Source organism: Enhydra lutris, unplaced genomic scaffold (assembly GCF_002288905.1).
Source record: "Enhydra lutris kenyoni isolate GAN:26980312 unplaced genomic scaffold, ASM228890v2 scaffoldscaffold8, whole genome shotgun sequence".
Lineage (NCBI taxonomy): Eukaryota > Metazoa > Chordata > Mammalia > Carnivora > Mustelidae > Enhydra > Enhydra lutris.
The window spans coordinates 10,079,062-10,367,419 of NW_019154092.1; the positions used below are offsets into that span (position 1 = coordinate 10,079,062).

Sequence of the window (288,358 nt, forward strand, 5' to 3'; positions counted from 1 at the left end):
CTCTTTTCTTTTTGATAAGTCTGGCCAGGGGTTTATCGATCTTATTAATTCTTTCAAAGAACCAGCTCCTAGTTTCATTGATTTGTTCTATTGTTTTTTTGGTTTCTATTTCATTGATTTCTGCTCTGATCTTTATGATTTCTCTTCTCCTGCTGGGTTTAGGGTTTCTTTCTTGTTCTTTCTCCAGCTCCTTTAGGTGTAGGGTTAGGTTGTGTACCTGAGACCTTTCTTGTTTCTTGAGAAAGGCTTGTACCACTATATATTTTCCTCTCAGGACTGCCTTTGTTGTGTCCCACAGATTCTGAACCGTTGTGTTTTCATTATCATTTGTTTCCATGAATTTTTTCAACTCTTCTTTAATTTCCTGGTTGACCCATTCATTCTTTAGAAGGATGCTGTTTAGTCTCCATGTATTTGGGTTCTTTCCAAATTTCCTCTTGTGATTGAGTTCTAGCTTCAGAGCATTGTGGTCTGAAAATATGCAGGGAATGATTCCAATCTTTTGATAACGGTTGAGACCTGATTTAGGACCGAGAATGTGATCTATTCTGGAGAATGTTCCATGTGCACTAGAGAAGAATGTGTATTCTGTTGCTTTGGGATGAAATGTTCTGAATATATCTGTGATGTCCATCTGGTCCAGTGTGTCATTTAAGGCCTTTATTTCCTTGTTGATCTTTTGCTTGGATGATCTGTCCATTTCAGTGAGGGGAGTGTTAAAGTCCCCTACGATTATTGTATTATTGTCGATGTGTTTCTTTGATTTTGTTATTAATTGGTTTATATAGTTGGCTGCTCCCATGTTAGGGGCATAGATATTTAAAATTGTTAGATCTTCTTGTTGGACAGTTCCTTTGAGTATGATATAGTGTCTTTCCTCATCTCTTATTATAGTCTTTGGCTTAAAATCTAATTGATCTGATATAAGGATTGCCACTCCTGCTTTCTTCTGATGTCCATTAGCATGGTAAATTCTTTTCCACCCCCTCACTTTAAATCTGGAGGTGTCTTCGGGTTTAAGATGAGTTTCTTGTAGGCAACATATAGATGGGTTTTGTTTTTTTATCCATTCTGATACCCTGTATCTTTTGATTGGGGCATTTAGCCCATTCACATTCAGGGTAACTATTGAGAGAGATGAATTTAGTGCCATTGTATTGCCTGTAAGGTGACTGTTATTGTATATTGTCTCTGTTTCTTTCTGATCTACTACTTTTAGGGTCTCTCTTTGCTTAGAGGACCCCTTTCAATATTTCCTGTAGAGCTGGTTTGGTGTTTGCAAATTCTCTGTTTTTGTTTGTCCTGGAAGCTTTTAATCTCTCCTTCTATTTTCAATGATAGCCTAGCTGGATATAGTATTCTTGGCTGCATGTTTTTCTCGTTTAGTACTCTGAATATATCATGCCAGCTCTTTCTGGCCTGCCAGGTCTCTGCGGATAAGTCTGCTGCCAATCTAATATTTTTACCATTGTACGTTACAGACTTCTTTTCCCGGGCTGCTTTCAGGATCTTCTCTTTGTCACTAAGACTTGTAAATTTTAGTATTAGGTGACGGGGTGTGGACCTATTCTTATTGATTTTGAGGGGGGTTCTCTGAACCTCAAAAATTTTGATGCTTGTTCCCTTTGCCATATTGGGGAAATTCTCTCCAATAATTCTCTCCAATATACCTTCTGCTCCCCTGTTTCCTCTTCTTCTGGAATCCCAATTATTCTAATGTTGTTTCGTCTTATGGTGTCACTTATCTCTCGAATTCTCCCCTCATGGTCCAGTAGCTGTTTGTTCCTCTTTTGCTCAGCTTCTTTATTCTCTGTCATTTGGTCTTCTATATCGCTAATTCTTTCTTCTGCCTCATTTATCCTAGCAGTGAGAGCCTCCATTTTTTATTGCACCTCATTAATAGCTTTTTTGATTTCAACTTGGTTAGATTTTAGTTCTTTTATTTCTCCAGAAAGGGCTTTTATATCTCCCGAGAGGGTTTCTCTAATATCTTCCATGCCTTTTTCGAGCCCGGCTAGAACCTTGAGAATCATCATTCTGAACTCTAGATCTGACATTTTACCAATGTCTGTATTGATTAGGTCCGTAGCCTTTGGTACTGCCTCTTGTTCTTTTTTTTGTGGTGAATTTTTCCGCCTTGTCATTTTGTCCAGATAAGAGTATATGAAGGAGCAAGTAAAACACTAAAAGGGTGGCAACAACCCCAGGAAAATATGCTTTAGCCAAATCAGAAGAGATCCCATCATGAGGGGGGAGAAAGGGGATAAAAAGGTTAAGAAAAAAAAAAAAAAAGAAACAATTAAAAAAAGAAAACCAAGAAAGAAAAAATATCAAAAGGAAAAAAATATATATATTAGATAAACTAGTTTAAAAACGTTAAAAAAGAAAAGGGTAAAAGTTAAAAAAAATTAGCAGAAGAAGAGGAAAAAAAATTGAAAAAGAAAAAAAAATTAAATTAACTGCAAGGCTAAAGAATCATGGGGAGAAATCCATGAGTTCCGTGCTTTGCTTTCTCCTCCTCTGGAATTCCGCTGCACTCCTTGGTAGGTGAACTTGGTCCTGGTTGGGTTTCTTGTTGATCTTCTGGGGGAGGGGCCTGTTGTAGTGATTCTCAAGTGTCTTTGCCCCAGGCGGAGTTGCACCGCCCTTACCCAGGCCGGTCCGGTCTGAGTAATCCGCTCGGGTTTGCTTTCGGGAGCTTTTGTTCCCTGAGCGCTTTCCGTAGAGTTCCGGAGGGCAGGAATGCAGATGGCGGCCTCCCAGTCTCCGGCCCGGAGGAGCTGAGAGCCCGGGGCCCCACTCCTCAGTGCGCCCTCAGAGAACAGAGCCCAATTACTCCCGTCACCCTGGCCTCCGGCCGCGCTCCGAGCTGACCGAGCCTGCGACCGGTTCATGGTAACCCCGAGCTGAGAGCTCACTCCTCGGCTCTGTCTCTGTAGCCGGCTTCCCCGTTCTACTACCTGTAAGCTCTGCGACACTCAGACGCCCCCGATCCTTCTGTGACCCTGCGGGACCTGAGGCCGCGCTGACCCCGCGTGGGCTTCACCCCGGTTAAGCCTCTGGAGCGATGTCCCTCAGAGGAACAGACTTTTAAAAGTCCCGATTTTGTGCTCCGTTGCTCCGCCGCTTGCCGGGAGCCGGCCCCTCCCCCCGCGGTCTATCTTCCCGTCGCTTTGGATTCACTTCTCCGCCAGTCCTACCTTTCAGAAAGTGGTTGATTTTCTGTTTCTAGAGTTGCTGTTCTTCTCTTCGCTCTCCCGTTGGATCTGTAGGTGTCTGCAATCTTTAGATAAGCTATCTAGCTGATCTCCTGCTACCTGAAGTAGTCTCAGCCTGCTACTTCTCCGCCATCTTGACTCCAGAAAAGATGTTTTTAAATTAAGGTGTGTGTATGTGGAAAACTATTTAAAATGTTTGAAAGAAACATTTTAATCCATGTCATATTATTTTTTATTAAATGACATATTGATGGAAAACAGTTGAAAATGCCTGTCAGAAACTACGAGCTATTTAATCCCATAATATATATTCTTTTCAGGCATGTAAAACATTTGTGAAAAACATTTGAAATATGCTTGAAAGAAAGAAGGGACATTTTAATCTCATGCTACTTTTCAGTCAAGTGCAGTATGGGGAAAGCAGTTGAAAAAATGCCTGAAAGAAGAGAGGACTATTAATTCCCACACTTGAAGACCTGCACTGCAACATGGTGAGACACACATGACAATGACTAAGGGACATGAATTCTCTCAGAGTATAACACAGGTCACAGGTACAGAGTATTTTTGGCTTTAAAGCTTGCACTAAAAAATATTTTACATCATTAAATGTATATTATTAAATGTACATTGAAAGCTAACTGAAGTGACTTAAATAAGATGACTCAAGGACAGTTTGTAACAAAAACTGTTAAAGTCCATTAATTTTTTCCCAAGAAAGACACGTGAGGTAGTTTATACTGTGTACACATTGTAACGAAATTAATATTCCAGTTTATTTGAAGATCTTACTGGCTCTAAGAATCATATCCCCCAATTACCTGCTTAACAAAGGGATCCTCTTTTGCAAAATGGAGAAAACAATGAGCCAGCTCTAGGGTTTTTTCTAAGTGTCACTAAAATGTTAACTTTCTCTAATACCTTGCTTGATATTATTCTCCTAACTGTACACCAAGAGCACTTGGGAGGAGGTGGGTGGGAAGCTAGTGAGAACTGAATCTAGGAGCCCAGGATCTGACTCTTGTTTGCATACATACTACTCATTTTTACAGACTACCATAACTATTTTAAAATAACTTTTGATAAAGCAAAGATAGTTTCAATAATTATTTGACAGAAATTTTTAAATTGTAATTGTAGGGGTTTATTTATTCTTTAAGAATAAAATCAGTAAAAAGAACCTCTACTCATACAAAAATTAGTCTGTGTGTCTGCTGAAATTCTCTAATCACTCAGTTTATCCTATGACTAAGAATAAAAGTTTTATTCAGAGATACTGGTATTGACATGGCCTTCCATATTACATAGTTATTTGAAAGTTGTCACACATACTTAAATACATTCAAGTGATTAATTTAAAGCTATTGGGTTAGCTAAGTCTTTAACATCTGACATCACACAAAAGTAAGATATTCAGAAACAGTTGTCTCCTGTCATCTGTCAGCCACTTATTTAAAAGTAATGATAAGTGGAGTAAATCTTAAAACCTTTGGAACTTATACACAGGTTCTAACATGTTTTCAGCCCAAACATGGAAAAATTGTCAAGTAAAAAATTAGATCTGCAAATCTTTGATTAAAAAAGTCTTCTACGATAGAATTTAACTATATGAAACTATAGGAAACATGATGAGAAAAATCAGTCCCTGTTTTCATGTATAAACAGAAGTATAAGATAGCTAATTTGAAGAATTTCTTCCGTGTGTGGGTATAAATTACTGCCATCTTATTCTCCGGAAGTTAGCAGCTGCATAAAATAAAATGTTTACTCCTATTGTTCTGAATTTCAAAAACAATAAAAGCATTTTTTTCAGACTCTTGAAATTCATTATGTAAACTAACATGCCATCAATTAGTGAAACATTGAAAAGTGATGAAATGTAGGAATATATAAAAACCTACACGACACATATTTATCTTCTAATGGGTTTTCAGGCACAGGAAATAAAAATTCTCAAACAAAATGAATGGATATTTGAGTTTTTTATAAAAATAAAAAAATCCTAATGTCCAGAAACATAATTATCTACATGTTGAATATAAATAATGTTTTTAGAGATATCAAGGCATAATAATGCTGCATATAAAAGATTTCTTCTAGGGGTACCTAGGTGGCTCAGTCGGTTAAGCATCTGACACTTGATTTTGTTTGGCTCAGGTCTTGATCTCAGGATCGTGAGTTCAAGCCCAGGGTTGGGCTCCACCCAGGGTGTGGAGCCTACTTTAAAAAAAAAAAAAAAAGATTTCTTCTATATGTGAGCTTAAATTATTATATCGTGTTTTGAGAATTGGTAAGTAGGAACATTGGTAAAAACACTTTTTTACCGAAGCATTGGTAAAATGTTTTCTGTATTTATAACGTTACTGTTTGAACTGCAAAAGAGAGTCATTTGGACATTAAATCTCATTAAAATCATTATAAATTCAATGAAATCTCAATCTGTGGATTCTAATCCAAAGCATGCATGTAGGATAAATGAGACCTCTGTCCCCATTTCTAGCTAACCTTAGACCTATATCTGCAGTCTTAAGATGAAAGGCAGAGCTGTCTGACCCTTCAGCACATTGTGGATTTGCTCTCCATTAGACTGTGGAGAACTGTGTGTTCTCACCGACTGTAGGTCTGTAAAATGGCTCTGCAGGATCTTCATGGTAAGACAGTTTCCAGCTTAACAAATACGCATCTGACTTTAAAGCCTGAGGCTAATCCACAGTGCTTGGCCAATCTATGAATGATGAACAGAAACAATTTGCTTTTACAGCATATAAAACCTGGATATAAGAGTATTTTTCAGTACTTTTGGATGAAGAGCAGTTGGATAAAGACAATTCTCTATTTTTAAGTTGGGGCTACAGAAGTGACAATCTACAGTTGTAAAATATAAAAAAATGATGTTTGATCAGGAAAGGAAATCTGTGCCTGGCACAGAGAAAGCTTTTCATTGAGCACCATAATCATGATGAAAAGATAGAGGTCTGTGACTAGTAACAACACAGAAGGTTATGAAAGCATAAGAACACCCTCTGTCAAACTAACCTTTGCTATGGGAACCTGTGCTCATAAGAGAACAAGCTTTAAAAATATAAATTTTCAATAACCCACAATAGAGAAATGTTTACTTGCACCAGAATGTGGATAGTCATAATACAGTACAACATATGTAACAATACAGTGTTCTTTCAACAGAAGTTCATCCTCCTCCAATTTGGGAGCAAGTCAAGGGCATGGATATTGGATGCATAACTTTGGAAACTAATTCCCTTTGAAAAGCAGATCTGAATTATTTTCAGAGCAGAAATTATTGATACTTCTGGCATTCTTGTTCAAAAAGGTCAACATATATATAACGCAAGTAAAACAAAGACTCTTCCATGTCTGTGTTTCGTAGCATTTGCTACATAAAGAAGTATTTTTTATCTCTAGGTATAAGACGAAGTTCATTTCTGTTGTGAAGTCAAAGTACTAGAAATGATTATAGAGTTCCATATACTAGGTTGGCCTTTCCTCTGGAACAATCACAGTGTCTTTCCTTCACCATTATTAAGGAACCATAGGAGAAAGCCTCAGCTCAGTCAACCAGCTCCTCCTCCTCCACAGTTCATGTTGACAATGCTGGGAGATGCCACTTGGGCTGAGAAACACCAAGAAGGTTATTGAAACAAACATGTCGAAAACAGTCTTGTTATTTTCCCTACCAAATGTAGAATCTTCTTGGCATATAATACGTGATAGGTGCCATCTTGGGGATTATTTCAAAAACTTGGTTGGGGTTTAATCACCCACTCTGCTTGAGGATTTACATGATATATATCCAATATATAAGCATCTGGATCCAAGCAATGCTGCCCTAAAGGAAAGAGAAAATCAGAGAATGTTTTCGAGAGTGCACACTTCTATGTGTGCATGTGCGTGTGTGTGTTGGGAAGGTTCAAATAAGGCCAAGACAGTTCTCTCAGCCAAAGGTTAAGTAGATACATGTTCAAGGTTCTTTAGCAAAGCCAGTCTGCCTGCCTGCCTTATTCCTTCCCTTGTTTCTTTCTGACTGTGAAATACTTCAAATAAACCCCATGCCAAACTGTGGGAAAAAACAGATATACCAGCTATAGGCAAATTGTTCCCTAGACTCAGCACATAAATTAGGAAAATACAGCAAGAACCTGTCTAAGGTATAAACTGGCCATTTATATAATAATGCATGTTCTCTAATGGTTTTACAGACAGTAACTTGACCAGGGCTAGAAAAGATTAAAATCACATTCACTTCAGGAATAGTCATTTTGTTTCTTTACTACAGATGCAATTCCCACAGACAGGAAATCTAGAAATGATGACAACAAAAAGATCATTCCATGAAGCAAATACATTTGAAAATCTTTATGTACAGTGTGTTTGAAATGTATATCAAAGTCTCAAATGAAACCACCAATATCTGACTCCTTGCTTGATTCATTTATGAAATATTTCTTGGAAGTTATTATATGCCAGGCACTATTCCAGGGGCTAAGGGCTACAGAGAGGCATCAGATAGTGAAAAATATTTGCCCTGAGGGCAAATAAAGACAACAGCAAATAAGCAAGTATAATATAAAGTAAGTCTTGTGGTGATAAGAACATGAGAGAACAACAAAGCTGGGAAGGCACACCTAGAGAAGGTGAGATCCTGGAAGGTCTCTTTGAGAAGGTGACACAGTGACAAACACCTGTGAGAGGTGAGGGAGTGAGAAATGAACACTCAAAAGGAGAGCATTCTGGGAAAAAGTCAGAGTAAATGCAAAGGCTCGAGGCAAAATGTGCCTGGTGAATGGATCCGCAAAGCCGGTGCTGAGAGGAAGTCTGTATATAACTTGAGAGGCAACTGCCCGCAGGTGCATTTAAAGCAATGAGAAGGACTGAGCTCGCCAAGGAAGTTAGGTGTAGGTAGAAGAGTTCGGAGGCCTGACCCCACAGTTTTCCACATTGAAGGTTGAGAGGATGAGAAGTAGCAGGCAAAAGAGACTCAGGAGCTGCCAGTGAAGTGGGACAAAACAGAAGCTTAGGTTGTCCTTGAACCAGGTGAAGAACGTGTGTTTTCAAAGAAGGGAAAGATCAACTCCGGCAGTTATCAAGACAGAACGAATGACTGGATTTCACAACATAAGAGTTCTCTGGTGGCCTCAACAAGAGCAATTTTGGTGAAGTGTTGCGGGGTAATGCTTGACTGGAGTGGTTTCGAGAGAGAACAAGAGGAAGAAATTGGAGAACAGAAAATGGATTCGAGGAGTTCTTGCTGTAAAGCAGAACACTGGAATGGAAGTAGGTTTGAGAGAGTTTTGTGAAGATGAATATTACAAAAAACGTTTATGTAGTTGGAAATGATGTAGTTGGGAGGGAAAAGCTGATGGTGCTGGGGAGAATGGGGGGCTGAAGCAAGGCCCCGAGTGGCAGGCGGGAACACAAAGTGAGGCACACATGGAGGTGTTGGCCATCAGTGGGAGCTGGCGTGATTCATCCAGACTGGGCGGAGGGCAAGCAGAAGACCTGAACAAAGGGGAAGGCAGGACACAGATGCAAGCAGAGGCAATTTCTATTGGATTCCTTTTTGTTCCCCCTCAGGGAAATAGGAAGAATTAACCTGGGCTGAGGATGAAACCAGGGAAGTTAAACAAGAAAGGTGTCACAGTGTTAACGTTCCATGATGTTCTTTGTTTTGCAGGGATCTCCAGGAAGCGACTTTCCAACTCTGAGGCACACTTAAAAGACCCCAAAGTCTGCTCTGTATCAATTAAAATATCCACATTTAAATTTTGAAAATATTTTAGAAAATTTATACAACTGTTCTCATATGAAATTAAAAATTCAGAAACTTACTGATGTTGAATTTATATTTAAGAAACTCGTAAAATATGCTTTTACAATAATAGCATCATATTTCTTTTAGAGTAATCAGAAAATTTAGGAGTAAAAACCGTTAGAGAATGCTTACCTATATTTCCTCCAATTTCATATAACCGTTGGTTCTGAATCTTAAAGCATTCTGAGGAACCATGACTGAAAAAAAAAAAGTAATGTAATTTAACCTTCTTCCATGATTTGAGGTAATTTTGTGCTTTAAATATCATGGCAACAATTCCTTCTGCCTTGAATGAAATATACTCACAAATCATTATTATGATCAAGGTTATGATAAATAATTCCATTTGTTTGATACGGCCAAGCATCCAAGGCACAGGGAGGGTGGGACTATTCCAAACCAAGATGAACACTGCTGTGCCCTACAGCAACCTCGAGCCCATTCTACCCACAAATGTCAGCTTCATTTAAAAGAGGACTGTTACAGACAGAGCAAGGCTGGTGAAGGAGCAGCCGCATGTTTAATACTGCCTCTGTCATTGGTCACATTACTCTCAAAAGAAGTCAGATTTCATTTCTCTTCTTGCCAAAAATTGCATGGGATTCTCTCTTCTGTCTGTGCCATGTTTCTGAACTTGCCTAAAGCTTTTCAAACTACTTAATGTTGACTTCATTGCATATTTTTGCTCTATAGTGAAAGCAAGTCAGAGATAATAATTGTCCAATTTAATTTCTCCACCCCAGACTAGAATGCTGCGGTAGAAGAGTTGGCTGATCTTCATCCTACCTGAGCAATGACTTTCAGTTTTGTTACTTTCAAAAAGATTGACCTCAGCTGTTTGTGAGGAAGAAAGATGTGTGACCTATTTTCTTTAATTAAACATTTTTATTTGGGATCATTGTAGATTTGCTTATAGTTTTAAGAAACTGCACAGATAGATCCTATGTACCCTTTACTCAGTTTTCCCCAGTAGTAAAATCTTGCAAAGCTCTAGTGCGTTACCACAACCAGAATGTCAACATTGATTCAGTCAAGATGCAAAACATTTCCATCGCCACCAGTCCCCTCTTGTTTCCCTGTAATAAGCCACTCACCTCCCTCTTCATCCTCATTTCCTACCTTCATCCCTTATCCCTGGTAACCTCCACTCTATTCCACATTTTCTAGAAGTTTGTCATTTCAAAAATGTTAAATAAGTGGACACACAGAGTTTAGAACTTTTTGTATTGGCTTTTTTTTTTTTTTTCAATCACCATAAATTGGTGGAGATTCATCCACGGTGTGATATTTTATTTGCTCAGTAGCACACAATGGCATGGATGTGCCAGTTTGTTATTTACCTGTTGAAGAAAGTCTGGGTTTCTTTTCCAGATTTTACTATTATAAATGAAGTTGCTATAAGCATTTGCATACAGGTTTTTGTGTGAATATAATCTTCATTTCTTTGGGATATATGTCCATGGGGCACCTATCTGGTTCAGTCCATAGAGCATGTGACTTTTGAAGTTTGTTTTTTATCTTTTGAGTTGTGAGTTCAAGCCCCACATTGGCTGCAGGCATTATTTGAAAGAAAAAAAAAAAAAAAACCCAAAAACCATGAGTGTGAAAACTGGGTCACATGGCTGTGGCATATTTAGTTTTATGAGAAACTGCCATACAGTTTTACAGAATGACTACAGCCACCACCAATGTATGAGTGATCCAAAGATCTCTGTGTCTTTGCCAGTATTTGGTGTCCTCACTATTATTTATTTTAGCCATTCTGAGATGTTTAATGATATCATTGTGGCTTTGCATTTCCCTAATCGTTAAAGATACTGAACATCTTTTCATGTGCAAATGTGTATCAGTATATACTCTCCAGTGATATACATTTTTATTTTTCATTTATTTCTTAAGATTTTGTTTATTTATTTGACAGAGAGAAAGCATAGTAGCGAGGGTGGCAGGCAGAGGGAGAGAGAGAAGCAGGCTCCCTGCTGAGCAAGGGGACCAATGTGGGGCTCCATCCCAGGACCCTGGGATCATGACCTGAGCCGAAGGCAGACAACCAACTAACTGAGCCAGCCAGGCACCCCTTGCTCATCTTTAAATTAGGTTGTTTCTTTCTTATTTTTGAGTATTGAGTTTTCCTTTTATATTCTAGATACTAGTCATTTACTGGAAGTGAAGTTTGTAAGTATCTTTGTCTTTTCATCCTTTTCATTGAATTTTTCTGTATGTTTTCAATCTTGATGATGTCCAATTTATCAATTTTTACCTCTTATGGATCATGCTTTTTTTTTGTTAAGGTTTATTTATCTATTTTTGAGAAAGAAAGCATGGGGGAAGGGATAGAGGGAAAGAATCTTAAGCAGACTTCCGGCTGAGCATGGAGCCCAGCATAGGGCTTGATCTCAGGACCCCAAGATCATGACCTGAGCTGAAATTAAGAGTTGGTCACTCAACTGACTGAACCACCCAGACACGCCTGGATCATGCTTTTGATGTCAACTTTGAGAACTCTTTACAAGCCTGACATCACAGAGGTTTTCTCCTTTGCTATTTTCTAAGAGTTTTATAGTTTTACATTTAAGTCTGTGATCCATTGTGGGTTTTTTGTCTATAGATGTTCAACTGCTAGAGCACCATTTATCATTTGTTAAAAAGGCTACCTTTCATCCACTGAATTGCTTTTGTACTTCTCGCCTGGGTGGCTCAGTTCATTAGCTCTCCAACTCCTGGTTTTGGCTCAGGTCATGATCTCAGGGTTGTGAGATCGAGCCCTGCGTCTGTCTCCATGATCAGCAGGGAGTCTGCTTGGGTTTCTTTCCCTCTCCCTCTGCCCCTTCCCTCTGTTCTCTCTAAAATAAATAAAATCTTTAAAATTTTCAGTTATTAGAATAGTCAAATTCATAGAGACAGAAAGTAGAAGAGCAGTTACCAGTGGCTGGGGGAGAGGGGAATGAGGAGTTACTGTTTACTGGGGACAGAGTCTGAGTATGCAATGATAAAATCTTTCTGGAGATGGATGGTGGTAATGATTATACAATAATGTGAATGTACTTAATACCAGTGAACTGTAAATTTAAAATGAACTTTGTTATGGGCGGTTTTTTCCTCTCCTACAATCAATCTTTCCTTCTTTTTTCTTTCTTTCACTCTCTTTCTCCCTCCCTCCCTCCCTTTTTTCTTTCTTCTTTTTCATCCTCCCTCCCTCCCTTTCTTTCTTCTTTCTCCTTCTCCCTTCCTTCCTCCTTTTCCTTTTCTCCTTCCTCCCTTCCCTTCCCTTCCTTCCTTTTCTTTTCTGTTTTTGTCTTATCGCAGTGGCTTAATCTTCTAATAGTATTTTAATAAAAGTAGTGTTCTTGATCTAGTGTTCAATCTTTCATCGTTAAATATAATATTAGCTGTAGATTTTTGTAGATGGTCTTTATCAAGTTGAGGAAGTTCTTCCCTTTTCCTAGTTAACTGAGGGTTTTTATCATGAATGGGTATTGGATTTTGTCAAATGTTTCTTCTGTATCATTTAACATGATCATATGATTTTTCTCCAATCCAATGGTGGATTCTACATTAATTTCTAAATATTGAGCCAAACTTGCATACCTGAAATGAATCCCACTTGGTCACTGTAATTCCTTTAATATACGCTGGATTAGCTTTGCTGATGTTTTGTTGAGGACTTTTGTCTCTAAGTTCATGAGAGATATTAGTCTTCAGTGTTTGTTTATTGTCTGGTATCTGGTCAATACTAATTTCATAAAATGAGTTAGGTAATGTCCATTCCTCTTCTACTTTCTGGTAAAAGAATGTGGTAAATTGGTGTTCATTTTTTAAACATCTGCTAGAATTCTCCAGTGAAACCATCTAGACTTGAAGATTTCTTTTTTGGAAAATTTTAAAGATTCAATTCCTTTAAAGGCTACAAAACTATGTCATCTTTGTTGTCTTTTGGTAACTTGTGGTTTTTGAGGATCTGGTCCATTTCTTCTAAATTTGTGATTTTGAGTATATAGTCTGCTCACAATATTTCATTATCCTTTTAAGAAGGGGAGAAAATACAGAGAAACACAAAGAGGATGTGAAGATGGAGAGACTGAAGTGATATGTCTATAAACTATAGAATGCCAAAGATGTTGTCAACCACTAGAAGCTAGGAGAGAGGAATGGGAGAGCGTCTCCCTCCCAGCTTCCAGAAGGAACAAACCCTGCTGACACATTTCTTTCAGATTTCTGGCCTCCTAAACTGAGAGAATACATTTCTGTTGCTTTAAGCCACCTAGTTTGAGGTAATTTGTTATGGAAATACTGGGAAACTAATATATAGTCATATCTCATCAGGCTCCTCTGTTTCTCACACTTGCCTTGTTTTTTGATGTCTTTGAGGAGGACTCATCAGGTATTTTGCAGAATGTTTCCAAACTGGGATTTGTCTGATGTTTTTCTTGCAGTTGTCAGAGGAGTTATGTGTTCTTGGGAGGAAAGCGACAGAAGGGCCATTTTCATCTTTTTTTTTTTTTTTTTTTTTTTAAATCAGGGCTACATACTCTCAGTGTGACTTTATCATTGTTGATGTTAACCTTAGTCACCTGCTGAGGTCAGATTTCATAACTATGAAGTTATTCTTTTTCTCTCTTTACATACTACAGTCTTTGGAGAGAAGGCTCTATGCAGACAATAAAGAATGCTGAGCCTCAACCCTTTTAAAATATAATTGTCTCGGGCGCCTGGGTGGCTCAGTAGGTTGAGTGTCCAACTCCTGATTTCAGCTCACATCGTGTTCTTGGGGTCTTGGGATGAAGCCCTGTTTCTTGCTCCTCACTGAGCAGGGAGTCTGCTTGAGATTCTCGCTCTCCCTCTCCTTCTGTCCCTACCCTCTCCCCTGCCCTCGCTTTCATATATAAATAAAACTCCTAAAATAAATAAATAAGTAAGGTCTTAAATCTGTCCTCAGCATACACTGAGCACCATATCCAGTGGTGCAATTTTTGCTTCAACCATCAAATATGATTTAAGAAATGCATAAGGAGTAGGATAATCTATTACAGTTACTATTTTTTACCCATTCTGATGTTCTCCTTTCCTTTCTGATGTTTCAAGTCTTTGTTATAATTTTATTTCTATTTAGAGAACTTCCTTTATCCACTTTTTATGGGTAAATTTGCTAGAAACAAAATCCTTTAGTTTTGCCTCACCCAAGAATGTCTTTGTTTCCCCTTCATTCTGAAAGCTATTTTTTGGAGGACATAGAATTCAAGGTTGTCAGTTCCTTTCTTTCAGTAGTTGGAAAGATGCTATGCCATTTCCATCTGGCCTCCAGAGTTTCAAATGAAAAAGGAGAAATCTGCAGTAATTAGAATTGGTGTTCCCTATAAGAAAGGCATTGCTTCTCTTTGGATGATGTCAAGGTTTTTTTCTTTGTCTTTAATTTTTACAAGTTTGATTATGTTGTTTTGGAAGGGATTTCTTTGTTTTGTCCTGTTTGGGTTCACTTAGTTTCTTGAGTATATAGGTTTATACCTTTTGCTAATTTGGAAAGTTTTCAGTCATTATTTACTTACAAATACTTTCTTTAGTTCTTGTTTTCTCTACTTTTGGTACTGCAGTGATCAAATGTTAGCTCTTTTGTTACCGTCCATGGATCCCTGAAGCTCTATTCACTTTTTTGGGTCTGTCTGCTTCCTGTTGTTCAGAATAAATAATGCTACTGATATTCCTCAAGTTTATGGATTATATTCTCTGTCATCTCCACTCTACTACTGAGCCCAACCAGTGAATTTATTTCAGTTATTCTATCTTTCAGTTCCATAATTTTCATTTCATTCTTTTTTATAACTTCTATATGTTTGCTGAGATTTTCTATTTTTTCATTTGGTTCAAGATAATTAATAATGCTTGTTGAAGTGTGTGTGTGTGTGTGTGTGTGCGCGCGCACGCGTGTGTGTGATGGCTGCTATAAAATCCTTGCAGGTGGTTCTAACATCTGATTCAATTTAGCACTGGCATTTCTCAATTGTCTTTTCTCATCCCTATTGTGATTTTCCTGGTTTTAGGTATAATGAGTGATTTTGTATCATACTGCAGATACTTTGGATATTATGAGACTCCGGATCTTATTTAATCTTTTTTTTTTTGGCAGGCATTCCTCCTGTTGAAGTTTAGCATAAGGTCTGGGTGGATGTGTATGTTCAGCTTTTTGCTGGGCCCCACTGACACCTTCCTAGTGAATGTGGGGCACCAACTGCCACTGCTTTGCTGCCTCAGATTGGGGGTGTAAGATCAGCTCCCTGCTGGGCTCTGCTGCCACCAGGGAGAGGAAACAGAAGTTTGACTCTTGCTGCTTTGTTGCTGTTGGTTGAGGGTAAAGCTCAGCTCTTCACTGGACTTCACTGAGGCTGGGGTGAAGCTGGTGGCTAACTGTCTGCCTTGCACTGATTTGTTAGGTCTCACTGCTGCTGGGGGGAGGAGACTCAGCTAGAGGCAGGACCCTGCTGACAATGTTGTGGTTGGGAACTGGATCACCACCTGATTCTGTTGGGTGGGGCATGTAGATCAGTTGCCTGCTTGGTCCCACTGAAAACACAGGTGTAGTGGTGTGCTTTTTCTGTTGGTGTTTGGTTGGAGTAGGGCAGGTATTGCCAGAATGGTTTTTTGTGGTTAGGCCATCTTCTCACCAGTCCTTTGGCTGTAGGGACAGGGTCTTCCTGGAGCTCCTTTATTGTGCATTCCTGTGCCAGGCTGAAGGTTCCTGCCTATATGTCTCCCTGCCTGGACATATGGGAGGCAACAAGGAAATCCAGGAATTCACCATCATGTTGTTTCACAGGCCCAATGTCCCTAGACAGTCAGCACTTGTCTGTCTACCTTTCAGAGAGAGTGTGTCCAACTTTCATTGTGTTATGTCTGAGGGGTTTTAGTTATAAGAGGAGATCTGGGAGGAATGGGACTTCTCTCCCCCTTTTTTACTTAAACAGAGGAAGTGGTTAGTCAGAAAATAAGCCTTTAGTGAAAAAGGCAAAAATGGGACAGTTTACAACTAAACTAAAATTGGCCACAGTTCTAACTAGTGAAGAAATTGGACTGAATAACATCTTTTGAAGTTCATACAAAGGATTTGCATCTATCTATAGTCACGGATTCTAATCTATTTTTATTAGAACATTTTCATTCTACAAAAGGTCTACATCAGAGTACAAAAGCAATTTTATCACGCATGTGACTAGCAATCATTTGGATGGTCACATCCCCCCAGTGGCATTTCAAGTCTCTCTATGACTGCCTAGTGGTAACTACTTACAGTGTTCTAGCAACAGAGAGAAGTAAGTTTTCTGCACTCCTGATGGCCCCTGTCTACTCTTTTCTTTTTTATGTATGCTTATATATACACATACATAGATATACATGTGTATATGGAGAAGGAAAAAGAGAACATACAAGCACACATCGTAAGAATACTTGAAGAATTTTCACAAAGTGAACATACCGTGTAACCCACCCCCATAATACTAAAAAACGAACTTCTCAGAAGCCACTGTCATGAGTTCTTAGTTATTATTCCCTTCACTCTCACAGAAAGCCTCTATCCTGTCTTCTAACACCATAGATTACTTTTATTGGTTACTCTTGTTTTTTTAAATTGAAATATTTTTGAGATAGTGGTAGGTTCATATGTAGTTGTAAGAAAAAATACAGAAAAATTCCTCATACTCTCTGCCCACTTCTCCCCAAATTGTAACATTTTATACAAATACAGTATAATGTCAGTTAACATACTGACATTGATATGATCCATCTATCCTATTCAAATTTCCCACTTGTACTCATTTCTGTGTGTGTATATTAAGTTCAACATAACATGTAGAGGTTCTTTGATCTACCACCAGAGTCAAGATACTGAGCAACTCCAACACTGTCAGATCCTGTGTTGCGCTTCTATGACCATACCCATCTCCCTTCCACGATGTCCTCTCAACTCCCAGCAACTACTAACATACCCTCCATTTCTAAAATTTTGTTACTTCAAAATGTTGTATGAATGGAGTCTTGTGGTATGTAAGCTTCTGCAACTGGCTTTTTTTCCCTCCCCCTCAACATGGGTACCCCTTCTTAACAGTACTGGAGAGCTTCTCTTTAGGAATTTCCATTAGTTTTGGGGCACCTGGGTGGCTCAGTTAAGTGTCCAACTCTTGATTTTACCTCAGGTCATGATCTTGTGAGATCAAGTCCCATACTGGGTTCTGTTCAGCACAGAGTCTGCTTAAGATTCTCTCCCTCTGCCCTTCCCAACACCCCCTCCCCTCTTGCTCTCACACTCTCTCTCTCACAACAACAAAAACAAGAATAAAAATAATATCCATCAGTTTTACTAGAGACCATCAAGCTGTACTTGTTCTCTACTGGATGGATTTAAACTAGGGTCTATCATGTTTCTCATCTTTTCAAAACCTCAAGGCAAATGTTTATCCTTGAATAAGCATGCCTGAAGAAAATTATCCTGATTAATGCTACTTCAAAGTGACTTATGGGAGAAGCAAAAGGATTTTTTTTTTTGTAAATAAAATTCTGATTCCAAGATTTATTAGTAGTTTATTTTAAGGAAAACAACGGCTATGATGTCCATTTAACTACATAAACTATCTGATTTAGGCATGTTGAAGCTCAATGAAGCCTGAAATGTTATTCCAGGTATCTCTAAAACTAACTTGTTATATTTTTTATTCTAATAAATGGTAAAACTCATGTAGTAAATGAAACCACCAAGACAGAACATGTCTGTTAAGACTCCCATTTGTAGAACTTCCTTAAACAAACAAACAAACAAAAAACAAAACAAAAAACCCACTTCTATTACCAACAATTCTATGGTCTACTTAATCTCTTTCTCTACTTTTGATTTACTCTATTGGTAAAGTTCCCAAAGTAAACAGGTTCTAATTTTCCAAAAAGGTCAAGTTTGTAAATGCCTTGGAAAGTTACTTAATCTGAAAAAAGATCACCTTCCTTGTACAGAGACCTATATTCCTTTATACTCACCTGTTCTCATATTGAAATTTTGCCAGTATGTCTTTGGCTTTGGTGTGACTAGTGAGCTGAATGGCCATGGACACCTTAGAGAGAAGCGGAGCATGGACCCTTATGACTCCTTCCGGCACGTCAGACTGCCAATGAGGAAAAATTCAGTACAATCTGTCAAACTAGGATGAATATCACTTTAATGATTGTACTTAAGAGATATGAAAATCAGTGGCAATGCAAATTAGGAAAGCATGTGAGTGTGACCAGCATTTAACCAGAATGAAACACTACTTTCTTTTCAACAGGAGATTCACTAAACTTAACCTGGGATTTTACTTTTGTTACATGCTTAAGGCCTTGCTATATTGCCTTAAAATGAGAGAAGTAACACTAGGTTATGAAAAAAAATCTCGTGTTTCTATCAGTTCATTTCCTTGAACTGTGCCCTAAATAAACTTACTTTCAGCAGAATTCTGTATTTCAGTATATTTTAAGATCAAGATCTGAAAAATTTGAGAATCAATTAGAAAATACAGCTTTTTAAATATCCTTTATCTTTAGTTAATAACAATGATTGGGGGGTCCAAGTTGAATTCCAAATGAATACTTAAAACTTGATCCCTTAAAGTATGTGATAACACTGTGAAGAGCAGCATATGGACTGCTGAGTATCTGTTTTCAGGTGACAAGACTGGCCTGCAGACCTACCTTGGAGCTCTTATTAAATGACATAATCAAAGAATGGTATGGTCTAATTAACAGCAATTTCTGTTTTGTCAGGATTGAATGGAAAATTCCTTTTGTTTCCAAATTTTGAATATTTTAGAAATTAATTATCTACCTAGATATGAATAGAACTAAATTTCTATCTGGGGATCTTGCTAACTCCTCAGGTAATCATTTTAAATTGAAACATTCTCAAAGGATGGCATGGTTGATATAGAAGGTTGAAGTTGAATTGACTTAATATATACCCTAAAAGGATATGTTAATGGGTTGAACTGTGTCCCCCCAAAAGATATATTCAAGTCCTAACCCCCAGTAGCTGAGACTATAACCATATTTGGAAATACGATCTTGGCAGCTGTAATTAGCTCAGAGGAGATCATAATGGAGTAGGGTGGATATATATCCAATATGGCTATTGTTCTTATAAAAGGAGAAGGGACACAGACACACACACAGTGTGTAAAGATGGAGGCAGAGATTAAAGTGATGTGTCTACAAGCTAAGGAATATCAAGAATTGGTGGCATCACCGAAAACTAGGAATGATATCAAGAAAAGATTCTTCTGTCACAGCCTTCGGAAGGAACGAACTAAGCAGACACCTTGATTTCAGACTTTTAGCCTGCAGAACTGTGAGAGAATAAATTTCTAATATTTAAATCTTCCTATTTTACGGTAGGAAGCTAATAGAAAATATTTTAAAATAGGGTCAGTTATTATGGTGCTTTTATACTATCACCAGTGAGAACCAGGAGAACATGCCAGGGAATGGATGTTGAGGGTGCAGGGTGTCAGGTTATTGGAACCAAGACTAAACTCCTAAAACATTGTTTTGGTTATTGCAGTCCTTCCTCTTCCAGCACCCTCCACCTCACTCCAGAAACCTCTGTAAGATAAATTCCACTTTCCTGACATTACTGAACCTGAGATCATAATAATCACATTTTCCCTATAAATTCCTACACTATTCATACTTAGGTACAGGATACCTAACCATACATTTTGAGTCATCAGTTAGTTTACTCTCTCCCTATACTATTTCTTCATGTGTCACATGAGATGTCAAGTTTGAAGGATAGATCATGACCAAAATTATACACAGGTATGATAGACATGGCCAGGAATACCATGTAAAGACTTAATAAGAGAGGAAAGGAAATTATTTGTTTTCTTACCATTCTTCTCGAAGAGGGTGATTTTTGTAGTACCTTTGAAGTCTTGGGGCTTATAACCTAAATAAAACACATTTAGTCCTCAGGATTAATGTAGGCAAAACAAATACAAGCTGCTATTAGGAGAGTAAATTGTTAAAATCTTTATGAAAAACAGTTTGGAAATATTTATCAAAGTATAAAATGAGCCAACAATGCTACATCTGTAAGTTTATCCTACAAATATACTTTACTAGTGAGAAATAATGTATATACAAGTTTGTTCACTGTGCATAAATCTTACTAGCAAAAGACAATCTAACTTTTCAACAATATGGGATTGCTCACATAAATTACGATATGTCTATGGAATACCATGCAAAAGAAGCAAAGAAGGCTTTGTAAACTCATAATGGAATCATGATATGGAATAATCACCATGACTGTTTAAGTCAGTAAAGCAAGACATAGGACAGTATTTCATATATGCTACCACTCATGCAAAAAAAGGGGGGAGAACACTGCCTAGAGCTCCAGTCAGCTGCACTCCATGGTGTTGCTGCCTCAGTATCTATTTTGTTTGGCAAGCATCCTGCAGTGACCTTAAACTGACAGTAGTCCCTCATGCAAGCCCAGGTCCTAGACATAAGCCCATGCAGTCATGAGAAAATCGTGGAGTCCTGATAGGACTTCCCTGTAACCCTCATGAACAACAGTCTCCCCACCTCCCAGGGTCATCCCCATGTGTGCCCCTTAGATAAGACCCCTGTTGAATGCACAAAAAACCTACTCTTTTGGTTTGAATTGACTAATCTGGCCTTAGCCTGGGAACCCCAAAGCACTGTACCCATGAACCCCAATAAAGAAACATGCTCCAAGTTCTACGGCTATGTCTGCATCCTGCCTTGACCTACCCATATGGTTCCTTGAGGCATGCTATGTACTTCCTCCAGAACCTGTGAATACTAAACTTTCCTATTTCAATTTCTCTTATGGTTTGTTGTTGAGCTGTGTGTGATTCACTATCTAGTGCCCTGTGCTCCACTTAATAAATGTTAATCTAACAAAGTCATAACAAACATACATTCATATTTGTTTGCATGTGCATAATATCTCTTTGGAAGTATACACATCTGTATGCTTTTGGGCACACCCACCCTATCACCGGTGATTATTACTTGTCTTCAGGAGGGGAAGTCAGAGGTGGCCTTTATTCTATAGTGTTTTGTACCTTTTGAACTTTGTAACCTGTTAATGAACTGTCTATTCTAATCAAAGTTAAGAGGTAAATACATGGTTTAGCACAACAGAACTAAAGAAAGACTATTTCTTTCTTTCTTTTTTTTTTTTTTTTTAAGAAAGACTATTTCTTTTACTTTAAATATATACTTCCATGGTACTTATAAACTTGAAATTCTACCTTTTTCATATCTCTAATGTTACAAGCAAAAAATAAAAATAGCTGACGTTCATATAGCATTATACAACTCACAAAGTGTTTTTACACATGGTAAGTGAGTTAATGCTAATGACAACCCCATGAATTAGGTATCCTTACTTTTCTCCCCTATTTATAATATAAGAAAATCGAGGCACAGAGAAAGGTTTTAAATCACTGAGGCTACTAGCCTGAAGGATGCGACCAGGGGACTGTTTAAGTAAGAAAAACAGGGTACCTGGGTGGCTCAGTCAGTTAAGCAGCCAATTCTTGATTTCAGCTCAGGTCATGATATCCGGGTCCTGGCATCGGGCCCTGTGTCAGGCTTCATGCTCACGAGGGAGACTATGTAAGGATTCTCTCTCCCCCTCCCCCTCTGCCCCTTGCCTCACTCATACTCCACCCCCACCCTCTCTAAAATAAATCAATCTTTAAACTTACACTTTTCCCATCTCTGGTGCCTAGCTCAGTGCCAGGCTTGAAAATAACAGCCTGCATTCCTGGTATAGGTACAGGAGGGAGCAGAATGACTCATTCACAAAGAATTCTAATTCTTTGTTCTGACCTAGGTGGTGGCTCCCTAGAATACTGGTTCAGAAGACTTGCCTCTATCTTGACTAACTTGGAACCTGACCAGCGCTAAAGTGGTAATGGTGAAAACATTTACAGGCAAATGTTTTAGTTATGGCTGCCTGATACAGTGGGTAAGAGTTGAAGAAAACAATAGAACTAACTAAAAAGCTTGAGAGGCAAAGCTGGAAACTGAGATGCTTTGGGGATTAAGTGCTTTGAAAAGCTCCAAGTATTCCTGAGAATCTAGAAGGCCATATGCATGTGGCTATGCATGTGTTCAAAAAAGACCTGAAAATAACTGAAGCTGTCATCTTAAGCTGGCTGACCTTCCGGCTCTGTCCAGGCAGGAAGTGAAGGCTCAGGCAGAGTCATAAACTGTCTAGTTGAATGCTGAAGATACGCCCAAACAAACAGAGTTCATCTGCAAAGACTGGGAGTATTTTGGTACAAGACGTCTAAGAAAATCTCTGTGCAAACATTAGCTAACCACTAAGCTCATGGAGCAGAGACTTCAGTAGCCACACAAAACAATTCAACTTTACAAAATTAGCTCAGCAAAAAAGTAATTAAACAAATAAACAATAGCTAAAACAAGCACCCACAAACCCTGGAGAAGGGGGAAGAATCTTATTTCCAAAGTTTCCACATTATAATATTAAGATGTTCATTCTTTAGGGCACCTATGTGGCTCAGTTAGTTAAGTATCTGCCTTTGGCTCAGATCATGATCCCAGGGTTTTGGGATAGAGCCCCACATAGGGATCCCTGCTCAGTGGGGAGCCTGCTTCTCCCTCTCCCTCTGCCACTCCCCCTACTTGTGCTCTCTCACTCTCTGTTAAATGAATACATAAACTCTTACAAAATAAAAAAATAAAATGTCTATTCTTCAACAACAACTAAATTATGGAGCAGGCAAAAAAAAGTCAAGAAAATATGGCCCATACACAGGGCAAAAGTAGGTTCAATAGTTTCAAAAGAAACTCCTGAAGGAAACCTAGACATTAAACATACTAGAAAACACCCTCAAATAAGATATTTTAAATATGTTCAAAGAATTAATGGAAACTGTGTGTAAAGAACTAAAGAAAACCATAAGAATAAGATCTCACCAAATTGGGAATATCAAAAAACAGACAGAAATTATAAAAAGGAATCAAATGGGAATTCTGGACTGAAAAGTTCAACTGAAATGAAAAATCCACCAGAAGGGCCCAACAGCAGATTTAAGGTGCAGAAGAAAAAAAATCAGGAAATTTGAAAATAAATTGATTGAGATTATCCAGTCTGAAGAATAGGAAGAAAAAATAATGAAGAAAAATGAACAAAACCTTAAACCTTAAAAAACAAACAAAACTTTAAGAACAAAACTTAAAAAACCTAAGGGGAATTATAAAACAATATCCAATATGATATGCACCAACACATACATAATTAAGAGTCCCAGAAGAGAAGAGAAAGGGACAGAGAGAATATTTGAAGTAACAATGGCTGAAAACTCTCCAAATTTGCTGAAAACACTGATCTACCTATTCAAAAAGCTCAACAAACCCAAACAGGATAAATTGAGAGAGATCCATAGCAAGATACGTCGTAATCAAATTGTCAAAAGACAAAGTGTTTGAAAGCATCAAGAGAAAAGCAACTCAGCCTGCATGAGAGAGTTTTAATAAGAATAACAGCTAATTCCCCAGCTGAAACTATGAAAACCAGAAGACAACAGGATGACATATTCAAAGCGCTGGAAAACAAAACAAAACAAAACAAAACAAAACAAAACAAAACAAAACCTGTCAAGCAAAATTCTATCTGGCAAAACAATCTTTAAAAAATAAAGAAGAAGCCTTCAGATGCCATTATGCTAGAGTCACCTGTGCCACCCAGTCATGGTGAACCCCTCCATATTCTTCAATATTGCTGTTGAGAAGTGAGCCCTTCAGCTATATTTCCCTTGAGCTGCTTAGAGACACAATCTCAAAGACAGCAGAAAACATTCATGCGCTGAGAACCAGGGAGAAAAGATTAGGTTATAAAAGTTCCTGCTTTCACAGATTATTTTGGGATTTATGTGCCAGGGCAGTGATTTCCCATGCCATAATTACACTGTTAGCAAGTCTATGGGGAGAAATTTCATGATGAAAATTTCATCCTAAAGCACATGGGGTCTAGTATCTTGTCCATGGCAAATGCTGGACCCAGCAAAAGTGGTTCCCAGTTTTTCATCTGCACTGCCAAGACTGAGTGGTTGGATGGCAAGCATGTAGTCTTTGGCAAGGTGAAAGAGGGCATGAATATTGGGGAAGTCACAGGGCACTGTGGGTCCAAGAATGGCAAGACCAGCAAAAAGATCACCACTGCTGACTACAGACAAATCTAATAAATTTGACTTATATTTTCTCTTAACCATTAATATTCTTTTTGTAGCTCAGAAGAGCACCCCCTTATCCTCATCTGTTTAAAACAGCTTATCTTTGTGCTCTTGGAGTTCTTTGGGTTCCATTGTTTCCTTATCCCCTCTAGGTGCAGCTGAATTAGAGTTAAATTCATGATTATTAAAGAAAGACAAAATTAAAAAATGAATAAATTAAGACATTCTAAGATAAATAAAAGCACTCCTAGGAAAACTTCCCTGTAAGAAATGTTAAAGAGGGTCCTTTAGGCTGAAATGAAGACAATAACTTGAATCTACATGGAGAAATAACACCAGTAAAGATAACTACATAGGTAAATATAAAAGGCAGCATTATGTATTTTTTGTAACCCCACCTTTTTCCCTACCTAACCTAAAAGATAGTGCATAGGTCAATAATTATAAATCTATGTTGACAGGCACATAATTTATAAGGATGCAATTTGTGGCAGGGCACCTGGGTGGCTCAACTGGTTAAGCATCTGCCTTTAGCTCAGGTCATGACCCCAGGGGCCTCGAATGGAGCATCAGGCTCCCTGCTCAGTGGAAAGCCCTCTTCTCCCTCTCTTACTCCCCCTGCTTGTGTTCCCTCTCTCGTTGTCTTGTTCTGTCAAATAAATAAATAAAATCTTCAAAAAAAAAGATGCAATTTGTGGCAATAACAGCATAAAGCAGGAGATATGGGGGTCTATAAGTAGAGTTTTTACAGGTGAAACTAGTATGAACTAGATTGCAATATATTTAGATGGTCCTTGTAGTCCTCAGGGCAACCATTAGGAGATAATTTAAAAAATGTGTAATAAAAGAAACAACAGTTTCTTTCAACAAAAATATATAGTAGAATAATTAAAAGTGGTATACTAGAAAATACTCTACACAAATGAAAGCAGTAATGGAGAAATTGTGGAAAAAAATCATACAGCAAAAGACCTATCATAAGACATACAGCAAAAAAAAAAAAAAAAAAAAAAGAATGGAGAAACAGACAGTCCTGCAAAAGCTAGAGATTTCAATATTTCAGTACCTCACTTTCAGTAAGCGAAGAACTAGGCAGAAGATCTAGACATAATAAACATCTACAGAACCCTAGCAACAGCAGAGTCCATTTGCATTAAGTACACACAGAACATTTTTCAGGATAAACAATATGTTAGGTCACAAAATGAGTCTGAATTAATTTAAAAATATCAAAATAATATTGGGGCACGTGGGTGACTCAGTTGAGCATCTGACTCTTGATTTTGGCTGAGGTCATGATCTCGGGGTTGTGAGAGTGGACTTCCTGCTCAGTGGGGACTCTGCTTGAGAGGCTTTCCCTCCGCCCCTCCCCTCTTCTCTGTAAAAATTAATAAATCTTTAAGAAAAATTTAAAATATCAAAATAATATGAAGTATATTGGCCACCCACAATGGAATTAAATGAGAAATCAGCAACAGAAGTGAATCTGGGAAATTCACAAATGTGTGGAAATTGAAACATACTCTTAAATAACGAATGAGTTAAAGGAAAATTAAAAAGTGCTTTGAGATGGATGCAAGAAAATGGAAAACAACATACCAAAACTTATGGGATAGGGCAAAAGTAGATCTCAGAGGAAAATTCATAGATGAAAAGGTTTATATTAAAAAATAATGAACTCAAGTCAATAATCTAAACTTCTACATAACAAACTAAAGAAAAAGGCCAACTAAACTCAAAACAAGCTTAACAAAATACATAATAAAGATTAGAATTTTACTAAGGACTAAGATTAGAAAAACAAAAGAATCAATGAAACAAAAGTTGGACTATCAAAAAATCAACAAAATAGACAACATTTAGGCTAGACTGTGAAAAAAGAATGAAGATTCAAATTATAAATCCAGAATGTAAGTGGGGACATTACTACCAATCTTTACAGAAATAATAATTATAAGAGCACACCATGAACAATTTGTACACGAAAAATTAGATAATCAAGATGAAAAAGACAAAATTCTAGAAACATGCAAACTATCAACACTGGCTGGAGAAGAAACAGCAAGTCTGAATAGAGTTATAATAAACAAGAAGACTGAATCTAGTATTTTAAAAAATTCTCACAAATAAAAGTCTAGATCCAGACATTTTTTTGGTGAATTCTGCAAATTTAAAGAATTAACACCAATTATTCTTAAACTCTTCTAAAAAATAGAAGAGGAAGGAACACTTCCTAGCTCATTTTATAAGGCCAGTATTTTCAATACCAAAGCCAGACAAGATATAAAAAGAAATAAAAACTAGAGACCAATATCCCTTATGAATGTTAATTTAAAAATCCTCAATAAAATACAAGCAACCTGTCTAGCAGCATAGTAAAAGGACTGGCCAAGTAGGATTTATCCTAAGAATGCAGGGTTAGTTTGATATATGAAAACCAATCAGTGTAATACATAATATTAATAGAATGAAAGGGTAAAAAAAAGTGATCATCTTAATAAAGAAAGAAAAAACTTTTGACAAAGTTGAATAGCTTTCCATCATAAAACCATGCAAAAAATTAAGAACAGAACATGTTTTCTTGAGGTCCATCCATGCTATTGAAAATCGCAAGATTTTGGGGGCATAATGCCAAGCGAAATAAGTCAGACAGAGAAAGACAAATATAGTATGATCTCTCCTATGTTTGGAATATATATTTGGAATATATATATGTGTACACACACACACACACACACACACACACACATATACATATCCCAGCTTGTAGACACAGAGAACAGATTGGTGGTTGCCGTGGTGGGGAATGGAGTACAGTGGGGAGAAATGGGTAAACTATTTTTTTCCAGTTTACACAAATTGAATTTTAAAAAGTAAGACAAAAAATGAAATTTTCTCAAACGAATAAAGGTAATCTGTGAAAAACCCAGATTTAACGTCATAGTTAATGATGAAAGATTGAGATTTCCCCTTAAGATCAGAAACAAAACAGGATCTCTGGTCTTGTCTTCTTATTTAATATTTTACCAGAGTTCTAGCCAGGAAGAAAAGAAGTAAAAGGCACCCAGCCTGGGAAGGAAGAAGGAAAATTATCTCCATTCACTGACAGCATGACCTTATATGTAGAAATCCTAAAGAATTAACACAAATAAAATCAAACTATTAGTGTCAGTAAATGAGTTCAGTAAAACTGCAGAATACAAGATCAATACAGAAATATCAGTTGATTTCCATACACAATTAGTGATCCAAAAATGAAATTAAGAAAACAACTCCACTTGCCATAATACCACAATATCAACACAAATAATATTTAGGAATAAATGTTAATCCAGGAAGTATAAGACTTACATAGTAAAAACTATAAAACAGTGTTAAAAGAAATTACAAATTATAAAAAACCTACATAAATGGAATGATAATTCATTTTCATAGACTAGAAAATGTAATATTATTAAGATGGCAATCCTTCCTAAATTGATCCACATATTTAATGTAATCCCTATAAAAATTCCAACTACTGTTTTTTCCCAGAAATGGGAAAACTGGCCCCAAAATTCTCATATGGAAATTAGGGAAGCCTAAATAATCAAAGTTACTTGGAAAAAAAAGTTGAAAGACTCTCATTTTTCAATTTCAAAACTTAAAAAATAGTTACAGTAATCAAACAGTGTGTTACTACCATAAGAATAGACATACCAATTAATAGAACAGAATTAGAGTCTAGGGGTTAAAAAAAAAACACACACATTTATGGTCAATTTTCAACAACAGTGCCAAGACCATTCACTGGGGAAAGAGTAGTTTTTTTCACCGAATGATGCTGAGATACTAGATAGCCACATGCAAAAGTATGAACTTGTATACTCCTACCACATATCATATACTAAAAATAACTCGAAACGGAACAAAGACATAAATATAAGAGCTAAAACTAAAATTCTTAGAACACATAGGGTTCAAATCCTCAATATCTAAGACTTGACAAAGGATTCTTATACATGACAACAAAAGAAATACATAAACTATACATCAGAATTAAAAACCTTTGTGTATCTAGGACGCATCAGGAAATTGAGAAGACAACCCACAGAAGGGGAAAAAATATTTCTAATCATACATCTGATAAGGGACTTGTATCTAGAATATATGAAGAATTCCTACAACTTAACAGTAAAAAGACAACCCAATCAAAAATTGGCAAAGAATTTGAATAGACATTTCTCCAGTGAAGATACACAAATAGCTAAGAGGCTCATGAAAAGATGCTCACCATCATTAGTTCTCAGGGAAATGCAAGTCAAAACCACAGTAAGATACCACTTTATACTAAAAGGATGGATAAAATTAGTTGCTGATTATAACAAGTTTTGGTGAGGATATGGAAAAATCTGAATCCTCACATACTACTGGTGAAAATGTAAAAATGGGACAGCTGCTTTGGAAAAATAGTCTAGCAGTTCTTCAGATGATTCAACATAGAGTTGCTTTATTATCCACCATATACCCAAGAGAATTAAAACATGTCTCTATATAGAAGTATAAAAGTTTATAGCAGCATTACTCATAACAAGTAAAAGATATAATCAACCCAAATGTCTATCAATAAATGAATGGATAAAAACTATGTGGAAATCCATATAAGGGAATGTTACTTGGCCATAAAAAACAAGTACTGATACATACTACAACCTGGATGAACCATGAAAATATAATGCTAAATGTAATAACCCAGTCACAGAAGGTCACATAGTATATGATTTAATTCATTAAAGTCCAAAACAGGGAATTCTATAGAGACAGAAAGTTGATAAATTGTTGCTTAGGACTGGTAGAAGGAAATGGTGGAGGTGTATTTAGGGGGATGATAGCCAAAGAGGATGGTGTTTTTTCAGGTGATGAGAATGTTCTAAACTTGACTGCACTGATGATTGCAAACATCTGGGAATATACTAAAAACCACTGGATTTTACACATTAAATAAGTGAACCATATGATATGAGGAAAATATCAGCAAAGTTTTTTTAAAAATGGACTTTTTTTTCTCAAAGCAATCTTTTTTCCAAATTTAAATGTTGATTCTACTTATTCTGAAGTCACTTTGCCTATAATCAATAAAGGAATACAGCCATTCATCATGATTATGATAGATCAATAAGCAATACTCCCAGTTCATTGCTTTGCCATTTACTATTCCTTTCCCTGGATTAACTTTTTCCTTCCTTCTCCCTTCAAAATACCATCTGTCCTTCATGATGTAGCTCAAACATCACACTTCTTTCAGAAGGTGTCCACAATTCCCCACAATGGAGCTCATTCTTTCTCTTCTGCATGGTCCTGCCACATGGTCCATACAACTGGTCTAACACTTAATGCATATTCATGGTTCTTGTACACATTTCTCTCCCACATTAGGTGGAAATTCCTTTAAGAGAAAAGCAAATTTCTCTATATCCTCCTCAAGGTTGAATGTTCTGACACTCATGATTCTCCTCAAATCAAAGCAATAAAGATAATTCTTCTAAAACCTGTTCCCTTTTCACCTCCATACAAACTACACTTAAGCAAAAATGCTTTGGAATGCAATGAATTTATACTAAACAACTCGAAGACTAAAAATTATTTTATTATCTAATCACTAGAGAATTCTTTATTTATTAGATATACTGGATTGCCCTAAATCTAATTTGCAGGAACTAAAAGGTTGATGTCTTTGTGAGAACCATCTTAGACTTAAGTACTTAACAGAATTTTAAATAACTGTCATGATAGAGATATTTCAAAAACTTCAACCAGAAACACGTAATTCAACAAAATAGCAAGACCTTGGTACTCTGTTATGAATACCATTTCCAAAATATTTATAGTCACAAGGGTGAGAATATAAATTTTTTGGTTCTAAATTACAAGCTACTTTGCGTTACACTTTGAGAAATAAAAACCTGGGTAATAACAACATTTGCATCCTTAGTTCATTGTCATTACCTCTCGCTCTATGGTCTTCCTCCTCAGCAGCTTTTTGACACTTGGGAGCTGCTTCTTTAACAACATGGTAGCTTCATTCATTCTTCTGACTTGCATGATTAAGAAAGACGGAACCTGGAGAAGAAACACTGCTTGAATCGAAAGGAAAGCACCTGAATTAAATCTCCCTGTTAGACTTCTTCTGGACACTCAGTATCCTGGAACCAGGGACTGTGGCATTTGTCCTTGTGAAGATTAGAGAAAACGGTAAGGATTCTTGTTTAAAAGGGAAAACATGCTTAGGAGCAGCCATTAAAGAATGTACAAAGATGCCACAAGCAACCTGGAATTATCTTCTCACATTTCCTCCCCGTGACTAAGGGCATATAGCCTTTATGTTTCCTAGGTGTAGGTGGGCTTCCAAGGAAAACAGCACAGTCATCACACTGTTACTCACCTTCCACAGAATTTTCTGGTATTTAAGCATTAGGCGGATGATGTGCGCTGCAGTGTTTGCTAACTGTAATTCTTCATAATCAGAATGCTTGCTTCGACTGAAGAAAAGGTTTGGTGCCATTATAGTAGAAATATTCCATATACTCATTCGGTTTTTTGATTCGTTGGCAATCACTTTATTGAAGAATGTCATGAGGGCCTAACAAGAAACAGCACTGTGTCACATGACTGTATTTTATCAAAAGGCATCACTGATTGCTATCATTCATTTCTATACCCCTTCATGGTGCCCTTGGAAAACTGTTAGAACTATAGAATGGTTAAATATATAATGTTGCCCCTTTTATTCCTTAAAAGTATTAATAAGAAATGTGAATGAATAGTTTATTGAATTCTCTACATCATAAAAGTACTTCCATCTTTATGGAGTTTATTATATTAGAGATTTTATAAATGATAGTTTGCATTTTTATTTTCTTTTATCCAAAACAAGGCTGACAAATATTAAAATTACGTAGTAAACTAGAAAGAGGAAACACTGCATTTCAAATAAATACGAAGTGAAGTTTCGTTGCAAAGGAAGAAAAGGAATTCTTTTTTTTTTTTAAAGTGTTTTTTTTTTTTTTATTAAATTTTACTTTTTATAAACATATAATATATTTTTATCCCCAGGGGTACAGGTCTGTGAATCGCCAGGTTTACACACTTCACAGCACTCATCATAGCACATACCCTCCCCAATGTCCATAATCCCACCCCCCCAACCCCCCTCCCCCCATTAACCCTCAGTTTGTTTTGTGAGATTAAGAGTCACTTATGGTTTGTCTCAGGAAGAAAAGGAATTCTAAAAAAATCCTTAATTTAAAGCATTACCATTGAAAACTATCTACTATTTCCTTGGGAAAGGAAAAACCCATTAAAAAAAAAAAACACAAAAATCCCAAAAAACAGGAGTATTTCATTCCTTGGTCCAAATGTAAACTCAATTGAAAAATTGAAAAATTTTATTTTTTGGGTATCATTTTTCTACTGCTTTTCAATTCTGGAATATTCAGCAGACCAAACGGAAATGCTTACATGCAGCTGTTCTTGGCATTTAAAAAAGAGAGAGAGAGAGAGATTTGAGAAAGCTTAAAGTTTGGCTGAGCCACCAAAGTACAGATGCTTGTGAGAACCTTCTGAAATTCACCAAGAGGGCTGAAATCTTAAAATGAAAAGATACAAAAAAATTCTCTTTAGTTTCTCAAGTTTAAATTCTGCTATAGTATTTTTAATGAGAAAATGGTTGGCATATAATAGTAATAACAGTCAACATTTATGTGAGGGTTTATTAGGAAGCCAAGCATTCTTAATACTTCATATATATCACTGACTTTATTATCATTACAAACCCTGTGAAGTAGGTACTATTATTAACACTGTTTGACAGATGAGGAAGCTAATGGAAAAGATTCAGGTAGCTCTCTCTGCCCAATGTCAATTAATTAAGTGGCAGAGCCAGGATTTGAACTGAGGAAACCTGATTCTCGAGCCAGAGCTCTTGATCTCTATAGCACATCAGCTTCAATCCTAGATCCAGTCACAATGTAGAATGGGGAAAAAGTGTGTGTGTGTGTGTGTGTGTGTGTGTGTATGTGCACGTGCGCGCGCATCTCCACCAGTCCCATGACGTTTTTGAGGATCTTCTGTTAGAAAAGTGTTAGATTACCTGTTCTTACTGCATCCTTGGATATATGAGAGGATAGATGACATTCTGAGCCAAATATCTGACAGCAGATGCATCTTTTTTTTCTTTATATATAAAAGAACACTGTTTACAAATACCCCCAAAACAAGCTAATAAATTTCCAGCTTTTGAAATATTACTGAATTATACTAGAAATAGACATTCTTATGTCACATCCAACCCCCATCCTTGAGGATATAATTGACATATAATTGACACACTTATTTTATTATGTAGAAGGAAAGGCTCTCACCAAATTGAAATGTCTGATGAGAGGCAGCACAAAGAATCATCTTTGTTTTCAGCATTATGTTTACTGGCCCCCAAATTACGCGCTCTTTCCAACTCATCTTAACTCAATTTCATTTCAAAGATTCCAAACACCTGTTGTACTTACAGCAAATTTCCTATTGCATACAGAATCATTATCAAAATAAAAAGAAAAACTTTTGATTTTTGCCAACATACAGCAAGGAAATAAATCTGAAATAAGGCACAAAATATTTGGGAGAACCAAGGAATATGGTTCTACCAAATGTTATATTATATGTTAATGGAAAAATCATTTTTCTGAGTCTAATTTTCCCTAACCTATAAAATGAGAAGATCGTATCAGGTGATTTCTAAAATACCAAGATTCTAGGACGGTTTCATTGAATTATCTTTATAAGCTGTAAGACACCAACATTTTAGAAATTTCATTTAAATCAGTGACTTCAAATTTCCTCCTTAAGCATACTCTGGATCTTTTGTCACCAGACTGAAGTGAGTAGCTGAGGACCTAAAATTATAGAGCTTTACATTCTGCAGCTTACATAATGGCCTCTGACATTATCACATTTGTCTTCTTCTGACATTATCCAATTTGTCTCCCATCTTTGCTTCTCCTCTTGCTAACCCTAGGCCAGTGCCTGGCACTAGACAGATACTCAGTATCTCTTAATAGATTGAATGAATTAAACTAAATGTTCGGAGAAGATTCCAGGATTTATGTTCTTTCCTGTCTTCCTTGGGAGAACAGCAGTAAGAATGTGGAAAGGCAATAACAGGCTGGCAACATGCTTAGCTGGCTTAGTAAGTTGTCATCTTGGTCTTTATTTTTCCATCTGAGCCATTATCTTTGACTAAGAAGGGCCAATGATAGACCATGAGGTTGATATAACATACCTGGGCTGTGTCCCTGTTGGCATCAGGCAGTGCCATGATCATGAGATGTAAAGCTTGAAACTGTACTTTGATGTGAGGCCCTCCTAACAAGAAAACAGAAATAACCACACATTTTGAACAACACTGATGCATTCTGACAACATTTCTTGCTAACATCTGGTGGCACAGGAGGGCTCCTGACAGCTTTCAGTGGTGAAGACTCCGGTTTTGTGCCCAACAGTGTAAATTTGTTAACTTGGACAAGAGCCGCAGTTGATCAACTCCTCTTTTACATCCCATAATGTTACTGTAGAGGCAGGTGGCCAATGAGATCCTCAAAATAATTCTAGATCTGTATAACATCTCCCTTTTCAAAGTACTTCCACAGGCCCTGCTTTACTTATATGCCATGAACAGAAGGCTTAAAAGCTCAAGTCAACAGAAAATAAATCTTGTTTCTACATAACAAGGCAGCAAAGTATAATTACTAAGAGGATAGACTCTAGAACCAGGTTCAAATCCTGCAACTACTTTGGTCACTGAGTGACCTTGTGCAGCCTATTTAACCCCTCATTGCTACTATTTTGCCATCTGTAAAACACGAGTAGTCACATCTACCTATCTCTCTGGGTTACTGCAAAGACTAAGTGAGTTAGTATATGGAGAGTGTTTACATCAGTGCCTATAACATAGTTGCCTCGATATGTGTATGCTCTTGTAATTGTGATTAAAGACATTTATTCTAGATCATAAATGGACATTTAAGGAACGTGGCTATTGTTGGAGCTTTAGAGATTCTTGAGTATTTTATTCCTTGATAAAATGACAGAAGATGGCGCCAGAGGGCTGGCATTTATAGCTGCGTATTAAACACTGTTTTAGGGAAAGAATTTTAGGGATTCCATCCACAACTGGATAATCCACAACCAGCTGTGCTGAAAACGTAGAGTATATCAGAGCATTCCAGGCTTTGCTTTGTCTCTCTGTATTCTCCTCACAATGGTCTCCTGGTGGGGAGTTCCTGGGGGGAAGCATTATATTCTAGCATCCCTGGGGAGTTCTCTACTGCATGAATATCTATTTATATTCAATGGATGAAAGGCAGTCACCTGCCTGTAAAGTTACTTAGCTTTACAGCAGTGGAAACACTCTTGAGACAAGCTACTAGGTTATAGGAGATTGTGTGCATCCTAGTTAGGAGTATAGTTAGGAGCACATGACAAATGTGCATAACTATGTAACAAAGAATCAGCTGGGAGATTATTTATAGGACTGTATCATATTGTCTTGGTATAATCCCCATGTGGATTTTTAGAAATTTAGTCAAATCTGTAAACAAAAATGACACAGGGTCAGGATGTTTTTGAAAATGGCTAATGTACATTGACATGAGTTTACTTGATTAACAGGAACTATCAGGAATATATCTCAGTACAAACCACTGAGGGACAGATAAGGCATTATTTTAATACATAAACTACAGGCTGTTTGTAATCTTCCAATGCAGCCAACCCTCTGGTAGAGGGAACAAGAGATGCAGACGCAGCCTCTGTATTTCCACCAATTTCAGAGAAATTATGAAGTTACTTTTAAGACTGAAACTCTAAACTGGCAAATAATCCATTTTCATTTTATTTAGGAAACCTATACCTATACCACTTTGTAGCTAATAGTTTCGTAGTTAATTCATTACTGCATCCTGGTTAGGATCTTTTTCCCTTGAGGTCATTATTTTCTCAGAAAAGTATTCAACTTTTCACAAAAGTGTCTAAAGCTTGACTTAGTCTTTTAATTTTATGGACAAGTTTTGGGCCAAGTTTGGAAAAAGAATGTGATTACACTAAAAGACTACATTCTCCAAACCCCATTTTAAACCATAAAGATTAGCAGTTTAAACACACGTACCCATAATTCTTTCCTTCAGAAAATCTCGTTATAACTAGGGCTTACTCTAGGTAGCAAAAAGGCCATTTTCCCTGATGGGAGCAGCCCAGAACTCTGGGCTTCCTGTGGGGTTGGCTGGTATCAAATCAATCACTGCAACATGGTATTTTTCACTTTCAAAGTCATACCAAAAAATGTGGATTCCTCTGTGAACCTTTTCAAGATATTTTCCAGATTTCCTCCCTTCAATGAAGTGTACTGGCTACAGTCAGACACGGAACAATGATGTTAAGGAAACCTAGTTTATCTGTATGACTTTTTAAAATAAGATTCTCTGAATAGGATTGGCACTGGACTCATCCTGGCAAAATTTCATAATACCACAAAATCGCAAACAGAAAAAAAAAATCTTCTGTGGCACCAATTTGTTTTGATGAATTATTTAGTGTATATACCACAGATCAAGGGAAAACGGATACTTCTCCATTACACAGGAGAGCAAACTATATAGAAAATACTACCCTTTTTGAACTTACAAATTGAAGGGAGGAAGTCCTGCTTCTGGTATGGCTGAATAAGCTCCTTCCTGACTAAGACTCCTGAAGAGAACTATAAACTCTGGACAAATACAAAAAACAACTATCTAAGGCAGTGAAGAATTCATAAAAGCAGGCAGATTTAGAGGACTGGACGCTTGGAATTAGGGAATGGCACAGGGAGTTTCCCACTATTCCGGCTTTTAGTCTATGATGGTACTGTAGGAGTTAGCTGAAATTCCAGTCCTTCTGCTTGAACAACCAAAAGACAGGATTCAAGACGACCACAGACACTGGGAAATAACAGGAAGAGGCCCTGATTCTGGTATAAAATCTTGGTTGACTCATGAACGAAGCCATGTGTGGAGTAGCACTGGTAAGGATACATAACTGAACTAACAGTCCAGAAGACCATTACATTTGAGTTCAATTTACATGCAAGTAAATTGTTGGCTCAAATACAAACAAACAAGCAACAAAAACCAAAACAAAACTCCAACCTCTTTGGAGAAATATTATAGAATGCAGAGTCTCTAAAACACAATATTTACAACGTTCAGGAAATAGTTTAAATTTACTTGATAATGTAAATGCATTCTCAAGGGAAAAGACAATAGAAACCAACCCGGAGGAGACCTAGATGCTGGCACTAGCGGACAAGGATTTTGAAACATCTATCATAACTATGTTCAATGATGTGAAGAAAAATATGCTTATAATGGATGAAAAGATAGGCTATCTCAGCAAATAAAATCCTTAAAAAGGAAGTAAGAATATGGTAAGGGAGACAAGAATATTCAGCGGGGAAAAGACAATCTCTTCAACAAATGGTGTTGAGAAAACCGGCAGCCACATGCAAAAGAATGTTTCCATGGAACTAGACCATGGTCTTACATACTTATATGCAAAAATGAATTCAAAATACAAAAAAAGGGGCACCTGGGTGGCTCAGTTGGTTAAGCATCTGCCTTCGGGTCAGGCCACGAAACCAGAGTCCTGAGATCGAGCTCCGCATCAGGCTCCCTGCTCAGCAGGGAGCCTGTTTCTCCCTCTCCTACTACCCCTGCTTGTGTTCTCTTGCTCGCTGTATCTTTGTCAAATAAATAAATCTTTAAAAAAAAAAAAAAAAAGAAAAACTCAAAACAGATTAAAGACCTAAATATGTGATCTAAAACCATAAAACTTCTAGAAGAAAACATAAGCAGTAATCTCTTTGACATCAGCCATAGGAAGATTTTTCTAGAGAATATCCTCAGGTGAGGGAAACAAAAGCAAAATTAAACTACTGGGACTACCCCAAACTAAAAGGCTTCTGCACAGTGAAGGAAATCATCAACAAAACAAAAAGGCAACCTACTGAATAGGAGAAGATATTTATAAATGATATATCTGATAAGGGGTTAATATTCAAAATGCATAAACTTAACACCAAAAAACCCCAAGTAATCTGATTTAAAAAATGGGTGTAGGACCGGAACAGACATTTTTCCTAAGAAGATAGAGACGGCCAACAGACATATGAAAAAATGTAAATGAGATGTTACTTTACATTTGTCAGAATAACTAAAATAAAAAACACAAGTAACAAGTGTTGCTGTGGATGTGGAGAAAAAGGAACACTTATGCACAGTTGATGGGAATGCAAACTGGCACAGCCACTGTGGAAAACCCTATGGAAGTTCCTCAGAAAGTTAAAGCATAACTACCATATGATCCAGTAATTCCACTGCTGGGCCTTTATCAAAAGAAAACGAAAACACTAATTCAAAAAGATATGTGCACCCCTATGTTTACTGCAGCATTATTCACCATTGCCAAGATACGGAAGCAACCCCAGTATCTACCATCCAGATGAATGGATAAAGAAAATATGGTGTGAAAAAAAATTAAGCAGATGTGGGGTTTGTATGTGTGTGTATATATACACACAATGCACACACACACACATACATATAATGGAATATTACTTAGCCATAAAAAACCCGAGTATCTTACCATTTGCAAAAACATGGATGGATCTAGAAGGTATAATTCTAAGTGAAATAAGTCAGTCGGAGAAAGAAAAATACCATATGATTTTTTTGCTCATGTGCAATTTAAGAAACAAAACAAATGAACAACCAAAAAAAAAAAAAGAGAGAGAGAGAGAGAGAGAGAGAGAGAGAGACAAAAAAACCAGACTCTTAAATATATAGAGAACAAACTGGTGGCTGCCAGAGGGGAGGTGGAAAGGGGATGGGTGAAAAAGATAAAGGACCCAGCAATCGCACTACTGGGTATTTACCCTAAAGACACAAATGTAGTGATCTGATGGGGCACGTGCACCCGAATGTTGATAGCAGCAATATCCACAATAGCCAAGCTATGGAAAGAACCTAGATATCCATCAACAGATGAATGGATAAAGAAGATGAGGTATATATGTACAATGGGATACCATGCAGCCATCAAAAGAAATGAAATCTTGGGGGCGCCTAGGTGGCTCAGTGGGTTAAGCCTCTGCCTTCAGCTCGGGTCATGATCTCAGGGTCCCGGGATGGCGCCCCACATCGGGCTCTCTGCTCAGCAGGGAGCCTGCTTTGCCCCCTCTCTCTCTGTCTGCCTCTCTGCCTACTTGTGATCTCTGTGTGTCAAATAAATAAGTAAAATCTTTAAAAAAAAAATAAATAAATAAAAAGAAAGAAATGAAATCTTGCCATTTGCAATGATGTGGATGGAACTAGAAGGTATTATGCTGAGTGAAATAAGTCAATCAGAGAAAGACAATTATCATATGATCTCTCTGATATGAGGAATTTAAGAAGCAGGGTGGGAGATTTTGGGGATAGGTAAGGAAAAAAATGAAACAAGATGGGATCAGGATGGAGACAAACCATAAGAGATCTTAATCTCACAAACAAACTGAGGATTGCTGGGGGTTGGGGGTTGGGGGGGTAGGGAGAGGGTGGTTGGGTTATGGACACTGGGGAAGGCATGTGCTATGATGAGTGCTGTGAAATATGTTAGCCTGATGATTCAGAGATCTGTACCCCTGGGGCAAATAATACATTATATGTTAGTAAAAATATTTTTTAAAAAGTACACTTATCATGATGAGTACTGAAAAATGTATCAAATTATTTAATCATTAATTATACACCTAAAACTAATGTAACATTGTATATTAATTATATTTCAATTAAAAAACGCACCAACTGGAAATTCTAGAACTGACAAAACACAATATCTGAAATAAAAAAAGAATGAAGCAAACTAGCTCTTCTCTCTTTGTAAGCGTCTCTCATAAAACAAAATACTACATCTTACAAAGTAAAGAGATCCTAGTCACAGATGGCATGTGAATTAAAGCTTAGGAAAAAACTGCCATGCCTATGGTATTCTCTTTTCTGAAGGCACAAAGAATTATTTTATGAATCTGATTTAGTTAAAATGTTTAAAGATTTAGAACCTACTATTTTTTAGGACAAATTTTGTCATAAAACTTAGGACCTATTATTTTCTTTCATTGTGATTTTAAGGATTTTATAGTTCTGGTCAACCTGCAGGAAGCTGTAAACTGGCAGATATAGATATCATTTGTTAGGCTCACAGAGTGTTTTCAAATTTGAATTTGTAGCTGATATTTTCAAATTAACAGTTTCCCTATTAAAGTGTGGATTTTGGCTCTCATTCCTACATGGTAACCATTTTTTAGAGCTGAGCAGTGGCCAACCTTTTTATAAGGGGTGTGTCCTTTCAGTTTGTCCATGGGCCTTTTTTGTCCATGCAGAATTGCCATTTATTTAACAGCTTTGTGACCCCTGAATTCCTCTGGTTAGTAGTCAAAGCCCCCTTCATGTAAACCCATTCTGCTTTTCTAAATTCTCTCTTGTCACATCTCCACACTATTCAACCCTCAGGCTAAAAAAGCATGCCAAATTATCCTCTCATTGCCAAATACAACACACACCTTCTAGTTTCCATGCTTTTATCCAAGTTCCTCGCTTAAGGTCTAATCTATGTGACTTTGTAGTTTTCAGAGACAAAACACCTTCTGTGCTGCATTTATTGTGTTTTACACATCATCAAACCCAGGACCTTGGATTTAATGAAGGAAGAGACCTTCTGTTTTTGGAAGGACTATTACACACCAGGTATTATTCTAGATGTCTTCATTCGATAACCACAACAACCCTGACAAGCAATTGTTATCTGTAATTTATAGGTGCAGTAATGAAGCTCAGAAAAGTTGATTACATGGCTAATAGATGGTTGAACAAGAATTCAAATCTCAAGAGCCTGGTCTTTCGGCAAGCCGCTCTTTTAACGGTCATAAAACCTGCTAACTTGTATCTACCAGACTTAATAAGGGAAAGAGAGGACTGTTTACCATCAAACTCAGTATTTCACCAACCACTGCCAGGAAATAGGAAATCTGTACATTTATAATCACAATTGATTATGCATCTTTCTTTTGCTCTGTGTCACTTTATTAATCTTATATCTTAGCCCATTCACACTTAACTTCTTCCACCTACTTTCTATGAGAGTGATGAAGGCAGGTATATATTCCACAGGGAAGAGAGAGGTGGGTAGTTCTCTGAAAAACGCCTTCAACATTACTGCAGCTTCTCTATGGCACATTCTGTCCCATTTAAATTTATCAGCATTAAACTTGGCATCCAGTTCTTCACGGTATTGCTGAAAATCAAGAAAAACAGTCAATATTCAAAGTGTTTTTACCACCTGATCCCCCTTTCCCTTTTAAAAACTGTCATTACATAAATTATTTTTGTAAATAGATTGAAAAGCCAATATCTACCAAGCCTAACTTTTTCAACATAAAGAACTGAAATAACTCTTTTTGAATGATTTTTTCTAAAATCTTTTCAGAATAATGTTAATCTTGAAATAATCTGCTAATTCTACAGAACTATAAAATTCCTTACTCATCATAGTTTTGTTTCTGTGGTTTTAGGCGAATACCACTTACATCCCCACAGGATAAACGTACTGATTTGACAAAAGCCTCCACTTTTTTTTTTTCTTTTTGCCATCCTGTCATCTTCTTCTAAATTAGATCAAGAATGTATGCCTCTCAACTAGTTCTCATACAGAATGAAAACTATGCCAGTAAAGGAATTCTGACCTCATGGCAACATGCAGACCAATGATATCTTCCTGGAGCAGTTACAGCAAAGTGTTAGGCCAAGAGGTACACATGTCTTCCACATGTCTGCATGCTTGCCCAATCCTTCATAAGGTTTGGAACACTGTGTAAATACTTTAAAAAAATCACTAAGCCTCCATAAGTTTTAGTTGGGTTATACAGTTCACATTATCGATTCATCTGATTATCAATGCCCCCATTCTCCATGTTTCTTTTTCAAACTCATTTTCTACCATCCCCTTGAATTGCATACAGTTTACCTATTAATAGCAGTTAGTTGTAGCAGCTCCCCAACAGACACTAACTACTCCAAAAAGAGAACTCTGAAAATCCTCAGGGTGTTTATGGCCTTCCAGCCTTGAGTCACACAGAGCCAGAATCAGTCTGCACGTCTGACCTTTCCCTACCACACTGCAGCTCATTAACAAGCCCAGACATTAATGCTGTCATGGCGCCCAAACCTGGGACATGGGAGACAACCTGGCAATACACGTCCTTTATAGAAATAGACAGGATTCCAAGCCACCCTCTAGCCCTTACTAATGACAGCAAGAGGAGATTTTCTCCTTGTCCTTGAGAAGCTCTCAATCTAATAGGAATAAGAGCAAATCAAGCAAATCCTTTGCTGATAAATACACTCTGTAAAGCACTAAAGCATGTATCTAAAGCATACATACAAAGTGCTTCCTAGAATAAAAGAAGTAGAGCACAGACTGGGCTCTGGTAAGAGAAGATGCACGGGATCTATTCTTTGCCTTTAGGCATCTTGCAGTTCTGTGAATGGGACCATCTTATGAACTCCTGATGCTAACTCGGGTCACATATTGGATGCTATGCAGCGAGGAAAGAGGAGAATCCAACTTGGCTCAGGCCAGTCTTGAGTCTGTGAGGAACTTGTCAGGGGAAGAGTAAATAGAAGGGTACTCAAGACAGCACAAAGTGCTCCAGCAGTGGTACACATGCAAGGAGACCCACTGGCTCTGGGGAACTCTGGTAGGTTCAGTGTTGCTGGGGCGCAGACCAGAGCCAGCCCTCAGGTGACTGAACTTTATTCCATGGGCCATGAGGCAACATGGAACACACCCAAGCAGGAGAACAAGGTGAGTTTTATCTTTTCTGACAGCCAGATGGGAAAGCGATTTGGAGAATAAAGCTTGGTGCTGATTAGGGAACAGACTAGAGGCAAGGAGACTAGTTACTGGGCATGGAGCCATTTCTGGGAAATTGAGGACTAACCTGGATAAGCAGCTATAAGAGAGAAAGGAGAGGTGGCACTGATGGAATGCGTGAGAGAAAATTCTCACAAATCAGTGATGGATTATTTAGAGGGTGACAGATCTGTCCAAAATGACTCTGACTGCTAGCTGGAGTCATGGACAGATGGAAGTGTTGTTAACAGGAAGTACAGGGAAAGCAGCAAATGTCTTCCATCCATTGCCTGGTGCTACAAAGCAAATGTGAAACTGTTTTCAAGGAGGCAGGAAGCACCACTGAGAGCAGAATAACTCAGATTCATCTCCCACATCCCTCTGCTGTAGGAAGCTGTCTGAAACACACCATGACCACCATTTTAACCTGCCAGCGGTGCCCTGTTGCTTACCAAGCAACATGGCTCCAGCATCAAGAGTGGGCTCTATGACTAGATTCTTTAGGTTTTTATCCCAGCTCCACAACTGACTAGTGTTAAGGCCTATGTCTCAGTTTCTCACGGTGTAATAGGGATATTAAAATGACTTCAGGGGTGCCTGGGTGGCTCAGTTGTTAAGTGTCTGCCTTGGGCTCAGGTCTTGATCCCAGGGCCCTGGGATCCAGCCCCACATGGGGCTCCCTGCTCAGTGGGGAGTCTGCTTCTCCCTGTGCCCCTCACCCTACTTGTATTCTCTTTCTCAGTGTCTCTCTCTCTGTCAAATAAAAATATACAATTTCTATAAAGAAACAAATAAATATATAAATAAAACGACTTCACAGAGATTCAATCAGTTAATCCAATGTAAAATTCAGTGGGGAGGGCCCACCCCAAAGGAAGCACTCAGTAAACGTTGGCTGCTCATAACATCCCCTCCTCTCAGTCGGTGATAACCTTTAGTATTATTAGTATGGGAAACCCATGCATATGTGGTTATTCGGGTAATAGTATATTTTCATCCTGACCAGATGGACAGAATATAACAAAACTGAGAGAAAGAATGTCCTCTCTTCCTTTGACCAGAAAAAACTGAGGGCCATAGGAACAGAGCTAACATTTCCATGGTGGTCCTAAACATGAAATCATAAACCAGGTGTTGAATTTAGCTTGCCAAAGACAGGAAAGGAAGCATTTAGAGGTTAAAGAAGTCATGTTTTCTGTCCAGTGTTAATGAGGACACTAGGTCAGGGTCAGATGCCACGTCCTTCAATCTGCTCTGAGCAAATATACAACCTGCTTCCATTTCGGAGGTCATTTTATAAAAATGCAAATGACCCACCTTCAGCTTCAAAAACCAGGTCAGGAAGGGAAACCAGTAGACCAAGTAACATAATTATGAAACATTTAGAGCAGCCTCAGAATAACTGAAACAAATCAAAAACAAAAACAAAAACAAAAAAAACCACCCCTCGCATGTCAAACAGCCTGCCTTCTTCCATAAAATGTATTCCCCAGTGTTCAGCTCAAATTACTGTCCTTTTTGGAAAAGAAAATCACTGGAAACACCAAGGCATTAAATTGGTTCCAAATGATCTGTGGCCTCAAATACAGGAACAGGCTCCACTGTTGTGTTCCCTGTGTGGCCAAAGCTAGCAGCTTCCCCCCAGGCCTGTGCCCCTGTTAGTCTCATCAGGCCTTGAAAGTACAAGACTGCTCACAATGATACATTAGAGTTAGTGTCATCCATTTGGCACAATTTGAGGATAATTATAACGGAGTTTTTAAAACTATCTTTCCCTAAGCACATTCCTAGAAAAACTAGTCTAACAGAAGAATTTATACAAATAGTTTAAAGTTTGAACAAAGAAGAGAAATAAAGACCCCTTTAATAGATCAAGTTACAATTTCTTTCTAACTATATTACCCTGTCTCTGTTTGCTGGCCCAGACTTCTCTCACATTGGTTTTCCTGGAGTTCAAACCATGCAAACATCTGGATTACATTCTCAGAGTAGTAAGAGACAGAATAAATAGGCTGAAACTACATAAAACCTATTAGGGAAGAAAAGGGACTTTTCCCTAAATATGGTTCAGGAATGCATGTGCCTATAAGAACACTCTGAAGTAATTATTAGCCTTTGGTAAGCATTTTTCAGGCAAAGATTAGCTAAAGAAAAAGAACTTCTGCTATGGTGTTAAACTTCATGCTTACAACGGTTGTGTAATGTTGTCTCCTTTTGATTATTTGAAAAAGAGAGTTTAAATCACCTCCATTATGTTTTACACACACACACACACACACACACACAAAAGCTGGGAAGAATCTGTGTAAATACCACTTCTCAGTTATGGAGGGAGATTTAGAGGAATGAAGTCTAACTGTGTCTAGGAAATTTGTTTCTCTAACTTCACTTTGGTTCTCTGACTCTCATCCTCTGATTCAGGGTACATATGACAACCATAACACTTAGAATTTAAGACAAAAAGCAGATTCAATTTAGAAAGAATAAACCTTGAGGATCCATTAGGCATTTTCTTGCCTTTCAAATGACCTTGTGCTAGCATCTAGCAATCTCCATTCCCAGGGAAGTGACAACTCTCCAAATGCCCAGACCACTACTGCCACTGGCAAAGTGGCACACTGCTCGGACTTCCCTTACAAAACCAATTAACTGCATAAAATAATGCAGGTGACTCCTGACAGCTGGCTCGGCCAGCCGTTAGCACCTGCTCATCAGCCTCATCCCCTCCTTCACAGGAAGCCGGAGCAGTGACTGTGTGGTGTGGAAGCTGGTGCCGAGCCCCCTCAGCCTGCTGAGGGACTATACCTAAGGGCAGGGAAGACCGGTGTCAGCCCTGCACCTGGTCTGAGGCCCAGCCTGCTCAACCTGGCTTCCTCCCCTGCACCCTTCAGAAGCACTATGCCTCTTCTACTCCTGATTCCGTCTCAGATTCTGCCTTCTGGAGCTTCCAATAGACACAGCCTATTTATTCTCAGTTTCTACTTACAAAAGCATCACATCACACTTCTAAATAAAAACTCTGAGATTTCTGATACAAATAGAATTTCCCTAAACATGTACCAAAATGAATTAATGAAGAGATGCTCTTCCACCTCTATGCATTGCAACAGAGTTAATTTTTCCCTCATCCTGATACTTTTTTTTTCTTAAGGACTGATTATTTAAAACTGCTCAGATTTTCATGTCTTCCAGCCAGGGAGTGATTCAAGGGCAGAGTGGAACTGTTCACTGTGATACCCCCAAGTAGACAAACTTATGAGAAAGGTTTTCCTTTTTAGTGATTCTTTCCTTTATACCACTGTGGAGTTTGCCACTACATGGAAGGAAGAAAGCAAAGCAGAAGGAATCACATTACACAGGTCGTTTTATAGTGTAGAATTTAACATTACCTTCAATAAAACTAGGTTTTAGAACTGCTGAGTGGTTATTCTAGTGGTGACAGCCATTCCTAAGTATTCTTATAAAGACTTTCATTAAAAAGACGGCCAAAGAATGTTTCTAAGTTTAAAGCAACTGATCATGGGGGGTGCCTCAGTGGCTCAGTGAGTTAAGTGTCTGACTCTTGATTTCAGCTCAGGTCATGATCTCAGGGTCATGAGATGGAGCCCTGCATCAGGCTCCATGCTGGGCGTGGAGCCTGCTTGAGATTCTCTCTCTCTCTCTCTCCTTCTGTCCCTCTCCCCCAATGCTTTAAAAAAAAAAAAAAAAAGAATAGTACATAAAAAAATAAGTAAATAAGTAAAGCAACTGATAATGGAAATAAGGATTTATGTAATATTGGCTTAGTAAATTCCACGACCTAGAAGAACACAGCAAACTAAAGTGTTTAACCTTGAAAATAGTGATGGGACATTTTAGCTTTTCCAAACTAAAGGTAAGCAGCAATTTTTCATGGTAAATTGATGTGTTGTTTCTCTGTTGCTGGTTTTTTATTGTTGTTGTTCTAAAAAATAAAAGGATACACAACTCAGGATCATGGAATATTTAATCACAAGTATCCAGGAACACTAGACAGGGTCAAGTGGTCATACCAACAGCAATGACAACAAAGGACTTAACAGCTGGGGCCTGTATGAATTGGGTCTCACTAGCTTTGGTCTCCCACAAGAACGAAAAAAAAATGTTCGGTACCTTGACTTTGGCAGTGCATCCTGAAAGTCGAAAAATTCCTTCAGATTCCAGGCCCGATTCTTCAACTTTCTCAAAAAACTAAGAAGCAATGATATATATTATAAAAATGAATACCTCCATACAATAAAAAACATCTGAAATAACAAGATGGTGACAATAACAAACAAATTACTATGCATATATACATGCCTGGTATTTGAATGCCTTGTGAAATGTTCACAACCGCCTCTAAGGTCAACAGTAGTTTCCCATTTGCAAATGCAATGGAGACCGAATTGTCCTGTCACTTTCCCGGGATCAACCTCAAAAGTAATGGCCCTGTCTCTCAAGCTTGTACTTGGCCAATTTAAGATTTGACTACTATATATCTCTTTCTGCAGATGGACCAATAAAAAAAGTTTCCAAATTTACTATTATTAGATACAACCACATTAGCTGAGAGACGATAGGAATTCTAGAAATATGACCAAAAAGGCAGAAACTGTAAAGTTCTCATGGTGATAGTGATGATGATAATGATGCTGTTAATGTAATAACAATATAACCTAACATTTATCGTGCACTTACTGTGTCAGATGCCCCTTTCTCAGTATCTATTAACTATTTAATTAACTATTTGCCATCTATTAACTCATTTAATCCTCACACTAATTCTACCAGGCAGGCACTAACTACCATCTAACTGCTGAGAAGACCAAGGCATGGAAAGGGTATGCGACTTGCCCATGTTTACACCACAGAGGAGGATCATCCAGAGTCTCTGCTCTTTTCCTTTTTTTTTTTAATAATTTTTAAAAAATTTTTATAAACATATAATGTATTATTAGCCCCAGGGGTACAGGTCTGTGAATTGCCAAGTTTACACACTTCACAGCAATCACCATAGCACATACCCATAACCCAACCACCCTCTCCCTAGCCCCCGCCCCCCCGCCACCCTCAGTTTGTTTTGTGAGATTATGCTCTTTTCCTTTTAAGAAATGGTGGTGCCTTGGGGTGTCTGGGTGCCTCAGTGGATTAAAGCCTCTGCCTTCAGCTCAGGTCATGATCTCAGGGTCCTGGGATCGAGCCTCGCATCGGGCTCTCTGCTCAGTAGGGAGCCTGCTTCCCCCACTCTCTCCCTCTGCCTGCCTCTCTGCCAACTTGTGATTTCTGTCTGTCAAATAAATAAATAAAATCTTAAAAAAAAATAAATAAATGGTGATGCCTGAACAAAGGTACTTTTTGCAGGTAGGGTGAGAAATGCATATCTAGGCCAAGGAAGTATGTCCATAAAAAAAGGTTCTCCCATAGGAGTAGAAGAATAATACCTTAAGCTGTCTTCAATGGGGAATACTTGACATGAGGAGTAGTAACAGCTAACATGTATTGAGTTGCTAAGATGATATAAATCCAGATTTGGTTGAACTAGCATTTACTGGGCACCTTCCATTTGCTAAGTTACATAATAATATAAATTCATGTGTTGAATCTCCTCAGTCTTAGGTTCTTATGCATTGTCTTCAGACTCTGTCCTTTACATAGAGGAGAGAGGTCATCATTCTAGTTCTAATTCAAAGAAGGAAAGAAAATGTTCGTGTCACCGTGGACTCTGGCCATGGACATAGTCTGTGCTTCCTTTCGCCCTTCCTCTTGGCTGGGTGTATGTTCAAGGGTGAGGTATCTCACCCTCCTCTGTCTCAGTGGCCTCATGAGTAGAAGGGAGATGATAACACAACCTCCTCACGCTGCTCAGTGCTGACTACCCATGTTAGCCTATCGAAGGCATCTGCTCAGGGGAGGCACCCTCAAATGCCCCCATGCATGCTGGCACGTCGCCAGCACCCTCTGGCTCTCTCATCGTCGTCCTCTGCCTCTATCAGCAGCCATCACCTGACTTGAGAAGCCCCTTGGTCTGAGGCCCTGGCAGCAAAGTTTAAAGAGTACATAGTAAAGAGGCATGGCATTGTTACTGTGAATAAGGTAAGTTTGTTTCCTCAGTCAATATTTTTCTATATTACTTAAAAACTCAATTTAAAATGCAACAAGATTTGTGTTTAGGGCTTGGGATCTTAAATGTGCCACTGGATGTCACTATTGAATAAATACATGCTTGAGTAATCCAGTGTAAATTGTTGGCTATAAAAATCATGACTTAAAATCAAATCAGCTATTGAGCAATGATGGTCACAGAGATACTGGCAGATGAAAGTTAAGGTAATATCATTTCTCAAAACTCCCTTCCACCTAAATATATCCTATCATAGTCATACCTGAAAAACCACCAGAAAAGTGCATTTTAGGCTTTATTAAGCTTTGTTTGGCAAATTCATTTAAATGATTATACATACATATTTGAAAACACCCAACCTGTGATAAAGCTCAGCAAATACTTAATCAATAAATGTACAGCTGATGATTAATGGTCATCTTGTATTCTGCAGAGAATATTCAAATACAGAGACATATAATACACACAAGTAACCTTTAAAAAATACTGGAAAAAATTATGACAGAGGGAAGCCATGTGACAGAACATCTGTGTCCATCACCTGATGCTTTATGGTCAGACATTGCAAAGGGTTCCAAAAGTCTGAAGCAAGGCAAACTGGTTCCAAGCGCTGTGGGATGCTTTGGGGATGCATGAAGAAATCTAAAAATCACCAAGGGCCTGAGTCCTAAGTGGGTGTTAGTATCTTTAAACATACAAGAAAATTCATTAGTGGGTTCACAACTCCAAACTGCAAACAGGAGGCTCTACCATTTCCCCGGTCATTTACATCCCACTTACTTTTTGTAACACCAGGGGAACCTTCACTCCAGGGTCTTTCTTTCGGTCATTGTCCAATAGGACTGTAAGTGGAACGCCAAAAATACCATTGTCTTCATTGTATAATGGGCAAGAAAGAAAGGAAAAGGAATCAGCAAAGCACTATTCTTATTCCAGGGTGTCAAAGTGTTAAAATCAGAAGAAACCTGTCTTAACTACCTCGTCCTTTTACTTTCTCAGTTTTGTTTCTTTTCAGTTGGATTCCAAAGGCATCAAAAAAGGCAGTCAGTTCAATTAGAGAGAGATGGCGGATTTTCTTCATATCTTCCGCAGACAGATCTCCTGCTTCGGTTAGGCCGAATCTGGTTTTCTGGACAATAAATTTCTAAAATACATATGGAAGATATTTATTTCTTATGGCAAAGGAAAATTATTATCTCCTCATTCAAATGCCACCTGGACATTCTAAATCTGTATAGCAAAACATGCTACTTGTACGAAAATCTCTGAGAAGCAAGCTGTGTCATAGAAAGATTGTGAATGATTTTTAGACATTTGCAGAACACTCTTATGCTAAATTAGAATCAAAACAGTGGTCTGAAGTGTACTATAAAATTGTCATCACAACCATGAAAACATCTTTCTTCCAAGAAACATTCTGTGTTGTCCACTGATGTCCCAGGCACCACATGGAATGTACTGACCAGCGGCACGTATGACAGGGTTCACACAGATCCCAACATCTAAGTACTCCCAGAAGAGCTTCTGATGTATCCTTTCAGGTTAGGGGACCATCAGTCCTCTAATCAGGTGTGACGTATTCTCTCTGCATCCTCCAAAAGACTAACTAATCTCCCCACTGAATGTGATGCACAAGTGTGCTGAGACAGTAGTTATTGTACCTTAAACCTCAAATTCAGATATTTAAAGCCTAAATATTTCTAAAAAATAAAAACATACAGAAGGTACCAAATAACCTCACTATCATTTTGAGACAATGAAATTGCTATATTCCCCATTTCCACAATAGGAAACAAAATACAGTAAAATGGTAACAACAACAACAAAAAACTTTTGAACAATCCAGAAATACTGTGAAGATTATAATAAGTAAGATCTCTTTTATTTTTTAAAGGTTTTATTTATTCATTTGAGAGAGAGAGAGAGAGAGAACAAGCAGGGGGAGCAGCAGGCAGAGGGAAGGGAGAAGCAGGCTTCCTGTTGAACAGGGAGCCTGACATGGTGCTGCATCTGAGGACCTGGAGATCATGACCTGAGCTGAAGACAGAGGCTTAACCATCTGAGCCACCCAGGCACCCCTAAGTAAGACCTTTTAAGAAAGAAATTGTTCTTATTAATATCCACAAGTTAGCATGGCTCACAAAAAAGCTGGTATGGAAAAAAATTTCCTAAAGTAGAAAAACCTCAATTATTTCAGTTATAAAGCTTTGTATATTCTCTATAGGGGGTCCCTCAGGTTAGAACTTTCTTGAGGTTTTTAACCATCCACTCATTCATTCATTTGTTCACTTAGTCAACTCAAGTATTTTAAAAGTAAAAAAAACAAAACAAAACAAAACAAAAACCCCAAAAAACAAAATGTAGAATGCGGTTTGGGACATAACTTGTTCTATAAAAAAACATAGTTGTTTTCCCTTCTTTCTGAGACCAAGTCCCCACATAACAGTAATATATAGCAACAACAACCAAGGCAAAAACTGCAATCATTAATTACGTAATTACCACTTGCTAAATCCCACACAAAGTTCTTCACAGGAGACTGACCTGCACCCCAGGTCAGGTCAGACCCAAATCTCAGGAGGGGACAGCCCGGTTGAAGGAACTGGGGGCCAGCATCCTCATCTGAGGACCTGAAGATCATGCCCCTGAAACCAGAGTCCCAGTGGATTCCATCTTCTGCCCCAAAACAACTCTGTGCCCTCCAACATAGAGGTTTGCTTAAGGACCGGAAGGAGTTTTAGAGTTTGACATATGTAGGTTTAAATCCTATTTCAGCCTCCTACTCACTGTGGGGCTTTAGATGTATAACTTAGCTTCTTCGAGCCTCAGTTTTTTAGCTGTGAAATGGGAGCAGTCACAGGGTGATTGCAATGAAGATACCTAGTGCAGCACAGGCTGGTAGAAGACACTCAGTGAGTCTTACCGTTCTTACCCTGCCCTCTTGCTCCTCCCTCATCATGGGGTTGTTGTCTGGGAATGGTCCAGGCTACCTAGGTAAAGACTCTGCCAGTTTTTATAGGACTCCTTGTTTCAGTCCTTAAACTGTCTGTGCCCTGCTGCTCATCATGCCTCTAGCTCTGATCAGCACAGAATATTCAGGACTCTACATCACAAACTCTTCACAAATGCATTTGCTGAGTAGCCAACAGATCAATGTAACATAGTTCTTGTAGTGGGCTTTCAGGATATAACATCCTGAATATAGATATAGATTTCAATATATAGTTACATAGATACATACTCTGAGGCTTTTAGGATAATGAAGTATATAGCTCCACTTGTCTATTTCATGATAATATTATAAATTCTTGAGAATATTTTTGATGGATTTTTAGTGCCTGTTCTGCAAGTGCTCACTTCTTGTTATGTGACTGACTTTTTGCAGTAAGCCCCTCTGATATGTGGTTTCTAGAGACACAATTAAGTATATAGTTAGAATCTGCATTAACCTGTAAGTAAGGATAGAAGTTTCATGAAATCACACAAGCCAGGAAATCCTATTTCCTCTGTAAAACAGTATTCAAGCATACATCCTCACAACTCTTTTGCAACACAGCACTGCCAGATACGGTCAGGCAGGCTGGGTACTGCATAACACTGATGCCTGCCCTCTCCCTACACACACACACACACACACACACACACACACACACACACACACACACACGGTCAGGCAGGCTGGGTACTGCATAACACTGATGCCTGCCCTCTCCCTACACACACACACACACACACACACACACACACACACACTTAAAAAAGAAAAAAAAAGGGGCGCCTGGGTGGCTCAGTGGGTTAAGCCGCTGCCTTCGGCCCTCAGCAGGGAGCCTGCTTCCCTCTCTCTCTCTCTCTGCCTGCCTCTCTGTCTACTTGTGATCTCTCTCTGAAAAAAAAAAAAAAAAGAAAAAAAAATCCTAGTTTGTTCCATGGAAAAACCATAGGAAGTTATTGGAATAATCATGAAAGGTTTTACATACAGTTAAAGCATAGTCCTCTTTCTTAAAATCTGATTTCTTGAATTTACTTCTTTTTGGAGCCTCTGTAACCATTTCTGAATAAGATACTTCAAAGGACAGCTCTTCAGTTTCTGGTGGAATGTTTTTTTTCCGATAATCATCACCTAAAAAAAAAAGGACGTACAATTTTTATATGTCATTTAATCAATCAATATCATGTACTGTAAAATAAGCACAAAATATTTCTAAGTTAACCTACAGGCACATCAGAATGTTTACAACCAAAGAACAGAATCAGACTCACCTAGAGGAGTTCGGTTAAATAACAATGTGAGGTCTTCAAACTTCCATATGAATGAATTTCTCTAATCATTATCCAAACAAACTTTCTATTTCTTCTGATGTTTTTAATCTTAGATTCTTCTATCTCATGAAAGGCACTGAAGATTACTAGAGGAAAGCCCACAAATGAGGCATTTCTTCTGTATGTTATGATATTACAGTTAAGGCCATCTAAACCCAATGTTGCTGCTCCTGGGGAAGCAGAAGCTTAAGGCAAAGGGAGAACGGGCAAAGACCCCACTAGAATTCCTGCCTAAATTCACTTCTCCTGTTGTTTCTCCCAAACTATGGGAGGTTTGGTTCTTAGGATGTGTTAAAATTCAATTTGGACTTCACTGCTAGGTTTGTTCATGTAAATTAACCCAAATTCTTGTAATTTGATTTGGTTACCTGACCTCCCATGCTGTTTATTAAAAAAGAGCCAAATGCGTAACAAGAAATGTCCCACATTGTCTGCGAGGTAGTTTGAAATTAAGACAATAAATTCCTTGGCCAAAAACAAGTGAATCCAGAAATCATCTGAGTAGTCCTAAACTCTGATTCCTAACTAATATTTGGCTTGCCATCTTTTTTCATTGCCTGGAAAAACTGTTCATATGCAGTGAAAAAAAAACTGATTATAAAAAAGAGAACTCATGTCTTTTACCCTCTTCTATAGACAGTGACTAAAGAACAACGACGAAAAGAAATAATAGAAGACCTAATTAATCTCACATTAAAAGTTAAATGGAGAAATTTGCAAATCAACAGATTTTAAAATTTTAAACAGAAACACTGATCAAAAATACAATACTCAAGCGGAAGAGGTGCAGTTAAAAGGTAACCCTTTAGCCTTTATGTATTGTTAGAGTTGCTATGTGAGAGTTGCTCTGGTGCTGTACACACTTGAGCCTAAGTAGAGATTTTTGGAAGTGTCCTACTTCCTGGCCCACTCGCAACTATTAAGCAGATCCAGATTCCTTGTGAAAGAGACCTCAAATCAAAGACATTACCCAAGTGAGTAGTTTCTAAATGATGTGATGGTAGTGAAAGAGAAAAAGATTCTGCTTCCAATTTGGCTCAATTAATTTTGTCTGGTGTGACAGAATGGGGTGTTTGGAGCTGGCAAGGAGTGAGTGCTGGAGTGACAGAATCAAAATAGAAAAAAAAAATCCCACACATTTTGCCTTGACAAAGTCAAGAGCAAAAGCGAGAAGCAAAAGCAAAAGCTTTTGCCAGAGCAAAAGCGAGAAGACACAGCTTCAGTTCCATATAAAAGGATGTGCCACTCACCACTCCCTGCACTCTGAACTGCCTCTGCAGGGTCTGGAGATCCGTTGGAGAGAACTGGTAGAGCTGGAAGAGTCTCGAGTACAGACTGTGAAACAAGGGAAAATGAACACAAGACGTTTTAGTATACAAACACATGCTCCCCAACATTCCCATCACATTTATGCTCTGCGGTTTACACAAGTTCTTCTCACCAAAACAATTCTCGATTCCATACATAGCCTGCACCTGATTTCCTGTTTCTGTGTTCAGTCCAAACCTGCAGAGCTAACATGGTTTTCTCAACAGAGAACTCTGTCAAGATGAAAATAACGGTCTTCTTAGCTCTTGAGAATTTGCTGCTTATACCCTTCCTAAGATGTAAAAATTACAATGCTTGATGTCACATAGTTTGACAATGACAGTATTTTTTATTCTTGATGTGGTGGTCATGCATATTGATCTTAAATTTCAGGTGATGATGTGGCTAGATGGTAAATGGAAAGGCCCCTGAGGCCAGATTGCTGGGATTCTAATCCAGGCTCTCCCACTTAGTGACTTTGAATAAGTCTCTCGAGTTCTCTATCGCTTAATCTCCTAATCTATAAAATGATGATGATAATAGAACATATTCAAAGAGGTATTATGAATTTTAAATGACTTGTTCTATAATCACTTCAAACAATATCTGATACACACTGAGCACAATATGAGTATTGGCTACTATTAATACTCAACATATTAATTCCTCCGTGAAAAAACGAGTGTAATAATGTGAGAGTGATAATAATTACCGAAACCGTAAGTGTGTTTTCTAGTTATTTCTACTTTGCTACTTTCTTCACTAAGATCCTGCCAAAGCTTTGTCTTCTCCTGCAATATTGTCAGAAGTTGAGTATCTTTTCTTTTTTTAAAGATTTTATTTATTTTCGAGAGACGGAGAGAGTATGGTAGGGAGGGTCGGGGGTGAGGTGAATGGGGGGGTGGCACATAGGGAGAGGGAGGAACAGACACCCTGCTGAGCACGAAGTCTGATGCAGGGCCAAAGGCAGATGGTTAACCAACTTGAGCTACCCAGGTGCCCCAGAAGTTGCATATCTTTATAAAGCCCTGTGAAGCAAGCCAACTGCTCAAGTCTGGATGGGTATTAGTAAAAAACCAAAACCAAAAACAAAAAAAAACAAACTTATACACAAATTCTACCATTTCTGCCAATATAAATTTTAATGTGGTAGTTAGTATCTATGAATGTGTGTGATGATGGAAATTTGCTATTCAATCACCAATCTTTTATGTACTATTCAATATAAAGTCTGTTCATTTCTTTTCCCCAGAGCCTGATGTTGTTTCTTTTACTCTCATATTTATTTAACAATAACCGAACACCTGTTTCATGAAAGATTCTTTATCATGTGCTACAAATTACACAAGGGTGTCTTGAATTCTGAGCTTTGTGTTCTCTTTTTCCTATTTTATTTCAAAAGAGATGACACAATTATAATTGTGTAAAAATCATGTCAATACATGGCCAATTACTAAAACATAGATTCCCAATTACTATAATTGGTAGATGAATGAGAAGAGGGGTGCCTGGGTGGCTCAGTCATTAAGCGTCTTTCTTCAGCTCAGGTCACGATCCCAGGGTCCTGGGATTGAGCCCTGCATCTGGCTCCCTGCTAGGCAGGAAGCCTGTTTCTCCCTCTTCCACGTCCCCCTGCTTGTGTTCCCTCTCTAGCCAACTCTCTCTGTCAAATAAATAAACAAAATCTTAAAAAAAAAATGAAAAGACATAAAAAGGTCTAGAGCTGGGACGCCTGGGTGGCTCAGTTGGTTAAGCGGCTGCCTTCGGCTCAGGTCATGATCCCAGAGTCCTGGGATCGAGTCCCACATCGGGCTCCTTGCTCGACAGGAAGCCTGCTTCTCCCTCTGCCTCTGCCTGCCACTCTGTCTGCCTGTGCTCACTCTCTCTGACAAATAAATAAATAAAATCTTAAAAAAAAAAAAAAAAAGGGGTCTAGAGCCATACAATTTGTTGTCCATCAGATTTTTGGTAGTACTAAAAACAAAACTACAGAATAAAGATTACCTGTACACTAATATCCTTAAAATGATATGGACCACTTTTCAGTGGTCTTCTGAAGTTTTCTAAAAGAGAAATGCTTTCTCAAATTTTGAAATAACTCACCAATGGGAGACAACACTCTTGAAAACTGAGAGACATTTATTTAAAGGCTGAAACTGATGGTTTGGGATGCTTAAACCTACTAAATGTCAGCTTCTTAGTCTGTGAAGTGGAGAAGTACCCATCTGCTGAGTTGATTTATTAAGTCTCTAGCCAGCTCTACTGGACTGAAGGCGTGCCTGCCCTTTGTAATGTAAATTATTCTGGGGGCTATCTTGGGGGAGGCAGAAATTTAATCGTGATCCCTGCTCATGAGTTATTATTTATAATGAGGAGTAGAGTAACATTTATGGAACATTACTGAAAAACAATCAACCCACTGTTCAGAGCTAATTTCTACAACATAGCTATGTATTTATTGGAGGGCAATGGAGAAGAAAGAGGTGCGGCCCGAAAGGGTTTCACCCAGAGGCGGGTGAAGCTGACCTGGAACTCCAAGCATGATGGAGAGGACTTATAGATACAGAGGCGGCTGGCAAAAACATTCAGGCCCAAAATGAAGGTATAATTTCAGGTATGGAAATATCTGAAATATTTCTGCTACATGGAATTGTGGAGAGACTGGTTTGCCAGGAGTTGAGGCAAGGTATTAGAAAAATATGAGAAATAAAATGGCCAAGATGGTCAGCTCAAATTATGGAAGGCTTGGAAAGCCACACAGAGAAGTCGAGACACTCCTAAGGGTTAAAACCAAACAGAACAAAACAAAGGAACATTCATGTGTTAGAGTAGGGGAATGACATGGTAAAAATGAAAAGGAGGAGAAATCTGCCAATAAATGGACTTTGAATTTTTAAATAGGTTGACTGAAAAGCCTAGGTGCTTGGTATTTATAGTGTTAAAATATCCACTCACCCATTAAACATATTAACACTAGCATCATTTGAAATTTTACTAGTTATCTGAATATATTTGAAGTATTAATACCATTCCCATTTAAAACACACTTCCTTTGCTTGTCCATAACAGGTCCTACCATTTCCCTATGTGCCTAACCATAAGAGGCTGGGGCTTCAACTGGTGAGGAAAGGCAAGGTTTTCCAGCCAGTGAAGCTTGGTCTACTGCCCAAATCATGCAGCACTAGTACTAGAGAGTAGAATATATGAGGTATGATTATTCTGAATTCCAATCTATAGAAAGTTGGCACTACCTGTTTGAGTTCTCTCAAAATTAGACTTTGACTGTATAATATTTCCTTCACAAGAAACACCATACCTAACATTTTTCATATTTATTACTTATAGGAGAAATTCACTAACTCAAAAGATGTTTCTTTTCCTGACTGGCTGGCTGCTGCTTTTTTTCCCTCAAGGTTTGAGTTGGTGTGTTATATAATTCTATGTATAAAAGCTGCCTTGAATTAATAGATAATAAGGTTTCCCCTTCTTCCTCTTATGTCCCTGAGATTGGAAATGGTAAATCTACATCTTGCCAAATTCTCTAGAGACATATGTTTATTTTTTAACTTGAAGTATAATTAACATAGTGCTCTATTAGTTTCAGGTGTCCAATATAACAATTCAACATTTCTATAGAGTTTTCAGTCTTTATTGAGATAAGTTTACTCCTCATCCCCTTTATCTCTTTCACCCATCCTCCCACCCAGCCACCACTTTGCAACATTACTTTGTTCTCTGTATTCAAAAGACTGGTTTTGTCTTTTTTATTTTGTTCATTTGATTTGTTTCTACAATTCCACATATGAGTGAAATCATATGGTATTTGTCTTTCTCTGTCCCACTTACTTCACTTAGCATTACACCCTATAGGCCCACCCATGCTGTTGGAAATGATAATATCTCATTCTTCTTTATGGCTGAGTAATATTCCACTGCATCCATGTATACCACATCTTTATCCATTCATTTATTAATGCACACTTGAGCTGTCTCCATATCTTGGCTATTGTAAAAAATTCTGCAAACACAGGAGTGCACATAACTTTCTGAATTAGTATTTTCCCCCTTTGGGTAAATACCCAATACCTCAGAGATAAAGAAGTGATATTCACTGACAAATATGCCATCAAGTTTGAAATTAAACATAGTAACAATTACAAAATCTATCCAATTGTGAATTTAAAGGCATTCTAATAATATCTTGGATTAAAAATTAAATCACATGTGAAATTAAAAGCTAAATGTTAGAAAATAAGAACACTAAACTCCAAAAATCTACGATAAAAGTTAAACTGTTATTCAGAGATTAACTCTTAACTTTAAATGCAAATAAGTAAGATTAAAAGTAAATATGTTTATAATCCAAAAGACTAGAAAAAATTATACAAGTAGAACCAAGAAGGAATGAAAAATTAGTAAGGATTAAATATATTAATACAATAGGGAAAGTAGGCTCATAATTAATCAATTAGGCTTTTATTTTTAGGTGACTTCCTAGAAAATACTGCTGATAACAGGCAACTATTTACAGTTCTAATTGGGATAAAAGACATAAATATTAGGAACAAAAAAGGTGAAATACCTACCTCACAGAAAATTTAAAATTATACACCTAAATAAGTGTGTGTGTATATTTGTATATATGTGTGTACACACAAACAGCATATACTGAAAATGCTAAATAAACTGAATGTTTTGCTATAATAAATATAGGTTACCAAAACTCACACCCTTTGGGATGGAAAGAAATATAATGCCAAAACCATATCCACTGAAAAAATAATCAAAACACTATGTCTACACTGATGCCAGGTCTTGGAGGTTTCACTACCAAATTACAATACAAGGGGATTATGTTGAGTCAAATAAGTCAAGCAGAGAGAGTCAATTATCATATGGTTTCACTTACTTGTGGAGTATAAGGAATAACACGGAGGACATGGGGAGATGGAGGGGAGAAGTGAGTTGGAGGAAATCGGAGGGGGAGACAAACAATGAGAGACTGTGAACCCTGAGAAACAAACTGAGGGTTTTGGAGGGGAGTGCGGGGTTGGGTGAGCCTGGTGGTGGGTATTATGGAGGGCACGTATCGCATGGAGCACTGGGTATGGTGCATAAACAATGAATTTTGGAACACTGAAAAAAAATAAAATAAAATGAAAAATAATTACAATACAAGCTTAAACATAATGGATTTTATAGATTATATATTTACATCAAATTTTAATATATGGCTCTATAACACTGAAAAAGGATTCAAAGTTCTTAATATATTCATACCAAGATTAGTATATCTGTAACAACAAAAAGCAAATTATATATATGCTAAATACCACTATTAGAATCCTACTAATAGAACAGTTGTTAAAATGCTAAAATAGTAGAAACTGATATTCCATAATGTAATAAAAGAATAATATAACACAAGCAGGGTTTATTTAGCAACAAATTTATAATTCGTTATTAGAAAGACCTATCAACAGAATTTCCTAAGGTAACTGCTTAACAAAGAAAAATATATTTATTATAATAGATGGTGAACAATTGCTTTATATAATTCAACCTCCATTCCTAACAAAAACAATTACAAGGTTCAGAAACCTAGAACTAATATTCTACTTAATAATGAAACTTGGAAGAATTCATGAAAAAATCAAGAACTTATCAAAAGAGTCCCATAATTATTATTTAATGTAACAAGTGATTATGGTTAGTTCAATAAGACAGCAAAAAGAAATAAAAGGATTATTTTAAAGAATGAGTAATGAAAAATTTCACTATTTCAGGTGATTATCTGCACAAATTTAAAATCAAATGAAAAGTTCTTTGAAGTAAAAAGAATTTTTGGAAAGGAAGCTATAATTGTACAAATATAAAAAAAATTACTTTCCTTACACTCTGCAAAAACAAACTAGAAGATGAAAAAAAAAAAACCCTACCATTTTAAGATGTCAATGAAAACTATTAAGTTCCTAAGTAATTAATCAATGAAAAATGTATATGGAAAAAATGAAAGAAAGAATATTATGAACTTCTATTGAAGGACAGAAGACATAAATAAATGGAAAAACACAATTATTATTTCTCAGTGGGAGAAGTCGATATTTTAAGATGTAAATTCTATTCCCAACATTAATCTTTAAATTCAATGAAGTTCTTAGTGAACTAATAAGACTAATTTAATGGGTGGTTTTAGCATTATCCTAAGTTCATCTGGAAGTAAAAATACCTAAGAAGAAAGAAAATTTTGATCCAGAACAATGAGAGTGAACACATCCCAACAGATTTCAAAAACAAACCACAGAGCCATAGTAATTAAGACAGACCCCATATATATATATATAGATTACAATTATCATAAAATTGACCCTTCAAATGAATAGAGAAAAGATGAAAGATTGGGGGAAAAAAAAACCCAAAAACAGTATTGGTCAAGCTACAGTTATCCTTTTAGTAAAGTTAGGTTGCCTACTTTAAACCATTCCACAACACAAACTCCAAAGGGCAAGTTCTGGGGACCCTCTGAAGTCTTGAAGATGACAATAAAATGTCCCTGGGAATTTATACTGCCAGGTGAGATTTACTTCACGAGTCATGGCCAGAGCCCTTGAAGCCCTTGTTAACACATCATTGAATTATTAGAAATCCTACCATCTAGAAGAAACTTCAGAACCTAACTGGGGTGTCAGTGGCTCCTTATAACCAAGAACCAGGGAAGTCAAAATGTTATTTTCCTCATGGTACAACATTCTAGAATGATTTTCAGTACAGATGCAGTAAGGGTTAAGTTCTCATCTGTGGGCTGGCAACTCTAGCAACTAACTAATTTGTTGAATATTTCTAAGGAAAGATATTCTGAGTAACAAGCAATCCAAAGGAAGTCACACTGGAGACTGGTACTAATGAGATTTTTTTTGAGTCTCAATACCGCTGAAACTTTTATTTATATCAAAATCATGATTCAATCAGTTTTCAGAAAAACAAAAACTGAATGACTAACATACTCCAGGAGACACTATCTATAACTGCTACATAAGATTACAGTCTTTCTCTTACACTCTTTAACTTTCAAGAATCCTCTATCTGCAGACAATACATACCTAATAAGACTTGGTGAATGAATGAATGGATCAACAAAAGCCTAGCAAACAAGGACAACCCCAAATCCTCCTCAGCAACTCAATTATGCAACCATTCTGCTCCAAGTGTTACTTGGTGTGTGCATGGAATCATGCCATCCTTCATTGGCTCATATAAAATGCCTGGGCCAGAAAAGTCAGCTAGAGAAAGAAGGCATCAGACTGTGTCAGGGCTTTTTACGTCAACTAGAAGACGTGGGGGAACTGCAGCAGGCACTGAAACAAGGCTTGCATGTTTAGATCAACGACTTGCCACTGTGAGGAGGATAAATTTAAGGGGTGTATGCTAAAGTCAGGGAGATCACGTAGGGGGCTACTTCAGTAATAAAGGAAGATGATTTGTTTCTGTACTAAGGAAGTAGTTACAGGAAAAGAGGGGAGTAGAAATATTCTATAACTATTTACAAGACAAATTCCGTAGTTCTCGGAGATGGGCACATACAGTGCAGCATGTAGACAGAGTTGAGGCAAATGTATAGGGATGGTGCCCTGGGCACACAGTATCAGCAGCTGAGACACAATATACAGGATCCTGTGCAAAAGCCTTGGAGCAGGAACCCCCAGTCACAGGACCACAGCACAACTGTGAGAGGTTTCTTATAGGTAACTCCTCACTTCAGTACCTATCAGAGTTTGTGAGGGACTTACTTTGTGTTCATTCATCCGTAAATAGAGTGCACTGGAAAATATCTCTAAAAGAGAGACATCCTTATTCATTTGCGTTCCAAAGGACAATCTTAAATAGGAAAATAGCAGCCAGATTCAGAGCTGGTCAGTCAGACACTGGGGGCAAGTCCTAGCCATCTGTGCCATAACCTGTAGGGCTACTGATAAGTTACTCATTGTCACTCATATTCTTTTGTGCTTCTTATATGATCTGTGTAACAAAGCAACCTCAAAATCAAAAATCTAAAAACACAACAGGAAAACTCCTTCACCTGGGGCTCATGGCGTTCTCTCTGAACAATGGGGATCTACTGAGAGTGTGCTATGCATGTGAACATCAACCATCTTTTGTCTCCAACTGGTCAAAAGATGAGAAAACTACTGCTCAGAGGCTCATGTGAACGTGCCCCCTCCACTTGCCTGACTGAGGTGCTCTTGCCTGCCATTAACCACTACCTCATTGAACAGGGTCTCTGCCAGAGCACCTGCACAGAGACACCAAGTGGGGATGTACAGTGGCTCTAGGAGGGGGAGGGACATGATGAGGCTTTCTGATCAAATGAAGTAAAGTTCTGTCACTCAAGGCCAAGTGAGTGAAGGCAATGAGCTCTAAGGCAATAGTGCCTTCAGTATCAGGATGAGGGTGTTTTAATTTATCCTGCAGGGATAAAGGACTTCTCGGTTAAATGGCAGAATTAGGCCAGATTACTGGTGTGAACTCAGTCAAGAGGCCTAAAGGTACCAGATTCCTCCAGGCTTGATACACACAAAGAACATCCTGGTTCTGACCACAATGGTATCAATTTACAGAGTCCTCTTTTAAACTGAGATCTAGTCATTCCTCGGTTTTGAGTCTCCTACTTCCTAACTGTTAAAATGTTGGTGGGTCTCCTGGCAGCTGTGGTTTCTTCACAATCCCAGTTCAAGTTTTCCTTATCTGTTTTGAAGAAATTGCTTCTTCTTGCCTTGAACTTGTAAATATGCTGTGCGATTGTTTTGGCGGGTGATGACTTACCAAAGAGCCACTCCTAGGAACTGCAAAACTCCCTTCTTCATCTTGGGACCCATCTGACAGGGTGGTATTGTTGAGAGAAGCACCACCTGGCTAAATGAAGAAATAAAAGTACCATTTTTATTCAGGCAAACACTTCTAACGTGTGTATTACACTATGTGTATCTATTTAGATGTGTGTGACACTATATGAAGTTGTGACTTTCTGGGCAGGGACAGCTGCATCCAGTCCTTCAGGGAACATCACTGTGAGTTCCTAAATGCCAGGCCCTTCCACAGACACTAGTCAGACACTGGGCCCTGTAACCAACACTGCTATTGCCTGCCACAAACTCCTTTTTCCTTAACAATGTCTTGGTTTTGTTCCAGGGAGTTAAACCAAAGAACTTCATTTCTAAGCTGCTTTGCAGCTGGGAGTGATCATGTGCCTAGTGTGATCAATGAGAGGCAAGTGTAATTTAGCAAGAGTGCTTTCAGAACAGTTAAGGCTTTCCTGACCAAAAGGAAGAGGGTCATCTCTCATGCACTTGTGACAGTGCTGTAGATGACAGCCTAGAGTTGCGAGGTATCTTGTTGGAATAAGGATGATGGCCAAGACAATGGGCAGCAGAGGTGGAAGATCAAGCCTACCTGGGTTTGCACTAAGGCATCCTGTAATGTCCTGTCAGACTCAGACCACCAAGCCTCCACGTGAACCAAAACAACTTCAACCCTTCCATTACATACGGCCAAACTTGCCTAATCTTAGTTTAGAAACACACCCTATAATTATCTTTTGCAGGGACTAGAATTCAGTAGCAACAATACCAGGTTATGTTCGTCATTTATAAAGTTAGAAATAAGAGATTTTTGCTGTAGTGGACCATGGTTTCACTAAAATTTAAGACGTAAATATTCTTTTATTTACTGAAGGAAACTTATAAAATCGAATATATTTAATACTTATATGAAAATACAGTGTTTTGTTTTTTTTTTTTTAAATTGTCACTTGGGGCCCCTGAGTGGCTCAGTTGGTTAAGCATCTGACTTTTGATTTCAGCTCAGGTCATGATCTCAGGGTTGTGAGACTGAGCCCTGTGTCAGGCTCTGCAGGGGCATGGAGCCTGATAATTCTCTCTCTCCCTCTCCCTCTGCTCCCCCTTGCCACTTCTCTCTCTCTCCTTCTCTAAAAACAAAACAAAACAGAAAACCTTTCACTCACCTTGCTTGACCACATTTTCTATATCTTACGGATAATAGGCATTACTTTATAAAATGGAGAAGCTTTTTTGAGAGAGAGAGAGAGAGAGAGAGAGAGAGAGAAAACGCGTGCACCGGAGTGGGTGGAGGGGTAGTGGGAGAGGGAGAGAACAAATCTCAAGCGGGCTACACACCCAGCATGGAGCCTGAATCTGGGCTTGATTTCGCGATCCTGAGACATGACCTGAGCCAAGATCAAGAGTTGGCCACTTAACCGACTGAGTCACTCAGGTACCTATGAACCTTTTCCTTAAAATGACAAACAAAACATGAGAACTAGTATAAGATGGTGGACTAGAAGTCAAGATGCTCCCCTCCGTACCCTTCACTAAAAACGGCAGAAAACATACATATATATATTTTTGAAGGAGGACATTTTTGATAGCACTAGAAACCATTAAAGAATTCCATAGCAGACCAACTCAGAAATTTCTAGATTAAAAGCAGATAGAATCGGTTTGGTAAAATAAAAACCTCTACCTAAGAGTTGCATAAGAGAACATTTCTAGAGAGGGAGGAGAAAAACAAACAAATAACAGAACTGTACAAAGAGTACAAAAGGATCCCAGGTAAATAGTTAAAAATGTTTGCAAAATAGAAGCTAAGTAGACCAGCCCCTTAAATATACAGACAACCCCTGAATATAATGCAGGAAAATCTCGCAAAATGTAGTCTAAATAAAATGAACTAACTGCCTTAGGGTATAGGATCCTAGGATGAGTATACAGGCCTAAGAAGGAAATCAGGAGGCCTAACAAAAGACATGGAGGGCAGATTGAAATGAATCAGTTTTGCCTGGAAGCAATAAATTAGGTTCTTCATTCCTGTCATCGGTTTGGTATCTGCGGATAATGTGTACTGACCTACCTGCCTCCTCTACACACTTCAAAGTTAAGTACACCCCACTTAGAAGAACACACAATCAATAATTTTAGCCTTTGGAAAAACTGATCTACTCAAGTGCAAAGGAAATATACAGCAATTTTCTCATCAATTAAAAATTAATAAAGTCAGTGCTATGATTCTACAGAGAACTTTAGGGGCCCACTGAGCTGTAGAGTTCCACCTGAGAGTGTGCTGGTGCCCTCTGTCTTGTAGAAAACTTTCTACCCTATGCTTCCTTGGATTGAGTATCTGGTGGATCATCCCCCCCTTCTGTGACAGCATTCTCAATGGACAGCAGAACGAGGGGGGGACTGGGGAGCTGGACAGGAAAAAACACCCTGCATCCAGACTCCTGGTCAGAAGCTCTCTCTGCAGTGGAGGCAAAACCTAAAACCGGAAACACGTGCTGCCACTCAACAGGAGATGTGCGCTTCCCTGACCAGATGGTTCTCACACTCAGGCAGACACTTCACTGTTTGCGTCACTTACTATTACACATTCCAAAAGCTGACATTTTCCCACACAAGATGTTTATATTTGAAAAATAAATGGAAAAAAACCTAAATATTTATATCTTAGTTGATACTTGAAAATATTGAAAAAAAAAAAAAAACAACCATTTACATGGTAGTCTGTTATTTTTATGTATGAGCTAACCCTTGAGGATCAAGCTTTAGTTGACAAATCCTCTACTGGGGATACATGCACAAAAATTCGTTTTTGTGTCTGTTTCTCACTATAGATACTTTTGGAATTTAGTTATTTTTTATTTACCTACTAAAGGATTCCCTGCTGAGTTTATGAGCTACGGGTGATGACCTGTGGGTGACTTGTTTGCCAACAATATGAATTACATTACATCTTTACTCAAGAGAAATGACAATATACACCCTTTACATGAAATGAATCTCCATGGTGGCATTAAGCAAAACTGCTTGAAACTGGAAACAATCCAAACGTCCATCATGAGGTGAACAGATATACCAGTAGTCGTATATTTATGCAATGGAATACTAGTAATAATAAAAGAACCAAACTTCCATCACATGCAGCAAATGGATATATCTAAAAAAGTTATCATGAGTGAAAAAAGCCAGACACAGAAGTGCATTTTGTATTTATAGTTCTACTTATATGAGAGTGAAAACCATCCTAACATGTTAGAAATCACCACAGGGCTTGCCTGGGTAGGAGCAGGATGACAACTGGCTGGCAAGGGGTTCAGAAAGATTTCTGCTGTGATGGAAATGTTCTGTTTTGACGGGCTTGGTTGTATGGGTAAAAACATATGTTGGAATTAATTGAATTACACACCTAAAATACATGCACTTAATGTTTATAAAATTATACCGCAGTAAAAAACCATAAAAATAATTTTGATTCCTTCAAAAAATTTAATTCTTCTCTTCAGTGTGATTTAAGGGGCCATTGCTGCTATGAACCAAGAACCCACAGCTGCACTGGGGAAAAAGTTGTTCTTGAGAAATAAGAAATTGTTTATTGAAACTTAGAAAAAGAATGAGACAAGCTAAAAAAACTACATTCATGACCAAGACAAAAACCCACTAATCTGGAAAATAAAGATGAAGAGACAGAGCAAACAGACTAACATGAGAGGAAGTTTAGGAGATACTGAAATTTAGGGGCCCCTGGATGGCTCAGTCGTTAAGAATCTGCCTTCAGCTCAGATCATGATCCCAGGGTCCTGGGATGGAGCCCATATAGGGCTCCCTCCTTGGTGGGAAGCCTGCTTTTCCCTCTCCCAATCTCCCGCCTGTGTTCCCTTTATCACTGTCTCTCTCTCTCTCTCTCTCTGTCAAATAAATAAATAAAATCTTAAAAAAAAAAAAAAAAGAGGCAGATACTGAAATTCAAGGATGCCTGGGTGGCTCAGTTGGTTAAGCATCTGACTCTTGATTTTGGCTCAGGTCATGATCTCAGAGTCGTGAGATGGGGCCCTGCATCAGTGTCCACACTGGGCATGGAGCCTGCTTAAAATTCTCCCCCCACACCTCTGCCCTTCCCTTTCCTTCCTCCCCCAATTCTAAAAAAAATTTAAAAAGAAGATACTGCATTTCATTCACACATAGCAACAACCATCTAACAACCATCTAATATATCTAATATGTGTTCTAGAAGGATGGGGACACAGAAAATGGGGAGGAAAAAATGACTTAAGACATAACAGAAGGCAGTGTCCAGAAACTAGAGGGGGGAAAAATAAAACAGTTCTCAGGTGAAAAGAACTTGCCAAGTAGAGACCAAAATGAATGAAATAAACGGCAGATCCTCAAGAAAATTCAGAATTCCAGGAATAAATTCAATATAAATTAAAAATTCAAAAATTCAAAAATTGGCAGGGAAACAAACAAAAAAAATACCCCCTCATTTATGAAGGAATGAGATTTAGGCAACTAAAATAAGAAATGAAAAACAAATAATGTAAGAGTGCAATAGTCAGTCGCTAAACATTAGAAGAAATTTTATCATAAAAGTTTTCCAGGACCGCTAAGGTTTTCCAATAGTAATGGTCAGTCAGTTGACACACGTTCCTATCGGGAATATTAACATGGTATCCAGAGTTTGCTAACCATCTTGTAAGAGTACGGATTAAATGCTATGGTGGCAGCATAAAAGGCAAAAAGCAGGGGCGCCTGGGTGGCTCAGTTGGTTAGGCAACTGCCTTCAGCTCAGGTCATGATTCTGGAGTCCCAGGATCGAGTCCCACATCGGGCTCCCTGCTCAGCAGGGATCTGCTTCTCCCACTGACCTCTCTCCTCTCATGCTCTCTCTCTCTCAAATAATTAAATAAAATCTTTAAAAAAAAAAAAAAAAGAACAAAGGCAAAAAGCAGAAGTTCATGCTAAGCCTGTCACTGCACTGTATTGCAGATGTACCAGCCACAGTCTACCCACCACCATCAGTACTTGTTTTGTGACAAAACAAATTCCTACTTGTTAAATCAAAGTTCCTTAGATTTTGTTTTCCATGAAGCAAACACAGATGTAACTGACATTGTTGTTTTTTGGGTTTTTTTTTGGTCCAGGTATTTTCTTTTTTTTTTTTTTAATTTTATTTTTTATAAACATATAATATATTTTATCCCCAGGGGTACAGGTCTGTGAATCGCCAGGTTTACACACTTCACAGCACTCACGGTCAGGCAGGCTGGGTACTGCATAACACTGATGCCTGCCCTCTCCCTACACACACACACACACACACACACACACACACACACACTTAAAAAAGAAAAAAAAAGGGGCGCCTGGGTGGCTCAGTGGGTTAAGCCGCTGCCTTCGGCCCTCAGCAGGGAGCCTGCTTCCCTCTCTCTCTCTCTCTGCCTGCCTCTCTGTCTACTTGTGATCTCTCTCTGAAAAAAAAAAAAAAAAGAAAAAAAAATCCTAGTTTGTTCCATGGAAAAACCATAGGAAGTTATTGGAATAATCATGAAAGGTTTTACATACAGTTAAAGCATAGTCCTCTTTCTTAAAATCTGATTTCTTGAATTTACTTCTTTTTGGAGCCTCTGTAACCATTTCTGAATAAGATACTTCAAAGGACAGCTCTTCAGTTTCTGGTGGAATGTTTTTTTTCCGATAATCATCACCTAAAAAAAAAAGGACGTACAATTTTTATATGTCATTTAATCAATCAATATCATGTACTGTAAAATAAGCACAAAATATTTCTAAGTTAACCTACAGGCACATCAGAATGTTTACAACCAAAGAACAGAATCAGACTCACCTAGAGGAGTTCGGTTAAATAACAATGTGAGGTCTTCAAACTTCCATATGAATGAATTTCTCTAATCATTATCCAAACAAACTTTCTATTTCTTCTGATGTTTTTAATCTTAGATTCTTCTATCTCATGAAAGGCACTGAAGATTACTAGAGGAAAGCCCACAAATGAGGCATTTCTTCTGTATGTTATGATATTACAGTTAAGGCCATCTAAACCCAATGTTGCTGCTCCTGGGGAAGCAGAAGCTTAAGGCAAAGGGAGAACGGGCAAAGACCCCACTAGAATTCCTGCCTAAATTCACTTCTCCTGTTGTTTCTCCCAAACTATGGGAGGTTTGGTTCTTAGGATGTGTTAAAATTCAATTTGGACTTCACTGCTAGGTTTGTTCATGTAAATTAACCCAAATTCTTGTAATTTGATTTGGTTACCTGACCTCCCATGCTGTTTATTAAAAAAGAGCCAAATGCGTAACAAGAAATGTCCCACATTGTCTGCGAGGTAGTTTGAAATTAAGACAATAAATTCCTTGGCCAAAAACAAGTGAATCCAGAAATCATCTGAGTAGTCCTAAACTCTGATTCCTAACTAATATTTGGCTTGCCATCTTTTTTCATTGCCTGGAAAAACTGTTCATATGCAGTGAAAAAAAAACTGATTATAAAAAAGAGAACTCATGTCTTTTACCCTCTTCTATAGACAGTGACTAAAGAACAACGACGAAAAGAAATAATAGAAGACCTAATTAATCTCACATTAAAAGTTAAATGGAGAAATTTGCAAATCAACAGATTTTAAAATTTTAAACAGAAACACTGATCAAAAATACAATACTCAAGCGGAAGAGGTGCAGTTAAAAGGTAACCCTTTAGCCTTTATGTATTGTTAGAGTTGCTATGTGAGAGTTGCTCTGGTGCTGTACACACTTGAGCCTAAGTAGAGATTTTTGGAAGTGTCCTACTTCCTGGCCCACTCGCAACTATTAAGCAGATCCAGATTCCTTGTGAAAGAGACCTCAAATCAAAGACATTACCCAAGTGAGTAGTTTCTAAATGATGTGATGGTAGTGAAAGAGAAAAAGATTCTGCTTCCAATTTGGCTCAATTAATTTTGTCTGGTGTGACAGAATGGGGTGTTTGGAGCTGGCAAGGAGTGAGTGCTGGAGTGACAGAATCAAAATAGAAAAAAAAAATCCCACACATTTTGCCTTGACAAAGTCAAGAGCAAAAGCGAGAAGCAAAAGCAAAAGCTTTTGCCAGAGCAAAAGCGAGAAGACACAGCTTCAGTTCCATATAAAAGGATGTGCCACTCACCACTCCCTGCACTCTGAACTGCCTCTGCAGGGTCTGGAGATCCGTTGGAGAGAACTGGTAGAGCTGGAAGAGTCTCGAGTACAGACTGTGAAACAAGGGAAAATGAACACAAGACGTTTTAGTATACAAACACATGCTCCCCAACATTCCCATCACATTTATGCTCTGCGGTTTACACAAGTTCTTCTCACCAAAACAATTCTCGATTCCATACATAGCCTGCACCTGATTTCCTGTTTCTGTGTTCAGTCCAAACCTGCAGAGCTAACATGGTTTTCTCAACAGAGAACTCTGTCAAGATGAAAATAACGGTCTTCTTAGCTCTTGAGAATTTGCTGCTTATACCCTTCCTAAGATGTAAAAATTACAATGCTTGATGTCACATAGTTTGACAATGACAGTATTTTTTATTCTTGATGTGGTGGTCATGCATATTGATCTTAAATTTCAGGTGATGATGTGGCTAGATGGTAAATGGAAAGGCCCCTGAGGCCAGATTGCTGGGATTCTAATCCAGGCTCTCCCACTTAGTGACTTTGAATAAGTCTCTCGAGTTCTCTATCGCTTAATCTCCTAATCTATAAAATGATGATGATAATAGAACATATTCAAAGAGGTATTATGAATTTTAAATGACTTGTTCTATAATCACTTCAAACAATATCTGATACACACTGAGCACAATATGAGTATTGGCTACTATTAATACTCAACATATTAATTCCTCCGTGAAAAAACGAGTGTAATAATGTGAGAGTGATAATAATTACCGAAACCGTAAGTGTGTTTTCTAGTTATTTCTACTTTGCTACTTTCTTCACTAAGATCCTGCCAAAGCTTTGTCTTCTCCTGCAATATTGTCAGAAGTTGAGTATCTTTTCTTTTTTTAAAGATTTTATTTATTTTCGAGAGACGGAGAGAGTATGGTAGGGAGGGTCGGGGGTGAGGTGAATGGGGGGGTGGCACATAGGGAGAGGGAGGAACAGACACCCTGCTGAGCACGAAGTCTGATGCAGGGCCAAAGGCAGATGGTTAACCAACTTGAGCTACCCAGGTGCCCCAGAAGTTGCATATCTTTATAAAGCCCTGTGAAGCAAGCCAACTGCTCAAGTCTGGATGGGTATTAGTAAAAAACCAAAACCAAAAACAAAAAAAAACAAACTTATACACAAATTCTACCATTTCTGCCAATATAAATTTTAATGTGGTAGTTAGTATCTATGAATGTGTGTGATGATGGAAATTTGCTATTCAATCACCAATCTTTTATGTACTATTCAATATAAAGTCTGTTCATTTCTTTTCCCCAGAGCCTGATGTTGTTTCTTTTACTCTCATATTTATTTAACAATAACCGAACACCTGTTTCATGAAAGATTCTTTATCATGTGCTACAAATTACACAAGGGTGTCTTGAATTCTGAGCTTTGTGTTCTCTTTTTCCTATTTTATTTCAAAAGAGATGACACAATTATAATTGTGTAAAAATCATGTCAATACATGGCCAATTACTAAAACATAGATTCCCAATTACTATAATTGGTAGATGAATGAGAAGAGGGGTGCCTGGGTGGCTCAGTCATTAAGCGTCTTTCTTCAGCTCAGGTCACGATCCCAGGGTCCTGGGATTGAGCCCTGCATCTGGCTCCCTGCTAGGCAGGAAGCCTGTTTCTCCCTCTTCCACGTCCCCCTGCTTGTGTTCCCTCTCTAGCCAACTCTCTCTGTCAAATAAATAAACAAAATCTTAAAAAAAAAATGAAAAGACATAAAAAGGTCTAGAGCTGGGACGCCTGGGTGGCTCAGTTGGTTAAGCGGCTGCCTTCGGCTCAGGTCATGATCCCAGAGTCCTGGGATCGAGTCCCACATCGGGCTCCTTGCTCGACAGGAAGCCTGCTTCTCCCTCTGCCTCTGCCTGCCACTCTGTCTGCCTGTGCTCACTCTCTCTGACAAATAAATAAATAAAATCTTAAAAAAAAAAAAAAAAAGGGGTCTAGAGCCATACAATTTGTTGTCCATCAGATTTTTGGTAGTACTAAAAACAAAACTACAGAATAAAGATTACCTGTACACTAATATCCTTAAAATGATATGGACCACTTTTCAGTGGTCTTCTGAAGTTTTCTAAAAGAGAAATGCTTTCTCAAATTTTGAAATAACTCACCAATGGGAGACAACACTCTTGAAAACTGAGAGACATTTATTTAAAGGCTGAAACTGATGGTTTGGGATGCTTAAACCTACTAAATGTCAGCTTCTTAGTCTGTGAAGTGGAGAAGTACCCATCTGCTGAGTTGATTTATTAAGTCTCTAGCCAGCTCTACTGGACTGAAGGCGTGCCTGCCCTTTGTAATGTAAATTATTCTGGGGGCTATCTTGGGGGAGGCAGAAATTTAATCGTGATCCCTGCTCATGAGTTATTATTTATAATGAGGAGTAGAGTAACATTTATGGAACATTACTGAAAAACAATCAACCCACTGTTCAGAGCTAATTTCTACAACATAGCTATGTATTTATTGGAGGGCAATGGAGAAGAAAGAGGTGCGGCCCGAAAGGGTTTCACCCAGAGGCGGGTGAAGCTGACCTGGAACTCCAAGCATGATGGAGAGGACTTATAGATACAGAGGCGGCTGGCAAAAACATTCAGGCCCAAAATGAAGGTATAATTTCAGGTATGGAAATATCTGAAATATTTCTGCTACATGGAATTGTGGAGAGACTGGTTTGCCAGGAGTTGAGGCAAGGTATTAGAAAAATATGAGAAATAAAATGGCCAAGATGGTCAGCTCAAATTATGGAAGGCTTGGAAAGCCACACAGAGAAGTCGAGACACTCCTAAGGGTTAAAACCAAACAGAACAAAACAAAGGAACATTCATGTGTTAGAGTAGGGGAATGACATGGTAAAAATGAAAAGGAGGAGAAATCTGCCAATAAATGGACTTTGAATTTTTAAATAGGTTGACTGAAAAGCCTAGGTGCTTGGTATTTATAGTGTTAAAATATCCACTCACCCATTAAACATATTAACACTAGCATCATTTGAAATTTTACTAGTTATCTGAATATATTTGAAGTATTAATACCATTCCCATTTAAAACACACTTCCTTTGCTTGTCCATAACAGGTCCTACCATTTCCCTATGTGCCTAACCATAAGAGGCTGGGGCTTCAACTGGTGAGGAAAGGCAAGGTTTTCCAGCCAGTGAAGCTTGGTCTACTGCCCAAATCATGCAGCACTAGTACTAGAGAGTAGAATATATGAGGTATGATTATTCTGAATTCCAATCTATAGAAAGTTGGCACTACCTGTTTGAGTTCTCTCAAAATTAGACTTTGACTGTATAATATTTCCTTCACAAGAAACACCATACCTAACATTTTTCATATTTATTACTTATAGGAGAAATTCACTAACTCAAAAGATGTTTCTTTTCCTGACTGGCTGGCTGCTGCTTTTTTTCCCTCAAGGTTTGAGTTGGTGTGTTATATAATTCTATGTATAAAAGCTGCCTTGAATTAATAGATAATAAGGTTTCCCCTTCTTCCTCTTATGTCCCTGAGATTGGAAATGGTAAATCTACATCTTGCCAAATTCTCTAGAGACATATGTTTATTTTTTAACTTGAAGTATAATTAACATAGTGCTCTATTAGTTTCAGGTGTCCAATATAACAATTCAACATTTCTATAGAGTTTTCAGTCTTTATTGAGATAAGTTTACTCCTCATCCCCTTTATCTCTTTCACCCATCCTCCCACCCAGCCACCACTTTGCAACATTACTTTGTTCTCTGTATTCAAAAGACTGGTTTTGTCTTTTTTATTTTGTTCATTTGATTTGTTTCTACAATTCCACATATGAGTGAAATCATATGGTATTTGTCTTTCTCTGTCCCACTTACTTCACTTAGCATTACACCCTATAGGCCCACCCATGCTGTTGGAAATGATAATATCTCATTCTTCTTTATGGCTGAGTAATATTCCACTGCATCCATGTATACCACATCTTTATCCATTCATTTATTAATGCACACTTGAGCTGTCTCCATATCTTGGCTATTGTAAAAAATTCTGCAAACACAGGAGTGCACATAACTTTCTGAATTAGTATTTTCCCCCTTTGGGTAAATACCCAATACCTCAGAGATAAAGAAGTGATATTCACTGACAAATATGCCATCAAGTTTGAAATTAAACATAGTAACAATTACAAAATCTATCCAATTGTGAATTTAAAGGCATTCTAATAATATCTTGGATTAAAAATTAAATCACATGTGAAATTAAAAGCTAAATGTTAGAAAATAAGAACACTAAACTCCAAAAATCTACGATAAAAGTTAAACTGTTATTCAGAGATTAACTCTTAACTTTAAATGCAAATAAGTAAGATTAAAAGTAAATATGTTTATAATCCAAAAGACTAGAAAAAATTATACAAGTAGAACCAAGAAGGAATGAAAAATTAGTAAGGATTAAATATATTAATACAATAGGGAAAGTAGGCTCATAATTAATCAATTAGGCTTTTATTTTTAGGTGACTTCCTAGAAAATACTGCTGATAACAGGCAACTATTTACAGTTCTAATTGGGATAAAAGACATAAATATTAGGAACAAAAAAGGTGAAATACCTACCTCACAGAAAATTTAAAATTATACACCTAAATAAGTGTGTGTGTATATTTGTATATATGTGTGTACACACAAACAGCATATACTGAAAATGCTAAATAAACTGAATGTTTTGCTATAATAAATATAGGTTACCAAAACTCACACCCTTTGGGATGGAAAGAAATATAATGCCAAAACCATATCCACTGAAGAAATAATCAAAACACTATGTCTACACTGATGCCAGGTCTTGGAGGTTTCACTACCAAATTACAATACAAGGGGATTATGTTGAGTCAAATAAGTCAAGCAGAGAGAGTCAATTATCATATGGTTTCACTTACTTGTGGAGTATAAGGAATAACACGGAGGACATGGGGAGATGGAGGGGAGAAGTGAGTTGGAGGAAATCGGAGGGGGAGACAAACAATGAGAGACTGTGAACCCTGAGAAACAAACTGAGGGTTTTGGAGGGGAGTGCGGGGTTGGGTGAGCCTGGTGGTGGGTATTATGGAGGGCACGTATCGCATGGAGCACTGGGTATGGTGCATAAACAATGAATTTTGGAACACTGAAAAAAAATAAAATAAAATGAAAAATAATTACAATACAAGCTTAAACATAATGGATTTTATAGATTATATATTTACATCAAATTTTAATATATGGCTCTATAACACTGAAAAAGGATTCAAAGTTCTTAATATATTCATACCAAGATTAGTATATCTGTAACAACAAAAAGCAAATTATATATATGCTAAATACCACTATTAGAATCCTACTAATAGAACAGTTGTTAAAATGCTAAAATAGTAGAAACTGATATTCCATAATGTAATAAAAGAATAATATAACACAAGCAGGGTTTATTTAGCAACAAATTTATAATTCGTTATTAGAAAGACCTATCAACAGAATTTCCTAAGGTAACTGCTTAACAAAGAAAAATATATTTATTATAATAGATGGTGAACAATTGCTTTATATAATTCAACCTCCATTCCTAACAAAAACAATTACAAGGTTCAGAAACCTAGAACTAATATTCTACTTAATAATGAAACTTGGAAGAATTCATGAAAAAATCAAGAACTTATCAAAAGAGTCCCATAATTATTATTTAATGTAACAAGTGATTATGGTTAGTTCAATAAGACAGCAAAAAGAAATAAAAGGATTATTTTAAAGAATGAGTAATGAAAAATTTCACTATTTCAGGTGATTATCTGCACAAATTTAAAATCAAATGAAAAGTTCTTTGAAGTAAAAAGAATTTTTGGAAAGGAAGCTATAATTGTACAAATATAAAAAAAATTACTTTCCTTACACTCTGCAAAAACAAACTAGAAGATGAAAAAAAAAAAACCCTACCATTTTAAGATGTCAATGAAAACTATTAAGTTCCTAAGTAATTAATCAATGAAAAATGTATATGGAAAAAATGAAAGAAAGAATATTATGAACTTCTATTGAAGGACAGAAGACATAAATAAATGGAAAAACACAATTATTATTTCTCAGTGGGAGAAGTCGATATTTTAAGATGTAAATTCTATTCCCAACATTAATCTTTAAATTCAATGAAGTTCTTAGTGAACTAATAAGACTAATTTAATGGGTGGTTTTAGCATTATCCTAAGTTCATCTGGAAGTAAAAATACCTAAGAAGAAAGAAAATTTTGATCCAGAACAATGAGAGTGAACACATCCCAACAGATTTCAAAAACAAACCACAGAGCCATAGTAATTAAGACAGACCCCATATATATATATATAGATTACAATTATCATAAAATTGACCCTTCAAATGAATAGAGAAAAGATGAAAGATTGGGGGAAAAAAAAACCCAAAAACAGTATTGGTCAAGCTACAGTTATCCTTTTAGTAAAGTTAGGTTGCCTACTTTAAACCATTCCACAACACAAACTCCAAAGGGCAAGTTCTGGGGACCCTCTGAAGTCTTGAAGATGACAATAAAATGTCCCTGGGAATTTATACTGCCAGGTGAGATTTACTTCACGAGTCATGGCCAGAGCCCTTGAAGCCCTTGTTAACACATCATTGAATTATTAGAAATCCTACCATCTAGAAGAAACTTCAGAACCTAACTGGGGTGTCAGTGGCTCCTTATAACCAAGAACCAGGGAAGTCAAAATGTTATTTTCCTCATGGTACAACATTCTAGAATGATTTTCAGTACAGATGCAGTAAGGGTTAAGTTCTCATCTGTGGGCTGGCAACTCTAGCAACTAACTAATTTGTTGAATATTTCTAAGGAAAGATATTCTGAGTAACAAGCAATCCAAAGGAAGTCACACTGGAGACTGGTACTAATGAGATTTTTTTTGAGTCTCAATACCGCTGAAACTTTTATTTATATCAAAATCATGATTCAATCAGTTTTCAGAAAAACAAAAACTGAATGACTAACATACTCCAGGAGACACTATCTATAACTGCTACATAAGATTACAGTCTTTCTCTTACACTCTTTAACTTTCAAGAATCCTCTATCTGCAGACAATACATACCTAATAAGACTTGGTGAATGAATGAATGGATCAACAAAAGCCTAGCAAACAAGGACAATCCCAAATCCTCCTCAGCAACTCAATTATGCAACCATTCTGCTCCAAGTGTTACTTGGTGTGTGCATGGAATCATGCCATCCTTCATTGGCTCATATAAAATGCCTGGGCCAGAAAAGTCAGCTAGAGAAAGAAGGCATCAGACTGTGTCAGGGCTTTTTACGTCAACTAGAAGACGTGGGGGAACTGCAGCAGGCACTGAAACAAGGCTTGCATGTTTAGATCAACGACTTGCCACTGTGAGGAGGATAAATTTAAGGGGTGTATGCTAAAGTCAGGGAGATCACGTAGGGGGCTACTTCAGTAATAAAGGAAGATGATTTGTTTCTGTACTAAGGAAGTAGTTACAGGAAAAGAGGGGAGTAGAAATATTCTATAACTATTTACAAGACAAATTCCGTAGTTCTCGGAGATGGGCACATACAGTGCAGCATGTAGACAGAGTTGAGGCAAATGTATAGGGATGGTGCCCTGGGCACACAGTATCAGCAGCTGAGACACAATATACAGGATCCTGTGCAAAAGCCTTGGAGCAGGAACCCCCAGTCACAGGACCACAGCACAACTGTGAGAGGTTTCTTATAGGTAACTCCTCACTTCAGTACCTATCAGAGTTTGTGAGGGACTTACTTTGTGTTCATTCATCCGTAAATAGAGTGCACTGGAAAATATCTCTAAAAGAGAGACATCCTTATTCATTTGCGTTCCAAAGGACAATCTTAAATAGGAAAATAGCAGCCAGATTCAGAGCTGGTCAGTCAGACACTGGGGGCAAGTCCTAGCCATCTGTGCCATAACCTGTAGGGCTACTGATAAGTTACTCATTGTCACTCATATTCTTTTGTGCTTCTTATATGATCTGTGTAACAAAGCAACCTCAAAATCAAAAATCTAAAAACACAACAGGAAAACTCCTTCACCTGGGGCTCATGGCGTTCTCTCTGAACAATGGGGATCTACTGAGAGTGTGCTATGCATGTGAACATCAACCATCTTTTGTCTCCAACTGGTCAAAAGATGAGAAAACTACTGCTCAGAGGCTCATGTGAACGTGCCCCCTCCACTTGCCTGACTGAGGTGCTCTTGCCTGCCATTAACCACTACCTCATTGAACAGGGTCTCTGCCAGAGCACCTGCACAGAGACACCAAGTGGGGATGTACAGTGGCTCTAGGAGGGGGAGGGACATGATGAGGCTTTCTGATCAAATGAAGTAAAGTTCTGTCACTCAAGGCCAAGTGAGTGAAGGCAATGAGCTCTAAGGCAATAGTGCCTTCAGTATCAGGATGAGGGTGTTTTAATTTATCCTGCAGGGATAAAGGACTTCTCGGTTAAATGGCAGAATTAGGCCAGATTACTGGTGTGAACTCAGTCAAGAGGCCTAAAGGTACCAGATTCCTCCGGGCTTGATACACACAAAGAACATCCTGGTTCTGACCACAATGGTATCAATTTACAGAGTCCTCTTTTAAACTGAGATCTAGTCATTCCTCGGTTTTGAGTCTCCTACTTCCTAACTGTTAAAATGTTGGTGGGTCTCCTGGCAGCTGTGGTTTCTTCACAATCCCAGTTCAAGTTTTCCTTATCTGTTTTGAAGAAATTGCTTCTTCTTGCCTTGAACTTGTAAATATGCTGTGCGATTGTTTTGGCGGGTGATGACTTACCAAAGAGCCACTCCTAGGAACTGCAAAACTCCCTTCTTCATCTTGGGACCCATCTGACAGGGTGGTATTGTTGAGAGAAGCACCACCTGGCTAAATGAAGAAATAAAAGTACCATTTTTATTCAGGCAAACACTTCTAACGTGTGTATTACACTATGTGTATCTATTTAGATGTGTGTGACACTATATGAAGTTGTGACTTTCTGGGCAGGGACAGCTGCATCCAGTCCTTCAGGGAACATCACTGTGAGTTCCTAAATGCCAGGCCCTTCCACAGACACTAGTCAGACACTGGGCCCTGTAACCAACACTGCTATTGCCTGCCACAAACTCCTTTTTCCTTAACAATGTCTTGGTTTTGTTCCAGGGAGTTAAACCAAAGAACTTCATTTCTAAGCTGCTTTGCAGCTGGGAGTGATCATGTGCCTAGTGTGATCAATGAGAGGCAAGTGTAATTTAGCAAGAGTGCTTTCAGAACAGTTAAGGCTTTCCTGACCAAAAGGAAGAGGGTCATCTCTCATGCACTTGTGACAGTGCTGTAGATGACAGCCTAGAGTTGCGAGGTATCTTGTTGGAATAAGGATGATGGCCAAGACAATGGGCAGCAGAGGTGGAAGATCAAGCCTACCTGGGTTTGCACTAAGGCATCCTGTAATGTCCTGTCAGACTCAGACCACCAAGCCTCCACGTGAACCAAAACAACTTCAACCCTTCCATTACATACGGCCAAACTTGCCTAATCTTAGTTTAGAAACACACCCTATAATTATCTTTTGCAGGGACTAGAATTCAGTAGCAACAATACCAGGTTATGTTCGTCATTTATAAAGTTAGAAATAAGAGATTTTTGCTGTAGTGGACCATGGTTTCACTAAAATTTAAGACGTAAATATTCTTTTATTTACTGAAGGAAACTTATAAAATCGAATATATTTAATACTTATATGAAAATACAGTGTTTTGTTTTTTTTTTTTTAAATTGTCACTTGGGGCCCCTGAGTGGCTCAGTTGGTTAAGCATCTGACTTTTGATTTCAGCTCAGGTCATGATCTCAGGGTTGTGAGACTGAGCCCTGTGTCAGGCTCTGCAGGGGCATGGAGCCTGATAATTCTCTCTCTCCCTCTCCCTCTGCTCCCCCTTGCCACTTCTCTCTCTCTCCTTCTCTAAAAACAAAACAAAACAGAAAACCTTTCACTCACCTTGCTTGACCACATTTTCTATATCTTACGGATAATAGGCATTACTTTATAAAATGGAGAAGCTTTTTTGAGAGAGAGAGAGAGAGAGAGAGAGAGAGAGAAAACGCGTGCACCGGAGTGGGTGGAGGGGTAGTGGGAGAGGGAGAGAACAAATCTCAAGCGGGCTACACACCCAGCATGGAGCCTGAATCTGGGCTTGATTTCGCGATCCTGAGACATGACCTGAGCCAAGATCAAGAGTTGGCCACTTAACCGACTGAGTCACTCAGGTACCTATGAACCTTTTCCTTAAAATGACAAACAAAACATGAGAACTAGTATAAGATGGTGGACTAGAAGTCAAGATGCTCCCCTCCGTACCCTTCACTAAAAACGGCAGAAAACATACATATATATATTTTTGAAGGAGGACATTTTTGATAGCACTAGAAACCATTAAAGAATTCCATAGCAGACCAACTCAGAAATTTCTAGATTAAAAGCAGATAGAATCGGTTTGGTAAAATAAAAACCTCTACCTAAGAGTTGCATAAGAGAACATTTCTAGAGAGGGAGGAGAAAAACAAACAAATAACAGAACTGTACAAAGAGTACAAAAGGATCCCAGGTAAATAGTTAAAAATGTTTGCAAAATAGAAGCTAAGTAGACCAGCCCCTTAAATATACAGACAACCCCTGAATATAATGCAGGAAAATCTCGCAAAATGTAGTCTAAATAAAATGAACTAACTGCCTTAGGGTATAGGATCCTAGGATGAGTATACAGGCCTAAGAAGGAAATCAGGAGGCCTAACAAAAGACATGGAGGGCAGATTGAAATGAATCAGTTTTGCCTGGAAGCAATAAATTAGGTTCTTCATTCCTGTCATCGGTTTGGTATCTGCGGATAATGTGTACTGACCTACCTGCCTCCTCTACACACTTCAAAGTTAAGTACACCCCACTTAGAAGAACACACAATCAATAATTTTAGCCTTTGGAAAAACTGATCTACTCAAGTGCAAAGGAAATATACAGCAATTTTCTCATCAATTAAAAATTAATAAAGTCAGTGCTATGATTCTACAGAGAACTTTAGGGGCCCACTGAGCTGTAGAGTTCCACCTGAGAGTGTGCTGGTGCCCTCTGTCTTGTAGAAAACTTTCTACCCTATGCTTCCTTGGATTGAGTATCTGGTGGATCATCCCCCCCTTCTGTGACAGCATTCTCAATGGACAGCAGAACGAGGGGGGGACTGGGGAGCTGGACAGGAAAAAACACCCTGCATCCAGACTCCTGGTCAGAAGCTCTCTCTGCAGTGGAGGCAAAACCTAAAACCGGAAACACGTGCTGCCACTCAACAGGAGATGTGCGCTTCCCTGACCAGATGGTTCTCACACTCAGGCAGACACTTCACTGTTTGCGTCACTTACTATTACACATTCCAAAAGCTGACATTTTCCCACACAAGATGTTTATATTTGAAAAATAAATGGAAAAAAACCTAAATATTTATATCTTAGTTGATACTTGAAAATATTGAAAAAAAAAAAAAAAACAACCATTTACATGGTAGTCTGTTATTTTTATGTATGAGCTAACCCTTGAGGATCAAGCTTTAGTTGACAAATCCTCTACTGGGGATACATGCACAAAAATTCGTTTTTGTGTCTGTTTCTCACTATAGATACTTTTGGAATTTAGTTATTTTTTATTTACCTACTAAAGGATTCCCTGCTGAGTTTATGAGCTACGGGTGATGACCTGTGGGTGACTTGTTTGCCAACAATATGAATTACATTACATCTTTACTCAAGAGAAATGACAATATACACCCTTTACATGAAATGAATCTCCATGGTGGCATTAAGCAAAACTGCTTGAAACTGGAAACAATCCAAACGTCCATCATGAGGTGAACAGATATACCAGTAGTCGTATATTTATGCAATGGAATACTAGTAATAATAAAAGAACCAAACTTCCATCACATGCAGCAAATGGATATATCTAAAAAAGTTATCATGAGTGAAAAAAGCCAGACACAGAAGTGCATTTTGTATTTATAGTTCTACTTATATGAGAGTGAAAACCATCCTAACATGTTAGAAATCACCACAGGGCTTGCCTGGGTAGGAGCAGGATGACAACTGGCTGGCAAGGGGTTCAGAAAGATTTCTGCTGTGATGGAAATGTTCTGTTTTGACGGGCTTGGTTGTATGGGTAAAAACATATGTTGGAATTAATTGAATTACACACCTAAAATACATGCACTTAATGTTTATAAAATTATACCGCAGTAAAAAACCATAAAAATAATTTTGATTCCTTCAAAAAATTTAATTCTTCTCTTCAGTGTGATTTAAGGGGCCATTGCTGCTATGAACCAAGAACCCACAGCTGCACTGGGGAAAAAGTTGTTCTTGAGAAATAAGAAATTGTTTATTGAAACTTAGAAAAAGAATGAGACAAGCTAAAAAAACTACATTCATGACCAAGACAAAAACCCACTAATCTGGAAAATAAAGATGAAGAGACAGAGCAAACAGACTAACATGAGAGGAAGTTTAGGAGATACTGAAATTTAGGGGCCCCTGGATGGCTCAGTCGTTAAGAATCTGCCTTCAGCTCAGATCATGATCCCAGGGTCCTGGGATGGAGCCCATATAGGGCTCCCTCCTTGGTGGGAAGCCTGCTTTTCCCTCTCCCAATCTCCCGCCTGTGTTCCCTTTATCACTGTCTCTCTCTCTCTCTCTCTCTGTCAAATAAATAAATAAAATCTTAAAAAAAAAAAAAAAAGAGGCAGATACTGAAATTCAAGGATGCCTGGGTGGCTCAGTTGGTTAAGCATCTGACTCTTGATTTTGGCTCAGGTCATGATCTCAGAGTCGTGAGATGGGGCCCTGCATCAGTGTCCACACTGGGCATGGAGCCTGCTTAAAATTCTCCCCCCACACCTCTGCCCTTCCCTTTCCTTCCTCCCCCAATTCTAAAAAAAATTTAAAAAGAAGATACTGCATTTCATTCACACATAGCAACAACCATCTAACAACCATCTAATATATCTAATATGTGTTCTAGAAGGATGGGGACACAGAAAATGGGGAGGAAAAAATGACTTAAGACATAACAGAAGGCAGTGTCCAGAAACTAGAGGGGGGAAAAATAAAACAGTTCTCAGGTGAAAAGAACTTGCCAAGTAGAGACCAAAATGAATGAAATAAAGGGCAGATCCTCAAGAAAATTCAGAATTCCAGGAATAAATTCAATATAAATTAAAAATTCAAAAATTCAAAAATTGGCAGGGAAACAAACAAAAAAAATACCCCCTCATTTATGAAGGAATGAGATTTAGGCAACTAAAATAAGAAATGAAAAACAAATAATGTAAGAGTGCAATAGTCAGTCGCTAAACATTAGAAGAAATTTTATCATAAAAGTTTTCCAGGACCGCTAAGGTTTTCCAATAGTAATGGTCAGTCAGTTGACACACGTTCCTATCGGGAATATTAACATGGTATCCAGAGTTTGCTAACCATCTTGTAAGAGTACGGATTAAATGCTATGGTGGCAGCATAAAAGGCAAAAAGCAGGGGCGCCTGGGTGGCTCAGTTGGTTAGGCAACTGCCTTCAGCTCAGGTCATGATTCTGGAGTCCCAGGATCGAGTCCCACATCGGGCTCCCTGCTCAGCAGGGATCTGCTTCTCCCACTGACCTCTCTCCTCTCATGCTCTCTCTCTCTCAAATAATTAAATAAAATCTTTAAAAAAAAAAAAAAAAGAACAAAGGCAAAAAGCAGAAGTTCATGCTAAGCCTGTCACTGCACTGTATTGCAGATGTACCAGCCACAGTCTACCCACCACCATCAGTACTTGTTTTGTGACAAAACAAATTCCTACTTGTTAAATCAAAGTTCCTTAGATTTTGTTTTCCATGAAGCAAACACAGATGTAACTGACATTGTTGTTTTTTGGGTTTTTTTTTGGTCCAGGTATTTTCTTTTTTTTTTTTTTAATTTTATTTTTTATAAACATATAATATATTTTATCCCCAGGGGTACAGGTCTGTGAATCGCCAGGTTTACACACTTCACAGCACTCACCATAGCACATACCCTCCCCAATGTCCATAACCCCACCCCCCCTCTCCCAACCGCCCTCCCTCCATCAACCTTCAGTTTGTTTTGTGAGATTAAGAGTCACTTATGGTTTGTCTCCCTCCCAATCCCATCTTGTTTCATTTACTCTTCTCCTACCCCCTTAACCCCCATGTTGCATCTCCTCTCCCTCATATCAGGGAGATCATATGATAGTTGTCTTTCTCCGATTGACTTATTTCGCTAAGCATGATACTCTCTAGTTCCATCCATGTCGTCTCAAATGGCAAGATTTCATTTCTTTTGATGGCTGCATAGTATTCCATTGTGTATATATACCACATCTTCTTTATCCATTCGTAACTGACATAGTTTTTAACAGACGCTATGATTGTATGCTGCAGTGAATTATGAAAGAATAGCAAATACAGGCATTTGATTTTCACTTAAGACACTGGAAATAAACTAGATCAACTACTTTGCTTTTTGCATATATTAACGCCTCAAATGACTAATTCATTTATGTGGACTGCACGTTTTATCTATCCAAGATGTGATTTTTAGAGGTTTGTTATGATGTTAGACTGGATTGTAGGACTTTTGTAAATGCCCAAATTCAGTGGCATTTGTGATGAGAGTCAAGGGTCAACTGTATATAATACATAAATAGACTATTTTAAGTAGGTTATTCCAAAATAAATACTTCAGATATTAATAAAATAATAAGATGTAATACGGACTCTTTTTAAGAGATTTACTGAGCTATGACATACAATTAACTACAGACATTTAAAGAGTAAGGGATACAGTTCGATGTTGTTTTGACAAAAAATGTAGGCCTGTGAAACCATCACCATAGTCAAGACAATGAACAAAATCGGCACCACAAAAATGTTCTTATAGCCCTTTGTTCACCTCTCCTTCCTTCCTCTCCTCATCCATCCCCAGGTCACCGGGGAATCACAATCTTCCTTCCCTCACTATAGGTTAGTTATATTTTCCATAGTTCTACATAAATTGGATCTTTTTGATCTGGCTTCTTTCACAATGCATAACCACTCTGAGATCCAACCATGTTGTACAAATCAATAGTTCATTGCATTTTATTGCTGAGTAATATTCTGTTGTATGGATATGCCAGAATTTGTTCATCCATTCATCTATAGGGAAAAACTATTCCCAGTTTTGGATTATTGTACTAGAAACATCTGAGTAAGTCTTTGTATGAACATATATTATGTATGAATAGAACAGCTGGGTCTGCAGTAGGTATATGTGTAACATTTTAAGAAGCTGTCACACTATTTTCCGAAGTGGAAGGCCCGCTTTACATTCCCACCAGCAGTGCAGGAGAACGTCAGCTGCTCTGCACCCTCAGCAGCAGCTGAAATGGTCAGTCTTTTTAATTTCAGTCATTCTACAGGTTATGTGGGAATATCTCACTGTAGCTTTATTTGTATTTCCAGAATCACTAGTGCTACTGAGCACCTTTCACGAGTTTATTTGCCATCTTTTTTGGTGAAGTGTCTATTTGAATCTTTTTCCCATTTTAGAAGATGAGAAAAAAACCAAACACTGGAAAGCTCAAAATATATTCTTGAAAGAGAAAGCTGATTTGTTTTCAGAGGTAAAGGATCTATGTGCTTAAATTAAGGGAACTAAAGGTTAAATACTAGCAGGAAACAAACTGGGAATAATTTTCAATATCAAATGAAATTTTATATTATTTCTGTAAACAATTGGGGTTATATTCTGGGATTAAATGGGAAAGTTAATCAGATGATCAAACCTCTCTTTCCTAAAACCTAATACAGTGAACAAAACATAACTTAAAAATAGGAAAAAAGATTCCCAGCAACATTCACATGAGTGGTGACTGGAGAGAGAGATATTCTAGGAATAACACAAATTCTTCTATAATCCAACTGCTGCCCCATCAAAACAGCACTAATGAAGAATGTAAATGGAGGGGCACCTGGGTGGCTCAGTGGGTTAAGGCCTCTGCCTTTGGCTTAGGTCATGATATCAGGGTCCTGGGATCAAGCCCTGCATTGGGCTCTCTGCTCAGCGGGAAGCCTGCTTCCCCCTCTCTCTCTGCCTGCCCCTCTGCCTACCTGTGATCTCTGCCTGTCAAATAAATAAATAAAATCTTAAAAAAGAGAAAGAGAGAGAGAGAATGTAAATGGAGAAAATTTTTAAATAGACAACTGTCATGTCCAAAATGAGAAAAGACAACCCAAAGTGTGAGTAACCATACTTGGGTTCACTATATGAACATTCAAACAAAGGCTCTCCCCAACACCATATCAGCAAGGAGGAGAGAACCTACTATAATTCACCATTCTGCCTTTTGTTGTCTGGGAGGAAGTTAGGAGAGGGAATATGAGGACAGAAAAAGAAAAAAGAAAAAAGAGACTATATGACTTCCACCAAAGAGAGAAAAGATAGTTTAAAGTAGGAGTGCACATAGAAACCTGTGAGAAAATGTTCTGGGCTAAACCATAAATGCAGTCCCCTTTCCTGTTTGGAAATAGATATAAGCTCCATCCTCCTCCTCAGGCTTATCTGGCTGTTCCTCCTTCTGGGTCACCTGGGAGGAGAAGTGGGGATGGGGCAAGCAGGGACATGGGAGAGGGAGGGAGAAACTGGACACCTGAGGTTACATGTATGGTCAGAAGAAAGGTGCTTGATCTTCACCTTGTAATGAACAAATAGTAGAAACCCGAGGACACATGTTTCCCCTCCAGCAGATGGACCTATGACTTGATGGAATGAACACTCTCCTGAGAATTTTTTAAAATAAAAGAAAAATGTAGAGGAGACAAATCTGCCCCAGAAAAGGCCTACAATCATTGGTTTTCTGGGTATTTATCTGTTTTTATAGAGTATGCAATTATTTGTGGATTTAACTATTAAACTTGGCTTTATTTAATGCTTAATGTTTTCCTGCAAATTGAGTAAATGTGGATAGGTATGTTGAGAGCTGTAGCTGTCCAGCCATCTTAATTATGGTATATTGTTCTGAAGTTTTGCCTGATTCTCTTGAAAAAAATGACTTCTTCATTCATCCCTATCCCCAACTATCCTGCTGTAACTTACCAAGGACCCACTTGTTTTGATAATTCCTGGCAGTTCTTTTTCCTCCGGGGTTCCATCCAACTGAGCAGTATGGTTGTCACAGGTATCACCTGGCTAATGAAAGAATGAAAGTCATTTTCAACCAGGCATATCTGTCCCAACATGATTGTTTATTCAATTACACATTATATAAGACTCTACAAATGTATAGTCATATGGTGATGGAGCATAAGTTGGTCTCAAAAGCAAACACTGTTAATTACCTGCCCAAATCCACTTTTCTTAACTTATGAATATCATGATTTGCTCCAAAGATGCTATGTCTAAACTAAAAAGACTAAAGTGTGATCATGTGATGGCTCTGACCAATGAGATACAAGCAGAATCCTACTTGGTAGAGCATCCAGGAAGGCTAATGTTTTCTTGTTAAAGTGGATAGAATCCACCAGCTGATGCTGCTTCTTCTTCACAAGGACCCAGTGTCTGTGATGCCCAGATATACTTGATAAGCACTAAATATTAGCCCATAGGCCAAGTGGAGCAGAATGGAAAGATGAAAAACTTGGTAGATTCATGCTAGGAAATCAGCCACACCAGCCTCAGACTTTAAGGATAATAAATCTCTAATCATCTAAGTCATGAAGCTTACTGATTAACCCATGCCACTTTAAAACCAACTTTATAATTTTTTGTAATGATTTACAAATCAGCAAGAGCAGTCAAGTTTTTTTAATCAAGAAACTAGAAATACATTAGGTTGACTAACTCAAAAACACATAAGACTGAACCAAATATTTCATTCCTATTCACTGAATATTGTAAAAGCTCTGATTTTCATTATGTAACATAGCAAGTGTTATCTAGAGATTAGTATGATTGTGATAGATGGCATTTTAGGTCTTGTGCATATGCTCTAAGATTTTTAGCAGCATTTGTGATATAATGGCATTCCCCAAAATAAAACGCAATTATTCTATTCCATGATTGAAGCAACATTTTGCCAAATTAAACATACTGGATATTAATGAAATCATACACTGCTACATGAGACTTCAGAAACTGTTGTTTTTCATCTTGCTTTTCCATATTTTCTACCTTTCCCCCAATATGTATGCATTATAGTAAGAAAAACAGACATCTGTTTCTAAGTAGAAGCAATGCTAAAGAGGCAGTACAAGAAACCAGGTCAGGACAGAGAACTGAAAGCACACCACTTCCAATCACTCAGAATTAGAGAAAGGTGTGTACTGTTATAAGAATAGCTCCAAGTGGCACTGGAAACCAACAAGGTGTCCTAATAACAGACGAGACATTGTTAGAAATTCCTGTGAAATAAAATGTAAACAATGTATTTCATAATTGTATAGAACTTACCCTAAGAACAGCATAAATCAACATTGCTGGCAAAGAAAGGATAAATCTACAAACAGCAAACATACAACCAAGTGAGCTCAGTGTGAAAATTACAAAGGGGAGGAAGGAGTCTTAGCTCAGTGGCCACAATAATTTATCATGAAGTGTTTCCTCAATGGAGGGACCAGACAGATCTCCCAAAGGCTCCCTTTACACTGAACAGCAGGCAGTAGCTACATATGGGCCCAAGAAAACCACTCTGGCTGAAGTGAACCACCTGCCTTGGAAAGTTGTCCAGGGTTGAGACCAAAACACATCTTAGTATCAGGTAACTCTGGACCTTCATGAAAGTCACGGAAGGGAGAATAAAAGGAAACATCAGTTTTTGTCTTGGATAGTAAGAAATGAAGTCATTCAACCTCTCCCTTTGGGGTGTGTGTGTGTGTGTGTGTGTGTGTGTGTGTGTGTGCACGTGCACGCATGCATGCGTGCGTGTGCACAAGTGCACATGAGCATGGATACTCATCCATATGTAGAGTTTAACTTCCATTCATTCCCATATTTTACTGACTTACACAGTACCCAAAATCAGCCCTCTCATTTAATAAAGAGTCCTTTGGGAAAATATCTATATCATGGTAGAGAAATCACATAGCAATAACACATCCTAAGTCACTAATGGGTTGGTCTAGCTCATTAAATACATATCAATCACCAAGGACCATTAGACATTGGAGAAAATTAGTGTAATGAATAAGTTACTCATGGCAAAAAAAAATCAACATTCTAAAAAAGTACAGTGACAAACATTCTGGGAAAAAGAATTGAGGGAAGGGAAAAGGCTTAAAATAAGTTAATTTCAGAGAGATTTGAAAAGATATTACAACCATAAATCAGGACAAGCTATCATAATAAAGGGGGAAGTCATTGAAAAAGCAGTTCCTATCAATTAATAGTATGACTACTGAATTAAAAAATCAGTAGAGGCTAAATTATAGCCACTCACGGCAAAAATGACAATTAGGAATCTACAAACTGACATAGACAAAATCTACTAGTAAAGAGAACAAATAGGAAAAAAGACAAGGAAATACAACATACAATTTAAGAACTATGTGAGTTTGGGGTGCCTGGGTGGTTCAGTGGGTTAAGCCACTGCCTTCAGCTCAGGTCCTGATCTCATGGTCCTGGGATCAAGTCCCGCATCGGGCTCTCAGCTCAGCAGGGAGCCTGCTTCCCTCTCTCTCTCTCTGCCTGCCTCTCTGCCTACTTGTGATCTCTGTCAAATAAATAAAATAAAAATAATAATAATAAAAAAAAGAACTATGTGAGTTTAACACACAGGCAATGAAAGGAAGGATAGGAAAATGGAAAATAGGGCGCCTGAGTGGCTCAGTGGGTTAAAGCCTCTGCCTTTGGCTTAGGTCATGATCCCAGGGTCCTGGGATCAAGCCCCACATCAGGCTCTCTGCTCAGTGGGGAGCCTGCTTCCCCCTCTCTCTGCCTGTCTCTCTGGCTACTTGTGATCTCTGTCTGTCAAATAAATAAATAAAATCTTAAAAAAAAAGAAAATGGAAAATAAATTAACTAAAGAAATAATGGAAAGAGAATGGCCAGAACTGAAAGAAAAGGAACATTTTTCACCAACAAAAAGCTAAGTGCTGATTGCGATTTAATAAAAAGGTGTCAGGGGCACCTGGATGGTACAGTCAGTTGAGCATCCAACTCTTGATTTCTGCTCGGGTTGTGATCTCAGGGTTATGAGACTTGAGGCCTTCGTGGGGCCCCTCGCTCAACCAGGAGTCTGCTTGGGTTTCTCTTTGCCTTTGGCCCTCCCCACAACTCCCCACCAAACACATGGACATAAGCTCTCTTTCTTTCTCAAATAAATAAATCTTTTTAAAAAATAAAAATAAAAAATAAATTAAAAAAAAAGATATCATATCCTGATGACAGTTCCGGTCTCCAACACTAAAGGTAAAGGTAAAAGGCTTCCAGAAATATAAAAATGAGAGAAGGAAACAAATAAAGGAGTAAGATTTAGAGAGACATCAGATTTCTCAACATTAACACTACATGAAAAAGCAAACAGATTATTAATATTTACAAATTTCTGAAAAAATTAACATAGGGCTTAGCACTTTGATACTCCTAGTTTAGGATTTAAGCTTTTTAGATATGAAAATTTAGTATCCACAGATATTTTTTGCCAGATTTGCTCAAATGATAAAAGATGTAATCTGCTAAAAAGATGTAACATTTTGTAATATATATGATTATGCAAATTAGTATTTGTACTATTCTCTGTATTTACTCTACTATGTTAGGCCTCACCATCCTCCTAGGAGAAAGAACAGTACTCGCTTTCTCATTCCAGAAACCTGTCAGTAGTTCAGGGGTAGGGCTGGAACAAAACTTTAATGTCCTCTTCCATCTCACTGCAAGATTTCTTCACGTGTTTGGCACCACACTTGCCCCTTTATTCACCTTTAAAAGGTGGTAAGACCTTCAAGGAATTAAAATACATGGACTAGTGATAAAAGGGAAAAGAAACAAAAGAAGCCTAGACTAATCATGAGAGTCCATGGCCAGGGTGGATGTGTTGGGTGTGGCATATAAGACTTCAAGAGTAAAGCTCACTCTTCAGCGCTGCCTTGACATCTGGTAAAAGCGCAAGGACCACAAGTGGTCTAACTAGAAGCTCCCCTCCTACTCTGGTCCCTCATAAAAGGTCCCCTAGACAGACAATGTTCCTTATGTGGGGGACCAGACACAATTCCTGCTTATCCTTGAGTAACACGTTTCAGTTCCCTGTTAGCCGGTGAAATTATTCGAACAAGTGAATCACATCCTCCCTTGGGAACCATGGGGTACCTCACTCTCTTGATACTACAAAGCCTGTCTCCTACCACCCCTGGTTATTCACTCTGTTCCCAAGTGCACCCCACACGTGGCTCTGTGTCCCCATCCCCCAAGCTGTGAGAACATGTGATAATAAATTGCTGTTGATCTTGTCTGTTGCTGAGTGTCAAGATACCCCTGTAACCCTAGGGTGGGAATCCCTCCCTCATCCACAGGATGAAGAAGAGATGATCAAAATAGTATACAGAAAGCCAGGATAAAGGCTGACAGAAATCCACTATTTGAAAACACTAATATCTACTCTGTGTGTCCCTCTTCTGGCTGGTCTGGAAGAGTAAACGGAAGAGAGGAATCACAGCCTGGATCAAGAGTCCTGGTCGGAAGTAAGGTATCTAAGACTCCCTACAATGCAGGAAAAATCTAAAACCAAGGACACTTACTGCCAACATAGCAGAAAAAGTAGACTTCTAACTAAATGGAATAATCTTATGAGAAAATAATGAAATTAGAAAAAAAGAAAAAAAAAAACTAGTGACAAAATCTGCAAAATAGGATTGCTCACAGAACTTGACAAAACCCTCAGGCAACAGAAGAGCAGCCAGAAGACAAACTAGACACATCCAAACCCTTAAGCAGAATTTGGAAAGAACCAATGACTAGCTTGAATTAGGACAATCTTTTAAAGATCCAGACAGAATATCCCACATAAAATACATGTAAGATGAAAATAAACTGTATAGAAACTAAAGATCATCATCATCATTATTCATCAGATCAAGGATGGTACAAGGGTTATTCTTAGAACACCTAAAGTATCTCTCTTCCTCTGGTAGGAAAGAAAAATGTAGAGCTCAAGAGAAGGTAATATATGAGTTGTAACAAGGGAAAGTTTCTCACCATAAATTTCCTGCTGTCATGAGTCCAAGTGGAGGCAGATGTCAGTAAACTCATGCCCTTCTATGCCTCTAGTCTGGGTGCAGCACTTGAGTAAGAGGATGCAGGCCTTATGCTAAGTGGTATAGATCATGGCATGGGATTCACCTCACACACAAAACCCTTCTACTGAGATCATGTCATTGGCAGTTACGAACTCAGATTAGCACTCTGTGAATCTCTGAACTAAAATAGACAAGGTGGGCTCTACTGAAATGTGTTTACCTCCTGCACTAGACAGTGTACTTTTCCCCACTTATTGTTACACATTTAAAATGCTACCATGCTGCCCCTCATAAACTATTTATATGAAATGTCAAAGTATTTCTTATATTGAGAATTAAATCAATATTGAAGAATACATGGAGAGTAGCATAAAACTATTACGTGTTCAGCAAAAAGAACAAAATTTAGTGGATGACATCCCTGACATCTTGACTTCTGGCTGGGGCTAGAACTGCAGCCATGGTTTTGTTGTTGTAAAAGCAGACAGGCCATGTAGTTATTTGTGGATTTAACTAATTTTTCATTCCTGAGTTTCAGGGTCTCTGTTTCCTTCTTTCTTTCTTTCTTCTTTTTTCCTACACATGTTTTTGTTTTTTAAAAGAGCACACTTATCAGTTGAATGGGGATAAAAGTTTCAGATATTTTCCAAAATATTTATAAAACACTTCATTGTTGAGAAATCACTTCTGGAGTGGTGGCTATCAAACAAATAATTATAAATTATTTTTTCAGTGTTCCAAAATTCATCTGTTTCCTTCTTTCTTATAAGGCAAATAGGCATTTTGCTCAAGTTTTCCTGACTGCCTTAAAATAATTACTTTTCCCAGCTTCCTTACTCTTAAGTCCCCTTGCTTTACCTTACCAGCTGACCATTTCTGCGAGGAATGGCTGATATCCCTTCTTCATACAAGGTCACATACAAAAGAGGAGCTGGGATACAATCAAAATCATCTGGCCATTGAGAAAAATGAAAGTGCAGGTTTATTCAGGCATATTCTCTACAGGTAATTGCATATTCAAGTATGTGTTCTGCATATATGTGTACATTGATGCAGATTTATGGAGAGATCCACAGATCTGATTGCTGTGCACCAATCACTGCATGTAGTCATTCATCTGCCAATACTGAGAGCCCACTACATTCAGGGCATGATGACAGACATTGGTCTCTGGGGAGAATACTGTTAATTGTTCACCCCAAACCCAATCACCAGTCTTCCTTAAAAGAATCCTGATTTTCCACCCCTCAGGGACATTTGTGTCCAACCAAAACAAACAAAAACAAAACAAAAACAAAAACAAAACCCATCGAATTCTTAGACTCTTTTGCAGCTAAGGATGATCACATAGATTTCTGGGCAATGAAAGGCAACTGGGATTCTACAGAGTAAGATTTCTAGGCGATTAAGGTCAGAAAAGATAGAGTAAGTTGGTACATCTTCCAGGAATGGCCAGGAATATGAATATAGTGCTAGGAGTGGCCCAAAAAACGTACAAGTAAAAGGATGAAGGCTGCATATGAATGACAAAGTAGAAAGAAAAAGAAGATGGAAGCACAGAATACCTACCTTCACTTTCTTCCTAAAGAGAGAGAGAAAAAAAATCTGTATTTTTATAACTCATGATTTCTTAGGTTTTCTGTTACATGCAGTGAAATGTGTATATAGGTAATACAATCATGTTTCTTAAATAAGAGTGAATGAGGGGCTCCTGGGTAGCTCAGTCAGCTGAGCATCCGACTCTTGATTTTGGCTCAGGTCATCATCTCAGGGTCATTCGGAGCCCCATGTTGGATTCTGCAGTGGGCTTGGAGCCTGCTTAAGATTCTCTCTCTCGGGAAGCTGGAGGAGAGGTGGAAGGGTGGGGAGTTGCAGGGAGAAGCGATAATTGGGTGAGGGGCATTGAGGAGGGCACCTGATGTAATGAGCACTGGGTATTACATGCGACTATGAATCACTAAATTTTACCTATGGAACTAATTAAAAAAAAATTCCCTCTCCCTCTCCCACTAGTGTGAGCACATGCATTCTCTCTCAAATTAATTAACTGAAAACTAATTTAGGGTGCATGACTATATTTATGCAGTCAGTTATGCTGGTCCCACCTTTGACTAGTTCTTTATCAATTATGAAGTTCAAAATAAATTAGATAGACTGTTTTGCTCAATTAAATGTGTTACTGAAAGGAACATTTGATTCACATCTTCTATATATTAGAAACAAATGTATTTGGGCACTGAAATTCTGCTCATGATGAACAGTACTGTAGACTGTATTATGTAACCAGAGGCTGATTTAGGATTTGTGATTTAGTGTATAATAGTTCTACTAACACAAGGGTTAAATATTCTTTTATGGCTAGGATTCCACTAAAAATTATATTTATTGGGTATTTAATTAAGTCATAAAAATTTATTTGGGGCTATAGAAGCAGTCATTTATCTTGCTTGTCCATATTTTCTAAGTTTCCAGTAAAGATTATTTTTGTAATAATAAGGAAAAACACATTTTTTGGAAGAAACAAATATTACTGAAGAAACAGCATAGGAAAATTGGATCAAGATAGCAAAATGCACATACCACTTTCCCCTCCCTCCACAAATCTGACTCAAAGTGTCAAAGAGATACCTTTTTCAAAGAGTAGATCTAGAAACCACTAAACATTTCCATTAACAGAACAGAAATTGTTGGATGTTCCTGGAAGATAAAAAGCAAGCAAGAATGGTTTGATAAGGGCAGGGAAAAACCTCAGCCCAAAAAAAACTACAAAGAAAAATGTGTAGAAGATAAATGCTGGTCTAGAAAAAGCACATATCCAACATGAGAATAAAAAAAACAGTAAGGGGGTGCCTGGATGGCTCAGTGGGTTAAGCCTCTGCCTTCAGTTCAGGTCCTGGAATTGAGCCCCACATCGGGCTCTCTGCTCAGTGGGGAGCCTGCTTCCCCCTCTCGCTCTGCCTGCCTCTCTGCCTACTTGAGATCTCTCTCTCTCTCTCTCTGTCAAATAAATAAATAAAATCATTAAAAAAAAAAAAAAAAAGAACAGTAAGGCATCCCCAATTCAGAAGACAATGGCCAAAGTAACCTAAGAATGTTCTTCTGAACAAAGAGGCCAGGAAACAATCCCTTCCTCTAGCACTGAACAGCAGGCAGCAGCTAAATGGGATTCCAGAATAAAACACAACAAGCATTCTCTTGGTGACAAAATGAGCACCTGACTTGGGGAGGAGGAGGGATGTTGTCCTGGTGTAGTGGTCCTGGACAAAAATAAAATTGACCTTCACTGGAGCCTTCTAAAAGAATATAGATACAAGTATAAAAAGGGAAGTTAGGTTTGCCTGAAAAACAAATAAATTACAGTTCTTTAAGATTATCATTACTTTGGAATTGATACCGTATTTGTTTGTCTTAAAGTGAAATGTGACAGCTGACTGACACACTTGACCACTCACACAGGCCCAGACTGCATCCACTACAAGAGTATTGGAGAGAAAGTAAGTGTACATGATTACACAGGAAATATACAGTCTTTACCTATACTCATCAATCAATCAATCAATGACTCAACCATTTATTAATGGTCCTCCATTAATAAATAGGAATCAACACCCAAAGATCAAAATCAGCTGAACAATAGTAATGTAATGATGGCAAAAATAGAGGACCCTAAAGAAAACAGTAATTCAAGGAAATGAAGACCATCTTGGAATTTAAGGTTTAATTTAGTACCTTAGAGTACAAAAAAGAGCAGATCACTAAGGCACAGAGAAACTCAGGGGAAAGGAGAGGCTTCAGGAAATTAACAATATGACTGTTAAATTTCTTAAAATCAGGGCAACTGGGTGGCTCAATCAATTAAGCCTCTATCTTCGGCTCAGGTCATGATCCCAGGGTCCTGGGATCAAGTATCACATCGAGCTCTCTGCTGGGTAGGGAATCTCCTTCTCCTTCTCCTCCCTGCTTGTGCTCACTCTCTCTCTCATATAAATAAATGAAACCTTTAAAGAAATTTCTTAAAATTAACTAAAGGCTAAAGTATCAATACAACCATGACCAAATTATTGTCATTAAAAAAAAAAGTTGAAGAGATAGGAAAGAATGTAGAACAAGCATACATACAAATAAAGCTTAGAAAACAAGAGAACATTTAAGAGACACAGAGGTTCAATTCAAACAATGCAACAGTCATCTAACAGAACTTCCAGAAGGAGCTAAGGGAGAAAAAGAAAGGAATAAGTACTGGTTTTTAATGTTAGAAGACAATATACAGAACCAAAAAATGACTGAGTGTTCATATTGAAAGAGCTTTCATATGGAAAATCCCTAGCAGAGACAAGGACATAGGTTGTGAAAAGATAAAACTGGAAAAAAATGCAAGGTTCCAACAATAAACATAAAGCTCAAAAGGCTTCCACATTGGTATATAAAGGAATGAGGTCAGTAGAAATACCGTGCTTCTCCACAGTTAACAGTGCACAAGAGAAGACAATGGGCAAGTATCTCCAAAATTCTGGAGGTTATTCCAAGCATGGGATTCAATGCGCAAAAAATTAAGGAAAGACTAGCATAATCTAATTCTCTTTTAAGTTACTGAATTTATATCTTCACTAGGTAAGTACAGTGGATCAGATTCATATGTCTAAGATTAATGTAAACTTATCTCATGAAACTCAAGACGTTAAATCTTAATTAAGAAAGTGAAATGGAGGATCACCTGGGTGGCTCAGTGGGTTAAACCTCTGCCTTCAGCTCAGGTCATGATCTCAGGGTCCTGGGATCGAGCCCCGCATCGGGCTATCTGCTCAGCAGAGTGCCTGCTTCCTCCTCTCTCTCTCTCCCTGCCTCTCTGCCTACTTGTGATCTCTGCCAAATAAATAAATAAAACCTTAAAAAAAAAAAAGTGAAATGGAAACTTTAGGTGACTGTTCTATTATTGTACATAAATGAGGACAAAGAAAGAAATAAAGAGTAGGAATGGATGGAGCACAGGGGGACAGAGAAACACATAAATACACACACACACAGAAGGAAGGAGGAAGTGAAGGAGGACAGAAGCAAATAAAGAGACAGAAAGGGACAGACAGGTACTTTGGGCAAAAGAAGGAGGGAGAGAGAAATTGGTATTTATGCTGTCACATTCAGATAGGAAACTTAAAAAGTTTAGGTATGTTTCTAAGAAACTTCCAGGTCCACTTACAGAAACAGATGCTGAATTTTTTAGGAAGAAAATCTGTGAAGATGTTTATCAGGCCTGATATATAGTACATATACCATATTTTTTTAATTAAATTCAATTAGCCAACACATAATATATCATTAATTTCAGATGTAGAATTAAGTAGTTCATCAGTTGCATATCACATCACGACCCTCCTTAAAGCCCATCACCCAGCTGCCCCATACCCCTGTCCACGTCCCCTCCACCAACCCTCAGTTTGTTTCCTTCAATTAAGAGAGTCTCATGGCTTTTCTACCTCTCTGATGACTTCTCATTCAGTTTTCCCACCCTTCCCCTATGATCTTCTACACTGTATTTTATATTCCACATACAAGTGAAAGCATAAAATAAATGTCTTTTTCTGACTGACTTATTTTGCTCAGCATAATACCCTCCAGTTCCATCCACATTGATGTAAATGGTAAGTATTCATCCTGTCTGATGGCTGAGTAATATTCCATTGTACATACATACCACATCTTCTTTATCCATTCATCTGTCAATGGACATCTAGGCTCTCTACACAGTTTAGCTATTGTGGACAATGCTTCTATAAACATTGGGTTATAGGTGCCCCATTGGATCACTACATTTGTATTTTTGGGGTAAATACCGAGTAGTGCAATTGCTGGGTCATAGGGTAGCTCTATTTTCAACTTTTTGAGGAACATCCACACTGTTTTCCAGAGTGGCTGCACCAGCTAGCATTCCCACCGACAGTGTAGAAGGGTTCTCCTTCCTCCACATCCTCACCAACATTTGTTTCCTGACTTATTAATTTTAGCTATTCTGACTGGTGTGAGGTGGTATTCACTGTGGTTTTGATTTGTATTTCCCTGATGCCGAGTGATGTGGAACATTTTTTCATGTCTGTTGGCCATTTGGATATCTTCTTTGGAGAAACATGTGTCCAGGTCTTCTGCCCATTTCTTGATTGGATTATTTGTTTTTGGGTATTGAGTTTGGTAAGTTCTTTATAGATCTTGGATACTAGCCCTTTATCTGATATGTCATTTGCAAATATCTTCTCCCATCCCATAAGTTAGTTGCCTTTTAGTTTTGTCAGCTGTTTACTTGTGAAGAAGTTTAATCTTAATGAAGTCCCAATCGTTCATTTTTGCTTTTGTTTCCCTTGCCTTTGGAGATGTGTCTAGCAAGAAGTTGCTGTGGCTGAGGTCACAGAGGTAGTTGCCTGTGTTCTCCTCTAGGATTTTGATGGATTTTGATGGATTCCTGTCTCATATTTAGGTCTTTCATCGATTTTATCTTTGTGTATGGTGTAAGAAAATGGTCCAGTTTCATTATTCCACATGTGGCTCTTCAATTTTCCCAACACCATTTGTTGAAGAGACTGTCTTTTTTCCTTTGGACATTCATTCATGCTTTGTCAAAGATTAGTTGACCATACAGTTGAGGGTCCATTTCTGGGTTCTCTATTCTGTTACATAGATCTACATGTCTGTTTTTGTGCCAGTACCATACTAGCTTGATGATTACAGGCTTGCAATATAGCTTGAAGACCAGCATTTGTCACAGGTTTTCTATTGCTTCCTGTTCCAGTTTTGGTAGTTTATATGATTCTAGGAATATATCCATTTCTTCCAGAGAGAAAGAAAGAGAGAGAGAGAGAAAAAACAAGAAGGCAGAAGATCAAGGAGAAGCAGGCTCCCCACTGAGCAGAGAGTTGGACACAGGGCCTAATCCTAGAACCCTGGGATCATGGGTTAAGTGGCTCAGACAAAGGCAACCACTTAAACTGACTGAGCCACCCAGGCAGCCTCCAATATTCTTCTGATGTCCATTAGAATGACAAATCGTTCTCCACTTCCTCATTTTCAATCTGCAGGTGTCTTTGGGTCTAAAATGAATCTCTTGTAGACAGGACATTGATGGCTCTTACTTTTTTCATCCAATCTGAAATCCTTTCAAAGGTTTTCATTGGAGCATTTAGCCCATTTATATTCAGAGTAACTATTGAAAGATATGGATTTAATGCCATTGTATTATCTGTAAAGTCCCTGTTTCCACAGACTGTCTGGTTCTTTTGGTCTATGTTACTTTTGCACTCTCTCTTTGCTTAGAGGACCCCCTTTAATATTGCTTGCAGGGCTGGTTTAGTGGTCACAAATTCTTTCAGTTCTTGGCTTTTGTTCTTTAGTTTTTTGTTTTAATTAATTAATTAATTAATTATTTGACACAGAAAGAGAGAGCATGTGCATAAGTGGGGGAGTAGCAGGCAGAGGAGGAGGGAGAGGCAGACTCCCCACTGAGGAGGGAGCCCAATGCAGGGCTCAATCCCAGAACTCTGGGATCATGACCTTAGCCAAAGGTAGAGGCTTAGCTGACTGAGCCATCCAGGAGCCCCTTTTTAGTTTCTGTTTGTCCTAGGAGCTCTTTATCTCTCCTTCCATTCTGAATGACAGCCTTGCTGGATAAAGTATTCTTGGTTGCATTTTTTTTTTTTAAATTTAGTACCCTGAATGTATCATGCGAGCCCTTTCTGGCCTGCCTGGTCCCTGTGGATAGGTCTGCTGCCAGTCTAATGTTCCTACCCTTATACATTAAGGACCTCTTATCTCAAGCTGCTTTCAGGATTTTCTCTTTATCTCTGAAATTTGCAGGCTTCACTATTAAATGTCACGGTGTTGACTATATTGATTCTGAGGGGGGATTCTCTGTGCTTCCTGGACTTGAGCCTGTTTCCTTCCCCAGATTAGGGAAGGTCTCAGTCATGATTTGCTCAAAGATATCTTCTGTACCCCCACCTTCTTCTTCTTCTGCAACAATAATTCTAATATTGTTTTGGTTTATGGTATCACTAATTTCTCCCTTCATGGTCCATTAGTTTTTTTTCTTCCTTTTCCTCAGCTTCCTTGTTTTCCACCATTTTGTCTTCTATGTCACTGACTTTCTCTTCTGCCTCAGTTCCCCTAGCTGTTAAAACATTCATTTTAGACTACATCTTAGTTAAAGCATTTTTAATTTCGGTGTGACTAGATTTCATTTCTGCACTAGGAGATTCTCTAGTGTCTTTTATGCTTTTTTCAAGCCTAGCTAGTAACTTTATCATCGTTATTCTGAATTCTGGTTCTGACATTTTCTTATATCTGTACCGACTAGATTTGGGGCAGAGAATATTACCTTTGGTTCTTCCTTTTGTTGTGAATTCCACCTTCTGTTGTTTTGTCCAGAGAAAAATAGATGAACAAGAGAGCAAAATAAAAAATATCAACCACGATCCCAGTAAAATATACACTAGACAAATCTGAAGAGGTCAGCAAGCAAACAAGAAGAGGAAAAGGGGGGCAGAGAATATAATCTTACAGATAGACAGAAAAGAGTAATCCACTTGATCCTGGGTGTATTTTGGTCTATTTGTTAGAAGACACTAAATCCCAAAATTGAAAGAAAGAAAAACTTCTACATATAAGAAAATAAAACTGAATACAGTAAAATGAAGCCCAAAATGAAGAACATATTTATAAAATGTAAATGTAAAAATTAAAATTAAAAAAAAAAACCTTAAAAACAAAGAGTTGATAAAATGGTAAAAAGGAAAAAAAAACAGAAAATTTTAAAATGAAATACAAAAGTTTCATGAGAAATTCTATATACTATATAAATTCTATATACTATTTTCCCTTATCGCAGGAGTTTTTTAGTTCTGTGTGATCCATAAACTTGGTATTTGCCCGATGCTCCTGCTGGACTTCTGAGAGAGGATTCTGAGATTCTGAGAATCTGTTGCATGGATTCTCAGGTGTCTTTGCCTGGGCGGAATTGTACCACCCTTGCCAGGCAGCCGGCCTCAGTGTAAGCTATTTCAGGTTGTTCTCTATGGCTTTTGTTCCCTGAAGGCTTTTCACACCGCTTTAGAGGATGAACAAAAAAGTAAAAATGGCAGTGTCCTGATCTGCTGAACAACCAGTGTCCCCACTCTTCAGTGCACCCTCAGGGAAAAGCAGTTAATCCCTTCTGTGTGTGCTAAACTCTGCAGACTCCTGCAATGCACACCCACACAAATCCTCCTGGGAGGGGGGTCTCATCATGGTCCCCTGGCTCACTGGGCCCCTACTTGGGGAGTGGTTGCCTGATCCTGCGACAACCCCTGCTGTTTCTCTTGGTGGGGGGGGGTGGAGCGCAGAGTGGGAGGAGAAGCAACATGTTGGAGTGGTTATCGCTTATTGGGCCTCTGCTTAGAGAGCAGTTGCAGGACTGTGCCGTGGTTCCTGGTTTGTGGCAACACCTAGCTGAGAGCCCATTCCAGGCTCACTGAATATAGCTGGCTTCATGGCTCCATAGTTTGGGAACTCTGCCACACTCAGGCACCCCCACTCTGTCTATGACCCTGGGGATCTGGAGACCACACTGTCCAACCTAAGATTCTGCCCTGCTTTACCACATGAGCACTTTCCAGGCAGGGATGTTCCTCACTGGAGAAGACTTCTAAAAGTTCTGATTTTGAACTCTGCAGCTTTATCAGTTTCCAGTAGCTGGCTTATAGAGGCTCCTATCCCACCATGGTTTATCTTATGATATATCCCCTCAGATTCATGTCTCTGCACCTCCTACCTTGCAAAAAATGTTCGCTTTTCTATTTGTAGGATTTCAGCAATTCTCTTCTTATATCTCAGGTTGAATTCAGAGGGTTTCAGAATGATTTGATAGGTATCTGGCTGAATTCCTGGGACCAGAAGAAACGAGGGTCCCCTACTCTTTTGCCATCTTCCCTAGAAAGCCCTACCATATTTTCTTAAAGGCTAGCTTTATGTGGGTTTTTACATTTTTGTTGAAGAACAATCTGAATTCTGAACTTGCATATACAATGCCAGGCTTTCACTGACTTCCAGATGCTACCCTTCTCGGTATAGAGCAAGACCTCTACTCCCTTCACCTACAACCACTCTCCCTGCCGCACACCCATTCTCTGTTCACTCTGGAATGGGGCCTCAGCAAAAAGAGTAGAAGGGAGAAGAGGAAGATGTGGAAGAGAGAGAGTGCCAGGGCCATTCCCCTTGCCCACCATAAGTGTGGCCATCTCTCTGCCTTTGCTAGAGTTAAACCCAGTTTCCTAAACCCGCATATTATGGAAAAGTAAGACACCCTTCATTTATTTTTACACTTAAAGCCCCAGTGAGTAAGTGCCCACTTTATATTTTCCTTGAGGGTCTAGGTAAAAGAGGGAAGAACACTGTTTCTATGTGACAAGAAGTCCAAAGCTTTAGAAAACATAAAGAAGCACTGTATGCATCTTCTTGAGTACCTGCAGGATTCAGAGAAGCTGCAGATACTCTCCTATTTTGCAATTTGTTAGGTTAGAGGAAAAAATCTTAGTCTGAAGTAACTAGAAACAGAAATGGGAAAGGAAGCATACAGACCAAGTTCTTAGGAATCTCTTGAAACGATCTGGGGGATAAACGTAAAATGACCCAGGGAATTTACACCAGCAGGGTTAAACCTTTTCTTTGATAAGTATCTTGGCCAAGACTCCCATAGCTAAAGCCCTTACTTCAAGTTGTAGGTGTTACTTTTACTCAAATACAGATATAGAAATCTTGCCTTCCACAAAGATACAGGTTTCAACTAGGATGAAAACTGAAACAGCACAGAACTAAAAGTGCGCTGCCTCAGGTATATCATTTTGTACTGTGAAAAGTTCTAGAACTGTACTGCTCAATACATTAGCTCTAAGCCATATGTGGCAATTTAGATTTAAATCAATTAAGATTAAATAAAATTAAAATTTCAGTTCCTTATTCACACTAGCTACATATTGGACACACACTAGCTGTCCTTTTGGAAAGCACAGAAATCATTTCCATCACTAGAAAGCTCTAAAGGACAGTGCTATTCTAGGGCATTATCAGCAAAACCACAAAGACCAACTTGGAAATATGAGCTATTCTGACAACTACCCAGGTTGAATCATGTATCTAAGAGAAGATATGACTTTTAGATAACCTAAAGTAACTCAATTTGGAGGCTGCCTTCAAGCAAGCCTGCTACCCAATATTCTTGAAGTTTTAATTTATGTCTTATTGATAACAAATTAAATAGTAAGAAACAGATCAGAGTGATTAACTAACTTGTCCCAGGCAACTATCTGTACTATAGCAGAATATCAAGTTTCTTTTTTTTTTCTATATATCCCCAAAACGCCAAGAATTCTATCTGCATAGAACCTAATGTAGGATATAGGATCTTGCACACTGAATGTATCCAGTAATACTGGCTGCATCACTGATGCAATTATTAATTTCAATGATGCAATGAATGAAGGAATAAATGAGTAGAGCTAAGTAGTAAAATAGAGCAATAGGAGAACATGACTAAGAGCCTCAGAAATAAGATTGTAGCCACAGAATTGCTAAGGGTGAGCTGGAATTTCAACCAGCCCTTTTTCAGAAAACATGTGATGCTTTCCTTATGTTTCTGAATCATTCTCTTGCCCACTTAATTAATGCTGTATCTTTCACTTTTTACCACTTGCTTAGAATACTTTGGACCTACTTCCCTGGGAGTCCTTTGTCTGTTCACAGAATTTCCACCCAGTGCTAGATTCATTAAGTAAAGTCTCTGTGAATCCTAGGCACGAAGATTTGTTCCATTACCAAATAAGTTATTCTCAACTCAACAAAGAAGGGAATAAATTTAGTGTTGAGGGAGACTGCTATAGGGGGGATAAGGAATGACCGCTTAAGTTTCAAATTTGTAAAATTTTGCAATCTGCTGTCTGCTTTAGTTTTCTCTAAAAGAGACAGGATGACCAACTTTTTCCAAGATCTTCTTCATGTTCTCCCTCTCACCCTTAATCAAGCCAAAATTCTGAGCCGTGTTCATTACTTACAGGAGATTCGCTGACTCCAAAGATGTCTCTGACATCCCGAACAGACTGCTTGTTCTTTTTTCTCATGGTTTGAGTGTAAGTATTATATCTCTTTTTCACAGCAGCTGCTTGGGTTCGAGTCAGTGTAGAGAGCAAGGCTTTGCCATCCTCCTCTTCATTACCTGAGATCAGGGTTGATAAACCCACGTCTTGCAACCACTCAGCTTCAAGTTCTCCTTCTGAAAAATAACATTACCAAGAAAAGGTTAGAACAGTCTGCATTAGATTAGACAACATGTCTATCTACAGGCCTGTTAATATCAGTGTATTAGGAAGTGTCAATAAACACTATATAAAGGCCATCTTGGACCCTGAGGGCATGTTAAGTGAAATAAATCAGACAAAGACAAATACTGTATGATCTCACTTCTATGTGAAATCTTAAAAGAAAACAAAAACAAACAAACAAAAAACAAACAAAAACCTCACAAGCTCATAGATACAGAGAACCAACTAGTAGTTGTCAGAGGTAGGAGGTAGGAGGTAGGTGAAATAGGTGAAGGGAGCAAAGGTATAAGCTTTCTGTTATAAAATATGTCATGGGGATGTACTGTACGGCATGGTGATAATAATAATTAATAATACTATACTGTAATATTAGAATGTTGCTAAGAGAGTAGATCTTAAACAGTGTCATCACAAGAAAAAAATCTAACTATGGTGATAGATGTAAACTAGACTTGTTGTGGTGATCACTTTGCAATGTATACAAATACCATATCATTATGTTGTATACCTGAAACTAGTATGTCATATGTCAGTTATATCTCAATTTAAAAAAAAGAAACCATCCTTTTTTCCAGAGTAATTATGGGAAAGGCCTATAGGAATGAATTAAAAATCTGTATATTTTTAAAGCATTTATTTATTTGAGAAACAGCAATGCACGTGTGTGCAAGTGGGAGGAGGGGCAGATGGAGGAGACAGAGAGAGAGAAGCAGGCTCCACTTGCACTCAGAGCCTGACACAGGGCTTGATGCCATGACCTTGAGTTCACTACCTGAGCCAAAATCAAGAGTCAGACACTTAACTGACTGAGCTACGCAGCGCCCCATACAATATTTTTTAAATAAGTCAATTTTTTGAGTATTTTCTAGGAGAGTAAGGTTAATTGGCCATTTAGTAAGGTAATTTTCTTTACCAGAGTGTTAAATATAAGCCATATTTGGACTTCCAATCTCAAACAATGATAAAATATGAATATTTAAACTAACTGTAATGGAAAAAGAGTGGCTTAGTGGTACAGGAAAGGGTTTTTTAATCACTCAAATTCTGCTTTAAATCCCAATGCAACCATTTACTAGGTGAATGGCTTTGGAAGATTTTTAGATATCTCTAGGTTTCTGTCCTGTTAGCAAAATTGAGGTAATAATAAGATGTATCAGGTGACTCTAAGGATTGTTTTATCAATTTATTCATGAGAGATGGCAAAGACTTTGGAACAGAGGATGAATTCAATAGATATTCATTCTCTTGCTTTTCTCCAAAAGTCTGAACATTAAGTAATCTTTCCTTTTTTTCAGAAGGAAACTAAAAAACCTGAAATTCATAACGAGGGTTAGATGCTATTGTAAATTAGATATGCAGAAATAATTTTAAAAATTCAGAATAACAACATCATGTAACAGAAAATTCACTACAAAAACATTCCTGGAAATATACTAAACAGGCATTACCTGAATGAGGTTTATTTAAAGTGCAGATTAGACTGATTTATAAATAGCCTGTCAAGTCATCAATCTAAGACTCTTGGGACTCTGCTTACATTATTTCGTCACTGGTGTATGAACAAAGCCTCCTAAATGTACTTTACAGGTTCAATTTCTTAGCTAGGAAATCTTTTCTTTGCTATCTTGTTTCTATTACTCATTTCCTTTATAAGCTATCCCTTTAACAGAAAATGCAAAGGTAAACATAAGCTTACTAGCCTTAATCTAAAATAATAAACCTTTTAAATTAGTGAGCTCTGACTTTGAAATCTTCCTTTACTTAAGCCATAGATAAGATTTTCATTTTTAAGAAAAAAATTACAAAAACATTTAATATTAAAGTTTTAAAATCTGGAATTTTTCCTCCCTCCACCTCTGTAAACAGTAATCAAAGAGTAGAAGGAAGGAGTAATAGGTGTTAACATATACTAGGGGTGAGGATGGTCTAAATCCTTTCACTCAGACTACAGAAATCTGTAGAATATATATTCTCCATAGGAAAGAAATATCTCAGAGTAGAGATAAGTGTTATTCCTGTAGCATTGCTAAATTATGGAAACTGATACCCTGTGTTCATCACTCCAGTTGCCAAATACATAACTTCCACATAGAACACTCCTTTGAATTTCAGCTCCATATATCCAACTACCTACTCATCCAACTATCTACTTGACTCCATCAATCATATATCAAACTCAACATGTTCAAACCTGAACACAAACCTTCATTCCCAACTCTAGGCCTTTTTTAGTATTCTACATTTCAGTAAATGAAACCCACCATTCAACTATCCAGTTTGGCAAAGAAACTTAGGAAACATTATTGACATCTCCATCCTTTACATATCAAAACCAATATATCACCAAGACTTTTTGATATTAATTCCTCATTATTTCTCAAAAATTTTCCATTTTATTTATCTCTTCTGCTCTGACCCTGGTCCAAGCTACTATCATGTCTCACCTGAACTGCTGCAGAGCGTCCCTTCTGTTTCTCCCATTCTGGACTCCCCTTCTAATCCATTCTCCATACTATAACTAAATTAGACCTGGGTACCTGGGTGGCTCAGTGGGTTAAACCTCTGCCTTTGGCTCAGGTCATGATCTCAGGATCCTGGGATGGAGCGCTCCATCAGGTTCTCTGCTCAGCAGGGAGACTGCTTCCTCCTCCCCCTCTGCCTGCCTCTCTGCCTACTTGTGATCTCTCTTGCTCTGTCAAATAAATAAATAAAACCTTTTTAAAAAAATTAAAAAAAAATTAGGCCTTTCCAAATACAAATATAAGCCCTTTTCTAAAATAATGCCACAGTTCTTCCTTGCTCTTGGGGTTAAGCATAAAACCCTTACATGGCCCACAAGACCCAAAGCCACTGACTTTCCTTTCCAAGTTTGTACCATGCTCTCTTCATTCTCCCCCCTCTAGCAGTGCTGGCTTACATTTGGTTCCTCAGAAGTTCCATGCTATATTTTGTTACGATGCCTTTGGACATGCCAATCCTTCTATTTGGTCCCCTAATTACTGGTCATTGAAACTTTCGGATCTCAGTTTATTCATTTCTTCCTCAATGAAGTCTTTTTTTTTTTTTTTTCCTGAACCCTTCAGTCAAGGTTAGGTCCTACTTTTACCCATCCGAATCCTGCTGTTTGTGTTTTTTTCTTCAAATATTTTTTTCCCCAACATACATCTAATTATATCATTTCATTAGTTATTTTCTTTCCTCCGAGATTATAAACTCCATTAGAGCAGGAAACATTTCTGTCTTTGTTTATAACTCTGACACCAACATACAATGCCTACACAGATTAGGTACAAATATTTGTGAATTAATTCTCAGTCGAAATATATAATTATTCTAAGTCAGAAAATGAATGAAAAACATCAACTTTTGGAAATGAGTGTAGTTATCATACATATCATTCTGTAATGAAAATCCACTAGATCTGTAGCTTTGTTAGAGAAAGATATCAAAAAAAGGAATAAAATCTTTCAGTAAAGGTAGAGTAGCATGTATAGAAATAACAGTTCTGTGTAAAACAATTATGAACTCTGAACTAAGTACATAAAATAACTATTTAAGGGAATGTAGAAGCATCAAGTACAAGCAGGAACTGAAAAATAATTAAATTTTGACACAAAATGTACTGTGAGATTTACATCTACACAACTTTTCAACTGAGGTCATTTTCCAATCACTACACTATACAGAGTAAGTAGGACACAAACAGAAAACCATAGTCTTACTAATTTCAAGAGTCACAGGATGGAGTACAGGATCATTAGGATATCTGGAAAGGGAGGGGCATATTCCTGTTAGGAGGGAGCCTCACCAGAGAGAGCTCCAAAATCTGTGCATAAACTCTCATCAAATCCTTGACTAAACTAAACTAAAAAGGTGTATGTGAAACTCCAGGCATCCTACTGAAAAATAGCAGCCAAAAGGCTAAAATAAATGAGCCAGGCTGCATAGTGCAGAAAAGATGGTATATAACCAAGTGAACTGCAGAACTGAAATTAACTCCCTTTAGAGAAAGATAGTGGGATACAGTCTCTAAAACATACCATAATGTTATAATATTAAATTATCAAAGAGTCCCAAAAAAATGGACTAATTTGGCATGAGAAAAGATCATCATTAGAAAGTATCTCTGACGACTCTGATGCTGGAAGGACTTTAAGGGAAAGATTCTCATGAGTGAACAGAGAATTTCAGCAAAGAAATGAAAAATATAAAAAAGAAACTAAAAGAACTAACACATAAATTATAGAACTAAAATTAAAATATATTAAGTAAAAATCTTGCTGGAAGGGCTTAACAGTATATTAAAGACTATAAAAGAAAGGGTTGGTAAACTTGAAGATTACAATAATATAAATTATCCAATCTGAAAGACATAGGAAAGTATTTTAAAATATTTAAAACAGAGTCCAAGTTACCTATTGGGAATGTTAAGTTTGACTTTCAGAGAAGAAAGCCAGGGTTACAGAAAAAATTATTTTAAGAAATAATGTCCAAAAGTTTCCAAACTTTGTTGAAAAACCACCTAGCTTAACTAACACCAAGTAGGTCACATACAAAAGAAACTGCACTTAAGCACCTTAAGGACAACCTGCTGAAAACCAAAGAGAGAGAAAATTTGAAAGCAGTCAAAGACAACAGATTACATCAGGGGAACAACAAAATGCATGCGCAGACTCCTTATTAGAAACAGTAGAGGTCAGAACACAGATGACATTTAGAATATCCAAAATGAAAATAAAAACCTGTTAACTGATAATTTCATGTCTAGCAAAAATACTCTTTAAGAACAAAGGTAAAATAGTTATTATCACATGAATAAAAACTAAGAAGTTTATTGCTGCCAACTTGCTCTGTAGTATATACTACAGGAAGCGCTTCAGGCTAAACGGAAAAGATATCAAAGGGATATCAGATATATAAAAAAGAAATAGTGAAAAGTTAAAAATGCAGATATTGGTTTCTTTAAAAGATATACAGCTACTTCCTCTTTCCCTGAAATTGAGTCTTAAAGCATAAAGATATTACTTAGACACAGTAAGGCAGGTGTTTATGCAGAGAAGCGGGGTGGACTGGGATGTTGGAGCCCAAGTGGGATGAACAGGGCAAGCATGAAAAATAGAGGAACTTGATACTATATGGAGAGATTGATCAAGTAAGTATATATGTTTAAGATAGTGGAAGCCAGTTTTCTTCTAAGAAAGGAGTCACAACAGGATATAAAATCAATGCACAGAAATCGGTTGCATTTCTATACACCAACAAAAAGACAGCAGAAAGAGAAATGAAGGAGTCGATCCCATTTAAAACTGCACCCAAAATCATAAGATACCTAGGAATAAATCTAACCAAAGAGGCAAAGGCTATGTATTCAGAAAACTATAGAATGAATACTCATGAAAGAAATTGAGAAAGACACAAAAAATGGAAAAACATTCCATGCTAATGGATTGGAAGAACAAATATTGTTAAATGTCTATGCTACCCAGAACAATCTACACATTTAATGCAATCCCTATCAAATTACCATCAACTTCTTTCACAGAAAGCAAAAATAATCCTAAAATTTGTAGGGAACCAGAAAAGACCCCAAATAGCCAGAGGAATGTTGAAAACAAAAACAAAAACAAAAACAAAAACCACAGCTGGTGGCACCACAATGCCAGACTTTAAGCTCTATTACAAAAGCTGTAATCATCAAGATGGTATGGTACTGGCACAGAAACACACAGAACAGAATAAAGAGCCCAGAAATGGACCCTTAACTCTATGGTCAACTAATCTTCAACAAAGCAGGAAACAATGTCCAATGGAAAAAAGACAGTCTCTTTAACAAATGGTGTTGGGAAAATTGGACAGCCACATGAAGAAATATGAAGCTGGACAATTTCCTTATATCATACACAAAAATAGACTCAAAATGGATGAAAGACATTTTGTCTTTCATAAATGTGAAACAGGAATCCATCAAAATCCTTGAGGAGAACACAGGCAAATAACTCTTCAACCTCAGCCACAGCAACTTTTTCCTAGACATATTATCAAAGACAAGGGAAGCAAGGGCAAAAATGAACTACTGGGACTTCTTCAAGATAAAAAACTTCTGCACAGCAAAAGAAATAGTCAACAAAACCAAAAGACAACCGACAGAATGGGAGAAGATATATGTAAATGATTTATCAGATAAAGGCTAGTATCCAAGATCTATAAAGAACTTATCAAACTCAACACCCAAAGAACAAATAGTACAATCAAGAAATGGGCAGAAGACATGAACAGACATCTCTCCAAAGAAGATATCCAAATGGCAACAGACACATGAAAAAGTGCTCAACATCACTTGGCATCAGGGAAATATAAATCAAAACCACAATGATGGAGGCATAATACTCCATAGTGTATATGGACCACATCTTCCTTATCCATTCGTCCGTTGAAGGGCATCTTGGTTCTTTCCACAGTTTGGCAACCGTGGCCATTGCTGCTATAAACATTGGGGTACAGATGGCCCTTCTTTTCATTACATCTGTATCTTTGAGGTAAATACCCAGTAGTGCAATTGCAGGGTCATAGGGAAGTTCTATTTTTAATTTCTTGAAGAATCTCCACACTGTTCTCCAAAGAGGCACCAACTTGCATTCCCACCAACAGTGGAAGAGGGTTCCCCTTTCTCCACATCCCCTCCAACACATGTTGTTTCCTGTGTTGCTAATTTTGGCCATTCTAACTGGTGTAAGGTGATATCTCAATGTGGTTTTAATTTGAATCTCCCTGATGGCTAGTGATGATAAACATTTTTTCATGTGTCTGGTAGCCATTTGTATGTCTTCATTGGAGAAGTGTCTGTTCATATCTTCTGCCCATTTTTTGATATGATTATCTGTTTTGTGTGTGTTGAGTTTGAGGAGTTCTTTATAGATCCTGGATATCAATCTTTTGTCTGTACTGTCATTTGCAAATATCTTCTCCCATTCCGTGGGTTGCCTCTTTGTTTTCTTGACTGTTTCCTTTGCTGTGCAGAAGCTTTTGATTTTGATGAAGATGTGGTCCATATACACTATGGAGTATTATGCCTCCATCAGAAAGGATGAATACCCAACTTTTGTAGCAACATGGACGGGACTGGAGGAGATTGTGCTGAGTGAAATAAGTCAAGCAGAGACAATCAATTATCATATGGTTTCACTTATTTGTGGAGCATAACAAATAGCATGGAGGACATGGGGAGTTAGGAGAAGGGAGTTGGGGGAAATTGGAAGGGGAGGTGAACCATGAGAGACTATGGACTCTGAAAAACAATCTGAGGGTTTGGAAGGGGCGGGGGGGTGGGAGGTTGGGGGAACCAGGTGGTGGATATTAGAGAGGGCACGGATTGCATGGAGCACTGGGTGTGGTACAAAAACAATGAATACTGTTATGCTGAAAATAAATTTAAAAAATGATTAAAAAAATTAAAAAAAAAAAAACCCACAATGAGATACCGCCTCACACCAGTGAGAATGGCTTAAATTAACAAGTCAGGAAATGACAGATGTTGGTGAGGATGCAGAGAAAGGGAGGCCCTCCCTACACTGTTGGTGGGAATGCAACCTGGTGCAGCCCCACTGGAAAACAGTATGGAGGTTCCTCAAAACCTATGACTCAGCAATTGCACTACTGGGTATTTACCCCAAGGATATAAATGTAGTGATCTGGAAAGGAACCTACACCCCAATGTTTACAGCAGCAATGCCCACAATAGCCAAACTATGGAAAGAGCCTAGATGTCCATAATGGACATCTAGGATAAATGGATGGATAAAGAAGATGAATGGATAAAGAAGATGTGGCATACGTAAACAATGGAATATCGTGCAGCCATTAAAAAAATGAAATCTTGCCATTTGCAACGACATGGATGGAACTAGAGAGTATTATGCTAACGAGTACGTCAATTATAGAAAGACAATTATCATATGATCTCACTGATAGCTAGAATTTGAGAAACAAGGCAGAGGATCATAGGGGAAGAGAGGAAATAATGAAACAAGATGAAACCAGAGAGGGAGACAAACCATAAGAGACTCTAAAATCTCAGGAAAGAAACTGAAGACTGCTGGGATGGAGGGGGGTGGGAGGGATGGAGTGGCTGGGTGATAGACACTGCAGAGAGTATGTGGTATAATGAGCACTGTGAATTGTGTAAGACTAATAAATCACAGACCTGTACCCCTGAAACAAATAATATATGTTAATATATTTCAAGAAATAAAAATTTAAAAAAATTTCCTGTGATGATGGAAATGTTCTATGTACATACTGCCCATTATGTCACTAGACACATTTGGATACCAACACTTGAAATGTGGCAAGTATGATTAAGAAACTGACTTTTAATTGCATTAATTGTAATTAAGATACATTTATATTAAAATAGTGATGTGTTGTGTTAATGGCTATTATATTTGACAGCACAGATAGAAGCAAAAATAGACCATTAGCAGTTGGGTACACAGAAAGCCTGGATTTTTATTTTTAAATTCCAGTTGTTACTAAAAGAATTCAGGACTCCTCAGGGAAAAGATTGATTCCAGAGCTGTCAGGGAAAGTATGAGATTAACTTGGAAACTCTTACTGTGACAAAAAGTAAAGAACTGCTTAAAGAAGGAAGAGTCATATCAAAATAACATGAAATCCAGCTTATAAGATTGCTGCTGGTCAAAGATGAGACATTTGGACATCAAAATACATAGTAATCATAAAGAATTATAATCCATTAGATAAAAAATATCCATGAGTGCACTTGAATATAAATTAATAAATGTATAAATAAACAGCAAAAACAGAAAAAAAATATCAATCAAAGCCAAATTTTACATGTACACAAAGCAGGTTTAAAAGATGTGACTAGAGCTTCTGGAGCCATTGCCACCCTTATTCTGGCAGTGGCCCACTGTCACTCTTGAATCAAGTGTACTATACTTATCTACCCAATAAACTCTGTAACTCCAGCTCCCCTCCCCCTCCCAAAAAAGAAAGGAGTCACAAATATGGAAAGGGAAGAGTAGAATTAACCTAGCAGTATTAGATTAAACTGAAGGTATAAATATGAACTCATGTATATTTTAACGTCTTTAGTTTTAGAAATATAGATGTAAATGTTTATGTATGTATATATATGTTATATTGTATATACAAGTATACACTGTTGTACAAGTACATATGTGTACATGTGTGAGTATGCACAGATAAATGCATATGTACACCTATATATAGGCACACATATTCATATATATTCCCTAGCTGTTTCCCAGGTCAAATATGGAACACTTTCAACCTCAAAATAAATGATAATGAAAGATAACTCACTAACAACCCACTAAATAAACCAGGAGCCTGTTCTGATATAAAGAAATAATTTGATAACTTGATACAGAATGGGATATTTACAGAGTTTCAAAGAACCTCTCACTAAAATATGTATTGACCACAAAAATGAAAGGAGTACTTTTACATGGAGAAATCTTGTATATCACCACCTGAAGTGATCCAAGTGGACACCATCATTAATGGGAAAATCAAAACCATGTGATAGGGTGCAATGAGATAAACACAGCATCATAACCTGCCAAAGATGCAGAATCTGAATCTGAATCATCAAGAAACATTGAGACAGGACGCCTGGGTGGCTCAGTGGATTAAAGCCTCTGCCATCAGCTCAGGTCATGATCTCAGGGTCCTGGGATCGAGCCCCGCACCGGACTCTCTGCTCAGTGGCGAGCCTGCTTCCTCCTCCCTCTCTGCCTGCCTCTCTGCCTACTTGTGATCTCTGTCTGTCAAATAAATAAATAAAATCTTAAAAAAAAAAAAAAAGAAAGAAACATTGAGACAAATCCCAGCAAAGGAACATTACACAAAATAGCCTATAATCTTCAAAAGCATCAAGGTTATAAAATCAAAGAAAAACTAAGAAACTATTCTATTCTGTAAAGAAACAAAAGAAACATGACGATAAAGTGCAACAAGCGATTCTGAACTAGATTCTTTTATTGTAAAAGATAATATAGAACATTTAAGTGCAGTATAAGGACTGGATAACAGCAATGTATCAAAAATAATTTCTTGATTTTAATATTTATATTGTCATTATATAGAGGATGGCTACATACACAGAGAGACAAATCCACAGGCCAAGCCATCAGAGATGAAGATTTTAATAAATTCCTTTCAGTAACTGATAGAATAACTAGAAAAAATGTCTGTGTATACAAATATATATCACATAAAACTAAAATATATAATATATATGTGATATCACACACACACAAACACACACACACACACACACACACACACACACACACACACAACACATATATAAATATGTAAAGACCTAAGGTAACTGGGAATAACAAGGGTTGGCAAGTTACTGACAAATGATCAAATTGTTCCAAATTTTAAAAAGTTATTTAAATTATATTTGTAATTTTTTATGTTTTAAATTATTTCACAATAAAAAATATATAAGTCCATATAAATAATGTTATATTGATGTGATACAACATGTGTAGATGTTATATATTTGACAACAGTATAAGGTACTGTACAGGAAGGGAAATGAAATTATACTGCTGTAAAATCCTCTCATTTTATACGAAGAAGTGCAATATTTACTCCAAGTAGATTATGGTAAATTAGAAGTAAATATTATAATACCTGAGCAGTAACTTAAAAAAAAAAAGCAGTATAGTTAAGATGCATATAAAGAAACTATTAAAAAAACATGAAAAAGAGACAAAGACAGAGTAAAAGGATGGAAAATGATATACCACACACACACACACACACACACACACAGTGACCTTAAGAAAGCCAGAGTGAGGGTCACCTAGGTGGTTCAGTGGGTTAAGCATCTGCCTTCAACTCAGGTCATGACACTGGGGTCCTGGGATCCAGCTCTGTGTCGGGTTCCCAGCTCAGCACCCCCTCCACTGTTGCTCTCCCCCTCAAATAAATAAAATGAAGAAGAAGAAGAAGAAGAAGAAGAAGAAGAAGAAGAAGAAGAAGAAGAATTGTTAGACAAAGGGGACTTTAAGACAAGAAGTATTAAAATATATTAGGGAGGGTGAGTTCAAATGGGCCAATTTAACAAACAGGAATAGTAATCATAAATGTATATGCTACCTAGTAACAGTTTTAAAACATGAGGCAAAAAAATGACAGAATCAGAGGGAAAAATAGACACACAATCCAAGTTGGAGATGTTAACAACCTTCTCTCAATAACTGACAGAAAAATTAGGCAAAAATTAGTAACAGTATAATAGATTTGATCAAATGTACCAACCACCTAAACCTAGTGGGCATTTACAGACCACCACACTATGCAACAATGATAGAACATGTTCTTCTTAATTGTACATGGAACTTTGGCCAAGACAGACCATATGCTGAGCCAAAAAGTAAGTCTAAATAAATGGCAAAACTTGAAGCTTACAAACTGTTACCTAATCATGACACAATTAATTTAGAAACTAGTAACAAATGATATATCTGCAAAAACATTTATAAATCTTAAAACATTAAAACATTTAAAACTGAATGATAATGAAAATATAACATATTAGAATTCATGGGATGAAGTAAAGCAGTGCTTCAGGAACTGTTCATATTCGAAAAGATAAAAGTGTAAAGTCAATGGTATAGGTTTCCATCTTAAGAAATAAAAACAAGCAACTTAAACACAAAAATCACAGAAGCAAATACGGTTTGGCTATGAGCTGTTGCCCACTTCTATTCAGCTTGTACTGGAGGCCCTACCAGCATAGTAAGGCAAGATAAAGAAATAAAAGCACAAAAACCAGAATGAAAAAAGCACAATTGCCTCTATTCACAGTGATTTCTTTGTTTATACAGAAAATCCTAAGAAATATAGTAGACAAATACTAGACAATGAATTTAGAAAGGTAATGAAATATGAGACAAAAATCAACTGTATTTCTTTTTTTTTTTTTTTGTTAGACAAAGGGGACTTTAAGACAAGAAGTATTAAAATATATTAGGGAGGGTGAGTTCAAATGGGCCAATTTAACAAACAGGAATAGTAATCATAAATGTATATGCTACCTAGTAACAGTTTTAAAACATGAGGCAAAAAAATGACAGAATCAGAGGGAAAAATAGACACACAATCCAAGTTGGAGATGTTAACAACCTTCTCTCAATAACTGACAGAAAAATTAGGCAAAAATTAGTAACAGTATAATAGATTTGATCAAATGTACCAACCACCTAAACCTAGTGGGCATTTACAGACCACCACACTATGCAACAATGATAGAACATGTTCTTCTTAATTGTACATGGAACTTTGGCCAAGACAGACCATATGCTGAGCCAAAAAATAAGTCTAAATAAATGGCAAAACTTGAAGCTTACAAACTGTTACCTAATCATGACACAATTAATTTAGAAACTAGTAACAAATGATATATCTGCAAAAACATTTATAAATCTTAAAACATTAAAACATTTAAAACTGAATGATAATGAAAATATAACATATTAGAATTCATGGGATGAAGTAAAGCAGTGCTTCAGGAACTGTTCATATTCGAAAAGATAAAAGTGTAAAGTCAATGGTATAGGTTTCCATCTTAAGAAATAAAAACAAGCAACTTAAACACAAAAATCACAGAAGCAAATACGGTTTGGCTATGAGCTGTTGCCCACTTCTATTCAGCTTGTACTGGAGGCCCTACCAGCATAGTAAGGCAAGATAAAGAAATAAAAGCACAAAAACCAGAATGAAAAAAGCACAATTGCCTCTATTCACAGTGATTTCTTTGTTTATACAGAAAATCCTAAGAAATATAGTAGACAAATACTAGACAATGAATTTAGAAAGGTAATGAAATATGAGACAAAAATCAACTGTATTTCTTTTTTTTTTTTTTAATTTTATTTTTTATAAACATATAATATATTTTTATCCCCAGGGGTACAGGTCTGTGAATCTCCAGGTTTACACACTTCACAGCACTCACCATAGCACATACCCTCCCCAATGTCCATAATCCCACCCCCCCAACCCCCCTCCCCCCATTAACCCAGTTACCAGTTGCACACAACTGAAAAATGAGAGAACGAGAGTAATAACCAATTAAAAGACCCCACTGAGGATATGAAAACACAAGCCACAGATCATGAGAAAATATTTGCAGTACATTAACGTGACAAGAGTTGTATCCAGAATATATAAAAAATTCACACAGGTCCATAATAAAAAGAAAATTTAAAAAAAGCCAAGGGGCACCTGGGTGGCTCACTTTGTTAAGTGTACAACTCTTGATTTTGGCTCAGGTCATGATCTCAGGAGCCTGAGATCCAGCCCTGTGTCAGGCTCTGTGCTCAGCAGAGAGTATGCTTGAGATTCTCTCTCTCCCCATCCCTCGGCCACTCCCCCCCAACTCACACTCACTTTCTAAAATAAACAAATTTAAAGAATAATAACAAAAAATAAAAATAGTAAAAAGATTTCACAAAGCAATTTATATGAATGGACAGTTAAGCTATGAAATACCTCCACACATCCACTAGAATCATTCACATTAACAAGTCTAATATCAAATATTGCAAGTATGTAAAAGAATAGATTTGTCTGTCAGATAGTGGTGGAGAGAGTACAAAACGGTACAAATGCTTTGGGAAAAAGTTGGCAGTTTCTTCTGTAGTTAAACATATTCTATGAAAAAAATATATATCCAAGAGAAATAAAAACTTATCTCCAGACTTTCACAAAATTATTCACAGCAGCGTTATACATAACAGCCCAAACTACAAACAACCTTTAAGTCCATTAACAGTTAAATGGATAAACAAATTGCGGCATATTCATACTATAGAATGCTGCTGTTATAGGTTGAATTGGGCCCCCCAAGAAGACAGACTGAAGTCTTAACCACCAATACCTATGAATGTAACCTTACCTTGAAACAAGGTTTTAGCAGAGGTAATTAAGATATAAACTGAGATGAGGTCATATTGGAGTGGAGTGGACCCTTAATCCAACATAAAGGGTGTCTTCATAAAAAGAGAAGGGGAAAGACAAAAATTTAGGGAGTAGGCTATGGTACTATAGAGGCAGAGAATGTTGTATGTTGTCTACAAGTCAAGGAACAGCAAGAATTGCGGAAAACACCAGGAACTAAAGAGAAAGGCATGAAACAGATTGTGCCCTACATCTTCGGAGAGATTCCTGACACCTTGACTTCTAGTCTTTACAACTGTGAGAAAATAAACTTCTACTATTTTAAGTCACTGGGTTTTGGGCTACTTCATTACAACAGCCTTAGTAAACTAATACAAACTACCCAATAATAAAAGGAGAGGAACTACTGATATACCAGATGAATCTCAAAAACACTAAGTTCAGTGAAAGAAGCTAAACCCAAAGCTACTCTATGACACAAGAACATCAGAACCATGGTTGCTTTTGGCCAGATACAGCAAGTCATGGGCGTGTCAAGATTGGGAAAAAGCATGATGATGTTTTCTCAATTGACTAAAATGTCCTCTCTCTTGATTTCTGTGAGGTTACAAAGTTAGCATTTGTCAAACCTCACTGAGTTGTACACTTAAGTTCTGTGCACATAGTTCAAAAGAAAAAAATCTGTAAATAAATATTAAACTCTAGGGGAACGTGGGTGGCTCACTGGGTTAAAGCCTCTGCCTTCAGCTCAGGTCATAATCCCAGGGTCCTGGGATAGAGCCCCGCATCAGGCTCCCTGCTCAGTGGGGAGCCTGCTTCCCCGCCTCTCTCTCTGCCTGACTCTCTGCCTACTTGTGATCTCTGTCAAATAAATAAATAAAATCTTATAAAAAATGGATATTAAACTGTAGTTACTAGCTATGCATTTTGTAGAAGTTTAAGTTAGCAAATCTGAAAATATTTTGTGTACTCTAGGCTTAGGCAAACAATAATAAAAGCCAGGTCTCTCATTATTAGAGGAGACAATTATAAATACAGGGGAAAAAAAGATGCAACAACAAACCTGGTTGTGGTGAATTAGAATAGAAGGTTACTAGTATAAACTCACGTTTTTTAATATAGATATCTAGCTAGCAAGTAAGAAAAGGGGATGAAGAATGACAGATATTTTCCTTCACATATCTTTCTATCTTTCTGGATCTGAAAAGGCAAAAAAAGTAAGGGAATAAGTTAAAGGGATAAGAATATACTTCACTAATGGAGATGGTTCTCTTGAATGGATTCTCATTCAATGTGTGGAAGAACTTTTTAGTTCTAATGTTTTGTGGTGTACCTAAATTATTATTTTTCAGACCTAAGAAGGATAGACTTATAGAAGAAGGAATGAAGAGTGAAAACTTTTTTTTTTATTTTTAAAGATTTTTATTTATTTGACGGAGAGAGAGATCACAAGTAGGCAGAGAGACAGGCAAAGAGAGAGGGGAAGCAGGCTCCCCGCCAAGCAGACAGCCTGATGTGGGACTCGATCATGACCTGAGCTAAAGGCAGAGGCTTAACCCACTGAGCCACTCAGGTGCCCCAAGACCGAAAACATTTTTAAAGTTTCAATTCCATCTTGGTAGTTGTCTAGCCTAGCCAGGTTAATCACTGGCTAATGAAAACATTGTTAGGTAGATACTTACTACCAAACTACCTTCAGTCTTTCTTGGATGTCTTATGTATTTACCTGTTGATAGGCAGCAACTGGAGATGACCTATTTTAATTCAAGGAAAGTAATTTAGCTCTTTTTAAAAAGAGTACATAAATTAGTTTTTTTTTTCCAGTTCTCAATTTTCTGTTTCACTGCAAATTAGTATATTTGACAGGGTTTTTATTTTGAGAAATACAGAGTAATCTGTTCCCTAAATATATTAACACTATCGGGCGCCTGGGTGGCTCAATGGGTTGAAGCCTCTGCCTTCGGCTCAGGTCATGATCCCAGAGTCCTGGGATCGAGCCCCACATCGGGCTCTCTGCTCAGCAGGGAGCCTGCTTCCTCCTCTCTCTCTCTGCCTGCCTCTCTGCCTACTTGTGATCTCTGTCTGTCAAATAAATAAATAAAAATCTTTAAAAAAAATATATTAACGCTAGTAAATGCCTCAAAATAAATTTTTTTTCCTCCAAAATTGTAGGGAATCCCCCCCCTCTTTCTTTTTTGGAATTAATAGTCAAGTATACAAATGTAAAAGCCATCAAAATTAGAATACTCAGTCTGCTAAATGATGATGAATCAAATCAGTGATAGGCACAGCATCCCTAAGTAGATATGTAAGGAATCAATTTGGATTTTGACAGCCCTCCTTAGATCATGTCACCGTGTACGGAAGCCACCATGAGCCAGTCCAGTAGATATAAAACAGTGAGAGCTGGGAGCTGATATGACAAATTCTACAGATTTCATTTGTTAAACTACTATTGGAATGATGTCTACCTGCAAACAGAATAAGAGAGAGCACACAAAGAAAGACAGTAAACACATGGGACAAAAGATCCTGCACCTTACCATCCACAGGCTTGACTTCAGCTGGTATCTGCTCTTCCTGTCCTCCCATGCTATTCTCTTTAATGCTTTCTATTTCCCGCAAAAACTCCTCCATGGAGGTACTGTCTATGGAGGCTTGTGAGTTGGAGCGGCTAAATGCAGGAGAATGTAGGGACTCGTTGGAGAGCATTCTGTTAATTCTTCGGCAGCGAGGAATAGATTTTCTGCAGAAAGAACAATATCTGTTGTTAATAAAAATCAGTCTTTGATGTTACAAATCACAAAATAAAATTTAGGTTTAAAATCAGTGGAGAAATGAAGTTAAGTGTGACAGAGAGGGGTTTGAGAGAATAATCTGCATTCAGTGGTGGCCCTTTTATTTTATTCTCTATAATTCATAATGACTTTGTGGCTATGCAGGAATCCCCATGAAAATATAATTTTCACACACTCATAAAGTATGAAGTTACTTGTATTAGCCAAAATATATAGTTCAAGCCAATATCTCTGATGAACACAGCTACAAAAATCCCCAATTAGCAAACTGAATTCAACAATACATTAAAAGAATCATTCAATATCACTATTTCAGGGATGCAAGAATGGCTCAATATCTGCAAATCAATCAACATGACATGTAACAATCACAAAAGAAAGGATATTAACCATATGATCATCTCAAAAGATGCAGAAAAAAACATATAACAAAATTCAGTATCCATTCATGATAAAACCTCTTAATAGAGTGATTAATAATTTAATCACTTAATAAAGTGATTGAGATATGTATATATTATACATATCTCAACATAATAAAGGCCATGTGTGACAAAGTCACAGCTAACACAATACTCCATGGTGAAAGACTGAAAACTTTTCCTCTAAGATAAGGAACAAAGATGTCTACTCTCACGTTTTTATCCAATACAGTTCTAGAAGTCCTAGTGACAACAATCAGATAAGAAAAAGATGTGAGCCTTCCAAATATGTAAGGAAGAAGTGAAACCATCAGTATTTGCAGATGACATGATACTATATAGAAAACCCTAAAAATGCCACCAAAAACTATTAGAATCAATCCATGAATTCAATAAAACTGCAAGATACAAAATTAATACACTGAAATCTGTGGAGTTTCTTTTTTTTTTTTTAAGATTTTATTTATTTATTTCAGAGAGAGAGAACGTGCACACAAGTGGGGAGAGACAGGTCAAGGGAGAGGGAGAAGCAGACTCCGTGCTGAACTGGGAGTCTGATGTTGGGTTCGATCCCAGAACCCTGCGATCATGAACTGAACTGAAGACAGATGCTTAACCGAGCCACTAAGGTGCCCTGTAGTGCTTCTATACACTAATAATGAATTAGCAGAAAGAGAAATTAAGAAAATGATCCTATTTATAATGTCATCAAAAAGAATAAAAGACCTAGAAATAAATTTAACAAAGGAAGTGAAATACCTGTACTTTGAAAACTCTAAGACACTGGTGAGAGAAGTTGAAGACAACTCAAGTAAATAGAAATATACACCATGCTCATGGATTGGAAGAATTAATATTGTTAAAATGTCCATACTCCCCAAGCAATCTACAAACTCAATGCAATCCCTATCAAAATAATAATAGTATTTTTCACAAAACTAAAACAAATAATCTTAAAATTTTTATGGAACTACAAAAGAATCTGAAGAGACAAAGCAATCTTGAGAAAGATAAGTTGTAGGTATCATAATCACAAATTTTAAACTATATTACAAAGCTACAGTAATTAAAACAGTATAATACTGCCACAAGGCACATGGATCAATGGAACAGACTAGAGAACCCAGAAATAAGCCCACACTTACACAGTCAATTAATCTATGACAAAGGAGTTAATATACAGTGGGGAAAAGGCAGTCTCTTCATTAAATGGTGTTGAGAAAACTGGACAGGTACATGCAAAAGAATAAAAGTGAACCACTCTGGGACACTTGGGTGGCTCAGTTGGGTAAGTGCCTGCCTTCAGCTCAGGTTATGATCCTGGCATCCTGAGATCGAGTCCCACATCGGGCTCCCTGCTCAGGGGCAGCCTGCTTCTCCCTCTGCCTCTGCTGCTCGTGCTGTCTCTCACTCTCTATCTCAAATAAATAAATAAAATCGTAAACTTCCCCCCAAAATTGAACCCCCTTTCTATACCAAGATACAAAAATAAATTCAAAATGGATTAAAGACATAAATGTAAGACCTGATACCATAAAACTCCTAAAAGAAAACATAGGCAGTATCCTCTTGGACATAAATCTAAGTAGTATTTTTTGGGATGTGGTTCCTCAGGCAAGGGCAACAAAAACAAAAATAAACAACTGGCAATCCATCAGACTAAAAAACTCTGGACAGTGGAGGAAGGAAGGAAACAACACAACAAATAGGAAACTTATTGAATGGGGAAACATATTTACAAATGGTACATCTGGTAAGAAGTGTATGGTGTATACTGGAAGGGTAATTTATGCAAGCATGACCCAAATGTCCCTATTAATCACTATCTTGAGATCTTGTCCTCCTTCTATATTCCCATCAAACAGAATGGGTAGAATATATTGTTCAGTGTTCAAGGTTAGGGGCTCCAGGGGTATCAACCCAGAGCAATACCCTTATAACAAAGAATGTCTGAATGGTAGGACTTGATCTCCTTCGAATGCTGGCTGTGCAAGGAAGGGTAGGGCTACAGATAGTTGCAGGCTAATAGCTATACTATAAAAGCTTACAGCACGTAGATTCCAGAAGTGGATGCTTTGTCCAGTTGGCTGTTTCTAGACATCCTCTATATAAGTTCCCCCAATAAATCTATGTCTTAATCCCCGTCTCTGAGTAATTTCTTCAATCTCGCCAGACCATCATACACCTCTGGCTTAGAGTCTGCTGGGATGTGGTAACACAAGGGGTTAATATCCAAAATATATAAAAAATTCATAAAACTCAACATCAAAAAAAAAAGTCTAAATAAAAATGGGCAGAGGATCTAAACAGATACTTTTCCAAAGAAGATATACAAAGTAGTCAAAGACACATAAACGGATGCTCAACATGATTAATTGTTAGGGAAATGTAAATCAAAACTACAATAAGATATCACCTCACACCAGTCAGAATGGTTAGTATAAAAAAGACAAGAAATAACAAGGGTTGGCAAAAATGTGGAGAAAAGGGAACCCCTGTGTACTGTTGGTGAGAATGTACATTAGTGCAGCCACTACAGAAAAAGAGTATGAAGGTTCTTCAAAAATTTACAAATAAGAATAGAATTCAATCCAGTAATTCCACTTCCGTGTATTTACCTGAAGAAAGTTAAAACACTAATTTGAAAAGATATGTGCACCCCTATATTTATTGCAGCGGTATTTATAACAGCCAAGATATGGAAGAAACCTGTGTCCACTGATAGATGAATGGATAAAGAATGTGATAAACACACACACACACACAAATATGGAGTATTACTCAGAGTTAAAAAGAATAAACTCTTGACTTTTCAACAACATGAATGGACCTAGAGTGTATTATGCTAAGTGAAATAAGTCAGAGAAAGACAAATGCCATATGATTTCACTTATATGTGGAATCTAAAAAACAAAACAAATGAACAACTAACAAAAAATCAGACTCATAAATACAGAGAACAAATGGTGGTTTCCAGAGGGGAGGGGAGTAGAGCCATGTATGAAATAGGTGAAGGGGATTAAGAGGTACGAAATTCCAGTTGTAAGTCTTGGGGATGAAAAGTGCAGCATGGGGAATATAGTCAATAAATTGTAATAATGTTGTATGGAGACATACAGTGACTATACTCGTCATCGTGAGCATTTTCAAAAAATATTGTAAATATATAAATGTCAAATCACTATGATGGATATCTGAAACTCAGGTTTCAGTGGGGATGAGGGAATGAGAAGTTTTTGTTTAAAGAGTATAGAGTTTCAGTTTTACAAGAGAAAAAGAGTTCTGGAAAGAGGTAGTAGAGATGGTTACAACAATGTGAGTGTCTTGATACCACTGAGCCATATGCTTAAAAATGGTTAAGATGGTAAATTTTATCTTATATGAATTTTACCAGAATTTTTAAGATTTTATTTATCAGAATTTTTAAAAATTAACAAAAAACTGGGAGCCTAGGTGGCTCAGTCAGTTGAGTAGCTGACTCTTTATCTCAGGATCATAAGTTCGAGCCCACACTGGGCTCGACACCAGGCATGGAGACTACTTTAAACAAACAAACAAATATTTTTAAAAAGTTGGCTGCTGAAATAATGAGATAGTACAAGGAAATAATTTGTGACATTAAATAGAATTACCCTACATTAGGGTGAGGAAGAGGGTAATGACCTGGCACACAAAGACCCATAGTTAGTTCATGGAGAGCTGTATTACCACGAAGCGTGGGATCCAACCACTGAGGAGGGCAGAGCAGGCTCCTGTTATCTATGAGGGCCACAATAGGACCACTGTCAATCTTGAAGACACACAGCTGAGAAGAGCATGGAGCAGCTTCATGGGGCACTTTCTCATGGAGTTGCTTCAATCACTAAATAAATTTGCACGTGTATGCCTTTAGAACATAAAATTATCAAACAAATGTTAGTTTAAAAATCAAGAGACACAATGGGGGACATACATGCCAAAATGCTGGAATTCTGAGAAATTTTTAAGATTTGCATAAAAATAAAATTATTTTGGGGGCACCTGGGTGGCTCAGAGGGTTAAAGCCTCTGCCTTCGGCTCAGGTCATGATCCCAGGGTCCTGGGATCGAGCCCCACATCGGGCTCTCTGCTCAGCAGGGAGCCTGCTTCCCTTTCTCTCTGCCTGCCTCTCCGCCTACTTGTGATCTCTCTCTGTCAAATAAATAAATAAAATCTTTAAAACAAAAATTATTTTTATGTGAGGTGGTGATGTGTTAAGGGATCTTATTGTTATGGTAATCATTTTGCAATATATACATGTATCAAATCAGCATGCATGCATCTTAAATTTAACCCAATGTTATATGTCAAATATCTCAATAAAACTGGAAGAAATTCAAAATACATTTGATTTCTAAGACATATGATTGACAAATATCATATTTCCTAGGAACAATGTCTGATTAACAAGAACACTTCAGTCTCCAACCATGAATAACTGAGCTGCATTATGCGGTATGATCATCTGTTCTTGCTCTTATGTTATTATTATTTTTTTTAATCTTCCAATTTGGAGTGGGTGTGCAACTTCTTTCAAAGAACTCCAAGTATGCCTTCTTATCCTTGGTTTCAGGCAAAGTTGAACCAAAAGGCTGAAACTACCTCTTAACTAATGTGCAGTCTGAGCTGTTACACCCCAAATAAGAACTCCCAGATGGAAAGAGGCAACCAAAGCAAAGGCATATCAGTATCCATCCGTGGCACTATGACTCATTTAGGGAAGTTTCATTTTTATATACAGAGCAGCAGTGGACTGCTATGGAATTTGGCCACGCCCTACAGCATATGCAAAGAACACTCATTTGAATGAGCAAACAAAGAGAGAGGGGAGTAAGAAAAATCTGTATGTTCATATTTTCTATACCTCCAGGAATCCTACATTTATAAAGTGCTTTTAGCAGAAATTTCTGGAATTTTATCACCGATCCTAACACTATCATATTGATAAGTAATGCCAGGTTTGAACATCAACTGACCGTGAGTTAGCTAATTAATTTATAAAACTCAAAGCATTTCAGGAAAGTATGAACTATCTACTTTTATTTTCTTATGCTGTGCCATGTGATAAAAATAATTTTAGGCAGCCATGTTTAAAACTTGGGTGGTAAGAGTTTTCCACTGAATTCTTTACAGTTTGAGAAGACAGATTCTAATGGTTTTAGTACACACGAAATTGACAAAGGTATTATGATGCTTACTGCTTCCTTTATTATTTTTAGGCTTTTAAGACTTCTCCCTTTTGCAATAAGACCAATACTGAAAGCCACTAACCACTCTGTAGAAGTCTAGCACAGAAACATCTACTTGTAAGCTGTAATCAGTTGCCACTGCTCACACAGCCTTCATATATCATATTTAGAAAAAAATACATAGATGTCCAAAACTTTCTCGAGTTTTAGATGTTTTTTAGGTTTATTTCTTTCAAAAATGAATATTCTTGACTTGGAAAAATTTACAGTATTAATGGCATACATGGACCAAGATTTTAAAAATTACAATGTAGTATTCTAAGCATGAAAGTTCAAATAATATACAATTTATAAAGTGGAAATTGAAGATCTTCTCTTCCATCTGTATCACTTCAATATGTTTCTATAAACTGTTTTGTTTTCCCCCACTCAAAAACATGTCATAGATATCTTTTCCATGCCAATACAGAAATATCACCTCAATAACTGTATGGAATAGCATAATTTATCTAAGAAATTAAACAAACATGCAGATATATACCCAAGCACTGAAAAAGTCTGAAGAAATGGGAAATTTGAGAAATAATAAGTGAATTTTAGAATAGGAGGAGCACATTTAGGGCTAATAATGATCATTTCAGTTACAGCACACAGTTCTTTACTCATGCAAAGGTTACATTGGTGGAATCTCAGAAAAGGTATCATAATAACATTCTGCTGGGGCAAGGAAAACAGAGGCAAAATATAGATCATGAGCATCTGAGTGACACACTGGTTCATTTTGAGATAATCCACCCAATGAATTCTATAAATGCAGTGGTCAACTATTTTTTTTTTGGCAAAGAAGTCAGACGGTATTTTTGGGAAAAGCACATTTGGAAGAGTTCTCACTTCTTTAGTTAGGGATCCAAATATTTCCCCCTTCATCCCGGGGCAGAGTAAGGGTCATGACCTTCCACTCTTAAAATATTACATAACTGTGATCCTCAGGCTCATCCAACACTTTGATGAGATTTAATCTGTAGTTTCATACCTCACCATATTAGGATAAATAGAGCTTAATTTTCTTAAACTGTTTGTATTTTTTAATTCCAAAACAATACAAGGAAAACATTACATGAAAAACAGAATGCAATTGTATTACACAATAACTTTTGTTGGGAAAACACCATTAGGTTTCCAATTAGATTTTAAGAGCATAGTAATTTCCATAAATCCAAAGTGGCATTAAAAAAAGATTTTATTATTCCATTTACCCCTCCATTATCTTTCTAGAAATAAATTATATTATGTAGTAATGATTACTGGAGATCTAAAACTTCTTAGAGTCTACCCTGATTTAGTATTTTACAACTTGAGAACAACATAAATACCTTAAAGTAGCGTAATTCTCTCTTTACCTGTCAACTGACTTAAAAAGTCAATAATCTTTTTAAAAATTAAATAAGTAGTCTTTTATATTTATCCTTTATGGTGTTCTTTTATTTCTTCCCACATGTCCCTGTACCCATAACAGATCATTTGCAATCAGCTCTGAGAACTTCATTTGGCATTTCCTCTTTTTTTTTCCTTAGCATTTGTTGTACTGCGTATTTGATGCCAACAAACTCCTTTAGATTTCCTTCTGAATACATCTTTAATTCCTTTTCAATTTGGTGAATATGTTTACTGGGCAAAGAATTCTAGGCTAGCAGTTTTTATTGTTTTTAAGACCTTTTATAGATGTCATCCCATTGTCTTCTGAACTCTTTAATCTGATCAGAAGTTCATTATAATTTTTATTGAGATACATCTAAATGTCTTTTTTCTAGATGCTTTTCATAAATGTTCTCTTTCTCTTATGTTTTTATGTTTAATTTATGTTTAATTATGTTTAATTATGAAATGCCTACACTGTGGTTTTGTTTTTATTTTGTTTGAGATTTATTGCGTTTCTTAAAATCTGTGGGTCAATGTCTTTCATCAATTTTGAACAATTACCCATTTTTCTTCTTCTTCTTCTTTTTTTTTTTTTTTTGGTCCCACTCTATCTCTCGTCTTCTTTTGAACTCCAATAACATGTATGTCAGGCATTTGATATTGTCTCAAATGTCCCTCATGGTCTGCTTTGCTTTTCCTCTCACTCTTTCTCTATTTTTCAGTTGAATTTCTACTACCCTGTCTTCAAGTTCACTTTTCTTTTCTTCTATGCATCTAGTCCATTGTTAATTTCATCCAAGGAATGCTTCAAATCTGGTATTATGTTCTTTTCATAAGATATATGTCAAGTTAGTTCTTTTTAGAGATTCTATTTCTCTGTTGACATTATTCATCTTTTATCCATTTTATGCAACTTTTCCTTTGATTCCTGTAACAATTATCATTATTTAAAGGTTCCTGTCTCTTAATGTCAAAGTCTGTGCCATCAGTATGCCTTCTATAGTGATCAAATACCAGTCAATTGTTTATGGGACACATTTTCCCTTTCTTTTACTAATCCCATAATTTTTTGTTCTGTGCAGACATTGTTTTTAAAGGAACTCTAGAAAACTGGAGTTAACAGCAATTTCCCTTTTCTTCGGTCTAGTAATTAGAATAAGACACAGATCACTTCGCTCCAATTAGGAATTGACCTGGGTCTGGGTTATATTACAACTTTAATCAGTTTTAGGTTACCTCTGGTTCTAAATGTTTTAAATGTCCTGTGTTTTTATAGTCCTCCCACCCCACCACCAAGGAGGGCTTTAGGTTAAACACCATGGGACTAAGAACTCTCTCTGATTTAGAGTCTAACTCCCAGCCTCCTGTATTGTAGGGCTCTCAGAAAAAAAATCTCAAGGGAGATGATTATGAGGTGTGGAGGTCCTACATTTGGGGCTTCAACAGATTCCAATCTGCTCTGCCAGTACAGACAGCCATTAACAGCTGTACTGCTATCTCTTTGCCCCAGCAGAGGTCCTCTGCTCAATCAGTATCATCATCAGCTGTAAAGACTCAGGGGGGAAAATATGCCCAGGGAGGGAAATGACAACTGGGCTCTGTCACCTAGGAGGAGCTGTGCCCCCCTGAGATTTATCTCCTTTAGGTGGTGTGTCCATAGCTTTCCACTAGTTTTTAAAACATATCATGTTTACATTTATCCTTTGCTCTCTAGTTGTTACAGTGGGAAAGAGAGTCAGACACCATGTAGTCTATGCCCTAATTGGAAGTAGAAATCCCACAGAACATTGTAAACATATCTGATTTCTTTTAACATCGTATTTGTTAATGAGCTGCTAGCTCTTGTCTAACCCAAGTCCAATTTTTCTAAGTATATTCCATAGAATATTTTTAAAAGACATAACTTTTGCTAAGAAATATTCTATGGCCCCTTACTGTCTCTTGTAAAGAATTTCATATATATAAATTTACTACCATACACATTACATCATTTGATCCTTACATTAACTCCATAAAGCAGCCAAAACAAGAATTCAAGTCTCATTATATAATGAGGAAAACAGTTACCGACAGCAAAGTGGAGACACATAACTTCCCATTGCAATTACAATAAAATGCAAATGCTCTTCTAGGATTTCATGGCCCAGCACGTTCTGTCCTCAAACTGCTTCTGCAGTCACTCCTTATATCACTCTCTCCAGCGTTAGCGCTAGGCATGCTAATCTTTTCTCAGTTTCTCTAAAAAGTCAAGCTGTTTCTTCCCTCAGGAAATTTTCCTTTACTGGTTTTTCTGTCTGGAACATTCTCCTACTATTTCCATGCCAAGATGCTTCTCATCATTCAGCTCCCAAGGTAAATGTCACTTCCTCAGGGGATCTTTTCCTAGCCATCCTAAATTAGCATTCTTCCAGTTATCCATCATCTCAGCTTTCTGCATTTCCTATTTCCCATCCATCAACAACTTACACTTCATCTACTCACTTACTTCATTTTTGGGGATTGATTTTCCCCAGTAGAATATAGAGGAACCATGTCTGTCTCATTTACACAGTATCTGGCCAGTAACAGGAACTCAGAAATATTTGCCAGAATATAAATTCAAACCTTTCAATCCTGTCCAAATGCTTTCCCTACAATAATCTTTCTTAATTTCAAAAGCCCCCTTAGGTATTACTGTATCTGTGTATGGCTATACATGTCTTTATACCATAGAAGAAATATAATATGGTTATTTTAAGAAAAACTGTGAAGCCAGCTGGCCCAGGTTTCAATGTGGGCTCTGGCACTTTCTGGATCTACGACCTACAGAGCAAGCTACTGAACCTCTGCTCCTCCACTGCCTAATCTGTAAAAAGGGAATATCAGTCATATACATGTCCTGGGCTATTATAAGGATTGAGTTAATACATGTGAAATGCACAGCACATAGTAAGCCCATGTGTTAATAACTGACTGCTATAATTTAATTTTTTAGCACACTTATAACTAAACTTACAGTAAGGCTATAGTGGGTGCTAAAATATCATCAGGGCACTAAAATATCACAAGAAATATAATGAGATAAATAAAACTGCATTTGTCATAATTTTTCTCTGACACAACCCCATGCCCAAGCCTTATTTCCTTAGGCCACAAAGGGCCATCTTACACCATTCTGGCCAAAGTCACATCATGGTTTCAGAGAGATCTTTTGTTTTACTGAAATAAGTGCTAACACTTTTTCTTCCTCATTCTCTCTTCTTGAAATGTAGACAAGATGACTGATGTCTCAGTAGGCATCTTGCAATGATGAGAGAAAACTCAAAAAAATTGCAGAGACAGGCCTTGCCATTACTGCATCTCAGAAATAATTTCAGATGCTGCCTATCTCTGAACTTCTAGAAATGTGAGGATAAACTCCTAATGTTAAAAACAAATCTACCCTTTGTTGTTGTTATTGTTACTTGCAGCCTGAAGGACTCCCAAAGGATGTAACTAGAAAGAATACTTCATTAATTCATTTGGAATAGGGTAAGATTAGATGCCTTCTCCACTCCACTCCATTAAGGGAATTAGTCAAGTAAGAATAAACAGTCTTGTGTGCCTGGGTGGCTCAGTCATTAGGCATCTGCCTTCAGCTCAGGTCATGATCCCAGGGTCCTGGGATTGAGCCCCACATCAGGCTCCCTGCTCCATGGTGAGGCTGCTTCTCCCTTTCCCACTCCTCCAGTATACTTGTGTTCCCTCTCTCACTGTGTCTCGCTCTGTCAAATAAATAAATAAAATCTTAAAACAAAAACAAAAACAAAAACGAATACATAGGCTTACTAAAAGAAGATGTGTCTAATGTAATGATCTTCAATTTAAGGAGCTACCAAATTATGTGCTTAATCCCATGTCTTGGTATGGCCTTGGTCAGTACACTATAGAGTTAAACTTCATTCCCACTGAAGATATCCCTGTCTAAATATACGGGAATATATTCACATTGTTCTCAAATCAAATATATTCCAAAAGTATTAGAAAGAATATGCCAATGGGGCGCCTGGGTGGCTCAGTGGGTTAAGCCGCTGCCTTCGGCTCAGGTCATGATCTCAGAGTCCTGGGATCGAGCCCCATATCGGGCTTTCTGCTCGGCAGGGAGCCTGCTTCCTCCTTTCTCTCTGCCTGCCTCTCTGCCTGCTTGTGATCTCTCTCTGTCAAATAAATAAATAAAATCTTAAAAAAAATAAAATAAAATAAAAAATAAAAAAAAAAAGAAAGAATATGCCAAAATCAAAAATTTCCCCTTCCTCTTTCTGAAAAAAGGATTGAATTTTCCATTGTCACTCTCTTTGAATGATGCCAATGGCAGCACAGCATAGTCATCTAGAGAAATCATCTTAGATCCTGACCTCAAGTAAGCCTTTTCGTCAAAGCTCTTGCAAGTGAAATTGTTCAGTCTGTGGGACAGACCCTAGGCATAGTCCCCATAATGCAGTTGTTTGCCCTCTTAGTCCCCTCAGGAGGCCATTTAGATAAAGTAAGAAGACAAATCCCTTGTTTTTAATCTCTGGTTTCTCAGCAATCTTTGGATTCTAACATGTAAACAAGCTCAACTTGGATGTCTTGCAAAAAGCACTTGAAAGGCAATGATGATAAATGGAAGCTATAGTTTTAGAGTAATAGAAGCAAGAACACAGAGCAGGTTTCTCAGGTTCATTGACTCTGTCTTTCAGTATCATCTGGCATCCTTCATTCTCCTACCATCCTGGTTTTCTGTTCCTCTCTTGGCCTGCCTCACCCCTCTTTGGGGAACAAGGAGAAAGCTAATGAAACTATTCCATCAAAAGGTAAACAGGTCTGCCTGAACCTCTCTGTTGGCAGAAAAAAAATACAGAAAAATGTGTTTGTAGATTAGGTGGAGGCTTAAAACAGCAAACAAATCTCAGTTACTCCTCAGGGAATATTTGAAATGGTTTGGAAAGCTGGAAATTTTTCAGCTAACTGAGGTTCCTATCAGCAATTAAATTCTTATGAATGTATATATCACCTCTGAGTACAAGCATGGGTCTAGAAAGGGGATAAATTGCAACCTGAAAAGAACAACTTCCAACCATTAAACACTGAACCCCAGGAATTTACAAAGCAGGAGGTTCAAATGGTACAACAAGCTCTTCTGCAAGAAAGAATGAAAGAATCTCTTTTTGAGGGTAGAGGGCGAACAGCATGTTTTTCTGTATCTGTAGCTATAAAATAAAGTGAGCTCCATATGCTTGACTTTGAAAGTAATTTATGCCATGTTCTGTCTACTGCTTTACCAAGAAAAGGCCACTAAACCACATAATTAGAATACATCACTTATTTGGATATATGTAAACATTCATGACAAAATGAAAATATAGTATTTCTTAAATTTCCCCCATGTTGGTTGAGGGAAGGGGGAAATAGAGAGTGATTGCTAACAGATATGGAGTTTCTTTCTGGCAAGATGAATATGCTCTGGAATTAGTAGTGACAGTATCACAATTTTGGGGGCTGTACTAGAATCACTGAAAATACTTTATTTTTGAACTGTATATTTTATTTTAAAAAATTTTTATTGTGTTATGCTGACCACCATAGTGAATTATACATTTTAAAAGAATAAATTTTGTTATATTAGTTGTTCATCAATAATAAAACTATATGAGAAAATAATTATAATTACTTTCTAAAATTTTGATAATTAAAAATGCTTTGACACTGACAATACAAAATACTGGTGAGGATATGGAGAAAGAAGAATTTTCATTCATTGCTGGTGAGAATGCCAAAAAGTATAGTTGCTTTGGAAGATAGTTTGACAATTTCTTATAAAACTACACATACTCTTAACCATACAATATAGCAATCATGCTCCTCATTATTTACCCAAAGTAGGTGGAATCTTATGTTTACCCAAAAACCTGCACATGTATATTTATGGCAGCTTTATCCATAATTGCTAAAATTTGGAAGGAACAAAGATGTCCCTTAGCAGGTGAATAGATAAACATGGTACAGCCAAATAATGGAGTATTATTAAATGCTAAAAAGAAATGAGCTATCAAATCATGAAAAGACACAGAGGAACCTTCAATGTATATTCCTAAGTGAAAGAAAACAATCTGAAAAATCTACATACCATATAATTCCAACAATATTACACTCTAGAAAAGGCAAAATTATGGAGATAGTAAAAAGACCAGGGTTGCCAAGGTTTGAGGGGTCGTTGGGAGGGATGAAACACATGGAGCATAGAGGGTATTTAGGGCAATGAAAATATTCTGTATGATACTTTAATGATGGAGACAGGTCATTACACATTTGTCCAAGCCCACAGAGTGCACAATTCCAACAATGAACTCTATTGTAAACTATGGACTTTCGGTGGATTACAATGGGTCAGTGTAAAGTCATCAATGTAACAAATGTACCACTCTGGTAAAGGATGTTAATAATAGGGGAGGCTGTGCATGTGTGCTACAGTGGTATATGGGAAGTCTCTGGATCTTCCCCTCAATTTTGCTTTGAACCTAAAACTGCTCTTAAAAAAAAAAAAATCTTAAAAACAAAAACATTTTGGAATTTCAAATAAGTTTTAGGAATCAAAAAAAAAAAAAAAAAACAACAACAACAAATTTTCAAAAAGGGCCAGGGAGAGAAAGACACTCCTATGAAAGGCTATTGGCTGTTTTAAGCAAAGTATAATGGTCATAGATGGGAAACAGTCTTACCCATTTGACTAATAATCCTCTAAATAGGTGACGGGCTAAAATGTCTGTTTTTAAGGCAAAGGGAATCACCAAGTGTGAACATTTTAAACAAATACACAGTTTATGACTTTGATGTAGATTGATTTTGCTGAAGCTCAATCCCATAAGTGACTAATCACATTATCCTCAAAGATAAGTTAAAATTATTAGTGGAAAACTAGTTTGGTGACACCTAATCATTGCTTAGAGGCTCATATTTTTTATTCAATTAGGAGCTATGGGGGGGGGTGTCTGTAAAACAGAATGCAAGCAAAAAGCAGCTTTCCCTTGCTCTTTAACAGAATTCTACACTTTACCTCTTCAGTGATGTATGTCATTAGAAGAGTCTTGGTGATTTATGTATTTTGTGCTTCTAAAACTACTCTTCTCCAAGAAATCTACATAAATTTCTTGAAGATTGTCTTCTTAGTTCAAAATTAAGTCACACATTCTCTGTTGATTAGTAATCAATTATTACCAAATTTCAGTGTATATTTTTGTTCTGTGGTTCCAAAGGGCTGCTGTGGCCAGTATTACTATGCATGACTTTCAAAGCAACTGACCAGGTAAGTTCTCAATCTGGTGTCATCTGAAAGTGTGCCTCTCTGGTACTGTGACAGTTGCTAGAATGCAACCATGTAACCTCTTTCCCTCCACATCTCTGGTGTCTATTTATTGTTGTTATTACCTAGTCATTAAATGGTCAGCCACAAAACATGAAAATGCTATTCTAGGGCATCCTTGTACTATTTTATAATTCTTTTGTCTATTGTCCTTCTCCAGCTCCAAAAATTCAACAACAGACAGAATCACAAACAGATCAAAGGTATAATCAGGCAGTAGCTCTGCTTGGAGTCCCACGAAGTCATTCTCATGTGCATGGGTTTTAAACAGTTAGCTGTGTGGTCCATCCTATTAAGGTTTTCATCTGGCCTTTTTCCTCACGGGGCAATAGTATCAGCTCAACTTCAAACTATTCAGTAAAAATCCAAGGTGAATATAAACCCAATTTATTAAATTCTGGCAGGAATGAATTGGCCATTTGGATGAATAATTATCCCCGATTCTCCTTTTTCACAATATATTTTCCACACTCAGACTTATTACATGATGGTTTTAGTTCTATAGGGTCCCTTGAGCAATAACAACTTTATGTTCCATTTGTTTTCATTGGCTAACCTTAAGATGGTGGCTCCTAACTTACATACAAACAACTTTAAATTGGAAACCCATAACTAGTATTTCCAATGAAACAGGGGATCCTAGAGTTGGGGAGCTGAGAGGAAATTTGAGCAATGCCCAAATAAATCACATTTTACAGATGAGAAAAATGAAGCTTAGAGAAATTGAGTAACTCATCCAAGAGCGCACAGAGCATACAATGCTAATTATTGAGAATTATAACTATAAATTTAATCTTCTTATATCTAATTCCATATTTGTTTTCCCTGGTCACCAGTCTCCTAATTCATTTATAATTTATATCTTTACTCACTCACCAAAAAAAAAAAAAACAAAAACCCAACCCAAAAGCTTCATACTTTTACATTAGACTATTCTTTTTTCCCTTAATGGATTTCTTAAAATACACATGATAATCAAATGGATCCTATTTTTATCATATGTTGAAAAGTCTATCACTAGTCAAAATTTTCACTAAACAACAAAGAGAGCTATCTGTAAAAGTGCCCCATAAGAAAAAAAAAATTTTATTACAAAATTCTCTAAAAACCTGAAATTCTGCCAGTTAATAAAACTGGCAATTGTAACAGACCATATACACTGGCTATAAAATACATATACCATATATTTAAAAACAACTGTGATACATTTCATCTACAATTAATATATTAGCACTGTTAAAAATAAATCACATTTTTAATTTATCCATGGGCTGGTATATCATGATGTATTAGCATTTCTTGAAATAGTGTCAATAATTCACATCTTTTATTTAAAACCATTCAAAGAAGTAGAAGCTGAATTCCATTTGCTCAATTTTCCTTGTGGCATGTAGAGACATTTCCCAAGTATAACAGCCAGGTTAAAATAAAATAATAAATTCTAAATTCACATTTTTATTATTGTCGCTATTGTTAATCATCATCATCGACATCTGGTTAAAGGTAATTTCATCTGGTTCTCTACCTTACCCTCTCCAATTTAGTCATAACATTGTTCATCATAAGATAAATTCCTTTAGCAAACCATTAAGAGCCTGCAGTCAGTGCACTTTGCATACTCTAAAAATGCCATAAAAACAACTGTCAGAATTAAGGTCCTCAAAGTCCCATTTACAGAATGACAGGGAAAGGCACTGACAAGTAACTTGAATACCCATGTTAAAATGTGAACTTTGGAAAAACAAGAGCTGTAAGTTCTACAAAAGAGAATCAAATAACTAATTTCATAATGGTTGACACCTCATGTGGTGGGGGCTCTTGTTGCCATTGCCTCTGAAACTACAACATTCAAGATGAATAGCTTTAGTACCTAATCCCTGACAGTACCTAATCCCTGACAGCAGACAGACAACTATAAATCCCTGATCAATAGTTTATACCATGGGAAATAGAGTGATCTCTTTTCTGTCATCTTACAGGAAGCTTTTTCTTTCTAAGAATAACCCAACCAGGAAGTTCTCCCTCTTCTAAGGCTTCTATCCACTCCTTTCCAGTAACATTATCTTCTTTCTTTACCAATGGCTGGGATTAATTATGATAATCAGTAATTCCCTGAATAGATTCTTGTGCACAAAACTGGTGAGCTTGTGTAAAGAAGAGATACAAATGATAAAAAGGACTTAGGTCTTGCATTTTATTGTGTTTGCTTTCATTTATTTAAAAAAGAAGCTGACTCTTCTTTGTTTTTCATAAATGGGCAAGAGTTTTCATTTTTGCTTTCCTTTTCCATGCAAAAGCTCCTTCTTTAAAGCAAAAAGTAGCAGATTCTGCTTAACAGACTATCTGTACTTCAGTAGATTATAAAATAAAATTCTACCAGGGTTTCTGTTAGCCTATATAGAACCGTTATATGAATTCAATAAAGTCTATCCTCTCTGAAAAAAATATGGTTTGCCTAATGGGTCAAAGCTGAATCTCTGCCCCACCTGACCCTTTGGCATTCTTATTCAATAAATAACTTGTACAACTATATTCACCGACCTTGAATTTTACTAAATGACTCAGTTTCCTACTTATGTCCCTTACAGAATTATTCTAGGAAAATGCCACTCTCCAGCCAAAATGCTAAAATCACATCTTTAACAACAACAGCAGCTAAAGAACAGCTTTCTTAAGTTTTTGATAAATGTGGATATAAATTCATTAAGGAAAAAAATAATAATTATGGGAAAGATTGTGAATATTAGTAATGGTTAATGAGTAACCCTTTGAGAAATATGCTCTTTCACAAAAGATTTTATTGGTGTTATTATCTGCGACAGAAAAAAAAAGCACTATGTTTTTCTCAAAAGAAGGCATAAAAAATGCATTATAATAGAAAAAAAAAATAGAACTCTAGTGTTAAACCTCCAGGACAATGGTAAGTGAAAGCTTCCCAAGCCTCTCCTATACCTCTGCACTTCCAAACATAATAAGCAGGGATACATATGCTCTGTTGTACTTCAAAGTATATCTGGATGTACTTGACAGACATGTATTAAAGGACTGCTGCAGAGCAAACTCTTAGAAAATGTTTACTGAATGAACAGTATAGACTTTGCAAAGGAATGGAGGCTAGGACCATTTCCACTTCTGAGGAAAAGCCACATGATAACCAACGAATTCAAAAAGCATATAATCAGCCGGTTCACAAATGGTACCTGCCCCTCTCTCTTCTTCCCTCAAACATTTCCTTCTCTCTAATCTACCAAAATAGTTATTAAAAGCATTAAAAATCTTTCATTTTAAGATGTTTTACTCACTCATTCAATGAACATTTATTAATTTAACAAATTAATAAGTTTTGAAGAATCTTGGAAAAACGTGACTCTAGTAGTTGTAGCAGCAAGAAGATTCAGGATCCAGGACTATTCTTCAAGTGGCCAAATACCATGGAACTTTTACAGTGTGATTAGACTAGTACTTTCTATTATATTTGATTGAGTTGATGATTCTTCCTTCTTGAAACGTTAGTCCAGCGGCTGATAATTTTACGTTGTGAAAAATTTCTCAGAGAACTTTATAAAATGCATGTAACTGGGCCCTACTCAAAAATTTTCAATTCAGATTTGGGGAAAGACCTGAGTATATGTATTTTTACAAACACCACTCCCATGCCTATCCTCAGTAATTCTGGTGTCACTCATTTGTAAGTCACCTATTTGTGAGAAACACAAATCTGTCTTCTAGCAAGGCCATTCTATCCTGATTCTCATTAAACGTTTCCAACCAGTACTTCTTTGCCTATTTTCTGAATCCTCTTTAACCACCGATCCTTAAATATTAGTATCTCTCTCAAAGTTCTTCATACTCTATGTATCTATATAGATCCCTCCCCTTCAAAAAAACTTTTCCAATGTCAGAGTTTAGCGTTAACCTATATATTAATATCTTCCCAGTCCTTAACTCCATTCCTGACTACTCTCTCAGACTCATCCAAGGGCCTGCTGGTCATCTCTACCTAGATACTGCAATGAGATTTCAGGACAATGGTATCCTCAACCACACATCCTACAGATTAAAGGCTAAATGGCTCTCGCCACACTTTCCCAAAGCTTGGAGTCTTTCCTCCCCTCCTGACTTAAGATCCACCTTAGGTGGCCTCTCCCTAAGCAAAGAACTTCTCAAAACATTCTGCATTCCTCTTAACCTGGGCTAATGGAATTCTGAGCATACTTTTATCAATGCACTTATTGGTAATTCTATGAAAGACATAAAAGTAATTTGTATGTGAATGCTTTAGAATTCACACGAAGATAAAGACCATTAAACTAGAATATTTTTTGTATTCAGCTTCAACCTTCTTACCAATCAGCCAAAATTTTGGCTTGGCAGCAGAAAAAGGAATACAAGCCTTTTGCAAAGTATCCAAGAATTTAATCCGAGAGTAATTTAGAGGTGAAAGTGAAATAGGAAACGTGTAAAAGGAACAAAAATGTATTGCTGACTACAATGACTACAATATAATGATAATGATGATGATGATGAATAACTTAACAAATGTTTATTGAGTACCTACTAGTACTAGGTATGAGGCTCAAGGTGCCAAATACCATAAGGGTGCCTGGGTGGCTCAGTCAGTTAAGCATCTGCCTTTGGCTCAGGTTATGATCCCAGGGTCCTGGGATTAACCCCCAGGCTGGGCTCCATGCACAGCAGGGAATCTGCTTCTCCCTCTCTCTTTGCCCTTCCCTCTGCTCATGCTTTCTCTTGTTCTCTCTCTCTCTCAAATAAATAAAATCTTTAAAGGAAAAAAAAAAAAAAGGTACCAAATATTATAACTAGAACAATAAACCACAAAACCTAACACTCATTGAGATTTCTAGTAAGGACAAATAAAACCCAAACAAATACTGTATATATTCATGTATGCAGATGTGCAATTAAAAATTCATAAAGTGAGGGACACCTGGTTGACTCAGTCGGTTAAGTGTCTGCCTTTGCCTCTGATCATGATCCCAGGGTCCTGGGATCAAGTCCCACATTGGGCTCCTTACTCAGTGGGGAGCCTGTTTCTCCCTCTGCCTGCTGTTTCCCTTACTCGTGCTTTCTCTCTCTTTCTCTGACAGATAAATAAAATCTTTTTAAAAAAAAAATCATAAAGTGAGCTTCCATTTCCAACCATGAGAGACCAAGAGGGTTCGGAATTACCCTCCTACTGTAAACAACTAGGAAAGTGGGCAAAGAAAGGAAGCAATTGTTTTTAAACTTTAGAAACAGGCTATGCAGGGCTGTGATGGCAGGAGAAAGTAAACAAATGCAATGAGACTCCCAGTGGATATGCCTATCTACTTGGAGGCAATTTCACAGAGAAGGAGATCCTGAAGATAACCCAGCAGCGGTCTCACAGAGGTAAAAGAGCAGATATCAAAACTCAGAAAGGCTGAGTCAGCTAGAATTTGCTTGTCAGAGTACCAGAATGGTTGGATCTATGAAGTCAAACTGCTTTAGGAACTGGCATAGGGGTCCCCTTGACTATTTGGTTAAACATCAACCAGGGCTACAGAAGTTGAACCTTCACAACGGTAGGTACAAATTAACTCCTGGGAAAAGAACCAGCAAGTTTTAATACAAAAAAATTTCCAGACTTCAAGCAAGACTAGCAATGTGTGCATGTACAGTGGTGTATATATTAGAAATATATCAGGTGGACTTTTGCTTTCACCCATGACAAAGTATAATACTTAACATTAGCCAGAGAGAGAAATGGTAGAATACACAGGACATACAGTAGAAACCTTAACTAGTAGGATTAAAACTACCCTAGTGAGAGGTAGATTAGACACTAGAATGCACTGGCTTTCCCTCAAATCCACAAACAATGGTTTGCCAAAATAAATCTGTGGAATCTTTAAAGAAATACAATAAAATTTAATAAGCCAAACCTAAAATTTGCAAGTTCAATTAGCCAAACAAAATTAATAGAGATATGAAAAAGGAAGAAAAAAATGACTCATAACCAAAATAAAATTGGCCATAATAAAGACACAGGGACAATGAAATTGGCAGGAAAAAAGGTCAAAAGAGCTATAATGAAAATACTCAAAATACTTAAGGACTTAAGACATGAACATAATGCAGAAAGAAACAGAAGATACAAACAATGAAATTTCTATACATAAAAATACAACATGTGAAATAAAACATTCACAGAGTGGAATTAACAGTAGATTTCATACTGGAAAAAAAAATCAGTGAACTTGAAGAAACATCAATAGAAACAGCATAAACAGAGGTACACAGCTAAAAAGGAGTGAGAAATAATAAACACAGCCTCTGTGACCAACAGGAAGATGTCAGGTGGTCTAATAAGTGTATTGCTTCCAACCAGATTTACCTCTTGCCTGAAATGAACAACACACACATATACCCACACACACACCCACACTATTAAAAGATTCTCAAGATTATTAAGTGATGGGAGACTAAAAACAGTGATCACAAACATAGAAAACAAACAAAAAGAGTCCTATAATAGCCCCAGGTTATAGCTTAGAGAGAGCTATCAGGCTATGGTTCCATAACAGGAAACCCAGCTGAGGCTGCTGGTCTCTCGGAGTTTAAGAAATGGAGCTGAAGTCAAGGAATCTATGGAGCTCACAGAGTAGGGTACTGGAGAGTACCTGGTACTCTCCAGAGGATTCCACTCACGTCTTCAGTTTTCATATACGGAAACTACCCCAGGCTAGAAGTCACCAGAGAATAGGATCCCCAGTAATCACAGAGGGTCAGGAATAGTTTGTATTCTCAGCAGACAGAGTGAAAAAGCTCATGGTTTACAGGACCTTGGATAGAGTACTCAGAAGCATTTTATCTCTACCATAGGGAGAACTCTTCCATAGAGTAAATGCTACTCTTGTCACACCCAACAAATTTTAAAAGCAAGACACCATAGGATCAAACAGTTTTCAAGTGCCAGGAAAAAAAATCAAAAATATTTACAAAAATATAAAAATATCTGGCCCCAACAAAATAAAATTCACAACATTAATTACAATTAAAAAAATTATCAAGCTAGCAAAGAAGGAGGAGGCTATGGCCAAGAGAGGAAAACTCAATCAATACAAACAGACGTAGAAATGACACAGATGATAGAATTAATAGACAAGCACACTAAATCAGTTACTACAACTTTATCCTGCATGTTCAAAAAGCTAGGGGAAAACTGATATGTTGAGTGAACACAGGGAAGATTTTGAAAAGACCCAAACAGATTGTCCAAATTTGATGAAAACTTTCTAAAGTCCCTGATTCTAAAAGCTCAATAAACTCAAAGCATAAGAAACACACAGAAAACTATGGTGGCACACCATAATCAAATTGTTTAAATCAGTGATAAAGAAAAAAATTCTTAAAATCAGAGTAAAATACAAAAACAGCATGTAAAGAGGAACGAATAAAACAATATCAGATTTTATGTCAAAAACAATGTAATCTAAAAAAAGCAGAGCAACATCTTTTAAATACTTGAAGGAAAAACTATCAACCTACAATTGTATACTCAGTGAAGGTATCTTTCAAAAATTAAAGAGAAATCAAGTTTTCTCAGGCATAATAAAAATCGTAAGATTCATGAGCAGCAGAACTTTCAAGAAATGTTAAAGGAAATCCTTCAAATGGAAGGAAAATATCTAGCAAAACATTGATCTGTACAAAGAAAAGAAGAGCATAAGAAATGGTAGCTACACAGGTAAATATAAAAGACTTTACCTTATTAGTTAAGTCTCCTTAAAGGCTAGTAGATTGTTTAAAACAGAAATAATATGTTATTTCATATTAATAATATTAAAATTAATCTATAATATATGTTATCAAGTAATACTTTTTAATTGAAGGTAGACATAAGAAATAAAGATTAAAATATGTAGCTTAAAGCAAACACTAAAAAAACACAAAAGATCTATTAAATAAAAAATACCCAGTATATCCAAAAGCAGCCCCCAAAATGAAGAAAAAAAGATAAGAAAGACAATTACACACAATATAAAAATAGTACATTTACACCCAACCATATTACATTAAAGTGAACATAGTTCAAACTTCCAATTAAAAGACAAAGATTGTCAGATTTGGTTAAAATCAAGACATTTAAAAGCACTGTTGGGGCGCCTGGGTGGCTCAGTGGGTTAAGCCTCTGCCTTCGGCTCAGGTCATGTTAGGGTCCTGGGATTGAGCCCCACATCGGGCTCTCTGCTTGGCAGGGAGGCTGCTTCCCTACCCCCTCTCTGCCTGCCTCTCTGCCTACTTGTGATCTTTTTCTCTGTCAAATAAATAAAGTCCTAAAAAAATGCTCTGAGGGGGGGAAAAAAAAAAAGCACTGTTGACAAGAAACACACCTCAAATATAAAAACACAAAGAGGTTAAAAGTAAAAGGATTTTAAAACTGTCATGCTAAAAAAATAAAATGAAAACTAGATGGCTATATTAGTAACAGAGAAAGTGGATTACAGAGCAAAAAATATTACTAGAGATTAATAAAAATCATTTTATAATAGCAAAAAGGTCAATCAAGAAGAAATAACAAGCTTAAACTTTTACATACCAAATAACAGAGCATCAAAACATATAAAGCAAAAACTGATGGACAGCAGAGAGAAAGACAAAAATTACAATTACAGTAAGAGATTTCAAAAACCCTCTTTCAACAATGTGTAGAACAAGTACAGAGTAAATCAGTAAGTATATAAAACACAACTTACTTAACTGAAAATTACAGAACACTCTATCACCAATAGCAGAATACATATTCTTTTCAAGTGTACATTTACCTATATAGATTATATTTGGTCCATACAACCAGTATCAATAAATCAAAAATAATTCAAGTCATAGAAACACATTCTTTGACTACAAATGAATTAAATTAGAAATCTACAGCAAGAATACATGTAGAAAATCCTCACAAAACTAAATAACACATTTCTAAATAACCAATGGGTCAAAAAAGAAAACAAGATGAAATTATAAACTATGAGAGTATTAAAAATACAACGTTAGGACAAAAGTTGTGAGATACAGCTAAAGTTATTTGCTGGAGGAAAATTTAGAGCATGAAACAGTCATATTAGAAAAGAAGAAAGCTATCCAACCAAAGACTTCAGTTTTCATTTTAAGAAAATCAGAAAAAGAATAAATTAAACCCAAAGTAAGGGGCGCCTGGGTGGCTTAGTCCTTAAGTGTCTGTCTTTGGCTCAGGTCATGATTCAGGGGTCCTGGGATCCAGCCCAGCATCTGGCTGCGCCCACAGCAGGAAGCCTGCTTTTCCTTCTCCCACTCCTCCTACTTGTGTTCCCACTCTTGCTGTATCTCTCTCTGTCAAATAAATAAATAAAATCTTAAAAAAAACAACAGTAAGCAGAAAACAGGAAATAACAAAATAGGAAAAATAATAGTGTAAATCAATGAAACCAAATGCTTATTGTATTAAAGATCAATAAAATTAATAGACCTCCATCCAGATATACTAGGGAAAAAGGGAAGAAGACACAAACTAGCAACACATACAAGATGAAAAAGGTGACATCATTACAAACTTTACAGATATTAAAAGGATAATATGGAAATATTATAAACAACTTTATGCCAGTAAGTTCAACAACTCAGTTATAAAAAAAAAGAAAACACCAAATTTCTTATAAGACACAAACTACCAAAGCTCACTCAAGAAGACACAGACAATCTGAGTAGTCCTCTATGTGTTAAGCAAATTGAACTTGTAGTAAAACATCTTCCCACAAGGACAACTCCAGGTTTAGATGGCTTTACCACAGAATTCCACCAAACACTGAAAGAAGTAATACCAACTCTACACAAATTCTTTCAGAAAATTAAATAGGAGGAAACATTTACAAACTCATTCCATAAGACCAGCATTATCCAAATACCAAAACAAGACAATTACTACAAGAAACAAAAACCACAAACCAAAGCCCTCCATGTGCATAAATGTAAATATTCTTAATAAAATTTACCATATCAAATCCAAGAATATATAAAAAGGATAATGCATCATGACCAACTGGGATTCATCCTGGAAGAGCAAGGATGATTTAACATTTGAAAATTGTTAGTTCATTTAATTCATCAAACTTAGTTATCATTTAATTATTAACAGAGTAAACATTGAAACCACGATTATTGAAAGAGATATGGGAAAAACCATTTGACAAAATCCAGCATCCATTCCTATAAAGAAAAAAGAAAGAAAGAAAAAAACCCACAAACCAACAACAAACAAAAACTTTGCAAATTAGGAATAGAACTACCTTAGCTTGTAAAGGGTATCTAGGAAAAACTAATATACCATATTTAATGGTAAAAGACGAAATGTTTCCTGCCTAAGATCAAGAACAAACCTGGATGACTGCTCTCACCACTTTTAATCAAGATTGTGCTGGAGAGTCTAACCAGCACAATCAAACAAGAAAAAAAAGAGAAAAAGCATCCAGATTGGAAGGAAAAAATTAAAAGTATTTGTAATGCAGATATCATGATAGTCTAGGTAGGAAATCCTTCAGAATACAGAAAAAAGGTACTAAAATAATAAATTAGTTCAGCAAAGTAACAAGATAAAGATCAATATATAGTATTTTATACAATATATAACATATAATACAAAAAAAACCCCTGCATTTCCACATACTAACAATGAGTAATTAGAATCAACATTTTAAAACAATACCATTTCCAAAGCATTAAAAATGTAAACTACTTAGGATGATAAATCTGACCAAAAGATGGAGAAGATCTATACACTGAAAACTACAAACATTGCTGAGAGAGATTAAAGAAGACTTAAATAAATAGAGAAATGTAAGCTGTACATGGATTGGAAGATTCAATACTTTAAGATATTTATTCTCCCCGAATTGATCTATTGTTTCAATACAATCCCAAAGTCCAAACAGGCTTTTTTTTGTAGAAACTGGCATGATTTCTACAGTTGATATGGAAATACAAAAAACACAGACTAACCAAACGACTATGGAAAAAAAAAAACAAACGAAAATCAAAACACATATATTACCTAAATTCAAGACTATCATAAGGCTACAAGAGAAAGCCATATAATATTATGATCAAACACAGTAAGATCCAAAGGAAGAGAAGAGAGCCCCAAACTATTCACACAAATATTGCCAACAGGTTTTCAACAAAGGTGCAAAGGCAATTCAGTGAAGGAAAGAAGAATCTTTTCAATAGGCAGTGCTGAAACAAATGAAGATCCATTTTAAAAAAAGAAGAAATAAAAAGAATTTCCATCCATATCTCAGACTATATATAAAAATCAAATCAAAATGGGTCGTATAGGGCGCCTAGGTGGCTCAGTCAGTTGGGCGTCTGCCTTTGGCTCGGGATTGAGTCCTGCGTTGGGCTCCCTGCTCAGTGGAGAGCCTGCTTCTCCCTCTCCCTCTGCCTGCTGCTCTGCCTACTTGTGCTATCTCTTTCAAATAAATAAATAAAATCTTAAGAAAAAAATAATTCAAAATGGGTCATACACCTAAATGTCAAACCCAAAACCTTTCCAAACTTCTTAAAGAAAACATATGAAGGGTGCCTGGGTGGCTCAGTCCATTAAGTGTCTGCCTTTGGCTCAGGTCAGGATCCCCAGGTTCTGGGAGGAGTCCCGCATTGGGCTCCCTGCTCAGTGGGGAATCTGCTTCTCCCTCTGCCTCTTCCCCTGCTTGTGTTCTCTCTCTCTCTCTGTCAGAAAAATAAAATCTTTTAAGATTTTTTTTTTTTTAATTTATTTGACAGACAGAGATCACAAGTAGGCAGAGAGGCAGGCAGAGAGAGAGAGGTGGAGGCAGGCTCCCTGCGGAGCAGAGAGCCCGATGCGGGGCTCGATCCCCGGACCCTGGGATCATGACCTGAGCCGAAGGCAGAGGCTTAACCCACTGAGCCACCCAGGCGCCCCAGAAAAATAAAATCTTTTAAAAAAATTTTTAAAATATGGGAAAACTTTTGTGACCTTGAGTTTATGTAACAATTTCAAAAGCAAGACACAAACAGCATGGTCCATAAAATAAAACCTATATAACCCGGACTTAAAATCTGCTCTTCAAAGGCACCGGTAAAAGAATGAAAAGATAAGCTATATTTTATAAGAAAATATTTGCAAATCACATACCTGATTAGATACTTGTACCCAGCATATTCAAGAACTTTCAAAATTTAGTAATAATAAAACAATTGAATTTTTACAATGAGCTAATGATTTGAACACTTTACCAAAGAAAACTGTACACATTGTTGAGAGAAAAATGAGATGTTATATAAACCAAGAAGTAACACTTTCTCTAAGATACCATCCCTGATCTTAACAGATGAAAATTATCTACCAACGTATGTACTACACTGACTTTGAAGCTATGACTCACCTAGTTTCTAAAATGAAATTAGAAATTACATTAGATTTATTTTGACATCCTCTAGCATATCATAGGTCCTCACATGATGCCTGCTTTACCCAAGTACATATTAAAATATATAAAGATGGATGAATAGTAGGTATATAGGGAAATTCCTTTTTAACTGAAAGTTGTATTAAAGAAACATGTTTCAGAAAATTATTTTAGGGGTGCCTGGGTGGCTCAGTGGGTTAAGCCACTGCCTTCGGCTCAGGTCATGATCTCGGGGTCCTGGGATAGAGCCCCGCATTGGGATCTTTGTTCGGCAGGGAGCCTGCTTCCCCCACTCTCTCTACCTGCCTCTCTGCCTACTTGTGAACTCTCTGTCAAGTAAATAAATAAAATCTTTAAAAAAAAAAAAGAAAATTATTTTATAGGTTTAATCATTTTATAATTTTATGTGCTCTAGAAAATTCTGAATTTTATTAAACAAAATAAATATTTCTTCTTCCTTCCAAGTTTAATGCTTTTCCTTTAACCTCAGGTTTCATTTAAAAAAAAAAAAACAAAAACTTGTTTTTATAAGCCATTATCTGAAGTTAATCACTGTTCTCTAATTTCCTCTCTCTCACAGACCTCCAAATTGTAGAAATCAGTTCCAGGCAGTGCCAGCTCTCAAAAGATAACAGAGCTATGCTATTATGGAAGAGAAAAGGAAACAGAAGACTGGGGAAATGGAGAGGGGGAGAAATATCACATAAAATTTCATGGAAATCCAGAGTTCTTAAGTTGTATGTATTGTTCCAGAGACAACTGCCAGGATGATTCTGGCCTCAGACAACACTCTGAAGCCTTGGCTCTGAGAGCATCCGGAGGACAAGAATCTAGGACTTGACAGCCATCTTTTCTTTTCCAGTCTGAAAGTGACAGAGAACAAATGCCAAGAAGCATCAAAGTGAACTAGGTTTTTTCCATTTCTAAAGTCTTGCTTCAGGTGGGGCATACCGATGCCAAAAGGGGAGGGGGAGGAGCTGTCTTCCAAAAACAGGACAGATTCTGAAGCGGATATACCTTACACAGAAACTTAACCTTTATAGAACACCTGAACCCTAACAGACAAACAGGCAGAGACCCATTAGGCCCCGAAAATCTATTTACTTTCAATAAATATTTACTGCACATAGGCATATAAATTTGGCCCCTCTGCTGAGCTCTGCAGGCTGCCTGGATAAACCTTATTTTATTGCCATTATCAGTTTCCAGAGCTCTCTGCCAGCACCCACCCTGACTAATGTCTGTTTCTCATTTCCCATTTGCTATTTGTTAAATTTAAACTTTTACATTAAGTTCAAATGAAAAGTAAAATCACAGATTTCATGTGTGGTGAAAAGGAGAAAGAAAAACAAATAGGAAGATTCAGAATGACATGGGACTTTCCTCCTTTCATTCACCAAAGGCCCGATGGGATTATATTAAACAGGTTAACCTGCCAATCTCATTCTTTATAAAACCTATAGGATATTACAATTAGGTATTTTTGAAAAGCAACAATAAAGCTGAACTTAACAGAATTTAGAAAAGAAAAAAAGAGAGAAAAACAGATTAACTTTAAAAAAATGTAGTGAAGGAGCACCTGGGTGGCTCAGTAGGTTAAGCATCTGCCTTCAGCTCAGGTCATGATCTCAGGGTCCTGGGATTGAGCCCCACTTGGGGCTACCGGCTCAGCAGGGAGTCTGTTTCTCCCTCTCCCCCTGCTCATGCAGTCTTTCTCTCTTACACACACTCACTCTCAAATAAATAAACAAAATCTTAAAAAAAAAAAAAAAGTGTAGGGAAATGATTACCACTGAATTTCTTAGCCAGCATGACTCCTTATCTTTTCTGAAGAAAATGATTAACACGTCAAAAAAAAAGTTGTATTCAAATGAGCAGTTATTGATTTAGAGGAGAAGCATCTTTGAAGGCAGCAGGGCAAGAAGCTTTTAGGAGAAAAAAGACTGATCTATAAGGAAGGGGCCAGTGGGGACTGAGCAAGGCAGCCAAGGGGCAGGAAGGCACGGGTTCAAGCATAGCAGAAATCCTGTTTTTCTCAGTCAGGTATACAGAGAGGGATGAAGAAGATTTGTAATGGAGAAAGGTAAGCCCATGTGGTCTCTGTATTCTCTGAAAAAATGAATATACATATGTGGGTATTTTTACCTATACAGAGCTATCTGGGTGTGCACATGTGTCTACTGTGCTACCATTTATCAAGAACTTCTTTCTGGGGAGTGCATGCCAGCAGAGCTTACTGGCTATGTATTCCTAGGGTCTGTTGCTCTTGTACCTGGACCGTTCTAAGAGTTATTAAATATCTGGGATACTGCCCTTGCATGCTGCTATACATTTTGTTAAGCACTTCTATCCATCCATTTACCAGGCTGTCTCCAAACACAGAAAATGCCTATAGGCCTTAGGTATGATAGCCTGGCTTTGCCACCTGCTATAATTTGAATTTAGACTCCAATGTTACACGTGAAATATAAGGGTATAACTGTCTCTTGGCTATATGTTGTTTTTTTTAAATTTAATCTAATTTTATTATTTTTCAGTGTTCCAAAATTCATTGTTTATGCACCATACCCAGTGCTCCATGCGATACGTGCCCTCCATAATACCCACCACCAGGCTCATCCAACCCCACACTCCCCTCCAAAACCCTCAGTTTGTTTCTCAGACTGCACAGTCTCTCACGGTTTGTTTCCCCCTCCAATTTTCCCCAACTCACTTCCCCTCTCTATCTCTCAATGTCCTCCATGTTATTCCTTATGCTCCATAAGTAAGTGAAACCATATGATAATTGACTCTCTCTGCTTGACTTATTTTACTCAGCATAATGTCTTTCAGTCCCATTCATCTTGATGCAAAAGTTGGTTATTCTTCCTTTCTGATGGAGGCATACTACTACTCCATTGTATATATGGACTATATCTTCTTTATCCATTCATCTGTTGAAGGGCATCTTTGTTCTTTCCACAGTTTGGCGACTGTGGCTATTGCTGCTATGAACACTGGGGTACAGATGGCCCTTCTTTTCACTACATCTGTATCTTTGGGGTAAATACCAGTAGTGCAATTGCAGGGTCATAAGGTAGCTGTATTTTTAATTAAGGAATCTCCACACTGTTTTCCAAAGTGGTTGCACCAACTTGCATTCCCACCAACAGTGTAAGAGGGTTTCCCTTTCTGCACATCCTCTTCAACACTTGTTGTTTACTGTTTTGTTAATTTTAGCCATTCTAACTGGTGTAAGGTGGTATCTCAATGTGGTTTTGATTTGAATCTCCCTGATGGCTAATGATGATGAACATTTTTTCATGTGTCTGTTAGCCATTTGTATGTCTTCTTCGGAGATAATCACATCCAAAAAATGGCTATATGTTTTAAAACTTTCCTTAGGATGTCCCAGGTGGTGGTCTGGATCCCAAAAGTGCTTAGGGAGCCCCAACCTGTAAATATCTGGTCATCCCAAATATCTCCTCTCACCTTAAGGGTTGGGCTACACCAGCTATCCCAAGAAGAAGGTGGGACGGGACCAAGAACAGGGGTCAGTGAACTACAAGAAGACAATCCAGTCCGCAGCTGCCTTTTAAAAAAAAAAAAAAAACAGCTTTACTGACATATAGCCACTCCCATTTGCTTGAGTATAATCTCTGGTCACTTGCAGCTTCAGTGGCAGAGCTGAATAGTTACTAAAGAGATCTCAGGGATCACAAAGCTGAAAACATTTACATCTGGCCTTTTAAAGAAAGTTTGCTGATTCCTGAGCCAGAACAAATGAATGTGTTCGGGGCACGTGTTGCTGCTGTGTGCCTGCCTAGGACATGGTAAGAAAAAATCTTCTGTCTTCCCCAGATCAAGAGAACAGACCATTTCCTAAGGAGCCATGGCTGTTAGAATAACACACTCCACATATCCCCACTGGAAGCACAGGCTGTGTCCTCCTGGAGCTCTGAGAAACTCTTAGACCTGACTCTCCTTGCTGGACCTTGGGAAGAATGGGAAGCTCAGTTAAACTTCCTGCTGTTTTTTTTTTTTTTTCATACTCTGAGTCTGAATCCTTGTACTCAGGTCCATTCATCTAGGGAGAAGAGTGCTCTGAACTCCACTCTTTGATTTAGATAGTCTTTAATAAAGTAACTATGCAGGAAAATATACTAATGGCAGTCTGTGAAAATAAGATTTCAATGCTTCAGTTGATTTCTTCAGACCTGTTTAAAACCTGTTTGACCTACTTCTGTGTATTTATGAAAAAGTGTAATTGAAAAGTTAAAATGGTCATGTGATTTTTAAATGTCTGTATTTTTACATATAGAGAGAGGTTCAAATTCTACTGAATGAACAAAAAACAAGATTTGAAATAAAGGTTTAATAAATTAGACCCATTAGTAAATCTAAGGAATGTATAAGAAAAACTGAAAACCAGAGTGAATTTTTGATATCACAACTTAAGGAAGATAATGTATTCCTCAATGAAATTACTGGAGTATAGCTATGTCTTGTAAGGGACCCAACAGCAGCACAATATCATCAGCCAATGGAGGGTCAAGCTCCTCCTGGCAGGACTGGTTAATTCCAAGACCCCTCTGCAATTCACAGGACTGTTACCCCATGTTCCTATTACATGCCAAAGGTCAATGAACCAATTTTCAAAAATGGCAATTTCTCTAAAGTGTCTGAAGTCAGGCAAAAGCATTAAGCAAAAGCCACTGGGATTTACTTACCACATTATGAAGGGAAAAAAATGGATTTGAACAAAACCTGCCACTCTATTATGAAACTGAGTTTGTGGGGAAAAGCAGAGGGGCTGGGAGAGGAATACTCATTGTGTGAAGTGAGATAGGATGGGAAAACCAAGAATAAACTTGGCAACTATTTTAAGAACAATTAGTTTTCCATATATCTATTTTGTAACATCTCAAGTTTAGGATTGCACACTGTACACATTCTCTTGAAGAGAAATATTGTTTGACTTTAAGTGGAAAAATAGCTTAACAGTGTATGTTACGTAATATTTTTGTTTTTTTCCTAACTGAAAATGAATAAAGAATTAATACAACTAATTTCATGATTATATAGAATTCACAAAATATAACCTCTCTCTCCCCTTAATAACCATTGTACGAATGACCTAATAGAGGCTTCAGCAAGTAATCCAGGACATTCTCACAACAATGAATGAGTCTGGGTGTAAAATTTTCCATTTATGTTGTGAATTATATTTTCTGATGTCCTTCTTAATTACCCTTAACCTTCATGGATCTAGATGAGTCTCGATCAAATCCTCAGCATATTAGAATGAAATATACATCCTTTACCGAGGAAAGCAAACAGAGGGTAACCTACCACCTTTTAAATGTCACTGCCAAGAAACACATGCTGTGTTTTAAAATTCACAGTATGGCTTCCCGTGGAACTGAAGTGGGGGAAGGAAGGAGAGCAGGGAAAGGCATTTAAAAAGTTTCCAGAAAACTGACTGCAATTCTTTATTCTCTTCCACTCAGCAAATAATCTCCAAAAGCCTACATTTCACTCTTCTTCCACACTGTTTCTACCTACCCCAAATTCGCTCATTTCCTTTGGGCATGGGAATACAGAAAGAAGGAGGAAAAATAAGCATGAAATGAAACCGAGGTATATATATGAGTAGCACCCATGGTCTGAACATTTGAAGTTCAAAGAACCACTAAAGAAGCAACTTCCCTTATTCATCATTGTTTTGAACATTAAAAAACCTCACCTACTCTCACATGCCATGGTCTTCTCTGTATTGTGTCCCATAACAAGTATGGACCATATACTTTATGATATTTTAGGGTTTCACATTTATCATTTTTTATAAGTATTTTAACTATGAAAAAAGGGAAGCCCCAGATGTTAAGTGACTTGTCCAAGGGTCACACGACTTAAAATTGAATGGTCTTTCTGGAAGACATGTAGAAAACTTTTGTACCAAAAATGATCAATATGAATGACACAAAAATCACCCAGAATAACTGAGGCATTTTTTTCAAGATCCTCATTATGTTCTGCTTAATGTTTAAAATACAAGTTTGAACCAGGTAATTATAAGCATCAGCCTGGAAGCAGCTTTTAAGGAGCAGATTTTGTGTGTAAGTAGGATGGAAACTGGCTAGGTGAGAGCCATTTCTAAGGAGAACTACAACACTATGTGTCTAATGAATTAACCTAACAACCTATAGTTGAGAAAGGAAGGAAGGGATTGCAGCAATTTATGTACGAACAGTGGAAAAAGTCTATCATTTGATTAGGGAAGGAGAACCACACACTTTTACAGAGATCATGATTACCACACCATTAGGTTATTTCCCCTCCACCTCTTGTTTAGCCAGCACTGTAAAGACTAAAGAACACTAAAGATGAAGGAGGGCAATTTGACACTGTGAACCTATGCTTCTCTCTTGAACTGTGTCACTCCATAGGGAGTGTTCTGGAATGCTGTGGGAGAGCTTTTTGATAACTGCAATGACTGGGGCTCTTGCTGGTATTTAATCAGCAGCGCCAAGAATGCTAGGAGTCCTACAACGAAGGAGATAGTCCTATACTAAGAAAGAATAGTCCCGTGTCACACATGACTTTCAAATACCCTGCTGGATATTAACCACAGCTGAAAGACCTGTTTATAGTTGTTGAAATCTAGAGGCTGATTCAGTGGAAGTCTTTTTTATATACTGAATTTTCCAGCAATTATAGTGTCAGTTGATGAAAAACTGCACTTTGTTTGAATATCCAGCATTCTAGAAATTCATGTCGTGTGCAGCAATCCAGCTCAGGTAGACTGGTCTCCACATGCAGTATATCCCTATTCGTGGTACTTCTGTGTATCAGAGTAACCATTTGACTCCCTCCTTGTGTCATCTCCTTTAGTGGCTTCCCAATGTTGACATATCAAAATATTATATAAAATGCAGTTCCATTTTTCTCTTTATATTACAGATGGGCTATTATATTGATTTTTAAATTATATGCATTGGTATATTATCTACAAATATCACCTAGGGATGGTCAAGGGACAATGTGTCTGAAAGAGTTGACAACAGGGGCTGCCTGGGTGGCTCAGTGGGTTAAGCCTCTGCCTTCGGCTCAGGTCCTGATCTCGGGGTTCTGGGATCGAGGCCCACATCGGGCTCTCTGCTAGGCAGGGAGCCTGCTTCCTCCTCTCTCTCTCTCTCTCTCTCTCTCTCTGCTTGTGATCTCTCTCTCTGTCAAATAAATAAAATCTTAAAAAAAAAAAAAAAGAGTTGACAACAAGGGCTATCGACAATTTTTTCTTTTCTGGAAAATCTCTCACTCCTGGCTTCTGTAACAATGCTAACTCCTGGTTTCCCCGAACAATCTTCATCTATTTCCCTGGCTCTTCTTGTGTCTGGCTCTTCAAAGCAGCAATGTTCCCCTGAGTTTCACCCCTCTATACCCCTCTATTCTTACTGATTTATCTCTTCCTCTTCTATGACTTTGACCAACATTTACTTGCCAAACTTCTCACAAATCGAGAATATGAGTTTTCCACTCCTTTTGCTGAATTTCACACCACATTTTCAGTTGCCCCCTGTGTACTACTTGGATTATCTACCAGTGCAGTTCCTCAAATGCAACTAGCTCCAAAGAGAGCTCATTATCTTCCCTGCAAAGTCTGTTCCTCCTATATTCTCGTTTTTCTTGGCTGGTGGTGATATACTTTACCAAGTCTGCCAAATTAGAAAACTGGGATCATTTTAGGCCAGTTCATCATTTTTTACTCTCCCAAAGCAATTGTTCACCAAAACCAACCAAATTATCCTGTATCTTGAATATTTCTAAAATCTAAAGCTCAATGTTTTATACTTTTTCTGAAATTCAATACAGCAGCATTAAAGCCTTAATGATCTGTGTGATTTAACACATCAATCCTACTTAAGTTATAAGCCTATAAAAAATAATAGTTTTAGGGTGGTGCAGTTGGTTAAAGCCCCAACTCTTGGTTTCAGCTCAGGTCTGATCTCAGTGTGGTAAGATTGAGCCCCACCCACTTAGGCTCCCAGCTCAGGTGGAGTCAGCTTGAGTTTCTCTCTCCCTCTTCCTTTGTGCCCCTCCCCCACACTTTCTCTGCCTCTCTCTCTCATATAAGTTAATCTTAAAGAAAAAAAAAGAAGGAAATAAATAGTTTTAGGCAACTGAATGCACAAAAATGTTAAATATAAAATTACTTATGAAAATTTGGAAACAAATGAAAGGAAATGATTTGGTTTTTTATTTTTCATCCCTACAAATGTGACTCTGTAGCCATCGAAATTATGCTAATGGAGTGTCTTTATTATAACAAGAAATGCTTTTCATAGTGTTAAATGAAAAATCAAGATCTAAAATTATCTTAACCATATAAAATGTGCAGGGAAAAGTGGAACAAATCACTAATGGCAGTTATCTCTCATGAAAGAATTATAGATTATCTGCATTTTTCTCTTAATATTTTTCTGTGATCTTCCAGATTTTTCACAAGTCTCATGCTTTCCTTATAACTACTTTAAGTCCTTTTCAAGTCTCATCAATGATCCCTGAACCATAGTTCAGTCTCCTAATGTACTTTCCTTGCTTCTTGTTTCCTTGCTCTTCAGTCCATCCTCCAAGATACTAATGAAATGAACCTTTTCAAAGTGTGGACTTATTTATGGAGTTCCCTTTCTGCTGGCTTCCTACTGCACAAAGGTCCAGGAGCAAATTAGTAAGCATGTCATAAAAAGGTCGGACAGCCTCTCTCTAAGTCTGTTTTTTCAGCTTCATCCCCTGCAATTCCTCACCAACACATACCTTCCCACTTTTGCTTGAACAAGCCATGGACTGTGGCATTTTTTGCAAGGCTGTTTTCTTTGACAGGAATGCCCCTTTTTCCCCTTGGCTGCCAGGTCAAGTAACATATTTATCCTTTAAGACTCAATTCAAATGCCATTACCTCTATGAGGCTTTTGCTGACAGTTAGGAGCCATTTACACTCTCCTCCCAAATACAGTTGTGGATACTCTATTTTAGCACTTATCTCTTGGCATAAGAGAGACACGGCCAAAGAAAATAAATTCCTCTTTGTGGGAAAATACAGTGTCTAAGTCCTCATTGCATCCCAAGCCCTGACACAAAGTCTAGCACTCAGAAAATATTTGATGAATGACCAAATTAATGAACAAAGTCAAAAGCTATAGGAAGAAAATCAGCAAGCACCTCAGATCAGCAGCTGGCCTGGAGAAATGATAGCTGGGCTACAGTTCCTGACTAGACAAAAGGCAGCAGGAACCAGAATGTTGAAAGTAGCAGAACTACTCAAGTTAGTTATGAGGAGGAAATGACAGATGGGTTATGCAGTGACTGATAACTGCTGGAGATTGTTAGAAAAGAAGGATTAAACTATTACCTTAAAAATCTCTTGTGGTGTGTCTAAGTAGCTTAGCCGTTTAGCATCTGCCTTTGGCTCAGGTCAATATCCCAGCATCCTGATATTGAGCCCCATATTGGGCTCCCTGCTCAGCAGGGAGCCTACTTCTCCCTCTCCAGTTCTTCCATACTTGTGTTCCCTCTTTTGCTATCTCTCTGTCATAAATAAATAAAATCTTAAAAAAACAAAAAACAAAAACAAAAAACCCTTTGTGTCTTTGTACTGGAAATACAGAAGTCTTTGAGAGCTGTGCCTAACACCTTTCATAAAGAATCAAAACTCCGTAACTGTGTTTTTGAGTAGTAAAACAAAACACCTAACATCAGAACACCTATGGGAAGCTGAGACACCAGAGTAATATTTAAGGTACCTTCTCTTTGACTGCATATTACAACTTTTTAAAAAATTTAATGCCTGGGCTATGTTCCAGATCAACTGGGGCCCAGATATCACTGTTTTTTTAAAAACCCCCACTGTTGGGAATCACTAATCTACTAGAATACAATTTCCCCAACTGTGCGCTGCATCTCTAAAAGGAAACCAGTAACTTCATGATTACTGTTGTTGTTAATCTCATTCCTGAAAAGTGAGAGCCAGTAACATACATTTAGTATCAAATAAAGGTAAATAACAACATAACTTAAAGAACTTCTTCACTCAAGTTGATTTTTATTTTAGCTGATTTTTTCCCTATATTCTCAAAATGCATTTTCAATATAAAATTCAAACCTGAATAAATGATCATAGTGGAATATTATATTCCAACATCATATTTTGCTATTTTAAGGCCAAAGGAAAAAACTTGGGAGAATAAAAAATTTATGAGAACAAACTGAGCTCTAAGAAGAAAATGTGCTATTATAAGGATTTTTTTTTCCCCATGACTGGCTCAATTTTAATAGTTTTCAATGGCAGTTCTTGCTGTGGGGAGAATGTGTTCTAATCCTTTAGACCTTACTTAAAATGGTACAATCTTACATTATTTTTCAGGGATTCACCTATAAATAGCAGGAACAATGGAAAAATGTTCTTGAAGAATTAAGAGAACACTGATCAGTCATCCTAAGAAGGCATTCTGGTGGGCAAGTGATAGGAGGGTAGAAAAGGGACAATAGCGGGGACACTGGGATGTGAGAAGTGAGGCTGGTGGGGTAAAGTGGGTTCCAACTTTCTATTTCTGAGGGTTGCTTTCCTCTGAGTTCTCACATTTTACCCTCAGTGTAGCCAACGGTCCTGACTTAGGTACACACTTACTCCCTTTCAGATGCTGGCATAGTTAGGAAATTTTCTTAATTTTTTCTTTAAGAGTTTCTGAAAAGAGTTTTTCAGAAAAAATCTTTACTAAAAACTAGAGAAAGGTGGGGGAAAGAAAATGAAATGGTAAAAAGCCAGAAAATTTATTATATATATATATATATGTGTGTGTGTATATATATATATATATATATATATATATATATACATATATATGTAATAGACATATAATAATGAAAGTATATGACCAATAGAGGCTAACAGTGCAGTTAAGCTGGTATAAATTAGCAACTCTAGAAGTCATTATCCTGGTCACTTGACCTCAAAATGCTGCTTTGTTTAACTGATTTTCTCCGCTCCATTTGAAGACAAGCATCTTACTCCTGATTTCTCCCCACCACCAACCTCCAATAAGACTTCTTATTTTAAACATTGTGTTATCTTCTAGGGGAGTATTTTTCAAAAAATTTTTAACCACATATCAGAAGTACATCTTTGTCTATCCAACACACACATACATCTTATATGTCACAAACATAAACTTCGTCCAGGTCTCATTATGTGTGATGTATTGTGATATATTTCCTTTTCTATTCTATTTTTTCAAATGGTGATAGCAGCCTACTAAATTGATTCCATAACCTAGTACTAGGGAGTACTAGCAATAGAAAAACCAAGCAAAACCTGAAGATTTCCATCTTCTCTAATGCTCACATTAACATGGAAGTTCATTTATAGACCAAGAGCAGGATAATGCCCCTTTCTCAGTTTTTCAACTCTGTCCATTTCTCTGGAATTCTCAGAAGGTACTGGTTGGTTCAGTTATTTCCCATACGGTAAAGGAGTACGACAAGCCAGGGATATAAGAATGATAGAGTCCTAATCAATTGTAAGTGGTGAGAGAAGTCAACCCAAATGTTAGCTGCTTACCAGCAGAGGAAGCAGGGAGCAACATGTACTAGCCTAAGGCATCATTTGGGTCAAAGAAGAGGGCATTGAAGTTCAAGAATCCAGAATGATGAAGGCATCTTTTCTCTATCACTCAGTTCTAATGCCAGGAACAGGTGGCAAAACTGTGGCTCTAAGAGAATGTTTTGAGTAACAGCTTTGTCCTCTTGAATGAATGAATGAATGAATGGTTAGGTCAATATTCACAGGCCTAAGCCAATATCTCATTTAAAAAAAAATGTCATAATGGTATAAAAATTGTCCCCCCTTTGCTTGGGTAATTTGGAATGTATGTTAATTCATTTACATGAATTATGCAGCGACTTGAATGGGAGTGTTGCTTACAGGTGACAAAAGATGCCGGCCTAATTAGCAAATCCTGTGAGAACCCTTTTGAAAAGGGGATTTAGATTCTTTAACAAACACTGAAATTAACTCCAAGGACAGCTTATGAGGTAATCAGTCGGGTTTTTTTCCTCCATGAATTTTCTTCCCCCCAAAAATCAGCTCCTTAACAGCTTTAGGGCTCTGGCTGCCTGGAAGCATTTGCTGCTCTGCAGCTGCCTCAACACAAACGGCTGTGACTGCACAGATTACTGGCTGTTCCTGGGAGAGACACTGCTATTTGTCAAATGTGACATGAGGATGAAGTTTGAGGACAGGGGATTACAATCAGGTATCTTTACTCAAGATCGTCAAATGTGACTAGAATCAGAAAACACAGTGCTTTCACAGGATTTTACAGAGGGACTTCCTCACATTCACTAAGCATACTCATATTTAATTATGATAACTTTGGCCTTTGTTTCCACCTCATTTTGTCCCTATCTCTGCTACAGCATGTACCTCCTGCTATCTTGACATTGACTATGAAGATGCCTTCATTCCTTTAATAATCCAGTTGAGGGCAGGCATGTGTTGCCTTATTCTTTGTATCCTTAATACCTATGACAGTACACACTTGGAGCTCAGAATGGGTGAACAATAAGAAGAGGGACACAGGGATGTGAGCTTTGCTCTGGGATGCAGGATAGAGTGAAGGTTGAAAGCAAGGCAAGAGAAGCAAGAGGAGTTATGGGCTTTCCCCAGAAAGGAAAGAGATGACATTTTAAGTAGAAAGCTTAAACTCAACAGGGCTCCTAGTCACTTACTCTCTTAGGAGGAAACTTATCTCTAGAGCAGGGCTTCTCAATCTTTAAGGTGCAGAGAAATCACCTGAGAATCCTGTTAAAATGCTTCCGACATTGGAAGTCTGGGGCAGAACCTAAGAGTCTGCATTTCTAACAAAGTTCCCAGGGGTTACAAATACAGCTGGTTCACAATTTAGACATACCTCAAGTAGCAAGGCACCCAGAACCTGTGTTCTAACATCTGTAACTGCATGGATTTGATCAAGGTCCTGGGAGGAAGTTGATAATAAATTCAAACAGAGTAATTGAGATTTTAGTAAGATGTGAGCAACATTAGGGGATGCTAGCAGCAAAAAAATTAAGTCCCCTAAGGCTAGCAACTGGGAGGAGGAGCCATCACCAGTCCCAGAAAAAAAAGGGGGGAAAGGAGGGAGAAGTCACCAGAACTAAAGAATTTTGGAGCTGAAACAGGAATAGCAGGACATCTAAAGATCTGTGTTCTTGGGTATCTTTGGTAGAAGGACACATATTTCCCAGGGAGTGAGAAGACTCACTCTGTCCTGCCTTCTGACACCCTGCTGTGCCTCCCACTGGCCATACCCAAATGGGACCTAGAGGGCAAGGTGGAGGTTGGGGGATGTTCTAAATGACCCCCAGAGCAAAGAAGGAAGGGAGAGTATACTGGAAGGCACAGGGAGCTATCCCACAGAGGAACATCTGACCAATTTAACTATTCACTATTTCCTATGGTTAAAAGTAAAAAAACGTACCCTTAAAACTGAGTCTGGCCTCCCCTAAGGGGGCTACAGAGCAAAAGACTGCAGTGAGTCTGTGTTGATTCTGTAGGCAATCTTTAGAAAGAAAAGAGCCTCAAGGGGCTGGGTAAGTAGGGGCAGCTTTAAAGATAAAAGAAAAACAAGCTAAATGCCTGAGGCCGAAGCATAAAGGAAGTGCTGGGAAACCATTAAAAGACCAGCTCAGGAAGTTAAGAACATAGTGGCCCCTACAGAGCTTGGAGAAACAGGACTGGCAGGTTGGGGACAGGGGCAGACAAAAAGACCAGCCTTCACTCTGGTTTCAGAAGCACTCTGTCTGAAATCTTTTAGAATTCAGATGCAGTACCACTGGTAGATTTCCAAGATTTGGAGAAGAAAGCAGACCCAAGGAAAACTAGAAACAATAATAACAATGACTAGATAGTTCCTAAGAAAACGCAACTAGACGTCTCATAGAGAATTCCAATTATAATTGTGTGTGTGTGTGTGTGTGTGTGTGTGTGTGTGTGAATATATATATGTATACACATACTAGATTCTTCATTGTAGCTCCAATCAAGGCTCTTAGGAAAACATTAAGAAATGGAAAAAGCAACATCCATATTTGGATTTTGAACGTGTTAAAAACCCCTATCTTTTACCCTAAAAAACAGTGCCTTCTCACCACTCCAAGGGATGTGCCTTGTTCCTCGTTAGCAACAGTAGGGACTGTACAGCAGTCGTTCGCGGGTGTGGAGGTCAGCCAAAAATGCCCGGTATTGCAAGGAAGTGAGAGTACAATGTGGACCCTGCCTGATGAGTCAGATCAGAGTGACCTTTGCCAGGATATGATAGAATGACGACTGGTTCTGCCCCTCTTCACTACTTCCACCCCCTTCCCTAAGCCCATACCATCAGTTCACCATTGGCCTGAGGTTCGGAAAGTATCAGGAAAAATGGGGGGGACAAAAAAGCAAACAAAGATTCCAAATTCTTGGTTCTAGTTCAAATGAAAGACAAAAGTTGTTTTGAAAAGAGATATGAACTGGCAGAACAAGTTTTTTGTGCCTGTGAGAGTGTGTGTGTGTATGTGCGCGTGTTTACTACCCTGGGAAGAAGGGAAAAATTCGGAGAGGAAAAAGAGCATTATAGGCAATTAGAGAACATGCATTCTGTGTCCCACCCCCAGAACAAAGCCCCTATCTATTAGGGTGGGATTTGGGATAATCACAGATTTTCCCCCAGAAGTTTGGGAGGATCTGGTAAAGACACTTGTTTGCTTCCTGCCTCCCTTCTTTCATTATTAAGGGAGATAGATGCAGAGACATTCCATGTGACAAAGGCAGGAAGAATGAGCAGGGATGGCTTGGTGGGCTAAGGCAGAGGACAGGAGTTGCCTGCCTTGCCTAGGGGTGCTGAGTTTAGCTGACAGTAAGAGGAGATTGATTGATGCCCCATCTGGCTGGAGACAAAGGTACTGAGAGCAGGGGCTGCAAAGTGAGTAGTTGATGACAGGGAGCCAGGCAGGAGACACACCCACGCCCACAGAACCACGTGAGCATCCCAGAGGCTCCTCAGCCAACCCCATCAGGGTCTAGGCATCAGTTTGGAGCTCTGAGAAGTCAGGAGAAGGAGCAGGTGCTGATCCAGAATAAAGGTCCCCTGACTGCCTCTAGAAGCAGTACTCCTTAAAAAGCAACATCCAATAAGGAGAGGAAGGAGAGGGGTGGAGAGAAAGATCCTAAATATTCCCGAATCTTAACCAGAAGCAACTTAGAAAGCGCTAAATTGAATGGAACAGACTGGCTGTGGCTGTGACTAGATTAACTTTTTATGCTATCTGCCAGAAATGGGGAATTAGAGTTAGAATATAAATTTTGTGGCCAGAAATGAAGAAAATTATATTCTGTGACTGTGAAATTCATGTGCATTACAAGACTGATTGATTTTCCTCAGCATCCATTGCTTAAATGTTATATGTGAATATTCAGTTAAGGTCAAATTCTATCCAGAAGCAGCAGCCCTATGGTCTGACTTCTGCAAACACTGGAGAAGCAGATCCTGGCTGGTCATCTGGCCTTGACCTGGGATCTTATCTGAGCTCTGATTTACAGGGGGACAGCTTCCTAGGTCCAGCCCAGAATCAAAAAGCAGGGCCCTGCCTGGAAGCACCTGGGCCCACGCCTGAGAGGTGGAAGGCAACGTCAATCCCATTTCACACGTGTGAATATGCCAACAGCTCCACTGCTCACAGGAGGGTCCTGCCCCTTCTGCTTGCCTCTCCTGGCCAACATCTTGCTGCAGACTCTTATTTCTTCTAGTTTCCCAAACAATTCCTGTTCATAAGGATCTCTTATATAAACCAGGGACTCCTGGGTTCCTGTCAGTGACATTTTGGGTTCTCTTCGATTTACTATCATAGCAAGATGACTGAATTTCTGCCAGAGATTTGTTAGAAAGATGCACATTGGCCAGAGTAATTTTAAAGCAATAAAGAATTGTCAGGGTCTGTACCAAGTCTTGACAAATGCATTTTCACCATTAACTAACCCATTTTCCCAATAATGAGGGTGTTTAAAATGCTATACAAGACGAGGCAAATATTTCTGCTCTCCAAAAGGACTGGTGAGCAACTGAATGTGACCTTTGTCCTAGAATCAGGGCAGATACTGTTCATAAATGGCTGTTTAGGGGATCACAGTACATCTGTACCCTAGGAGTTATATACTGAAATTTTGTAGATTTCTGATGAAAACAACATAGAGAGCCCAGAAAATAAACACCGAGTTCATATACAGTTTGTGAAACTGTATATATAGAAACTGTATACATACAGTTTGTGAAACTACCATTGCAAGCAGTTGCAATAGTAAAGCCTCTTGCGTCTGGTTCTACCCAAGGAAACATGTGAAACGTGCAACTCCTGAAAACTTCTAGCTTGTCAGGACTATGATTCATTTTCTTTTTTGGTTTCTTTTCTTTTTTTTTTTCTTTAAGATTATATTTATTTATGTGAGAAGAGAGAGAGCATGAGTGGAGGGATAGAGGCAGAGGGAGAGGGAGAAGCAGACTTCCCACTGAGCAGGGAGCCTAATGAGGGCTCGATCCCAGGACCCTGGGATCATGACCTAAGCCAAAGCAAGATGCTTAAATGACTGAACCACCCAGGTGCCCCTAGTATTCATTTTCTATTACGCAAGTTCCACAACCCGATCAGCAGCCCAAAGAGGTAGATACTACCCTCTGCTTAACTGCAGAGCTTCAGTATCTATCTTATTATGCAATTTGGGGGGATTTCCCTGATAACATGATGTAGAGTTATTTTTACATGCACTACGCAGTGCACCACCCTTCAATAATACCTGGGCCCAAACTAAGTCTGATTTTGATAATGGCCTACAAAAAGACCTAGGCTCTTATGTCTGCATGACTGTATGTCAGGAACATTAAATAAAAAAGTTCTACTGTAAAACTCGGGCAAATATTCCTTGAGAACTGCGCTGGAGAAAAGGAAATGAACATACTATATCAGCAGACGAATTCAGATGTTCTGACCCCTGCTTAAGCTGGAGAGTTAGGCCAGTGCTTTCCTGACAGGTGTGAAGTGGTGATTCTGTCAGAGAAAGGGAGGGAACCCTAAAAAAGCATAGTCTAATAAATGCATTAGAAGAATGAACTGTTGTGATAGTCCCATGTCCCCTAATATCAGAGAATCTATTATTCATAGTATCATCTAGCTAGGAACTGTATTACATTCAGGAAAGTCCAATAAAAGCATATCCAGAGAATGCAGCACTTACAAAGATATCTAAAACAGAATAAAAGAGAGAAAATAACCCTAGTCAATGTGCATTAATACTCAGTAATTAGGGGCGCCTGGGTGGCTCAGTGGGTTAAGCCGCTGCCTTCGGCTCAGGTCATGATCCCAGGATCCTGGGATCGAGCCCCGCATCGGGCTCTCTGCTCAGCGGGGAGCCTGCTTCCTCCTCTCTCTCTGCCTGCTTGTGATCTCTGTCTGTCAAATAAATAAATAAAATCTTTAAAAAAAAAAAAAAAAAACTCAGTAATTATACAATGCACTCCCTAGTGCCCAACTTTGGGTAAAATACCTGTTGAACATCCTCAACAATTCTATGAAAAATATTATCGGTGCTATTACAATTTCTTTTTACAGATAAAAAATATATATATATATATGAGCTAAGGAGAGTTAGTCACTCATCTGAGGACCCACAGCTGTAATGGCTGTGTAATATAAGATGTAGGATTCAAATGTAGGTAGTAGGACCTCAAGATTCAAAACTCTTTGCCCTGTACCTTGGGTGTTTTCCCCCAAGCTACCCCCAGTGTTGTTACTTCTCATGCCCTGCTCACTGCTAAACAGCTATCTATGAATAGACAATATGGACAGTTTTTAGAGAAGTTCCTGCTCACTACTAGAAGAGCATGCCACAATAGAATCAAAGCACTCACACATTTTTAGTACCTAGGAAACCACTAGTCAAGTTTTTAAGACATTTCACAAGAAACCTGGAGCCATTTAACAAATTGTCAGTCATTTCATGTGCATTCCATCACTGCACTAATTTATTTTAAAACTAGAAATGTAATATGCAAATTTTATGGAAAAAAAGATCTTAAAGAAATGATGAGACATCTAACAATTGATTTATGAGTGAGTTATACATTATCTCTATACTAATCCTTAGTCAATTTACAAAAAGCAAACTATTTCCCAAGTTTGAAGCTGATCAATCATCTGGGAGTGATCCTGGTAACAAGCAACTGCTAATGGCTTAGGCCCTGTCAAAGGAAGCCAACATAAAGAACAGCTTAGAGTCATGTTGACAGAGGCTTGGGAAATACCTACTCCAAAGAGTCCACAGGGTAGCCGTGAGAGTAAAACACCACTGAGGAGAGTCACACCTTCAATATTGGTGGCTATCCTGGGTTTTGTCCTGTCTACTTGTGGCACTGAGCTCCTCCCCAGGAACTTATCCATTGCTGTGGCTTCACTTATTGGCTGAGGATTCTCTAATCTTTGACCAGATTACTCTTGAGCTCACACTCTTCAGGATGTCAAATCATCTTTGTATGTTTGACTCATCATGTCCAAAACTCAGCCCCTCCCAACTGTAATCACGCCTTTTCCTCAGCCTCAGGAACGGCATCACTACAACCCTGCCATTTTTCACTTCTCCCCCTTTTTACACACCATATTGGACAGGTCCACAAATCTGGCCAAATCTACCTTAGACACATCCCTCAAATCCATCTTTTTTTTATTTAATTGTATATCCAGTATACAAATCTATGATATATCTAGGCTACTGCACACCGAACTTATCTCTCAATATTTGGCTCCTTGACTTTTTAATACCATTTACATACACTTGCAAAGATTACTAAAACAAAAATTATATAAATTATGTAATGCCATTCTCTTGTTAACAATCAGTGAATGAGGCTAACCCAACAATTTGGTAGACTGTTCCAAATCCATTAGCTGGTATAAATGTTTCTTTACAACCTTTTTTACCTTTTTTAACACATCTCTAACCCCCACTCCAATTATATTTGCTGAAGTTCATCCATAATTTAATCGTGGGTCCCTTAAGTAGGCTGGTGAATAGGGGTCAAGGAGGACAAGAGAGTATAATGGTTAAGGAAGAGGGCTTTTCAGTTGGGCTGATGTGAGCTGAATCATAGATTTACCTCTTACAGAGGTAGTAGCTTATGTGTCCACTCTGAGACCTCACTTCCCTTTGTCTCAAAAAAATGGGATAATAACATAAAGTTATTGTCAGAACTGATAAAGGCAATCTGTCAGCTATTACAATAATACCTCATCATCAGGTATATCTAGAGCAAATTTTCAAAGAAGAAACACTTTGTACAAATATATTATTGTTAGTTAATTAATGATGTCCTCAAGGTTTGTATTATTTAGTTTTTAGAGGTTCTTGAAGGGACAATTTGGAAAGAAGACTGAAATAGGTTGGTAGCAATTAAGAACTATCCTGTTGAGGCTCTTATACTACCCAGTTTTCTACACTGCTAACTTAGTAGTTCACTGAGTACAAGAACTAGAATTTGCCTCATATTATTACTTTTTTTTTTTTTTTTAAAGATTTTATTTATTTATTTGACAGAGAGAAATCACAAGTAAGCAGAGAGGCAGGCAGAGAGAGAGGAGGAAGCAGGCTCCCCGCCGAGCAGAAAGCCCGATGCGGGGCTCGAACCCAGGACCTGGGATCATGACCTGAGCCAAAGGCAGCGGCTTAACCCACTGAGCCACCCAGGCGCCCCATATTATTACTTTCTTTACTGTGTTTTATCTCCAAATAATACCTTAGTACAGAAACTTCATCTTCTACTTCTTAACATCTCAACATCTCAACATTACTTAGCCCAACACAAGATTCTTGGTAGACCTTCAATAAATGCTGAGGTCAGAGTGAGTTATCAGGCTACAGACTGCTAATTCTCATGATAAATGCCCAAAGTTAAATGCATAAGCTTCTGATGCTGCTCAACCACGATGGTTTTTTTTTTCTCCCCTAAGGAATAAAGATTATACTTTATAAAAGGAAAAAAAATGCTTTATAATTCCTTTTGTCAAGCTGTACAAAGCAAAATGTAAATTAGCATGAACCCATGGGCACACAAATTAAAATTAAGCTTTGAGTAACTGATTATCTTAATTGCAATGTTAATAAACACATTTCATAACACGAAGGCCATATTTCTCCAGGTTATCTGCACTACTTGATACAAGTAAATATGCACAGTGCTTATAAAAATGTTGACTAATATTTGACTGTAAGTGAAAATAGCTGAGTCTGGCCTCTGGTTGGAGACCATCTCACAATGCCTCCTTAGGAAAATGCTCCTCTCTAATATTCTGTCTCCACAAATCTATAAATGTTTCCTCTGATAGCCATGTTTTGAGGTTTCAAAAAATCATGTCCATAAGTTATTCTGAGCTTCACCAGCAAAATTAGCAGTTACTATATGCCAGGTACCATTCTAAGTACTTTACACATACTAACTAGTTCGAGCCTCATAATCAGATGGAACAACTGAGGTTTAAGAGAAAAATTCACTAGCTGACAATTATTGCATTACTAAGGAGTACAGTCCAGATTTGCATATAGCGTATCCATTCCCAGAGCCTCGCCTCTCAATCATGATATCATATGTTACTCATAAAGTAGAATTTAGTACATGTTTTGGGAACTGGAAAGAAGGAGAAATTACACTCTATTAAGGTTCAAGAAAGACCTCAAGGAGAAGGATGTGCAGGATTCTGAATGGCAGAGATGGAACAGGAAGGATGTGCATTCTAGTCTCTGGTGAACAAAGTCACAATCCAGGCAGGTGCAGAGAACGGGGTGGGATGGACAAGGAGTCTGGTTTGGCTAGTGCTACAATAGAAAGCATAGTTGTGACAACTCTTCAGATGCCACAGGAGAACACTGTGGGGCTTTAACTAGTAGGCTGTACAAAATTTTCTCAACAAGGTAACATGAGTTGAGATATTCTTTGGGAAGATTAGATTCTTTCTTTTAAAGCTTAGGAACTTTTTTTCTCGGAAGATCATTTTCCTTACTTAGTCTAACAGACTATTTTGGATAATAATCCAACTCAAGAAATTCTCCACTGGGAGGCCTAAGGGACTGAAACTAGCAGGATGAAGCTTAATAGGAATGGGGATAAAGTTCAGGAACTTCAGCTGCCCATGTTTAGGATGACTGCTCCCTGGCAAGAATAAAGTTCCTATGAAAAAGATGAAGAGATTTTGGCCAAATTCAAGGTCAGTATAAGCTAAGAGCACGATATGGATGCCAAGAAAACTAAGTGGATGATTAAGTAGCATAAAAGTATATCACACAGAAAGAGGAGATGATTATCCTAAACACAGCAGAATTGGAATTCAGCTCTGGGTACCGCTAAGGGGGGACGCTGACAGCCAGGACTGATTTCAGAGCAGGATGGCTGAAGACAGAAAGTCAAGAGGCTACGCCACTTGTGTAAATGTTGAAAGCACTGGAGAAATTTAGAAGGCTCCAAGGAAGTATGATTACTATCATCAAACATTTCAAGAACTGTCTTGGGAAGAACAATCTGTTCAGAATCACAATACAAAAATAGAACCAACGAGAGGATAACATAACCAATGAATCAACTAATACTAAAGACAAGCTCTCCATTAGTTACACGGGAGGAGGGATGTTACCAAATTAAAGGAAGCAATCAGTGTCTAGTGGGTGCCCACAAGCTATCCAAAGACAAGATAATGCTTTTAAAAAGAAAACTCACCTTGCTGAGTATGGGAGTATATAAATACTAGTCTTCAGGAATATAAATACATAGTCTTAAGTATAGTATATAAATACATAGGCTTCAGGAATTTGGAGATGTCAGTGTGAAGGAAGCGGTGAGACAGGGAGAAGGGGGAAGGAGTTTGAAGCTGGAATTTGAGCTGGACTTTGACAGATGAATCAGTTTACAATCTGAAGTGGTCAAGTAACTGCCAAAAAGCCAAATCTTCAGTAAACAGATAGAATTGTAAACAGATTACTGAAAATGCTCATTAAGTCCATTTAGGGCTTAAGAACATAAAATAATTCTCTGTAATACATTCCTTCTCATTTTATTGCAGTTTATAGGGGGTAATGTGATTCTTTCCCTTCTTATCTCTCAAAAGTATCCCCTACATACACACACATGCACACACACACATGCACGCACACGCACCAAGCTTTATATATTACTGTGGAAGAATAACAGATATCACCTTCTCCTTCAAGACAATAGGTCAGAAAAGGAAGTTAGAAGTCAGAGAACAGAGAATATGGGGGTCCTATTAATAGGGAGAAACAGCCTACCTTGATTGTTCAAAGTCCTACAGCAACTTCCACCAAAATCTGTTTTCCTATTACCTCCAAATGGGAAAACACAAATAACAAATTTTGTCATTCCCTCATCATTGTGAGGGAGAAAATGCCCAAGCCTCGAAGTCAAACAAATTTTGGTTCACATTCTTGCCCTGACACTCATCAGCTATATAAAATGTGGGCAAGACACTTGGCCTCACAGTACCTCAGTCCCCTTAACTGTAAACTGTGGATACCCACTCCTGCATGAAGTTTTTGTGATGATAAAGGAAACAGTATTCATAAAATGCCTGCACCCATTCTGTAGTTCTACTCATCATTACCACCAAAATCTAAAGATTGCTAGCGGCAGAAGTTTTGATAGCTCAGGCATTTCTGGGACTTTGGAAATTAGACTTCGTGAAAAAGCTCCAAATGAGCTTGTCTAATATTGGCTTCTGATTTCTTCTATTTCATAGATTAGAAAGCAGTTTTGAAGGAACTGCAACCTCTTAGTGGTAAGTGATATCTATCCATTGACTTCCCTAACTCAAAAAGAGACTGCACTTTGGGTATTTCGTTTTGTTAGAAAAAGGAAGGAAGGAGAAGCAGCCGCAGCAGCTGGGGATGGATCAAGTGATAAATCCTGTCATTATTTTAACTAAAATACACTAGAAGATTCGTACCTACTGAGTAATTCAAGATTGGCAAAGAATGAAAAACAATTACGATGTAATATGCTATTATTGAAAAAGAAATCTTTTCAAGTAGGTAAACTGTGTTAGCCTCCATTTTAATGACATTGCTTCAAAGCATCCTGTCTGGAATAGTCACATGGTTCCTCTGGGCGCCCTGCCCTGGCATAGAAGGCTGTCCCCTATGCTCCTGCGAGGACAGGCAGCACCTTGTGGGGTTACTGCCTCCATATCTCCAGCATTCCTTTTGAAGTTTATGGAGGCATTTGGAATGAGCTCTGTAAGTTATGGGACAGGAAAAAAACATATCCTTTAGCACCTACTTATGCCAGAAGTTTCAGATAGTTATGTGCCACCTTTATACACAAATAACTGAAATATTGTGCCTTTCTGTCTTTTGAAACAAAATAATAGATGCTTCATGTCCCAAATAGTGATTTCTGTTTAGTACCAGATTGGATTATTGGTCAAGTCTCCTTTAGGGTGATGAGCAGCTGGGCAGGAAATATCTTCATTTCAGACCCCAATTTTACTACTATGTATATCCACATGAGAAATTTGGAAAGTTTAAGTCTTCATGTTCATTTAATTAAACACATCTGACATATGGAGCATTATGTACTGTAAACTTCATACCTAACAGAGAGAAGACCTGTTTACTCTGCTCACTTACAAACAGAGTTTGCTTGGTACTTGAGCTTTGTAAACCTATCATTTATTCATCATTAAAGGGCCCTGGCAATGAATGTCCATCTCATCAGCAGTGACATTATCCAAACACTCCTCTCAATAGTTTTTGTCCCCTTAAATAATCCACAGGCTTCTATATCACTAAGAAACAATTCCCTTTTTCTCATTCCCCCCCTCCTTCTGTTTAGATAAGCACTTGGGGGTGATTGTTCTCAGTGCAATCTTCTCTCAGCGAATGGTCTTATCACCAGGTCACACTACACCTTCAGAGATAGCCGAAAGGCTGTTAGACTCTGTCTCCAAGATGGTGGTGCATTGCTTCCCCATGTCTTTACTATAATACCACTGCACATCTTGACTGAACTGGCTTCACCCTCTCCACTTTTGGAAAGTTTCCAGGCAGGGTCTGTGTTTACGTCAGCAAGACTGATTCAAAACACCATCTCTGGGGTTTTAAACAGGCTTCGAAACACATTCCTGCACTCTGCTCCACTCAGGTCAGTAGGAGGTTTTCCAGTAAATCTGTTACTTTACCTTGTCATTCTACTTATTACAGAGGGGCACTGATTTCCTTGAAGTTCATCTCATAAGTGATTTTACTTTTCTAAAATTTCTGCTGGAACCTTGGCTAATAGAGCCTTGCATTATTATGCCCATTGTCTTCAGAACTCCTTCTCTATAAAGATTCAGCCTGCTTAAGTAAGATAAGCATTATTCTCTTTTTTTATTTTTTTTTTCCTTCAGCTTTAGGACCATAAAAATTAAGTTCTTTTTTATATTTTCCAATCTAAGCACCAGTTTTATCTTGTTAAACTTGCTTTTGATTAGCACAGTTACTATTCAATTAATACCTTAGTTTATAGTTTAACAAGTGCCTTACAAAGTTTGTAAGAGATAGGATGTGTACAAAGGGGGTTGGGCAGGGGGCAGTAATTACATGCACAACTATGGGGGGCTATCAAAACAAAACTGTAGAATTTAAGAATGATTTCTAAAAATAATGTAAATCCTTTTTATTCACAAGATTTAAAGTAAAAAGAAAGACTCCCTATTAGTAATGCTCATCAAAGCACACTAGTATAAAACTATTTTCACAAACAGGCACATCAAACATATCCTAGACATTATGCTTGAAATGTATCACCTATCATAGACCTTGGTTTTGCTTACCACACTCTGAAATCTAAAGGTAAAACTAAAAAGAAAAGAAAGGCCTTACCTCTCCCAAATCATACCATACAAGAAAAGCAGTATTTCTCTAAATGGGCTTTCTTAACATACTCTAATCTAAAAAGAAGGCTCAACAGGGCTAAAGGAGACTCTACCTTTGATTACAAAAGACATTAGTAAAACAATTTAAAAACAATAAAGAAACTATAAACACACTGGCAAAAATATAAAGATGATGCTACTTAACTAAAAAGAACCCCCGAACACTCTGAAGCAGATGATTCTAATTTAAAGGAAATGAAATTCAAATAAACAACAAAAGCACCCGTCCTAATACTTCCCCTTCCTGTGAAAGGCAACACAAAGGACAAAAACAAGAGAAAAAAAAGAAAGAAAGAAAGACAAGACATATAAGGAATCACTGAAAAGGGATGTATGGATAACAGTGCTCTAAAAATTAAACATGAAAGGAGGTTAACAGATACTGTGGAAACCTTTCTGGGAAGGGCTGCATTTGTGTTTCTTGAAATAGGCCTTCTGCTTGCTATTAATCAGACTAAGGCTGGCTTTGAGAGTATTCCGTAACACAGGTACTGATTTCTTAAAGAAGGTACATAAGGAAGGAGAAGGTGGAGGCCAGGAAAAGATGAGAAGGAATGGACAAAGGCAGCACCCAAAAATCCCAGGCACAGTACTTTCTGTAGGGCAGGTATGCAATGGGCACTCCCTCCCCAACCACCTGTCTCTTCTAGAAGCAGGGCAAAAACACAGCTGCTTCTAGTTGGCACCCTTTCGCCTAACATGGAAAACCAGAGGAAAGGCTTGGTAGCCTGACCAAGGAAATACATTAACTCCGCTGAAGAGTGGAAGTGCCTACTTGAGTAATGGAGTCTACCTCAGTAGACGTTTCCAAAATTAGATAATGAACTGGAAAGACTAGATTAGAGTTTTTTTTTTTTTTTTAAAGATTTATTTGAGAGAGAAAACACACACAGGGCAGCAGGCAGAGGGGCAGAGAGAGAGGGAACAAGAATCCCAAGGAGACTCTGCACTAAGCATAGAGCCGCACATAGGGCTCTGTCTCACGACCCCGAGATCCTGACCTGAGCTGAAACCAAGAGTGAGACGCTCTACTGACTGAGCCACCCAGACACCCCTGGATTAGAGTTTTAAAGGCTCCTGCTCAAAAGCAGGAACTGGAATCAAAAGACCTCTAAACCATTCATTTGTATGCATCTATTATTTTAACTAATATTCCCAAATTAGTAACAGGGTTTATCTACTCTTCTCCTTCTATATTTGAGCTTTAGAAACTTTCATCCACCCTGTCACAAAAATCTTTGGAAGGGTAAAAAATCAACAGTTTACTATCACTTAACATTATGTACCTATAACTTACTAATAAAACCATAAGCTCCACTTACTCATTCAATTAAAAATGGATTTTAAAAAAAGCTATAGCAACCATCTACTCTCTTCTTTCCTCTCTTATATGAAAGAATCAGTCTGAGGCAAGAAGTTTATAGCCCAAGTGATTGATCTAGAAAGTGCTCTCAACCTTACCTTTTAGGAGGTTAAAAGTCTCACGGATGATATTCTTAAGGGAGAAGTATGGAACATCTGTGCGACCATGTGTCCTCATGGCCTAGAAATGGGGAGGCCATCCTCCAGCCCATATCCACCACCCCACACCCTGTGAGCACTGCCTCCCCCCTCTGAGACAGGACAGCACTGGCTGCCTCCAGCCCAGCGGCAAAGAAACAAAGGGCACTGGAGTTTCTTGCAGGAGGAGAACTAATTCCCACTGCACAGTAGCTATTTAAAGAGGTAGTGCCTGTGGGACAGATTTGCCTCCCAGCCTTCCTGTTTGTGTCCCAGCTCCAATTTTCACCCATTTCCTAAGGAAGACCACAAAGTGTAATCAGCCTCAAGAAGGCTGAGATTTAAGAAAACTCGTGCAGTGCACAAGGGCAAGTTTTACAGTTTTCCCCTTTTCTTCTTTCCCCACTAAACAGATATAAGGCTTTATTAAAAGTACTTTCAAAGTCAAAAGCAAACACTGTATGTATCATGATTTAGTAATTATTTCTACTCATGAAAGAATTTTAACCTGAAATGTAGGAACAAAAGAATTTGTAGATAATTAATCCAACAGGTACCAAGTAGTAATGCAGAGCAAAAACGTGCACCTTATGGTCAGAAGGCAAAGGTTTGATTCAAAAAACCTTTGGGATTTGCTAGCTTTAAGTAAAAAAAATTCACCCAATCTCTTGGGGCCTCAGATAAGAAACTCACCCCATCTCTCTGAGCCTCATTTTCTTTGTCTGAATAAATGGGAATAATAACATGTAGTTTACATGTCTACTGTGAAAACTGTATAAGATAACTGGAAAAAAACCTATATTTTGCCTTATGTAAAAGATCATGTAGTCACTGCATACTGGCATCCAATTTCCCAGCAGCTGTTACACAGTATCAGTCATTAGTAAATGGATACAAAGAGCTAATACATCCCCTCTCATCTCTCCAAAATTATATTATGTATGCATTTGTTCACTTTCCTGTTGTCTGACTTCCCCACTGGTAATGAATACTTAACAATATTCCCAGGATCAAGAATAGTACTTACATTTATTAATATACAATAAGTACTTGTTAAATAAATGAAGAAATAAATGCATAATTTCAGAAAAATCAAGCAAAATGCTTTACAAACATAAACCTGTAACACTTATTGAATTAATGAATGAACCACAACTTTTTTTCTATAGAAAAACATTCCAGGAAAAATGCAATATAATAGAATTTTAAGAAAAGTTGGAGCTCTGAAGAATTTTTGACATAAATATGACTATATGTTTTATGAGATCACCCTGTTCAAATATATTATTAAGATGGTTAAGGTAAAGGCTTCTTACAACATGGATATGAGGTACAATAATTGGTATGAATTAATTCAGTGAAAGAGTTTACCTTAGTTTAGAATCTACCTAAAATCCTTCCTCAAGCCTCTGTTAAAAATGGGAACTCTTGGGGCACCTGGGTGGCTCAGTGGGTTAAATAAAGCCGCTGCCTTCGGCTCAGGTCATGATCCCAGGGTCCTGGGTGGAGGGAGCCTGCTTCCCTTCCTCTCTCTCTGCCTGCCTCTCTGCCTACTTATGATCTCTGTCAAATAAATAAATAAAATCTTTAAAAAAAAAAGGAGGGGGGGACTCTTTTCCTCTGCTGCCGTTCAAGTTCTAGTGTGGTGGCAGTGGGATCTGATAAGGACTCATTGATTTTTTTTTTTTTTAAGAGCATTATCCAGACAAAGAGGATAAAACCTGGTGTCCCTTGTGTTTCTTATGATCCAACTACTAATGCTTAATATGACATAACAACATGCTGGGAGACAGGAGAGTCTCAGGGATCTGAAACAACAGATTTAGTTTTGAGCCTTCACATCATTGCCTCAATCCAGTTCAGGCCAGGTCAAGCTACCAGAGACTAAAAATCAATTCTTTGAGGGCTGCTCATTAATTTATCATGTGTAAAGAAGAAAGTGACTTTAGTGGATACTTGTCCATTTTATTAAATTATTAAGAGAGGAAAGATCTTGCATCTTAAAAGATCATGTGAAACATAATTCCCTCTTATTTCTAAGGATTTCTCTTGCTTTGCTTGAGAAATACGACCTTCCAGGTCTCTCGTCCTTTACTCTCTGCCCTCTCTCTTGGCTCCCACTTTATAGATAGAATAAGAGCTAACTAGAGATTTTTTTGGAAGTGTTAAAAAAGGAAAATAAAGATTTGAAGCTTCTCCCTCTGGATGAAGTTGTTTTGGTTCTGCAATATGAAGAAGCATTTCAGACTCACTGAGCCTGAAAGTTGGGTCGCTTTTGGCTAACAAGAAAGAATCTCTGAAGAACAGAGAGTGGTGGTCATATAAAAACAGAATTTCCTGCCTTTAACAAGTATCTACACTGCTTTTCTGAGCTCAGAGTTTCAGACATGGTGACATGGTGTTTGCCACAAACCTACTCCTCTCTGACACAGCTTCCCCAGGGATAGAGGCATTTTTAATTAAGTAATTACAGATACTAAAGTACTCTTGAAATAGATTTTTTTGACAGCTTCAGCAGCAAGGCTTTCTCACCTTACATGTACCTCTGCCCTGACAAACACCAGTCCACAGGGAGCTTGTAAGTTCAACTACGAGGGTTATCAGATGTGGCTTAAATGCGTCCTGGAACATGTACATTTGACCCTGGGGGAGGGGAACAAATGGTTGAAACTGCCATCCAACAGTCACCTGATGTAAGAAGAACCCTTGGAAGCACCCACCTGGAGGCTCTGCCATCCTCCCCTGGGGATGCTGATGTACCACTAGCTCCCTCCCGGAGAACAGCTTTATTGCCCTGGTTACTGACAGACTTAATCAAGATAGCACTGTGTATTTGGTTAGCAAACAAAAAGAAGATAACTTCAAGTTACTGATTACAGGGTTCTGCTATGCTATTTCTATTATTATATAGTCTCAAGTATATATCTTATTTCAATAAACATTTACCTCATGCTACAGAAAACATAAAAATCAACCTTTAAGGGAGAATAATGAATAGGCATGACTAAAGGGAGCAAATATCATAGAACACATTATTTCAAAATCTGCCATTACTAGGTATGTACACTGCACAAGAGAATAATAATGAATGTTTCCTTTTTGCCATCTGTTGTTTTATGAGACAGCTGATTTCCTGTAAGCTGATTCTAGCAACTATGATTAATGAGGAATAAAATAAGTAAAACAAAGTTACATTGAAAAATCCATCTTATTGATAAGAAAATATTTTGATGCCAAGTTAATTCTAAGAGGTTAGGACTGTTTCTTTTCCAAAATGAGAGATAAAGAAGATGACTGTTGTTCCTCCTTTTCTCCCTCTCAACTTGGTCTGGTCAGGGGCTCTGAAGACATAACATGTAAGCACAGGGTTCCTAGTCTCAATGAATTCATGAACTGGTAAGACAGGTACAGAAGTAACTATAGTACAAACGTAGTATGTACTAAAAGGGAAATATAGCTTAATATCAAGAGAGCAGGGCATGAAGTTAAGAAGGACATAGGTCTAACTGGCTTTGCCACTTGCACAATGTATGAAGCTGGGCAGTTATTCCTTCTATGCTTTGTCTTATTCATGATAATACAGAGGTCATATTAGTGCCTGCCTCCTAGGACAATGGTGAAAAATAAATGAATTTTGAGTATAAATCCTTAACAGAGCATGTTGTTTTTCAAGCTTCAATAAATAACACTGATGCAAAAGAAAAAGATTAAAAGAAATACTTAAATTGCCATGGATATCCAAAGGAGAAAGATGATTCCATCCATAAATAAGAGATACAGAATTTTTTTAGCCAGGACACTCCTCTCTTGGGATAGTTTGAATGTACAGGTTATCCTTGACGTGTAACTGGGGAAAGAGTACCTGGAAAGAAGAGGGGCTAATGCCACCTCTTATCTTCCAGTTCCCATACCCCCTTCTTTCTGAAATGCACAACCATGATCCTACGTCCAGTCTCAGCCTGTGCCAGTCCAGGTCACAGTAAATGACTTTGGAGTCTCTTCTCTCCCTCCCAAAAAATTTCTTCTTATTCAACAATGGAGATGTTCTCAAAGGCTACCTTATATGTAAAAGAAAACATCCAGAATATTCATAAAAACTAAAATTTCTGTTTCTGGTCATGATGGATTAACTGGGAATGGAGTAGTCTTCCTGCCATTCAATTGGAAAACTGGAAAAAATATGTGAAAAACTGCTTGTAAATATTAGAAGAAAGTAAAGATGTGATCCCTGGGAGAAAGGGAACAACTGAGATGAATCCTACAATTATCCTAGCTTTCATCTTGGATGCATTCCAGACTGGAAATGCAGTGAGAGGAAACTCAAGAATATTGGGGTCTCGTTGAGTTCAGGGGACATAGAACAGAGTTCACAGAGGTTAAGGGAGATAAAATTTTCTAGGACAAATACCAAAGAGGAAGAAGTTATGCAGGCTCAAGAAATCCATATAAGGGTCTCCTTGAGTTTGTTATTAAATATAAGTCACACACAAACAGGGTTAACTTCATAATGCTAGACAAAAGACAAACAAGGATCTTTAAGTTAAATGATTCACAGATACTGCAAAGAGCTAGGAGACACCTAAGCTTTTAATAGCCAGACTAGAAAGTCTTTGTTGAGCACTTGGGGCTTCAGATCCCAGCCCCAGAAGGGTCTATAGTAGCAAGTAACTTTGAAGTATCAGTTTAGTAGTATGGCTAAGTCCATCCTACAGTAAAGGTTACTGTAGACCTTTGTAGAAACAAACCTTTCAAGAGAAAGACAACAAAATTTACACTGGAATAAAAACAAATCACAAATCTAGCATTCAATTAAAAAGAAATAATACTCATGCAAAGAAGCAGAGAAATGAGATTCAGAAACAGATTCCAAATGACATAGTTGAGGAATCAGCATAGAAGGACAATTATAAATATGCTCAACATACCGAAGAATTCAAAGGAAATAAATGAGGAAACAAATAGAAAATTTAAAAATGAGAATTTATAGAAATGAAAAATTATCTGAAATGAAAATATACTAGATGGGATTATCGGGACATTAAATGCAGAAAGACTAGTATCTTTGAAGACAAGATAGACAAGATAAAAGACAAGATAGACAATACACAGAGGGAAAAAAGGCTATAAAAAATGAACAGCCTCAGTGATTTGTGGGATGATATCATAGTAGAGTCCTAAGACAGGGGCCAGAGGATAAAAATGACATATAGAAATAATGGCCAAAATTTTTCCAAATTTGATGAAAACTACAAACTAGAAGTCCAAAAAACTCAATAAGCCCAACAAAGATAATACAAAGAAAACCACAACCAGGCAAATATCATGACACAATTGGTAAAATCCAGAGATAAAGGGAAACATCAAAAGCAGCAGAGTGGAAATATCAGACATAATATACAGAAGAACAGTAAGAATGACTGCAAACTTCTCATTAAAACAACACAAGAATAGTCGAATAATATCTTTAAAGTATTGAAAAAAAAAAAAAGGGTCATCCTAAAATTCTATATCCAGTGAAAATTCCTTCAAAAACAAAGACTAAATAAATACTATCTTAGGCAAACAAAAGTACAAAGAATTCATGACCAGCAGATCTGCACTACAAGAAATGTCAGAGCAAGTTTTTCAAGAAAGAAAGTAATACCAGATGGAAACTTGGACCTGCACAAAAGAATTAAAAGTGTGGACACTTGTAAATTTGTGAGCACATGAAAAATTAAAGTATGTCCTTGTTTTTTCATTTCTTTAGAATAAAACTGTTTAAAAACAAAAATAGTACCAGTGTATCAAGATAAGCTTTTTGATGTATATACTAACATTCATGACAACAATATCACAAAGGATGGGAAAGAGAAAATGAAAGAATAAAGTCATAAGGTTCTTACATTACACATAAAGTGATATATTATTTGAAGGTGAAAAGTGATAAGCTTAAGTGGCATACTGTAAACTCTAGAGTGACCACTAAAAATAATGGATAAACAGCTATAAGACAAGACTGGAGATAAATGGAATAATAAAAAATATACTTAAGTAATCTAAAAGAAGGCTAGAAAAGAGGAGAACAGATGGGATAAATAGGAAACATTTAGCAAGACAGTATATTAAACCCAACTACATAGGCTGCTTATAAGAAACACACTAATTAGGGGCACCTGGGTAACTAGGTAACTTGAGCCTCTGACTCTTGATTTTTACCATGCAAACCTTAATCATAAGAAAGCTTGGATGGACATATTAACTCAGACAAAGCAGATTTCTGTGGCAGTTTGTGTCTTCGGGGAGGCAGATGTCAAGACTAAATTATAAGTTCAGTAGATTTATTTGGGGAAACACTTGTGCAAGACAAAGGTAAGAGAGAGCAGGACTGGACAAGGAAAGACCTTCAGGAATGAATGCTATCTGACACCAGTGAAAGGAGAGGAGAGGAAAGAAGATTCGGGTTGGAAGGGCCTCAGGCTGCAGTGCAGGTGCAAGTGTCTCAGCCAGGCTAATGGGCAGTCCCCAGCAGATACTGTCCAGTAGAAGACCTGGAGCTGGACAAAAAGAGCCCAGCTCCAGTATCATGTTGTGCTCGGTCAAGACTGGCACCATCCTGGGGAGAACACCCACAAGGATGGCAGCTAAAGTCATGGGCTAAGTATACTACTTTTTGGAAAGGAGTTCTGAATAGCACGACTCTATGGCAGCCACAACTTTAGAACAAGGGATATGACCAAGGGCAAAGCATTATTTCTTAATGATAAAAAGCTGATTTCATAAAGAGAACCTAACAACCTAATTCTAAATATGTGTGCACTAAATTATAAGACTTCAAAATATTTAAAGTCAAAACTCTAAGAACTAAAAGGAAAAACAGACAAAAACAGACATCTCTATAGCTAGAGATGTCAACACTTCTCTCTCAGTAACAGAACAAGTAAACAGAAAATTGGGAAAAATATAGAAAAGTTAAACAACAGGATCAACCATATTAACTTAACGAATATTTCTAGAATACGCCCATCCAAAAGAGCAGAGTACATATTCTTTTTAAATTCACAGTGCACGGGGCCCCTGGGGGGCTCAGTTGGTTAAGTGACTGCCTTCGGCTCAGGTCATGATCCCGGAGTCCTGGGATCGAGTCCCACATCAGGCTCCCAGCTCCATGGGGAGTCTGCTTCTCCCTCTGACCTCCCCTCTCATGCTCTCTCACTCTCTCTCTCTCTCTCAAATAAATATATAAAATCTTTTAAAAAAATAAAATAAATTCACAGTGCACATCACCAGGATAAATCATATTCTTGGCCATAAAACAAGCGCCAATAAATCTTAAAGGACTTAACTCATAAAGTATGTTCCTTGACCATAATGGACTTTATCTAGAAATTGGTGAAAGAGATCTAGAATATGCCAAAATACTGGGAATCAAACAATATATGTTTAAGTAACCCAGAGATCGAAGAAGAAATCCTGAGGGAAATTATAAAATATTTGTAAATGAATAATAGGAAAACTGCAACATCACCACACAAAACTACACAAATCAGTATTTGTGGATGTTGCTAAGGCAATCCTTAGAGGGAATATTATAGCATTAAATGCTTATATTAAAAAAGAAGAGAAGTCAATAATCCATGATCTAAGCATCCATCTTGGGAACCTAGTGAAAGAAGAAAAAATTAAGCCCCAAATAAAGCAAAGTAAAGAAAAAATAAGAATATAAATTAATGAAAGAAAGAATAAGCAGATAAAAAATAGAGAAAATACGTTTTTTAAAACCTGGGTTTTGGAAAAGATGAATAAAAACGAACAATTTTTAGCCAACTGATCAAGAAAAAAGGAAAGATTAATTACTAGTATTATGAAGGAAAAAGAGGATGGTCCCTAAAAATCCTACAGATAGCAAACAGATAGTAATGGAATATATAAACAACCATATGCCAAGAAATCCAAAAGCTTACATGAAAATGACAAATCCCCTGAGAGATATAAACTACTAAAACTGACAGCAAAAGAAATGGAATCTACCACATTTATTAAAGAAAGTGAATTCTTAATTTAGAACCTGCCACAAAGAGAACCCCAGGCCTAAATGGCCTCACATACAAAATATAAAAATGAAAAAATATCAAACCTGTACAGAAAATGGGAGGCATAGGGAACTCCTCCCAGTTCATTGTAAGAAATCAGAATTATCTTGATGTGAAATCCATACAAGACCTTAAAACTAAAACCAGCAGACCAACATTGTTCATAAACATAAATACAGAAATCCTCCATAAAACAAGAGATATCAAATCTAGTACTAGCTGATGACAACTTGCATCTGACTGCTAATAAAGTCTACAGCGATATTACTGTTGAGTCGTATTTATGCTTACGTTACTGTAAGTCCTCTGGTGGAGATGAAGACTTATATTGGCACTGCTCATTTGATTTAAACTCAATAGAACAGATCTTCCTTGTTAAATATATTGCTATACTGGCTAAGATAATGCAGTAAAATGGCTGATAGACAGCAAGTGCCTACAATGTCTAATGCTACCATTTTTTAGCACCTACGTCCAGTTATAACATGTAGGCAGTCAAATCATTGTTTGCAGACTTGAACTAATTAGGCAGAGGGATCCTATTAAAGTGAATTCTTTAATTAGCCCTGTTGATAATACAGAAAAACTGAGGATAGAGGCTGCAGACTGACCTTACAAGGAGTTAGGATTGATTTGAATTCCAAGGCAAGCTTGGAAACAGGATCTAAGGGTCTTAGCCTGTGCACTGGGTTAGCATACAATTCATACCTAATCAGTTAGAGAACAGACTGCGACCCCAGAAGACAGAGTCTATAAGCTCCTGAAGATGGACAGGTTATTGCAATAATGAGAGGGCCAGCTTAGTCCCAGCCAAGGACCCCTTGATTATAGAAGGGAGGAGACAACTTCCTGTGAACTCGCAGCATTCAGGCTTCTCTTAAGACATTGTTTATAGTCTTGAGCTATTCCTGTGGAGATTAGGAACAATCTGATGGAAAAGATTAATGGTGCTTTATCATAACTGAATGTACAGTGGAAGTCTCACCGTTACTTTCAATTTTCCCTTAGCACAGTTGTAAACATAACTACTGCAATGAGTCAAATTCACTTTATGACTAATAATAATATTAGCTTTACTTCTTTTCCTTTCCTTTTTAGCTGATAGAACAATGGGTGATTATATAGTAGATTATATAGCAGACTCTTCTTCAGGTATGTTTTGGAGATCTACCTGAATACTCAAATTTGTCAATATAAAAATTTTTTCACAGGCAGATGGCTATCTTACAATTTATACTTATTAACCTCATATCACAAATTAACTGCCTTCTTAAGGTTTAGTCAATTCTTTTTCAATTAATGAAAAATTTACTGAAATGATCAAGCATCACTGTTCACCAAAAAAAATTCGTAGTGGGTGACTCGGTTAAGGGTCTCCCTTCAGCTCAGATCATGATCCCAGGGTTCTGGGATAGAGCTCTGCAGTAAATAAACAGAGTCTAAAAAAAAAAAAAAAATTATAGTGGGAACCTCATGTCTATATGGATTCCCCATATGTATGAAACTAAATTTAATTTTCTTCTATTTAAATTTTGTAATGGGCTTATTTTACATCATGTGTATATAAACTAAGACCAAATTTGACTTTCTAACTAAGAATAGCTTTATTTTCTCTTTACCTTATCCTCCACAATCTCAGTCAGGAAAGCTTCTGCATACTCAAAAAGCAGAGGAAAATATAAAGCCATGCTGAGATCCTGACCAACAGTTAGAGTCACACTTAACTAAGTGACTCCCCATTAACCACTGCTCAATACACACACACCATGCAGTGTGAATGATAGTGTCCCTACAAAATAAAAAAAGAAATACCTCATTTCACAGAACTTTCAACAAATAGTAAAACAAAATGAATTAAGTCCATAAATGCTCATTCACAGTATTATAAGAAGAAAAATACTTTATTTGTGGGACATAAGGAACAGCATGGAGAACATTAAAAGAACGAAGGGAAAAATGAAGATGGGGAAATCAGAAGGTGAGACAAACCACGAGAGACTATGGACTCCAGGAAATAAACTGAGGGTTTTAGAGGGGATGGGGGGGGGGGGAATGGGTTAGTCTGGTGATTGGTATTAAGGATGGCACATATTTCATGGAGTGCTGGGTGTTATACACAAACAATGAATCACGGAACACTACATCGAAAACTAATTATGCACTGTGTGGTCACTAACATAACATAAATAAATATAATTTAACAAAAGAAAAAAGAAAAGTACTGAGAGACTAACAGTATTGATCCTGTTGAATATCAACATAAAACCAGTCACCATTCCAACTATTTTTTATACATCACTGTTTGTCTTTAGGCAAATAAGAAATCCTCCTTTAATGGTAACAATCCAGACTGTAGTAGTTCAACAATGGATTTCATCTTTGTAGGTAACTTCCATATCACAGAGGTGTTTATCTTATTATCAGAGTACTTGTCTTATCCAATGAGACTATATAGGACCCATAAACACAGAACAACACCTTGATTTATAAAGTGTCTTTCTTCAGAAATACCGAATTATTTGATATCTGTATTTCCTTGCTCTATTTCTATTAAGTGGAAATAATAGCAGTAGAACTGATCACTAAGGCAATTTTTCAGTCAGCTTTCCACAGTGGGGGCAAGGATGGCAGGGAGGCAGAGAGAAAAGCTAAGGAGGAAACGAGGGAGAGTAAACTCATCCCAGGCCTGAAAAGAATCTGCCAGCAAAGGCATTCTTCATTCTGATTGGTCTAGTACTGACATAGAACAAAGGATTCCTTCATTCATTAAATGTCCTTAAGAATGTACCAGGTACCAGGCTCTATATTGGAGATAACAGATACAATGTGAAGCAAAGACAGACAATCTCGGCCCTTGTCAAGACTGTGGTCTGAAAGGGAGGTAAATCCTATGGCTGCAATTACAAAATGGTGATAAATGTCATGAGTGAATGCTTCTCTGAGGAAAAGCTTCTTGAGCTGCGACTGGACAGATGAGTAGGATTCAGCTCTGTGCACAGGGTGATGAGGCTGATGTCCAGAAGAGCACTTCAGACAGGATAAATGTGGTAAAAGGGAGTGTGAGGCATCTGAACAACTTAAAGAAATGGAAGGAGCACTGGTGGCCAGAAAGGTGGATATGGCCAGATACACTGCCCTCCTGGCCATGGAAAGGATTTCAGTTCAGTCCTTATCCTTAAACAATGGGAAACCATTAAAGATCATTTTAAGCAGAATTTTATTATTGCTTCCGTAAGATTATTTTTTACCAAGTACACTAAGAGGAAGCATGGAAATCTTAATGAAAATAATTTCCATGAGTCTTCCAATATAGTGTATGTATAACATGGTCCCTTTTAACATACAGTAAAAATGACTTCCCTCGATGAAAATGGAAGGCTTAGTCACAATTTTCATTCATCAAACAAATATTTGAGTACTATATGCCAGGTATGATTCTCAGACCTGATTCTTAAAATTCATCAGAGAACAAGATAAAAGACCTTCACCCTCATAGAGTTTAATTCTAGTAATACAGAAAAAAATAATACAGACAAGAAATAAGTAAATTATGTAGTAGTTGAGAAGATAGTAATGTCAAGGAAATGAGAAATAGGGTTAAGGAGGATAGAAAGAGGAAGCAGGAGAGAGAGGTATCAAGTTTGGTATTAAACAAGGTTTAATTAAACAAGGCCTCAATTAGAAGATGAAATTTGTATAATTTTGGTTGCTCAACAAACTTTGGCTGAAATAAAAGAATAATTCTAGTGCCATTTCTCAACACACTTCAAGTTTAATGTCTGAGACAATGAGATCAAAGGAAATATTAGCTATTGCTCAAAACTTACTGCTTACGTATTTTCTGTCTTGTCATGGTTCTTCTATTAACAATGACATTTTGAATATCAGCTCACGATTTTACTGCACTTTCCATAAGGCAGTGATTTATTCATGAGCAAAAGAAAACCAGTATCACCAGTATTATAACTTCAGCTTCTCTCAGCTGGTAAATGCTGACAGATTTTTATCTTCAATTCAGTCCTTATGTCAGTAAGGGTAAAAAACCCAAAAGATACTTCATAGTAACAGATACAGCAGGAGAGGAAATGAAAGGTAAATGTATATTACTAAAGTAATAGTACTTGTATAATCAATACAAAATTATTATTAGCTAATACCCTTAATTACAAGCAACCTTTAAAATAAGTTTTAATACATGTCAAGATTGCAACTCACCTCTTTTTTTTTTGGAATAAAAAAAGGTGGGAAGTGAAATTATAGCTTCCTTGACAACACAAATGGTCCCAAAATGATTACTGGGAACAAAAGAAGCAAAATGACTGTCAAAGGAAATATGCTCTGAATCCAGGACAGCAAATAGTTCTTGTTTACAGTAAGCGTGAACAGCCAGCTTTGACTATTAGCAGTTATGTGCCAACGATTATTAACTCAACTACATACTGAGGCATTAAGTCACAGGATGATTGTTGCTTTTATGCTGTACTTCCACTAAAGCTTGATCTTATTGCCCATTTTCCACAGCTCTTAGATAGGCTTCAGTTGTAAACAACAGCCTTTGGTAATTCTTCTACAGGAAACAAATGATGCAGCCTATGAGTAAAGCCTTTATTATTTATATTTTATAATGTATTATAATATCGATAACATTCAACAAGGGAAGAATAACATATTCAAGCACCATTCTCCATTTACAAGTCAAATGAGTTATCTGTCTTACCTAATAGATTATGTTTTTAATTTCGATCATCAGTGGCCTTAACAAGTGAAATCATTTTTATTTTTCTCAAGTGTTTATGTTTCTTCTATTAGAAAGCCAAACTGTAGTCTAAACTTCCAGAGGGAGACATGTACATCAAGATGCCATGTCAGACTTAAAATAATGATAATAATGGTAAAATATTTTAGATGTTTACTAGGTGCTGATTAGTGTGTAAGTGCTTCACGGGTACTATCTAATTTCATCCTATGTAATTAGATATATGTACCACCCTATGAGATTGTACTATTACTGGCATCATTTTACAGAAGAGGAAATGGAGGCACAGAGAAGTTAAGTAATTTTCTCAGAATTGTACAGTGAGCCTTCTTCTGACTCTGTAAGAGGCACAGAAAGGTTAAGTAATAGGCCCAAGATTGCACAGCATGGCTTCTGATGTTATATGAGGCACAGAGCAGTCAAAGAGTTTGCCAGAATTACAGAGCTAGGCTTCTGACAATGTTTGAGGTAAAGAATTAGGCAGCTAGCCTCTGCTACTGTACAAACAGATGAGTAATCCTGCAGTGCCTCATTTACTACCTCTGCTTTCACATTGTAGGAATTTACATTTTTACAAGTCGTCTACTTCTGGGAATGATTTTTTTTGTTTTTGTTTTTTGGTCTCTATAGGTACACTATGCTGAATCAGGAAAATTATAGCATGAGGAAACAACAATACATTCTGTGAGCTTTTCAGCCAGCAGGTCAACTTGCTGGGATGAAAAGATTTGCAGTAATAGAGTAACACACTCCCAAGGCTGCAAGTGCGTTTGCAAAGAGCACAGTAACAGCATGTGGGAAGGAGGAATGCTGAAAGGTAAGCAGGACAGAGCTCTGCCTGGCACAGATGCCTGGCTTCTACTGCCTGGAGGAAAAATAGATCAATTCAGCTCTAAAACCAAAACTTCACTAACCTCTACATCTTGGAATGAGAAAAAGATGCTACAACTATTTACAGAACCTGTCCTCTAAACCCACTCGTAAGACAAGAAAAATCATTCTTGGTCAAGTATTCTCTTTGAATAGAAGACCTGCAAAGAATATGTAATCACTAGGTGATGTTATTGGACTCATGGAAAGGGAAGGGGGAAAAAAACAAATTATTTATTTAGTTCCAAGGACTGGGCTAAACTCCATTTTATGGGTTCCCATTTCATCTAATTAAATCTTGACAATGTACCCAAAAGGTACATTTATAGTGTTTTGTGTTATTCCGCCTGTTTGTAAGGATTAGAAGGACGGAGGGTAAAAGCAGTTATGTAAATTGCCTGAGTAAATAGGAAGGGAGGTCAGAGTTCCACCTCAGATCTGTCTGACTCTGAAGGGCCACACCCCACACTGCCCCGCATGGCTGTCCCACCTCAGAGGAGTATCTTTGTAAGAGACGGTCTATTTCTTTCGGAAAACGAGGTTTTATCATGGTCAAGAGCTGAACTCTGGGGTGAGACTCCCTGACTTTGAAACCTAGTACTGCTGATGACTGACCAGTCATGTAAACTTGAGCAAGTCACTTGACCTGGGTGTGCCTCAGTTTCCCCAGCCATAGGTAATGGTACCTATATTGTGGTACTGCTTTGAATGTTAAAGGAGTTAATATACATGAGACTTTAGGGTTATGCCTGGCACATAAATGCTCAATAATGTTCTTACTTATGTTATTAAGGGAACTCTGCTATATCATGAACTGCTAGAAAGTATTACGTGTGCAGTATTACAAACCTATTGTATCCCCACTGTTTTATATAATCCCTGATATAAAATACATGTTCAGTACAGTCTGATAAATAAATTAATATCTAGACCAGAGGACTTTAAGTTCTTAAAATGGTTTGTTATCTGACCTGTCATTACCTCTCCCAAATCATCTCCTGCTCCATGCTGCCTTGTTATCTCCACTCCAGTAACACTGGCCTTCTTGCACTTTCTTGGGAAAAAAAGACACCCTAGGGCCTTTGCCCTTGCTGCTCCCTCCAGCAGATTAAGCCTTCTTCAGACCTAAATTCAAATTCTTTTTCTTAGTAAATCTCTCTACCTTCCACCCCCATTTTAAATTCCAACAAGCCTTCATCCAGGCCTCTGGAACCCTCTATACTTTTGTCCCTCCTTTATTTCTTCCTACTGCACTCATTTGTCACAATACACTACATACTAAGAAGTAACTTATTTCACTTATTTTCTATCCCCAGAACGTAAGCTTCATAAGAGCAGAAATTGTCTGTTGTGTTCTGTATACTACTGTGAGAGTATACAGTACTCTCAGTACTGAGAAGAGGGTCTGATAATATGTATTTGCTGGGTGGTGAATGAATATAAGCTATAAATTTACTAAAGATCATTATTTCAACTTTGTATGAGTCGGATATAGAAATACATAATGATGCATGCTAGGAAAATAACAAAAGGACTGATCTTTGGGTAAAGATGGGTGTGAGATACTAGTAAAATATAAATGCTCCTTTCCTAGGAAGCTACTAACTTTGCATGTAAGTTAAACTGGTATTTCAATTCCCATATTGCATCTATAATCACGGATAGTAGAGGAAGTTATCTATTTTATGGGAAATGAAAAGACAGTCTTTTTTTTGCACAAGCACACATGGTAAGTAGATACTGTTAAGCTTTCTCTTTGCCTAAAACAGACTGACTCTACATTTCACCTAAGTTAAATGTCTTTTTTTTGATCAGCATAAGTATGACCCTCTGTCATGACTTTCTATCTCTAAATTTCCAAAGGGAAGAACAGAAAATATTCTGTGCCCTCACCAGGTCCTACCAAAATTCACTGTAGCATACAAAAATGTATGTTGGGGCATACAAAAATGCTTTGAGCAGGGTCGCCTGGACAGTCCAGTCCATTAAGTGTCCAACTCTTGGTTTCAGCATAGGTCATAATCTCAGGGTTGTGAGACAGAGCCCCTCGTCTGACTCTCAGATCATCTCAGAGTCTGCTTAAGTTTCTCTCTCCCTATGTCCTTCCCCCACTAAAATAAATAAATAAAATCTTCTAAAAAAAGGCTTTGAGCAGAAATGTTACCCACCCTTTCAGGACATTTTTAAAAATCTTACTTCTGTTTCCTAAATTATTATTTTTATTAATCTGCATATTTAAAAAACTAAGATAATACAGATAATATTAATAAACTATGCTTTTTTTGCAGAGTCTTTATAAATACAATAGAACTAAAAATGCATGTCCTATGTAACATACATTGCAGTACATGTAAGTATAAATCAGTCCACACACTTTTTAATTATATTTGATATAATTATATAGACAATCCTCCATAAACACTGAATTTAAAAGTTAATACTAAGGTTCTTTTTTGTTTTCAGTTTCTTTTTAAAATTCCAAATTTTATTTATCTTTCAAAACCCTACCAAAATTTTACTACCTTCAAGCTATCTTACCAGGTTCTCTCACTATTCTGAGTTAAACACTTAATTCTGGATGCCATAATACCTGTAATCTAAATGATTTACTTACATATCTTCTCCCTATGAGACTGTGAACTGGAGGGCAAGACATTTATCTGTGTAAGCCGGAGCCATGGCACAAAGTAAATGTTCAGTAAATACTGAAATGAGTTACTGAATCAAAGTAAATTTTATAAATGAAGCTAACGAACCAAGTCACACAGGATAAATTAAAAATAAACTCAAGTGTTGGAAAATAGGTATACTTGGTTTATGGCTGTATCAATTTTTTGAAAGGCACTTTTGATAATGAGCCTTTTCTTTTTTTTTTTTTTAAGGTTTCATTTGTTTGAGAGGGAGAGAGAGAAAGATAGCATGAGCAGAGTGAGAGGCAGAGGGGAAAGGAGAAGCAGACTTCCCATTAAGCAGGGAGCCATATTCAGGGCTTGATCCCAGGACCCTGGGATCATGACCTGAACCAAAGGCAGATGCTTAACCGACTGAGCCACCCAGACACCCCATATAATGATCCTTTTCTTAGAAAAGTTTTGTGTGTGCCCCCCCACAAAAAAATGTGTGGAATAATTAATCTCTAAGTGGAACAATATTTGTTTCAAGGGTTTTTCTCAAGTCAGCTTTTAAGGCCACTGCCCCTATAAAGCTCTTCTATTTCCATAAGTAGTAATGGCTGCTGCTTCCTTTATGTCCCCAGGTCCTGAATATATTCTATCCCAGCCCATCTCCTTCATTAAATTTATTTGCTCTCATGACAGCCTCTTTCACTGGACACAAAACCTTCTGAGGGCAAAGATTATCTTATCTTCATATCCCTGATATCTGGCACACACTAAGTCCTTAATAAAAATACACCAAAAACAAAACGAAACAAAAACCACCACCACCCTCTTTAAAATTTTAATTTTGAACTAGCCTGACTCAGCTCTTACTGGGGTCCCAGAATCTGGATATGGGCCCATTTGCCAATGTTAATGGACCCTGAATTAGAGGAAGTGCCTGTGAAATCCTAGAAAACAGGCCAACTTATATTATTTTTTTTTTCCTAACAACAAGTAACTCAATAATGGAGCTATTTGCCCTTCATTGCAATGAAATCATTCAGTCTTTTATGGTTTTGTGGACTCTTCCCATGGAATTTCCAAATTAAATTGTGTGGAATTATATTTTATCACCCACATCCTAAATTTCTGAAGAAAACTTTCTTAAGTTTTGAAAGAACAAAATAGCCAAAGGAGGGCGAACTAGATATAGGAATATAGACTGGATATGTAATATTTCTTGATAAATGTCTGTTTTCATAATTCCCTTCCCTGATCCCAATAACCAGAACTGCAAGCACCATGGGGAAAGAAGAGGGAGAAGCTATGACATGCCATACTCACTTGAGCCCCCTCAGCCACACTTCTGCCCCTTCACCCTCTCTCCTGAGAGCATTGCTGCTGTTTTCCTTCCCCATCTGCAGGCCAGGCACAATTTCTCTGGCAGCTAACTTTCCTCAGCAATGAAGCTGGGAGCATCCCACAAATATTAGTAAGCCACACACTGTGCTGGACCACTGGCCAAGAAAATGGCAGGAGAAAAGCCCAGGCAGAGTTTGTGTTCCTGGAGCTTGGAGACTAGCAGAAAAGAAAATGAAACATGTCTTTGCAATAATATTAGATGAATGCTATAATAAGGTACATGAGGGTAAACTGGAATCAAACTCTGATACCTGTGTTGAGAATATATTCTACCTTAACAAGAACTGAGGAAAAGACATAGGATCATTTGCAGATGAGTATATGGCTGGCAACTCCTCTCTTCCCAGTTTTCTGATCAGTAAATGTAGATGATAAACCTACCTCCCTCTTAAAGTAGTTGTAAGAATTAAATGGATGGGGGCACCTGGGTGGCAGTTAAGCATCTGTCTTCTGCTCAGGACACAATCCCAGGGTCCTGGGATCCAGCCCCACATCAGTCTTCCATCTCCATGTGGAGCCTACTTCTCCCCCTCTCTCTCTGTTCTTCTCCTCTGCATGCACTCTCTCCTGCCCTCATTCTGTCTCTCAAATAAATAAAATCTTAAAAAAAAAAAAAAAAAAAACCACCAAACCAAAACAAAACAATTTAATGGCTGGCAAAAGATACAGCACTGTGACCAGGGCCTGACCCACCATAGGTACCAATGCATCTCTGATATGATGTGCCGTATGGAAGTCAGTCTAACCTAGGCAGTGTCTGAGATAAAGGGACTTCTAAGATCAGTCTTGAAGAATGGGAGTGAATGCACTGTAGATATAATACCCTCCTAAGACTGCTGTACCAATGTTCAACATGCAGGGTGGCTTCCACATAGAAATTTATTTTCTCACGGTTCCAGAGGCTGGAAGTCTAATAGCCTCTGTCCTTGGCTTGAAGATGGCCATCTTCTCACTATGTATTCTGGTGGGCTTACCTCTGTGCCAGGATGCTTCCTAGTTTCTTCTTCTTATAAGATCAGTCAGATTGGGTAAGGGTCCACTGTAACAATCCCATTTTAACTCAATTACCTCTTTAAAAGCACTATCTCCAAATTTAGTCACATTCTGAGATACTGGTGTTAGACACTGAACACATGAATTTTGGGGGAACACAATTCAGCCCATAAGAGTAAGGTAGGCAGGGAGGGGCACAGAGAAGAGGGTTTTTCTAACAAATATACCACTCTGAAATAAATATTACTCTTAGAAATGTTATTACTTCTAATAACATGCATGAAGTGAAAAAAGATGGTGTAGCATGTTGAAAAGAAACCCAAAGAATGTAAACCCTTTTGCAGTATAAAGGGGGCATATCAAAAGTTGAAAATAGAGAGGGAAGGAGCAGCAAATCGGGCCATGTAGGCTCTTACAAGATAGTTTAAATATTAAGCAATGGCAGTTTATCCTCAGAGGAATGGGAAACCATTGTGGAATTTCAAGTAGGGTGCATATGCAACCTGACTGAATTCCATTTTAGATAAATTATTCTAAAAAAAAAAAAAGAAAAATCATTCTTTCTGTATTATGAAGAGTTTTCTGGAGGCAGAGTGAGCATCTGGGAGTCATCTGAAGTAAGACAAGTGAGAAAGACTGATGGCTTGAACATGCCTTGGGGATGTAAGAAACTGATACAATCTGGAAAGCAAATCAATGGACCTTGTGATGGATGGGGGGCTAGGGGGAAAGGAGGATGATTCCTACATTACCAGGAAATGGGTAGATAAAAGTAAAGGAAGATGACAAAGTCAAAATGGACATTTTGAATTTCAGAACCTTATGGGACTGCCAAGAGACCATTAGCTATTGATAATACCTGTGGCTTATTAATTCCTCACTCTACAACACATAATGTACCAAGAACTCTATAAACATTATCAAACACCCTTCTACAGAAAAGGAAGCTAAGCCCTAATGAGATACTATAACTTAACCATGGCCCCATATGCCTTCCACAACCATCCCCAGAGACACCACTATCCTGAACTCTGATACCATATATTAGTTTTGGCTATTTTTGTACAGTGTATGAATAAAAGTGGTGTGTATATAATCTATTGTATTTAATGTACATGCATCTTAAAGTCTGTAATCTAGACAATATGATACTCTATGTAGAAAACCCAAAAAACTCCACCCCAAAATTGCTAGAACTCATATAGGAATTCACCAAAGTGACAGGATATAAAATCAACGCACAGAAATCAGCTGCATTTCTATACACCAATAATGAGACAGAAGAAAGAGAAATTAAGGAGTCAACTCCATTTACAATTGCACCCAAAATCATAAGATACCTAGAAATAAACTTAACCAAAGAGGCAAAGGATCTGTAGTCAGAAAACTATAGAACACTCATGAAAGGAATTGAGGAAGACAAAAAGAAATGGAAAAATGCTCCATGCTCATGGGTTGGAAGGACAAATATTGTTAAAATGTGTCTATGTTATCTAGAGCAATCTATACATTTAATGCAATCCCTATCAAAATACCATCAATTTATTTTCACAGAGCTGGATCAAATAATAATCCTAAAATTTGTATGGAACCAGATAAGACCCTGAGTGGCCAAAGGAATGTTGAAAAAGAAAACCAAAGCTAGTCGCATCACATTTCTGGACTTCAAATTCTATTACAAAGCTGTAATCATCAAGACAGTATTGTACTGGCATAAAAACACACAGGCCAGTGGAACACAATAGAGAACCCAGAAATGGACCCTCAACTCTATGGTCAGCTAATCTTCGACAAAGCAGGAAAGAATATCCTATGGAAAAAGATAGTCTCTTCAACAAATGCTGTTAAGAAAATTGGACAATCACATGCAGAAGAATGAAACCAGACCATTTCCTTACACCATACACAAAAACAGACTCAACATGGATGAAAGACCTAAATGTGAGACAGGAATCCATCAAAATCCTAGAGGAGAACATAAGCAAAAACCTCTGTGACCTTGGCCGCAGCAACTTCCTGCTAGACATGTCTCCAAAGACAAGGGAAACAAAGGCAACTGGGACTTCATCGAGTTAAGAAGCTTTTGCACAGCAAAGGAAACAGTCAACAAAACCAAAAGACAGCCCCAGAGAATAGGAGAAGATATTTTCAAATGTCTTATCAGATAAAAGGCTAGTATCCAAAATCTATAAAGAACTTGTAAAACTCAACACCCAAAGAACAAATAATCCATTCAAGAAATAGAAGACATCAACAGACATTTTTCCAAAGAAGACATCCTAATGACCAACAGACACATGAAAAATGCTCCACATCACTTGGCATCAGAGAAATACAAATCAAAACCACAATGAGATACCACTTTACACCAGTTACAATGGCTAAAAACTAACAAGTTAGGAAATAACAAATGTTGGTGAGGATGTGGAGAACGGGGAACCCTTTTACACTGTTGGTGGGAATGCAAGCTGGTACAGCTACTCTGGAAAACATTATAGAGGTTTCTCAAAAAGTTGAAAATAGAGCTACACTACCATCCAGAAATTGCACTACTGGGTATTTACCCCAAAGATACAAATGTAGTGATCTGTAGGAACACCTGCACCCCAATGTTTATTAGCATCAATGGCCACAATAGCCAAACTATGGAAGAGCCTAGATGCCCAATGACAGATGAATGGATAAAGAAGATGCAGTATACACACACACACACACACACACACACACACACACACACAGAGTGGAATACTACTCAGCCATCAAAAAAAAAAAAAAGAAATCTTGCCATCTGCAACAACATGGATGGAACCAGAGGGTAAACAAAATAAGTCAATCAGAGAAGATAATTATCATATGATCTCACACATATGTTATTTAAGAAACAAGGCAGAGAATCATAGCGGATGAGAGGAAAAAATAAAAGGAGACAAAATCAGAAAGGGAGACAAACCATAAGAGATTCTTAATCATAGGAAACAAACTGAGGGTTGCTGGAGGGGAGGGAGTGGGAGGATAGGGTAAATGGGTGCTGGACATTAAGGAAGGCATGTGATGTAATGAGCATTCAGTATTATATAAGACTGATGAATCACTGACTTCTACATCTGAAACCAATAATACATTATATGTTAATTGAATCTAAATTTAAAAAATTTTAGCAAATAAAATAAGTTTGCAATCTAACTTGAGAAAAATAAAGGCTGTTATAGACAGAAACATAAGTATAATCACATGAACTCATTTTCCTATATTCTAAGGTATATAGTACCTACACATTTGAATTGCCAGGTAAAATCAGTAATGTGAAATGAATCCAAGGAAGAATAAGGCCCATTTTAGTGTTGTATCTTTTGAAGGCACTCGGTCACTGACCCAGAGTAACTGTAACAAATCCCTTCATATAAATTAAAGATTAGAACATAAAGCAAATAGTAATGGGGAGAGCAGTTTTAAAGGTAAAGTTCTACTTCAGTAACTTAAAGTAAATTTAGGTAAGTTTTAGACAATAATAAATCTGAAATTAACTCTAATAATTATTTATCAAAGTAATTACCTTTTCTAATTAGGTATCTTTCACACTGCTGAGGAACACACAGTAACCAAGTATTTTGATTGTGTTTTTTAAAACAATAGGAATGTCAGTAAAATATAAACTTTTTTTTACTGGTTTTTAAAATTCTTTTCTAAAATAATTCCATAGAAGTTGTGTATTTAACTTTCAATAATTTACTTTATGTTCATTTTACTTTATAATTTTACTACGTGCTCGCTGAATTGTGAGTTTGTTTCTGACTTGGACCTAAGAATTTCTTGGTGGGGTGGAGATTACAGTCTTTATTTTTAGGATAAGATCTTCCTCTGATACTTCTTCTTATGAATTTTACTATTTTTGCTCTCAATCACAGTATAAAAAACTTAAAAAATTTTACTTGGAGGATGAAAACAGTCACATTTGTAAATTTACTGCTATCCAACATTTAAAGTTGCCCAACATATGTAAAGGGAGAAAAACTCACCTATACATTATAGTTCTCCAAAGAATTTTCTTTGATCAAACTTATAGGGGCATGCATATTTATGATATGATTCCATTTCAGAGAATATTCACATCATTTTCTAGCATACTGAATTCTTCCTATGAACTCCTCCTGCAAGTCTCTGGATCCTGGGTTCCTCTGAAACCCCTAACATTCCTGATTATATTTTGATGTCTCCCTCCTAGAAGAGAGCCAACAATTAGCACAGACTTCTTGTTGAACCAAACAAGGTTCTGATTACAATCTTAATTAATCTCCTTTGAAAAAACAGTCAACCACCTGTGACCAAAATTTTGATTGCAGGACATTCTGCCTTTAAAATCAGTGGGTAGCAGCAACTTCTGCATGTAATTTAGACTGGTTACTATTTAGCAGAGGAACTTTGCACTTGAATATGAAAGCCTAGTCTCTCTGTACTATCTTTCATTTCTTTTCAAGGTCAGATAACTAAGAATCTGTGAACAAGGGACGCCTGGGTGGCTCAGTTGGTTGGACGACTGCCTTGGGCTCAGGTCATGATCCCGGGGTCCTGGGATCGAGTCCCACATCGGGCTCCCAGCTCCATGGGGAGTCTGCTTCTCCCTCTGACCTTCTCCTCGCTCATGCTCTCTCTCACTGTCTCTCTCTCAAATAAATAAATAAAATCTTTAAAAAAAAAAAAAAAGAATCTGTGAACATGTTCAAATATTAGCTATTTTCTACTTTTCATTTTTGCTCTTGTAATTTCCATATTTATTTCCTATCATAGATGAGTTATAGATTTCAGTTTCTTCACTCATTTAAGACTGATGTTCCAGAAACATCTCTGGCTTATTTACAATTTTTAAATTTGTTGCAGAGCTCAAGCTCTAAATATACAAATACATACATATTATATATATATGTATATATGTATATTTTAATATTATATATAAGTATATTCACATTTCCTATATGAAGACAGTCATCGCAACTTTATATATAGTACAGAAAAAGTATAAAATGATAAAGACTACCCAAAGTGGGGCTTTTACTGTTGACTAATAGGATATTCCAAATGAGAACGAGAATTTCCTTATTCATTTCTAAGCTTTTCTTTTTGAAAAATCTAATTTTTTCCAAACTTGCCAACCAAGTCTTTAATAAAACTTTCTGAAACTTAATTAATTGTGTCTAAAAGGATTAAAGTAAGAACTAAACCCACATCTGTCAGGATATCTGAATTTACCTCTTTTAAAATTAAATATAAGGTATCAGTGGTAAAATGAAGATTAGAAGAAAAGAGAGTAAGTACTGAAAAGAAAAAGCCTACTCCATGCTTATTATTACATTTTAATTGATTTTTAACCAGCATTTCACTCAAACTTACATTATACAGTGTCACATGTGAAATGAGTATGATTAAAAAAACCCATTTAATAAAGAAATATTTTAGAACAAATGTAAAGCAGTCTTATGCCCCTACCTGACTCTTACCCACAAATAAATCTTTAGTTCCTATTTTGCCTTTTATCTTCCCTGATTAAAAACCACAACTCTTATTTATCTAAGATAATAAGTGGACAGATACAGAATGAACAAAATTCACAAATACCATAAAATTTCATTTTCAGGTCTGTTTTAGTATAAATCTTTAACTAGACCAACCGACTAAGAGGAAAACTGGATAATTTATATTTCCCCTTCTTTCCCTTCCTGCTTTCTGGACTAATATTAAAAAGCAAGCAAGAAACAGACTCTAGAGCCATCTCTATGCCCTATACCAAAGGAGAACAGCGCAATCATACTTGTGATACACGGATTTTAAGCATCACCCCCCATTCCCATTTCTCATCTGATACAATTACAGTATGTTTGCCACAGGAATTTCTTACTTTGAATCTTCTAAACAATATTCCTAGCAAACCTACAATGCAGTGACATATGTTTAAAAAAAAAAAAAAAGGAGTTCCTCAAGCTTCAGGTTGTTTCCCAGCTCCTCCTCCCCAAAACTTGGAAACAGCTAGTTAGCATAGCACAAAGAAAGGACTCAACAGCACTTGGGGAAAGGTCCTCAAAGTCAAAAATTTCTAGCTCAGGTATTGAACTACTGAGGCCTAGTCTGGGGGAAACACCCTCAAAGCCTCTTGATATGAAAGGTAATCCAAAGGGCAGAACTCATCAATTTTCTGGGGGAATGCAGTGTAAGAGCTTAAAATCTAGTTTTGCTTATGTTGGACGAACAACTCTGTGTTCAATGATCTTCTCTACTGAACTCTGGAAAGACCCTTAACGTTAGTTTTTAACTAATTTACTAAAATTGCTATAGAACACTGGCAATTTAGTCTGTCCCTGTGTCTCTGAAGTCACAGGTCCCATTAACTTTGGAATGATAGAAGGAGACATAATGCAAGAGAGAGATAACAAAATTGGGAAAATTATTTATACTCTTGCCATTGCTTAATTTTTTTAATTCAGTGGGATAAACAGGTAGAACATCAACCACTACTTAAATGTTCCTTTACTAAATCTGTATGAATTTTCTCTCCCCTGGTAACATCATGATAGCTATAAATCCAAGCTGTGTATTAACCATCAATATATCCCTATAATTTCTAATTCAGATACACTCTTCCCAATATATAACGCTGGCTAGGTTTTTGCCCTCATTATACCTGCCTCTGATGCATCTCTCTACAGATATTTTACTTCTTTAGGTTTTACTCCATTTGTTTCCTCCTCTTTCAATCCTGGTCTGCGCCCCACCTTTCCCCACATATCTCCACAGAATACATAACAGGGCTTCTTCCTGTTTCCCAAACTTTACCTTGTTACAGAATGGCTCATTCCACTAATCAGTTTCAATCTTCCAAAAAATACTGCTATTTTCCATTTCTGATAACTATTAAACAGACCATATTCTCTGTAAAGGGTCAGAAAGGATATTTTGATGCTAAGAGTTATCTTCATTACTCACCTTGGGTTTTTAACACATTTGTGACAAAATGATGGACCTAGAGAATATGATGGATGCTAAGTGAAATAAATCAGAGGAAAATAAATACCATATGTTTTCACTTATATTTGGAATCTTAAAAAAGAAACAAAAAACAAACAGAAACAGAAATGGACTCACAGATAGAATAATCTAGTGGCTGCCAGAGGGGAATATATAAAATAAATAAGACAGGAATTTAATATACAGCATCTGGAATATAGTCTATTAACAACTTTGTATGGTGACAGTTGGTAACCTAGACTTATCATGGTGAACATTTCTTATGTATATAAATATCAAATCACTAGATCATACACCTGAAACCAATACATACTGTTTGTCAATTATTTTTCAATTAAAAAAGGAAAAAGAGGAAATAAAAGTTAAAGTTACAATGGGATATTTCCACTGTACCAGAAAATAAACCAAAGAGAAACAAAAAAAAAAATGAGTGGAAAGCTCTTTTCAGTAACATCTCTTTAAACAAAAGGAATAATTACGACAGGCCCAAGTAAACTTTAGTGTCACAAAGTCAAAGCCAAAATACCCCAAATAAGATGAGGAGGATAAGAAGATGACCCTGTGGCTATGACGTCATTATATGGGATTCAGGCATTGGGCCTGTGTCCCCAGAAGGTATTATAAATATATATATATATATACATATATATATATATAAAATATATATATAAACATATTTATATATAAAATATATATATAAACATATTTATATATATATTTACATTCACATTTATAATTATGATGTTAACTTTATCATGGTATAATTTGTACATCATAAAATTCACCCATTTTGAATGTACAACTTAATGTTTTTAGTAAATTTTAAAAAGTGTACAACCATAACTATAATCCAGTTTTAGAACATTTTCCTCAAATTATTGTGACAATCATAATGGTTGCTCAGATGCCTCTTCTTCTTTTGATTTGAGAAAGCTGAATTTCTTAGAAGTCTGGTGTCTAGTTCAGTGGGATTTTTTTTTTTAAGATTTTATTTATTTATTCGACAGAGAGAGATCACAAGTAGGCAGAGAGGCAGGCAGAGAGAGAGGAAGGGAAGCAGGCTTCCCGCTGAGCAGAGAGCCCCATATGGGGCCCCATCCCAGGACCCTGGGATCATGACCTGAGCCGAAGGCAGAGGCTTTAACCCACTGAGCCACCCAGGTGCCCCATAGTTCAGTGGTATATTTCTGTAGTTAACCACAATGTATGCTTTGTCAGATTACTATGAATCCTGAATAAATAGTAAAAAAATGGTGTTTTCTTTCATTTATTACATTTTGATTTTTTTTAAAGATTCTATTTATTTATTTGACAGAGAGAGAGAGAACACAAGCAGGGGGAGCAGCAGAGGAAGAGAGAGAAGCAGGCTCCCTGCTGAGCAGGGAGCCCAATGTGGGGCTAGATCGGAACCCTGGGATCATGACCCAAGCTGTAGGGAGCTGCTCAACTAACTGAGCCACCCAGGAGCCCCACATATTTTTCTAAGAGGGTAGTCTAGAAGAGAAAAATATACTGTAATGTTACTAATGTATTTTAAGTATGATTGTATAAGAATGATTTCCTCACTTGCAAATGAACACTACTTGATTTTTTTTTTTTTTAAAGGTGGAGCAGGAAGAAGAGAAAGGGAGAGAGGGCAGGAAATGATTCAAAGACTGCAAAACATGAATGGTGCTTCATGAAGGGAGAAGGAGGAGGAGGAAAAAGAGAAGTTGTTAATTCTTTCACAGATATTATGTGGCAGTTGATGTTCTCAGGTCTTGACTTCTAACTGGTATTTGTAACCCTCACACTAAGTCTATAAAATGTATGCTATAATTACCCTTAGTGAGGAAACTGAGCCAGCGCAAGGCTAGATAGATACCTTGCCCAAGGTCCCGCAGTCAGTAGAAGAGCCAGGATTCCAATCCATGCACTCTGGTTCCTGCCATTCACCACTGATTCGCTTCTTTCAGACCTACCAGAGTTGATTATTTCAATACTGGTGAGGCTGAAAATGAATTTAGCAGTGACTTACGGCCAAAATGCCCCAGTTCTTTTGTGACCAATATATGAACCGCAACACTTGAGACATATACAAATTTAATTGATATTTTTGGTGTATATTGAAAATACAAAGAAATTGATCAAATGCTGTCCAGGAAAAACATGGGATACATTTTATATTATTTGGACTCAGGCTTAGGGTGACCATATGTACTGGTTTGCTCACAAAATCCCAGTTTGAACCTGTTGTCCAGGCTTGACTGTACAGCATCTCCTTTTGCTTTCAAAAGTGTCCCATTTGGACAATAAAATAAATAATATTAGTCATGCACAACCAATGTAAATGGCACAAGTCAAACTGCATAAAATTCAGATCCAATCTCTTTATTATATTATTTTTCATGTCATTCTTTATAGCAATTTCAGAAGCCCCTAGTCTATACTAACAACAACCAGTGGCTATCCAGCATTTACTCCTATTTTCATATATATTTTTTTCTTGTTGCATGGTCCCATCCCCAAGCTTTCTATTTAGCAAGAATCTTACTCTTAGTTTTTCCTACGTACAAAATTCACTAGGACTACGGAAAAACTTCTAAAAGGCAAAACTAATATAAAACAACCTCCTTCCCCATCTGAACATATACATAATAAGGAACTTTCTATAAACCTAAAGCTACATGAAGTTATCTCTGTAATGCTAGTTTATACCATACATGCTCATAAAAGGGAGAATTCTATTAACATTTTCTAAACATTTTACAGGATCTGGTACATCCCTACATGAATTTTCAAGGTTTTATTTATTTGAGAGAGAGAGAGAACGAGAGAGCATGAACAGGGGTAGGGGCAAAGGGAGAGGGAGAAGCAAAGACTCCCCGCTGAGCAGGGAGCCTGACGCAGAGCTCTATCTCAGGACCTTGGGATCATGACCTGAACCAAAGGAAGATGCTTAACCAACTGAGCCACCCAGGCACACCCCAACCATGAATTTTCAATAGTCTTTTAGGGGTGCCTGAGTGGCTCAGTCGGTTGGGCATCTGACTCTTGATCTCAAGGTCCTGAGTTCAAGACCTGCATTGAGTTCCACGCTGGGTGTGGAGCCTACTTTTTAAAAATAATTAAATAAATAAATAAATACATAAATAAATAAATAGTCTTTCAGTCTTCCTAAATTCAGTATCTGCACAAAAGCTGATAAGTGCTGCAAATGGCTTTAATAACTCTGATTCTTTCACTTTCTTATCCTAAAACCCATTGTTCTTACCAATGTGAGCCCAAAGGTACCACTTTCTATTTCTCTGCCTCTTCCTTCAAACACTTCATTTCCCTGTCTTTCTGCCAAATCACTGCCTCTCTTCCAATACTTTCTAGTCTATAATAACCACCCTAATGACATTTCTATCCTTAAGGATTCCACTGTCACTTCTTGGAAATAAGCTATTATTCAATCTCACTCTCACTTTATGCTTCCTATAATGCTCCTGACTCAGCAGTTGCCTTAGTAGGCCTAAACTTTCTCCATATTACTTTACTATTTTTCTGAAAAATTACCTACTTTTGGTCCCCGTATATAAACTCCCTGACCTCCTTCCCCTTGGATCAGATTCATCTATCCACTCAGAGGTATAGACTTCTGGCCTCCAGCCTTCATTTACCCTATTGCTTATGAAGATCCTTGGGAAACCGATCTGCAGAAGGAAGGGAGGAAATTGCTGTCCTTGCTCTGAAGCGCTGGATTCCATTACTTTACTTTTATCTCAGTGCACAGAGTTACAGATGGTGGAGGGTACAGACATCACTAGTTCTGGAAAGGTACTCCATGCCAGTGTGAATTAGTCTGAGGGAAACAACTGCCCACTGTATCTGGCTTAGTGATTTGAAAGTTCTGACGACGTTTTCTCTTGGCCAGCACAGATTCTTCAGATCTTGGTATTTAAGATTACTCTGACTGTGATACCCCACACAGAAGTGTATTCATCTTTAATTTCCCTATAATGTAACTTCTACCATGACTTAGCTCCACCAAATGGTCTCAGTTATCCAAAGACAGGTTTACTCTTACTCTGATAAGGACATGTCATTAAAGGGTCCTCTATAAAAGCTGTCTGGATGTGTCGTACGTACCGTTTTGGAAGAAATGATAATAAGGTCTGAAGATCACATTTAATAGAAACAAGGGGAGTTCATTAAAAATATATGGAAAGTAATTACAGTTTCAGAGTCACATGACCAAAGATAAATTATATATCCTATTCTATAATAATGTTTTAAACAGTCATTTCTTCCTAATTATGTTACCTTGTTCTTTCATGAAAATGGTCTCATTTGAGATAAGTAGACATCAAGACAAAAATGAGATCATTGCAAACAGAGAATCAATTGTGTCATATATTTTAGAGCCACTGATGTGATACTTAAGCACAATTTGCTGATTTAGACCAAATATGACCAACTCTTAATCATGAAAAGTGAGCCTGCTACTTTGTGTCATCCCTACACAATTAGACTGCCTAAGATTTCAGCAATCTCTTTTTTTTTTAAATTAACATATAATGTATTATTTGTTTCAGGGGTACAGGTCTGTGATCACCAGTCTTACACAATTCACAGCACTCCCCATAGCACAGACCCAATATCACATACCCCATAGCACATCCCCAATGTCTATCACCCAGCTACCCATCCCTCCCACCCCTCTCCCCTCCAGCAACCCTCAGTTTGTTTCCTGAAATTAAGGCTCTCTTATCAACCTTTTTGTTTTATGACAGTATTTACTAAGACAAAAATCAGTATGCTTGAGTGCAAGGTTTCAAGATGAAACTCAACAACAGAGTGAGAAAGATGCAGTAGCCACACCTCTGAGAAGACCATCAGAACACAAAAACAATAACAAAAGTAAGATGAATCAACTCATTCAATTCCATTCCTCCAAATATTGTCTTTTCATTTAATTTTAAAATATCTATTTTATTAAGAATCATTTTTAAAAGTCAATTTCAGATCAAACCTCTTACTCTGTAAGGTTTTACAGATTATATTCCTCCCTGGGTCTGCAGTTGTAGAATAAGCTGAAACTTTACTATATGAGTAAATCATAAGATTATGTTATCCCCATGAATCACACATATAGGTAGGGGACAGAAAAAAATACATACACAGTTGATCTCAATTTTGTCTCACTGAAAACACAATACTTATTCTTATTGTCACTTCACATTAGATAACACAGAAATACCTAATACATTTTTTAAAGGCTACTTTGAAGGAACTTAATTAGATAAGAGCAGTCATTCTCATGTCAACTTAATTTTTTTATCTTAAGTTTTTAAAATTTTAATATTGTACTGAAAATAAGCAGAAATATTAAACTGTCCCCTTCAAAGAGTCATTCCTTAAAAAAAAAAAAAGAACAAAATATGCTCACTGTTACTACTGCCCACCAAGCACATCCTTATTTCTCTGCCTCCTCTCAAATTATAGCCTAGACTCAGAATCACTTAACTAATAGTATGACATTTATGTAAGACACAAAAGCTACTGATTTATTAGGAAAGGTCTGAGGCTCTATTTATACCTCATCTTTACTCTCATGTATAGTATTTATAGCAACAACAGGAAAAAAAAGTCATCAGTGAGTGGGCTGAAGACAAAAGCAAGTAGAAAGATCAAGAGCCCATAACAAGGAAAAAAATAACCCTGTAATACTTGGTGCGACATTACTGACTACATTTCTTAGGAGCCTAAACTCTGAATTCCTCAACTGTGACCAGAGATGATAAAGAAGTGTTGAGAGCAACAAGCGACTTCTTTGTTACCTGTCTGTGCTCTTCAGCTGAGAGGAGGCAAAGCCTGCGTGTCACCACACAGTAATCCTAGGCTAAGAATGAACCTCATACCCTATGAGAAGCTTCCAGAGCCCATTTCATAGCAGTCCTTTCTGCTTAGACATGGTTCTCTTTGTACAGCGGTTGGAGTGGATTTAGCAATTGGTTTTGCTGAGCCTGGGACCTTTGTTACACTGCATGAGGCCTGTGTTAACCAAAGACACAAACGGTCTTGGATGCAGACAAAAAAAAAGGGGTTGTAAAAGTGCAAGCTGGAGGAAAAGGATCAAGAGAAAGCTCAGAAGGAAATCTGAAAGTTAAGCACCAGTCCTTTACTCACATGTAATGACAGTGATACAATCAGAATAGGTAGGAAGGTCTGTCCTGCTCCTTGGTTTGAATTTGGGTCTAAAGACCCAGTAATAGGTGCCTCGTTAGCACAGTAGGTAGCGCGTCAGTCTCATCATAAAGACCCAGTAATTTAGGATAACTCTCATAATCTTTTGAAACAGTTCCAGAAACAGTGTTTGTTGAACTCAGTAGAGGAAAGAATTCCATTTGGCTCCTCATGTTTCCCTTCAAGAGTAGTAATGAGGATTAATAAAAAGCATGGCTGAGTAGAAATCCTATTAGTCTACCAAGGGTGAATGGGCTTTAGCCAATTTGTAAAGGGAGCTAAAATTAAATTTTTAATATGATTTAATGTCAATTAAATGCTTACAATAAAGAATGACCACCCTGAAAATTAATCTACCTAATAGCTAAAATATAATCAAATTGGTCTGTTCTAAAAATGAAGCCCTCCTTCCTTTCTAATTAATTACTATTTTATGAAGTTGGATTTGCCAGATCCTTGGAATTTTTTTAAATTTGGAAACATGTCTTCAAAATGAAAGGACTTTGCTATTTCTTGTAATCGGAAAACTGACTTCTTGTCCTAGCATTTGACAATTAACTTTATAACCCTAGAGAATTTCAAGGACAGAAAAATCAAACTAAAATCAGGAAAGAAAACTAAACAGCAAAAAGTACGATATACACAATTTCAGAGAGACAGCCCTCTAGTATTCTGTAATCAATTTCTCATGTTGCTGCTCTTATTAGATCTGGCAGTGCCATCTAGGGTGGACCACCCCCACAGAGAACCAGTGGATTCTCCAGACACCCCTGTAGAGTATGTGTGTATCTATGATATGCTCTGAAAGCATCCCAAGCTACTGGCCCTAAGTTAGGTGCTGCATTTTAATAGGAGAAAAATTATCTCGAAGAAGAGGCACTACCTCACAATGAGGTCATGGAAATTTTAGTTTTACAGTGTGAAAAACAAAAACATTTCCTTTCTCATTCATAATTCAAGGCCTGGGGTTGTTGTGTTTTTGTATTTTGGCATATGTGCTTTTTTTTTTTTTTTTAAACAAAAAGTGAAAATATAAGTAACTAACTATGTGGAACCTGACCTTGATTATCATTTCCCTGTGTTTCTTCAGGGTTTTGTTTTCTATTTATTTTATAAGAAACTGTCTTCTGTGATCAAGTCTAACTGAGTCAATTATTTTGTCTCCCAGTTTTGGAAAAGAAAATTCATACATTGTCCCCTTCCCTCCATTCCATGAACATGTATAAGCCATGTTGCTGGGTACTGACATCATAAGGATAATGGCCCCAGCTCTCAGGGAGAATGCAGTCCAGCATGGGGGCAGGGAGCAGCTACAGAGCAATATCATAATTATTTCAGGAATAATAAATCAAGGGCTGCAGTGGGCCTAGGGAGCACAAAGGAGATAAACTGGCCCCAGATGGAAGAGGAAAGTTAAAGGTACTAGGGCAGGCTTTCTAGACAGTGTAATCTGTAACCAAGGAGGGTAAGTCTTAACCGGGAAAAGAAGAATGGGAGAAGGCTCTTCAGGCAAGGGAAGCAGGGTGTGTAAAAAGGGGACAGAGTGTTGTGGTTAAGAAGCACAGGCTCTGTTATGTATATTTTACCACAATTTTCAAAAAAAAAAAAAAGCAGCAGCAGCAGAGATTTTGGAGTGAGGCCACTACAATTGGCTTGGGCAACTCACCCTCTGTGTCATTTCCCAATCTGTAAAATGAGAAGCAAAACAGTACCTACATCCTAGGAGTAAAATCCCTGTGGCTTTAATACACATAAAAGCACTTGGACCTGTGTCAACTTTAAAGGAAGTACTAAATAAACATTAGCATTTATTATCATGTATACAGACCCAGAGATGAGAGAGGACAGGGCACTTTCAAGGGCATGATGAGTTTAAGTTGCCTTCTCCAACCAGAAAAGTCCAGTAGACAGAAGAAGGAATCCAGAAAAGAGAACTTGGCTAAAGTTTATCGAAAGGTGGTTTTGAAAAATACTCGTTTTTGTTTTCTTTTTCATCTATATGAGATGATGGATATGAACTAAACTTCTGACAATTATTTCACAATATATTAAGTCAAATCATCATGCTCTATACCTTAAACATGTACACTGCAGTATGTCAATTACATCTCAATAAAACTGGAAAACATGAATTATTTAAAAAAATAAAAATGACATTTTGAAGATATACATTTTCCTCCCTGAGGTCATCCCTGAACTTTAAATGTACACGAGGGTGTATCTTTGAAGCTATGTACACTTCAACTTTTACTCAAGAATAACCTGCCAGTACAAAATAATTACATCTTCCAGCATTAAAATACTCCTTTTCAAAGGGCAGGCTGATCCCACTACTCTGAATATGCCTTCTATGCCAACATCCGAGAAGGGGTACACTCCTAAATCTATGGATGCCGAGCATTCCCACAAAAACTCATGTTTGGTTTCACACACAACATTTGATAGTCTGTGGACAGAGGAACTTTACGTTATAATGCCACATGGTATGTGGGAAGGAATGACAAGAGGACAATATGAGACAATGTAATGAATCTTTCCCATAAAATAACATTATAGAAATATTGGAATATTAGAGGCTTGAGTTACTTACCATCTTAGTTTCCTCACTGGAAAAGTAAGGTTAGGCATTTCCTAAGGACCCCTGGGACCTCAAATGTCCTATAAACTACTTGATGAATAAGATGTATAGAATCAAGTCTGCATATAAAACTCTAGTAAGGAGGAATATCTGTGCTGTCCAGAAATCTGTCAGGTAATGCTACCAAGGAATGTCTGTAGGAGAGGGCAGTTATCTCTAACTTTCCAGGAAAGACTCACTAATAATTTACTACTCAGACTTCAGGCAACCTTTCTTTAATCTCTATTTTCAGTGTAATGTGGCCTCCTCAATAGACAATGTGGAAACAGATCAGATTAGTTGTTTGCTCTGACTGACTTTCAGTTAAAAAATTTTTTGCCTCATGTTGTTATGATTATATTGGCTAAAGAGGCACTAAAAGGTTTATCCCTCATCTCAGAAATGCTTCATTTGCACAAACAAACATTTCTCACTGTCTTGGCACACTAGACTAGGGACTGGTAGTCTCATGGGCAGATCACATACCTGCACAGGGATCTGAGAAAAGCCCTAGCAAACTCCCAATAAGGAGAAGGGCCTTGGACAGTGGGTGTGAGGGCCAAAAGGGTTATTTTGTCTTCCTATTAGACAATAATTCGTGTAATTTCCTCATGTGTGAAATACTGAGAGGCTTCCACTTCCTCTACCTCTTCCTTGAGAAGTGGCTAAAACTCAGCACCTTCTTGTGCCATGAGCTCATTAATGTTGATGCCAATATTTTTTCACTCCTGAGAACAGAAATATCCTATTCATACAGGTATTAAAAGCATAAACCCAGGCACTCAAGGCTCTGCCCAGTCAGCTTTCTCACATTAGCCCAAATGCCTGAGCCATAGACACTGCCCATCATGCCAATGCCACCCAGAAGTATTCTGATTATAGGGAGACAGAAATGAACAGCAGCCTCTCACACGGCAGGCATTCTAGTCAGTCCCTAGGCTGGCCAAGTTTCTTTTTATAGTAAATTTGTCTTCCACTTGGTCAAAGCTAATCTCTAGGTACTAAGGAAACACAACTCTCTTGGGATAGAAAAATGGTCATGAAAGCCATAAAAAATGTAAAGGTGAAGGAAAAAAAGAAAATTTTAAATACAATTTGACCAAAATCTTCTTAACCTATGCTTCATGATTACATAAAAATGCATGCAAATCCATATAACATACATAATGTGTGCTTTTCATAAGGACCTAAATCTTTCACTAGGTTCTCAAAGAGTTCTTTTTTTTTTTTTTTTTTAAGATTTTATTTATTTATTTGACAAAGCGAGAGAACACAAGCAGGGTGATCAGTAGAGGGAGAGGGAGAAGCAGGCTCCCGATGTGGAGCTCAATTCCAGGACCCCAAAATCATGACCCAAGCTGAAGGCAGATGCTTAACAGACTGAGCCACCCAGTGCTCCAGATTCTCAGAGTTCTATGATTTAAAAAAGCTAAAAACTACATGATAAAAATATTATTTTTAAAAATACAACTCAAGTCCCCAACTAGAAGTAACAAGAAAACAAAATATATCATTTTGTCTTTCATTTAAGTATCTTTGAGTAGGGGTGCCTGGCTGGTTCAGTTGGTTAAGCATCTGCCTTCGACTCAGGTCATGATCCTGGGGTCCTGGGATTGAGCCCCTCGTCCTGTCTGCTTATCCCTCTCCCTCTGCATCACCCCTTCATGCTCTCTCATGCGCTCTTTCTCTCTCTCTCTCTCTCAAATAATCGAATAAATAAATAAATATCTGTGAGTAATATAAGTAAATCCAAATTAAAAGACACTATATGCTATACATGTTCAGTTTGTGAAAAGTTACCTCGCTTCAATAGTTCATCAAATAATTTTGACAATACTATTCATAATTTCGCTTTAAGTGAATTAATTCCTCCTAACACCAGGAAAAAAAAAAAAAAAAAAAGACAGCTTGGATAGAAAATAGTTCCCCAAATTAGGTACTGATGGATCATTTAATTGACTACTTGCTGAATTTCAGGTCCAATCATGCTTGGCTATGTGAAGAATTCTATTCTAGGAGTAGCATCATTCCATGAAGGCAGAAAACCTGTAACTGAATCTCTTTATCACTTTCCCAAAACAAATAGGGGTACATTCCACTGCACCAGCAGCCATAGGCTTAACTGCAGCTGACCAAGTTTGAAATGACCTCCAAAATCTGTTCTTAGTAACATTCTTGCCTTCATGGAATTACCAAAATGCCTGCGGGGGTTGGGTTTTCATTACAGTTGAGTTGAATCTTCTCCCTCCACTTGCCCTGCATCCCTCCTGCACATATACTACTAAAATTCTTATCATCCACAATACCCACTTGTGTCATCCAATGGCAAGGCAAGTTAACGGAGGGTAAGAGCTGTCTACAGCTCTGTTAAACGTGAAGTCTGAAGACTGGAACTTTGGCTGAACCGTTAGGATTCTGGCATATGTTTATTATTATTATTATTAAGCCAACTACTTCCAAAGTTTAAGCTAGTTTCTATCAGTTATTTGACTGAGGGGGGGGGGCATGGCATAAATTCCTTGAGAATTCCAAAAGAATAAAGTTTATGTTTAAGTCTGATTCTTTCAAAATTAATGCTTTACTTCAACAAATTATATGGTATCTCTAAAGAGTTGAAGACAGCCTCCCAAAGTGAGGTATTTTTACTTTTTTTCATTGTTTTGGGTGAAACAATTTGGGATCTTTTCAACAACTCATTCAATGAGCCAACGCCAACTCACAAGTAAAATCCTGGAAATATGTGTATAGCATTTACTACGACCTCCCTTACCAATCCCTCAATATATTCAAATAGAATTATTGGCTCCTTCCTACACCACCTCTTTGCCCCACACCCTCATCCATACACTGATATACCTACGTCACATAATACATATCCACATGCCTAATCCAAACACCATTTTTTTCTATGAAGCAAGTCCTGTGTTCTCTCCACAGGCTGCAAAGCTTAATGAGACAGGGGTCCCAACTGCCTTGAGCTCCCTTTTAAGCCCCTCAAACATGAGAACTCTGTCTTATTTAGCTTTGATCCTTCACAGTGCCTTCAAGAGAAGACATTCAATGAATGTTAGCTTTAAAAGAAATTGAAAGAGAAAGATAAATCCATGAATGAACTAAATAAAAGAGGATCTAGGAGTCTCTATTTTCTCAGTTAAGTTTTTTTTTTTTTAAGATTTTATTTATTTACTTGACAGATCACAAGTAGTCAAAAAGGCAGGCAGAGGGAGGGGGAAGCAAGTTCCTCTCTGTGCAGAGAGCCCGATGTGGGGCTTAATCCCAGGAACCCGAGATCATGACCTGAGCCTAACGCAGAGGCTTAACTCACTGAGCCACCCGGGAGCCCCTCAGTTAAGTTTTTTATTTATTTCTTTTACACACTGGTATTGTTAAAACCATTATTTGGATACAGTGTTTAATATACTGGCCTTTTTTCCATTAATATGTTTGCTATCTGTGTAAGTCTCATTCTTTCTCAACCAACTCTTAATTCAAACTTCAGAATGCTACCACCTGAATTTTTACTTGTGCCTCTTTTATTCCTTTAAAATATGTGAGCTAAGATAGTTTCCCCAAAAGTCAACTCAATAGTATATTTGAGGTCATGTGACTTATAAACTGAATAGGGCAAAGAACAAACACTAGTTAAAGACGTGAAAGTTCTGAATTGTCTAGGTTCTTTGTCACCTTGAAAAGTTATTATTCTGAGATTCACTGTCCTCGCTGAAAAATGAAAGACTGTAACAGGTGCAACCTCTTATTCCATTTGACTTTATACATTCTGGAGAACTTATTCTCTGTATTTTGCTATGATGGGCTTGATACACAAACCTCACAAATACACAAAACAAGAAGCTGTTTACATCAGGGGCCTGAGTACTATGGCCCACTGCCACATTCAGCCCACTGCCTGTTTTTGTTAACAAAGTTTTATCATAGCACAGTCACAGCTATTGACTTATTTACTGCCTCTTGCATGCTAACAACAAAAGGGTTGCAACAGAGACCAAATGGTCAGCAAAACCCAAAATACTGGCCTTCTGTAGAAAAACTTTGCCAGTCTCTGGCCTAAATGATGTGCACTGTGCGACGTGACTTCTTCCCTGAAGAAACCCCCTCTGTTCCCTGAATGAGACCTGGAAGTTCACCATTCTTTAAAATTCTACATATGCTCTGAAAAGACAAAACACCAGAAGTGTTAAGTAACTGTCACTTGACTGAATCATCTGACTTCTACCTGGGGGCACTAAAAGGAAAAAGGAAGGCTTCGGTACAACAAAGCAAAGTGAGCAGGCACCAAAGATAAATCTGTTTATACCCTAATTTTGCCTGGATCCACCACAGAGAGATGAGTCTTTAGATTCTGATACTGCAATGGGTTTTAACCTAAACCTGCTCTCGTACCTCTTATATGCAACAACCATACCTGGAGGCCAGCTGGATGACAATCATATAAAATAATAAAACAGAATTACCAAAACTTCTACATACGTTATTACCACTTTTGGACTGTGATAGAATGATGTGTTTAAATCCCATTACTCTGACCAAAGGAAGGCACACACAAAATAATATATACTATAGTATTCTGCTTATGTAACTTCCAAGAATAGGCAATACTAATCTATGGTGATAGAAGTCAGAAACTGGCAGGGAGAAGGTTAACTGAAAAAGGGGCATGGAGAGTTTTGGGGGTGATGGAAACATTCTATTATCTTCTTTTGGATGCTAGTTATGAGGCTCAAAAGTCATCTAACTGAATACTTAACTGCATTTTTCTGTATTTGAATATACCTCATTTTTTAAGGGGCTATTAAAGAATTTTATAAATTTGGGGTATGTCTTCAGAAACCTTGGAGATTTTTAGGATCACTGTCATTACATAATTTTCTCTCCACAGTAACAGACAGAAGGGTGAGGTAGTAAGAGAAAGAAAGCGGGGGCGTTGTTGATGGAGAGAAAATTCTTGTCCAGCCTCTAAGACCATTTCCTTTACAAATACATTCTTGCAATAAGTCATCAGATATCTCAGTCTGGGCCTTAGTCTTCCAACAAAAAAAAACTCAAAAGCAGGAAATGAGGAAACAGGTAAAACAGATTTTTTCCTTTAAAGTGTGTGTCTGTTGGACTATTAAAAACCACAGAAAATGTACAAAAACATGATTACACGCCGCCTAGAAGTACTTTATTCAGGTTGTATTAAATCCATTCTAATTTTGTACCAAGATAATCAGAAATATTAAATCTACTATATATAATATTGATAAAATTTATCTTACCAAAAAGTAAATTATTAATGAATGCTCTCTTTAAACTTGAACAAAAAATACAAGAAAGTACATTCCTTTTAATTTATGATCATCTGAAAAATCAGCTATCCTTACTAGACAGGCCCCATTTTTCAAAGAAAGGCTGAAAGTCAAACATTTTATTGCTATACTGATACCTTGGCCCGGGTAGCTTGGCTGAAATAAACCAAACTCTACTTCCAGTAATTGAGGCCACTAACACTGGACAACAATCCTTGCTTACTGCACAGACAGCAAAGACAGAGATCAACTAAACAAGCAAAATTAAATGAGACGGGGACACATATTATTATACAATCAGTACAGGTCTAAAGCCAATGTTTTGGTTAAAAATCTAGAATTATCTAATTACCTTCATTTCCAACTTAATAAGAGAGAGAGAAAAAAAAGATCCCCAGAGGTCATCAATGGAACCCCCTCGTTACCCAAATGAAGAAGGAAAGGTGTGAACTGAGTTTGGCCTGAGCCTCACTGGTTCACCCCAAGTGCACATGCAGTGGCCCCTGCTTCCCTGGCTAGTCTCACTTTAAGCCAGCTTCAGTGACACCAGCACCTGGCTGCATGCTGTTACACATTTTCCTTCCACCTACTCTTCTGCCAAAGACACTTCCCGCTCTCATTCCTCCTAAAGACTTGTGCACATTCTCTTTGTTGTTGTTGTTGTTGAAGTTTAATTGACATACAGTGTTGTATCAGTTCCAGGTATACAACACAGTGATTCATCAATTCTATACATTATGAAATGCACATCACCCTAAGTACACCATCTGACATGAGAAAAGGTGACAATATTATTGACTACATGTCCTATGCTGGACTTTTTACCCCTGTGACTTTTTATAACGGGAAATTTGTGCTCCTTCTTGGAGACTTAATTTAGTCATCAACTCCTCCAGAAGCTTTCCTTAACCCCTCTATCTAACTCTCACCAACCTAACCCCAAGTGGCAGTTACAACTTCTCTGCTCACCCAGAGCACCACAAACAATTTTCTTCATTCTTCTCACCATTCAAATACTGAGTGTCCACACTGGGCCACTGCTAATGCTAGGGGTACAGAGAAGGAGGCAGCGTTTCTACCCTAAAGCAAGTGCCTCTGCACTTTAGAGGCAGCCAAAATAACCTGTTAACCAGTTGATCTAGTCTCATTGAAGGACTATTAACCATTTGTTCTAGTCCCCAAACCCAATATATGGCACACAGAGGCTCAACAGATGTTTGTTCAACTTTGCTTTTATTATGAAAATTGGACTTTAAATTTTTCATGTTTTAATGAGTGAAATAACCCTTAAGCAAAATTTAATCTTTAAAACAATGGAGGGTATATTTACCTTCTATTCATTATCTTTTTCAAAATTTTATGTGTCAAGGCACACTACTCATTTAAATCGTCACCAGTTTTGATTTGATTTTATTATTCTTTACTTCATAGCATATTACCAAAAGTTTATGTTAATTTAGTGGATTCTAAGAAGGCAGGTGGCATATATGGTTAGCATAGTCTATTCCCTAACAGAATACCAACCCAAGATTTCTACTACTTCTAATATTTTTCTAATTCAAAATAGCAAATTCTGAAAATATCACCATATACTTGAGATTATTACTATTTAATGAATGAATTGTTCATTTACTCAAGAAGCATACATACAGTACCTTGACTGTATTAGTCCAGGAACTGAGATGAACAAGACATGGCCCTTGGCATCAACAAACAGAAGTACTGCTACTAAGTAGTGGGTTAAGGGCAATACTAGAAGTGTGTGATGAGGTAGAAAAGGGGCAAATATGGACATCATCAACTTGGTTTGAGGGGGAGACAGCCAGGGAAGAAGACTTCACAAAAGAAGTGATGTGCAGTTTTTGGAAGACTTCCCTGGTAGCTCCTCAACCCAAGGGCAGTCGCATGTCCACATTTCAGCCTCCACTACCTGCACTCAGCAACCATTTGTTAAAACTCCACTGAATGCCAGGCCCTTTGATGGGGAAAGTAGTTAAGGATTCCGCAATAAAGAAAACAGGAACGTTTTTGTACTAACAGTGCTTATATACTGCCGTGGGGCTAGAGATAAAGTTTTATCCTGTATGCAAACATGTTATTATCAAAGGATTTTAAGTAGGACCAAATGTGTTTAAGTCTTGCATTTCAGAAATCTAGGCTTCATCACAGTAAAGAGAGGAAAAAAATAAAACAAGATGAAATCAGAAAGGGAGACAAACCGTGAGAGACTCTTTAATCCCAGGAAACACACTGAGGGTTGTCTCAGGGGAAAGGGGTAGGAAGATGGGTAACTGGGTGATGGGCATCAAGGAGGGCATGTGATACAATGAACGCTGGGTATTATATAAGACTAATAAATCACTGAATGCTACCTCTAAAACCAATAATATATTACATGCTAATTAATTAAATTTTAATTAAAAAAAGAAATCTAGGTTTCCTTCTTGACTTTAACTGAATCTTCAGCTTTTTTGGGTAAGTTTTTATAAGCTCCCCTCTTCAGTCTGCATTTTTCCTCTCTGCACCTTCCCATAAGCTAAGTTTTTATAATATGTTCTATTTGCTGCCTCTATTTCCTCACCTCACACTTACTCTTCAACCTGCAGCAAACTGGCCTCCACTTTCAGATCCTCATTAATCCCACTCCAGCCAAGATCTTCACTGTTATCCACCCTCCAGACCCAAGGGGTGATGTTCAGTCTTGACATTACTGGTCATCTAGCTACTCCTGATATGTTGTCTGCTCATTCGGAACCTAATGCTCTGCCTTCCAGAACGCTCCTAGCCTCTTAGTCTCCCAGTGCTCTGCCCTTCCCTATTTGGCACTGCTCCCCAGGTTTCTGTCTTTGTTCCACTGCTATTTCTACAGATATTCTATTCTCTCCTGCCAGATTGCATACAGTCCTGGTTTTAACTCTCCTGAATGCGGAAGTCGCCCATGAATAAATAGCTTAGAATTTTCAGCCTTGCTCTCCCTCCCAAGCTGCCAGTTTGTAGAGCTTACTACCAGCTGTACATAAACACTTAGCTCAAAGTTTCACCTGCTAGACTATCTCCCCATCTACAATCTGATCATCTGCCAGAATTCTCAATTTCAATTAATAATACTCACAAACAGAAACCCAAGTAATTTTAATCATCAAATCATACCAACTCCATTGCTTGTTTTCCCTCAAGAATCCATCGCTCCCTTTCCTCTGTATTCTCACAATCCCTTATCATCTTTACTTGAACAATGGCATTTGCCTTCTAAATTATTTCTCTACCTCAGTCACAGTCCTCCTTAAAGCAATCTTTTAAAACTCCAGAGAAATGAGAAGATTGGGGGATCCTGGAACAGAATAAGCAAACAGTTTCAAAATTACAGTTGTAACTATATGGATTTTAATTCAATTGTTCTGAAACCAGATTAAAACAACAAGAATGATCTGAATTGGGTATGAACATGTTGGAGATGGAGAGTGGAAGAAATAAAATGAGAATAAACCAGGTTAAATTTGGTTAACTGAAGAGAGTTCCTTCTTAAGACCTATAAAAAAAGTCCTTCCATGGACTCTAAAGAAAATTGGTGCTAATCTTTTTCAACTCCCACAAGAAGAACTATTTTAGAGTCTGGATATGTCTCATGTTTGTTTAAGATTGGCATAATAGAAATCAGCTTCATTTGGGCTTCTAAGCAGTGCCTGACTCATGTTGTTTTAGCTGGTGTTGACTCACTGCCCCACAAAAGATGACACAGCGTTAAATAGGCAGAGGATGGCCTGCTTTTTCCAATTACATGCTTCCAGCAACCAGAAGAGGTGGGGGTCTTCTAGAGTTTAGTTTTCTGCAACTAAGCACAATTTAGACTTAACAAAAACAGTTGCCAAGTTGACCTGGTAATCATGAGCTTTATAAATGAGGAGGGAGAGAAGTTAAGTTGTGGTATGTTAAAAATCACAGGGGCCAGGCATCCTCTGTTTTTCAAAACAAAATCTGCGGAAACTTACAGTCAGCTCTTTTCCCATTTAACTGCCTACTCTATTGAGGTCAGCAAATGTTTTTCTTTAAGATTCCAATGAAAAGCCGCAACAAGTGTGTTTTTAAGACTCTCCACGTTAACTTTAGTGAGATAACGTAGGGGTAGCTGTAATCATGTTTGAAAGGAAGCTTAGGAAATGCCATTCTCATAATCGTTGCCACCTCTTCTATACTTCTATACCCTTAATGTCTCCCAGTGAGAGAGCGAGTTTCCCCCTCTGCCATGATTTCCTTGCCGTCAGCCTGACTGCTCCCAGAACACATCAGACCATGTTGTGGGCCTGAGTGGGTGTCCATGGGTCAGTACAATGAATTCCGAGTCTGGCTCAAAAAGTTGATTATTCCTTATAAGCCTCTCAGCGAGACACTTCTATACTTTGCATACCTGTTGTACCACAGAGATTGCCCCTTGCAATCCTTATTCATGAGTAGTCTTTTTTTTTTTTTTTAAGATTTTATTTATTTATTTGACAGAGAGAGATCACAAGTAGGCAGAGAGGCAGGCAGAGAGAGAGGAGGAAGCAGGCTCCCCGCGGAGCAGAGAGCCCGATGCAGGGCTCTATCCCAGGACCCTGGGATCATGACCTGAGCTGAAGGCAGAGGCTTAACCCACTGAGCCACCCAGGCGCCCCATGAGTAGTCTTTCATGATGCGTCATTCCTATTTGTAACACACTCTGAACTCCCTGGCTGGTTAAGAATTGTCAGAAGAAACTCCTAAAGACCCAGCAGTTAGGAGAGAAGTCTGGACCACACTGTTTATATATAACTAAAATGACTGTCCATTCTCCATAGTGTCCCAAGAACTGAAGTTTATCAAAACGAATACCTTGTAAAAAAACAAAAGTGCACAGAGCTGGAGGCCATTCTGATTCAACTCCAGACTACAATGGGCCCTGGATTAATTTTCCACATACGAATCCTTGCAGCTCAATTTTGGTCACTATTATCCATTGCTCCAAGGTCATTGATGGACCAGGGCTATTAAGACTAGGCATGGCTCAGGGGTCTAGATTGCCACAACTTATCTTATAGTATCTAAAATTTTTAGAAGGATTTAGAACAAAACCGATCTTCACAAAAGTATGGTCCAGGACCTGGATTGTTATCCAGATTGACTTCAAATCAGGATAAGCCAAAAGACTGACTGATTACTGGAAGACAAAATAGGAAAGATCCCTTAATTCTCATGGAGTGTTGTTCCTCAACTTGCATTAAGAATTCTTACATTGTAGCATTTTTCACAGAACTAAAACAAAAAAACCTACAATTTATATGGAACCATGAAAGACCCCAAACAGCCAAAGCAATCCTGAAAAAGGAAAGCAAAGTTGGAGGCATCCTTTATTTTACAAAACTGTACTAATCAAAACAGTATGATACTGTCACAAAAACAGACACATGGGTCACTAGAATAGAACAGAAAACCCAGATATAAACCTACAATTATATGATCAATTAATCTCTGACAAAGCAGAATACAATGGAAAAAGAGTCTCTTCCCTAAATGGTGTTGGGAAAACTAGTCAGCTACATGCAAAAGAATGAAACTGGGTCACTTTCTTACGCTATACACAAAAATAAACTCAAAATGGATTAAAGACCTAAATGTGAGACAGGAAACCATACAGACAGTAATTTCTCTGACATCGGCCATAGCAACATTTTTCTAGATATGTCTCCTGAGATAAGAGAAATAAAAGCCAAAACAAAAAAAAAAAACCAAAAAAAAAAACTATTGGGACTACATCAAAATAAAAAGCCTCTGCACAGAAAACAATCAGCAAAACTAAAAGGCAACCTACCGAATAGAAGATATTTGCAAATGACTTATGTGATAAAAGGCTAACAACCAGAATATACAAAGAACTTACACAACTCAACACCCAAAATACAAATAATCTAATTTAAAAATGGGCAGAAAACATGAACAGACATTTCTGCAAGGAAGACATCCAAATGGCCAACAGATACATGAAAAGATGCTCAACATCACTCATCATCAAGGAAATGCAAATCAAAACTACAATGAGATATCACCTCACACCTGTCAGAAGGGCTAAAATAAAAAATATAAGAAACAAGTGTTGGCAACGATGTGGAGAAAAAGGAAGCCTCTGGTGGGAAGGCAAACTATTGCAGCCAGTGTGGAAAACAGCATACAGAAGTTCCTCAAAAAGTTAAAAATACACCTACCAGGGCACCTGGGTGGCTCAGTGGGTTAAGTGTCCTCCAACACTTGATTTCAGCTTAGGTCATGATTTTGCGGTTGTGAGACTGAGTTCTGTGTCGGACTTGGAACTGAGCATGGAGCCTGCTTGGGATTCTTTCTCTCCCTCTGCACCCCCTGAAAAAATACTACTACCCTACCATCTAATAATCACCCTACTGGGTATTTACCCCCAAAATACAAAAACACTGATTTGAAGAGATACATGCACCCCTATGTTTATAGCAGCATTATTTACAATAGCCAAATTATGGAAGCAGCCCAAGTTTTCATGGATAGATGGGATGAACAAAATAATAATGGAATATTATTCAGCCATAAAAAAGAATGAGATCTTGCCATTTGCAATGACATGGATGGAGCTATAGAGTATAATGCTAAGCAAAATAAGTCAGAAAAAGAAAAATACCATATGATTTCACTCATATGTGGAATTTAAGAAACAAACAAACAAACAAACAAAAAAAAAAACCAAAGCAAAAAAAAAAAAAGAGAGAGAGAGAGAGAGAAACCAAGAAACAGACCCTAACTATAGAGAGACAAACGAGAGGAATGGTTATCAGAGGGGAGAGGGGGTAAAGGGATGGGTGACATAGGTGATGGGGACTAAGGAGTGCACTTACCATGATGAGAACCAGTGATGTATGGAAGTGTTGAATCACTATATTCTACACCTGAAACTACTATAACACCATCTGTTAATTATACTAAAATTAAGAGAATAATTTAATTTAAAAAATTATTGGCACTCTCCCCGAGGGAGAACAAAGAAAAAAGAACTTTTATGTTGTGAGTCACACTGCAAGGAATGAAGTAAAAAATACCTTTTCAACTATAGAAATCTTAGTTAAAGAAAGCAATTAATAAAATTAAAATGAAAAATTCTAAGAGCTACTTACTAAGAACATCAAATTAAAGGATTAACAACTGCCCTTCCCCACTTCTAAGCACCCCCGCTAAAAACCACAGAAAGTTTTCTTGTTACTAATTGCTTAGATCTCACTTTATTGGTCAAATTGAATGACCTCTTAGCACATCTGTCTATTTTATAATACTGTTACCTAAGACTGCATGAGGGGCAAGAATGTAGCTTTTAAATTAAAGGAAAAAAATTCCTAACATCGTACTTGCTTCAACTGATGACAAAATTTTTCAAGCTATTTATATCCACTCATATTTCACACACTGAATACTTACTCCATTGGAAAGAATTAAAATGATTTCAAAAAGAAAGACTAAATCAAAACTGAGTATTTGTAGTATCTATTATGTGAAAGTTGCTAGTTTGCTAAGGTGGATACAATAGCAATACTGTTCCTGCTCTCAATTAACCTATGACCAAACTGAGACAGAAAAACACTAAATCCATAATAAATAATGTTTCAAGATTTAAACAACAGGTTAAAAGCACCAGTTCTGGAAGGGTTGGATGGGAATCCTCGCTCTATCATTACCTCACTGTGTAACCATGGGCTGTTTCTCTGTGCCTTAATTTCTTCCTATGAAACAGGACTGTTTTAAAGATTAAATGATAATGCATGTTAAGCTAAGTAAGTTGTCAATAAAAATAGTCCTTTAAAAAAAAGAAATGACATCATAGGACAACAATCTTTATGTTTTGACCGGTGAAAACTCTCTGGCTACTATTGTCAAGGAAATTTTCAGGAAAGAAGTTTAGTCCTTACTTCTCTATTTATTCTCCTTTGGTCCTTCATCTCCAGACACAAATGAGAGTTTGGTTCCAACGCAGACGTGCTAATTTTAGTTACTTGCATGAATGTTTAGATATGATAATGAAGGTAGGGAAAAGTATCAAGAGAAGAAATCAAATGTCCTATTATTAGCTATAATGTTATTTTTCTATGTTCGACATTTTTTTCTAAGCACCTGTCAGATATCTCTACAGATCTAAAAATATAAATACACCGATGGACCTTTGTAAAAAGACAAATGCATTGGCCAATGTTTTCTAAATAGATTTCATAAATGAATACTGAACAGGAAACCTCAAAAGGATTCTTTTCTCTATATATTACAGATATACAAAAGTAAACTTTCTTGCTAATCACAAAATTTAACACAGATCTAAAGATTTATCTCTCATAAATAAGATAATCAGCACCACAACTTAGAATTACTAAAAAGTAGAAATAAGTCTCAAGTGCTTGATAATTTTTAAAATTCTACATACTACTTTCTCTTTGGTTTCCTGTCCTTCATATTGTGTGCCTGCATGGAGTCATCTTCTAGTAATCTAAGGGATCAGAAATGGAATGCATAGATTTAATTACTTTTGAAGAGTAACATGAGACAAAGCAGCTGGTTCTCTAAGTGATAGTGTATATTCTCCCACCCTTGGACACTTAATACCTGTCAAACAGATAGTTTTATCTATAATACTAATTTATTAAAGAGTGACATAACACAGTTGATACTAAAAGAATGTGTCATAAACCCCAGATACTTAAGATGAATATATAGTTAAACAATCTTTTAGTTCCCATTTTAGAAAAGAGCAACTTGAAGCTTTTAGATATGCTACGGTTTATTCTGAAGTGCATCCTCTAGTAATCACAAAGAAATGAACACATGAAATTTCATGTGATGAAAAATGACACAGTATCCAAGCTCACTAACTCAATTAACTAGAACACAGCAAGAAACTGAATCCGGACAAGCAAACCAATCTATGCTCAAAGAAACTGAAATAAGTGCTATCAAAATCTTTTGTTAGATTATACAACTTAGTCCTTTGATAAGCTTTTCTTTGCACAGTTCTAACAACCTTGATTATCTAATGAAAAGTAAATTATAAAGCATGTTAAAAACAACAACATTAGAAAGAACAAAAGTACTGCTAAAGGTTTTCAAGGCTGCCTGAAAACAAAGGGGAATATAACAACAATAAATATTATTTAAGTTATATAAAAAATAAAACAATATACCAATGTAGGCTATTTACTATGAAGGCAAGCAAACTTAAACACCATACTGTCTAAATGATGACAGTCGTTAAGAAAAGGAGCGTTACAGCCCTAGTTAAGGGTATGCCTGACCTTATATTTTCATCCAAAGAGGCTTAAAACAAAATTTGTCACTTAAATGGATAAAGTTTACTTCCAAAATTTTCTTCTGAGGACATTTTATTGCCTTTCTTGGCTCTGTTCCATAACACCCTGCTTTTATTCTTCACTGGAACTGATACCTAAAGACCACAGATTGAGAAAAAGAGAGTAGGAATTACTTTAGAAATGAAACAGTTTGGTTTAGGAACAGAATGAGAAGAAATTTTAATTACAAGTAAGTTAAATATTTACTTTAGTTATGATATATCTGCATATGTTCAGGTACTATCTCAGGAACACTGGTAAGGGAAAAATGTTTCCATTAAGTATAAACACAGTTCTAAGAAAATAGATAGCCACAATAATACCCTCTAAGCAAAGTGGGATTTAACATCTATCCTCTCTTAACACAGAATTTAATTTAGTAGCCTTCTATTTTTCTCCGAAGACTATCATAAAATTTCTCCGAAGACTATCATAAAATTAGGGAACAGGTTTCATGAACTCGCACCAGAAAAAAACAAACCACTTTTTATATTTGGTTGATTTTTTTTAAAAGGTGAAGGAGATAAAACAAAGAGAAAATACTGAATGTGGGCTTTATAGAAGGGAAAATACATCAATGTAGAAGAATTGAGAAAAAAAAATCAGTGGAGGAAGTTAGAGAAGAAAACAGGAGATATTTCATAATCAGAAAACATCTACCCCAAGACACTTATTAATCACACAGAGGAAAATATAGTTTACCAGTACAGAAACCCAGCAGTCACCATTTTAAGCAGGTGATCAGAGCCAACATCAACATTAATGAGATAGATCACTACCCCCTAATATGATGCACTTGATAACGGCCCAATATCATTCTGTGGAAGTCTTACCCACAATGCATAATTTCAGTCTAATCATGAGAAGACATCTCACCCACCCAAACTGAAGAACTTCCTACAAAACTCCAAAATTGCCATAAGAGATAAGGACAGACTGCCAGAGACTGAAGGTTTGGGAGGCAAAACTAAATACAATGTGGGATCTCCAATTCTACAACAGAAAAATTCTAATGCTAGCAGAAAAACTGATGAAATCAGGTTATAAAGACTATATAGTTAACTTTACTGCACCAGTGCTAATTTCTCAGTTGTTGTTTTTTTTTTTTAATTTCTCAGTTTTGATAATGGAACCAAGGGTTATGCATAGTGTTAACATTAGAAGAAACTGGGTGAAGGTTACTGGAAATACTCTGAACTACTTTTGCAAGTTTTCCAGAAGCCTAATATTATCTCAAAATAAAAAGTTAAGAAAATATTACTTTTATGTTCATGAATGTGATTTTGCAACACGCTAGTTCTCTGAATTTTTGTGGATACATTAAGGATTAGCGATCAGGAAGAACTGAGCAGGTTAAAAATGGACAGAGCAACTGGCCAAATGTTTAGCCAAATGACATGATCAAAGGAAATGTGCCAGATGTTCTCCAACAGCTCCACATATGGAGGCACCTACACTCAGTAGGGGCCCCACTGTGAAAAGAAACCAGAGACACAAACTCTAGTTTTAACCGTAACATTAAAAAAGACCCATAAATATCTTATCCTCTCATAAGAATTCTATTTCCATAACTATTTCTGAATCCTCTAGAAAAAGTATTTTTTAAAAAAAGTATCTGCCCCATATGTTAGTGTACCTCTGTATATGGCTAGAAGCTCACATAGACTTATATAAGTACTTAATTGAAGGAGAGCTGGCACCTTGAAATAAATGTCTTTTCAATTTCCATCCAAGAAAAGTATGGCACTAAGAGTTGCTAGATTTAGTTTTTTCCACAAAATAAAGTATTTTCTAATCATCAGTAATTCCACTTCAATCAAATCATTCCCATTACTATGAATAGTTAAAATATTATAAAACAATATCCCCTTTACGAAAGTTTTAACTTTGCTATAGAATTAGAATTCCTAGGATAACCTTGGTAAGCTTCTTTATTTGTTTTTGAGGAAGAGCTGGTTCTCTTCCTCTTCTATTTTTGTTCTCTCTTGGGAAGTTTATGGTAAAACGAACTAAACAACAGAATTTCTCATGGCCCTTTAATTCTATACATGCACAAAAAATATTATGTATATATATTTCTTATCTATAGCTTAGAAAATCTTTGAAAAACAAGACACCTTGCTTTATCTTCAGCTATCTTTCATTCTGTAAGGGAAATTATTTTGTACGTATGTCAATATTTTCACTCTGGATTCTGATTAAGAGTTTAGAAGCTCAGCCTCTTTAAAAAAATTCACATGATTATAAAGATAGTCCCAACCACTTAACAGAACTGAAAGTTTACAATCCTTCATTCTCTTTTATCCCTTACAAATAGAATATAAAGATAGAATGTTTGTGCAATAAGGAATTACCTTCTCTCCTCCCAACAAATACTTAGTTCTCCAATTTTTTTTCCCTCCATGAATACATTTTGGGGATAGGTACCAAAATACCAAAAACGTTTTACTCTCCTCTTTATATCAACAACTGTGATTAAAAGTGATAACATCAATAATACACCTAACAATTACTGTATGTTTCATTGGTATTGGACCCTATTCGAAGCACCTGAAACAAGCGGCCCAAGACGACGTGGTAATAAATGGTGTAGGTGATGTGTGGGGTCTGGGAGCCTGACCCAAGTCTGAGTAACTGGCAAGTACACTTTATACTGGCTACTTATTTTAATACAATAAAATGTCAATCCCTAAAGAAACCGCAGTGGCCACCCAGCATCAATGCTGAAGAGTTAGAGGGGAGGCATGTAATGGAGCAGCCATGACCGCTTCAGTCAGTGCTGGCAGGCAGCAGCAGAGCCCTGAATTGCTGGATCCTTTATTCTTTTATTATTATTTATTTTAATGAGAAGCTGGCAGTCCAGAATGATATCTGAAGACTCTTGCTTTCAAAAGATCGCTACTTATTCCAAGCTTTCTCAAAAAGTCCTATTTGTCTGAAAGGTAAAGGGCCACATTCTCAAGGCAGGGGCTTTGTCTTATTTATCTTTGTATCCCTAATACCTAGTGTGTGGCTGGCGCATAGTAGGTACAAACAGTTTGACTTCTGCTGTTAAAAATCCTGCTATTTTATCTTGACCATTTTTAACCTTGGTAGGAATTCATTAATTTATTCAACAAGCATTTACTGAGCTACGACAATGTGCCAGACGCTGCTCTAGGCACTTGAGATTCCAACAGTGAACAAAAGAGAAAACTGAAGAGAGAGATAGAGACAGAGATTATATTTTAGTGGGAAAAAATAGGCCCCCCAAAACCCAAAAGCCCATAAAGTCAGATGGAGTGGAGGCTTGAAAAATAAGGAGATGGTTTGCTTTGAACTGAACCTTTGCTACTCAGAGCTAAAGAACAATGATACAATAGTCCATGTTTCCTAGTGCCATACTGGTCACTCCTTCACGAATATGTTACACATATGTAAGCAATTAAAGGAAAGGATATTCTTGAAAGAGAGAGTGCTTTCTTCATAAGTAAAACAATACAATCTTGCTCCTTGGCTTGAAAGGAAGTATTGATCAGTAGCTAGGGAGTCAAAGGTTAATAACTCTCGGTCCTGATTATTTCTGTTATCAGACTCATGATTGATGGTGTCCTCCGGCTCCTTGTAAATACAGGAACCGCTTTTTGATTGTTGTTACTGGGAACGAAGAAATTAAGCTATTCTCTCATGATTTAGTTACAGGGGACGGGGTCAACTATCTCCTGCATCAGAGAGTTGAGTGGTACAAAGGTTCCTATAGAGAGGGTGACTGGTCACCAAAAATGCAAACTTGGAGCAGCATAAATCTGATTGGCAGCCATATGATAAAACACTAACTATGACACACAGCTCTTTTGCTCTCATGCATTATCATTCCACAAGACCACATGCTGAGTTAATGGAACTTCTCCTCCAGTTTGCTTTGGAAACGGATGTAGTTTCGGAAGGCCCAAATGGCACAATCTAGCTATTACTCCTAGACAGCTGCTGGGAGTTAGAGACAGGACAGCTAGACCAGAACCATTTAAAAATGCACAAACCAGGCCCCTGCTTCTCAAGAACTCACTTATATCTATTTAGTTCCTCATAATCTGAGTAATTATAGTCAGGGATTAAATTTAGAAAAGAAAGCACCCTAAAGACAAATGCAAGTTTGTATCTTTAAGTAGCCTTTAAAACAATGTGCTACTAAAACTGGAAGAAAAATGTTACTTTCTCATTGTCTTTACATAAAAATAAGATTTCACTCAACCTGCTCTTTTTGGAAGAAACAATATTGTCTTTGTTAGCCAAGCCTAACATAGATCTCATGCCAATGTGGTTTGTTCTTCTCATGGATACTAGCCAAAAGGATATTCCTTGAAATAAAATCAAAATCTGTTGAAAGCCTCACAAATCAATTAGATGAGGAGACAGAAGTAATCATTATCACATAACTAAAGATAAAAGTATGAGAAAAAATAAACGAAAATAAACTTGATGCAAAAAAGAACATCAACACTCAAACTTCCCACTTGTTAAAAGAGAAAAAAAAAAAATTCCTCAGTGGATCCATAGTAGATAAAGAGCCACATTTAAATAAGCAAAACTTCCCCTAAATATGAGTCAGATATCAAACCATCTCATTTATCATTGTCTGCCCAGGGAAATTTCCTAAGAGTCTAACATTTTTGTTTAGTTAATGGAAGTCACATTGGCCTTGATCTTGCATCGAACAGATGAACACTGATACAGAGTAATTTAACATAGATCCATGCTATATTAAATCTGAAATACACATAATGAGATGGTTATAACCTCTTTTGACCCAAAAGAAATAAACTATAATAGCATTTACAGCATTGAGTCAACATTAGCAATAATAAAAATAATGATACCAATGTATATATGCGGCTGAATGGTTATTAAAATCTAGAAATAAAATTGTTTTTAAAAGTCTACTCAGATTTACTTTTTAGAGAATCTTTCCAGTTATATTTTAACTCAGAAGGCATGCAGTTACTAAAAAACTTTTAATAGTATTCGAGGATTTAGGATAATATATTTTAATTTCTTTTCTGCTTGTCCCATTTCCAATGATTTTTTTTTAATTCTCCAACATGTCAATGGGTGAATTTGGCAGAAATGAGGCATATGCCTATTTATCAAGTTGTATCAAGAACACAGACTTTAGCCACTGTCGGCAGAGACTTCGTGCACCTCCCACTAGCAATCAAGGACAATACAAAGAGCAGTAGACCCACTCATCCAGTCCACTAAAAGTTGGAACAACAATCAAGTGAAGGTGCTCTTATGCCCTGGCAGAAAACACAGCTGGGAGATGAAAGCCCAAGCCCGGGAAACCTCTGCTCCCTTTGGAGTCGCTCTGGGTACCTGCTGCCAGGGTGGCTGGCGGTGGCCCTGGGCGCGCAGCGGGGTTCTGAGCTGGGTGGCTGGGAGCGAGCGTACGAATGGTAGGCAGTCAGCACCACGCCGCCCGAGTCCTCCACTTCCATCCTCAGCGGCGCATGTCCCCGCTCCGGCCCGAGAACAAAGGCGGAGACCAGCATGGACCAGCGCACGGGGACTCGGTCACCAGCGGGGCGGTGTGGCCCGTCCAGCTCCAAGGGGCTTGCTCTGGCGGCTGTCAGGGGCGCCCTGGGAAGCCGCCCCGCCCTCGGGACAGCCCTATGAGCAAGGACTTAAAGACACGCCCACAAGTCCCGCTGGGGGTGGGGGGTGGGAGCCGGGAGAACACCGCGGGGAGGGGCGGCGGGCAGAGGGAGGAGAGAATCGGGGATCGGGGAGGGGGGGATCCCTGTTTCTAGGAAACTGGAAACCCGCTGTGATCCTTCAGGGCTCAGGCTAGCTGCTCTAGCAGTTTTTCTTGCTTTGTTTCTTTTTCCTTTCCTTTTCCTTTTCTCATCCCCCCCCCCCCCCCCCACCAAATGGGGGAGGCTTATCCCATAGCTGGGAACATTTCCTGCCTGGCAGCAAGAAGCAGGAGAAAGAAACCTTGCCCTGGGTGCCTGGGCTGAGAAGGAGAGGGGCCCGGTCTACAACGTGTGGTCTGGGGAAGAAAGGAAGAAAATGTGACACTCTCTCATTTAAAGCATCCACATCAAAAATTGAAGAACCGGATTACGTTGCTGTGTGCTTGGTCAAGTTACAATAAACTTGATTTCCTTTTGGGCAGGTAACTCCCTCTTACAGCAAGCAGAACACCTCCCTCCCTCACCCTCAATGCCACCACAGCAACCAGACTCTTACCTCACTCCACATCCCTTTCCTCCTCCCAGTCCTGATCATACTAAGATACTGCTTTCAGCTTGTCTGAAAATTAGACTTGATTATTCTGGGTCCAATGCATGTTTTTTCCAGAGGTCTTTATTTAGAGGAAAAACGTGTTACAGGGAGGCAGGTAAAAGGGGGCATAAGCAGAAATGATTTTCAATGATTTGGGATCTGAAATATGTCTTTAGGTAAATAAAATTAACAGCACAAATGGAAAGACAACATTCTTTTAACCATATGAAAAGGGAACCAGAAGTATGCTATGGAGGCCCACAATGAGTTCATCTCTCAGGGGCAGACAGGGTGTTTTACCTGTTGTCTCTCACACTCCCCTGGGAGCTAGGTGAAGGGGAAAAGAGAAGTTAGTTCACCCTATACTGAGGGGTGACCTAGGTGATGCTATTTAACATCTCAGAGTCTGTTTCTGCATCTGTGAAATGGGGAAAACAATATTCTACTCGTGGGGCTAAAAGCACCATATATATGTTAGGTTCTCAAGAAATGCTGGTCCTTTTTGCTACTTCCTTCACATTTTCAAGAAGAGAGACATTTGCTTTCACTGCCCTTTCAAAGGTTGGGAAAGAAAAAATATATACACAAAATGCTTCTTAGGAAATATTTTGTTGATTGAAGGGGTTGGAATAAGAAGACTAACATTTATTAAAATACCCTTTAAGTGTTGGATCCTGCTCATTAGCTCTTTAAACTCTCTGAGGTAGGTATATTAGTATCTCAATTTTGTGAATTAAAAAAATTTATCAAACATCAGTGTATGAAAAATGAATGCTTCACTCTTCAAAAATTTCAGATACAAAGACGTATCTGTTTACCTACTATGTTTTATACTAAATGCATCAAAACAAAGATAATACTTTTTTAAAATGTGAAATAAATTCATAATGTAATTATTGATATATGTCCATAATACCTCATCTAAAATTTTGGGTCCAGGGGTGCCTGAATGGCACAGTCGCATCCAACTCTTGGTTTTTGGCTCAGGCTCAGGTCCCCATCTTGGAGGTTATGAGATAGAGCCCCACAGTGGGCTCCATGCCCAGTGGGGAGTCTACTTGAGATTCTCTCTGCCTCTCCCACTTATGCTCTCTCTAAAATAAATAAAATCTTTTAAAATAAATAAATAAAAATAAATAAAATCTTTTAAAATAAATAAATAAAAATAAATAAAACTTTGGGCCAGATAGGTTTCAGAATTTATAATTTTTTTAAATTTTCATAAGTAATTTGGTGCAGGTGCAATTTAATATAGAACACTCTACCTCCAGTAGTTTGGGACAGGACCCTTTATTCAAACTTATTTCCCAAGCATAAAGAACTGATTCTAAACAGGATAAATAAAGCCTATTCATAGCCCACATTTATTCAGATCAGGTCTGTCACCAAATAAGTTTTGACACTAAACTTTTTTAAACATGTAATTTTTACAGCTTTTTACATTTTGGAATTACCATAAGGAATTACAGTAGTGAAACTTTTTCTGGGCATGGAATTTGTCTCGTTAGCATTTTTTTTTTCCAGAGCTATAGATTCAGAATTTTAAGTACTTGCAGGGCATCTCCTTGTGAATATTTTTAGCCATAACTGCCTCAAGATGTCCAAAACTGCAGTGGTGTTCCCTCATGCCAGCTTCAGCAGCCAGGCCTCCTCTCTTATACATGCACATTTTCGATGCCCTGGAATCACTGTGGCTTCTCCCTCTGATCTCTTACACCACATCTGTCATCTCGTTCTCAAAATGTCCACCAACTGCTCCTTCTATTGCCCATGCTGTGGTCTTTGTTCTCACATCACCATCTCTTGCCTAGGTGACAGCCATCCTTCTTTGAAACAGATGACTTTCAACCACCTTCCTCTTAAATCGTCCCCCTCTTCAAAGAGCTGATAGAATGATTCCCCTAAAACATAGTTCTTGCCCGGGTGCCTGGGTGGCTCAGTGGGTTAAAGCCACTGCCTTCGGCTCAGGTCATGATCCCAGGGTCCTGGGATCGAGTCCCACATCGGGCTCTCTGCTCAGCAGGGAGCCTACTTCCTCCTCTTTCTCTCAGCCGGCTGCTCTGCCTGCTTGTGATCTCTATCTGTCAAATAAATAAATAAAATCTTTAAAAAAAAAAACAACCATAGTTCTTGCCCTTCTCAAAAGCCCTGTTGTAATGCACTTGCTACAAAATAAAGTCCAAACTCCTTAGAATAGATGTTCATTAATCTACTTTGATCACCTATTACTTTTTTACTACTGAGACTGGGCGGCCCTCTCACACCAGGCGGTCTTGCCCTCTTCCTTTACCCTTGCTCCTACCTGTCATTTTCCTCTCTAGAAATCCTTAAAAACCCTCTATGCTTCCCTCGCTCCATGAAGCCTTCTCAGGTGTTCCTAATCCCAAGCCCTCCCCTTGCTTTTGTTATCAGAACCATCTCACTCTGCCACGCAGTTAAAGCACAGTCAGCCAAAACTGTGCACCATGTACACACTCTGCTACTGTGCTCATTGCACACTCAACTGATAGATCATAGAGGTTTTTTCCACTGAGCTCACATGCGGTTAAGAAACCCTTCTCAAAACGGAGCCTCCAACAACCAGGCAGCTTTGCGATGAAACTATCTGCTAACCCAGAAGTGTATTATTATTTTCCAGCAAAGCAGTGTCTTTTTCTAAATTGCAAGCTACTAGAAGAGCTGGTGTTATATTTTTGTCTTTATACTCCAGAGCCCAGAGTGTTTTGCAGGGTAGGCAATCAACAAAGAATATCTGTAAAATCAATGAACATATAAATCAATGAATGAAGGAGATAGCACTCTTTCGTTCAGTAATTCCAATCTTTCAGGGCAGCCAAGGAGTTATTATAAATGATTCATAAGTCTGTACAACACTGTAAATAGTAACTGCAAACTAAAGAAAAAAATGTTCCACACGTATGTATTAATACTTTTTGAATGTAGACATATGCTGTTGACTTAACAATATACAACTCTAAGCATTCTTGAGTTTTGAGGCTTCAGGAAGATGGTAGAGTGCATATATTGGATATTATAGTACACCCTGCAGGACATTTTCCTTTTGCCCTCCAGATCCCCTTGCTACCCTCTCTAATGCGTGGGGCCCCAGTGGCTCACGTTCTGGTCTGCATCCCTGAGCTCCCTTGCCTCTGGGGTCAGGTAGGGTGCCATCAAAGAAAGGTGCCAGCTGCACATCTACAGGGAAGGGGAAAAGCCAGTTTGGGTATATATTTCCCAGACTTGTCTGTCGATTTGCTACCAGCTGACTCCTTCCACCTGCTAAGGCCTTAGCTCCTGATGGCAGCTCCCTCCCACACTGCTCTCTCTGGAGTCCAGTAATGCTTTCTCTACCTAGCCTTTCAAGCTAGGAGTATTCACAGTTCCTGGTGCACCAAGTAATCCTTCCTTTGTCCCTCCTGCACCATCCCTGTTCGCCCTCAACCCACCCACAGCCTTACAGACAATCCCTTTACTAAGCTCTCCTCATTTACCTGTGCCAAGTGCCCCATCTCTTCCTGCCAAGACTCTGACTGATAGGTGTCCCCACTGATATCTGGGGTAGTATCCTATAAGCAAAAGCGCTGGTATGCCTGCAATAACGTGTAAAAGACACACACACCAGGAGGGAGAAACACCAACGATAAATAGCCTCCTGTCAGTTCAGGTGATTTATCACTACATAAGCTCAGGTCTGAACAAGTTTTATAGTCATGTGATTCATGAAAACGCTTTCAGATTAGAGAGCTTTGGGGATTTGGGAATCATAGATGTGGGATTGTGGAGCTGGTAGAGTCTGTTAACATTTTTGGCATTCTGGGAAACACTTGCCTAGGGGTTCACAGCACAAGACTATGACAGCTGGCTCAGCAGCAGAGTAACCAGGGACCCTGGGAAAGATACTCCATCTGGGAACTGGTTTGATAAACAGCGCCTAGAGTGGACAGTGTACATTCAGAGCACAGAAATAGCACTGGAATCATAGAGGGAAAATTCTAGTTTCCTATGCATACTGCTCTGTATATCACCGCAGCACCCAGCACTGGACCAAGAACAGGACACCTGGGTGTCAGCACCAACTCTGCCAACAGAAAGCAGGACCCAAGCAAATCGCTGAACTGCAGACCTGTTTCTTCACACACAGATGAAATCAAACATTTATTTATTGAGTACTTGCCATGTGCCTGGCTCTATTCTAGGCGTCAGAACCTCAATTCATGGAATGCTCACAGCAGCTTTTTGAGATAAGTATTACTGATAGCATCTTCACTTTACAGTAGAAGAAACTGACTGCATTAACTTGTCCAAAGTCACCCTGGCTAGGACATGGCAAAACAAGGATGCAAACTCAGGGAGTCTGTCTGGCTCCCCGCATCCAAGCTCTTAAGCATTGTATTTCTTTCCTTTTTCTTTTTTTTTTCTTTTTAAGATTTATTTATTTGAGAGACAGAATATGCAAGAGTGTACATGTACTTGAGCAGGGTAGGGGCAGAGGGAGAGTGACAGAATTTTAGAAGACTTCCTGCTGAGTGTGGAGCCCAACTTGGGCCTCAATCACATGACCGTGAGATCACGACCTGAGACGAAATCGGGAGTCGAGCCCTTAACCAACTGAGCTACACAGGTGCTCTTATATTTCTCTTTCGTAAAAGTTTTGCTGAGGTTCAAAATACACTTCTCCTTTATATTGTAATAAAACAGGTCATCGGACTCATTTTTCTTTTGGAAGCTTCCTATAAACCTATTTAGCATTTTGGAGGATAGATATCACTAGCATGTAAGAATAACGATGAAAACAGTAATAAATAAAGAGAGAATTACACATATTTTCCACATACAACAGTAAGGTAGTTCACAATTTATACATAAGAATAATTCATTAATTTCTCTCAGAATGTGTCGGAGGTTAACTCAGTATTTCATCTGGCCTTGTAAGTGTGTCGGTTGATGGCTATATATATAAGGCATTAGAGAATACTACCATTTGTGAACCCTGAGTGCACAAAGACTTCACTGGCACTTGCCAATGAAACTGAGGAGGCAGAGTGGTAGACCAAAAAGGGTCAGACAGAGTTAAATCTGAATTATGAATTTGCTACTTACTGCTTGTGTTACCTTAATTTCTCTCCATTTCTATTTCCTAATTGAAGCATGGAGAATCTCCTCTGACAGGTGATGGGAAGATAAAATGAGAGAGCACCTTTAAAACATCAGTCATAGTGCTAAGCAATCTTAGATGCTCAAGAGATGTTGGTTTCCTTCTCTCTTCTTTACTATCCGCTGTCACCCATCCTCTACTTAGCCCTTCTAGAAGCATCATTTGAATTCAATGCTCAAAAGTAAACAATCTGATTTTAGGAATTCCAAAGGCATTTCATAAACTTTACTGAAAGAAGAGTCAGACTCAACTCTCATAATGATGCACCTAGAAGAGCCTCACAAACTCTGGCCCCTGGGTGTCAGTGACACTGCAGTATTATGAAGTATGGTGACATCCCAACATATTTAGTTCTACGAGGAGAGGCAAGAAAACAGCATTTATGCAAAACCTCAACAGGGACAAAAGAAAAGTACCTCTTGTGGCCTTGGCTGCTTATCTGGCAAAACTACTGCTAGAATAATCACTTAAGAGCAGAACAGGAAAACAGCTGCAGCTGCAAGAGTCTTTGTTGTGCTGACCGCCGTTCCCTTAGCAAGAGGGCTTGAAGTTACATGGTCACTGGTCCTATCTTGCAGGAAATGAAGGCACAGTTCTCTCCTACCTAGGGGAACATGCTAGTTCTATCAAAACTCCTTACATGCATTCCAACTTCCCCAATATTCCCTAGAAAGGTTGGGTCAAATTAAGGGGAGTAAATGCAAAATTTCATTTATATGAAGAGGAAATACTTTAATGAAACAGGTATTTTTAAAGTATTTAGAAAGGTAATGTGTAAACCCTCCATCATTGGGTCAGCTGATTATTCTTGAAATACTATCCTGAAATTATTCTCAAAACTTATTGGCACTAATTAAATTATACAAATTTATTTTCTGAATGCTCTTATTATGACACAGAATTTTTAGACTACTCTGATTTTCCTATTGCTTTCTTATTGCCTATTTTTAAAGACATATTAGGTCCTATATTCTTCAGTAACTATTCTGTGCTCTATGATCAACTTGGTAATTGGGGTAACAGACTATGTCACCACAAGAAACTGTCAGCCAGGTTGAGACTCCATGTTATTTATGTAAGAGACGTAACTGAGTCACTCAAGTGACTTAATTGACTTCTACAAATAAACTGACTGGAAATAAATCACAACCAACACACCCAGGCAGAGTGGGGGGAAGAAGCCAGATCAACCACAGACATGAAACTTTGGTTTAAAGAGACTTGCATTATGGAATACTTTCTACACTCTGCAATTATACAAGGGGTTTTATTTATTCATCCATCCCTCCATCCATCCTGAGAAGGTACAATCATCATTAGTACCTACAATGCTAAACACCAGGAATGTAAAAAGAAACACAAATTTGAAAGCACAGTCTCTGCAAGAGGCAGGAGTAACTGTTGGAGTAGGAAGTCATCAAAGAACCTCCCAGAGGAGGTAATGCTAGAGATGAGTCTTAAAAGATAAATAACAATTGGCCAGCTCAGGTATGAGCAGTTGGGGGTGATGAGAAGGGTATTCCAGAAAGAGGTAAGAGACTGAAAGTTACAGAGAAAAGTACAGATCAAAGGTACAGAAAATTTGAATTCAAATTCCAATGTGGCACAGGCAGGGACTCACCTTTAGTTTAGCTTTGTTGGACAATAGGGTATAAAGGAAGGAGAGCTAGAGATGAAGCCAGAGACAGAGGCCAGGCACTGGGGGGCAGGGGCGGGGGGGGGGGGATTCGAATGCCATCTGAGGAGTTTAAATTTTACCCTTGAGTTCAAATGGGAAATCCACTATAGGTTTCAAACAGCATTTATGCATCTTATGTTTTTGGATGGCCCCTCTGGGCTATGTTTTTGGATGGCCCCTCTGGGCTCTGTACACCCTGGTCTGCACTCAGCACTTCTGACCTACATCTCCTTCACTTCACAACCCCGTTTGGAAAAGAAAAGAACGTACAGGAGAGCCTAGGGAAGAAGAAAGCCTGTTGTGAATGGCCAGATGCTAAGCCCCAAACAGAACTCTAAGAAAAAATCCAAGATGGATTTTAAATAGCTACTAAGAAGTTGTTTAGCTTCATGCCTCAGAAAGGAAGTTGAGAAAAGGACCCAATCAATCTCCTCTCTCTGAAACTAGCTCATTATTACAGATCAGTTACCTGGTTTATTTACAGTCACCCCAGGCAGTGGAGATGGCCTGACTTGGAAAGTGATGAAATAAGAATATCAGGTTTCCACTGAGTAGAGGAAGGAGTGAGCAGGACAGTGAGGTGCTTGGGAACCAAATCAGCATGCAGGGCTACCAAAGAAAAAGGTTTATTACAAGAGGTCTCAAGCTGCAAACCACAAAAACATTTCTGATTCTGAAACAAGGAACAACATTTTAGAAAGACAGTGAGACTATCACGTTATGGAAGGTCAAAGCTGCAGAACAAGGTCTGGGACAGAAATGAGAACACAATCTTGCCAGAATACAGTCTTGCCAGGGTGTCTTTCTTCCCATCCTTGCTTCATTCTTCTCAGGATACAGAATATCAGAACATTGTATCAGATTCTCTGTGCTTAGTTTGCATGCTTATCATCCATTAGACAGTCCCTGGGTATTAAACCAAACAGTCTGGTTGACATGGCCTTTAGCAATGCTCTTGCCTTCTGTAATGGCAAGCCAGGCCCCAAGATCACACACCATGTTGGAGGACAGTCCCTTAATTGTCATTTGGGTGCAACTGGGTAGCAGGAGTGGATTCTGAGACACCAACAAATAATCAACGTCTACTAGAGCAAGGTTTGGTGAAGCCACAGGGAGGCATATCTGGCATGAAATCACCAGCCAAGAGGCCTGGTCAAGTCGTGGAGGTAAACATATCTAAGAGCTGGGAAGGGAAGAGGTCTTACAGAGAGTGAAGTAAAGAAGTGATGCCCAGAAAAAGAATACACTTGCCCACCTTGCAGTTTTGCCTAGATGTGGCCCTAATTTATTTCCTGAAGTTCACAAATCATGTGGACCTTTGATTTTTGTGATGAGAATAGGAGGGTTCAAATCCATATTGGCTCATCAGTTCTCAAATATGGCTCAGATGATATCATTCAGTAAGACTTAAATGACCATGGGGCGCCTGGGTGGCTCAGTAGCTTGAGCAGTTGCCTTCAGTTAGGGTCATGATCTCAGGGTCCTGGGACTGAGCTCCCCATTGGGCTCCCTGCTCGGTGGGGAGCCTGCTTCTCCCACTCCCTCTCCCTCTGCCTGCCACTCTAATTGTACTCTCTCTTTCTGTCAAATAAATAAAATCTTAAAAAAAAAAAAGAAAAAGAAAAGAAAAAAAGGCTTAAATGACCTGACTGAGTCACTTGGGTCTGGAGATGTATAATTGAAAGTATAATTTTAAAGTAAGTTTGTGAAATGGTGGTTGAAATGGTAAGGGTGGAAGAAAGGCAGTGTTTGAAGTAGGAAAGAGATATGAATAAACTCTGTTTCTTCCATTTAGTAGTATAGGACTATGAGCCTTTATTTAATCTCTTTGAGATCCAATTTTTCTTGTCTGTAAAATGAGATGGTAATACCTACCATATACAGTTGTTGGTCAGGATTTAGAAAGGAAAACTTATAAAACTGCTCTGTACATAACACTCAATACACATATATTCCTTTTATTATGCTATGCTTTCAAGAAATTGCTATTCTACCTTCTACTTTTTTAGCAATACCTACTTGAGGTTTCAGGGAAATCCAATAAATTCTAGCCACCATTATCAGTCAGCCAAAGAAGATAATTCAATACATTCCAAGGACTACAAATATTTCTATGGAAAGGGTCATGACTGTGTTAACAGAGCCATGCACTGAAACTGAGTTGGCCGACTGTAGGAAACTCATGTTTGTTTGTCGGTTAAAACATCAGTCAGTGATGTACCTAGTTATTATTCATTATTATCCAGCTCAAAAAAAGTCATAGAAAGCCTGAATGCCTCAGCATCACAGACCAGAATACTGGCATGCCCCCTCAAGAGGAAGTCTTGACTCACAACACTGGCACTCCAGATCAGTCACTTCTAGTTGCTTTCTCAGAAGGCAGCTAGCACACTTAGTACAGATTCTGGGACAAGGTAGGCTTAAACAACTATGTAATGAATAAGGAGCCTTCTTCCACTTAATCCTCAGTTTTAACACCTGCAAATGTAAAATGAAACTATAGGTCTGCTACCTGGCTGTGCCTTTCTCAAAAAAAGTGGGAGGACTGGAAAGTCGTAAGAGTGCAGTGCCAGTGTGCCTCAAAACTAGAGAACAGGATGCTGTGTAACCTGTGCCCCTGGATTGTGCAATGCAGCCATGTCAGAATGGTCTAAAAAATAGGAGTATAAGGCTAAAAGAAACAATAGTTGTAGTAATAAAACCTGTGTTGAGGGAGAGGCCAGTTCTGATCTCTGCTCTGTCACCTGATAGCCATGAGACCATACATTAATACTGATTTATATTTCTACCTGATCCCTTTCTTTAGAGCATCACCCCAAGTATCTTTACACAGGAGATATCCTTAGGCCATGTGGTCTGGATTGAGTACACCCAGCACCCTCTGCCTCAATGCTGGCTCAGACTTGGGCCTGGGTGCACGAATGGTATTTGACCAAAGCTGGGCCACTTTCCTGGGACCTCTGCTAGATCTTCACAATAAGAATTTTTTTCTTTCTCTGTAAGGATACTGCAACGCCTGCAGCTGTAAACAGCCATCTTGCTACCCCAAAACTTGTGTGATCTATCTTGAAGCCAAGGAGAAGCAGAGGTGCTGGAGACCTTCCTAACAACATCATCAGACTCTCTATTCTGAGGCATGTCTGAAGCAAATACTACCACTTCTTTTGGTGCTTAAGCTAGTATGAGTTGGGTTCTTATATCTCACAACCACAGAATAATAATAAAAAATAATAATAATAATAGCTGGCACACATATGGCTGTAAACTCTGTTTGTTTCATTTAGTGCCATAGGACTATGAGCCTTTACTTAATCTCTCTGGGATCAGATTTGTGTTTTACACACCTGACTCCCTTAATCCCCATAACAGCTGCATGAGGAGATATTGTCAATATCATTCTCTCCACTCTGGAGATGGGAAATGGGAGCACAAAGAGAATTCACTCAGGTCAAACATCCAGAAAGAGATATAGGTAGAATTCAACCCAGGTAATCTGACACCAGGGTCCAGGAATTTAGCAACTATACCACTGTGAACTTGGGTTGGGGGGCAAGCTATTCAACATATCTGAGCTTTCAATGTGAGGAGGAAATACTTAACATTTTATCAGAGCAGGCTCTAGTAAATAGCAGTGATTGCAGTGTTTTATATTATTTCCCTATTTCATCCCATTTCCTTCATTCTGAGCAGTGCTTGGTGGGTGGAAATAAATGACCTTACATTTACAAACAGCTCTGAGGATTTGCAATGAATACTGGGTTCTAAGAATCATGATAGTCTGTTCCCTAAAAACAAGTAACAGTTCTCTTCCTTTCCACAGAGAAAGAATGAACCACAGTTTGGACCTCGTAACTTGATTGTCTGTCTTTGTCACCATCATATGTAGAAATAAATGGCCACTTGATGCTTGGCTGTTTTTAAAAAATCCTCTCAAAGTGACTGAAAAGAGGTTGTAGATGATGAGATACTTGAGAAAGAATTAGTATACCCTTAACAGTGCTTCCAAGAATTCAGAATCCCTTTGTTGTGAACTCATTTCAACTGCTAATGGCGGAAAAGGGGTATATTTCCTAAATCAGATGAATTCTTGTTCTCTACAGATCACAAATCTGATCCAAATGAAATATAATTCTAAAGGTAATCTGGATAGTAGAAATTTACCTTGAGATAACCGCAGTCACTTAGAGTCTGCTTCTTTTATGATTTTATGCCCCTGCAACTTCCCCATTCTTATTTGGAACTCTTCCCCTCTGCCGAGACAGGCCAAACTAGCCACTTCCCTCTTCTTGGCTAGTTTGCTCTTCCAGGTCCCTCTGGTGAAGAGCAATGCAATAGGTGCTGAGGCATTCCTGGGCATCACCACTTGGCTGCAGCTATCAAAGGGAAAAACCACTCAACTTATCTACCCAACTATAAAACTAAAGTATTGATTTGATTTTGTATTTCCCAATATAACATTCTTCCTGTTCACCAAGAGTACAACTGCTTTAGTGTGAATTCTCCAAAGAAGGATCATAAACAGATAAAAGGAAGTGCAGCAGGGGCGCCTGGGTGGCTCAGTTGGTTAAGGGTCCAGCTCTTGGTTTTGGGATCTCAGGGTGGTGAGATTAAGCCCCCACATCAGCTGGAGCTCGGCATAGAGTCTGCTTGGGATTCTTTCCCCCTCTCTCTCCCTCCCCATCTGCTCCGACCAACCCTCTACCCCGCTCCCTCCCATATGCTTACATGCTCACTCTGTTTCTCTGTTTCTCCCTGTCTCTCTCTCTCTCTCTCTCTCTCTCTCTCTCTCTCAGCTTTCTCCTAAATAACTAACTAACTAAATAAATAACTTTAAAAAGTAGTGCAGTATGGTCTCATGGCTAACAAGTGACAGAGCAGAGATCAGAATCGGCCTCTCCCTCCAACACAAGTTTTATTACTATAACTAGTGTCTCATTTAGCCTTACCCTCCTATCTTCAAAGCCATTTTAACAGGGCTCCATTGCATAACTCCAGGGACATAAGGCACACAGCATCCTATTTTCTGCTTGAGGATCACTGACACTGATCTCCTATGAATTTTGAGTCCTCCTACTTTTTAGAGGAAGTTTCAGTAAGGTAACAGTCCTGTACTTACAATTTTATAATTGTGGATGTAGAAACTGATGAAGTTGTCATTGTTGGAAAAGAGAAACAGCTACAGCTTTAAGTTCAGATTTTCACTTTCAAGATGGGCCCTTGAAGGACATTCCAGATATACTAGTCAAGAAACCTAGGCTTTTCATAACTCAAGCTCAGCACTTAAGTTTCCTAAACTTCCTATTAATAACAAAACCAAGAAGACTAGAAGATTGAATGTGGAATTTTTAAACCATAACACATAAGGCTGCAGACGGTGATATAAAGAGAAGGGCAGCATTGCTCCCACACAGAAACTGTCACAGAAGACCTAGAGAGGACCAGCAATGTCCAATGTCCCCCCAGTAAGAAATGACTGGCAAACTCACAGGGGAATTACTACAGCTAAGATGAAAATGACTTTGTGACACAGGGCTTCAGGGTTGATAGCCCAAGCTAGGGAGTCAAACAGTAGGCCTAGTCAGACCACAGGAGATCCCCAGGGCCAGAAAGGTCTGAGGTATAGTTCTAATGAGCAGGAGGAAATGCTGGAGATCCCAAGAAACACTGCCTGTGCCTAATGAGTGAAATAGAGCTCCACCAGGAGTGGGAACAACGTGAACAACCACCCCTCCCGGCCTTCCACCACCAAAGAGTAAAGCAGGTAAGAAAAGTCTGGAGGACAGCACTAGCCCCACAGTGTTACAAATGTCTCCTGTACCCAGACACAATCTCAGGATACCAAGCAGAAGACAAAAACCCACCACAAAAAAGAAAAATCATAATGAGAAGTTGGAATTTTGATTGAGCTTAAGTCAGGAATTCAGTGATTTCCTAAAAAAGACTTATTTAAATCAAGATACTGAGTGTTTCTGAAGCAGCATAACAGAGCTGAGTTCAAAGACAGATGAACAAAGGTACACCTTCTATAAATCTGGCTTGTGACTGTATTCAAAATGCACTGCATGAAGATAAACGAGATAAAATTCTTTTCTTAAGCAGCATATAATTTAGGGGTGTATTATAAAGTGAGGCATTGAAGCTAGGAGTTTTCTGCCTTATAATTTTGTATATGATTGGTCTTGACATTTTATGAAAAAATACATTTCATGCTTATAAACTGGGCCTATGGGGGCTAAGTGAGAATAAAGTCCAGGGCCAAAAGAGCTAATGTTCTATTGCAGAAATATGACACCCATTGAGAAAAACATAGTAGAGCTGGATGAAAACCCAGTAAAGGACAATCTAATCACCAGGTTGAGAAAGATGCTTGATGAAAAGAAATATTACGATGATAAACCAGTCAAGAAATGAAAATACTGAAGAGGGAAGAGATTGATATGTCTTTTTTTTTCCCTAAAATATTGCAAACATCATAAAGCATTACTTGATCCCAATCCCAAAAAAATTATAAATGGGTTGGCTATCTCCAGGGTCTGATTCACTCTCTACATTTTTTTGACCTAATAAAGCCCACATGATATCAGAAGTAACATGATCTTAGGTATTTGTACTTTATGCGCTATGGACACAGGCATGGTTCAAAAGGTTTGCTTATTGCTCTTGCGCAGGAAACATCCCAGCAATGGAGGATCTGCTTTCAGAAGACTCCAATTAAGAAGGCACTTCTCCCCAAAACACTTTAAAGCCAGACAATGAGAAAACCCAGATGTGATGTAGAAAAATTCTTGTTACCCAATGAAATCCCAGCCACAGCGACACTGTCCACATGGAGCACCTTCAGGAAAGGTTCAGAGAACTGCAGACTCGCACAGTCACTCCTAGGGCAGACAAGAAAAGTCTCACAACTCAGAGTGGGCTTTGGGAAAATGCATAAGAAATAGCTTTACGGGGCGCCTGGGTGGCTCAGTGGGTTAGAGCCTCTGCCTTCGGCTCAGGTCATGATCCCAGAGTCCTGGGATCGAGCCCCACATCGGGCTCTCTGCTCGGCAGGGAGCCTGCTTCCTCCTCTCTCTGCCTGCTTCTCTGCCTACTTGTGATCTCTGTCAAATAAAGAAATAAAATCTTTAAAAAAAAAAAAAAAGAAAGAAAGAAAGAAAAAGAAATAGCTTAACTCTGTACCCAGGACTTCGAAGCAAGAAACAGACATGTCAGGACAAAGCAAATGTGGAGTTACGGCAGCAGTTGGGCCTGCAGCAGACGAGGTGGCCGGGCCGGCAAGGCCATTCAAACATGACAGATAAAGCACTGTCATCAATTCGAAAGCAAGGAAGGAAGAGACACCTGTATAAAAACAAATCCTCCTTCCTTTATAGTTACTTTTACGTGATCGAAATTGTACAGAGATCTTATCACGAAGAATGGGTTTGGTCATTCTCAACAAATGCTTCTGATGTCTCCATAAAAATCTAACTTAAATATCCCCCTCTGCATGGATCCTAACTGGTTATTAAAATGAAGATTCTGGTGAAGAGTGGCAAGGACTTTTTTTTGGTGAGTTTGCTAAATGGGCTATACTTATTTATGCTTCTACAGCTCCTATCCCCTATCATCTTTCCAAGCTCTACAATCTCACGGTGGTTTTGAATCTCTTGTGTACCCAGGCTGGAAGATGTGATTTCTTCCACATGCTCCTTTCTAAGTCAGCATCTAAAGTCCCCATACTGTGCCAGTCGTGTGCTGGAGCTGATTTGTGCTGGCTCATAAAAGCGGGTTATTAAATTTTTAGGAATTTTGTGAGCCAGTTGTTAGACACAGCTGTTATTAAAAATGAATTATATAACCTTACAATTAAATAATTTATATTTAAAACAAAGGTAAGAGACACTAATTATTTAATTACATTTTACTATTTGTTATGCCTTGGAGGCTATTTACATCTGTTCTATATATAGCAGAAGTACCAGCTAATTGTGTGCTCCTGTCAATCTTTTCCAACTGTGCACGCTGCACTCATGTCGGTAGTCTGAAATTGGCCATGGTGGGATATTTACGCCAAGAAAATCAGCAATTTACTACAAATGAGGGCTTGATTGTTTTGTTGATTGTCTAGAATTTTAAAAGTGAAGTATAAATTGTTCAGCACACAGATTAAACGTACAAGTATATTGTACCTGTAGCCATTACATTGTAAATAACAAACACAGAACTATTCTTCCATTATTCAAAAACTATTTTCTGATTCAGCAAAGAAGTGACTCATGTCATCTACAAAATAGTGATCCTGGGGCGCCTGGGTGGCTCAGTCATTAAGCATCTACCTTCAGTGCAGGTCATGATCCCAGGGTCCTGAGACTGAGCCCCACATCGGGCTCCCATCTTGGCAGGAAGCCTGCTTCTTCCTCTCCTGTTCCCCCTTCTTCTGTTCCCTCTCTCGCATTCTCTCTGTCAAATAAATAAATAAATAAAATCTTTAAAAAAATAAAAAAAGACTAATCCTGATGTACGACTTGATTGTTTCACTGTTGTCTTTCTGCTTAATGTAAATGCAAATATCAACCAACATTCATGTCAAAACTATATTCATTCATCAAGTGCTACTACAGGTTAGCAACAGAACGGCTCAGCAAAAAAAAAAAAAAAAAATCAACAAAGTACTTTATGAAAATCAGTTGGCTATATGAAGTTTCTAGTAAGGGTTTAGTGTATTTATTATTATTTATAAATTGTGTGGTACACATCCTACATAAAAGTTCTATAATAACCTTATGTACAGAACACATACATTTTTTTTCCAGAGAGATAGCTGTTAAACATTTTATAAGCAAACCACCACCTATGCCTCACTCTCATATAGGGAAAGGGGGAACTGGTCCATTTTTCTTTGTTAATTTTGTTCTTACTCTTAGGACAGTTATCTCTTTTTATTGAGAAGTATCCAATTTCAGATCTCTGGCTATTGGCCCTTTGTTGTTTTCTACAATGTCAAAGTAGCTTGGCTTAAGGGCTTCTACAAGGAAAAGGCAGTAATTACCTGTTTTCTTTACAATTAAAAGTGGTTTTTAAAGATGAATATAGTTGACCCTTGAAAAACATAGATTTGAACTGTGTGGTCCACTTATATGCAGATTTTTTTACAGCACAGTTCTGTAAATATATTTTCTCTTTCTTATGTTTGTTTTCCCTAATAACATTTTTTTTTGCCTCGAGCTTACTTTATTATTTTTTTTTAAAGATTTTATTTATTTATTTGACAGAAATCACAAGTAGGCAGAGAGGCAGGCACAGAGAGAGGAGGAGGCAGGCTCCCCGCAGAGCAGACAGCCCGATGCGGGGCTCGATCCCAGGACCCTAGGATCAGGGCCTGAGCCGAAGGCAGAGGCTTTAACCCACTCAGCCACCCAGGCGCCCCTCGAGCTTACTTTATTGTAAGAATACAGTCCGTAACACAAATAACATACAAAAATATGTGGTAAATGACTGTTTATGTTACTGGTATGGTTTCCAGTCAACAGTAGGCTACTACTAGTTAGTTAAGTTGTGGGGAGGTCAAATGCTATATGCCAATTTTCAACTGGAGGGGTGGCACACCTAATCTTTGCATTTTTCAAGAATCAACTGTATGCATATACCGCATTGTTTGTGCTAATAATCAAGCTGGCCCAAAACATACTAGTTGTGCCTTTGAAATTATTTTTATGAGTTTGAAAAAGATTTATGTTTGTGATATTTGAAAGAAAATTACTTTTTTTTAAAAGGAAAACAGTTATGTACCCTGAGAACTACATTTTATTTTATTTATTTATTTATTTTAAGATTTTGTTTATTTATTTGGCAGAGATAACAAGTAGGCAGAGAGGCAGGCAGAGAGAGAAGGGGAAGCAGCCTCCCTGCGGGGCTCAATCCCAGGACCCTGAGATCATGACCTGAGCCAAAGGCAGAGGCTTAACCCACTGAGCCACCCAGGTACCCTGAGAACCACATTTTAAACTCAGATCTGCAATCTATCAACTCTGTTATCCTCTTAGATAACTTCCCTGTACTTCAGTTTCTCCATCTGTGAAATGAACATGATAATACAATCTAATGAACAGGGTTGTTACGATAATTAGATTTGTCGTTGTGTGTAAAGTATTTAAAACACTGCCTGACACACAACAAAAGGCTTGTCATTATCATCACCCCTGCTATTACTACTATAAATGCTGCTGCTGCACAAAGAAGTCAACTTACTGACTTACAGATACTAAAAGCAAACTGTAGAGTCCTGACCTCAGATTCATGCAGGTGTAAAAATAGTGACTTATCAAAATCACACAATTTGTAGTATTAGAACCCAAAACAGATGTCCTATCTCCTGATAATCTATTCTCTTGTTAAGCTATTGGCATCTTTCTGAGCTTTTCATTTATCTTAACTAGTCAATTTCTAGGAGCTGTGTGATTGTTTTATGGAAAATAAAGCTTTAATCTAAGCAACTAGGATGCTGGGCAGGTACATTGTCTGATATGGTAGCTACTTGCCACCTGTGGCTACTGAGCATTTGATGACTAGGGTGAACTGCAATATGCTGTAAGAGTAAAACACACAAAACATTTTGAAAACTTTCCATAAAAATAAAATGTAAAATGCTCTTTAAGAATGTTTATGTTAGTTATAAGTTTAAACTATAATAGTTTGAATACATTGGGTTAAATAGAATATATTATTAAAATTAATTTCACCTATTTCCTTTTACTTAATGTTGCTTCCAGAAAAGTTAAAATTATATATGTAGCCCACACTTGTGGTCTACATTATATTTATTTTGGACAGTCCTGCTTTATACAAGAGTAATCTCTATGTCCAATTTTGAAAGCTGAAAATATCGTTCTGTTTCATAAATCAAGACGTGTTCTTTGGCTCAAAGGAACGATTATCCACTAGTCATGCAAGTTAGGACTCTAAGAGGTGTTGATGACTCTTGCCCCTTCCTCTACCCCACACACAAGAGTAGCTGAATCATTCTCAAATCTATCTCTCTATCTCCATCCCTTCTGCCAGTGCAGTCCTCACCATTCCTTATGTGGATATTACAAGTGTCTTCACACCATGCTACTTGGCCACAAGCCTTGGCTCCCAAAAATCCATCTCCAACATCGCTGCCAGAATAACATGTATCTAAACACAAGTCAGATCTTGGCACTGTACTGAGAAAGGCCCATCCCTTGATTTCTATTACCAAGTTCACTGGCATGACACATTCCCTTTACCCTATAACTTTGACACTGCTTACTTGTCCAGTTCATCTCAATGCTTTGCACATGCTACCTTTGAAGTGATACAAAGAAATTCTTAAATATGCACAATTCTGTTAATTATTCGGTTGTGGTGGGAGTGTGAAAAGTGGAAAAGAATGGAGAGGAAGACCTGGGCAATGGTATAAAATGATTACTTATTATATTTATAAACTCATTAGTAAATTTTTTGAATGAAATATAAAACACAGATTCAACATCCTACAGGATGTCCTGGCCAATGTGTTAAAAGGAAAGAGGAAAAAAAACAATCTGTATGGTTTTATCAGACACATGTTAATATGATTCCTCTGGTTTCCTCAAAATTGTGACCTCCTGAAATAAAATCATATATGAAAAGAGTTTCATGCCTGGGACATGGTGTATATTTAATCCACAATCACTTTCTAACCCTTTACTTGCATCTTGCCTCTACCAATCCTACCTTCATCATCATAAGTCTCTAGGTGGAAGCCCAGGAGATGAAATCCAAACTTTCAAAAATAATGGATGGCTTAAGCAAGAGATCACTGGAAGGCCTTTATCCATGTCACAGACCACTGATTACCAAGGAGCTTAAATATATGTTATTGCATGGAAGAGCCTTATTTGTTGAAAATGAAGAAGAGCACTGGAAGCAGTGTGAGCAATAATCAGAAAAAACAGGAAAATACATTCCATGCAGGCTTCTTTGCTGACAAAGAAACAAAAAGAAAGAAATCATGTGAATAGCCAGGTTATCTCTACTTCAAAAAGCATATGTCATAATATACAGAGATACACTGGAGAATTTCACTTAGTAGTAACATGAAACTTTCATCTTGATGAAAGGTAATTTGCTCCTGGCTAACATTCTCACTAACTATCCTGCTCAGTAACTAACTTCACTCTCCCTTTAAATTCTGAAAATTAAAATGTAATTCTATAATGACTGACTTACACATTTAGTTAAATCAATAATTATGGAAACATCACTGGCACCTTGGTGAAAGTTGCCACTTTCATCATGATAATGCTTAGATTTTTTTTTCCTTCAGAGATGTATAGTCCATTTTTTTGTTTTTAAGATTATAAGAATTTTTTAACAGTCATCACCCCTGTGACTTAGTAAGATATGTACTCAGACTGATGGATTATTTGGAACACATAATTAATAATTATTTGCACTGTTACAAAAATGAAGATGCATTTACACAACTGAACTTCTCCATTATTTAACAGTTGGCCAAAAACAAACATTCTCATAGGCTTTGCTATTAAGCTGCCTATGTTTGTAGAATCTGCGAGTCTGAGAAATACTTAGAATCCACCTAATCCATCTTCAGACCCAATTTAGGCACCCCGTTCAATTCATCAAGAGGTTTTCCCTTTTGCTCTCAGATCTAATTCATCAGACTTTTATATAATGCTTGAACAACTTTTAAGCTTTCTGTAAGTTTAAGCATCAAAATGATGCCTCTGGTTATTTACTGCACTAAGAAGCTGATTTCCTATGTCAAAATTCCCCACTTTGAGAGAGTTCTGACACAGGGTGGTACCTGCTTATAACTGGATTAAGATTATCCAAACTTTGGGAAGATTTATCTTTCACAGCCCCAACTTGGGCAAGGGAAGATGAAATTATCATTCTTTTCTGGCTCCCACAACTCATGTTTTTTCAGTATACAAGGTTAAGGGGATTTCAATCTAAATTTTACATTATATTTCTATAAAATAACATAGTGGTAGCAGCCACACTGGAAGTTTTAGCTCTCTGAGAATGCTAACACAAAGACATGATGATGTTGCTGTGACTTTTCCCCCAGACTTTGCTGTGCTTCCAACACTCCCCATCCTCACTTGCCCTCCAATCCCAATCTTTCATTCCAGGGGTGGCAAACCATGCCACATGGGCCAAATCTGGACTGCCACCTGCTTTTGGTAAATAAAATTCTATTAGAATACAGCCAGGCTCATTTGTTTACTATGGCAGCTTTCGTGCTACAACAGGAGAACTTAATAACAGTGATAGAGAACATATGGTCTGCAAGCCTAAAATAATTACAATCTGTCCCTTTGAATTAATATTTCCTGACCTCTGATCTAGCAGGATCACTGAGTTCTCTCTTTTATCCCTTCCTCCTATGTGGTAGATGACTAAGTCAAGGGAACTCTTCCACTTTTTCAACAACACAGCAGATACTTTCAAGCCACAAAACACTCTCTGCTAGTAATACTCTCCTTTATCTTCACTTTGTTGAGTTTCAACTCATCCTTTAAAATTCAGCTCTAGTGTCATTTCACTTGGGATTCTTTTCTTGACTATCCCATGAAATAAAACTCTTTTCTATCATTTTATTCTATAAACACTTTTGTCAGAATTCATCTCATTCTCTTTTAAGAATATCTTTTGTGCCCTCAAGTACATCAGTAAGTTCATTTGGAGAGAACTGATTTCTTTACTATACTATCTTACTATACAGACTCATGGTATCCATTTATTCAATTCTCCTTAAGAGCTGTTTTGAGCTATTCTTCTTCTAATAATAGACTTTGATGCAGAAGCAGTATCGTATACAACACTCCATTTCATTTTCCCCAAATCCCCATCCAATCTATGCTTGTCAATCCCCAGGTAACCCAAAGCACAGAGCTCAGTTCATATTGTACAAGGATCAGAGATTAAATGTAAAATATTAAACCACACAAGTACAGTTGACCCTTGAACAACATGGGTTTGAACTGTGTGAGTCCACTTATACACAGATTTTTTTCAATAAATATACTACACTACTGTATATATAAATACTATCTCTTCCTTTTGATTTCCTATATAACATTTTCTTTTCTCTGGCTTACTTCATTTTAAGAATACAGAATACAATCAATGTTATTGGTAAGGATTCTAATCAACAGTAGGCTATCAGTGGTTGAGTTTTTGGGAAGTCAAATATTATTTACAGATTTTCCACTATATGGGGGGGTTGGATGTTACCTCTAACCCCTATCTTATTCAAGGATCAACTATACTTGAAAAAACCATGATGAATTCCTCTATAATTTGACAATGGTAAAAACTTCCCTAACTATAACTCAAAATTCAGGAAGAATAAGAGAAAACACTGATAAATTTTATTCCATAAAACCTTTAAAAATTTTTTTATATATAGGAAAAGCAACATGAGTAAAGTAAAAGGACAAATGACAAACTGAGAAAAGATATTTGCCATTTCTATCACAGAAAAAGAGATAATGTTCTGAATGTAGTTTTTAAAATAGAGAAGAAATAAGCCAACACTTTATTGAAGATATTAACAGAAAATCACAGAACAAAATGCAAATAGTTCTTAATACCCTAAGAAGATACTCAATCTTACTAATAATAAGAGACATGAAAATTAAACTATAGTCATGTATTTCTCACCTAATAGATTGGCAACAATAAAAACATCTGAAATCTGTTGATGAGACCTTGAGGAAACAGGTATTCATATACCATTGATAGGAATTCAAAATGATACACTAATGGAGGAGAATTTGGCAACTTCTAGCAAAACAACATATGCATTTATCTCCTAACTCTGCAGTTTGACATCTAACAATCTAACCATAGATACACTGGCAAAAGTATGAAAAGATATATGCAGTTGTTCATAGATAACAGATTGGGTGAGAACCACAGAAAACTATGAAGCTTCAAACAGGAAGGAGGAATACCTCTCCACGACTACTATGGAGAGATCCCCATCATATCTTGTTTTCAGAAGCAGCAAAGTGCACATGGTATGTGTCTGCTATTTTTCAGAAATAGTTGTTTTTCTTAATCCATCTCCCTACCACCTATACACACATACCAACAACAGCATGTAACTTCAGAAGTACCGCTTGATGCCTGGATTTACTTGGAGTCACAAAAGCCAAAGTGAAAGGTTCTCCCCCGCCCTCATTTGTTTTCCTAGTAATACTCAATCTTCTTGGGCAACAAGGGCCTGCAGCACTCTGCCCTTGCCTCACCTGACTTGGGGAATGTAAAAAGCTTTTCAGACCAAATGGGTTTAGTTATTTTCATCATCTCCAATTGACCAGGCCCAAAAACAAGTTGAGTTTTTCATAATAAAGCCCAATATGATAATGCAGTATTTAGTACTTATCCAAAGGAATGTATAGCTGAATTTCCATAAAAAATATTTTCATTGCTAATTATGGGAAGAATTTTACTTAACACTTATTTTACACCTACTATGAGCTAGGCACTATTTTCATTACTTCATAAATACTAACTAATTTAATCTTATAAAAACCTATAATGCATTCTCACAGTTTCATTAAAGAAACTGAAGCAGAGAGAGATTAAATTATCTATCCAAAGTCACACAGCTAGTAAGTAAGGGCCAGAGCTGGGATTTAAACCCAGGCTTGGCTATTTACAATACTCTGCCGCCTCTCTATTTAACTCTTCTAGCACTTCAGTTATGCATGCTATAGTTCACAATACAGGCTGCCTTTTTTTCCCCATAGCCAAATGTCATGTTTTAAGCATATAAATCAACCTAAGCATATGGCAGTTTTTAAAATATCTTTGGACATGTTTTTAAAATCCATGTAAGACAGTCTTCAGAACAAGGGTCAAAGGGAAGTTAAGAATAATAAGTACATTGAGTTAAATACACAATTCTTTCCAATGCTTCACAGATGGTTCCCTAACTGTTCATTTACTTAAAAAAAAAAAAAAAAAAAACAAAAAAACAGAGGGGGACAGATTTTCTGGATCCCTTACAAATATAGGCAAAAACTCATTAGCTTAAAAAATGTTGCAGGTTTATCGGCTTATTTCTTTCACTATGATGAGCATGTGTACCATTTTATTCGCCAAAAGCTCACCTCTTCTCAATAGAGCACACAAGCTGGCTCCTGGGAGACTGAAGAGTGCCTCTCAAAGACAGAATTTGGGGAGTACTTGGTGGAAACATAAGCCCATTCCCAATACATGCCCATATGGAACAATGTAAAAGGCAGTGAATAATCCACAGCAGAAATTTTGTAAAATGTAGGGGCGCCTGGGTGGCTCAGTGGGTTAAAGCCTCTGCCTTCTGCTCAGGTCATGATCCCAGGGTCCTGGGATCAAGCCCTGCATCGGGCTCTCTGCTCATCGGGGAGCCTGCTTCCTCCTCTCTCTCTGCCTGCCTCTCTGCCTACCTGTGATCTCTGCCTGTCAAATAAAGAAATAAAATCTTTAAAAAAAAAAAAAAAAAAAAGAAATTTTGTAAAATGTAAGATGACTGTAATCTATGTGTTTGAAGACAGATTACGTTACAGTTACACTATTATATAATTCATATTTATGGTAGTTTATTTTACAGTTAACTTTGAAAGAAAAAAAATGGCCCAATTACAAAGACAGTATGTTACACTTCTTTGTCACTGACCACATGCCTCCTATCACCTGCATTCTCTAGCCCTGAAAACTAGCATAGCCTATAAATAACACTATATTGAAATTCCCTTAAACTCCAGGGATTAGTGATACAGGTATTCTCATGCTAGAAGGCAGTGTCCAATGAGAAAATGTCTTTGTAAATCCTATTCATTTAGATATTATGGGAACAATGGAAGAGGGAGGCAAAACTCCTTAAGCCATTAAGACAGATATAGGATATCCCCAAGCGAAGTAGAAATTCTCTTGATCTTGGGAAATAAAAAAAAGGAATTTAAATTGTCTTACGATACCCTAGAACAAAGGGGCGGAATTTAAAATAGTGGGGAAAAAATCCAGTAAGGACTATAGAGAACCAATAATTTAATCAATTCACTGCTCTTCAGACAAAAACATAATGAAAATGTATGTCAGTTCAATACCCAAGATAGGCCAGGGGGAAAAAACAACAGAAACTAGAAAAAGGGAAGACCCTCACTTTCAGGCATACTGCCATTATCATTTCTGTAACAATAGCAACCATGCACGACACATTTTCCTGAATCACTCAAGTTTCAAATATTCTGTATTATTGTTCAGATACATTCATCTGTATTTATCACATGTTGTGATTTTTGCGTAGTCCAGACCCTCCTTCCTAACTAGTAGCTAGACAAAAAGTGACCCCTGCCATTTCCCTCTTCTCCTCCCCTACACCCAAACAACCCCAGCCCTAATGTGTTTTGGTACTTTAACCATACCTTCCTTCTCACAGTGACAGCCAGTTTCCCAACCTGACCAGTCTCAGACTTCCAGCCCTGAACTGTTCTCAAGGCCGTCAATCCAACCCCATCCTTCACCTCAACTGAGAAAACTTAGTTTGCTTGGCTCTGCGCCCAAAACTTCCGGATATCCCCCAGGTGCTTTTTGGCCACGAGTTCCCTTTCCATAAACCACAGCAACAAAAAAGCATATTTTAGGTACTTACCTACCCAGCGAACTTTAGTTCCTCCCTCTGTGAAAGGTTCTCTGACAGCGCAGTGAAGAGAAGGAAACAGTGAAGAGAAAATCAGTTCAGTTCCTGAAATATTTATTGAGCATCAGCTATCCGTTCCATGTAAGGACTCTCCTCCAGGCTAGCTGAGAAGAGATGGCACCGACCCACCCCAAAGCAATGATATACATCTCTTGCTCTCAAAACTCTTAGAGTTGAATGGGTTGGGATAGGGGTGAAAAATCAACTATGATATACGGGTAATTCTTTTTTTTTTTTTTTTTAAGATTTTATTTATTTGACAGAGACAGACACAGCAAGAAAGGAAATACAAGCGGGAAGAGTAGGAGACAGAGAAGCAGGCTTCCTGCTGAGCAGGGAGCCCGATGAGGGGCTCCATCCCAGGACCCTGGGATCAGGACCCCAGCTGAATGCAGACGCTTAAGGCCTGTACCACCCAGGTGCCCCATATAGGGGTAATTCTTATATGACATGATCTAGATTCACTTGAGGAATGAATTACAGAGAGGATGAGCTAGGGAAATAATGCTTGTCTTTCTGTTAGGAGCACCAAAGTAGAAGCAATTGCTCTGACCAGAAGACTAAGAAAGTCTCTATGGAAGAAGTGGTTCTGGGATTAGACCTGGAATGATAAGTAGGATTTCAGTAGTGGACAATGAGAGAAAGTATAGGGGAAATGCTCTTGGTGGCCCTGCCTATGTTGTAGCCTCCTAAAATCTGACTACCCTCACTCACTTTCCAGTGGATAAGTGTATTAGTCTGCTAGGTCTGCTATAACAGTACCCACAAACTGGCTTAAACAACAGAAATTTATTTTTGCTTGATTCTGGAGCCCAGAAGTCCTAGATTAAGGTTCCTGGAAGGGCTAGTTCCTTCTGAGGGCTGTCAGGGAGCATCTGTTCTTACCTCATGCCTAGCTTCTGGCGGTTTGCTAGCAATCTTGTCATTCCTTGGCTTGTAGAATCATTACCCTGCTCTCTGCCTTCATCTTCACATGGTTTGTTCCCTGTGTGCATATCATTTTTCAAATTTCCCCTTTTTATAAAGATACCAGTCATACTGGATAGGGCCCACCCTAATGACCTCATTTTAACTTGATTATCTCTGTGAAGACCTTATCTCCAAATAAGGTCACATTCTGAGGCACTGAGTGTAAGGAGTTTAACATATGAATTGGGGAGGAGGGATACAACTCAATCTTTAATAGGAAGATACTAAAAATATATACCAATATATGATATTATATTAATTATATTATTAACACTAAAATATAATACATGTATATTAATCAATACAATTATGAGTAATATAATTATATTAATACATTATAAATGTTATGATAAATAATATTTATAATGATAACATAGATCTTTACTGAGCACTTACTATGAGCTAAATTATTTTCTCAATATTATTTCATTATCATAACATTCTATGAAAAACTTCCTACTTAAAGATGAAGAAAAAAAAATAAAGATATTAAAAGGGGTTAATAAACTGCACACAACCACGTGCTTACAAGTACCGAAGCAGAAACTTACACCAAGGTCTATGTATTTTTATCCTTGGAACCCTAATCAACTGCACTAAATATGGTATTAATAAACACACATTTAGAAACAGACAGCTGTAAAGTAATAAAATGGATTCTTCTGTATGGTTTGTGAAAATTATTCTATATTTACATATTATGTAGACAAATCAGAAAAATTGCTTGTAGCACAAAAGCATTTTCATATTTCCAGACTTTTGCTAGGTGAAATACTGGTCTTTTTCAAATTCTTCACATCAAATCCAACAGCACCTTGAAGCACCTCAAGTTTCATGTTTTTAGAGTCTCTATTTCTGAATGCAAGAAGGGCACATTTTATGCCTACAGATTCCAAGTCCAAAAATGACTTGTTTTCTTCCCATGAGAAGTAAATGAGTAAAAGGAACAGATAATGCATTACAGTACAAACAGGATCCCAATAAAAATACTAAAGAACCTGGCTCCCGAATAGGTAATAAAAGGTTTAATGCCATCTACTCTGACTCTAAGTCCCTTTCAGAGGATACCAAGTTTAAAAGGGAGGAAAGCAAGTGAGGGTATTTTCATCGTTCCATTTCGGTAACAGGAGTTGTACTAAAAAGGAATTATAAGGGTAATGATACTTTAGATTTTCACAGTGCTTTAGAATTTTCAGTGTTCTCACATATTTTATTTGGTGGGCAAAATAAGGACAATGACCTCTAATTTACAGATAAAAACATTAAACCAGAGGGTTTAAGTGGTCTTCCAATGTGACCTAGCTAATAAATAATAAGAAACACACACAAAAATTTCCATACCTTCAGAACAGTTTTTTGTTAGCCCCTGGGAATGCTAGCCTTTGGGAATACATGTAGCTCTTAACATCAAAGCTAAAATGACTTATGAAACTCTTCATCAAGAATCTGTTGCAAAAGATGCTGAATTATTTTTCAGGTCAAAATGTTCATTAACTCTTAATCAAAGTGCTCCTGATAGGTCTTTGTATGATTTCATGAGTGGCTACCAAGTATCTATCACATGTAAACAATGAACTGCAGAAAAATAAAACACAAGACCATATCATTCATCCAAGGTTTAAAATATAACATTAATTTATTCACTGACTCAATGAATGAGTTGAATAAATGAGCTGAATATTGACAAACTACAATGTGCTAGACATTGCGCTACATACTAGGAATACAATAATGAGCAAAAATGAAATCGTCCCATCTTTAGGAATTTAACTGGCTGACATGTGTACAATGTGTGTGTGTGCATGTGTGTATGGGGAGGTGGGCCCATAACTATAAAATTTTAAGATGTGAGGTGTACTATGAAAGAAGATTGTCTTCCAAGCAGACAGACTGGGATCATCAGGAAAGCCCTCTTTGAAGAAGGGATATGAGTGGTGAGGTTCAAGTATGTGGATGAACTTAACAAGGAGCAGTGGTGTGGTAAAGAGGAAAGAGATAACCATGCAGAGGAAAGAACGTGTACAAAGGCTTCAAACTGGGATGGCACATACCACATTTTAGAATATAGATGAACTGTCAACAACAGCCACCTCTACTTTCTCACCTCTGTTTCTCTCTTTAACACTCTTCATTCAGGTTTCCATCTCTACCACTCCACTCAAACTATTCTTAAGGTCAGCAATAACCACCATATTGTAAATCCAACAGGCACTTCTCTTTCACCTCATTCATCTCTCACTGGCATTCAAACTGTTAATCATCCCCTTGCCTCATGAAAAAACTGAAAACAATCTCTTGGCTGGCCTTCTCAGTTTTCTTTGCTGGCTCTTCTTTTGTTTGACCCTTATTATTGGAGCCCTAGGGTCCGATCCTAGGCCCTTTACTTTACTGTATTTATATCTTTAAAAGATATCACCCAGTGTCACATGGCCTTAATCCCACTTAGGTGTTAACTCTCAAATACATACTTCTAGACCTGATTTTCCACTGAGATTCAGACTCTTACATATAATTGCCTTCTTGACATCTCCACTTGAATACCAAATGTAGCTCTCTCAGTTAACATGGAAAAAAACCTGATCTCCATCTCCTCAAATCTGATCTTCTAGCCTTCCCCATCTTAGTGGGAGCCTCATCCCTCATTCTTCTCTTTCCTTTACCTCCATATAAATATATTTGCAAGTTTTATCTCCAAAATATACCCTATAATGATTCGCTTCTCTCCACATTTATTACTATCACCTTAATCCAATTAACCAAGCAGACAAATTTATATATTCCTTAGCTAGTCTCCCTACTGACATTCTTTCTCTCTTTAAATCCAATTCCACACGACAAACAGTTGTTCCTTTTAAAATGCAATTTGGTTCACTCCACTGTTCTGCTTGAAACTTCCAAGGGGTTTCCCTTTCTTGGAATAAAATCTAAACTCCTTAACCTAGCCTACAGGTCTTTCATAATCTGATCCGAGCTCAACTTTTGTCCTCATCTTCTACACTCTTCTTCCTGTCGTAGGTGGAATGTCTCCCTCCCCAAGACACCCACACCCAATCCCTAGGACTTGCGAATACATTACTTTATACAACTAAGGGGGATTGAGGTTGCAGATGAAATTAAGGCTGCTCATCAACTGACCTTAAAATGGAAAGTTATCCTGGATTCTCTAGGTGATCCATGTAATCAGAAGCGTTCTTAAAAGAACAGGGAGGCAGAAGAGTCAAGAGAATGAGATGTGATGACAGAAACAAGATCATCAACATGACATAATGTAAGACTCAACCCACATTGTTTTGAGGGTAGAGAGGAAGGGCCATGAGCCAGCAGTGTCAGCAACCTCTAGAAGCTGGAAAAGGCAAGGAAATATATACTCCTTTAGAACTTCCAGAAAGGAATGCAGTCCTGTGGACACCTTGATTAGCCCAGTGAGACTCATTCAGACTTCTGACTTCCAGAACTGTAAACTGGTAAATTTGTATTTTTTAAGCCACTATGATAATCTGTTGCAGTAGTAATAGAAAACTAATATGCTAGCTCACCATGAACCAGCCACACAGGTCTATTTCATAAACAAACTTGTTTCTCCCTCAGAGCTTTTATCTTTGTTGTCATCACCACTTGGAATGTCCCGTTCCCATATATTCACATGGCTGACCTGGCTTCTTCTTGTCATTATGAGCTCAGCTTCACAGAGAGGTCCTCTCTGACCACTCAGTTCAAGGTAGCTTGTCATCACTTTCTTTCTATCACATTGTTTTGTTTCTTTGTAGAACTTATACCCTCTGAAATTATCTTTGTTATTTATTGGTATGGTGGCTTGTAGCCTAATTTCTTACTCTAGAATATAATTTCCATGAGAATAGGATCCCTGACCTTGTTCACCATTGTATCCTCAGTGCCTAAACAGTATCTGGCACAAATTATATGCTCAGTGATAAACGTTAGCCACTGAATGAATAAAACCTCCTATGAGTGAAGTATAAAGAATGATAGAAAGAAGGGTAGGAGAAGAGGCTGGAGAGGTAGTCATGGCAGATCACATGGTATCTTAGACACCTTGTTAAGAACTTTGATCTTTATCCTAAAAACACTAAGAAGCCACATAAAAACTGTTGACAGGGAACCAATGTACTCACACTTCTGATTTTGTAAGGTTTGGAGACAGAGTGAAGAAGGGGCAATGGTATACGTGATATAAGGAGAATAAGTAAGAAGGATGCTATTGGGCAGTGCAGGCAAAAAATGATGGTAAACTTGGACCAGGGTAGCAGCATTAAAAAGCTAATGTATTAGAGATACAAATTAGAATTAAAATGAATAAGACTAGATGATAGATTGAAATATAAGAAGTTCAAATGAGAGGCGCCTGGGTGGCTCAGTTGGTTGGTTAAGTGTCTGCCTTCAGCTCAGGTCATCATCTCAGGGTCCTGGGATCTAGCTCCATGTTGGGTTCCCTGCTCAGTGTGTAGGGGGAGGGGGTCGTCTGTTTCTCCCTCTCACTCTGTCCCTCCCCCTACTCATGTTGCTCTCTCTCAAATAAATGGATAAAATCTTAAAAAAAAAAAAAAGCCCAAATGAGCAAATCTCAAGAATGACTTTCAGATTGACATTTTTAGTAAATTAGAAGAATATGATGTCAATTTCTAAGGGGGGGGGGACTGAAGAATGAGCAAGCTGAGTGCACGCATGAAGGGGAAAAATTGGAAGAACAGTTTCACTTTGTTAAGTGTGAGTTGTCCTCAAGACATAAAAGTGGAGGGGTGCCTGGATGGCTCTGTCGGTTAAGGTCATGGTCCCAGGGTCCTGGGATCAAGCCCCATATCAGGCTCCCTGCTTGGTGGGGAGTCTATTTCTCCTTCTGCCCGCCCTCCACTCATGCTCTCTCTCTCAAATAAATAAAATCTTAAAAAAAAAAAAAAAAAAGACATAAAAGTAAAGATATCATACAGACAACTAAATTTTGAGCCAGGAACTCAAATTAGAAGCAGTGGCAGATAATGTGCTCTGACAATAAAAACACAGAAAGCCATGAAATTAGATGAAATCACCTAGGGAAACAGCATAAAGAGATAGGGCTCAGGACACTGCAAGTTCTCCTGTACTGAGAAGACTTACCAATGTTCCTCCTTGCACCAGAAAGCTGTCCATCATGCACCAGGAAAGATGCCTGTTTGTACTTTGAGAATGTGCTCAGCCCATTTATATAATTATGGACAGAATTCCCCATTTTCCACTCCCTTCTGCACATTTAGGCAGAGGAGGGACCCACAAAGGAAATGCTGAAAAAGAGCAGTTAAAGAGACTGAGGGAAACCAGAATTTCACTTCATAGAATCTCTAATAATGCCCCAAATAAAAAGAAAAGATAAGAAAATAGGAATTTGTGTAGAATAAATGACTCCTCCCTCATCAGAGCATTATGATACCAAAGATTCTCATCCCATGCTAAATGCTTGCACTGGATAAAAATTTAGGGACATGCCTCTCAAAGAAAACACAATTTTAATGCAATTAGTTTTCCTATAACAATATCATCAAAAAGATAATTTGCCAGCTCACAGCAGCCAAATTCAAGTACCTTCAGCTCAGGTCATCATCTCAGTACCGGGATCTGTTTCACTGTGGTCACATGGCACTTCCCAATTTCCTAATCCAGAGGTTCTCAAAGTGGGAACCCTAGAGTTCCCAAGACCCTTTCAGGCAGGTTGCAAAACCAATACCAGTATGATATTCATAACACCAAGACGTAATTTATCTTTTTCAGTCCATTCTCTCTGGAGTGTATAGTGAAGTTTTCCAGAGACTACATGACGTGGATATCATAACAGACTGAATGTTGAAGGAGATGGAATATATTAAAGAGATGAGCAAAAATGTAAAATAGTGCCATTCTTTGTTTTGTAACGTTATTTTTCATAAACATTTTAACATGTAAGGGGTTCATTACTGAGTCTTAAATAAACTGAAATTTAAATTTAAAATTTCCCAGTTTTAATTTCTGACAATAAATACTAACAGACAAAACCCATAGGAACAGAAGCTCTTTGCTCCTCAGTAATGTTAACTGTGTGAAGAAATCTTGGGACCAAAATCTGAGAAGCACCGTCCTAAAAGGTAAGAGAAAGGGTTCTGACACCTGGGATAAAGGACAGCAGGCTCCCCATTCCCTTCCTCTGGCCAGCAAAGTCTCACTTGCACTGGAACTTTAGGATGCTGTCCCCAGACACCCCAGCCTCTGCCCTGGTTTCAGTCCCGGAGTCCCAGCCTTCTCCGAAGTCCCCGCTCCCTGGGGCCTGGCCTGGCCCTCACACCTCCAGCCGCCTCCCAGCCGGGATCTCTGCACGAGGCCCGGGCCTTAGGAGGCCCTCAATGGTATTTGGCCGGAACGGTACGCACGGGCGGGAAACACGACGGGTATCTCACCAGGCCTGCGGAGAGGGGAACTCCCCCACCCCGGACTGGGCCTCCTACTCACCGGGGCCCCAAGTCTCAGGAATCACACGAACCGCTGGGGTGCGCGACAGCAGGGACCACGCCACGGCCAGCCCTTCGCCCGTCCCCAGGGACAGCTTCCTTGGACCCTTGAAGGAATATTCAGCCCCGCAGGGTTGGGCAGTTTTGCGTTCTCTTGGCCTGTTCCTTCTCCTCAAGCACACAGAGAGGAGAAACTTGGGGCAGACGTCTTCAAAGCCCTGTCGCGAGAGAACATACTGAGGCGTGGAGGAGGACAAAGAAACAGACGCCGCAGGGACAGGACCGGCCAAGCGTCAGCCACCTCTGAGTCTGCGCAGTAGAGATGGCGTAAGATCTCCCACAATGCCTGCGCCCCATGTGGCTACAGGGCGGGGTGGCGCATCTGGGGGGCGGGGTGGCCTTGAAAGGGGGCGGGGTTAGCAAACTGGGTTCTAACCCTGATAAGCTTTGGTACGTAAAAACCAAAAGAATACCTCTGTTTCTGTGTTTACAGGGTGGGAATACATTTTAAGAACTAAGAACAAATACTTTAAGGAGCAGAGCATGGCATGTATAAATATAAACAATAGTTTGAAAGAGGATAGAGCCAGACTACCCAGCCTAAAGAGGATTGTATACAGGGAGAACTGGTTGCAGAAGAGCAGACTCAAGGTCAATACGTAGTTCAGCTTCTCTTAAGCAAGCCCTGGGAATTGCTTGGGCCACCCGGAGCCCACTGTCTGTCAGCATCTGAGTGAACACCCCCTCCTCCTGTCCTGAGAAGGCACCAAGCAAGATGTGATCCAACAAGAGAGATTCCTGTCTGCACTTACAGACTTCCCTCAGCCCCTGGATCACGAAGAGTGGAACAGTGGATATGCCAGCGGCCCTGATGGTGTGAAACGGAAAGTTGCTATAGCGTCGACATAGTTGGGACTTAAAAGACCCAGCTCAAGATTTATACCCCTCTCATTCCCAAACCCAAGCTGGAAAAGGGATGAAACCCCCTCCTTCTTAGTGAAAGGGACTTGAATCCAGAAGATCTTGTCTGCGAGGACTTGATAGCAGGCCAAGAAAAGACACTTAAGTTCAAAGAAGCTAGTCAGAGCAGGGCTGAGCAGAAGGCTCTGTGAATTTGAATTTCAAAGGCAGTAAAAAACGTCAATAAATCTCAGAGCAAAAGGGGCTGTGTCTCACAAACTAAACAACTTTGCTGTATCAGCGTCTCTGTCTCCACTCTTGACACTCACTAATAGATATTTTCTCTATATATCTGGACCTCCCATTAGAAAAGAAGTATTTCGTCTTCCAACTTGGCTTTCCAATGTCCAGTCTACATTGTATAATCATTATCTTTTTTTACATAACTTTTGATGACAAAGTAGAGTAGCCTCAGCAAACCACACAAACTAAAATCGGTAGAACTACTAACAAACCAACAAGTTACAGTTCTGATCCTCCTATTAAGTCTAATGATTTTTGTGTAAATGGGGCTTTTGTATTGATGTGTATACATTAAAATGCAGTCAATTACTGGCTTTCCAGAGGAGTGTGTATGTGTGTGTGTATCAGAGTTACAGATTTAGAAGCAAGTGTCTTGGTAGAAATTCCAGTTTCATGTACTGAACTTTCACAGTCACTTGATGTGCTAATCAAAGCTGGGTGTCTTAGAGTAAACAAAATATTATCTGTCTGAAATAATAGCTTTCACAATGAAAATATAAATCCTGGCTAGAAACTCCTGGGCCAGCTAATGAAAAGCTTAATGTATGTAAGATCAAGATACATTACTTAGGGTGCCTGGCTTGTTCAGTTGGTTAAGCATCTACCTTCAGTTCAGGACATGATCCCAGGGTCCTGGGATTGAGCCCCAAGTTGGGCTCCCCATTCAGACAGGAGTTTGCTTCTATCTCTCCCTCTGCCCCTCTCTCTGCTTGTGCTCTGTCTGTCTGTCTCTCTCTCTCTCAAATAAATAAAATCTTTTAAAAACAAGTTTACTAACATTCATCAAAAATTGAGTGAAGTCAGACTGTGTTGTATTCAGTCCTGTTTAACTTTGTCTATGTGCCAGTGTGTTTGAGAATGCAATAAGGAACTTACAAAGCTGTGTCACAATAAGTATCCTGACACCTGGGAGGCTCTTTCACCTTACCAGATCACAAACGTTATCAGATATCATTGACAATGACACAGAAATTGTGGGATGTAGACGGATGACTGCGTTCTTAAAGCACAGAAGCCGAAAGAGCAAGCAATTTATCACACACTGCTCTGTGGAGTCAGCATGGCGTGGGGAGCTCGTAGGGAGCCTTGAGGAGCCCAAGATCCAATACCAGTTTACACAAGGGAAATACAGTCCCAAGTCCATGAGGTTTCTTAAAAAATGAGAACTGTCATTGGGCTCTGTCTCTTGGGTTAAACATTATCCAGTAATGATGGATGCACAAGGAGAAAACTATCTTGAAAGCTGGAGAGAAAGTTGTGTCCCAGAAGGAAAAGCAACATTCTTATTATTTAGAGATTAATAAAATGTAAGGATCACATGGCTTCCAGGTAGAAACTTAAGTGGCATAATGGGGGAGTATCAGGACTCAGGAGTCAAACTACATGGGTTTGGATCCTGGCTTTGTCGAGTCCCAACTTCTCAAATTGGGCAAGTGAATTTCAGCCTATTTAATGGGGATGATAACAATAATGTCATAAAGCATTAAGTAAGGAGATGCATATAAAGCACTTAGCACACTGCCTGGCCCACGATAGATGCTCAAAAGGGTATCAGGTATGGAGTGACAGGACAAGGGCCCCAGGAGTGAAATTTTAGACTCCGCCCATGCACAAGTATTGAACTATGCTCATCTCAGCCCCATGAAGGGCCAGATATGGAAGGTACACAGTCACAATATAGACTCCAGTTGCAAAGAAAGCAGAAGCGAAGGGGTCACACAGTGTTCCAGACTTCCGGTGGCTTCACTCCAACACCCACTCGCACTCAAATTCAAGATACAGATGATCATAAGTTATTCGGACTCTGTGAGGGAAAAAATGTTGACTTTACATGATATTTGCTGCATTAACTGCCCAAATTTTTAAGGCCAGGGTCGGGACATCTAAACTGCTCTTAGTTTCTGGCTGTCTTCTACCTCATTTGACTTTAGGCATGTCATTGAACACTCTACTTCCTCAACCAATAAATGAAGGGGATAGAATTTTTGACTACTTGCTTCATACATTCTGTTAAGAAAATAGAGATAACTTACAAGCATTTTGAGGGGGGAAATGAGTTTAAGAGATACAGAAAAAGAATGATAATTCTGAAGTTCATTATGTGATTAATAAATATTCTTTGGAGGGAATTGAATGATTCACTGTGGTAACAACTGATAGATATGCATGACGTGCACATAAGTGAGTAGAACATACACACAGCTATGTAACCGAGCTATGTATTTAGAAGTAGGTGTCCCAGTACTGACACTACCTGGTGTGACTGTGACTTTAAGTCGGTGACGTTAAATCGATTAAGATTTCTTTTATTTGGTTTTCTCAGTTCAAGAACACAGACAGTAAAATGCGAACTCACAGCATTATTTTTTGAAAATCAAATAGATGTGAATGAACAGTTTATGATTTCCTCTAAAAATTACAATGTTAGTAATTAGTATTGATAGACTAGTTGAAAATTTTTAATTGTGGTAAAATACACGTAACCTAAAATTCACCATCTTAACCATTTCTGGATGTACAGTCCTGTAGTGTTAAATACATTCACATTATTGTACAACCAATCCCTAGAACATTTTCATCTTGCAAAACTGAAACTCTGTACCCGTAAGATAAAAATACCATTCTCTCTTACAACTCGGCTCCTGGCACTACCATTCTCTGTTCTGTTTCTATGAATGTAGTAACTCTAAGTTCCTCATATAAGGGGAATCATACCATATTTGTCTTTTCATGACTGGCTTATTTCACTTAATATAATGCCTTCAAGTTTCATCCAAGTTTTAGGATTTCCTTCCTTTTTAAGACTAAATAATATTCTTCACAGAATATTAATGCAAACAGTTTTCCTTCTTTTTTGGTGTTCATTATTTATAACTCATTTTCCTCCTTCTGAAGATATTTTTTAGCCTTCTCCCGGTATCAATTTTTGTATCTTTCAAATGTATTATATTTATCACAACCAACCTGATAAACTCATTCCTTTCACATCAAATGTTACTCTGCTTTCTTCTGGGAACATCTGGTTCTTTTTAAAAAAAAAATGAGAAGCCTGACAGTAACTATAATAGTCTAGTGCTGTACCAACTTGACATAAAAAGCATTTCAACAAATTCAACATGATTGATGGTAGAGTCTCTTAATTTAGCTGTGCAGAGAAAAACTGCAAAGATTTGGCATGTGTGTCACTATCCTCAAGGAAAAGCCATTTTTTTACAAGATCTATCATGACTGTTATTGTAATTGATAACATGGTCTAGTGCTAAAGTTTAGTGTTGCTGGTTCTGTAGGAAAAAGAAGTTTGCTTCAACAAGAAACACTTATTTTATAGGCATACCTTGGCGATATTGCGGGTTCGGTTCCAGACCACTGCAATAAAGCAGTATTACAATAAAGCAAGTCAAATGAATTTTTGGTTTCCCAGTGCATATAAAAGTTACATTTATACTATACTATAGTCTATTAAGTGTGCAATAACATTATGTCTTACAAATGATGTAATGTTTTACATTCTTTGTTGTCATTTCAACAATCTTCACAGCATCTTCATCAGTAATAGATTCCAGCTCAAGAAACCACTTTCTTTATTCATCTGTAAGAAGCAACTCCTCATCCATGAAAATGTTATGAACTTGCAGCAATTCAATCATGTCTTCAGGATTTACTTCTAATTCTAGTTCTCTTGCTGTTTCCACATCTGCAGTTACTTCCTTCACTGAAGTCTTGAATCCCTCAAAGTCATCCATGAAGGTTGGAATCAACTTTTTCCAGAGTCCTGTTAATGTTGATATTTTGACCTCTTCCCATGAATTATGTATGTTCTTAATGTCATCTAGAATGGTGAATCCTTTCCAGAAGGTTTTTAATGGACTTTGCCCAGATCCATCAGAGCAATCACAATCTAGAGCAGCGATGGCCTTATGAAATGTATTTCTTAAATAATAAAACTCAAAAGTCAAAATTACTCTTTGATCCATGGACCACAGAATGGATATTGTGTTAACAGGCATGAAAACAACATTAATCTTGTTGGACATCTCCATTAGAGCTCTTGAGTGACCAGGTGCCTTGTCAGTGAGTGCCAGGTTTCAATAGTGGCCTTAAAATATTTAGTAAACTATGTCATAAACAGATATGTTATCATCCAGACCTTATCGCTCCCTTTACAGAGTACAGGCAGAGTAGTTTAACATAATTCCTATGGGCCCTAGGATTTTCAGAATGGTAAATGAGCATTGGCTTCAACTTAAAGTCACCAGCTTCCTTACCCTCTAATAAATGAGTCAGTCTATCTTTTGAAAGTTCAAAATCAGGCACTGACTTCTCCTCTCCAGCCATGAAAGTTCCAAATGGCATCTTCCTTCAATAGAAGGTGATTTCATCTACAATGAAAATCTATTGTCTGGTGTAGCCACCTTCAGCAATGACCTTAACTAGAGCTTCTGGGTCACTTGCTACAGCTTCTCCATCAGCATTTGATGCTTCACCGTGCACTTTTAAATAATATAAATGGTTTCTTTCCTTAAACCTCCCGAACCAACCTCTGCTGGCTTCAAACTTTTCTCCTGCAGCTTCCTCATCTCCTTCAACCTTCACAGAATTAAAGAGCGTTAGAGCCTTGCTCTGGACTAGGCTTTGGCTTAAGGGAATGTTGTGGCTGGTTTGATCTTCTAATCTAGACTACTAAAATTTTCTCCATTATCAGCAATAAGGCTGTTTCACGTTCTTATCATTTGTTTGTGTGTTCACTGGAGTAACACTTCTAATTTCCTTCAAGACCTTTCCCTCTGCATTCACAACTTGGCTGTTTGGTGCAAGAGGCCTTGCTCTCAGCATGTTTTGGCTTTTGACATGCCTTTACTAAACTTAATCGTTCCTATGTTTTGATTTAAAGCTAGAGACGTGTGACTCTTCCTTTCTTTTGGACACTTAGAGGCTGTTGTAAGGTTATTCATTGACCTAATTTCAATATTATTGTGTTTCAGGGAATAGGGAGGCCTGAGGATTGGGGAGAAGGGGAATGTTTGGGGAATAAACACACATTGTTTACTGTTTGTGTTCACCATGTTCTACGGGTACAGTTTGTGGTACCCCAAACGCAATTAAAATGGAAACAGCAAATGTCGCAGATCACAGATCACCATAACAAATATAATAATGGTGAAAAACTTTGAAATACTATGAGAATTACCAAAATGTCACACAGAGATACAGAGTACGCAAAGGCTGTTGGGAAAATGGCGCCAATAGACTTGTTCAGAGTCGCCACAAACCCTCCATTTGTTAAAAAATGCTCTAAAGTGAGATGCAATAAAAAAAGTTACTCTTGCATACAATTTTTTGCTACTGCTTATTAAAGAAAATCACCCAAACAGAAATTCATTTACAGAAAATACTTTGTCACAGAGATTTGTTCCTGTCTCATTTCAGAGGTTTTAAGAAATTATCTTATTTCCCCCCTTTACTAATGAAAACACTTTTCTGTAGCTTTCTTATTGCAGACAGAAAGTCTAAAGCTAATCTGAAATTTTTCTAAATCATTCCTTAGAATGGTTTGGATTTTTTTTTTATTCCGAATAAAAATCCGTCACTATTTCTTTTTCAGCGTTTATCTGCCTGCTGTTTGAACTCTTTTCCCAAATGTGAAGTATATCCACACACAGAGGATGAAGTAAATTTGAGATAAATGTCAAGGTATTCCCAGGGAGAGGTTTTAGACCGTTTCTACCTCTTGGCTAACGATTTCCACAGTAATGTTCTCTCTTAGTCCCAGCCAATAATTTTCTCCACATAATTTAGAAAATGGTGTGAATGAAAGCACAGCATCAATCATAGTCTGAAAGAAATTCTTCTCATGGGTAGTTTATCCAGTGTGCTGAGGTAGGGGTGATAAGCCCTCGGGTGTGTGGGGCCCCTGATCATTTCCTTTAGGCTCAGCCCAGTGACTGGAACAGCTCAGCCCTATTGGCTGCTGCTCCATTTTGAGGTTACATCTATAAAATGGCTTCTTTTTTCAAGGATGCTTTATCTCCCGTGCCAATCTATCCCTCTAGGGAAAGCAGAATACCTCCTATAACAGAAGGGAAAAAGCAGTATTCCCCTGGGAATCTATCCATGTTAGAACTAACCATTGCATATATTACTATTCAATGCCACCAGGAAAGATTTTCTCAGCCCACCACCCGTCTGCTCCTAGCAAAAGGAAGATGGCTTAGACAGCCACCAGTACCAGCCATCAGTTGGCTTCCTTCATGAAACACAGACAGGCTGGGTCCTGGCCTAAGATGTCTGGTATAGGGAAAGATGGCTTACTTCTGAAAACCTCTGGACAGTACCTAATAATTTCCAGGTATTTTTCACTTGATCATGAATTTAATACATTTTAGTGTAACATATATTTTTTTTTCCTGGTTATCAAAGTAACCCAGTCCTACTTCTTGGTAAAAAATTGTAGCTAAATCTTTACATACAACTTTATTCATCACATCATTATTGGCAATATCAAAAAACTGGAAATAAATTACTGTCTAGTAGGGAAATGCATGGTAACATCCTGCCTTCATTATAAATGGTATTTTAAAATTGAGGATAAGGAAAAACCTTACCATATAATGTTAAGCAAGAAGAAGAAGAAGAGGAGGAAGAGGAAGAGGAAGAGGAAGGAGGAGGAGGAGGAGGGGGAAGAAGAGGAAGAGTGGGAGAAGAGGGAGGAGGAGGACAGGGAGGAGGAGAAGGAGGAGAAGGAGGAAAGGAAGGAAGGAAGGAAGGAAAGAAGAGAAAAATAAAGAAAAAGCGAGCAAGCAGGATACTTGACTGAACAGCCAGTATTAAGTCAAGTGTCAAGTCACATACACATTCATATTTGAATGCTCAGAAAAAATGGAAAAAAAAATACACCCAAATGTTAACAGTTATATTCTCTAGGTGATGGGATGGTGATATGATCTTTACTTTTTTCCATATACTTACTTGCATTTTCCAATTTCTCCACAATGGTCATGTATTGCTTCTATAGTCAGAAAAAAGTGCTTTTTTAAAAATGCATGTTTATTACAGAAAATTTGGAAATTACTAAAAAATGCTATAAAAAAATGAAGTTACCCATAGTCTCAGTATCCAGAGTCAACAGCTTTTTTAAAAATGTGTTTTTTGGGCGCTGGGTGGCTCAGTGGGTTAAGCCTCTGCCTTCAGCTGGGGTTATGATCTCAGGGTCCTGGGATCTAGCCCTGCGTTGGGCTCTCTGCTCAGCAGGGAGTCTGTTTCCTCCTCCCTCTCTGCCTGCCTCTCTGCCTACTTGTGATCTCTCCCTCTCTCTGTCAAATGAATAAATAAAATCTTTAAAAAAAAATAAAATAAAAAATAAAAAATAAAAAAATGTGTTTTTCTCTGATCTCGTTTCCATATTCACAGTGGACTCACACTATACATTGATTTGACTTGCACATTTTAACTGATATATAAATAGTACCACTCCAACCTCTGCTCTCATCTTCCAATTTCCTTCTCTGACTCTGCCTCCCTCCTTCCCTCTTATGGGACTCATGGGATTACATGGGACCAACCTGGATAATCCAGGCTAATCTCTCATTTCAAAATCCTCAATATCTCAACATCTCTAAAGTCTTTTTTTCAACAGGCTCTAGGGATTAGAACATGGACATCTTGGGAGGCACATTATTCTACCCACCACAGTGATTAGTCATCAATTAAACTAAGTGTGAAAGCCATTAGGACTCCTTGGAACCATATAGAGAAATTCTCATTTCCTGCAGTTGGAGCACAGAAAAAACGGAGGATTAGTTTGAGGCCCTAATTAGAAAACTATCAGACCTCCAGAGCAGATTGAATCCTTATTCTGTCTCCTCTCTGATAAAGACGAGTGCCCTCCCTTTCATCTGAAGAGGATACAGAGGCCTCCGTCTGCCCTGCAAGATAGAAAATGCTGCCGTGCCTAACCCCATTTCCCTCCCTGGACACCAGTGACCTAAACAGAGTTAATTACCATATAGCCTCCCTGGGGAAGTGTTGCACCTGCTAAGAGAGGAAAATAATTGTACTCGAAAGAAGCCGCAGCGTGTTGCCAACAAAGACCTTTGGAACCAAGAGAATTTGAGTGACTCTGTGTCCTGCGGGGACTTGATGAGAAGTAGAACATAAAGTTAGATAGGTAAGGGAGTTTATTTGGAGATTTGCTGGTAGGGTGAGGGAAGTACCCACATTAAGTGAACTGGAAATCTGTCGCAGCAGACTATGGAAGAAAGGACCAAAAGGCATTGAGAAATGGACATTCTAAAGAGAACATGCTATGAAAGGGCTGAAAAACCCCCCATATATGGCTATGCCCCAAGGAAGGGCCCAGAGGACATTCTATACACCAAAGGGATAAGGGATGAGCATCACAAAGAAGCTCCGAGGTGGTGGTCTTCTGTATGCAAGGGTGATGACAGAAAGTGCTGGTGCAGAACTGCACTCCCAGATAGCAACAGGGATGATAGAATCTTGACATAAAAGAGGCTGGGTGGTGGTGCTTCAGTGTCAGAAGAGAGTGGGTGCCATTATCAAAAACAACAAGGTTGTGACATATACAGAGTTGTGGAGGTGATTAATAAAAACACAACACCCTTTGGGGTGTGATAGACAAAATGAAACAAGATTATGTCTTGATCTGTACAATTCAAAGAAACCATAGATGTCTGATCAAGAGACTGAAAGCAGACACCCAAACTGGAAGTCATGATGGCTTGCGTAGTTTCCAGACCTGAGCCAGGTTCATACCCATGGCTCATTGACTAAAGAAAGCTTGGGGGTCCAGAAGAAAGGATCTTGCAATACAAGCATATGAAACATCTCCTAGCTTTTCCCCAAGAAAGACATGTGGTTATTTACTCAAGTAACTACACATGTTGCAAGAAGAATGCCAACTATTTCAAAGACTGTTGGACACAGGGTCTGAGCTAATGCTGAGACTCACCATGGTCTCTGTTAAAGTGAGTTTAAGAGAGCCAGGTAACAAGTAGGTTAGTCTATAGTAGGTTAGTCCATAGATGTAGCCAGTGGCAATTTCCCCAGTCCCCAATAATTTAATTGAAATTTTGGTATTCCATAAATATTAGTTGGTAATGATAACACATATTTGATAGATGGTAAGAACCTCACATTTATTCCTTAACTTGTGGAGTAAGAGCTATCATGGTCATCAAGGCTAAATGGAAGCATCTGGAACAATCCCCAGTCCCCATCCACTATCATCACACACATACACCCTGGCCAAAACAGTATCATGTTTTGTAGAAAAAGCAGAGATTCGGGCCATGCTTGGCCTTAAAGATATAAAGGCATTAAACCCCTTCTCCACTTAATTAATCACATTGAGCAATTTAAATGAATCCTGTCAACCCCAGAATAAACAAAATAAACTTTGTAAATAATCTCAAAACTTCAGCTTAGCCAAAGTTGACTTTATCTCCTCTATTGGTTAATTTTTATAGGCCAATATCACTACCACATATTCTCCACATAAATTACTGTTGACTAAATTCAGGCTGATGTACTGCTGAATTGAAGACTAGACAGAGACTGAACAACTTAGTCTCACTGGAATCAAATATGACGTGATATCCCATATCAGCTAGGAAGATAGAGTTATCAGACAACTTTAATCTACTTCTCATTTCTTTAAAGTGGTCATTTCCGATTTCACTTGGAGATGAAATATTAATTTTTATTCCAGGAAAGGCTGTTCAATCAGATAATATCAAAACCATGGAAAGGAAAACAATAGGAATAACCAAGTCTTCAACAAAAATATGGACTCAGAGAATGCAGGGATATAAGAAAAGCAAGAAAGTGAAAATGGCTCATCAGACTTCAATTTATTCCCCAACTTTATCTTTTGGGGAAAAAAAAACCTCAGAAATTTTATTAAGGATCCAATATATTCTCTAATGATTCTGTATCAATTTGCTTACAACTTCTGTAGGACATAGAACAGTGATTATAATCTGATATTAAATCTCAGCTCAGGGTGCCTGGATGGCTCAGTCGTTAAGTGTCTGCCTTTGCCTCAGGTCATGGTCCCAGTGTCCTGGGATTGAGCCCCACATCCAGCTCCCTGCTCGGTGGGAAGTCTGCTATTTTATTAAATAAAATCTTAAAAAAAAAAAATCTTAGCTCTACTACTTAATAGCTCTCTTATATTGGACAAGATACTTAAATTTTATGGTTCTTAGTTTTCTAGTCTAAAAAATGGAACGAATTACACTACTTGTTTCACAGGATTTGAATGGATATTGAATGAGATAATGTTCATGAATACTTAGCATATTATCTGTACATAAATTTGGCTATGGTTGATGAAATCATTCTGATAATAATGATATTCCATAATGAGGTTAAGAGTTCCTACTTTAGGGGTGTCTGGGTGGCACAGTTGGTTAAATGCCCACTTAATTTTGGCTCAGGTCATGATCTCAGGGTCCTGAGATTGAACCCCACATTGGGCTCTGTGCTCAGCACAGTCTGCTTGTCCCTCTCCCTCTACCCCTCCCCCAGCTCTCCCTCTCTCTCTATCTCTAAAATAAAGAAATAAATCTTAAAAAGAAAAAAAGGGAGTTCTTACTTTAGGGGCACCTGGTAGCACAGTTGGTTGAGCAATCAGCTCTTGGTTTCAGCTCAGGTCATGATCTTAGTGTCCTGGGAGAGAGCCCCACATTGGGCTCCATGCTCAGCCTGGAGTCTGCTTGAGATTCTCTCTCTCCCTCTCCCTCTGCCCCTCCCACAGTGCTGTTTCTCTCTCCCTAAAATAAATAAAACCTTTATAAAAATAAAAATTAAAAAAATTCTACTTTACATATCTTTTGGCTAAATGCAAAGAATTGAATTTTAATTGGAATTTTTAAAGCCCACATCATTCCTTTTTGATTTATGGGAAATTTCAGAAAGTAGGACTTCCTAATACAAAGTTTAAAACATTTGTATGAGAAGAATAAGAATTCTTTGCTAGAACAAAATAGTTGTAGTAGAAACATTACAGACTATTCTATTCTAATTGATTCTAATTGGCCACCTCATAAACTTTCATGCTCTAGGCAAAAATTTCTTTGGAAATATTTTCAATATTTTCAGCTTTGGTCCTATAGCTTCCAATGTGTCATATAAGATGACTCCTAGGAAGTAGGATTTGAGAAAGTCTTGTTTGGATCGTAATGGAAACAGTATTTCTATTCATGGAGAAAGAAAATGTATTTTCATTGTGCAAAATCTACCTGCCTGAAAGTTGAAGGCTGAATTAGGGAATTTTAAAAATTCTTTTATTGTGGCATATAACTTATATACAGAACAGTGCAAAAACAAGTAAACATCACCCAAATCAAGAGATAGCATTATTACCTAGGAAACCTGAGATCATGAGAGAGAACATTGCCAGAATCCCAGAGGTCTTATGTGTAACATCCCAATCATGAAAACTACCCTCATTTCCATTGTTTTCCCCAGGAGGGTTGATCTAAGTAATCTAGATGGTCATTTCGAGAAATGGAAGCTCTGGGTGATTTTCGAAGTCTGTCTTAATCCTACCATCCAGTAATAAGCTTAAAAGTGATGATCGATAGGAGCACCTGGGTGGCTCAGTCATTGAGCATCTGCCGTCCTGTCTGCTCAGGTCATGATCCTAGGGTCCTGGGATCTAGCCTGCATCGGACTCCCTGCTCTGCGGGGATCCTGCTTCTCCCTCTCCCTCTGCCTGCTGCTCTGCCTACTTTCAATCTCTCTGTCAAATAAATAAATAAAATCTTTTTTAAAAAAAGTAATGATCAATATGATTACATTTCTGTGCAAGTCTCTTGTGTAATAAGAGAGAGCTACACGAAACTGAAGGCCAAGGATATCCATGGATCATTAGTCAATACTCAGCTGACTTGAAGAAAGGGGAGAAACCTTGAAAAATCCAGATATAATATTCATGAATGTCTCTCATGATAAAGTCTACTTACTTGAAAGAATTACTCATGGCTTCCTCTTTTGTTGAAACTGGCAGATACTTATCACATGTTCTCCCCCTCCCCCATCCTCCCCTGCCTCCCCAAAGTTCTCTCTCTCGCTCACTCAGTCACTGAACAATTCTTCAGGGAACTTTACAGACTTACTGACTTTTACTTCTGAATTTTAAATTCCATTATAAACAAAGTCTCCTTTTCCTATTGATTTTTGTCCCCGTTTTCTGGAAGCTCTAAATGATTCTTGGCTTCTGTACATCATTCTCAGAGTAATCTCTTCTTTTCCCCTTTGGAGCTTCTTAAAACAAATCAGCATAATTGTGTCTACTTACTTCTTTAGCATAAAGCCTTCATTCTAGTCTTTAAAACCACTCAATGATCTTAGAAATGTTTTCTCCACATTTTTGTTGACGAGTTTTAAAGCAAGTAAAAGCAAGCAATCCAAATGTTTGATTATTTTAACTAACAAGAAGACCCCTGCCACCAATAACCTTTCTTTGTGAGATTACCGGTAAAGTTCTATCTGACAATAACATTACTGCTTCAAGCATAATTCCTTAAAATATAAGACTGTCCTTTCTCAGGGCTCCTGGGTGGCTCAGTGGGTTAAAGCCTCTGCCTTTGTCTCAGGTCCTGATCCCAGAGTCCTGGGATCAAGCCCCACGTCAGGCTCTCTGCTCAGGGGGGAGCCTGCTTCCCCTTCTCTCTCTCTTCCTGCCTCTCTGCCTACTTGTGATCTCTGTCTGTCAAATAAATAAATAAAATCTTAAAAAAAAAAAAAAAGACTGTCCTTTCTTAGGAGACAAATGCAATCAAAGCCATCATTATTCGGCTGAACCATGTCAGAGGAAATGCATCTGTTTTCTTCTCTCCAAGATCAATATAATACCATACATGAGGGGAAAACTTTATCTGTATAAACAAAAATGGGCTTTTCAGAAGGAAATCTGAAACATTAGATGCTCTGTTTCTTGTAGTAAAAATATGTTTTCTACTCTGGAAGAGGTAACCCAGATCCAACCAATAGTTACTTAAAATCATATATATGATTTTATAATAAAATAAAATAGTTGCTTAAATATAATAGCAAATAAAAATAATTGCTTAAAATGGTTAATGTCTGTCAGTTCCATTTTCCATTGCTTGGGTATGTCCAATGGTTTTTAACACATAAAAGGAATTTTTTCAGCATTTTCATAAGATAAATAGTCAGATTTGCAATAAGAATGTTCACTAATCTATTTCTTCTTTAGAATAATAAATCCTGAAAGCAAACTAAAAATTCATTAATTGCTCATTAAGAATAATGTGTACTTTCTTCATACTGTTTTGAACCTCCTCAACATTAAAATTAGCTGATTATTTTGTAATAGGGATTTTACCAAAATTTTAATCCATAGAAGACAACTTTTATTGCTTGATTTTTCTCCGGAACAATATATTATAATTGAAATGGGAGGAGGGGACGAGTAAGATTGCCTTTATTTCAGAAAAGCATTATCTGACTAATTGATTTAGTTCTTCATTTTGTTTCAATAGTACCCAATTAGCCAGAAAGTAACATCCAGAGATTTAATGAAGAAATCACCTTCAGTGTAGAGTGGGTATATGTCTCAGAGACATTCCTGTACCACGGTTTGCCCAGAAATATTTTTCAGCAGATTTTGATTTGGGTGTTTCTACTAAAAGTTTGAAAATTTGCATTAAATGTAAAAGACCAAATGACAGGGAGCCTGGGTGGCTCAGCGGGTTAAGGCCTCTGCCTTCAGCTCGGGTCATGATCTCAGGGTCCTGGGATCAAGCCCCACACTGGGCTCTCTGCTTAGCAGGAAGTCTGCTTCCCCCCCACCCCCAACCTGCCTACTTGTGATCTCTCTCTCTTCTCGTCAAACAAACAAAATCTTTAAAAAAAAAAAAAAGACCAAATGACAAATAGCTAATTTGTACTTGATATTTTTATAACTATATTATTTCTATGTTGTAGCCTTAGAAGAAAGTTAGTATTAAAAATGAGAAAAACACTTTGAGTTCTTGCCCTCTTGATTTTTCTATGAAACTATTTTGGAAGACTGCCAAGCATGTGTTCAACAAATGTTTTATACTGGAAATGTTTTGCCATAATCACAAACTGATTGAATAACTGTGATAATTTAAGTGTTCTTTTGTTCACATGCTTCAATGTTTTGTTCATTTACTTGAAATATGTGCTTTGCTTTTAGCTAAAATCAGGTTCATATGTATTGAAAAATAAAGAGCTGTGTATTTCCATAGCCATATTCTTGTAACATGAGATCTGTAAAAGTTTTGAGAAATAAGTTAATAATCACTTGGCATCAAGTGAAAAGAAAACTATGTATGGGATATGTTTTCATAGTAAGAGCATTTGATTTTGGTCAAATTCATGTCAAAGAAGAATTAGAATTAATTTTAACCTTGGTATGCCTAAAATATAGACAGCCAGATTATTTTAATTGGAAACATATCTTCACATTCAGAATTGCTTATTCTCAGGCACAAAGTTGTACAGCAAATCCCTCATTTATCTGAAAACCTCAACTATCCAGATCACCTTTGAGAATCAGGAAAAAAAGGGAAAAAAGCTTGTGAACATCAAAAATAGAAACCACAGATCCTCAGCACACCAGCCCTTCTCTGAGAAGTCTACAATAGATTAGGAATCTCAATTCAAAAAGACTCTTAAAAGTCAGGCTGAAAATAGTACAAAGTAGTGATGTTGACATTACAGTAGTTCAAGAGGAAGAAGCTGTAAAGTAGGCATCATGAACAGAAAATTGAAGGCCATTGTGTGTAGGATCAGCATACTCTTCAAGGGCGCACTGTGGATTGCAAAATACAATAATGGGTGTGCCTTTTTAGAAAGATTTTATTTATTTGAGAGCGAGAGAAAACATGAGCAGGGGTAAGGGCAGAGGGAGAAGCAGGCTCCCCGCTGAGCAGGGAGCCAGAAGTGGGGTTCAATCCCTAGACCCCAGGATCATGACCTGAGCCAAAAGGCAGATGCCCAACTGACTGAGCCACCCAGGTGCCCCTATAATAATGGGTATCTCAGTGACACTGATTGTTTGATCCCAAACGCACATCCTGCAACAGCGTTTCTCGCACCGGGCCATCTGTGGCTCTCAGGGCTCCTGTGGATTGGTTGTGACCTGCCACTCATGAAGTGCAGGGACAGCAGTTCCAAAGATGTTCAGAGCAGAGAAGGATCAGCCAATTATGTACCCTCCTCAGTTATCCTGGTTTTATCCTCACTGCCTGCATTTATATAAATTCATAGGATGGAAATGCCAAGAACATAATTTGCCTTACAAGTGACAATGTGGTTATAACAATGATATATTATGGCCTGGAGCATTTTCATATTTATATTATAAGACATTTCTAAGTTTTCTTATGGGAAAAAAAATCGGTCAGAGAGGGCACATACAGCTTATAAATATAGCTCACAAATGTATCGTGTGATTTTACAAGTGTATTATTAGTTTCCAGTAAAAGAAAGGGGATTCAGATGAGTCTGTTTTCTAATGAGCAAAAGCACAGAAAGGTCAAGAAAAAAATACAAGGATCCTGCCTGGACACTTTGCAAAATTCTTTGCAATTACAGAAAGTTAGAAACAACGACTCTGAGGACCTCCAGCAGCACACTTGGAAGACCTCACAGGCAGCAGGAGTGTCCCCTTGAATATGACACTACACCCCTGGCTTTGCTGCCTTGGCCACAAAGAGTGAAGCAGGAGCACTTGTGAGCTGGTAAAATAAAACTTGACAAAAAGGCAGCATTCGTAAGGAATGCTCTTTCCTTGAGGGATGTTTTAAAAGCCCATGTCCTTTTTTTTTTTTTTAACTGAAAAAAAAAGTCAAATGTTAATATCTTTGCTGGGGTTGAAATTTTATCATGGATATGTTTAGCATTTGCTTTCTCCACTGCAGGGGAAGGGGATGCTATGCTTTTCTTCCTAAAGCAGCTGGAAATTTATTGCCAGTGCTAGCAAAAGCAGTACATTTTTCCCTCTGTGTTTGTGCAGATTGCATAACCATGAATTAAGTGATTAAGTACAATGCCCTGTCTTGCTGAGAGGTAAAGAGACACGGGGCTCATAGGCCTACTTTCTTACATCGAGGATCACGCTGGAGATCATCATACTCTTGATTGAAATCATATTATTAATTTTGTTTTGGATGAGAACACCACATTTTGATTATCGAGACATTTTTATAGAAGGTAAGAAAAAATAATGAGGGCAAAGAGCAGCCCCCCGCATGTGAACAGACAGCAGTGCTAAGTCTTACAAGCATCAGAACATGCTAGAGGAAATGAAACAGTTACACGGTTTCCTGAAGGTGCCTTCTTTCTTCTTGTTTTCTGCTACTTAAGCTGTCTTTCCTCCCCAGCGGGACATCGCTGAGACTGCTGGACACAGTGAGATGACAAAGAGCTTTATAGCAAGCACTTAAACTTAACATTGAATACTGTCACTGGGGGAACGTTGGGTGGGGGAGGTAGAGAAGAGAGGACAGAGACAGGGAAGGACGCAAAAGGATGAGTAGGCAAGAGGAAAAGAATGAGACAGTTGATATTTCTGTGTCTGCCGGTACACAAGATATTAATGGTGTTTAAGATCAACCACCAGTTATGAAAAGTACTTTTAAAATTCTTGATATTTGAAAGACTAATTCCAGAATCAGTAATTAGCAAATTTTTATAAATATTATTTATACTGTATTTGTCAAGTGTGCTATTTCCTGCTTCAATAGTCAGGAAAACGTAGTAAAGATTTGCAGTATTTCCCTGAATTATTATTTTTTTTTTTTTTTGACTTCTGTTTCTCTGAAACGATTAGCCTTCCCTGAGCACAGGTCCCAACTCCCTGAAACCCTCATCTGGTTCATGCCTCCTCCCCCTTCAGGTCTTTCCTCTTCGATGCCACTTGTTCTAAGCATTCCCTGAAACTCCAAGTCCAGATTCGAAACCACCAGCATGTTCCATCAGCACCCTACATTTCTCCTGTCTGATCTCTTAACACACTGTAAAAAGAATGGTCCATTTATCTATCTTGATTCTCTGCTGGACTCCAAACTCAGTAAGGAAGGAAAGGGATAGTTAGGAGCATGGGCTCTGGGATAATAAAAACACTTTGTAGGGCATGTTTGTGCCAAGTGTTAGGCTGAGCATGTTATCTATGCTAATGCATTTAGTCTTCATTAGAACCCTAGAGGAGAATGGGGCAGAAGCAGATTAACTTTCCCTAAATCACAAAGCCAGTGACTGGCAGATCCAGAATCCGAACTCTGGCCTTTGTTTCCAGAGACCTCCATGCTCTTTACTATAAGACTCTGTTGCCTCTCGAAATCAGAGCATCTTGGGTTCTAGAACAAAGTCAGCCACGTACTAGTCATTTCACCTGGGGTTATCTCTTACCCTGAGTGAACCTTGGTGTTTTCATCTCAAAAGTGAGAATAAATAACAACATTTGCTTCAAGAAGTTGAGAAGATTCAATGAGATAATGTCTCCAGAATTCAGCAGATAATGCACTCAGCATAGTACTTAGCATATAGTAAGTGCTCAATATTATTTCTCTGCTGTCCTTTTATCCTTATTCCTATTATTCTCCACTTTTTCTTCCTCCTCCTCTTCCTTTCTATTTCTTTTTCTCCCCCTTACTCTTCAGAATTGTGCCTTCAGCTCTGAGAAGAAGATGGACATACAGCAGACATCAATGAACATGTCACGAATGAAGGAATAAGGGAACGGATGAGTGAATGAATAAACGGGATCTCAGGCAAAATTTCTTTGATGTCCCTCTGCATCTTCCATGTGCCTTAGCCGTGTATTTTCCGCCTCAGCAGACTGAGAGAGAGCTGTCCAGGACACCCACAACCCTGGACAGGGTTGGCCTGCCAGGCACCAGTATGTCTTCTCCCTCCCAGCAAAAACCCTGCTCAAGATCAGAACCTTTCCAGGCTAAAAATGTGTGACTTGGTTTAAAGTGAATGAGTGACCAGGCTGTCCTAGAACCACAAAACGAGGTCCATTTGCAAGAGCTTTGGAAATGCCTATAACACCAAGAAGCACTGTTTAGCCCCAATTCCAAATTACAGTTGACCCTTGCGCAACATGGGGGTTAGAGACTCGGACCCCTCATGCAGTAGAAAATCCATGTGTCCTTCCTGATTCCCCCCCAAACTTAACTACTAATAACCTACTGTCGACTGGAAGCCTTACTGAGAATACAAACAGTTGATTAACACCTATTATCTACTGTATTCTTACGATGAAGTAAGCTGGAGAAAAGAAAATGTTATTAAGAAAATCCTAAGCAGCTAAAAAATGCATTTATAGTACTATAATGTATTTATCGAAAAAAAAATCCATGTATAAGTGGACCCACACAGTTCAAACCTGTGTTGTTCAAGGGTCAACTATATCTGGTTTTCAAACAATCTCAAAAATATACATTAGACTGACATTATGGATCTATCAACATTTTGCTAAATTAAGCTAATAAGCGCCCTACAAGGCCATTACGATGGCATTATGTTATTGAATACTAATTTAAGTAATAGTGAAAACAGTTATTGTAATAAGTGCTGGAATGTATATGAAATCTGTATTTACTTATTTATTTGGAGTTCACAGCTCCAAAATAGTGTCAACCTTTGACGCTGCCAGATTATATTGGGCTAAACACGATTAGCAGACATTCCTTGCCGGACGCACCCACCGGTTAAACATAAGCCAGAAACCAACCCCAAGTGCAGTTCAGGCATTCCTGAATCAAATACCTTAGGGAAGAAAAATGATAAAATCTCAGGTCTTCTCATTCTTGGCAAGTACTTCTACATTTTTTTTTCCCAGTGTTAGATTTTAGGGAGAATTCTTACATAGGAGGAATCTCCTGTGAAGTGGGAAATGTCACAGCGGTGTGTTTTCTCCTGACCCGGAGTCAATTCACCAAACTTGCCTCAACTCCCTAATACGTGGGGATGACTCCTTTGTCCTTTTCTCTGTCTGTGCTCCTGCTTCCCCGTGTGGGTTGGAAATACGACCGGGTGCCGAGGTGAGCACCGGCAGCGCCTGCACTGGAGAAAACATGGCAGAGTCCGGGTCAGCTTGGGTGTTTTCAGTGGGGGTTTTGCCAGACCTTTGTATGGTGGTTCCTTTTGTTGCACTCACTCCTCTTCTTCCCCGCGCCCCCGCAACCTCACTCTTTTGGATAGGGCTCTACTGTTCTTTTTTTGTGGTTGTTGAAAGTGGTTTGATCTGGGAGAAGATGCAGTTCCTGGCTTTCTCTTTCGGCGTCTTGATCCTAAAAGGCAACTAAAAAGAAATCCAGATGTGCTGGGGATGGCGGGGGTTTCAGGAGAGTCCCTGCCCGGGGTTGTTTTATGGTCCCCTTGGAACGTTCAGAGCCATAGGCAGAAACCCGCCCTGTAGGCCAAGCGTTCGCAGCTCTTGTCAGTTGAGTTAATGGGCTCAAGGGAGTGAATGCTGTTTCAGCTCAGTTCTTTGGCATTTTGTATTCGTCTATTTCTTTCAGAAGAGTCCACTTGCCTTAACCAAATTTGGCATGTAAGATTTACCTCAATTTTTGGTTTATCTCTGATTTTTTTGGCTTCATCTAGCACTTGAATAAAACAATAGAACTTCTGGGGGGGAAAAAAAAAGAAAAAGTCACTAGGATTCAGTCTCAAACAAATCAAATTAGTGGAAATACCTGTCTTTCACCTGCACAGGGTTTTAGGGCAAATATCTCTGACATTGTCAGGTTCTTCTCTATTTACCAGAAATCTGCATCATTATCTAATGAAACTTAAGGGATTTCCAAGGACTCCACAAATATAGAGGAATTTAAAATAGCTATTTATAGAAAAGAAAACTTACTTAATTAAAATCATATTAACTAAATAACCACAACGGATGACTTACATTTTAATTATTGATGGTTCACGTTACCATGGGCCAGGCCTATGTTGTTTCATAATATATTTTAAAAATTAAGCATAGATTAAAAAATAAGTTTCAATAAATTGAAAACACTTTCTCAAAAATTTACTCTGTAAAGCATATAGCTACAAAATACAAAGGTTTTTGTTTTGTTTTGTTTTGTTTTGTTTAATTTTTTTTTTAGAGAGAGCATGAAAGTACATGTGTGAACATGAGCCGGTGGAGAAGGGCAGAGGGAGAGGGAGAGAGAGAATCATAAGCAGCCTCCATGCCCAGCCCAGAGCCCCATGCAGGGCTTCATCTCACAACACTGAGATCATGACCTGAGCCGAAATTGAGTCCAACACTTTGCCGACTAAGCCACCCAGGTGTCCTCAGTACACAAAGTTTTATTGTTAAGGGCATACAAGTCTCTCAGGAAGGGAGTTTCATTATATTTTACACCTGAAACTAATACAATGCTGTATATTAATTAAGGAAGGAAGAAAAGGAAAGTTTCCTAACATCGGAGGTGTATATTGTGGGGAAGAAATTTATAGAATAAAACCTCTCGATGGTATATACGTGTAAAATTTCTATTTAGGATAAATGATGTTTAAAGAAAGTGCTAGTGAGAATAAAAACAAAATAACTTGAAACAAAGTCGTTCAAATAATATTGCACCTGTTCCTGAATGCATATCGAGTGTCTGAGGCTAGAAACCTGAGCTCTGGACAATATATGGGGATAACAGATGTGGTTCCTGAGCAAGAAGAGAAAGATATGACTGCAAAGTGCACAAAGGTCAGACCTATAGTGAAGTCTTGTTATATATAGCACGGGCTTCTAGAAGCAATCTGCCTCCCTCACATATGCACAACACATGCATACATACACACACACTTTTTTTTTTCTTTTCCTTTTATGATGTTACAGCATTTGGGGTTCCTTAATCTCAAATTCTTATTAATTCCTACCTGGTATCCCTCTTTTAATTCACATCCTTCCTCTTAAGGGTCTGCGTATCTGTTCGAATATTTTTCTATGTACTTTTGAAATATTTTTCCAATTTTAAGTACAATCTACCCCCACCAACGTGGGGCTTGAACTCAGGACCCCAAGATCAAGGGTTGCAGGCTTCATTGACTGGGCCAGCCAGGCATCCCTATGTCCTTTTAAATTGGGACTTGATTTGTGCTGTAAGTCTCTTTGCAAATTCGACCCTGGTGGTCCCAGAATCTCAGTGTACAAGGATCATTAAAGTTATCTGCTCCAACCTCTGCTCCGTGTGGGATTCCTGACTTAATTTTTCCCTAAAGAAGGATGTTGGGGTTTGGCTTTGCTGCCTAGAGCAGTGGGAACTGCCTTCGTTGCAGGCCTGCCAGGATCACTGCTGGGAATTCCACACACTGGATGTCTGCCCTTCTCAATTCGTTCCTTCTCCTATTCATCTTTTCGTGTCCTCCCAAGTGACTTCCTCAGTAATAGTTTTCTCTGTATTGTTGACCATGCTCCTTTCTTTCCCCATCCTCCTCCCCTTCTATCCTTCACCATCCCTTAAAAAGGTCTTAAAAAAAACCACACTAAAAATATTCCTACCAAGTGTTCTAATTTGTCTAAGGGTATGCAACTTTAAGTATAGACCAACTTCCATTGATACGTGAGCACGGACACACACATACCACAAATACACACACCGCACCACACATGCCATATACACTCACACATACACACACACATACACCACATATACAACACACAAATACACAATGCATACACGTACACTACACCATACATACACAATACACATACATCACACTACACACAGAACACAACACACACACACCACTCGCATGCAACACACATATACCATAGTGCACACACCATATACCCCCATACATATTACAACACACCCACCACACACACATGCATACATACCCGCACCACACACACCACGCACACATGCTTGCACACACATATCATACCACACACACACCACACACACCCCATACACACCCACAGCACACATACGACAATACACACATGCTCACACACACATATACCACACAAACACACACAAACGCGAACCCCACATATACACACATATTGGTTCCCTGGGGTCCAATTTTGATCCACCATCTCCTTTTGTCCATAAAGAATTTGACTTTTTCACATACATCTGGTATTAGTAAAATTTACAAAGTAATACCAAGGATGATCGACACACAGCATTCTGAGTCTTAAGAACCTTAGCAGAGACAAATGCCCTTAAGCTCCTAATACCAGGCCTTTGAACAAGCAGAAGGCACCCTTCGCCGTCCTCTGGGCAAGGGTTGGGATCCACTGCTCTGATTTCTTCCGAACCCACATCCTTACTCACAAAGGCCAAAAAGTTAAAACAGAGGTTCACAATGGCAGCCTACCAGCTGAGTCAGGCCCTTGGTTACATTTTGTGTGGTCTGCCCTGAGGTTTAAAGATAGTTCAGTTAGTGGCCAACATTTACAAACAAGGACATTTTACCTAAGAATCTGGGTATCTGTGATTCTTAAACAAGTAGACACTTAAACAATCCTTGCTCTGTAGTCCTTCTTGGCGGTAGTCGACAGCTCAACTCCTAGACAACACAAGGTACAAGCTCACTCTGTTCCTAGCATCCTCCACCATTCACTTTCTCTTCCATATACCCCCCAACATCCTGCTGCCTTACCTCCTTGGCCCCTAGAGGCAAGGGAGAGGTTCCTCTGATGGAGAAACTTGGAGTCTGGTTGCAAACTGATTTAGAAAAACAAATAAAACCTTAGGTGGGTCACAAGCGGTGACTTATGATGGTAAAGATCTAAGGAGACTTTGGAAACATGGATAACATAGAATCCAAGCTCCAATCTGAGCATATTGCTACTTACTAGGGTAAATCCCATGCAAATAATCTATTCGCAAAAAAATGCTAATATCACAAAGACGGAAAATTGGGGGCAACAAAATGTAAGTGAGAGACTACTGTGTGCTTCCCGAGCCCCAGTTCCTTTCCCTCCCGGGCAGTGAGCCAGACTGCCCATCTCAGCCTCCCCTGCACTTGGATGTGCCACACAACCTAGAACTTGGACAGAAGAAAGGGTGCCCCCATAAGCTTGACCCCAAAAAGCTTCCCTCACAGTCTTCCCTGCTTTCTTTTGGTGCCCAATCTCCAACCAAATGGAGAGGACATCAAGGACCTAGAAGCAGATAGAAGATTGGAAGGAGTCTGGGGAACCCACCACCCCAGGCCCATCACCCACCCCCAGATCCCACTCCACACTGACTTGTGACTTGAGTAAGAAATAAGCATTTGTATTCCACTGAGACGCTGAAGTTTGGGGCAATGTACATTACAATAGTCAGCCTGCCCCCGATTCATACAGAAGGCTCCAGAAAGCCAACTAGGAAACGGACGTGTAAAGTGTTCCAGATGGTAATGATTGCTAATTAGCGTATCTGTGCCACCAACTAGATAAGGACTCGCATAGAAGCTCTTTAGTCCTTAATGGGCTAGAAGGCTGCTGCTTCCAGGTTCCAGCTCCCTGCTAAAGAGCAGATGAAAGGCTGTTGCTGTGTTTAGGAAATCTTCTATACAAAATTGCTCTGTGCAGCTGTGCTTTTCCTGCCCAAGTGGAGAGGAACACATAAAGGCAAACCCCATCTGTTTGGGAACAGTTAATGTGCCTCCAGGCTCCCAGGTAACACATACCTGAAGAGGGGAGCAGGAAGAATATCAGGATGAGACTTAATTTTGCATAAGAATAGCATCTGAAACCTGTGGCCCCCTAGAGGGATACACAATTGCAAGTTAGAACTCTTTATTAGTTTAGGACTGTTGAAATGATAGGAGCTTTAAAATTCTGATTTACATTAGCCTTCAACTAGGGGCACGTTTTCCCTATGCAGTCGTGGGGACGCCCGTTTTCCCAATTGCAAGTTTTCCCTTTTCTGTCCTGTGTTGGCAACTATAGTGAGGGTTTCTAAGGATTTAGTAATTTGTTGAGATGATTAGGAATAAAGGAAGAGATGGTATCATAACTAACTCATTACTTCAGACTTTTTTTTTTTTTTTTGCTCTGCTTGTTGTAGGTTGTGCGTGTGTGTGTGGTTTTTCTTTTTTTAAGATTGTATTTATTTATTTGCCAGAGAGAGAGAGCGTGAGTGCACAAGCAAGGGAGCAGCAGGCAGAGGGAGAAGCAGGCTCCCTGCTGAGCAGGGAGCTCAATGCAGGACTCAATCCGAAGACCTTGGGATCATGACCTTGGGCCGAAGGCCTATGGTCAATCGAATGAGCCACCCGGGTGTCCCTGTTGTGGGTTGTTTGTAATAGAACATTTAATATAGAACCTTGTAATGTTAATGATCTGATTTCCCAGGGACTGGTCCAAAGTGAGAAGTCAGTCTCAAAGTGGTTCCACCTCACAAAATGAGACTTGACATGGTAGGGAATTAGGCCCTGGAAGCAGGGTGAGTTTTGATCCTAAGAAAGGCTGAATGCATTGCAGAGTGACAACCCCAATGTCCAGTGCCATCCCAGGGCCACAGTGCCGTGGAGTACGGTAGACCCCAAGCTGTTCAGAGGAAGTCCCTTGGTTAAATTATTTTAATGCATATGCTTGGCCTCTTTGAATACATTGAAGAAGATCAAAACAAAGACATATCTAAGAAAATTACTCAAAGAGGAATAGATAATCAAGGAGAGAGAAAGAGATTCTCCATAAGGTTAGTATAATGGCTTTGTAATGGTTGCCATAACTGAACCAAATCTGGCTCTGGGCTTCCTGCTGTGTAAACAAAGACATGACAACTGGAAAGTCCTGCTCCTAGTCGACGAG

At 38.0% G+C, this 288,358-nt stretch overlaps 1 protein-coding gene and 1 pseudogene across 1 annotated transcript; one reads left to right on the forward strand and one right to left on the reverse strand.

Moving 5' to 3' along the window:
- Window positions 1-5,444: 5,444 nt before the first annotated feature.
- Window positions 5,445-229,625, reverse strand: LOC111142560 (Rho GTPase activating protein 28). The gene is made up of 18 exons (XM_022495829.1): window positions 229,487-229,625; window positions 121,281-121,483; window positions 104,506-104,723; window positions 87,309-87,401; window positions 78,937-79,026; window positions 70,059-70,143; window positions 68,466-68,608; window positions 49,408-49,573; window positions 49,210-49,301; window positions 46,440-46,517; window positions 40,529-40,691; window positions 33,613-33,695; window positions 30,721-30,918; window positions 30,285-30,398; window positions 19,949-20,005; window positions 18,064-18,188; window positions 9,181-9,245; window positions 5,445-7,065 (listed from the first exon to the last, which is right to left on the reverse strand). Exons 1-18 carry the CDS (start codon window positions 229,606-229,608, stop codon window positions 6,971-6,973), a joined length of 2,190 nt encoding a protein of 729 aa, XP_022351537.1. The 5' UTR covers window positions 229,609-229,625; the 3' UTR covers window positions 5,445-6,970.
- LOC111142561 lies at window positions 23,818-24,308 on the forward strand (annotated as a pseudogene).
- Window positions 229,626-288,358: the final 58,733 nt, after the last annotated feature.

Excerpts from the sequence above, each read along its gene's own strand:
- LOC111142560 (XM_022495829.1), bottom strand. The coding sequence starts at position 229,608 with ATGGAAGTGGAGGACTCGGGCGGCGTGGTGCTGACTGCCTACCATTCG. Across the intron at positions 49,302-49,407 it reads TGAGAAAGTAAAAGGACGAG|ACAATGGTATTTTTGGCGTT; the intron begins GTAGTTAAGACA and ends TATACAATGAAG. Across the intron at positions 33,696-40,528 it reads CTTCATCACTCTCATAGAAA|GAGGGCCTCACATCAAAGTA; the intron begins GTAGGTGGAAGA and ends TTTTCTTGTTAG.